Below are 288,358 nucleotides of genomic sequence, written 5' to 3'. Positions count from 1 at the left end.
CTGCAAGAGATGGACTTAGGAATATAATGTCCTCCTAGACCAGCTGGTGAAGGTGTTGGAGGACCATCTGGTGGACACATGGGCCTGGCAGTTGGAGGATGAGGCCCATGAGGACACATGGGACTGTGCAGACCAGGAGCTCCAGACACAGATCCTAGCCCTGGAGTGCAAGAGGATGGAGACCCTGTGGGAGCAGACCACAGTCCTGAGCAGGGCTGTGCAGGCCATAGACAATGATTGCCCCAGTCCTGGAGGTCACCTTCATACCACTTGCTGCTCCACCATCAACCGTAGCCTCACCTGCTAAGTGGCAGGTGCCTGCCCCTCAGCAGAAGGCCCCCTCATAGGCCTGAGAGGAGGACCCATGCTGCCCCCACCAGCCAGGATCCAATGCCCTGGACCCTGCTACAGGTCCCGTGCCACCCAACCCGCCCACCGGGGCCCAGGCCTGCTGCTCACCCAGGTGCCACATGGGCACAAAGCTAAAGCTACCTGCAGTGGGGCCATGACTGCACGGCCCTACTGGCCCTGGACACCAGCTGCTGGAGGGGGGAGCCACCCATACTGGGGGACCACCATCTACCATCACCCCCAGGTGAGCCCCCAACCCACCAGTCTCAACACAGTGTACACATACAGCAACAGCCAGAGGCCAGGGTGCTGGCCATCTGTCCCCAGGCTCTGCCTCCTAGGTTTCCCCACCCCATGGCCCCCCACCCCAGGATGGCACACAAAGTACATTGTAAATAGTTTGCAAAGGGAAGAAGGTGTTTTATTGCTGGTGGATGGGGTGGGTGGTGGAGGGGCTCTGTTGTTGCGGGGAAGGGGGTGCTCTGTGTGTTGGGAAGAAAGTGGGGAGGGAGGCTCTTTGTTGGGGAGGGAGGGGGGAGGCAAGGGTCTGTTTGATGTGAGGGGAATAAAAGCTTGTTCTTTTGAGACACATCTACAGTGAGCATGGTGCTGGGAGTGGGCAGGGTGGTGGGGAGTCCATAGGCAGCAGTCCAGATGGGCTACAGTGGGGAAAGCAGAAGAAAGTGTTCCTCTAACACCCGGTGCCCTGTTCCCCAGGGGTAGGTCTGCAGTTCACCTAGCTCCTTGGCAGGTGGGACCCATCACTGTTGCTGCCACTCTAGGTGGTGCTCCTGCTACCAGGAGTTCTCTGCCTGCTGTGCCTCCTCCACCCAGACCTCACAGAAGAGCTCCCCCAGGCCCTACAGATATTATGCAGCACACAGGCTGTGATGATGACCAGGGGGAGGTTGTCCTTGGTGAACTCAAGGCAATCAGTTTATCCTTAGAGAGAATGCAATGCTGTTCAGATTATGTCGTTACATAGGAACTGCCAGAAGAAACCAGAAGAAACCATTGGTTCATCTGGTCTAGCATCTTGCTTCTGGCACCTGAGGCATTCAGAAGCAAACCAAGTTAGGTACCTGGACAGTTGTGCAAAGCTGTACCATAGGGAAAAATATTCCATTCTGGCCCCAGCTACCAATCAACCTATGCCTTCAAACAGCAGTTAAGTTCAATTTATTCAGTGTTGTCTTTATTCCAGTTGGCAATTACATTTTTGGTAGGCCTAGAATGGACTCCTTTGAAATGCCTCCTTAAATTGGATTTCTGTAACAAGCCAAGATCACCTTGATTGCATTTCTGGGACCGAGCACAAAGGGGAGACTGATTTTTTAGAGGGGGTGCATTTGGTTGTAAGTGTACCCAGGGAGATAAATGTACATGAGAGCTCATTTTTTTGTAACCTGGACACCTGCTCAATGCACAGAATGGATTATATTAATGACCTGAAATAGATAAAATAAATCAGGCTGGGAGACAAAGAAACCTTTATGTCAATTAATGAGGTCTCTAAACCAAGAGAGAGACAAAGACAGAGAGCTCAGGATAGGAAAGGGTGAGGAATAACACTTACCACTGGAGAGCAAGGTGCGATGGGGGGAGAAGTGGGGAGGGTAGGGGAGAGGGAGAGGAGTCTTCACTTGCCCACGCTTTCCTCACTTAAGCAGCAGCTGCTACTGATGCTACTTGAGGGACAGGCCATGGAGCCAGGGGCCACTTGTGTCCTATTCACCAAACCCACTGTCAGGGGCAGGGCTGACCCTCCTATGCAAAGCTCCTGGGGGGAAAGGGCTTCATTCCACCTTCTTCCCCCCATCAGATACTCTGCAGGGAATGATACCCTGCCCTGCACCCTGACTTAGCAGGGCTCTGTGAGACATGGAAAGTTTCCTAGTGGGAGGGGGCATACTGGAACCCTCTCTAAGTCAGCACCTAGGGCTAATGCCTCTCTCTCCCTACCCTAGTTAAACTACTGGTTCCAATGGGCAGGAAAACCATTTCTGTTCTGTCTTGCTCTCCGAGGCCAGTTTGACTTTTGCCTCAAGTTGCAGCAACCTGAATATTACTCTAACTGGTTATGGCTCAAAATGAGTTTGTTACAGTAGTGAAGGGACTGCGAATGCAGAACAGCACAAATGGCAGAGGTTGCAACAACAGGTAGCACAGAGCCAAGGATGCAAGCCAAGGAAATAAGAGAAATATTCCACATCCTGGAGGGACATCCAGTTATGTAGGTACACCAGACACTGTGCCAGAACACGGCCAGAGAACTGATCCTGAGTCTTTTCTGTTTACATTTAGTTTCACATCCCAGGATATACAGACTTTGGTTGGGTATTATGTTTTCTTTCCACAGCTCTGCCTTTGTAATATGCTCAAATCAGGGCTCAGGGCCCAGCCAGTCTTAATTGAGTAATCAGGACAACCCAATCCCTGAGGGCTGAAGGGAAATAGGTCCCACCTACAGCAAGCCCAGATCAGTGCCCTGGGCCCACACGTCCTAACTAGGCAATCAAGGCAACCAGTCCTCTCAACCCAGAGGCAATACACCATACACACTCCAGCCTTTAAAAGGTGCCCCATTCAACAGAACCCTGTCTAGGCAAAGACTGGTGCTTGCTCTTGATCCATCTGTGCTTCCTTGACTCACTTACCACAATTCTGGTTCTGACACCTGACTTACCTAGAACTGCAGTCTTCACTCCTGGCTTATTGTAACCTGGGGCTTAACTCCTGGCTTCCCCATGAACCCAGTCCCTAGGGTTCATGGGGAGGGCAACTATTTGGGCCTGTGGGCCACATAGAGAGTTTTGTTAAGCTGTCATGGGCCAGATCAGCACCCCCTCTACACACTCATGCAACAGCTCACCAAAACTCCCTGAGTGGGATGGGCCCTAGCCGGATGGGAAGCAGTGTTTGGGAGCAAGATGGGCAGGTAAGGCTGGGATCACAGAGTGGGAGAGACAGCATGGAGCCGTGCCCGGAGCAGAGCTGGGATCTACTGACCGCAAGCCCCTATGGTGGGTGTGGGTTCCATGGGCAGGGGTATGCAGGGAGTGGATCATGGCTGTGCCCTGTCCTCAACCCCACATTGTCATCACCCCACAGTCCTGGGGTCTCTATGGAGACCAGCTGGGAGCTGCACAGGCACAATGCAGGACCGGGCAGATGGGGAGCTGCATCCAGGGCTGGAGCTGGGATTTGGAGGCAGTGACAGCATGGGGTTATGGCCAGGCCCAAGACAGAGCTGTGATACGGTCCATGCATGACCCTGCCCATGAAATCTAAGTCCATCTAAGGGGTTTGTGGGCAGCGGATCATGGCTTTGCCTGGGCCTGACCCCTGCCCCATGTTGTTGCTGCCCCAAGATCCTGGGGTTTCTGTGGCCCCATCCATCCATCTCACTCCTGGACACCACTCCCCGCTAACCTACAGCCCCATCCCAGCTGCCCAGCCAAGCACACTGCCTCGTGGGTCCTACCCCCAGCACTGGGCGTGTGGTGGATGGGCCAGGGTACTTGGGCAGCAGGGCTGGGGCTGGCAACTGTGGCAGCCAGAAGCAGCTGCTGCTGCCAGAAGGACTACCAGGAAATGGAGTCCGGCTACTACACCACCCCAGCCCCACTACACACCCAGGAGCAGCAGGTCCAGCTGCATGCACCACAGCCTGGGCTTCCCCCCGCACCTGGGCTGGGTGAGGGTAAGGCTGAGGAACCTGCCATGGGATGGACAAAATCCCTTGGAGGGCCAGATCTGGCCCATGAGCCATATTTTACCCATTCCTGCCCTAGACTCTCCCCAACTACCATGGTGAGCTTCCCCAGCTTCCCCAGCTACCCTGATTCCTAACAACCATCAACTCGCCAGGATCCTGAAGAAGACGTTAATGTCAGTATGCCCAAATGCAACAGAGAGAGGGTGGCACTTATCCCTGAAAATGTTTTGGGATCTCTAGATCGTGTGCGTTACAACTGGAAGATATAAATCTGAATTTGAATACTTTAATGCCTCACTCAAAATGTGCCTTCTCTGCATTTTTTGCTAATTGCCACAACTAAATATTACCGCTCTTGATTTTAGTTCTATTCCCAGTAGAGATATGAGTGATTTATGGTTATTGTAATATTATGGATGCCAAATCACAGGAGTGCCCTTTGTCTAATTGTATTTTTATACAGCGGTTGTGCTGTAGCATTCAACCCCATTAATATAGGCAATTTGGCCTTATGATGCAATGCCATTAATCATCCTGGTGAAGGAGGCGGTTTACCGAACAGTTCTATCCTCACAAGGCCAGCTGGTTGCAGTCTCACTTGACCCACCTTTTCTCATTTTCAGTTTCATGTTTGCTGAACCAGTAGATTCACTAATTGCTGTTATGATCCTGTTTATCTGATTATATGTGGAGATAACAATCTGATCATTTCTGTTCAGAGGTCATGACCTATTGTTTGCTACTGCAGTATTCTGTCAACATGTCTCATAATCCTGAAGACAGCCCCCCCTAGGGGACCATATACTTCTATGAATTGTATGACAACATATTTGGTCTTTGATTTCTGCTCTGTGCAAGATACCAGTAATACAAGGGTGTTTCAGAAACTAATAGCAAAAATGGCTGCCCATACTGTATCTGTGAAACTACATAGCGGGTGCATCTACACAAAATGCTGTGTCACCATAGCTCATTACTACAGAGACATAGCATCAGCGGGTACAAACTGTGATGCTGCTGCTACTCTGTAGTAGAGTCAGAAACAACCTGTGTGGTGCTGGAACTGCACAATACCAGCAGTTACTGCACAATCCTTTAGTACTTGCTAAAGCAAGTATTAAACAACTGCACTGTCAAGTGCATGTGTAGACACAGCCAGCAGCAAGGAACACTGGTGGCATTGTGGAATGCACCCATTGTTTATGACTATATACAGAAATGATGTGGTCCAGTAAATGATCATAGAAAAACATCAGAAGGTTTTATTTCAATAATGTTAAACCATATTGTTTTGACAGTCATGGTGCTTTATTTCCAGACTATCATTTCCATTCATTTGGACTTTATATTAAAATATTAAATTTTTCTTGTATTTTTATACTTTAGTTTTAAAATATTATGTATTCTTTCATATTTCATACTTAAATACAATATAAGCATAGAAACAATACAAATCAAAGTGATACTATTCCGGGGAGGGAAGCATCTTGATAATACCAGATTGAAATGTTTTGGAATTTTTACTTCACAGAAAATTCTGAAATGTCAGCTTTTCTTTTCAATTCAGACTGAAATAAAATTCCAAATGTAACAATTTCCCACAGAATGTAAATGTTGATTCTCAACCAGGTCTCATTTCATCTTCTTACATTGTACATGCTGAAACCTGTTAGAAATAACTTTTTTAAACTATTGGCTTTAAGTAGATGAAGAGTACGCATACTATGGTTTCACTTTGCAGAAGGCATAACAGAGCAAAGCAATGTTGAGTCTAGTCAATGGCCTAGTTATGTCTGTAATGACCAGTGGTTAGTCACTTTTTATTAAGGGAAATATTTCATAGAAATTCAAAAGAATTTCTTTTAGTAAATACCTTAGTGCCATCTACCTAACTGTTCTACAAAAAAGCGAAAGATTGCCTTGCCAAACCCTGCAGACAATCTGCAGGGTATTTTGTTAGGAAGAAAATTTCCATCTTTATGGACCGTGGTTTAAAAAATTGTTTCTGTTCAATTTCCCATAGCTGTGTTGTATGACTCAGCTGAATCTAGAGTGGTTGTAGAAAAAATAATGTCTAATTACAGTCTCCTCTGTTAAGTGAGCAGAAATTAGGTAGGGGATATTACATTGTCTTTAACCTTGCTGCATAGATTAGTGCTGATATAAGTAAATTAGGAATCGTAACAGCAACAGTAATATCATACCACCTAGCACTCCTTGTCATGGACCAGGACTGCGCTGTACAAACAGAACAAGTAACTGAACAGCTTACAAACTACATATAAGTGACAGAGCATGGAAACAGATGGCAGACAGAGAATACAAAGAGACAGCTCTAGTCAACATAATAGTCAATGGTCTCAGGACATCAGCAGCTTAAATACTGTCCCACTTTTGTGGGCTATCACAACTACCAATCATAATGCACCTAACTTTCATTCAGACAACCCTCTGGATTTCTTCTACATATGAAGTGTGTATGTCAGGGAGGAGATAGGAAAAGATGTCTAAGATGGTAAATTGAAGTAACATCACTATAACTGGTAAAATAATGCATCTTTTATCTGTATACTGAGGTTTTTTTATGTGCTGCAGCCACTTTGAGCCTCTGGGGTAGGTGGGTCAAACTTCTGGGGTAGGTGGGTCAAATATAATTTGGTCATGTAAGGCATCAAAGAAGGATCCAGATTGACTGTAATTCACAAGCCACAAAACTCAGTAGATGCCAATGTTCAGGTAATACTTCTGTTTTGGAATAGAAGTTCTCCAAGTTCTAATCATGCTAAGAAGCAATTCAGCATAATCACTTATGTGTCTAAACTCTCAGATTGGCAGCAGGGAAATGTTTAAACCCCTGAAGAGACTTAACACATTTGGCATGTTCTAAGTATACTTACCTCACACCAACACCACTGAGGCCTACCTTTTGCATAGTGGCCTACTGGTAAGGGCATTCCAGGTTGTTGGAAATTAAGGTTTTAGTTCTTGCTCTGACTGTCTAAAGTAAAATGTGTAATCCAGGTTGCCCCTCTCCCAGCCTAGGCACCTATTCTTAGAAGCAAAGCCAGTTTGTGAATCACAAATCAAGAAAAGTGCCTAACAAACAACTTAAGTCAAGTGTCTAAGCACCAGAGAGGGGAGGAGTTCATCAAACACACTCCTGTAATCAGTACTTTCTCTCACACCTGAGATCTCCACTATGCTGCTTACTTTTGATACTGCTGTAACATAAACTTACTTAGAATTAGGTTTCTCATAGGCAGAGTGAGAAAAAATTATTTGGGGGGACTGAACACGTGTGCTCCTCCCAGCAGGTAAGTCTTTGGGGAAGGAATGGGGAGAGGAGAAAGGGCCATGTGGTGAGTACAGACTGAGGCTGCAGGGGTGAGGGAAAAAGTGGGGCAAAGTCAGGAGCAGGGGCTCAGGTGACTGGGGCCCCAGCTGGGTGATGGGCCAAGCGGAGGCCCAGTGGGCATGTGCCTGCCATGATCTGTATGCAAGGCAAAGGCAGCTGCTGCTGCATGCTGTGCTTTGAGCCCTGCTGCCCTGAGAGATGCATGAAGCCACATGTGTCCCACCACCAGGTGGGAAGGGGGCATGGTGCAGCCCAGCAGCAGCAGACACATGGCGTCAGCCACTCCTGGGGCAGCTGCAGCAAGGAGGAAAGCACAGTGTGTAGCAGCAGCCACCTCCATCCCACACACAGATTGATGAGCATATGCCCCCTGGGCCACCGCTTGTCCCACCACCCAGCCCAGCCAGGGCCTCACTCACCCCTGCTCCTGCCTGTGCCCCGCTCCCTCCCTCATGACTAGGGCTTCAATCTTCCCTCTCCCATGGCAGTGAGGGAGGGAGTGGGGCTGGGGTAGGCCCTGTATAACCGGCGTGGGGTGTGGGACGGAGCTGTGAAGAGCTCCCACCGCTGCATGCACCCCAGAAGGGCATGGAGGGCATGTGCCTCCAGATCTGCACATGGAGTGAGGGTAGGCTCCCAGCAGCAGGACGCACATAGTGTTGGACCTGCGCCGGTCTCAAAGTAGCAATAGTGAGGTAGAGGCAGAGCAGAGCCCAGCCCACAGCAGCAGCCTGTCCTCACCCCACACAGAGTGGGGGGGCATGTGCCCTACCCTTTGGGTCCCCTGTGGTGCACTCAGTGGTGGGAGCCCCCCTCCCCACACCCCTGGATGTGCTGCTGGTCTCTGATTGTCCCACCACAACCTGGTCCAGCCAGGGGTCCATTCACCACTGCCCCACTCCCTCCTGCACTGTGGGGGTCTTGAGCTGCACCCCCCCATCCCCAAGCCCCTTCCACTTCACAAAAAAAGTAAACTGAAACTTACCTGCCGTGCTGGGCAGCCACATCCAAGGGCTGCAATCCTGAGTGTGTGCGCCCCTCTGCTCCCCTCCCCACCACTGGAGCAGCCTGCGGCCAGGCTGCCTATGGCCATACCTGCTGCTGTGCATTTGGGGGGACTGAGCCCTGGTAGCCCCCCCTTCTGCCCCCTATGGTTTAACCATAGCTTTTAAGCAAGAACCAGAGACATATTTTTAGTTTTCCTTCAACTGCAGAGTCTAATGGTAAATTTAAGTTCTTGATGAGCAGGAAAGAGGAATTATATTCTTTCAAATGAGAGCAATAATTTTTTTAGTGATACCTTTTACTGGACTAATTTGATTTGCAGATGATACCAAATTATGGGGTAAAGTTAACACACTAGAGGGTAGGGAATGAATCCAGGCAGATCTGGACAAGTTGGAAAAGTGGGCAGAACAGAATAGGATGCAGTTCAACAAGGACAACGCAAGTTGCTGCACCTAGGGAGAAGGAATCACCAGCACACTTACAGGCTGGGGGAAGACCTCAGCAGCGCAGCAGTGGAAAGGGATCTAGGAGTCATTGCTGACACCAAGATGAACATGAGTTTTCAATGTAACTATAATATTTGCTTTATGCCATTGGATTCCAGGGGTGGGGTACTCACTCAGACCTCTGTACCTTTGGGTTCTGTCCTCAAGTCAGCATTCAGCAGAGACCAGTAGGGTGGTAAACAGCTTTATCTTTATCAGGAACAGGATTCAGCAATTCCCATGCTCACAGCTTCCAGGGAGAATTACAACTACACACCACTACAAATCATACCCATAGGGCATCGGGGGAAAGACTGGGCCATCCCACTGCTGACCCCTTAAAGGTACATGCCATATACCACATACCCCTCCTTTACTCTGGGAGCTCCCTCTTAAATAGTTGGATGCTCATCAGGTGCCACTTTAACACGGAAAGATTCAGGATTGGGGAGCCAGAGGTTGCTAGCACTTGGCTCACCAGTGGGTTCTAGCCTTTACCACTATCCCATTATATAGTCCCTGTACTTCACAGGCAATCTCCCCACACATCCACTCTTAGTTTGAATGGTATCATCAGGTTTCTCTGTGGGTACTGGTGAATTCTCTGGAATGTGATGGAACTCTTGCTTGTGGTGGTCTGGTTCTTCTTCTGAAGTTTGTTCTGTTGCTGTCTCTTGAGGTACATTGAATGTTCTGCTGGTACTGATGAGTAATCCTTTCTTAAATGTCTTCTGTTCCTCCTATACACATTACCACTGCGGGGTTTTACTATGTAGAAGTGCAGTTCATCCCTTTTTGCCGTGACGGATGCTGGTGTTCAACCTCTACTTGTTTGCATCCTTACTTTCTCCCCCTCTCATAGAGGTGGCAAGAATGCAGCCATGTGGTCATAGTGCTCCTTTTGCTGCCTTTGAAGGTTCCACAACTTGTGGGAGGCGCTCGACGATAGTCTAGGAGTTAGCACCGCTGCTGTAGCAGGGAGGGTACTTCGCAAAAATCTCCCCATCAGAAGCTGCGCTGAAGCATACTCAAGACTGGTAATGCGTGTGTTCCTCAGATTGAGTAAAAGCCAGCTATAGATCAGAGCCATCCTGTAAAGTCTTTCTAAACATTGATTTGATTGTCTGAACTGTTCATTCAGCCTGACCACTGGACTGTGGGTAACCTGGGCTAAAATGGGTATTGGTTATGCCCCAGTCTGTCACAAATTGTTTCGTCATATGACCTGAAAATGGCACATGATCATAGACAATTTCTTGAGGTATACCATGGCAAGCAAACACAGATTTCATTTTGGCTACTACCATGTCAGCTGTTTTGTCTGGCAGGTGCGAAACTTCAGGATACTTGCACTACTAATTGACTATGATCAAATAAGATTGATCCCGTAGGTCAAAAATTTCTGCTGCCAGTTTTAGCCAAGACAGGTCTGGGATTTCTTGTGAAATCACGGGCTCTTTCTGATTACTGGGTTGGAGCTCTTGACATGGTGCACAATTCGCAATCCATTGCTCAATGTGAGCATTCATTTTAGGCCAATGTATGATTTGTCAAGCTTGCGATTTCAACCTTTGTATGCCTTGATGGGGCAAGTGAAGCAATGTCAACATGTTGGTCCTTGCACCACTTGGAATGATTATTTTCTACCCAATCACAAGAAAATCATTAAGGCTGTGCAAAGCTTTGACTTAATATTCAATTCGACAAATATTCAACATATTCGACCTTGAAAAGTGAAAGTCAAGTCGAATAGCAGCTGCTCGAATAGCTGTCAAATCGAATACCAGAAGTCGAATATTAATAGCGCAAGTCAAATATTAACAGCTCAGGTCAAATAATTGACAAGGGTCAAATATTCAACTTGCCTATACTAGATTCCCTGTGGGGGGGAGGGGAAAGGAAAGCAAGGGAAGGGAGGGGGAGAGGGGGAAGGAGTGCTTTCATGACTGACGTGTGGCTGGCCAGTCACCTGTCAGCATTCTCTGAGGTCCCTTCCAAACCCAGTGGTCTGGGGGAGGGCCAGAGAAAATGCATAAAAGGCAGCAGTTTTTCAGCTCCCTGCTTTCTGCCTTGGGGTCAGTTTCTGAGCTGCTGGTGTTCTCCAGCACCTCTGCGTCAGACCACGAGGCTGGAAGCCCTGATCTTCAACAGATTCCCTGCTTGCAATGCTAGCAACAGGGATTTCTGAGAACTTGGTGTTTTTATTTTATAACTACTTTTCATATTAGTTTACGCTTATATTGGATAGGGTTAGTAGTAGCCTAGGATCTATTCTATATATAGGAATTTAGTTTATATATATATATATATATATATATATATATACACACACGCATCATTCATTCTTTCCACCACGCCAACGCTTCTCAATATATTATCTACAGACACAAACACATTTACATAACATTCAGAAATCTAATCCGCGGCGCGCAGCACACTTAGAGATTCCAGTTTACATATGAAGGAACACATTATGCAGCGGGGTGGAAAGGCAGGTGGCCACACTGGGCAGCCTGCACGAAGGGGAGCAAGGGGGGTTGCAAGTAGGAGAGCTGCAGTTTCTCCCCCCACCAAACTCAGACGCAGCCTCTTTCTTCCCACTACAAGGGCTGAGGCTGCTACAAGCAGTAAAGAGAGGGGAGCAGCAGTGTGACCACCACTGCCTGTGCCTGAGACTCTCTCATGTCCAGACACAGCAGCCACAACCTCTCCCACCATAACTGCAACCAGCACAGCAGCACACTTCACCCCTGTGTCACTGCCTATGCTGAGCCTTCCTGTGCCAGAACAGCTGGTGCTGGATCTGGATCTCATTACTCTGGCAAGAGAAGTTCTGGGGAAGGAGGGGGAATCAGTTGAGTTTGTGCTCAAAACCCCTCAGGTTTTTTCCTTTCAAGCCACAAGGTCTTTCCCAGAAGGCACTTCAAAAGGTGCTTCTGTACAGGTGAAAGCAAGCGGCTCAGCTGAGTCCGCTCTTTCTCTTGCTGTGCCCCTGATGCTGTTCAAGATGCTGCAGGACAAACAAGCAGAGCTAAATGTCCTGCAGCACAGACTCATCCAGGATGTGGAGACTTGGTGGGACTCCACATACCTGATGCTCGAGAGGTTGGTGGAGCAATAAAAGGCCATCCATGGAGATTGGGATCAGTGGCCCCCTGACCATCTGGATGCCATCTTCCAGATCTTGCTGGTCCTCAAGCCCTTCCTCGAGGCCACTGAGACCCTCAGTGCTACTGATGCCTTCCTCAGCCAGATGATCCCCATAGTGAAGGAGCTCCGCAGCCAAATGGAGAGCTTCCTGGGGGCCAATGTTCCTGGTTGGGGCAGGCCGCTTTCACCAGATGTGCAGGCACTGGTGAGGCGGCTGAAGGAGGGCCTTAGGAAAAGGCTTGAACCCTTGGGGTCCAACACAGTGCATATGCTGGCCGCCATCTGTGAACCAAGAGTGAAGAATACCATAAGTGGCAGCGAGACACTGAGTCACTGGAGCGAGGTACTTATTAAGAAAGTGACGGAGGCAGAACGGCGGAGACGGGGGGAAGTGGAACAGGGGGATCCACTGCCTGAACCCAGCCCCCCATCCACGAGCCAGTCTTCCCCTCCAGCACAGGCACTGCCAATATGGGCTAAGGCCATGGCAAACATTAGGGGGTCCAGACCCACCAGACCCCAGGATCAGGCAGACAGCCCTCACACCGTGAGGCTCAAATCACCGCCTATCTTGCCGAGCCTGTGGAGCTCCTGGACTGCAACCCCTTGGTCTACTGGGCAACCCGCACCCCGATGTGGCCGGATCTGGCCACAGTTGCCCGGGAATACCTGTCCTGTCCACCGACCAGTGTGCCAAGCGAGAGGGTGTTCAGCATGGCTGCGGATGTTGTGACACCCTACCGCACCTGCTTGGATCCTGGGTTTTGGGGAGCAGGTGGTGTTCCTCAAGGTGAACCTCCCACTGCTGGGGGTCCCTAAGCGCCAGGTGCAGACGGAGCAAATGCCGCCCTCCTCACTCTATCTGGATCACGAATTTTGTCTGTCAGCAGCAGTTTCCCCCAAACTCCTGCACCTATCACTGTGGAAGTTGCCAGGCTTTGTGGGTTCCTCAGGGGCTAGCAAGCCTGCAGTTTTGAGCTCCCTGTGGCTTTCCACACGGAAGTCACAGGAGGTTTTCTCTCAGGAATTTGGGGTGCTGTTTCTCTGAACTCCCTGAACCTCTCTTGTTGAAAGTTGGCAAGCTTTGTGGGCTCCTCAGGAGCTACCATTCCTGCAAATTTCATAAAGTTCAGACAAGAAATGCCAAAGTTATAGCCTGCTTCAACCTTCCCCATTATAGCCTATGGGGAAGTCAAAGCAGCTTGGATATTCAACTGAGCTTCGACCTTGAGTCGAAGCGGATGGCAAATCAAAATGGGACCCAGTTTAATATTTGACATGGCTGTTGAATTGAATATTACCTGCTCTGCACAGCCCTACAAATCATCCAGAATAAGGATTTGGTCTCTGAGAGGCCAGTAGGGTTTTAGTTCCGGTTTAACTTGTTTGTGCCTGCTTGGCCATCCATTAAGATACTGTGCTCTAAGGGCTTGTAGTTCCTTGTCAGACTTCATGTGCTCCTGTAACTGCTGGAATAACTGGTCACTGAGCGGCTGCATGTCCATCAGACCATGAATCACCTTTTCTGAGTGGAAAAGATCAGGTTCAGGAGGAGGAGTGAGCATTGTGGCTCTGGAAAGTGTGTTGACCACTAACATGTCTTTGCCTTTGATATAGTGAATCTGGATGTCATTTTTGGAACTGCAACAGCATCCTCTGCAGCTGTGCCAGAGCCTTTCCTATGGGCTTCACAAAAATTGCTTCCAGGGGTTTGTGGTCTGACTGGACCCGTACCTGGGTGCCATATGCATATTGGTGGAACTTCATCATGGCGAAGACAATTGCCAGAAGGTCTTTTGCAATCTGTGCATAATTTCTCCCAGATTGTATTAGAGCCCTCAAAGCATATGCAATTGGTTGATTCTGCTGAAATAGACATGCTTCTAAGCCATCTTTGGACACGTTGGCTTGGATTTCCAGCTGCTCTCATGGGTTGAAGTACCTGAGCACAGGTGCCATTATGATGGTTTGCTTGAGTTTATCCAGGGCTGCGTGATGCTCAGGTCCCCATTGCCAGATAACGTCATTCCTGAGAATGCATTGCGCCAAGTACTGAATGGTTCCAAGTAGTCTCTGAAGGTCTTTTTGTCTGTTGGAGAGGGCATACTGTTGATGGTTTCCATTTTGTCATCATCTGGTTTGACACCATCTTTTCAGAAGATATGGCCCATATACAAAACTCAGTCAACTAAAAAAAAGGGAATTTTGTCCTTATTAAACTTTATTCCTTTCAGACATGTTGCAGATATAACTCAGGCCTGAGCACTTGTGAAAGCCTTTGCGCTGCAGATATTCACAGCCTGTGCTAGGGTGAGGGAGGGATTTTACAGAAACCTCTCTTTGAATTTGCAGTCAGTTATGCTGAAGGCAATTTTGTCCCTCAACATAACATCCTCAGCAAGTCTAAATTTACAATGCTGTGCTCTGCTTCTGAGCTCTGTTACAAAATCCTCTATGCCATCAGTCTCACTGTATCTAAGTTACCAACTGATACCTTTCAAAGACAGGGTTTTTGCTGGGTTCACAGTAGTTCTTGAATGCTGCAAGCACCTCTGTAAGGGCTTTGCTGTTAGGTTCTGCAAACACCCCTTGCATGTTGTTGTAAATTTCTAGGGCTTTACCCCCAGTGCAGTGAAGCATGACTGCAATTTTATAATCCTCTGCCTCTTACTCAGCCTTTGTGAGCAAAGTCTAGTCAAAGCTTCTGTTCCCATCTCCTCTAATTCTCCGCAAGATTTCCAGTAAAGGACAATGCTGGTGGAGGTTGGAAATGCTCCATTTTTTTCTCTTTGAATGAAAACTGTAACCCCTTTAATCAGGCTGCTGGTGACTCCTCTGAGAGTCAGGTCACTTCTGACACCATATAATGTTTGCTGTATTGCCACTGAGTTCCAGGGATGAGGTACTCACTCAAACCTCTGTGCCTTTCAGGTTCTGTCCTTGAGTCAGCATTCAGCATAGACCAGCAGGATAATAAACAGTTTTATGTTTATTAGGAACAGGATTCAGCAACTCCCACGCTCACAGCTTGCAGGGAGAACTACAACCGCAAACCACAACTCACAGGGCATCGGGGGAGTGGGTCATCCCACTGCTGGCCCCTTAAAGGTACATTCCATCTACCACAGTGACAAAGTGATCAGTAAAGCTAACCGCACTTTATCATCCATTAGCAGGTGCATCTCAAACAGGTCCAGGGAGGTGATGCTTCCTCTCTAGAAGATATTGGTCAGGCTGTAGCTGGAATACTGTGTCCAGTTTTAGGTGCCACACTTCAATAGGGATGTTGACAACCTCAAGAGGGTTCAGAGGGCCACTCATCCGGTTAGGCAAAGCCCTACAAGGAGAGATTGAGGGCCCTGGATCTCTTCAGCCTCCGCAAGAGAAGAATGAGAGGTGATCTTGTGGCTGCCTACAAATTCTTTGGGGTGAGGCAGAAAGGAATAGGAGATGCTCTTTTTACCAGGGGACCCCTTGGAGTAACTAGGAACAACAGCCACAAACTGACGGAGAGCAGATTTATGTTAGACATCATAAAAAACTTCTTCACAGTCAGGGTTCCCAGAATCTGGAATGGGCTTCCAAGGAAGGTGTTGCTTTCCCCTACCTTGGGGGTCTTTAAGAGGAGACTAGACATGCACCTGTCTGGGGTTGTCTGACCCCAGTACGCTTTCCTGCCCAGGATAAGGGGTCTCACTGATGATCTGATAAGGTCCCTTCCAACCCAAACATCTTTGAATCTATGATTGTATAGTTGGGAGAGCTGTTGACAATCTTTTGGGCACAGATTGCCCCTCCTCAAGTCTGATGAAGATGCAGACAGCTTGAGCTAAATAACAGACAGAATAATAGTGCATGTATTATTCCATATGTAAATGAAAACAATCTGCTTAGAGGAATGGAGGAGGGCTGTGAAGTTGGCACAAAACAATGTTATCAAGAGTGTCTACAGAACAAGAGAAGTGCAGTAGAAGAGATAATTAATTAGTGGAAGAGCAAGACCATTCCAAAGGAACAGGGTCATTATTACCTAGAAATGCAGGGAGATCAGCAGTTTTAGCAAATAGATTGTAATAAGCCATAATTGTAATTGTTTTATCCATGGTTTTTAGTGCCCAGGCCCACCTTCTCAAGGTGTTTTATGGAATTTCTTTGAGTACAAGGATTGTGAGATCAAAAAGGGAGTGGTTGTACTGTGAAAAGCGTCTTCCTACTCATGTTTGCATGTCTCTGTCCTTTATATTTTTTTCTTTGAGAGTTTGTTCCGGTGTAGTCTTTGTCTAGTTTTACCCACATATTTTCCATGAAGGTATCTGATGCACTGGATAAGAGATAACACAATCTGTGATAGACATTTGTAAGGTCCATGGATTCCAATAGTTTCATTGTGGAGGACACGATTGTTGTAGCAGTATTGACATGTTTTGCATATATTGTTAAAGTAAAGGTGTATCCAATTTGTTGTCTCTTGCTCAGTGTGGGGTCTGCTTCTCATAGTAAGTTAAGCCAGGTTTGGGGATTGTTTGAAGTCCAGAAGTAGGAGAAAGGAAGGGGAAATGGGAATATTTCAATCAAAGTCTAGTCTTTTTTGAGTATATGCTCTAATTGTTTGGTGTTCCTTCCTATAGGTACCTGTGTGGGATGATATGTGACAACCAGGGATGTGTGGTCAGTGGAGGCTTTCCTTTTGTATTGTAGTAAGTTACTACTAGGTATTTTGGTTGGCTTATTCAAAGATACATTTCATTTCTCAGCTGAGTTAAAGCAGCTTTTAGGTTAGTGAAGTGGGTGTCACAAGTGTCCTTCTCAGCAGCTGAAATGGTATCTGAGATACTAACTAGAGAACACATCCCTTTTGGCTTATTTGGGATTACTAGCTTTGTGGATACAAGTACAGTGGCTCACAAGTTTTGTATGTAGTGGCTTACAGGGTGCCATCTGGACTACAGAGTGTGGTATCTAAGAACATTGGTGCTTGTAGATAAGTATTCTTGAGAAAATTTGATAGAAGGGTGACAGGTTTTGAATGTGTAGTGGAAGTCAATAAGTGAGTCCAAGTGTTCAGTCCAGATTATGAAAATACCATCTATATAGTGCAAGTTTGTTAGTGCAGTTTTGTAAAAAATGCTCTTCCTCTGGCTCACAAAGAGGTTAGCATATTGAGGAGCCATCTTTGTGCCCATAGCTATTCCCACGGTTTGGTGGCTGTTGAAAGTAAAATTGTTGTGGGCAGAATAAGTGGATGAGTTGTGCAATATATTGTACATATGCATGTGTGCACGTGCACACACACACACACAAAACCCTAGTTATTTGCTTTTCCTGTTCTGTGCATATCTGTTTGAGGTTTACCATGTATTATGACAACAGATGCTTCCAGGGAACCATTGATATGTTTTCTAGACAAGTCAGCAGATGAGCTATATTTGATCTGAATACTGTGGCAGAATAACATTATGCTATTCATGAAAATAATCCAAGAGTTCACACAGCTTTTCATGTGTCAGTGATGCATATGTACCTTCCTAACCCAGCAAATATCCTTTTGAGATCAATTCTTCTTCTTTAGGCCTCTATAGAAAATGCATATATGAGAAGAATATGCATCTTAGCAAAAGGTTAACAATTTGAAAGTACAACATTTGATTAAGTTAATTAAGAACAACAATACGGCCGCACTACACTAGTTGTGTACACTAGGGCTGTATGAAACAGAAGTGTTCCGTTGCAACCAGCGTTTCAATATTTCAATGGAACAGTGTTCCATTTCAACTTCTGTTTCAAGTCAAAACAGCTGTTCCGCTCCATTGAAACATTTTGCCATTTCGTCCCTGTTTCGATGTTTTGCCCATAGGATATAATGGGGAAGCTCAAAACACGTTATAACTTTGAATGAAACTTGCAGAAATGGAGTGTGCCAAGTTCCAAGAAAATAGGTATAGGGAGTTCAGATAAAATGCACCCCAAAGTCTTGAGAGCAAAACTCATGTCACATGTATGTGTTAAGCCACAGTGGGGTCAAAACTGCAGGCATGCTAGCCCCTGATAAGGCAACAGAGCTTGCCAAGGTTCAAGAACATAGATGCAGGGGGGTTCAAAGAAACTGCACCCCAAAATCTTGAAAACAAAACTTATGTCATGTGTATGTGTTACGCCACAGTGGGGTCAAAACTGAAGGGATGGTAGCCCCTGCAGAGGCCACAGAGTCTGCCCAGTTTCAAGTCTGCCGGCTCATGTTCATACTGTGGTCAATTATTACCCCCAGGTCTTGGTGACAAGTAATGGGGGATCTTCAGTCCTGCTGCCTGTTGCACAAGCACCCATGACACGATTTTTGCCTGTCAGCAGCTAGAGGTGCAGGGCCCCAGAACCCGGAAGACCCTGCACCTATCTTCTTGACAGCTGGCAGGCTTCATAGCCTCAGCAGGGGCTAGCAGGCCTGCAGCTTTCACCCTGCTGCACCTTAACACACACAATGTCACCCATGTCACGAGTTTTGCTTGTCTGCAGCTTGAGGTGCAGTTTCCCCCAAACCCCTACACCTATCTCCTTGAAACTTGGCAGACTTTGTGGCCTCTGCACATTCCTGCAGTTTTGACCCCACTGTGGCGTAACACATACACATGACATGAGTTTTGCTTTCAAGATTTTGGGGTGCAGTTTCTCCAAACCCCCTGGACCTATATCCTTGAAATTTGGCACACTTCATGCCCTCAGTAGGAGCCAGCATTCCTGCAAGTTTCATTTAAACCTGACCATAAATGACAAAGGTATAGGATGTTTCATCCATCCCTATTATAGCCTATGGGCAAAACGTCGAAACAGCGTCAAAACATTTTGAATTGCCTTGTTTTGTTTCGAAGCTGTTTCAACCATATCTGTTCCATTTCGATTTTGCTGTTTTGACCTCGAAACAGGTCGAAACAACGTTGAAACAAAACTGGTGGCGAAATTTTGCACAGCCCTAGTTGATACTATGACAATCCATGAAATAATACAAACTACCAGGTGTCTCAGTATTTTAAAAATATGCATTATTGTACTGATAATGGCAGCTTTATTGTCTTGATCTGGTGGATTTGGGGCAACAATGTCTTTTTCATGGCCTTGAAACTGGAATGGGTGAAGGTATATAACAAGTTAACATGCAGGACCTGATTCTCTTCTCCCTTGCACCACTATTAGTCAGCAGTAACTACTCAAGTCAGAAGTTTTGCACTTGGTGCAAAACTAGAATAAATAAGCAAAGGAGGTGGTCTTGAAATCCCAATGAAACAAAATACTTAAGAGTATTCATGAGAGCCTCTTGAAGATACAGTTCCCCCCTGAACAGTATCCATTTCATGGTAAGGTGTGCCAGTAGCAAATAAACCTGCACCTTTATTGTTGGTGTCTGTTTACTTCTAAAACACATATATTCTTTCATACTGGCATAAGACAGCAACCCAATCCATTTTGTTTGAAGCTCTTTTCTCTTGATGCATTTATTTTAATTTCCCTTCAGCATGATATTTTCTGCCATATGTCACAGTTAACTTAGGACTGTGCTTCCTGGGTGTGGGTGTCAGTGGGTGCTGATAGTACAATTCTGCTAAATGTTCCAGCTCAAAAAGAAACCCTCATGTTGCACATATGGGAGACAGCTACCCCCAGAGATATGTATGGGTTCCAGGAGTATATATTTTTGGAAACATGATCTACAAACTCTGTTCCAAAACTCGCTGTCTAGTGCATTGAGCATCTGCCTTTGTGTACAGTGAGTATACACCATCATGATTCAGCCATGTCATGTGCATATTCAAAGTGAACAATAACAGGCACTTTATTGGCAATGAAAGTGGTGCAGGCTGTGACATGGGATCTACAGATACTTGCAGCCACTACCTCTTTCATGGTAAAATGATCCTCTTCCTGTACCATGTCAATAGATCTCTATCGTGTGAAGCTCTGTAAGAAGTACTAGTCCAGCAAAGTCCAGCTCAGTTTTGTTACCAAAAGGTAAGTTCCAACAACAGGAACAGAGGTGGGGCTGCAACCTTTTAGCAAAGGTAGGCTGAACTAATGTAAGCAGACCACTGCTTGCAACCCACCTGCTGCTGATTCCCCCCCTGCTGCCAAATGCTATGAAATGCCACTGCTCTCCCAGACTGAACAAAATCACGCTGAAGGCTGAATCTGGCCCAAGGACCAAAGACTGCCAACCCCTAGGATCACCTCTATTCAATTAGATTGCTAGTCTAAGGAGAGGTCATGGATAGAGTATTTGGTCTTTCCCTTGCTCTTATTTCCCTTTGGTAATAAACTGCAAACCTTATCCTATGCTAACTTAATATACTTAGATTTATTCTGCTACCCTCTCTCATATTAAGAAACAAAAATTCTTAATCTTTGAATAAGTGTGGTAGAAACAAGTATTCAGTGGGCTCACCTACACATGCCTTTTCTAATGAGTATTAAATTTAGTACCTCCAATGTAAGGTACTAGGAGTTAATGTGCTTTAGACTGTGCTAATGCTCAGTAGCGCATTTGCATGCTTTTTTAGTGACATTTAATGCATGGTAGACTATTTTACTGTGCATTAGCGTAGTGTCACAGTTTTTTACGTGACATTCTAATAGGTAGTAAATAATTTACTGTGCATTAACACATGTGTAGATGCGCCCACAGAATGTTAAACATATCTGTACAAAAATCATGAATTTGTACAACATGCTTTGCATTTCCATTCACTGGTATTTGTTTTTATTGTTCATTTTAACCCCTGCCTTTGTCAGCATACAGTCTATTTTGGCAGCAAACTTTTTGTAAAAAGGACCTTATGTTTATGTTGGTAAAGTAGCTGATACACTGTTAGCCCCCTACAAACAAATCATAAGAATACCTTTCAGCAGCAGATGTTTGGAACATTCTTATTTAATGAAATATAAATAAATGTGCCTCACACCATAGGTCTCCATATGTATTTCTGATTCCTCATTAATTAAAAAGGGGATTTGGGGAATTTATTGCAGTCTGTATAAAGCTTATCTCCTAGAATCCATGGATTACAGGTAGAAGTTTTCTGAATGAAAGAGTCAGTACATTCACTGGCAAAACTCAGAACTTGGTAGGGTGTTGCCCTGGCTCTCTTCTCTCAAAAATATATAGAAAAAATGTTTTCCCTTAGTATGAGGCAGACACAAAAATGCTGTTATGCCAAGAAGAAAAAACTCCCAGGTCTCTATTGATTTTTTTTCTTTGTAACCTTACAAATTGTGCAAAGAACACTAGCACTTGAATGATTGTTTTTTCACTTCATAACAGCACAATCCTTTAACTTTTACAGAGACAATTAGTGCATCTCAGACAGCAGAAAGCAAGGATACTAGGGATTTGTTCTTCTGCCCATATCATGTTTCAACACTGATTTTAAAATGCTAACCAAAATTATAGCAGCTGAACTGGAAGTGGTCCATCTGAACCTAACAGGTTATCACAGATACCAAAAAGACAATATTAGCAGATTGTAACCTACTGGAATTTAGGAGAACTCTGTACTGTCATCACAGAATAAGGTATCTAAGATGACATAATATTATAGAACATCAATATAATGGGTTTTTCATTAGAGAAGAGCAGAGTTCTTATGAAAGGATTGTATCAGCAACCTTTCATCTGGGGACAAATATTAGACATGGCTGTTCCTGATCATCTCAGCCAGATCCTACAGTCCTTGCTGAATCCTAACTGAAGCCAATACTGCACCATTATAATTGAAAGACAAAATGTGGTCTGCTGATTATAAAAACTAGTATTTAATTTGCCTCTCAATGAATGTCTACATGAGCAATTAATACACGTGATTTTTCCACACAGAAAATTCAGGCACAGTAAATGCATCTCCTACAGGCATCTGAACATGTGTGCATCAGGAGCAAATTTCCTCCTGATGGGAGCAGTTCAGTCTACAACTGCTCCTGCCCTCCTCCTGCAGCATCCAGGGGAGAGTTCCAAGCTCCACCAGGTGCCAGGTCCTGACTGGCAGGGGGAACAGGGGCTGGTCCCAATCTCAGCAGGGTGGGGGTGACCTGTCCCAGCTACCAGGCAGTTGTAATTACAGCACGTCAGAGCAGAATTGATTAATCAAGTCTGCTGGAGCATGGTAAATTACAGTGCTCCAGCAGACCCCAGCATCACATGTATCAGCATCCCTGCGCAGAAAAATGATGGTGGGAGTGCTTTAACTGAAGCTTATTGGATGAGCTTTAGTTAAAGCACCCCCACCACCATTTTTCAGCTCAGGGATGCTGATACATGTGACGCTCCAGGCACTTTAATTAGAATGGCTAATTAAAGTATGTCTCTCCTCTCCCCCCTACCCCCCACCATGGTACCCCCATCCCAATCTCCATGTGGCTGGAAGAGCCATGCTGGCTGCTGGGCCACTGCCTCCATACTCCAAGGAGATCAGGACCCCTTAGAATAAAATTAGTCTAGTGGGCAGTAAAGTATCTCATGTAGATGCACCCACCTGCTATTAACTTCACCAACTTCAGTGGAACTGCTACTCCTCAATGCATGGTTGTCATGGGAGACTTCAGCTACCCAGACATCTCATGGGAAGAAACTCAGCCAAATCCAAATGGTCAAAAACTTCCTCATATGCATGGATGAGCTCTACCTGACTCAAGAAATCTGTGGACCAACAAGAGGTAAAGCACTGCTGGACCTGGTACTGGCCAAAAGGGATGATCTAGTCAGCAACCTAAGAATCAGAGGAAAGCTAGGAGATAGTTACCATGAGCTGATCACTTTTACTATCCATCACAAAGCTAGCAAATCAGTCAGCAATGCAGAACTCCTTGACTTTAGGAAAGCTGACTCTGATAAGCTCAGGAGGCTTGTTGTTGAGGCCCTAAGGGGCCATGACTTGACAGGGAGGGGAGTGGGGAGTCCAAGATGAGGCATTGCTCCTTAAGGGTATGAATGTGAAAGCACAAGGGATATCCATCCCATCTCAGAGGAGATGTAGCAAAAGGGCACAGCAAACACCTTGACTCAGCAAGGAACTCATGCACCTCCTACATTTAAAAAGAGAGGCTTATAAAGGATGGAAGACAGGAATTGCCACTAAGGAGGAGTATTCTGCAATGGTCCATACTTGTAGGGAGCAAACCAGGAAAGCAAGGCTGCAACCAAACTCCAACTGGCTAAATGTATCAAGGACAATAAAAAGTCTTTTTTCAGATGTGTGGGGAGTCAGAAGAAAATCAAGGGCAACATTGGACCCCTGCTAAACCAAATGGGACAACCAACACCCAGGAAAAAGCCAACCTGCTTAATGGGTACACTTTTACCCATTTAGATGAACATGAGCCACCAATGCAATGTCGCAGGTGGCAATGCAAACAAAAAAACCTCTGGCTTGCATCCATAGATGCTTCTCAAGCAAATCTCAGGATGTCATCCTCCCATTGTACTCAGCTTTGGTGAGGCCACAGCTGGAGTACTGCAACCAGTTCTGGGCTCCACAATTCAAGAAGGATGTGGAGAACCTTGAGAGAGTCCAGAGGACAGCCACATGCATGATCAGAGGGCAAGAGAACAGGCCCTATGATGACAGGCTGAGAGCCATGGAACTCTTCAGCCTGGAAAAGCACAGGCTCAGGGGTGACCTGGTGGTTACCTATAAGTATATAAGGGGTATGCATCAGGATCTGGGAGAACGCTGGTTCACCAGAATGCCCCAAGGGATGACAAGGTCCAATGGTCACAAACTCCTCCAAGACCATTTTAGGCTGGATATAAGGAAAAGCTTCTTTACTGTCCGAGCTTCCAAGGCCTGAAATAGACTCCCTCCAGAGGTGGTGTAAGCACCTACTCCGGACTCTTTTAAGAAAGGTTTGGACGCTTATCTTGATGGGCTCCTTTGCTCCACCTGACTTCCTGCCCCTGGGGCAAGGGGCTGGATTCAGTTTTGATCTTCTGAGGTTCCTTCCAACCATGATGTCTATGAAATTTACAATACCTCTGACTTAAGCTGAGTTGGACAAATGACTTTATTAAAAAAAAAAACAAAGAAACATCAACAACTTTCTCTAGTGACTGACTAGTCATGAATTCTGAACTGCATAATGACAATTAATTGTGGGCAGAAATGTTAGTGTTAAGAAATATAACTACCCAACTTTAGTGCTGTGATTTGCATAGGAAGCCCCCATGTCTAACCAGTGATACGGTAGTCAGCTGCTCTTCTAATTAGAAGATGGAATGTTTAACTTTTTCCTATTCAAAAAATGTAATTTCTCTAGACAAACTGTTTCATTATAACACAAACACTTTGCTCTGGAAACATTTCAGAATTTTTATCCTTCTGGGATGTTTAGAATTTTAGAAATAGGTGTTTTTGTTAAAGTTAGAACAAAAACAATTAAAACGTGAAAATTTTCTTCAAAATAGAAATTCTAAGTTTTAACGGGTTCTAACTATAACAATGTGATCCCCAATCCAAAGACATATCATTAGAAATAATGGAATGAATAATTGTAACAGGGCAAATGCCTCCGTGCCTGTTACAATTAAGAAAGCTTTACCTAGCACGTGCTAGAGAGGGGAAAACATACCTGTACTGAGTCAATTAAAGGAGTGAAATGGCATGCACTTGCAGAAATATACTGGTCTGCTGGCATTGAAGATGCTCCCAGCAGCAGAGGAACATGTAAGAGTGGTGCTGGCTCTCATTGGCTCCAGGAGGGAACCCAGAAGTTAAAAACTGAGAGGGTCCAAAGGACCAATATCCCTGGAGAGGGGAGCAAATGAAGGTGAGCTCATGTACCACACAGAGATGCAGGAACATACCCAGGCTACTTAAGGAAGACAGAGGTAATTGAGAAGGACAGCGCCTACCTTGAATGAAGAGACCATGAGGATGTCTCTAACTTGGGGTGAGAATGACACTTCGGCAAGTGCTATTTATATTGCTTACACTGCTTAAGACAGAAAGAGAGGGAGAATAAGAAGGGTTTGTCAAATGGGGAGGCTTGGGTGGGACAAATACCCCCTTGCCAATAAGGTTCCTTGGAGAGAGGGAAGAATCCGGGGAACTGAATTTAAACAAAGCAGTTGGTCATAGCTGCCTTGTAATAAACTGATGGATAAGCTGGGCACCTTGTACAGAGGAGGGCCAGTGACAAGAATTAATTGATGAAAAGCAAGGGCAGTTGGATGAGTCACCAGCGGCAAAGATAGACTGTGTGGCAAACAGTAGATGATAAGGAGACCAAGGTAAGACACTAAGGACTGAGTCTGGGGAAGTCTTAAAATTAGTTGAGAAAATAAGTGAATATAAAAGAGGAACTGAACTGTTCTCTATTCCTGAATCTCATGGGAGAATTCAGAGGGGTCATATGACCAGAACATCTGTGATGTGGTAAGGGCATGTGTCCCAGCAGCCTGCGGAGGGTTTGGGACTGAGAGTATGGTCGGCGGTAGAAAGATAAGAAAAATTTATTGACTTAACAAAAACACAACTATGCATAGTTACAAGACAAATGATTACAGACAAAAGCAATTTGTGTCAGCAACTTATCGGCAGTCCCTCTGATGCCTGATACACAGCAAGCTTCTCTTTCCACAAAGTTCAGCGAGGACAGGCATCCCTAATCAGCACTGTCTGAGGGGTACCAGGAAGGACCCTGGAATGCAGTTCTTGGGCTCCTTGAGGTCCACAGGCCCACTGATCCAGGCAACAGCTAACTAATCCTTTTCACAGAGCTGCATCTTTCTTCTGAATGGTTTCCAAATATTCTAGCTAATTTATAGCTTCTGAAGGACACTGATAACGTACGACCACTTAGATTCCTTTTTCTTTAACTGTCCTTAGACTGACCAATAGCAGTATAAGCCTTGCATTCTTTTGATAAGGTAATTTTAACTATGCCACAGGGCCTTACTACTTCTAGGCTTTGCTAAATTTACTAGACCTTACTTTACACAAGGCCTCACTACATCTTAAACTTTAATTAGGCTTTTAGCAACTACATATAGCTTAATATCTAAACAAATACAGAATAACACTTAGTCTAATCTTCATAGAGCTTTCAGCAAGCACCTTTATCACACAGACATACTTTTCAGCTGCCACAGCATGGTGTAGGGAAAGAGGAGACCTGCAAAGAGGCCCATGGTCATTACCCAAATATTAACTAAGCATAAAGTCTCACCTCCCAATACCTATTTTCTTTCATTGTTTTTTCTTAACATCAAAGGTGTGGTGGGCAAATGAGGAAGGAGAATAGTTGAAGTTGGGTAGAGATTCATTTATCAGGGATACAAGAGTAACTTCTACAATAATACAGCAATAATAATAAAGCAAAGGAAAATATTAGCAGCTATTAATTAGTTGGGCACACTGGAACCAGATGAAGTTCAACACTCAGAAGTGTAAGGTGCTCTATCTGGGGGCAAACAATCTCCAACATACCTACAGACTCGATGGTGACAATTTGACTTCCAACATGGCCGAAAGGGACCTAGGGATAGTGATTGACCATTGCATGAACATGAGTCAGCAGTGCAATGCTGTGGCCAGCAGTGCAAACAACACACTGGCATACATTAACCGTTGCATCTCACGCAAAACTAAGGAAGTGATACTCCCACTGCACTCGAACACTGGTGTCAACAGCTGGAGTACTGCGTCCAGTTTGGGCACCGCACTTCAACAAAGGTGTGGAAAAACTTGAGAGGGTCCAGAAAAGAGCCACCCGTATGATCAGGGACTTGCAAAACAAGCCATACGAGGAGAGGCTAAGGGACTTGGGCCTCTTCAGCCTGCAGAAGAGAAGGCTGAGAGGGGACTTGGTAGCAGCTTACGGCTACATCTGGGGAATACATCAAGAACTCGGTGAACAGCTGTTCACCAGGGCACCCCTGGGGAAGACCAGGAGCAATGAATACGAACTCCTGGAAGGCCGCTTCAGGCTCCATTCCAGAAAAAACTCCTTCATAGTCAGGGTGTCCAAACTGTAGAATAAACTCCCTCCAGTGGTAGCTCAGTCACCAACCCTGGAAATCTTCAAAAGGAGTCTAGACAGTCACGTTGCTGGGGTCACTTGACCCCAGTTGTCTTTTGCTGCCTAATGCAGGGGGACTGGATCTGACGATCTACAATGTCCGTTCCAGCCCCTAACAATCTATGAATTTATAAAACTGGAAAGCTCAAAGTAGAATAATTTATCAAGGAAGGTTGCTGAATGTCTTGAGTCACTACAAACTTTACGGAGAAAACATTCAAGAAAATGCTGTAGGGAAGATCATTTGCATGGACCAAAGATAGTCTTGATGACCTTACCATAACAGAATTTCATATCTATGATCTGTCCCTTTGAGTGGAGATTAAGACCTATGCTTTAGCCCTGACACTGAATTAGATCTAACTGCTATATAATATCCTGGAAACTAAAAATTTAAGTCTCAAAACTGCTACTGAATTTCTAAAAACTTCTCAGACTTCAATATTACCTTTTACCAGGTATATATAGATTTCAGAATTTTTATCCTAGATTTAGAATTCCCTACAGTAATAAGTTTGAATCCTTTCAAAATGCCATAATATCTTGTACAGCATGCCTCTACATGTGCTATTCTAGTTTTATGTAAGTTCTTTTGTCCCATCATTCTCTGAAAATATGGTCAAATCCACTGAGTGGGGGATAGATCCATAATCAGACAATCCACATCTCCAGCATTCCGCAGAGATATTATCCCTAGCCTCTCGTCCCTACTGCAAGTTACTACATATAGAATTTTACAGTAGTAGCTAAAAATACTACATTATCACTAATATTAGTTGCAATTGTTTGAATGCTACACATTATAACATCTCAACAGAACCTCTATAGCAATCCACTATGCTTTAGCTGCAGTAGAGTGGTTAGGACACTCACCCAGGAAGCTGGAGACTGGATTTTAGGACCACCCTTGCTCAAAGTGGTTTCAAATCTGCATTTCTGATTTCCTATCAGTGCTCTAGCCACCACATCACAGGTTGGGTATTATCCAATGACCTCTCTAGCACTCCTTACATATCTCTGGCACTTTTATGGATCCACATCGCAGAAGTAATAGAATCATTACCTGCATCTAAGTGACATTTTTGGCACTTCTGTGGCTAAAAATCCTCTATTTAGATGCATAAAGGGAAAAAGAATTCTCAGCTACTAAATAATGGGCCACCAGGAATATAGTAGACTCATCTACTGTACAGAGACATAATCATTGGCAATCCCTTGCAGGCAAGGATGATTGCTTTCCATCCTAAGCAGCAGAAGGCCCAGGCTAAGGGGACTTAGCCCTCCCCCTACCACCACCACCACCACCAAATGCAGGCAGCCTAGATGCAGGCTCCAGGTAGCTGCAGGAGGGAGGAAGAAAATGCACATACAGAGACAAGCAACTGAAGCCTGCAGGCATCCAGGAACTCAGCATGGAGCAGCACCCAGCTGAGCAGGTAAACGTGTGGATGGGAAGGGGGACAAGAGAGGGAATGGGTGTAGGGGGGCAAATCGAGGCCCCTGTGGGGGGAGGGAGAAGGTAAATAGGGCCCCAGCGTGGTTTGTCCAGGGGCATGGGCAGGGTTCCTACTGTTGCTACCCACACCCCGGGGCAGGCACAGGAGATACGTACCCACCCTAAAATTTGTGTTGTGTGCGGGGTGGAGGCAGCTGCCACTGTGGGCTGTGTTCCACACCCCGCTGCTGGTGCGCCACTCCCTCCCTCACTGCAGGGGCCTTGATCTGCCCCCCTATGCCTCTTCCCCATGTCAGACTTACTTGCTGGGGCAGGGGGTGTGCGCGCACATGCGCACAGGCACACTCAATCTCTGCAATCATATATTCTTCCTCCTCCTATGCCTTATCTGTGGGTCTGAAGATGGCTGATGAGACCAATCCAAGATTGACAGGTTCTACTGGAACTCAGGCATGCATTTCCATGAGGGGTGGGTGGCTCTGGATTCTTGGTTTGATCTGCAACATGCTGTTTCTGCTGCTCCCACTTGTTTCATCTTTTGTTGCCATTGTGAGGTTTCAAAGTATTGAGATCCTTGCAACAAACTTCTTCCATTTAGGGTGGTCCTTGGTGATAGCATTTTTCCAAGCTGGCCTTGAGGACATCCTTGAAGCACTATCTCTAACCTCCTCCTGAGCATGTGACTTGGCTGAGCTGGGAGGGAAAAAAAACTTGCTTCAGGAGTCTGGAGTCAGACATCTGGATGACATGGCTAGCCCAGGAAAGTTGATGTTTGATAATCATCGCTTTGATGCTAGTGGTGTTTGCTTGTGAAAGGACACTAATGTTGGTGCATCTGTCTTCCCACTGGAGGCAGTGTTGCTGGTACTTCTCCAGTGACATGGTGTCTACTGTACATTGTCCACATCTCAACTCCGTACAGTAAGGTTAGGACCATAACTGCTTAACAAACCATGAACTTGATTTCAAATCTGAGGTCATGATCTTTGAACATCCATTTCCTCAGGTGTCCAAAGACTGCACTTGTACATCTGAGGTGATTTTGGATTTCTTCATCAATGTTAGCCTTTTGCAAGATGTGGCTTCTGACATCTGGGACATTCTCCAGAGTCGCACCATGAATCTGAATTTCCAGAGCCGGGGACTGCTCATTAAGAGCTTGCTGATGGAGGAACTTAGGCAAACAAAAAATGGGACTGACACTTGACATTTAGAAGACTATGTCAACGATTACCTGAAGATCTGCTTCCAAGTGTGCACACATTACAGCATCATCAGCTTACTGGAGCTCAATGACTGAGGCTGTGGTAGTCTTGGTTTTGGCTTGGAGTCAGCTAAGATTAAACAGCTTCCCATCCATTCAGTCATTTAGCTCCACTCGAACCGGAAGCTTGTTGGTGATCAGATGTAGCATCATGGTAAGAAATATAGAGAAGACTATTGGAGCAATGATGCAATCTTGCTTAACTCCAGTCTTAACAACAAACAGATCTGTGATAGATCCATTACTGAGAACCACTGCTCATACTGTCATGGAGCAGAAAAAGAGTGGTGATGAATCAGTGACCATCCATATATCAGAGCACCATTGAATTCAAGTGCCTATACCTGGAAACTCCGTGTTGCCTCTAGCACCCAAGACAGATCAAAGAAGCCCCAGTATGAGATGCTGACTTGAAAGAACAAAATCCCAAAGACATAAGGGGGGAGAGAGAAAGGCAGGACAAGAGCTTTGTCTCAGGAGAAGACAGTGTAACCTTCTGAATGAAGAGAGCTCTACCTAAGAGAGCTTTAACTAAGATTTGGCCTAGGCATTGTGATACAAGGTATCCACTTGCTGTAGTAAAATTGACTAGTAAATGCTGGTTCTGTAAGGTAATCCTGGGGCGTCCTTATCCATAGTGCCTCTTATACTACCCTCTCGCTCTCTCGCCCACCATCCAAGAGCATGAGGCCAAAGCCCTCAGGTAAGTCAGTCTCCCAATCTGCTGTGGCCCTTGCCAAGTTGTGCTCTTTCTTCACTCCCTCACACTAGTCTCAAGTCCTTGGGTCCAGGGGCTCACCCACTCAGCCCATCTGGGCTTTAAGAGGTACTCAAAGGTCATGTCTACACAAGATGCTGACTGCTCAGTAACGTCACATGGCAAAAACTATGATGCGATACTACTGTGCAGTAGTCTTGGGCTACTGCACAGTCAGCATCACAAAAAAAACATTCATCAGTGCTACTGTGCAGTAACGTGGCCAAACAGACCATGTTAAGGCCGAGATCCCAAGCAGGAAAACCACTGCCATAATGGGGACATCATCTGCTGGTTTAACATATATAAAGCCTGTTTAAGTAGAAAGGTTCATGAGGGGAATTATTTTTCTAATGTAGCTCCCAATTTCCATATGAGATCCCCATGTGGTACTGTATTATAGGCCTTGCTAAAACTGAGCTGTACTAAGCTAAACACTATTACACATTTCCTAATGATGTTCAGGAAAACAACATGCTGCAAGAAATTCTGTCTTTCAGAGATGTTAAGAATCAGCAGTCCTGAACATATGAACTGAAGATTTCACATTAAAGTAGGTGTTGACTAGAAGACTTCAGACCATCCTAGTGAGGGATGACTTGGCCGGTTTTTCACACCTTTGTTACTTTTCATACCTTGTTACTGAGCTACAGCAATGCAGGAATGAAGTAGAATCACCACAAGCTTCAACACCTTCTGCTTTGAGGTGACAAGGCACATTTCTCTAACCACACCTTCACTAGCCCTTGTGTGAGGACTGAACCCTTGTTGGGGGGCTGTAGCCCCTGTGTGGGGACTGAACCACCTGTTGGGGGGCCCAACCCCATGTGAAGACCAAACCCCCTTTTGGGGGGCTGTACCCCTGTTGCGGGGGGCCATAGTCCTTGCACAGGGACCGTAGCCCCTGTTGGGGGGCCGTCACCCCTGTGGGAGGGCGGCAAAATATATATTCATGAATTATGTATTGAGAGTTCACTTTATTATTATGATAAGAGACATGCTTTAACACTGTAGATATATCAATAAAACACTGCCCAACTGATCACTGTCTTTGTCTCACTCTCACTTTCTCTCTCTCTCTTTTGTTTTACTTGTGGAGGATTTTGGAGTATTTTACAGAGTGACTTTGGGATTTTTTAATCAGGAATTCTTCAGTTTTCCAATAAGGAACATCAGAATTCCTGCTAGGACCCTGCCTTCTCAGAGCTGGCACCTTGGACCCAGCTGGCTGTGGCTGACTTCCTGGCCAGTTGGGGCCAGGAGGACAAGCTTTGACAGTTCAAAGCAGGCCACCACACCGAGAACATCTTTCAGGCAATAGCTGCCCAGATGGCTGGGCAGGGGACACCTGTGTGGCACTACTGCCATGTAGACCAACCCTGCAGCCACAGAGGGGCAGATGCCTCTACTGGCTGTGCAGTCCCCATCCAGGTCTGTGCACAACAGGTCACAGCCAGGCAGCAGCCCCCACTGCCAGACCCCTGCAGTGGGTAAAGTGTGCAAGGAACTCTCAGGACTGTTTCAACAATCCAGCTGACATAAAGGATAGTGTCCCCAGGTACCAATTATCTGGGGCCCAGAAGCTCCTGGGAGCTAGTAGCCCGGAGCTACTTGCCAGGGCGGTTTCTTATACTGCTGGGGACAGCATAGGTGCTGGCCCTGGGCTCTAGCACCCCCTGGCTGCAGATCCAGGAGGAGCCAGGCAGAGTTATTTTGCCCCAAGTGACACAATTTGTCCACAACAAAGTGCATGTCCAAGCATGTGCACTGAGGCAAAAAGCCCTCGCTCAAATTTGCACCACTTCTATTTGAGCTGCTTCAAGTGCATGTGTGGATGCACCCATAGTGGCATGGAAGCAAGGACACATGGTGCGCTGATCCCACAAATCCTCCAGTGTCTTGTGACCACTCTGATATAGACCACCCAGCAGTAAGAGGCTAATGTAGGCTTTCAGCTCTGTTTTGCCCAGCTTTTCCCACTCCTTTCTATTTTGTGGAGGGCTATCATTCCACTACATGAATCTTTCTGTATCTCTTATGATAACAGTCAGGATATCTTGTAAGAAAAAACAGGTGGACTGTTTCCACCACTGTGTCTTTATTACTTTCTCTTGTTGGCCAGCACTTTCACAGACTATGTTCTTGGCCGTTCTCTGATGACATATTAGCTATGGACTTCCTCCCTCCCGTCCCCCACACTCGGCCATTCCTTCTTTTAAAGTTGTCATCATCTGCAATTTTTTCTGAGGGTGGTGGCAATGGTTCTGCTCCATGTTGGCCACGGGCTGGTCGCTTTCCCTTTCCCACTGGAAGTGTTGGTATCACTTCTGCTTGTGGCACCAACTCCTCATCTGAGCTGGATGAAGCTTCCATAGATGCATGTTCTTCTTGCTCTGAACAATCTTCCATATCTGAAAGAAGGTCAGCATCCTTACTGCCTTGGCATAAGATTTCATCACTAGATGTGTTGCCATCATCCCCAGTTACCTGTGAAAACAGGCTTCAGCACTTAGTATATGCTCATCCTGGACTGCAGGAAAAAAAAATGGATTACTGATGAATGCATACAAATAACAATCAAAGGCAAGCCTGTTCACCTATGCCATCATAGAAGCAATTCCACCCTGCCCTGTGGCAGCGCAGGAAACACCCTTTCCTCTTGGGCACAGAAGTCAGAGACCAGCATCCACTCTTTGCAGGAAAGCCAAATGTGGGTGGACGCTATTTGGAAACCACACATGCAGGGACTTATTGAGAGCAAGTAAGAGGGGCTTGGGGTTTGTGAAGCCTTTACTGTTGAAGGGAGACTCTATAGTGTACCCTGTATTGCAGTATGATGTTGCTCCATTTCTTCTCTGCTGTCCCTTTGCTCCTTGTCCTCACTTCCAAAGGCAGGTCAAACTAGCTTGTATGTTATGAAAGGGGCAGGCTAGGCAAAGTTTTGGGGTTTTTTTCCTCATGTCAAGAGAGTGAAGAGGTGGATTTAGGTATGATAAAAGGGTTTGTTTGTGTTTTTTGGGCAAAGGGCATGGTGTTTTGATGACCTTGCAGCCTGCAAACAGAGTAGTTAGCATACTGATTACCATATCTTCTGCAAAAGCAGAGTGGAGGATGGCCATCCATTAGTTACCATAGATACCAGAAGGGGACATGAATGAGGTGTGAATGAAGGCTGACCTTTCAGCTGAATCCACCCAAAGTGGCCCAAACAGGTCTGTCATTTATATAGAAGTTTCATTGGGGTAACAGCTTAGTGGGTAGAGCAGCCTGGAGACTGGTCCCTGTGGTCTCAGCCCTGACCCCATAGGATAGGTGCACTGAACAGGAGTAAGGGGTACTGCTGGCCTAGGGGCAGGGGCTGTATCTCAGGAGTGAGGGGCACTTGCAGGGCTGGGGGCAGGACCAGTCCAAGGTAGAGCTGTAACTGGCCAGGGCATTATTTAGAATGATGTTCCTGTTATTTTGTTCTGCATATAGTTTTGGCACCCCACAAGTTTTGGCACCCTAGGCAACCACCTAGTTTGCCTAATGGTTGACTTGGTCCTGACCGACCACAAGTTTCAGAAAAAGTGGAGCAGCTACATCTACTGACCCCATTAGGTGTCAATTCAGTTTCATGCTGACCAAAACATTTATTTTAAAATGTATTATTTTCTTTACAAAGAATCATACTGCTGAAAGTAAAAACACTGATAGATTAAAAAAAAAAAATCTATCAGTGTGGGCCGATGTAAGAGACCCATGATAGATAGTTGTCGTCCTGACATTTTTCAATAGCTGCTAAGAGAGAGACAGATGAATTGTTTCCTTTAGCTTCACATCTGGAAAAGCATGAAGGTAATGATTATGATCCAGGAATTTAAAATATAAAAGTTGAAAGCAACTTATTGTTTTTGGACTCAAAAGTAGCATGCTAATGCATTTCACTAGGCAACACCAGAGGAAGCAAATCAGAAATTCTAGAATTTAAGCTTTATTTGCTCTTGTATAGTTTTAGTTTCTCATTATAGACCAATAAAGAAATATGGTCCAACTATAAAAGGAACTGTATGGCTACAGCACTAGCCTGGGTCTTGGGAGACCCTGGTTGTATTCCCAATTTTGCCAGTAGGTAGTTGAGTGACCTCAGACAAGTCACATCACTTCCTTATGCCTCAGGTTCCAATCGGTCCAATGAAAAGCACTTATTGTAATAGTATGATATCATACTTGCTTCCAATGTAGTTCTAATGTAAGTAATAATATATTACTCTTTTAGAGCAAGTTAGTGCTCTTTTAAATACCTTATTTTTAAGTGCAAGTAAGGTTGAAGGTTGCTAGACCACCTGCAGAAGCTTCTGTAACTTCCATTTACTCCAAAATAGCTATATTGTCAGTGCATTTTTCTTCACTTTATTTTTTGCATTTTTCCCATTTGCTACCAAACATAAAGGGGCAAATCCAAGGGGTATGCAGTAGTGCAGTTGCACCCCCTGCCCCAAACACAAACACTTTGATTCCTGCTCCACCCAAACTTTAAAATCAACTGCTTGGGAGAGGCAGAGTAATTTCTGTTCAGGCTGTACTGAGGGAATCAACTGACTTCATGGCTCTTTATAGTTTACCCAGTTCCTCCTAATCTCTCTCCTCTCCACATGTATTAACAACCCTCTCTCCTTTTTGATTGCCTAGATGTTCCATTAATCAAGTTATTCTTTCTTCTGCAATTTTGCTGTCTGTTAGACTTCTGCTAATTTCTCTCATTTCACAGCCTTGATGACTGTTTTCAGTTCTAGCTAAAAAAAAAATTAACTCAGGTATGGAAATGATTGATAGTAAAGTGTTAAATGGCTAGATAGTTTTAGGAATCTGAATAGGAGATGTACATTTAACTATAGCTACACAGACACAAAGCCAGGCAACCTGGCCCGGCATAGCAGCACACTGCCTCTCAGCCTGCTCCACTATTACTCCCAATCCTTCTGCAAAACCCTGATGACCAGGCACAGAGCCTCAGGGTTCCACAGAACGCAATTTGAAAACTGCTGACTTTGTTCAATGCCCTCCTCTTCCTAGCCCTGCTCTCTAGGTCAAGCTTGCTTCCTTAGTCTCTCCTCTTTTCCCCAGTGTTGCAGGAATATCTAACAGTCTCTGGGTATGTCTATACACCATGTTTACTGCACAGCAGACTAATCTACTGTGAAGTAAAACTTCACCATATATGCATGTGGCCCTATTAAAGTTGCAGTAGACTAATAAATACTGCCACAGGGTAATCCAGCTAAACTCAAGTACCACTCTGTGACAGCAGTTACCGTATTTTTTGGACCATAAGACGCACTTTTTTCCCCCCAAAAGTGGGGGGAAAACGAGGGTGCGTCTTATGGTCCGAAGGTGTGGTACCCCAGAACATTTGTTTGCAGTCCCATGCACCCGCTTACTGTCCGCTGTCCGCTGCCATTCCCATGCTGTGGATTGCTGTGTGTGTGGGGAAAGTCCCGCCTCCTGGAGTCTCAATGTCAGTCAGTCAGTCAGGTCACATGATCGGCACAGCGCACGCCTCCCCTGCGTGTGTGTGTGTGTGACACTGACAGACTGACAGGATTAGAACGTTGAGACAGGAGGCAGCTAGGTACGGTACCAGGTAACGTCCCGGCCAGGACTATGTGATGCAGCACAGTGCCCTGACAGGCAGGCAAGGAGCCCGTCATGGCAGGAGAGACACACATAGTCTCTCCTGCCATGCAAAGCCTTGCCTGTCAGGTTGGTTGGTGCCCTTTAATAGTAATACCAAGCGGTATGAGTCAAACTGGGTGCGTCTTATGATCAGGTGCGTCTTATGGTCTGAAAAATACGGTATGTGCCACAGTACAGACAGCAGTGGGGCTGGCTGAAGTAGGAGGGTACTTCAGCCCAGGGCTGCTGGCTAGGCCCCATGCTGAAGCACCCTGGTGACTGGCCTAGTCCCACTGCTGTACTTGGAGCCCAGCCAAAGCATCCGTGGGCTACAAGAACGACCCCTCCCTCTCCCCACCCAGTACTGTGCCAGCCTGGGCTGCTCCCACCAGGCTCCAAGTGCTGCACATGATTAACACTGGAGCAATATGCTCTGGAGTTTGCATTCATTAATTGCACGTGTCAATGCACCCTCTAGGTTTGTTCCTCTCTCAGAATTATCATTTGATTAATGGAGAAATCAGATGTAAAAATGGAGACTAAGATTAGGAGAGTGGGAATATGAAGGTAACTGGTTCAAGGCAGTTGATTGGGGCTAGGGAGTGGATAGCAATTCAGCATAGAGACAAATAGGGCAGAGTTACTCACAGGCGTAATTTTCCTTATGTAAGCAGCCTTACAGGTTTCTGTGACTGATAACACTTCAAAATCTGAATCTGCACTGAACTATCCATTATCTCAAATAATCAGTAATGAATTAAGTGCAGCATCCCAAAGAAATGCTAAATAAAGATCAAATCTTTCAAAACTGTAAAAGAATCAGCCTATAGCACTGAAGACTTTGAAAGAAAAGTCTATACAAATTGCCACCCAGAATATTAAATTAGTCTGCTTTGTGAGGTGTCAAAGTAGATAAAAGAAATAAATAAGGTTTTATTGTTGTTAAAAAACCCAGCAAATATTAGAAGCTGAAATAGTAACATTAATAGTAACTGTTAAAAAGTTAGCAGCAGGACTCATAGGAACCTATTTATATGCTCTGAAAAATGAAAACCAAAGATAACTATGCAATGAAAGAAAGTACTGTATACAAAAGATTAGGAATATAAAAAAAAAGTGTTCACTGAATAAAGATAAAGTTGGAGAAGATCAGAATTCCTGGTTTTATATATACCTTTGGCTATTTAAACTGAACATAAGCCCGAGGAAGAAAGTAATAAAGCACGCATTAATGAGTAAGACAACAAAGAATGTCCTTTCATCAGACCGAGTAGAGCATTTTGCAACAGTGCTCTTTCTGTCTAAATGAACTTGATGTATTTTCTCAAATAAAAAGATTCCTCCACTCAACGGCTCTTAATATGAAGACTGTACTGTGATTTCTCTCTCTTACAAACTGTGGAACCCTTTTAATATTTACAGTGCTCACTAGATGCAGAATCCAAAGCTCAAAGACACTGGTTATCTGCCCATTTATTTCAATAGCCTCTGCAGTGGTCCCTAGGAGCATAGCATATACCTCTTCAGGCCTTTGCAACAGGGACACCACAGTGACAAAGGATATAGGGTACACCAGTGTATCAATGTTCTTCCTGCAGTCAACAACACCAGTGTATCATCTTTTAATCTGATGAAACTGTACACTACATACAACTGATTTATAAATGATTTTGGCCTCTTGTAGGCTAAGTTCAACTGCTATATCAATTCCAAAAAGGCTTTATTATTAACAACAACATCATAACAGAAGCCATCAGTACATTTAAAGTACAGTGAAAGCTACCCCACCTATGTTTCTCATTAGTCCTCTTCAGTCCCACTAGCTGCTTTAAAAAAAAAAAAATGCAGCCTCCATCTAGTTCCAACCTATCCACGGCAGGGTTGCTGGTAACTGCAGATACCCTGGCTACAGACAGAAATTACACATAAACCAGTATAAGTAATCAGAAACTGATTCAAATCTGTAACATAACAGAAGTTCAGTGCACATAAACTGCTTTCAAAATGGCCAAAACTGGCTTAAAAGAAACCTGGATGGAGGTAGTATTAGACTTAACTAGTTTTACTGAACTTCTACCCCAGATCCCCTCTAATTTCAAGTTAACTCACAGTCCCCCAGCATCCCAGGATGCTTTGCATCTCCCCCACAAGCCTCCTCTCTCAGAGTGGGTGGGTTAGCCTTGATCCAAGATGTCTGCTCCAGCCAAGCAGGGAGGTATGCTCTAGTGCCCCCTGGCTTCTGGCCTGGGCCACAGCAGGCATGTGGCTGCATTTCCAAAATCAAAAATAAATGTCTGTTTGCTTGTTTATCAATGCAATCTAGACTCACCTGTGAAGACTGAATCAATTCAGCATCGTGATTTTTGGCTGTCTGTACTTGACCCCTGCCTCTTTTCCTATCTGCCATATGGGGCTTCCCCCTTGTGGCATTCTTGTCTGTCCTTCCAGCTGTAATTTTTTTCCTGAGCTCTCATCTCATCAGACCACAAAAAACCCTGTTTTTAAAGGGCCCTTAAAGCTTTTGTTTGTCCTGCAGCCTTTTCCTAGTAACAGGGCAAGGGTTTCCTGTTGCCGTTCCCAGTTAGCATAATGATTCCTTGAGTGCAGTTACCAGCCTGTACAAGTTGGACCAGTTGTGAGGCTGAAATCAGTTATGCTGGAGTCCAAGTAAGATTCTTAAAGGCCTTGGGATTGGGGGCCATTTCTAGCCACCTTGAGCCTGACCCCTTGAAAACTGCACTGAGCACAGCCAGCTCCATGCACTGGGCTCATGAGTAATATCAAGCTATCTCCAACTTACAGCAATATCATACCAAGGAACTGACTGTTACCCTCAGCACATAAGGAAGTTGGGCCCAGTCCTGTTCTCACTGCTATAAACTGAAATAAATTTCACTTAGACTAAAATGCAGTTACTACTGATTTGCAGTGTAAATAAAGGCACAGTCATTTGGACAGAGAAGAACTATGTCTGTACCTCTGCAAAATGGGAATGTATTCTCCTAATGATGGACACCAATAACTTCTCTTATTGTCAATGGGAGTTCTATGCACACATCAGCAGAAAACTAGCTCTCATAAATCCTTAAAATGATTAATTAAAAATAATAATAAAAAGGAGAAGAGGAACAGGTTCCATTGTCATTTCCTTCTAAAGCAATTAAATGGAAGCCTTTGATCTTCTTTCCCCACCCCCCCTTTAGGTTAGCCAACCTGCAATTTGAAAGAACCCTTTCTTCAGATAAAGGCAGTCACAGGAGAATTACTTCAGATACATGCAATATAAACTTCACAAAGAAGATCAAGTAAAATGTATAATTTCCCATTCAAGTTTAATAAGTTTCTATAATCAGAGATCATTTTAGTAGCACTTTGTCCTTTTATGGTACTGCAAGCTGATCTAGCAGAATCAAATTAAATATCAGTCCCTGGAAGTCCCATCTACAGTGTGTTCCTCTCTAGCTCTGGTGAAAGGCTTGCCTTGTCTAAACACTGTCAGGAGACTGTAAGGCTGTCACTGCAATTGCATGATGAATTCATGTATTCCATACTACAGTACTGTGAAGCATCACTAGACATGTCAACATGCATCTTAAACAACATACTATCGTGCTAAATTAAAGTGACGCTATTGAAAATTAAAGTCCTTTCATAGCTCATTTAGACGACTAAAGTTATTGCTTTTCAGGAGTAAAATCCAGATATTTAGATTAGGGTTTGAATATTCCTCTTCCTTTTCCATATGAGCTCTTTCAGCCTTTGTCATCTATCTATTCCCAAAACAAACATAGTCAACAAAGCACAAAATATAGTCAATATCAACTAAAACCTACCAGGACCCCTAGGAGCCCAAATCTATTGAAAAGCTCGTGGACTTGAGTTCCTAAGCCACTTGGACCAGGAAATCAATAGGAAGAACTGACCCACAGGGTCTTCTGAGAGCGAGAAAAAAAAAAAAGATCCCCATTATTATTTCCTTATTCATAATCTGAAAATATTTTTTCAAATTATTGTACACAGTGACTTTCATTAGTGATAGGACATTAGGGTACAGATACAAGATGGAGTGCATGGATTAGCTGTCACCCAGCAAGGTTCCATAGTCCATAATTACAAGATTTGTAAATTAAGTGCTTTGTCAGAACAGGACCAATAGAGGTCTACTAAAACTGAAATGTTTCATTATGATAGTTAAGGTTGGACACCCACTGTTGGGCACAAGGTGCAGTACTAAGTAAAATGCTTCCTCTAGCAGTAGTACAAAGCAATTGGAAGAGAAAAAAATTAGACTGGGGTCTTAACTCAGATGTTAGCCCGGGGAGCTCCTAAGATGCAAACAGAAATTCACTCTGAATATCTTTAAAATAGTTACAAGTCTAAGGTGAAACCAAGGCATCTCACTTAACTAAAGACTTACCACTGCAAATTATGAAGGAAAAGCCAGCTGAGCTAAACAGGTAATAATTATGTCACAAGTTATCCCGGGAAGGGACATACAAGTAGTGATAAACACTCACCCTTAGCAGGAGACACAGCCCAGCAGGGGCGGAGGGAAGAGCCCACGCGGTGCATCAGCTGCTTATTTATTCTTATTTTTCTTTATTATTATTATTATGCAATAGAGCATTTTCGCTATTATCTACTAGAGAGGGAGTTCACTCTTATTACCGATCATGCGCCCCTCAAGTGGCTCAACTCCACCAAAACCGATAATGCACGTATAACGAGATGGGCATTGGCACTACAGCCTTTCAAATTCAGGATAGTGCGCCACCCAGGGAATAATAATATAACAGCTGACTTTTTATCCAGATGCAGCGGTGACCCAAGACAAGGAGTCAACCAGCAAGTGCATCCAGATATGCTTACAATCACAGGTAACAGAGACGTGAACCCAACTGAACCGCCCCAAGGCAGCTTTCCTGGGAGGTTATCTACTGGAAAGGGACGTACAAGTAATGATAAACACTCACCCATAGCAGGAGACACAGCCCAGCAGGGGTGGAGGGAAGAGCCCGCACGGCACGTCAGCCACTTATTTATTCAATTAAGACCAGCTGGTGACGTAAGCCATGAGCGCTGGCCGGTGATCATAAAAATGGCGGCCGACGCCACGGAGGAAAAGGGTGGTGGAGAGAATGGACCCCAGCTGGCCTGGAGAAGGGAGGAAACCCCTACCTCAGGTCTTGTAGGACCTGGGGAGCCGGGAGCAAATGGGAGCAGTGCAGCCTGCCAAGAGTCAAGAGTGGGAAACCGTCAGGCAGCAGGAGCCCCAGACCCGAACCAGGACCCAGGAAAGGACTGAAGACTCTGCAGGATCCCAGGTGGGAGTGTTGGAGTGGCCGGGGTGAGAGTGGCACCACGCTGGAGGGAAGAACCACGAGGGGAGCTCCGGAGTGGTCACAGTTGGGGCGGGTATTGCTGCCATTGTCAGCCGAGTTGACGGCAGGGTGGGAGGAAACCCCAGGGATGGCTGATGCCTGGGAGAGCATCCCCGAGCTGAAGTAGGGGTGATCCAAGTTACAAAGCAGGGTGTGGGCACATGAAGGAGCAGCACTGTGTTTTAGTTACCGCTAAAGTGTTGGCTTAATGTTTCCTTGTGTGTGAAGGGGTTGAGGAGAAAAGGGTCTTTTCCATTTCCCCAGGTAGGGGGGACGAGGGTAGTGCCTCAGAGGTTTTTCTTTACATTTCCCCGGGAGAAGGGATTGGTGTGAAGGAGAAAGGCGGAGTAAGGTCAGACCCGAGAGACCAGGCCTCGTTTTGGCTAGCAGACAAAGTAGGCGGCCAGTAGAAGGACACGACTCCACAAGAGGGGCCAAGGCCAAGGGGGAGACAACGTGCACTAGGTGGAGTGAGGCTGGGGTGTAGGAGTGGCAGAGCCCCATGTATGACTGTTGTGTGAACCACGGACCAACGAGCAAACCAGGCAACCGACCCTGTCCACTGAGGAACCAACAAATCGTGCAGGCAATAGCGGGAACGGCGAGTCATGGGGAAGACACCTGCTCAGCCAAAGATTCTAGCCCAGCGAATGCCCAACGCACACCATCCGGGCAAAGGCTATTTGAGAGCGGGTACTCGAGGCCCAACAGCCACACAAGTAACAGGAGAACATAAGCTAGATAGGATCCAGATAATCTTGAAAAGGTAGAGGGTCAAGATCCATAGGCTGAGGCATTCAAGAGACTATGCAAAATGGTCAACAATCATTTTGGTTTGTCAAGATGTAGCATTAACAAACATTCAGTTATGTATGATTAACATCTGCAAAACCAAACTGAGAAAGGGAATAAGCAAACTCAGATCTAGAACCTACAAGATGTTCAGGAGATTGCAGGGCACTTTACAGAAGTGGGTACAGAGAGAAAAATTAAAACTTTAGAAGAAACGGTCAGAGGAGAAGAGAGAGACTATAGCAGCAGCTCATTATGGCTGTGAGACAGGGCCAGACCACAGGGACATCTGGGATGCACATTGGTGGCCACGTGGCTCCTGCCCCACTCTCTCCTTGGGTTAGCCTCCTTGCACTGCTCACCTGCCATACCTTGATGTAACTTGTCATGTACAAGGAGGCTGCCCCATGGTTCCAGAGCATGCTTCCCTTAGTCTGTCACCCAGTTGGTCCTTCCTATGCCTAACTAGTCCCAGGCTTGCCTCTTGGGCACTCAGTGGTGGCTTTTTGGGTGCCCCAGGACACTGAAAGGACCATCACCTTAGGGGATTATGTCCATGGCCTTCACCCTCCCTTGTAGCCATGCCCATGCATTGCAGACGTTACTGTCACTTTAAACACCATCCTGTACAAGCTTCAGCCCACTCAGCTTTGGACTGCAGGTTACTCTAGTTAAGAATTCCTATGCCTAGGCCTCAGGGATTCAGGCTCTGAGCCTCTCACTCATAGTCTGTCCCCATCCCATCTTATCTTGGGACTCAGGGATAGATCCTCATGGTCACAGCCTGTCCCTGGGTCTCTGGCCTCTTAGGGGATTAATCCCTTGGAGACTTCAGTTCCACCAGTCACTTCCAGCCCTCTCAGTTTTGACCCCATCTCTTATCACCACCACAGGCTCAAAACTTGGAATACCTCAGGCAACCCTATGTGGCTTCATAAACATGTCTTCAGCCACAATCTGGCCCTGTAGTGTCCATTTTCTCTACCATTGTGGAGTACAAACAAACAAACCACACCCACACTGGATATCCACAGATCAAAGATCAAACTGAACTGAAAAATGATCCCCACCCCTGGGCAAACTTCAAGCAAAAGAAAAGGACCTTTTTTTTACCTGCATGCCAGTGCTGTCTTTACCATTCCTCCCAACTCCATAGTGACATGCCTGAGAAACCCTCTCCCTCTCAGCCAGGGCTAGACTGACCCTGCTGATCTAAAGGTGATCTAAAGCAGATCTTATACTGATAAGCCCCTCCCCTTCCTAGCACACTGCACAAGCCCAGGGTTCTCTCATTAGGCTGCTCCACCCTCCTTGGGTTTCATCCACCGGTCACAGGGCTGCTGGTAGCCATAGGAATCCTGTCTCTAATCCCTATATTGTTTTTGTTTGCAATTCTCTGAGCCAAAAGACTCTACCCTTAAAGAGTCTCACAGCTCAGCTTCTCCTCCAGCTCTGTCTCAGTAACAGGGTGAGGATTCCCTGTTACAGGTTGTATCTGCTGGGCTGACCAGTATAATTATCCCAGTGTGACACGTTCAGGCCCCAGGAGTAGCTATGATGTCCCCTGGTGGTTGAGCAATTCCTGCTCTGGCTTCAACTCTAGGGGCCCTCATCTCCTTTACTCACCCACCATGCCTTTTATGCTATTATTTAGAAAGGAGGGAGGCTGCCTGAGAGTCTTAAAGTGAGCCTCAGCCTTTTCAGCTTTCACCCTTTTGCTTTAGCCCCATCCTTTTGTTCTAGCCCACTGATCAAACTGAGGTTTGGGGTTTCTACCTGTTCATCTGGCCTTCCAAGGCCTTTGTCTATGACCTCTCTTGGGCTGCTGAGCCTCCCTGGGCTCTCTCAATCTGGGCTGCAGTCACTGTCTCTGCCCTTCAGGTCCTGTGGCCCCTAAGTCCAAGTCCTTCTTGGGCTCTGGGCTCCCCAACCATTGTTCCCAGGCCTATCTATTCCAAGGCCTCCCTCACCCTTCAGGTGCTATGGGATCACTCCTCACAGGCTTTATGAGATCACCCCCCTGGGCATCACAGGTGCACCTCCACAGGCACTATGGGACCTCCAAGCCACCCTTACAGTTTCCCCCACAAACCCCCCCCCCACCAGGTCTGGGCACTAGACTCTCCTAGTCCCCCCCAGCACTGGGCCAAACTCAAACCAAAACAAGCCCTTCTGGCTATAACAAAACTCCTATCCAATCCTGGGTCTCCATCAGCTGTTAGCTCTCAGCTTCCCTAGCTGTCTCCAGGCCTAGAACACGCACAGTTTTCTTCTCAGTTACAAGCACCTCTGAAAAGCTCTTCCCTGCACAGCCTCCACGGTTAGACTGCCTGCCCTGGGTCTGGCTCTGCCTTTTATCTTTCCCAGGGCCCTGCCCCCTTCCAGTCAGATGACTCCCCTGGGTTGCTTGCAGGTGCCTACTAATAAATTTAATCAACTGGTCTGCATGGCAACCCAATTGCAGCTGTGCCCTGCCTGCCTGGCACAGCTCTCCCTTGGTTCTTTCTCTCCTGATGTAATAGAGCACCCCAGGCTCTCTCCCAGAGCTCAGTTTCTAAGCATTTCTAAATATTCCTAAATAGCCATAAGGTAGAACTGTTTTTAAAATTCCTCAAATTGAGTCTTAATAAATGGTTTGTTATGTAGTGTAGCAATCTGCCCTTGGAATACAGAGATTGACATGCTAAATCAGAATCTGCCTTTTTACCACAGCCAATTGTCAAATCCTTCAGAAGGCACTGTAATGGACAGTTATGGAGTAATATGTTCTGCTCATAAAGGAAGTTTCTTCATAAACCCTGTGGCCTGGTAATAGGCTTATGCCTCTGAATTCTGATGACTTAAACATCCTTACATTGAAAAGAAATCCTATCTAACATATCTAATTTACCAACAGTTGGGGGGGGTTGATTGTTTGGTTTTCTTTTTTTTTTAACCCTACAAAGTTCTTGGTCTTAATGACCTTAAGAAAATGAATTGATTAGGCACACTATAAAATGCAATGGGTTTTTAATGGGCTGGCTTTCACTTTCACTGAATAGCAGCACCATACTGATGAATTCTTGCCTTGCTCACGAGGTAATATTTGATTTCATTTGATGACAGGAAATTCAGAAAAGGAATATGAATATGTTCACAAAGATTACTCAGGTCCTGTTATGAGGGTGATATATACGAGGGCTGTGTGAAGCTTTGGTCACTGATTTGATTCGGCAGAGATTCAGCCCAAATTGGCAGCCGAATCTCCAAATCCAAATTGAATCAGGAGACCTTTTATTCTCGCCAAATTGAATAGGAACCCTCCGAATTGATTCAGAGTGATTCGGAGAGATTCAATGATTTGGACATAGACACAGCTTTAAATGTTTTTTCTACATCCCTCAAGGTACCAGGCAGCTCATGTACACTGAAAAGATGGGGTGGATGGAGCCCCCCACAGAAGCTCAGGGTGGTCCCCAGCACGCTCGGTGGTGGACGCCCCCCTCTACCCCGCAGCATGGCAACTCATGCCTCCTGCATCTGGGGAGGGACCTGGGGTCCTCTCGTGGCCGATTGCTAAGCCAGTCCACTTCCAGCTTGCTTCCGGGTCTGCCACTGAGCACATGTGGGGGGAGCCCCATGCTCCTGTGGGACGCTTCATCCACCCCACTATCTCAGCATTCATGAGCCATGCCTGGTACCTCAAGGTATGTAGAAAAAATACTTAAATCTGTGTCTATGGCCAAATCGCTGATTCTCTGAATCAGCATTGAATCTTCAGATTTGGATTCAGCCAACTCAAAATCGGGACAGTGATCTGAATCAACTAATCAAATCACAGTCCCCTGAATCAGGCCGAACCCAAATCAAATACAGCCCTCTTTGAACACCCCTGATATATATCCATTTTAGTCTTCAACTGATTATAGGTCAGACTTAGAGAAATCCTGTGCTATTTCTCCTGTGTTACATTTTCAAACAGTGTTACAACTAATATGAGTCACTAATGCTTGCGAATGCCTCATGTTCTGGGTGCTAAACGGAGGTCTCTTAAAGATGATCAGCTTTGGAAAGTGCTGAGCCCTGCCCTTTGCAGATCAAGTCTCCTGGGTGTTTATTGGGCATCCAAAAATTGTGGCACCCCAAATCACCAGTTCTTTATAAAAGTGTAAGTCACAATCTAAGGCTCTGTTTCTAAATGTATTGTGAATGTTAAGGAAATTAAGCATTACTGTATTACTGGTTCATTGATGGTCAAATGAGGTGCTGACAAATGTGGAAAACAAAACAAAACAGTGCTTTACCATAAGAGGAATCACAACTGTTTGACCCAGCTGGCCTGGCACCGGTATAGCTCACACACTTCAGCAGGACTTTCGGGCTCTGTTATCTAATAGCTGAATCAGCTATTAGATAAAAATACCCAAAAGCCCTGCTGGACAAATGCTGGGTGGGCTGGGTCAAACTGACGTGATTCCTCTTCTGGGCATGCACTGTGCTTGGCATGGGGGTGCACTGAGCTGAAAGTAAAGCACTGTTATGCACTGGGGGATTTTTCTACATCTGTAAGCACCATATAAGGTGTCGCACCCCTAACGCCGGTGCACCCTTGACCTGCGAGCCTGGGTCGGCACGACCGGCTTGGCACGAGGAGGGGGATTTATGACCGGGCAGGTGGGTGATAACAGTGAGCAGGAGTCAGTATGATTTAAACACAGCGTGGTGGTTACACAGAAAAGGTTTATTTTACTTACGCTACTGATGGCTTGCAGCGTAGGCAGAGGAGTTGATTTATTCAGTTACAGCATGCAGATATCATGTTACCCAGCATTTACAGGGTGGGTAAGAGAGTTGCTTGTTACAAATTCCGAGCGATTCACATAAGCCGTTGCAGTCTGCAGATTACCGGGAGCTCTTGATAAGAAAGATAACACTAGAGATAGAAAGATAGACAGGCCAGCAAGATGGAGATACGCCAGAAAAAAAATACGTAGGCGGAGAGAAATATTCATGCACGATCCATTCTTCTTGAGTGTATACACAGTTTTGTGTTCTCTGCTTTTGAGTGTATACACAGTTCTGTGTTCTCTGCTTTGGGCGGAAGTTCTTTCAAAGTTATGTTAGGCGAAAGTGACACTAGCATAAAAAATTAATGAGTTGGCACTTGTGCTTTCTTTGTTTGCTCAGGTTTCAGAAAAAAGGGGGGTTATTTTTACTTGGGTGGTACTGGTTCTGTTTGGTCACAGGATGGTGCGCATAGCATATTTAATTTTACAACTTTACTAAAGTCAGCTAATCTCGTTACTATAGGTACTTTATCTTTTGTGCTGGGCCGTCAAGGTCATTTTCTCTCTCTCGTATGAGAAGCTCAAGCGATTTGAAATGAGGCACAGATAGGGGTGTGTATATGCAGCACTGTTAATACAGAGGGATAAATTACAATTACAGAGTTTGTTGTGTTAGCTTCTGACCTTTTGCCATCTGACCTTTTGGCCATCAGCATCTGAAATCAAAGACTTTGATCTTTGACATAAGGTATGATAAATGAATGACATTTTTAGAGCCAGTAAAAGAAGGTGTTTTCCTTTTCCTTCCCTGAAAGAATACAGCATTGAGATCCACTTGCCCATCAAATCCAAATCTAGAAAGTATTATTAAGATAGGAGATACAGAGATGGCTTCATCTTAAAGTGGTGCTACTTGCTTCTACATGACTGAATAACTGAAAACATTGATTTTTGGTACAGGTCTCCCATTGACCTCTTTTGGAATACCTTGCCTGTCTTCTGAGACCACTTAAGAACATCATTTGGGACCTACTGGCCATATCTAAAGCCCACCAAAGTCAGCAGGAATCATTCTACTGATTCCTGTGAGCTCTAGCTCAGTTTCTTCACTTAGAATATTTTATCTTAACTAAGTCATTCACAAACCAAAGACAGCAAACCTGAAACTAAATGGCTGTAAACTTACAGATACTGGCCCTGCTGTGCATCATCTATATTTAATAATATTAAGAGCTCCTCTAAAGAAGTAATATTCCTACTAGAAACTTGGCGTCTACTTTAGTCATGCTTCTTGATTCTCTATTAAAAGATCAGTTGTGTATATCACTGACAGCTTTATTATTATTTGACAGGGAGTGTCTGAAATTTAAGCAAAAGCACAGCAAGAAGACAAGAAGATTGAAAGCAACAGAGACAACATAAATTAAAAATGGGCATCCAGTGAGGCAGGCTGGACATTAGTAATGACAGACAGTGCTCAGTGAACCTCATTGCCCCAGAGGATTCTAACAATGCATTTGGGAGAAAGAAGAAAGAATCCAGCAGGGTCCTGGTACGACCAACTGAGTATATGCTGGCAGCTTATTTTGAACCATAAAAGCTGATAAGAAGTAATGCTTAAGTCACCCTTGAGTAGCCTAGACAGCCATTTTGTTCTCATAAGGGTTCTCTTGGATTAATGCTCATACTTTTTTTCCAATAACCATGATAATTCAGTGATTAACATTATTGCTTGCCAATTCTTGACCAGCTCATAAAGCAAGTTGAAAGAATGCTCCATTAACCACACCAAAAGGGAATATGCTTGGAGTCTGTAATTATGAATTATATGGGGGGGGGGGGAACTGAGCTCCACCCCTCTGAAGGCAACTGAATTTTTCTTTGTTTCTGTGTCTTTTGTATAGTGTCTCCTGCTGTTGCTGTGTTCTGTCATCCTAATAAAGTAGAACAATTCAAAAGCTGTTTGTTTTCTAGTCTTTAAGGATTTCCAAACCTTTTACATTTTAATTAGTACTGAAAACCCTAACTTAAAGATATAGTTACAGTCTGAAACAAAAAGGAAATAACTTGCTATCTTAGAGGTGGGTATTAAACATGGACAAGAGTGAAATATTTTGCTGTGTCCTGCAATCATGTAAAAATTGCAGTATTTTCACCTTGTGTCTATTTTTGGTTCTCCTGCACAAGCATTCTTTTCAGTCCTCAGAATAGTCATCCATCTGCCATGACTTGAAAAGCTTAGTCAAGTGAAAGCACTACAGAACCAGGTTAATCTTTTCAAATGTGCAGCTGAATCTCCCTATACCCCATAATGTGGCAAAACATCAAACATTCCTGAACACTGGCAACATATTTGTTATCTACTTCACAGCATCTTGAGGAGCAATAGATCAGAAAACAAAAGGCAAACAGAGCCCTGTTTTAAGCTGGTATAACATCAATGAGGTAAATGCAGTTCCTCGCACCAGGGCTGAATCTAGCTCTCAGGGGGCATGTTTACACAAGACACTAGAAGTGCAATAGACTAATTCTACTGTGCATTAGCACATCACAGTGAATTAGTCTAGTGTGCATTAGCATCACATAAAAACCTGCACCAGTGCTACTGCGCAGTAGGACCATTTATGAAGCATTAAACTACTAAACTTAATGCATCGTAATTACAGCACATTAATGCACATGAAAATATTCCCAGGTTATAGGGTCCAGTCCTTTCCCATCAGCCTTTGATGCCCCTAGCACTGAAAACAGTGGCAAAACTCTCATTGGCTTTATTTGGTGGTAGGGTCTGGATGTCTAAAGACAAAAGTATAAAAAAACCCAGGCAAATGAAATTCAATAAACTACATATCTTATAGCAAGAATGAGGAACATCATCTCTCTAATTCTTTCTCTCCAGACTAACAACAACACCCTTTGGGCGTGTCTACATGAGATGCTTTACTGAGCAGTAGCATAGTTTACTGTGCAGTAAGCATGCACATCTACACATGTGCATGCTTAGTGTTCAGTAAATGGAGCTACTTGTGAATAAATTTGCTACCTACAAATACAAGTAGCAAATTTACTTGTAAGTAGTTACTGTGCAGTAATGCACATGTAGAAACTAACAAGGAGAGGATTTGATCCCAGTCAGCCCTGCCACTAGGGGGCCAGCCTGAAGCGAGCCCCAAGATTATGGGACTGGGACCCTCTCCTGCCCCAGGTCTGGGCTGGCTGGGGCCCCTATGACAGCCCCAGCCTCAGGACCTTAAAAGCCTACAGGCATTTTGAGCCATGGGGAAAATGCGGGCACCCTGAGGCCACTCCAGGCCCCTGTGTCCCCCTGGGCATGCCACAGGCCAGCTGTGCCAGCTGTTACCTGTCAGCTCTGTGTTCTTGGGGAATCCTAGCACCGTACGCAGTCTGTATCAAAGGACTCACCTCTTTCCCCCCCCCACCCCTCCTCCCCGCCTGAACAAGAACTGACTAGAGGAAGGACTTACAAAAGACGATGAAGATGCAGTGGGAGGGGCACCTAAATCCCTCCAGACAAGGGTGATAGGAGTGAAGCAGCTCCCCTGGTCTCAGTTACATTGGAGATGGAACCGGATGACAACTCATGTAAATGGGAGATGGGACAGGAAAGCACCTTCATCAGCATGCAGGATGGAGAACAGGGATTCCAAAGCGAGGACTGCACTGAACTCTGGGACCAGAGAAGCAGGGGAGCTCTGCATGATGGGGGATCTCTGCTCCAAATGCTAATCAACCCACATCTACAAACACCCAGCTCACCATTTATCAGACCAATTTTAGTAATGACTCCTGTACTGGTATCCAAAACACTGTATCTGCCTGTCTGTATTGCGAGCTCCCTCAAAGTAATGCCACCCATAGCCAGGACTGATCAGTTGCTATTATCCAGCATATGAGCCATCATTTACCCATAAACAAACCTAGTGTTCTCCCTTGAGCCATTGCTAGTTCTCTCCAAAAACTCCTACCCAAGCTCAAGTTTCTGTCCTTGTGCTTGGATCCAAAACCTGCACCAGATCCACTCCTTTTCTGTTTGTAATCCCTCCACTGGTCATGCTGAGGGCTCTGCCTATCTATAAGCTCCAACAAACACCTGGGAACCTCAACTGGTTCAAGCTTCGCTGAGTGGTGAGATCCTAATTCTCTCTCTCTCTGACTCCAGCAACCTGACTTTTGTTCTCTTACTCCAGGCACAGCTTTCTAAACCTGACTTTTGCTGAACAGACTTGAGCTAGACTTCCCCAAATATCTAACTGAAAGTATATAATATTGTAACTGTTTTATTTGTCTCTCTTGTATGGCTATTACTACTGGTATTATCATAAGTTCATATACCTGGCAATAAATAACTTTTATGGTCAAGCTGGTTGCTATACTCTCTCTCTCTGAGCCTCACTTACTCTTCCTTCCTCTTGACCTCCCCATTTGCTCTGCAGCAATGCTTCTTTTACCTAAGCCAACGATCCCTGTAATGCCCCAAACTACGGTGGGGTCTGCTTATCAAGGGATTTACTAGAAGGACCACTGCAACAAGTACTGAGTTTTGAGGTGCCTGAGGATATCAGCTGAAAGTGCTGATCAGATCTAGCCTGCTCAGATGTACTCTGTTAGTGTGTATGTATGTGTGTCTAACTGATGAACTGAGTTCAAGGCACATGAGGGTGTCAGCCTATCAATGTTGAATAACCCAACCTGACTCAGATGCACTCTGTTAACCCATATGCTTGTGTCTGATTGCATTTAATTGTTGCCCTGATGAACTGAGTTCAAGGCACATGGGGGTGCTAGCCTGTCAATGCTGAATAACCCGGCCTGGCTCAGGCATGCCCTGTTAACCTGTATGTATATGTGCATATATGTGTTTGATTAATTTGCTGGTTGGAGGAACCCAGCCCCACTGAAACTGAGTCCTGCAAGATAGCTCCACTGGGGGGTGAGGACTTGCAGAAGGGAAAGATACAACTACATATAGAAAGGCAAGTAACACAAGCAGCACATTGATAGAATTACAGAGACCCCAGAAATGTACCCCTGATAAATGAGCATACCCCAAAGTGACGGGCAAATCTGATAACACAGCCTGCCTGAAACCCAGCACTGCTGACTTCAGTGCCACGCAGCTGCCAGGTCCATGCAGTCCAGGCCTGGAGGGAGCTGCAGGTGCCTGCCAGGCCTGCCAGCACCCAAGCAGGCAGGCAGGCAGGCAGCAGGCAGCTCCTAGATGGCAGAGCCAGCTCCAGCTGCCCTCAGCCAACCCCCAGCAGTTAGCTTGTGGCCTGCAGGTGCTGTAGGGCAATGCCTTGCCATGTAGTTCCCGGTCCCACACAATGCCTCTGTGCTGGGCACTGCAGGCAGCTGCCCAGGCCCAGCAGCACAGGGACAGCCACGCAGAGGCCTGGAGAGCCGGCGTGGAAGCCCTGATGGCCTTGTCATCACCCATGTCAGTGCCTGCCACCCAGGGCCCCAACAGGTCACAGGAGGAGACTGGAGACTGTGGGGCAAGGAGGAAGTGCAGCGCCAGTTCACATGGAATGGGCACACAGAGGAACTTATCAATGCTAGCGGAACTCATCACATGCAGAGAAACTCATCAATGCCAGCAACAATGTCCTCCTTGGCTGCAGAAGGAAGGGACGTGTAGCACAGCCACAGGTAACCCTCCAAGTAGCAGAGAAGGTTCTGGGGCAGCCTGGGCTTGTCAGTTCAATCCCACACCAGCTGGGCAGGTACATCTGGGCCACCATAGGGATCAGCAGCAGGGCATAGTGGGCTGAGCACCCATTGGTCCACACAAACAGCTCCTCAGGAAGCACCCAGGACACATGCAGCAAAGGCATGCTTGGGGCACATTGCCACCATGGGGGGGGGGCCTGGCCCTGGGGCACCTCCCCAGAGAGCACCCTGAGGAAAGAGCAGGGGCATGAGCAGCTCTCCATCCTGGTCATCTGGCAGCCCCATGCCCCATAAGCCTGGGCGCTGTGGCTGTGGCAGCAGTACAGGAAACAGGCTGGTCTGCAGGAGAAAAGAGGGAGCATCGGGGTCTGGAGCCATGGCAGCAGTTGCTGCCAGAAGCCTGGCCTGTTCTGCCCTGGGAATGGGCAGTGGCCCACCTGACCCTACAGAGTGAGCATAGAGAGGGGGTTTTGTCAGCAGCTGCCTGGGCCCAGGCCTGCTCACCTGACTTACCATGGTCCCTGGGTATCCATGCATACCCAGTCCCTGATCTGAGGCCAGGCAGCACATGGCTCTGGTACAGAGCATCTTATCTGAGAAGTGTTGCCAACTCTCACAAACAGCTTCTTTCTCATGGCTCTGCAGCTGCACATGGGGAAGAGGCCACAGTTGGCAGCTGGAATGCAAACTCAGGATCCCCATCACCCATAGCCAGAGCACTGCAGATGTGCCAGTTCTGCAGGAGGAGGACCTAGGACAGCACCCTCCTCCTGGACCATCTGGTGATGGCATGGGAGAACCATCTGGTGGACACATGGGCCTGGTGGGTCGAAGACGTGGCCTACCAGGACAGGTAGCAGGCAGAGGACATGGCCCAAGAGGAGGTGCAGGACCAGTACAAGAAGGCACAGGACAAGGCATACCAAGTGTTCTGGGCACAGCTCCTGGTCCTGGAGTGTGAGTGGGTGGAGAGGCTCTGTTTGTTGGGGAAGACAGAGAGGGGGGTTCTGTTTGATGTTAAGAAAATAAAAACTAGTTCTTCTGAGAAATATCTACAGTAAGTGTGGTGCTGGGAACGGGCAGGGGGGTAGAGGGTCCATGGGTGGCTGTCCAGGTGGGCTACAAAGTGTGCAGAAGGAGGTGGACAGACAACACTTCTCATACCTGGTGCTCTGGCCCCTAGGGACAGATGTATGGTTCTCCCAGGGCCTTGGCAGGGGTGGTGCACCACTGTCACTGCCACCACAACTGGTGCTCCTAATTCCAGGCATCCTCCACCCACTGTGCCTCCTCCAGAAGAGCTCCCCCTAGGCATGCATTAGGGCTGGCAGGGTGGAGTTGTAAAAGATGTGGATATTGTGGGCACTACCCACCCAGCTGGCACTCATGTTTGTGAAGGCACTGCAGTGGCCAATGACAGGCACAACGAATGGAGTGAAAGCCCCTCCAGCTACAGCAAAGGTAGTCACTGTGGGGTGGGCAGGTGATGGGGATGTGAGTCCTGTCCTGGGCCCCAATGCACTGGGAAAATCCCAGGGCATGGAACCCAGCCACCACTACCAGGGAGTCATGCACCTGGAACACTATGTGCCCCACCATGTGTCCTGCAGGGCGCCACACACCTCCAGTGTGGGCTTCCCAGCAGTGGCCTGGGCCACCTCAAAGAGATGGCCCACATAGCAGAGGTCAGCAGGAATGGCCAGTTTGAGCAAGTTGAGGACTAACCAGGTGTCTGCAAGGAGGGGCACCACATGGTGGTAAAAGCCATATGGCCAGAGCTCCTCCAGGTGTCCTAGAAGGTGGCCCAAGTCATGTAGAATGCCTCCACCCACTGCTCATCATTCCAGGTCTGATAGATAATGTGCAACCATCAGTTCTGGTTGACCCAGTGGGCCCAGAGGCAGCTGGAGACCCAAAAGAGCAAGGGCAGCCCTGGCAGTAGCATCCAGCAGCCCATTGTCAACATCCCTGCTGGGGTATGTCAAGCTGGGTGGGCTCCAGATGACAGATGCACAGCCCTGGTCACTGCATGTAGGGGAGCCATAAGGGCCCAGATGACCATGGGCCAGCTGGCAGTCAGCACAGTGGGCCAGAAGGGCCAGCATGGTGGCCAGCAGGAGCCCAGGGTATTGGACACTGCTGTCAGGGGCAGGGGCTGGAGCAGCCATGGCATGGGAAGACAGAGGCAGCAAAGAGAAAACTGCTGCATGCTGCTTCTACACTGTGCATGCCAGAGAAGTGGCTGGCCACGGAGCAGAGAGCAGAGCTGCCTTTTCAAGATAGTTGGCAGCTGCTGGCAGCTGCAGCCAGAACCTCAAGCTCCCCCTGGTGGCAGCAGGGACTCATTGCAGGGCCACAGGAAGGAGCACCAGTTTGCTGCTAAGAGCACCAAATCTCCTGCCATGTCCCTGCATGTGTAGACACCTATGCAGGAGCATTTACTTGCAGATAAACTAATCTTAGACAAAATGCATGTGTAGACATGCCCTTTGAGTAAAGGGCCATGGTTTTGTTCTGTGTTTGTACAGTACCTAGCAGTAGCTAGCACAATAGGGACTTTACCCATGGCAGGGGCTCCATAAAGCTATTGCAATGTAAATAAAAACTAACAACTAGTGCAGAGGAATTAAACAGTTTAATCACTATTATCCATACTCTGAAGCACATCTCTCCTGAAACACCTTCCTCATTCACCTGTTATGGTTCAGACACTGCAGCTTTGATAGTTAGTCTATCTACACCCCTTCTTTGAAGTGCAGGAAGATCACCTGCAAGACAGTGGACATGTCTACAGAGGGAATTAATGCAGCTGAAAATATAGTAATTTACTCTGCCATCAGCTAGTACCTGTGTCTGAGGGGACTATCCTATGCTTAAGTAAATTAATCTACTTGCACATGTAGACAGTGACACTTCATTGTGCAGTAAAGTGCATGTGTAGATGCACCCAGTTCTAATAAGAACTATACATCTGTAGGGATACCAGGTCTGAGTGTAGACTATAAAAACTTAAATGTGATTTGCCAAACAGCTACAATCATAAGAATTGTATTTAAGTAATTGATAGGTATTATAGCCTTGACTACCTTAGCTAAGGTGCCTGCTTCAGAATAATGGGCTAAAGCCTTAGCTGGAATACACAGGGGTAGATCCAGCCTAGTATACATATAAGGCACTGGTTCTCAACCTTTTTTGACTTGGGGCACCCCCCGTAGGATTTAAGGAAGCCCTCATTGGCCTCAAGGCACCCCTCCAACTTCTGTGAAATGGATGATGCCAGTTTTTAAAAAATAATTTATATATTACAGAGCTTACCTCCTTACACAGGGGCTGTTCAATAAAGGTGGGAGATTATCCAAACAGGGACAAGCCTAAACCTGGCTTATTTGCTTAGTTTATTTGCTTATCTCCTCACTTCTCACAGCACCCTTTGAAGTATATGGCTGCACCTCAGGGTTCCCTGGCATCCAAATTGAGAATCACTGCTTCCCTGCTAGTCTTCTCCTGCTGTTGAACTGCCTTAAGAGGTTCAGTCAGTCTGGTGGTATGACTGTTCAAACAGGCAGTTCAAACAGGAGTGCCAGTCAACTAACCACGGCCCAGATTCCAAAAGGTATTTGAGATGTCTCACATACCACCAAAATCAATAGGAAGCCAGGTCCCTATGCAAGACACCTCAAATACCTTAATAGATCCATCCCCAGACCAGAGTAGTCTGAAAAAGCATTCATTTACACCAGTCCATTTTGAACAGCTCAAAAGGGACCAAAATGCAATCATAGGAGCCCCTGCCTGCAACAGTGGTGAGCATTGCTGCTTTCCAAGCAGCAGATCTACGTTTGATTCCTGGCCAGCACACTTGTGCTCCCCTTTCTGCTTACCTTCCCCCTTTGCTTCTCTTCTTGGTCCCCCAAGGCTCAGTCCTTGGGCCAGTTCTGTTCAGTATCTTCATCAGCAACCTGGATGAGGGCATGGAAAGCACTGTCTAAATTCACAGATGACACCAAACTATGGGATGAAGTAAACACACTAATGGGAAGAAATCGAATCCAGGCAGACCTGGACAGGTTAGAGAAGTGGGAAGAGAACAAAAGGATGAAGTTCAACAAGGAGAAGTGCAAGGTGCTGCACCTACGGAGAGGGAATCACCAGTACACCTATAGGCCGGGGTGTGACTTTCTCAGCAGGACAGCGGTAGAAAGAGATCTTGGAGTTGTTGTCGACTCCAAGATGAATATGAGTCAATGTGACAAAGTAATTAGCAAAGCTAACCACACTTTGTCATGCATTAATAGGTGCATCACGAACACGGAGGTGATGCTCCCCCTCTAGCTGCAGTGTGACCAGTGCTGCATAGAGTACTGCATCCATTTCTGGGCACAGCAATTCAAGAAGGATGAGAGCAACCTTGAGAGGGTCCAGAGGGCCACTTGTATGTTTAGAGGCCTGTAGGGAAGGCTTTATGAGGAAAGGCTGAGAGACCTGGACCTTTTCAGCCTCCACAACAGAAGGCTGAGGGGGATCTTGTGGCAGTGTACAAGTTCACCAGTGGGGGTGGGCAGCAGGGACTAGGAGATGCTGTGCACCAGAACACCACTTGAAATAACCAGAAACAATGACCACAAACTAATAAACAGCAGATTTAGGTTTATCTGAATCAGAATCTGGAATGGGCTTCCAAAGGAGGTAGTGCTCTCCCCTGCCTTTGGGGTCTTCAAGAAAAGACTGGACAAGCACCTGGCTGGGGTCACATGACCCCAGCACTTTTTTCTGCCACTTGCAGGGGGTCGGACTCCTCACCTCAGGGGCACACCAGATTCTGGCAGGGCTCCAGTATGCTCCTGAGGCTAGGAGCAGCCATACATTCAATGTAAGCATGAAAGGAAACAGCCACAATGTCATTACACGTATTTTACATGATAACTTTGTGTTTTATTCCCTATTTTAACTGCATGTGGCCAGGTTACTACTTAAGATGCAAGTAACTGGTTAATCACATCTTAAGTGTAACATCTGCCAGGGGCCTTATAGATTAACAAAAGTAGAGATATAGATATAAATATATTAGGGGTGCACCAATAGAGATTTTGGGGACCAATACCAACAGCTGATATATAAGGAGGCATATTGACCAATACTGATCTGATCTCCTATATAGCTGCCTCCAGGTGGTACATCTGTTCTGGTGGAAGGGGAGGGGTGAGGGGACAGATCACTGCCCACCATGGTGAGGGAGGGAGAGGGCAGAGGCAGACACTGCCCAGGGAGGGGAAGGGGCACAAGACGGAGGCGCAGCTTATCGGGGGCAGGGGGGAAGGGCAGCTCCCAACACTGCTTGCATCCTGGGAGGGTAGGGGGGCACATATGCCCCTGGATCTGTGCAGGGTGGGGGGGCAGGCTAAAGACAGCACTGTGCGGGGCTATTCTCAGCAGAGGCTGGGCTAGGAGTGGACACCAGGAGCGCTGGGAGGGGCTGCAACCACCCCAAAATTTCACTGCAGCTCCACTCCCAGTACTGCTGCTGCCACCAGCTGCCTGGCACAGCCTCAGTTCTTCCCAGTGCATGGGTGGAGGTGGGACATAGAGCTGAGCTGTGCCATGCTCTGAGCCCAGCCCCAGCCAAGAATAGCCCTGTGCAGCACCAGCTTCATCCTGCCACACCTAGATCTTGGGGGGTGGGGGTCAGTGATAGGAACTGCCCACCCAACACCCGCATCTCCATCCTGCACCCCTGCCTCTCCATAGGCAGCACCTGCCCCCTCCTTCCCTCACCGCAGGGGGTGTTGAACTGCCCCCCTACACCCCTTCCCTCCTCCCTCCCCTTCCCTTCCAGCTTACCAGCTAGAAGAAGCTCTACACACTGCCAGCTCTGCTCTGTGCTGCACTGCAGCTGTGTGCAGCACAGGCATTTATCAGCCAAATTATCGGCCCCATTCCATTGATATCCAATACAGCAAATTTTCTTTATATCAGTACCAATCCAATGTCAGAACAATGTATCGGTGCACTTCTAATACACACACACAGAGTAGCAAATTCCCCATCAAGAATAACAGGGCGGCGGGGAGTGGGTCCAGCCCCACTTCCCCTGCAGCTTTGTGTCCACACCCCCCAGATGCTTCAGGTCTGGCCCTGCTCCATGCCCCTCCGCCACAGCTGCTTTGGATCTGGCCTCACTCTACCTCCTCCCCCCTCAGCTTTAGCTCCAGTCCCACTCCTCCCCTCCCCCTGTGCTGCTTCAGGTCTGACCCCACTCCCCCCTCACAGCTTCGGGTCCGACTCTGCTCCCCCCCCTCCCTGCCACCTTGGGTCTAGCCCCGCTCCCCCCTCACTGCTCTGAGTTCACCTGGCCTGCATCCACCTGCCTCCCCACTCCCCTTGCTCGCTGCCCACCACCTCCCCCTCCCTGTTCTGGGGGGCATCCTGGTCAGGCAGTGTGGGGGGTGCTGCCACCATGATCCCCCCTTCTTTGCCATCAGGCAGAGAGGCAGGGGAGAGGCCCCGCTGCTCGGCCCGCCAGGGCATGTTTGCCGTCGCCACAAACTTGCCCAGCAGTGGCACAAACTTGGGCCCACACAGCCCAGGCCATGCAGCCAATCGCCGCCTGTCCTCTCAGCGGTGCATGCACAGTTGGCCAAAACCATTATGGACAGACAGACGGACAGACTAAGTCTTTTATTATATTATAATAGAGAGAGAGAGAATAAGATTTCATGGGCTGAAGCTCACTTCATCAGATGCTGCCATCAGATGAAGTGAGTGTCAGTAAATCTACCCTACCTTCTACTTTACCCTCTTTTCTCTGATATGAGGCAGTACCATGGGTGTAGGCCACCCAAAGTCAGTATGTTGGCTCTGTGCCATGGGAGGATTTCTTTATGAGAAGGTTAAATCAGCCAAGTATATTAAACTAGTATATTTACATTAAGGTTACCCATTATCTCTCTTTTTGTTAAAGTGCCCTACTTTTCTATTTGAGAATCCTACTGTGGTCTGTAGAGCTTACTATCATCTGAACCCCTCATGAGATTACTTACTAATATTATAAAAACAGGCAAGAGAGGCTTTGTGAATATACAGTTTAAGCAAATCTAGGCACTGTATTACCGCAGTGATCAAAATAGCTGTGGCACAAGAACACTTATTTCATTAATTTCAACTACAGATAAGTATTCACTTACCCAAATGAAAGGCAGATACCATACATTTGTCATATTCCATTACCATAATAGTTCTTCTCCTATCAAATGTTTCCTTTAGGCCACATATATTCATTACACAGCATGATGGGTATTTTGTAGACTGCTTCACTTTAGCTACAAAGGCACAAAGTGCTGGAGTTCCAGAAAAGCCTGCACGCTGTGCAAAATAATATTTCCCATTTTAGAAGCACTAGAGCTGAAAAATCTATTCAAGCAAACTACAAAGTCATCCTGTTCAAGAAGATGTTCTCTTAGACGTTGGCGATTTATTTTTTATGAGTTTGTGAAGACTTTATAAAGAGCAGCTTAAAAAAAAGTTTTACTGCCCTGGAGAAGGCAATTTTAAATGCATCAGACACCTTGCAGAATGCACTTATTAGAAGAAGCAGCACTAATATTTAACAATAGCACCAATATTTAACAACATGTTCAAAACATAAATACATTAATGAATATACAATTTTCTTTGTTTGACTGTGTTCTAACCTATGCCATTGCAATCAAGCCATCAGGGCCCAGTTGTTAATGTACAGAGACAGAAAAAAGGCAAAAAAAAAAAAAAAAAAAAAAATGAAGTTCTGCAACAAAAAATATGCAACATTTCCAAATCCTCTCCCTTGAACAAAGCCCCAGGAGCATATTGGAAGTATCAAGTGCGTAAGATTATTCAGTGGACATATCTAAATCAAGTACTAAATAAATGCGCAGTAACCAGAGTTACTGTTTCGCCAGCAAATGACTTTTTAGTGACACTACTGCACAGTAGCCTAATAATACTGTGCAGTAGCATATTAGCACTTTGTGCTGTGACACACTACTGCGCAATATTACTCAGCTACTGCACAGTGTGTAAGGATTAGAGAATCTGGGTTCTAATGAACTGAACTTGAAGTCTGACACAGGAGTGCTAGTAAGAGACTGCCCATTGCCATCACCTGACCTAGGTCAAAGATATAATAGTTAATAGTCCCATTCCATAGCAGAGGTCAGTATTGCACAAACTTCATAGGTTGCTATGGCAACAAAAATGGTTAACATATGCAGAGAAATCTCACTTTAGGATATACAATGTTAGCAAAACCTCTCTGAAAATACTACCAGAGCGCATGGAAAATAGTCAGTTCTAATATTTGCCTTTCAGTTTCCCTGTCCCTGTGTAACTGAGAGCTAGTCTTAAAGGCCTATGCCCTTTACCCCAATAGCACTTTGTCTCATACTCTGTGCAAGTCGCTGACTTAAATGAAGTTGCACAGGGTTATACCCTGTGCAGAATCTGGCCATTTGTCTTCACATTCTCTCCCTTGTGTGAGTTTATCCTTGCTCAAAGGGTTTCTAAGACACCTGGGCTTCAGCTTATTCACTTTTTCATGAATTGTTGTGCTTTCCTACCTTCAAATAGTTCCTCAAGTGTGCCTCCTTCCTGTCTGTTTAATTCCAGCCCTGGTAAATCCACTTCCACCTCAGTGTTTTCTGCAAATCCATCAAGCACTTAGATGAGTCATTCAGTACATACATTTTAACCTAGTCAGTCAGCCTTGTCATTGCATTTACTTTAGATTCTTGCACTTTACTGAGTAGAGCAATTTGCTGAAGCAAAAATCTGGGGTAAGCTTCCACAGCAGTGAACAGTCAGACAGCTACAGAGCTCCCATTGACACTGATGAGCCTTGAGGCAAAGTTCCATGAAACAGTTTGAATAAGCCTTGCCTATTTCCTTTGGATACATTTTATGTTTCTGCCTTTTACTAGTGGTTAATAAGGTTACCATTTCCATTTGCTCCCACACAGAGGTTCCTGTGTCCTCCCTGTGACCGACCTCTTTTTTTTTTTTCCATAGGGCAGCTGGAAGGGAATTCCAGAAGCCATCTAGTATGACCGCCTGCCTGAGGCAGGATCATCCCTATTCAAAACATCTTATACAAATCCATTGTCTAACCTATTAGCAAAACTACACAGTCAACCCTAACAAAAGTGTAGGACATAACACCTTAACCTGACATAGTTAAAAGAGGGGGACCATAGTTTCATAGTTGTAGGATTGGAAGGGACCTGAGCAGATCATCAAGTCCGACCCCCTGCCATGGCAGGAAAGAGTACATCTAGCCTCCTCTTAAAGCCCCCCAGGGTAGGAGCCAGCACCACTTCTCTTGGAAGTTAGTTCCAGACCCTAGCCGTCCTGACCGTGAAGTAGCGCCTCCTGATGTCTAGCCTAAATCTACCCTCTGCCGGCTTGTGACCATTATTCCTGGCAGTGTTCGGGGGAACAGGGACTCCCCCAATGCCTGCTGGTCCCCTCTGACTAGTTTGTAACAAACCACTAGATCCCCCCTCAGCCTTCTTTTGTGGAGGCTGAATAGGTTCAGGTCCCGTAGCCTCTCCTCGTAGGGCCTGCCCTGCTGTCCCCTGATCATGCAAGTGGCCCTCCTCTGGACCCTCTCCATGATGTTAACTTCCCTGTTGAAGTGCGGTGCCTAGAACTGGATGCAGTATTCCAACTGCGGTCTGACCAGTGCCGCATAGAAGGGGAGGATCACCTCCTTGGACCTGCTTAAGATTCATCTGTGGATGCATGACAAGGTACGGTTGGCCTTCCTGACTGCATCCCCACACTGCCGGCCCATGTTCACCTTGGCATCAATGACGAATCCAAGATCCTTTTCTGCCTCTGTAATGACGAGAGCAGAGTTCCCCAGCCTGTAGGTATGGTGCTGATTGTTCCTCCCGAGGTGCATCACCTTGCACTTATCAGTGTTGAATCCCATCCTATTCTCATCCACCCACCCCTGTAACCTGTCTAGGTCTGATTGCAGCCTATTCCTCCCTTCTAGCATGCCCACATCCCCCCACATCGTAGTGTCATCAGCAAATTTGAACAGGGTGCTATTTAAACCTTCGTCCAAGTCACTGATGGATATGTTGAACAGTGCGGGCCCGAGGACCGAGCCCTGCGGAACCCCACTGCCCACATCCCTCCAGGTCGAAAATGACCCATCCACTACCACTCTCTGGGTGCGGCCCTTCAGCCAGTTGGCGACCCATTTGACTGTGCAGTTGTCGACACCACAGTCCCCCAGTTTTTTAATGAGAATGGGGTGAGAGACAGTGTCGAAGGCCTTCCTAAAGTCCAGAAAGACTATGTCCACTGCTACCCCTGCATCCAAGGATTTGGTGACCTGGTCATAGAAGGCCACCAGGTTGGTCTGACAGGACCTGCCTCTAATGAACCCGTGTTGGTTGCCCCATAGCAGGCCACATCCTGCTGTTGCAAAGTTGTTCAAAAATGCTCAAAAGGAAGGAGGGCAGGGTAGCAGAGAAGAAATAATTGTTATGGAGATGTTGAATACTCATCGTTAGGGAGATGTTGAATTCTTCAGTCTTGAACAATGATTATTGGACATGTGGGGAACTGAGCTAGAGTCAATTTAGATTAAAGAAGACAACATGTCTATACTGCTCCTAGATGTTAACTCTGTGAGAGATCTTGTGTATGACCTCATGAGCAGATCCTCTCTGAAAATTAGATGCAGTGTATAAAGAACCAAGAGAAAGTCCATCATTCTATTAAACTGAGCTTCAATTTCCCCAGCATCCAGGCACACCGCAGAACCAACTACCATTTCTATATTTTCCCCCTGAACTGTTGCTTGTGCTAGGAATGCCCCATCTCTACTCATGTGCTGGTCCATCAGTCATTTTGACAAGTCAGAGCAAGGTGTCTTCCAGGTGTCATGAATTGTTGTAAAAAACTACAGTGCAATATGCAGCTGACATTTCCTGCTTCCTCACATGGATGTAGACAGACGGAAGGGACACCTGCCAGAGTGCAAAGCTCAATTGCTTGGTGGCATCATTTTGTATATACATACAAGAGTTGTTTTCGTCTTCATTGACTCTTTAATTAACTGATTGTCAGATATCTATACCAGCATTGCCTGCATTAGGCCTGCCATTTTTACACAATACAATAGGCATCTTGTGGAATTTTGAAAATACTGCAGGCAAGAATTGATGGGCTGTACAGATTCTGATCTCCTAAAAACACCATGATGATCCGGGCCAAGAAGTCACAATATCTGAGGGGAGGGCAAGGGAGCAACATGCAGACTGAACAAACTGCAGACCTCAGAATGACTCAAATCAAAAACATTAACCTGCTCAGATACAACCACCATATCCCTGGTAAAAATCAAAGCCATGCAAAGCAGAAAAATTGCCCAATCAGTTTTCATAATTCAATATACTCACTACTGTGAGTAGGACCTAGACTGCCAGGATATTTTTTGTGATTCCAAAAAAAGGGCCACTTTGCCACTCTGCACTTTTGTGCCAACCACTTTCAGGACTGCATGTCTTCATACTCTGAGCAGAGGGTCTTTTCCTCTTAACAAGTCACAAAGCTTATAATTGTGAGGTCTTTTGGGTGTCAGATGCTGGCCAACCTGCAGCGCACATGCCATAAGTGGTGCAGGCACACAATCATCAGAAAGGAAGCAGGAAACACAGTGGTAAACTGGGCAGGGAATAGAAAGCAGAACCACAGATCAGGCAGCTGAAAGGGATCAAACTGGCATTGGAGGAGGGTTCAAGGCTTAATTTGTGACATGCCTGCCGTGGTTTATTGTGGAAAAGCTACTGCATCACCCTCCTCTTCACAGCTCCCTACTGGGTCCACTTTCTCTATTACAGCCAAGGTAAGCGCTTTCCTTCAATTTCACTACCCTACATGGCTTATCCCTTCCCTAATTATCATTCAGTATTCACTATTGAGAGATCACTTCCTGCTCATAAGGCATGAGCACCATCTGCATGGTAATTTTCAAACTAGCTCCTTAATGTTGTCTCCCATATATCCCTCACACCTGAGAGAAGCCCTTCTTATACATCAGAAAAGCCACTTCATGATTCTCCTTCAGTTTCTTCCTTACCTCTCTCATTTGCCACAATGCCTGCAAAAAACTGACAACAGCTGAGCTGCTGTAGGTCCGACACTACTGTTCATCATCTTGATTAATACAGCTTCATTGTGCCCCTGGGCCCACTGTCTGTCTACATCTGCTTGTTGTTTCTTCTCTTAGCTTGTAAGCTTTTTACAGCAGGGACCATTATTTATTCTGTTTTATAATTTCCTTCTTTCCTTCAGCAATCCTTCAACATATGAGAATGACGGTCTTCCATGATTGTCTTATTTGTGTGTCCAAAGATGGCTGTAGAGATTTATCTTGGATCAACTGTCTCTACTGCAGCTCAGACATGGGTTTCTGTGTAGGGTAGGTTGTGCTGGATTCTTGATTTGGTATGTAACGTGCTGATTCTGCCTCTCCTGCTTTTCCATCTACTGTTGTTGATGTGAAATTTCAAAGTACAGAAAACCCTGCAGCAGACTCTTCCTCCATTTGGGGTGGTCCTGGGCAGTAGTCTCCCATGAATTGACAATGATGTTGCATTTTTTCAAACTGGCCTTGGGGATATCCCCGAAGCACTTTCTCTACCCTCCTCTTGAGCATACCCTTTGGCTGAGCTGGGAAAATAAGACCTGCATCAGGAGTCTGGAGTTGGATATCCAAATGATGTGGCCAGCCCAACGAAGTTGATGTTGGGTGATCATTGCCTTGATATTTGTGGTTTTTCCTTCCAGGAGGACTATAACATTGCTGCAACTGTCTTCCCACTGGATTCAAAGGATCTTCCGCAGGCAGCATTGATGGTACTTCTCCAACAACTTTAGATGTCCCTGTACGTTGTCAATGTCCCAGCTCTGTACAGCAAGGTGGAGATCATGACTGCTTGATAAACCATAAGCTTGGTTTCGGATCTGATGTTGTGATTTTTGAACACCCATTTCTTCAGGCTTCCAAAGGCTGCACTTGGACATTTGAGGCAATGTTGGATTTCTTCAAATGTCAGCCTTCTGCAAGAGATGGCTTCCAAGGTATGGAAAATACTCACCATTCTCCAAAGTCTCACCGTGGATCTGTATTACCAGAACTGTTCATTAGGAGCTTGGTGGATAAACTTAGTCTTTGGAATGTTTAGCATCAGTTCCATTTTCTCATATGCCTTGGTAAAGACATTGATTTCATAGACATTAGGGCTGGAAGGGACCTCGGGAGATCATCGAGTCCAGCCCCCTGCCCAAAGGGCAGGAAGTCAGCTGGGGTCATAGGATCCCAGCAAGATAAGCATCCAATTTACTCTTGAAGGTGTTCAATGTAGGTGCTTGAACCACCTCCGCTGGCAGACTGTTCCAGACCTTGGGGGCTTGGACAGCAAAGCAATTCTTCCTTATGTCCAGCCTGAAACGGTCTTGCAGGAGTTTGTGACCATTCGACCTCGTCATCCCTTGGGGCGCTCTGGTGAACAGACGTTCCCCCAGATCCTGGTGGTCACCCCTGATAAACTTATAGGTGGCCATCAGATCACCCCTGAGCCTGCGCTTTTCCAGGCTAAAGAGTCCCATGGCTCTCAGCCTGTCAACGTAAGATCCGTTTTCCTGACCTCTGATCATGCGCGTGGCTCTCCTCTGGACTCTCTCAAGCTTCTCCACATCCTTTTTGAATTGTGGAGCCCAAAACTGGACGCAGTACTCCAGCTGCGGCCTCACCAAGGCCGAGTACAAGGGGAGAATGATGTCCCGGGATTTGCTCGAGAAGCATCTATGGATGCAAGCTAGCGTTTTGGTCACTTTACTAGCCACAGCATCGCACTGCAGGCTCATGTTCATCTTGTGGTCAATGATGACCCCCAAGTCTCTTTCTTCTGTAGTGCTATCCAACGTACCACTGCCGAGCCTATAAGGATGCTGCAGGTTTTTCCTCCCAAGGTGGAGAACCTTGCATTTTTTGGTGTTAAACACCATCAGGTTCTCATCCGCCCACTTGCTGAGCTTGTCCAGGTCAGCCTGGATCACCCGCCTATCTTCTGGCGTGGATGCTTTGCCCCAAAGTTTGGTGTCATCGGCGAACTTGGCCAGTCCACTCCTGACTCCAATGTCAACATCATTAATGAAGATGTTGAACAGGATGGGTCCCAGGACAGAGCCTTGAGGGACCCCACTGGTCACAGGGCACCACGATGAGTGACTGCCATCGATTACAACCCTCTGGGTCCAACCACGGAGCCAGTTTCCCAGCCAGCCGATCATGGTGGAGCCAAGGCCACAACTGGCCAGTTTGGCCAAGAGGTGATTGTGGGATACCAGATCAAAGGCTTTTTTGAAGTCAAGATATATGACATCAGTCTCTTCTCCCTTGTCCAGGTGATAGGTCACCTGGTCATAGAAGGAAATGAGATTGGTCAAACAAGACCTACCCGCAACAAACCCGTGCTGGCTATCCCTCAGGATGTTAGCCTGGGCCAGTCCCTCAAGGACGGCCTCCTTAATAAACTTTTCTAAGATCTTCCCCAGGAAAGATTGCCTGAAGGTCTGCTTCTGAGTGAGCACACACTCCAGCATTTTCAGCATACTGGAGCTCAATGATTGAGGCCTGAGTGGTCTTGGTTTTGATTCTGAGTCAGCTGAAGTTTAACAGCTTACAATCCACTTAACAGGTTAGCTTCACCTCAGCTGGAAGCTTGTTGGCAGTCAGATGTAGTATCATGGCTAGGAATATTGAGAAGAGTATTGAAGCAATGATGCTTAACTCCTGTTTTAACCTCAAAGGAATCTGTGACAGATCCAATACTGGGAACCACCACTCATATGCCATCATGGAACAGGCAGAGAATGGTGACAAATTTCAGTGGGAATCCATATTTCAGAAGGATGCTCCACAACACTTCGACTGACAGAGTTAAAAGCTTTTGTGACATCAAAGAAGGCCGTGTAGAGAGGCTAATGTTTTCCCAGAATTTCTCTTGCAGCTGGTGAGCTGTGAAGATCATATCACTTGTGCTTCTTGAAGCCCTAAATCCACACTGAGATTCTGGGAGGAGTTCTTTGGCAAGTGGAAGGAAATGGTTCAGGAGGGTTCTCACACTGATCTTTCCTGTGTTGGTGCAAGGCGATCTCTCTGCAATTTCCACAGTCAGACCTGTCTCCTTTCTTGAAGATTGTCACAGTCATGGAGTCTGAGGTCATCTGGGAATTTCCTCATGATTTCAGTTCCTTAACATGAGGGCATGAAGCTATGATGTGATCTCCTTTCCCCCCTGCTTGAAGATTTCCACAGGGATTCCATCCTCTCCAGATACCTTGTCGTTCTGCACCTGCTTGATGGCTTTCCTCACCTCATCAAGGCTTGGAGGGATTCTGAGATCATCTCTGACTGTGTGTTGTGGGATGGAGTTGAGAACACTCTCATCACTAACAGAGTCTCAATTGAGAAGGTCTTCAAAATACTCTTTCCAATGGGCATTGGTAGCTCCCCTTCCTTGATCAGGTCTCTTCCATCCTTAGGTCTCAAAAAGGTTGGTCCCTGAGTGGTTGGACCATAGATGGCTTTGGTGGCACTGAAGAAACTGCATGGGTATCAGCAAGATATTGAATCTCCTTAGCCTCGTCTTCCCACCATTTGTTCTTTATATTGCAGGTCCTTCTTTGGACCTCTGCCATGGCTTGTTGGAGATTCAATTTCTCTTGCCTGGAGTTGGTGTCATTTTGCCAAGTACAAAGGTTTTGTGCTTGCAATCGATCATCTCTTGCATCTCCCAGACATTCTCATCAAACCAGTCTTGTTGTTTCCTGGTAGAGAATCCAAGTCTCTTCACAGGTGCTGATGACAGTGGCCTCGAGGACACCCTGGATGCTGTGAAAATTATCTCGTTGTTGATTGGAATTCACCAGTTTTTCATTGAGGCACTGGTGGAAGAGCTCTTGCTTGCATGGGTTCTTGCATCCTTCAACATTGATCTTCTGTTGGCATTGCTTCTGCTGCAGCCATCACTTGGGAGCCAGTTTGAGTGACATAACTGATCAAATGAGTTGGTGATCGGCAGGGATCCAGGTTTTCCATTTCTCATGGAAAAACAGAGAAAACCACAGATTTCCTGGTTTTATCAGAGAAAAAAAAAGATTTTTTTCTTTTAGCAGAGAAATGCACAGATTTCCCCCTTTTGCAAAGAGCTCTGCAGGCTGGCTGAGTTCCAGCCTGCAAGAGCTGTTTGCAAAAAGGGTGGGAAAGCCCCAACCCTGCTCGGAGGGGCAGGGGGGGTGGGAGACCGAGGGGGAAGGGTGGAGCCTGTGGCTTTTAGTCTTAGCAAGCCCTAGGTCAAGCTCACTTTCCTCCTGGAGCCTGTGAACTGGTAAGTGGGCTTTCAGGGGGCTGAGGGAGCATGGAGATATTGGGGAAATACATGGAGTGCCTGCCCGGCACCTCTATGTGCAGGTTCCCTTAAAGGCTGCTAGAGCCACTTAGGTTTCACATGCCCCTGGCCATGCACTCAAGCCACGAACAGGGTGGTGCTGGGGAAATACACAGAGTGCCTGGCTGGCTCCACATCTCCCCGCTCACGGCCGGAGTGCCCAGCCAGGGGCAGGTGAAACTGAAACAGCTCTAGCAGCCCTTATGGGAAGCCACACATTAAAGTGCCAGCTGGGAGTGGAGCGATGTGGAGCTAGCCAGGCACTAAGGGAACAAGGGGGACCCACACCTCCAGATCTGTACGGGGAGCAGGCTGTGGGCTTGAGCTCCCTCCCTGCTTCTCTCCCATGGGGAGCCGTCCTGCTCCCCTCCCCGCAACCCAGGATCCCTGGTGATCAGGCCAGCAATCATCAGCTCCTAGTGTAGCTCAGGTGATGTGGACATCTTTATGACCCCAGGCATGGACAATGACATTGTCAATCAGATGCCAATGCTTAGATCATGGGTGTTTCCATGATGTCTTCTGCCTGTTTTTCTGGCAGAACACAGTGTTGGTGATGATGAGTCTATGTTCCTGGCATTTGGTCAAGAGGAGAATGCCACTGGAATTGACCTTTCCTACTCCTTCCTTGCTGATGGTTCCATCCCAGAATAGAGCCCCTTCTAATTCTGGCACTGAAATCACCAAGAAGAATAAGTCTGTCTCCCTCCAGAATGTCAGAAAGGACTTGGTTAAGGTTAGCATGGAATTCCTCCTTGGTTTTGTCAGAAGTCAGGATATACACACTGATGACAGTGGCATATTGGCTCCCTGCCAATTTAAGATGGAGAGTCATGAGGCACTCATTAATTCTGATAGGGAACTCAATGAGTTAGTTTATGAGTTCATTCTTAATGGCAAAATCAACTTCATGAAGTTGGCATTCTCTTTCCTGTTTAGCCTTCCAGAAGAAGATACACCCACCTCCATGCTCTTTGGGCTACCCATCTCCCACTCACCAGGTCTTGCTCAGTGTAGCTACATCGATGTTGTGTTGCCGGAGTTCTCGGGCCATGATTGCAGTGCAGCACTCTGAGTGTTCAAAATTAGGTTTGTCCATGAAGGTGCTGATGTTCCAGGTCCCCAAAATGGAGGTGTCTACACTGGTATTTTTGACTGCAGTAAAGGTGATCCCACTGGATGTGGTTATCCAGTCAGGAAGTAATACAGAATACCGTATTAGACAAGCTATGTTTAGCACACCTCTTCTAACCCCCTTCCCATATGAGGTGAGCAGAGCAGATCCTGAAGTGGGCTGCTCAGTCACAGTTACAGCTACTGAATTGTACTCCTGTCTCATCCAAATGCTAGACTACCTACTTGTAACTGCCGCCTTCATGCCAATTCATGACTAGGAGCTTCCAGACCTCACAATCCTGCTCCTGTTACCATTAGTTGGTCATCAAAGGGCTTGATGAATATGCTGCAAGAACTGCTTTTATGGAAGATGCCTGTGCATGACTTCTTTTATCATGGAAAAGCTACTGCATATCAGTTTCCACATGGCTCTTGACAGGACAGGACCTTGGTCCAATGGCAAGGAGATAGAGACAACTGGGGATCTCGCTCTGCTGCAGCCTTCATCCACCTTCACAGCTGTTGAGATTCTAACATTTTCTTTCACCTGCTCTGCCATTGAAGACATGTAGACCCATGGCAGGGGGGTGGGTAGGCTTATGATAGCGGCAACCTGTACTTACCATTTCGCAAAATATATGTGGCTTTTCAGGAGGGAAAACATTGCCAGCTGCTGTCCTCACCACATTCTGGTGGTGTTTCTGTAGCTTGGGCCACAGCTGCTTATTTGTCAGTGTTATTGCTGCTTATTTCATAGGTAACCTTCCCTGAAGGCTGTTTCAGTTAAAAGCAGGATTTAAACCTAGTACAGTTAAGGATTGACATGGCATACCTCATTTATTGCAAAAAGAGTCTTTTTTTTCCTGTCATTTAGTTTTATAACTCGTTTGTGATAGCAGAAAGCCTTTAATAACAATACTGTATCTCCAAAGTCCTGGTATATTTTAGCTACAAAAGTTCTCTCACCCATGCAGGCAGGAGGCGGTTTTGACTTTTACAGCCTTAACTGGGTATGAATCCATCACCCAGTGAAGGTTGTAGAGACCAAAGAGAGGTGAATGACTGGGTGCAGAAATGATTTCTCTCTCTCTCTATTCTGGTGTGCACACCTTGCTTTAGTTTTGCTCTTATACTGTTTAACTGTATAGCTTCAAAGCATTCTTCCTTGATAACTGGTCAACTAAAGTCTGAACAAAGCAGGAAGGAAGGGACTGTCACATTACAATTGCTAACTGTGAGGATCCTGTTTTTGGATGTCCAGGTGTGAACTTGTTTTTTTGCAAGCCCTTGACCAGTCCGGAGGTTACACTGTAATCGAGTAGGATGTGTTTTGATTGATTGAAGATGGATCTTGATTGACTGAACAAAATACCTTGGGGCATTGATGGCAGGACTTTGGGTAGCTGTTTTAACAATGGGGCAGAATTTACATTTAGAATAGTTCTCATGATGATGGTCTATGGAGGCATTTTCCAAACCTCAGACACACATTGAATCCATGTTCTGAGAAATATGCCTTAATCAAGGGGGAATGTCTCAACAAAGATGTAGTCACATAGGCATTCATGAATGGTTTAGCAAAACAAAACATTGGGTACTTTTGCAACCAGCACGGAAAATGAAATCAATTGGGATAGCTCTATTTTGTATGGTCCCAGTTACAATCTTGCATTCTTGTCCAAGATGCACTGTTATTTTACATTTTAATTTGGTCATTTAGATGTTATGTGTAGGCATTTAAATTTCATGTGTAGGTCCAGCCAAACTTTCACAGCCATCAAAAGGTCATTCCACTATCCACCATCTGTGGATATGCTTGGTAGCAATACAGGTCTGGCCCATAGGTATTTATACAGTATCTAGCTCAATGAAGCCTTGGACCATAACCAATACTCCTAACAACTATGATAACATAAATGATAAACAAGCACAGGGCTTGATTGTTGCAGATGCTGCATGCACTCACCGATAGCATTCAGAGTTTCAAATGCTTCATGCTTCTGAAAATGATGCTTACAGCTGAATCGTTTTCCATCTTCCAAACAAAGTATTGATTCTTAAGGCAGTTATAGGAGGTTGTAAATGTCTTATTGTCACAGAGTGGGGCCTGCGAGTGGCCGTGAGCTCGCCAGCGTCCCCTGCCGTGTCAATTACAGCGATCCAGCACCCTCTTCTCGCCCGCCACATCTTTGATCTTATGAGTTCAGTAAGGGAGGCTGCCTACTTCCACCTTGACACCGTGCTGGTATTACCCCCGTTCCAAGTGGGGTGCTCCAACACCCCCAGCCTTATGGGCGATGCGTGCCTCCTACCTCCCCTTTAGCATGCCCCAAGCCTCGCAGCTGTTCCTGGACGTTAATCTGTCCTTGCCCTCTGGCGCCCTCTCTGGCACCCCTTGGGCTCGTCCTGCCCTGGTGCCCCTCTCTGGCACCCCCGGGCCTGTCACCCACCTGGTGCCCCTGGGGCTCGTCGTGCCCCGGCACCCATCTCCGATCCTCCTGGGCTGGTCACGCACCTGGCGCCCCTTTACCAGCGCCCCTGGGCTTGCCGGGCCCAGGCCTCGCCCCACTGGGCCTGTCTTGTGGTTTTTTCCCCCGCTCCTCACCCTCTCTGGAGCCTCTCGCCCCCCCCCCCGGGGGCCTTTGCCACACTTCTCGCCCCCCCCCCCCCCCCCAGGGACTACAACCCCCACACACCGAGCACCTCTCCAGCACTCGTCACGCTGAGCCCACTGTGGCACTGCTCACTGTGCCCCCGCTGGGCACTGGGAACCCCCAAGCTACTGGGAAGCCCCCGTGAGGCCTCCTTGTACCCCTACAGCCTCATCCAGTCCTCCAGTGTAAGGAGGACAAAACCATGAGCCAAGCAGCTGCAACATAAACAAGAAGCCTACTGGCTCATAACACAATCATAAGCCCCCGAGCTTATAATCCCAACTCCGCTCTATGCTGGCTCTCTCCCATACCTCCATCAGAGTCCTCTCCACCCTTGCATCATTGCAGCCAGTCAGAGTGGTCAGGCTGCAACCATCGACCCGGGCTGCTCAGCTCGCCCGCAGAGCTCCTGCTCCTGCTCCTGCTCCTGCTCCTGCTCCTGCTCCTGCTCCTGCTCCTGCTCCTGCTCCTGCTCCTGCTCCTGCTCCTGCTCGAAGGGAACTGCTACTCTGGCTCCGGCCTGGGCTGTTTATAAAGGCCCAGCCCTGCCCCCTTCTGGTCACCTGACATGTCTGGTTGCTGCGGCAACCAGCACCTGAGCTGCCCCTGGTGATTGGCAGCTCCTTAACCCTATATTAGTCACCGGACATCTCCTTGATCCTGTGACACTTATGCTCGCTGCAAGTGGCGAAACCAAATGCTGCTCCACTTTTAAACACTACTTCTTTTAAGTTAGATCCTCCCAGAATTTCAAGGGGCTGCACAGTAATTTGGACCCTTTGGAATCTGGTAAAGCATAAAAATTCTGCAAAATCTAGCAAAATTGAAATGGTGGAAAAATACACTCGTCTCATTCTAGAAGCTAAATTTAGAAAATACATAATTGTTTTGCTTTTATGCTCAGTGTAGAATCCACAGAGAATGTTAGGGTTTAATTTGGATTCATGTCAGGAATTAAGTTTATAGATAAGATTCAGTACTATACTTTTGGCATCAAAGTAATAAAATCTAGCATTCTAATTTTTTTTTTTTTAATCTGGAAAAAATAATACTCCCAGATTATTTTCAACAGCAGACCTTCACACCCCCTCCTTGGCATACAAAAATCATCAGTGAAAACTTATGATATTGAAAGTGGTGGCTGGTAAGAAGAGAAATAAGAAACAGCAAATTTGATAGCAGAAGCAGTAAGTATTGTTTCTATCTTGCAACTTCCCTCCTAGTGACATACAAAAATAACAGCTACTATACCTAAAGGTTTTGAGGGATAACACAACATGTTTTCAGCATGAGAAGATACTCACTGATTTTGAACGTACAAAGGCTGTATTTCCACCAAATCTATATAACTTGTTTACCCACAAAATATATGCTCTGGAGTTTAAACTTGCCAAATCTTGATTAGTGGCTTGTTAGTGTCCATTGTTTTCTGCCAAACAAAACTTAAACATTCATTTTCTAATGAAATTTCACACAAAGATACATTTGACTCTTCTTAAAGGAGTTAAGACCCTACATGAAACAGTAATACTGAATCTCATCTGTATCAATATCAACTTGGTTTAAGTTTCTCCTTTTCTATTATTTCCAGCTGTGGATGCAAACTACTCCAAATTTCACCTAATGCAGTCTTTTTGTGTCTAGCATCCTTCATATGATCTATATCCCAAAATGGTTTATTGACATAAATATATAAATGTATACTGCAGTTACAAAATAAATAAATAAATAAGCAGCAGGGTTTGACAGCAGTGAAAAGGCAGAACAGATGAGGTTTGGAAACCAAGGAGGCAGAAAGAAGCAAGTATTCTTGGAGGCAGATGCTACAGACAAAGCAATTGCAGTAGGAGAGCCATTCTGAACAGGAGGATGTGGAAGAACTCCTTGTTATTAATAAAGGAGCAGGAAAAAGACATGTATACTAGTTCATAGGCATTTAAACAGGGTAATTTTCAACAGCATTCTGAGATCTGGCTTCACATTGTGCCAAACAGATCTCAACAGGTTCTCAAAAGGGAACTGAGCGTGCCCTGCACCCTTCATCAGGACCACTCATTTATGCAGGGGAGGGCAAAATGCAGCCCAGGGGCCGGATGCAGCCCCCCAAGCCATTCTATCTGGCCTGTGTGGCCCCTAAAAATTTAGAAAATTAATATTTATCTGCCCCTGGCTGCCTGTCAAGCGGTCCTCGATGGCTTGCCAAAACTCAGTAAGCGGCCCTCTGCCTGAAATAATTGCCCGCCACTGCATTTATGGATATATGTTTGAAATAGGGTTTCACCAAAAGACAGTATCCTCAAGACTGAGCAATTTTTCAGGAAAATTTCCACTGTTAATTTTAACATAGTGCCATGAGTTCATTTCGATTACACTTCTAATATACATATCAGTAAAGGCACATGGGTCATACATGCATCTTTGCAACAGTTAGTCAAATTAATTAAGTGATTCTGAGCTCCCAACTGCATTTTGCAATCTGCTACTGAACTGTGTGTTCTGCTTTCTGTCTTAGGCCTAAATTAATTATGTCAGATACTAATAGAACAAACACAGTCCAAATTTACAGTGACTGTTATATTACAAATGTGTGAGGAATCATTAATATGTAGTGAATTACAAAGTTCATAGCAAACTAGAGAACTGAATTTACCTACTGCAGAATGTATTTGTTATGTAACACATTAGAATAAGTGATAAATTCTTTGGCTAGTCACCGCTGTAATATTTATGATTTATGTACTTTAGAAGAAAGTGTTGACTATCATTAAAAGTTACCAGCATGTATTTAAACTCTTCCCAGAAAACACTCTGAAACACACTTTTATTTGGGTAAAATAAATGAAACATGTATGCCAAACTTTTATTAAATGTACCATCTAAATGCTTTCTTCAGACATTTCAAAAGAAAGAGGAACATTCTTCTCTTAGAACAAGGAGTTAAAAAAAATATTTATAGATTGAATGTAAACTCACTGCAAACCGAAACACTAGCTACAAATATTTTTTCCACATCTAGTCCAAATATTGTATTATCTTTTGCCAGTAATAAAGTGGTTACTGTAGAACTTTGGCCTCTGTAATGCAAGATTTCTGGCTCTGAACATGATCATCTTAGAAGTGATCATAATGTAATTGATTAGATTAAATACCTCAATTAGAATTGTATGTAAATGTAAAAGTCTTTATCATTTAGATTTTGCTCTTAACTATCTCTTCTTTTTCTCTGGGTAATCATCATCATGGTAATGACAATGATAAAGGGACATATGTTCCTTTATCTTGCATGCTGCAGGTTGAGCATGTGACATGCGAGTTAATGTAAAAATGGCCATAGAATATCCTGCATGAGATAAAAATGGCAGAGAAAGTGAATTGTCTAGAAGCCAGGATGTGCACATACTGGAAAACTGCCAAATGAAATGAGGACATGGTTAGTCCAGGGTGTCAGGGATCAGCCAGGAGTGGGACCAGATTTGTTGTATGGTTCCCCCTTCAAAATGATAGATATTGCATTCATTAAAACTAGAGATGTTAAAAAGGTGCCCAACACAACATTAACTCACAATGTGCAGGAACCACAGGTCTGCAGATGCTCCTGTCAGCACAAAATCCAGTTTCTGAAGGGTGGTTATCTGTTAGTTTTCTGAGGCCAAATCCAGATTAATAAAATTAGATGCCTACTGGCACTCGAGGACAATTTAAACCCCAGAACAAACACAAAAATATAATCCAAAATGCCTCCCTTCCATTCACATTCCAATAGCCACATAATTTAGTAGGCATCCAAATTGCATTCTTAATCGCAGGCAGGGGATGAAAGATGTTGACACCCTTGTATTCAGGCTTCTACACGTTTGGAAGCGGTCCAGTCAGAGTAGCTAGATACTAGCTCCTACCTAAATCAGTCAGAATGGCTAAATCCCACTGTAGTTCAGTTAGATTAAGCATTTCTCCACCTCCTAAGGTGAAGTACATACAGACAAAAAGCCTGAGACTGAACTGATACAGCCTTTGCAGGTTAGTCTAAGCTACAGAGATTGAACCGGCAAGCAAGTGACTAGACATTCACTTTTGATTCAGGAAATGCAGGCACATGCCTGCAGTGACTTAAGCCAGAAGCCAGGGGGTGCTAGAGCATGCCTCCCAGCCTGCCAGCTCCAAGCTCCACCCCCCTCCTTTCCCCCCCCAGCTCAAGTGGTGGGGGCATTGCCAAGCCCCAGGCCAAAACTAGCTGGAGGGTCTGGCTGGGTAGAGGCAGTGCCTGCCAGGCTCAGGAGTGGGTGGGTGGGGAAAAAGGTAGTGGGACTGGACTCATAAAAACTTGAACAAGAATAGTCCTTTCTCTGAAAAGAGCATGTAAGTGTAACAGGCTGTAATAGAAGGGATATTCACCTGTACGGGGCATCCCATGATAAGCCAAAACCAGGCTGAGCCTCAGAGAGTTCTTTGGCCCCTTGAGGACACCAGAAGAAAATAACTGAAGAAATTCTGCCTTTACGCCCTGGAAATAGGGTCCCTCTCAGAGCCCTCCAGAATTACATACACAAGACTGGCCACTGCCAGGGTCTGGGGCAGAAGGTTGACAGCTGGGGAGCTGAGGAGAGAGAAACTGTTGTGAGGGGACTGCAGAGATCTCACTGGGGGACCAGAGTGGTGAATGAGGGAAGTGAGCAGAGCCCAGAGGTGAGCCCTGGCTCAGATTAAGGAAGCACCTGGGGCTGGGAGTTGGCAAGTGGACATAGCCCTCCCCTCTTGTAGTGGACCCTCACATGGGGGTCCCTGAGAGAGTGAGCAACCAGGACCATAGACCCACCAGCTCTGTCTGAGGCCGCTTCCTCCTCCCCTTCCCTGAGCCCTGCCACATGCCCCCCAACCCCTCTGCTCCAGCTTTGAGTGGGGAATAGCTTGGCAGAGGCTGCCCCACTCCCATCCCCTTGTCAGCCAACCCTCAGTGCTTCAGTTAGGGCGCAGAGGGGCAGGGCTAGTCATGCTTTCTGGAGCAGACAGCACAACCCAGCCCAGGGCTGCAAATCACACTGGAGGACTCTGATTTAACTTGAACCAGGAAGGCATCTGGGACAGAGGTTTCATAAACTGGTTTGACATAAATCAGTTAAGTCTGATACTACAGTCAACCAGATTTATCTTAAACCAGTTTCAGCCATTTTGAAACAGGTTTAGGTGTACTGAATTTCTGTTCTGTTACAAGTTTAAACCAGTTTCTGACCACTTAAACCAATTTATGTGTAACTTCTTTCCCTAGCCTAAGGGCTTCTAGACATGTGCAGGGAGCCAGCTCCAACACACTGGAAATCCAGCATGTTTGAGCAGACACAATTAATTGAGTTTGCTGGAACACAGAAATAAATATGCTCCAGCAGACTCTGACATCACATGCATTAGCGTCCACATGCCAAAAAATGTCAGTGGAACTTTAATTCAAAGCGCCCCATTGCCATTTTCAACATGGCAGCTGCTGATACAATTAGTGCTCAGGTGCTTTTAATTAAAAGTGTGCACTAATTAAAGCGCATCTCCCGGGCGCCACATCTCCCAGACCCCATGTAAAAATGGCCACGAGCCTCAGAGGGGCTTATCAGTTATTTAAGACCACTGAGTTCAATGCAATATATAACAGCCACAATCATTTTCACTCAAAAACTGTCACTCAGTAAGTGGGAAAGTGAGTTCTTCTCCCCCTGCAGGTATTATATCACTATCTTCCACCTGTTCCATCCTCTTCCTCTCCTTTGAGAGCTGTGCCACTGTAGACCTAAGAATGCAATAGTCATGGGAATAAGAACAGCAAGAATGGCCCTTATTCTGTAGCCTAGTGGTCAGAGCATTTAACTGGGAGGACGGCAAACAGGTTCCAGCCCCTACTCTGTGAGTTATTTATTCATTTTTGGGTCCTCGGTTTAAACGGATTTAGGACTGATTTTTCAGAGGTGCTGAACAACGCATTTTGTATTAACTTAAGAGTGCTCAACAGTTTTGCAAATCAGATCCAGGGTGTTTTGAGTTGGGCACCCATGATCATTAGTTGCTTTTTAATATGTCGTTCTTCACCTGAAGTACAGAGGGCTTTCAACAGCTTGTATATACACTTTTTCAACATTCAAAGGTAGCCAACAAAAAGTCATCCTACTTCAGCATATTTGTGGGCTTGATTTAAATTCACATTTCAGTTGTTGATCCAGAAGATGCTTTGTCTTCCAGAGGCCTAGCCTCATTCATTCTGACTTTAATCCTTTACTACAGAAATAAGGGATTGGTGCTTTAATTTAAAGCAGATTCTTTGATTGCATTTATAAACAAAGGCAGAGCTGAGATTTTTGTATGACTTTTATCTTCCCTCTCCATTTTTGTCAAATTAAAAAAGATACATATTGTTGCTCTCAGTTTTACAATTTTTGTGTGTTGCCATGCTACATTAGAACTGCCAGTTTGTCTCTCTGATCAGAAAGCTACTACTCATTCTTGAAGGACTGACCTTGATTCTCCCTTTCCAAGTGAAACAGTAGATGCTTTTTGGAAGAGAATCCAACAACTTGTTTAACTGTGCATAGAATAACTTTTTGGTGGAATCAGTTCTTCTTGCCAACATTGTAAGCCTTGCAGAAAGCTTTCTGGCTTGAGGAAAGATTGACTTTCAGCACATGCTGCATGTCCTTGCTCTTCTACCTTAAGGCATACTTTGTCTTAAAATGAGGCAGAATTCTAGGTCAGGTTAAGGAATCTTACTGAAAGGGAAGGTCTCCTTTATCCAATCCCCTGAAAGCTACAGATGATAAACCATTGCTGCAGGCATGACAGACAGAGGGCAAGTCCATCATTAACAGAGTTTGCCATTTCACATCACAGATGACCTCTCTCCAATGCATACTCAAACACATTTGTTGCTTCTGGAGGAATTATGTCCAACAGGGAAAAAGAGCTGCCTCTTGAAAATGCAGTATATCTAAAGTACATCAGAATAAATGTCAAAGTTTTTAATGGTGACCACCATTGTATTATGGCTATCAAACAAATACTGACTGGTTCTTTTGATGAAGCTCCTTTAATGCATTCAGAGTCACACAATACTTTTGATGCCTATAACAGCTAGTATTACTGAAATCTATTTTGAGTGCTACATCTCTGCTTTATAAGAAGTTATAAAAGTATTGTTATGACTACAGAGTGGTAATTAAGTTTATAACAATGACCCTGGCAATACATTTGCATTTTCACAGGCCTGCATTTTGCATATTGGCTTCTATTCCATCCAGGAGAATACAAAACAACAGACTCTCCCTATGCCTGAAGAAGGGTGTTTGTGCCTGAAAGCTTGCAAAGAACAATTTTTCCAACTATTTAGTTGATCTAATAAAAGATATCACATTTGCCCAGAGAACCTTGTCTAACAATGTCCACTGCATGTAGAAAATACAGCATGAAATGAAATAAAAGAGTGTCAATCAGCACCATTTTCTGACCATAAGGGTGTGTAAATTACTGCAGTTTATATTCAGATTTTTCTAGGCTCAAAATTCTTAGGGTCTTCATACATTTCCCAAAAATAACTTGGTCATAACCCCTGTGTCTCTGAACATAGCCTAAAGTGGTGAAACTTACATCTAGCAGGGGACATAAAAAAAGCATACTTTAGACAGTCCCTTATGTTTTTTTAAGGTAGCTTCTGAATTTGACCTTCCATTTAAAACCTTGGTAAGGAATTTCTGGAGAATGGGGAATTACTGTTTTTGCCCATCACCCCATTTCCCTATCAATGGTCTCTGCAGGTAAGCACTGTGAGACAAAGTGTCACTGTACTCATATCAGGAAAGGGTGCTGACTGTTCTCTCCAGAGAAAATGATTTTTTATGAAATCTACTTAAATCAGATAGCAGGATGGTTTCCATTTATCTGAAATTTCAGCCTTTCTGTAAACCAGTGTCTCCTTATCTCAGCCCTGATCATAAACTTACTAAAAATGTATTTGCACATCTCACAAATGTCTCTTTCCTGAAATTACTGCAAGTCCCTTGCTGACATCAACTCTAAGGAATTCCTGAGGTTAGTTAGATTTACATTATTCAGTGTTTAGATTAAGAGGAATTTAGGTAGAATTATGGTAATAGAATACCTCAGAAACGTGTTGAATAATTATTTGCAACCCCAGTGGTTAGTACTGTATGCTTAATTTGAAATATTGCATTTACCATATATATTTTTCAGTATTAGAATTTAATCAGTCATGTTTCTTGCATTATATTATATCAGTTATCTTGAAACCTGCAACAGGTTACTTGAAAACAAAAGACTTTAAACACTCATTGTTTTATATGAAAATGCAGTTGGTGTCAATGATGTTTCTGCTGATGGTTTGGAAACTTCATGTTGAGAAGCAAAGCTGGGGCAAAACAAGATAAGAAACAGAAACAACTTTTTGGAGGGGACAGAGAAGAAAAGTGCAGAAAAGGAGGGACCAGAAGCATAGACAAAGGATAAGGATGGCAGGGGACCGCAAAATGAAGAAACAATGAGATACAGCCCACAGTGGAGGGAAGAAAAGACCAAATGAAAATTGTCTTCTTTAATATTTCATGCAAAAAAACATTAACTATTATTTGCACTTTGCAAATATTTTTGCAAAATGAAACACTTTGAGACATGTAGGAAATTCTAAAATTAGGGCTGTGTGGGTAATCTGAAATCTACCCCATTGTACCCTAAATGAAACTAGTAGCATCTTATTATCTAGTTAAAGCCTAGTATCATTTGTTTGTATAGGCAGCCTATATAGTTGAACTTAAATGTAAGTGCTTGCTGGTGCATCCTAAAAACTTTTTGTATGCAATTTTGTAACTTTTTAAAAAAAATCTATTACTTTTTAACTAACAAACCTCTGATTACATCTGCACAGCAAACATACTGCTCCTGGAAATGGTGACCTCAAGCATGCTATGTGCTCTGTGCCAGCTGCATCCAAACAGAAAGCAGTGTAGCCACGTTAGCACAGCACTTTGGTGGGCTAATTCCGTCTGATGAGTGACAGTGCAAGTTAGGCTGCCCACTATTTATCCTCTCCCAGCATTTTGCTGGTGGGGATACAGTGCTTTCAGTTGGGAGGCAGTTGGCACAAAACAACATAGTATTTTAGTGGCACCACCACTGAAGGCAATGAATTTGTTATATAGTCTTAAACTCTGATGCTTTAGCAACAGAATCTGAATGTGAGCTTTCAGTACAGACTTGAATCATCCATGCTACAGAACTAACTAAACAACCAGCACTGGCAGCATCCTGTTATTACAAAGACAGATATGGGCTGCTTATCCCATACGGTCAATCTGAGGTATTCACTAGGGGAGTATGGCCTAGTTCACTGTTCCCCACCATTTCCCTTGAGTAAGGACCTACCAAATTCACAGTGGAAGTGAGGTGTACTGCAGCTTCTTTAATCTTGCAGGTTCCCCTGTGTGCCCCCCTACTGCTGATTGATGGAGAGGCTCCACCACTTGCTGCTCCCCACTCACTCCTGATCGGCATGGTTTTAAATATGGTGCCATTTTTGCCTCCCCACCTGTCAGATCAAGCAGCAGGGCTGCCAGGGCTCCTCAGCCAATCTGTAGCAGAAGGCAAAGGATGCCATATTTAAAATCCTGGTTAAAACCATCAGGAGTGAGCAGGGAGTGGCAAGTGGCCAATCAGCAGGGGTGGGGGGCATTTGAGGGAATCTGCAAAATTAAAGGAGCTGCTGCACACCCCACTTCCACCACAAATTTGGTAGCTCTTTAACCATGAGGTGCTCCCAGAACAGGGAATGGGATGCTGTTCCTATGTGTTAAATGTGGGATACAATCAAGTGTAAGATAGCTGATTGTACCAGCAAAACCTGAACAGAATTTCATGGGGCAAAAGCACTTCTCTAGTCTGAGGACTTCCCCCTGCCAAATTTCAAAGGCCTAGTACAAAAAGTGGCAATGTTACAACTTCTCAAAATAAGTTGCAAGAATCTTTGCATAATGGATAGTGTTTGGCAACCTAAGTAGAGGGCTCCTCTATGATGAAAGTCATTTAGCCAAAAGTGCACATAAAGGGGCAATTCATTCTCTGGATTCTAGGATAACTCTCTACTGACTCTCCACTGTTACCATACGCTTAAAAAGGTGTGAAATTGGTGTGACAAAGTAGAGAATTGTTCTTTATAATTTAATACATGGTTGCTTCACATGCACCAAAGAGGCAGCATTGCAATCTCATTACTATTGAAGAAAGTGTAAGCACTAATTTGAAGGCATATTTTTGCAGTGGTTTTAAAACCCATGATTATTTCTACAAACTAGATGCTATACATCAGAGAGCAAAACTTAATTATTTCATAGCTGCCCACAGCAGCCTTAATAGCAATTTAATTTTCCAAACAAGATTTCTAGGTGCCACTCTAATTGAAATTTAATGGGCTTAAAGTAAGCATAGTATGAACCTAATCAAATCTCTTGGAGTCCCTAAGAGTCAGTATCTGGGGAAGATTTAACCTTGACTGCCATGTTTATGCAGTATAAACTCTTTCCTTTTGACTGGCAAGATATAAACACGATCTGATCCCCCTCTCACTCTCCCAGCCTCCTCCACAGGTGCCCCACCCAGGCCAGCTCCAGCCCTCCAAGAAAAAAAAAAAAAGAAAAGAAAAAACCCCAGGACTCACCATTCCTGCCAGCGGGGATGATCCCCACTGCCTCCCATTGCCACATGTGGGGCTCTGCATGAGCCCCCGAAGCCCTGAGGTCACTGCAGGAGTGGTGAGTCCCAGGACTTTTCTCGGCTTTTTTTTTTTTCTTAAAGGGTTGGAGCTGCCCTAGGTGGGGCACCTGTGGTGGGGTGGCTGGAGGAGTGAGGTGAGGGTCAGGGGGCTCATGCAGAGCCCCCCATGCAGCATGGGGCAGTGGGGATTGCCCTCCACCCAGCAGCTCCCAGTGAGCACCGGGGCTTTTTTTTAAAGTCCTGGGGGCACATGCCCACTCCCAAGCCCTCCCGGACCAGCTGCAGGAGCCATCAGAGAAGTCATTAGAAGAGCAGCTCCCAGGCCGGCAGCGCACAACGGCACATAATGGCAGAAGCCCCCGTCCCCAAGTCCCATGCACCACCACCCAGCCCAGGCCCCAATCCCACCTTTGCTGTGGGGGCACTGATTTTCCCCCACCATGCCCCTTCCCTCCCCCCTTTGCCAACCACAACAGACTTACCAGCTGGAGGCAGCTATGTCCAGCATGGTCAAGGACTGGTGCCTGTTTAGTCTATGACCGAACCTCTGAATCAGCACCAAATCTCCAGATCCAAATAGACCGAATTGAATCGGGACAGTGTTTCAAATCACCAAATCAAATCACTGCCCTCTGAATTGGCCAAATCTGAAGCAGATACTTGCTGCTTCACATGGGCCTTATAACAATGATAATGAAGCAAGTGTCGCCACACTCATATGTTGACAGAATGAATGAAGGCCAAAAAGCCAGCAACAGGTAGAACGAGACCATGGTTGCCCAAAGGAGGGTCGCAAGGGCATTCATAGATGTGGTCAGCTATCTGAGCTCAAACACCACAGCTGCAGCCAGGGTCATTGGAGAGGCTCCAAGAGTGCATGCTCACCTTAAACTGTCCAACGCCCATTCTGAGGCAGCTAAGAGTAGTCCAGGCCTTGCAGGGCAGCTGCCAGACTGAGGGGTAGAAGCTAGTATTGGGGATTGAGTTCTTATGCAGCATATTACCTGCTCCACTGATGGGAGGTCCATGCTGTAGATGACATGCCATCTGCAGATTCAGTGAGTTTATTGGTCTGAGTGGAGAGCAGGTTCCAAAACTTCAGGTGGTAGCTGGTTTTCTGGTTTGCAGCTACTAAGCTAGAGCGCAAAGAACGGTCCAGATCTTGGGCTTCGAGGCCCACGGCCAAGGTAGCAGGGAAGAAAAATGCCTGAGAGGACTGGTAAGTAGTCAACTGGAGTTGGCGTAAGGTATCCAGTGATGGTCCACATAATGCTGCTAAGGCTGGACTCCACTAATTTAGTGTGCATGCTCTGCCTCCATACTGTTGCACAGTACTCAGCAGGAGAACACACAAGTGTCAAAACATAGGTGTGAAGTGTTTGGCAACTTGCACCTCAGGTGGTGTGATGAATAAGAGCTCCTTTATACATAACAATTATCGGCTGCTTCTTTTATCAAACATTCCCCTTCTGAAGGGGCTCCAAACATTCATGTGTCCACACCTTCATTCTCATCTCATTAATCTGGGTTCATAGGGGTTTCATATGTCCCAGATCATAGTTGTGTCTGAAGCAGAGGAAAATGCCAAATATTTTTCCCATTTATTTCATTTGCTGATACCACAACCAGGGAGGCAGCCTTTATACTATCCAGGGCCCATCAAGGATAAGGTCCTCTTGATCCCAAGATGATATCTTGAATGCATGGCATTTAGATAAAGCTCCAAAGCTGATGTATCTATACACTTACATGATGTGGTATGTTGAGCCCACAGATTCATGGGAGACAGCCAGGTTCAAATTGACAGCATCTCCCTTGCTACTCAATGAGACATCATTGCATATTGATATAGTAGACCCCAGCTGTCAAAGCAAACTGAAGATGATAACTATGATTTTTTATGCAAGGCATGAGAACTTGATGGCAAAATGACTCCATAGGAGACCCTTTATTCTTTACAGCAAGTACCCATTTATGAACATCTTAATTGTATTCTCATTTTAAAAAACTGCGTATAGTCTGTTGAACCTGACACAACAGGAAATCAGACTAGCACTACAAACCCTGACCACAAATCAGCAAGCTTATAGCAAGGTAATATTTCCACACCTGAGAGCAAAAATAGGGAAATGGGAAAGGTATGATTTTGTTTTGCAGGGAGACAGGTAGAAAAACAAGTTAGGTGTGAAGCAAAGCACATATTTCAGATAGATACTAAGGATACTGTAGGTATATTTATCGAATATAATGCAGAGCCTTGTAGGTACCCACACACGACCATCTATTTAGCTAGCTCAGGTACTAGAAGAAAAATTGCTATGTTAGCCCATATACCATGCTGTCCCTGCTAATTAGCCCTGCTCAAAAGCAGGATTTACTGGCCCAGGGAAAGTCACAGTATACCTCTCTACATGTAAATACAGAATTTCATCAGGTACAATATACAATATGCCACTTAAAATGATTATACACACACATTTTTTCAAGGATCATAAAATTAAATCATGACAAAGTTGTATGTCAAATATCTTATAATTAAATGTTTCTCATGTAATCCTACTTTCTTCATACAATGTAGCTATGGTCAACTGCCTCAAATGGAACACTAACATATTTCTTTTTCTCTTTGGAAGAGTCAGAAATGTTTCTGTCTCATTGCTTCTAACTGCAACATATATGTCTATCTAAATAAAAAGAATCTGCTCTTGTTCTTGCAAATATATTTTCCTAGTTAATTTTAATTTCTGTAAGTGATAAATTTGCATTGGAGAAGATGTAATAAGTTTGATGACTAAATACCTTTTTCATCCATAAAGCACATATTATTTTCTTAATATTTTCCCCTTTAATCTCATACAATATTCAGGATAGATAGATTGTTGCCAGAAGTGAGAGTTGACTTAGGCAACAAAAAGGTTTTATATAAAGCATCTCAAATCTTCCAGAGGTGCCATCTCAGATTTAACATGTTCAGTCCAACTGATAGGTTTACTGGAGAAGTTTTTAAAATAATGGACAAGTGCCTCAGCCTTTCAAGATAGATTACCTATCAATCTTGTGGAACAACTGAGCAAAACAATCTTCTGAAATATCAGTGTAGCCCAAGGAAAAGCAAGATATTTTCCTATATCAGTTACGTAAACAGCCAGGATATATTCTTGTTTTCAGAAATGCTAATCTTTCTAGAATTGACCGGTAATTTTCATATGAAATTAAGAGCAGGCAATAAAGTGATGGATCTAAAACTAGTACTCAGGGATAACAAACAAATCCTGTTTAACCTATAGCCAGAAGTGGATTCAGGATTTAGCAGGGAGGGATGTGAGATCAGCCACCTACACTACTGGGGTGGCTATATCCCCGCTCCCAGCCTCCTCCCTGACATCCCAACAATGCAGACAGGACAGACTGCCACAGGAGCCTCTGGGGACTTTTTGAAGTTCCCAAAGCAGGTAAGAATCCCCTCCTCTCCCCCATTTGTCCCTGCTGCTTTCCCAGCAGTGGTGATGAGTAGAATAGTGGGATTCACCACACCATTCCCAGTCCCCTGGGAGCAGGAGCAGGGAGTCGGCATTCACCCTTTACCACTGTTGCTGTTCCCAGCTAAACCAGGCCCCCACATAACCTGGCTGACTCTCTGCTGCAGGGACAGTGGTTTGTCTGGGAAGCAGTGGAAGGGGAAGGAGAAAGAAAAGGACGGGACATATCCTTGAGCACAAAGGGGAAGGGGGAGTTCTCTTTGGGGATGTTATCAAGCCCCATAGGATCCAGCAGCACAGACCAATCTGACAAGGGAGTACAGCCTGGTCACTGCACCCCTCGGGACCTACCCCTGCCTACAGCTGTGGGACTCTCTGATTTGGAGGATTTAGAAACATCTGAATTGATTGCAGCTTTTTGTCCTTTTTCCTTCCAAAGAGTCACTGACAGAACATCACTGACTTTAGTGGAGTTGTTCCTATTTACATTCAGTTGTAAAGAAGAAAAGAAGCAAGCCCAAATGTTGTGAGTTGTAATGGGTCTTAAGATAGTAGCTGCTACTAAACTTCTTAAGGTAGTAGCTGCTAAAACAGAATTCAAATGGTAGAAGAGAAACCAGGGGGTAAATGTGATTTTCAATACCTTCTCTCTCATTATCCAGTAGGCTAAGAAAAAGATATGCTATATACATTGTAATACATGTTCACATCTTTCCATTATTATACAGTTGCCATTTCTGTTCATAATAGCGTGCAAATTATTGACTCGTAGACTTACTACAGCCCCTTTAGTCAAAAAAGTATATTTTTATATTTATCCAAATTTAACAGTGCACATCTGCATGTTCATTCATGTGCAGTACCTACTGCACATTAAATTTAGTACTTGCACAATCAAGCACTAAATAAATGCACATTAAAGTGATCACACGCTTTTTGTGTAATACTTAATGCACAGTAGACTAATACTACTGCACATTAACATATTAGCACAGTTTGCCAAGCACACTAATGCACAGTAGAATTAGTTTACTGCATATTAAGCATCTCGTGTAAACACATTCACAGTAGTGTAAGAAGGGGGGCAACTAAGGGCATTTGTACACATGCTTGCACTAGCATGTACACACCAGCCCTAGGCACTGACCCTAGGGTGGGGCAAAAACATCAACAGCTGCACTATTGGCCCAGCCACCACACTGTCACTACTGGCAGCATGGCCACTGACATTGCCCCATGCACCTATCACTCAGGGTTCAGATGTCCAGTTATGCCCCTGGGACTGAATAAATTAAACCATGAAACATATTAAATGATTTCCTTCATCTTCCTATAAGTGCAGGATTGTCCCTTACAGTATATTTTTCTATTTTTTTCTGTAGTCTCTAATTCTCTGAAGAATGAGGATTACAACAATTTCCTTAGCAGCCTGTTGCATGGCCATATACATATTGTAGTTCCCAGAGCATGTCACTAATACTCAATTCAACATTTGTAAGAGGTATAAATACCCAATCCTAAACATGCCGTCTTAGCTCAAGTAAATCCTCATTTCAGTCAATGGGAATGACCCTTGTTGAAAAAAGCCAGAGACTATGACTAAGAATAGAGAAAGAACCAGGATGTCTTTGCAGATAATGGAGTATAAACAAATCTATATAAGGATATCTGCTAAAATATACAGTCAGACTACACTAATATCTAAGGACTATGTCCAAACAGCTCCTTTGTAACTCAGAATATATATCCCAAAGTGACTATGCTACTTCAGAAATAGGCTATTTCATAATGATCAGAGTGCTTCCCTGTTTGTCCATTAAGCATACAAAATAATGCCATAATTTAGTGCTTAGGCACAATTCAAAAGAGGTTAATAAAAGATAAAAGAATTAGGAAGGCTTCATATACTGCCATTTTACCATGAAAGGAAAGCTTGAAAATAGAAAGAGATGCATATGATTTATAAAGATGCATTTTACAGGCAGCATAGTCACCTCACCAAACAGATGCTCAATATATAGTATCTCTACATTTTGAAAAAGTCTTATGACTGGTGTACACATTCCAGGATGAACGGCATAGAGTAAATCTTTCAGATGAAGTTAACATCATCATGCCTAGCAAAAGACCCTCTCTAGTGAAAAGGGAGTCAGCTGACAAAGTTCAACTGAGAGAGCTTTTCAGTTTATACTTCCCAGGCTAGTTCAGGAAAAGGACTAAACCTGTTGCCAAAAAAACTTTGAAGAATGGAGAGCTGTATATAGAGAGCTGTATATTTATTAGAAGGTGTCTTTGGACAGCCCTGTTGGCAGAGCATGGTAGTAGAAGAGAACAGGTTGAAAAAGTGCCAATTTACTGACAGTATGGTTTATGCTAATGAGATTTTAATTATGTTTAATGATGTGAAGGATGCCAAGGGTACAAACTATTAATATATAAAGAAATAAAGTAACAACGGATTTTGATTTGCCTGCTTTGCAAGCTCTTTCCCTTCTGCTTTTATTTAAAACTCACTGGGAACTGCTGCCTTAGGTCTGATTTTTAGGCATGAGTCTTGGCCCTCATTTCAGACACAAATTTACTTTTATTCCATACAGACTGTGTGATGACACTTCTATTATCATACTCTATATGAGAAATATTGAAACATAAATCTGAAGTAGTTCATGTTATTCAGGCAAACGAACTGATTTCACAACATTATAAGTTCTTTTACAATTATTGTGTTCTTTATTCTAGGCCTTATCCTACCTTACTTACCACATTTAATCCACAGAAATTCTGAAGGTATTATGTATTTATAGCATGTGCTCAAGGCAATATTTATATCATTTAATGGACATACGATACCCTCAACAAATCAGCATAATGCAATGCCACTTTTTAGAATAAATTGAAATGTTCTGTATATTTGACAGAGAACACCACCAAAATTCCTGTCCAATTACTCAATCTACTCCTATCAACCTAACATCTGTCTACAGGTGAGCTTTTCCAGAAAATATGTGAGCAAACATAGTTTCATATTTTCTAGGGTTGGAAGGGACCTGAGCAAATCATCGAGTCTGACCCCCTGCCATGGCAGGAAAGAGTACTGGGGTCAAACGACCCCAGCAGGTGCACATCTAGCCTCCTCTTAAAGACGCCCAGGGTAGAAGCCAGCATCACTTTGCTTGGAAGTTGGTTCCAGATCCTAGCCGTCCTGACTGTGAAGTAGCGCCTCCTGATATCTAGCCTAAGTCTACCCGTTATTCCTGGCCACTCCTGGTAGTGCTCGGGGGAACAGGGACTCCCCCAATGCCTGCTGGTCCCCTCTGACTAGTTTGTAACAGGCCACTAGATCCCCCCTCAGCCTTCTCTTGTGGAGGCTGAACAGGTTCAGGTCCCGTAGCCTCTCCTCGTAGGGCCTGCCCTGCTGCCCCCGGATCATGCGAGTGGCCTCCTCTGGACCCTCTCCATGTCGTCCACATCCCTCTTGAAGTGTGGCGCCCAGAACTGGACACAGTATTCCAGCTGCGGCCTGACCAGTGCTGCATAGAAGGGGAGGATCACCTCCTTGGACCTGCTTGAGATGCATCTGTGGATGCATGACAAGGTGCGGTTGGCCTTCCTGACTGCATCCCCACACTGCTGGCCCATGTTCACCTTGGCATCAATGATGACTCCAAGATCCTTTTCTGCCTCTGTACTGACGAGAATGGAGTTCTCCAGCCTGTCGGTATGGTGCTGATTGTTCCTCCCGAGGTGCAACACCTTGCACTTATCAGTGTTGAATCCCATCCTATTCTCATCCGCCCACCCCTGTAACCTGTCTAGGTCTGATTGTAGCCTATTTCTCCCTTCTAGCGTGCCCACATCCCCCCACATCTTAGTGTCATCAGCAAATTTGAACAGGGTGCTATTTACCCCCTTGTCCAAGTCACTGATGAAGATGTTGAACAGTGTGGGGCCAAGGACCGAGCCCTGCAGAACCCCACTGCCCATATCCCTCCAAGTCGAAAATGACCCATCCACCACCACTCTCTGGGTGCAGCCCTCCAGCCAGTTGGCAACCCATTTGACTCTGTGGATGTCGACACCACAGTCCCCCAGTTTCTTAATGAGAACGGGGTGAGAGACAGTGTCAAAAGACTTCCAGAAGTCCAGGAAGATTATATCCACTGCTATCTCTGCATCTAAGAATTTGGTGACCTGGTCATAGAAGGCCACCAGGTTGGTCTGACAGGACCTGCCTCTAATGAACCCGTGTTGATTGCCCCTAAGCATAATCTCCCCTGCTGGCCCCTCCTGGATGTGTGGCAGCATAATTTAGACCATGTATGATAACCCCTAAGGTCATAGGCAACGCATAGGGGAGGAACGGGGGGGTGTTACCCCCCCCATTGGCCACTGCCAAAGCCACCACTGGTTTCTGTGGGTAGTCACTGCCCCCCCCCCACCCCGCTGCTGACACAGCTGTAGATGGCTGCAGGCAGTCCCCACTTGCCACCCACCCTTTACCACCACCACCCCCCTGCTGCTGACACTGCCAGCAGCAGCTGCAAGCAATCCCCGCTCACTGCTACTGATAAAATGGGCAGCAGCTGTGAGTAGCTCTCACTCACTGCTTCCTGCCATGGTGCCCCCCCCAGTTGCAGGAGGGACCAGTTGTTCATGCCTAAGGTTATCATACTCAGACTGTAGTGAATTGAAAACTGAGTTGACTTCTACAACTGAGATTTCTCCACCAAGAATGTCTTCCCTATATTATCTAAGATAATTCCCAACATTTGTCAATTAAAGCAGCATGAAAGATCACAACTACCTACAGTATGCATACTATACACAGACAGTCTCTTACCTACTCAGGAACTGAATCATCTAGACCTTTAGAGTTAAATACTCACCTGTTTAAGCTATTTCTCTGATCGCAGCTGGATTGTAGATGCATGTGAACATTGCTTCATTCTCATTTTAATTAGACATAAATTAGCTTACTGCTGTCTGGACAAGTTGTCCTCATTTGCTTGTTTCTGGGAACCCACTTAAGCCCAGTAAAGGCCAACATCTTCCTCTAACGTAAGGGCTATACTATATATACAGTACCACAGTTAGCTTTTCTAAGTGAGCAGCGATAGAATTTCCATCGTTCAAGATTCCTAAAGCTGGATTGGTAACTGTGGAAACTGTACTGTAGGAAATAGTACTGAGCTAGCACAGATGTACTCATGTTTCACTATGCCTCTCCAATCTCTGTGATTCTATGGCATGTTTACAATTCTAATATTATAAAAGCCTAAGTCTGTCTGTCTATCCATAAATGCTTTATTCACACTCTGATTGGCTGATGGAAACAGAGTGCTCCAAGCATGCGGGAACACTGCCATGATTCTGAAGCCATGCTGAGGACTGGACAGAGGGTGGGGGAGCCAAGGCCAACCCTGCAAGAGGCAGAACAGCAGCAGCATGGGGCATTAGGTGGCAGCACTCCATCCCAGCCCTCTCCCTGCTGCCCCCCCATCATTCTTGACAGGCAATTGGCTAGTCTATTTATAATCTCTTAGAACTACAGTCCAGGTGAAGAGGTGTCTAACGTTTTGCTGAAAGGATTGTTAAACTTTATTTTGATATTAATGATGCAACAAAGGTCAATTTTATTATTACAGTCCATGCCATCAAGCTGTGCATCTACTTAGTCATCCAGCAAGGATGATTAAAGGTATGAAGGAGTTGTTTTTCACTTTACAGCAAAAGTACTAGGCCTCTTCCTTGTTCATGAGCTTAAAGTAAAAAAAAAAAATCCACTATTAAAATTCCTATTACGCAAAGGTCACAGACTGTATTGGAGTTTTTAGAAGTTTTGAGAGTCAATCACTTGCCAGGCAGGCTAGAGTAGAGACAAGTTTTAAGGCCACTCCTATTTATTCTTCCCTAGAAACAGAAGCTTATTCAAAACATAAGGCTATAATTTCCCTGAAGGTGATCATAATTAAGCTTTTCTCATATGAAGTGGCTATTCCATGTCCAACAGTTCCTTAGGAAAAGTGGCATTATTTAAAATATCCTACTGCCAACATATCATCCACAGGATTTTCCACATCTTTATTCTTAATTAGTGGCTTTGTACCTGTCCTCAAGATAAATGCCAGTGGTATTCTTACAACACATGTTTAAAGCATAGAAAAACTATTTAAAGCATGAATGGCAAAAAAAAGAAAAATACCAGAAAACCCTTTGTACTGTTCCTAATCTTTACAGAACTCTGAGGACAAGAATGTTGATAGTCAGATCCTGATAATGAAGGTGACATGTTCACAGTTACATTAACATCTCTAAATGTCAGCAGTACAGAGTACTCCAGTCAAAACACATTATGGCAAAACAATCAGTGAACTTAAAGGGCCTGATGCTTCACATCCTCACACAAGGTTTATGCCAATGTGACTCACTGACTTTAATGTAGGCATACCAATGGAAAGCAGGTATCTTGGAATGGAAAACAGAGCCCAATATGTTGAATCTAAAATTTTCACAGGTTACATTTTTAAAGTAAGTTTTCTCTGTATTGCCAAGAATGCAAAATAATTACACTTTAAACAGAAATCAGCTAAACTATTTTTTAAGATTTTGGACAATAAAATGCCTAGAACCTCTCTTATATCTAAAGCAAAGTGGACACTTTCCCTGGTGTTTGACACCTTTATAAATGATCCTGAAAATATGAACTGGACTTGTAAGAGGGAAATTTCCAAGGTGGTGAGCAGAACGTGCAGTGAAAAAAAATCAAGCACAATGAAGCACAAAAGGATTGATGCATACATTTCAACATACTGTTCCAAAGCCCAGAACATTTTTACTCAATGCAGCTAGAAGTGAATTTGAGTAAAGTAAGAGCACATTCATATGTAAAGGAGCTGTATCCTTAATGTTTTCTAGATTTTGCTACAGAGAGAAAACTGGTCTATCACATTGCTGAACTCTCCATATTCAAAATATGAAATTTGCACTTTAAAGTACAAAATATCTATTTGTTCCTTGACCAGTATATCTCTATGAAATATATAGGCAAAATAATTTGGGAAGTAATGTATAGACAAAATAATTTCACCAAAATAAAGGTTTCCTTTATCTTGGTATGACTGGAACAATGTCAGGAACTTTAGGCATGTTGTCCTCTGCTTCTAATACAGCAAATTTTCTGGTTCAAAAACCCAACTTTGAGAGATACACAATAAGAGTATTCCATTTTTAGTCTATATTAGATGTATATCAGGTCCTTCTGACATTATACTTGTAGATCACTTCCTGATTAGGAGGAAAACACAAACAAGTTACCACAAGATAAAGAAAATGGGACTTTATTCTACATTGGTCACTTCACGGTAATTGTTTAACCTGTGGTAGGTTTCTATCATGGTAATAGCATGCACATGGACTATTACCATGAAGCAGCTGAAGCAGTGTAAAAGTTCTGTCTACCTTTACCTAGTGGTAACTTGTACCTATGTCTTTTTTCTCCTACTTTGCCTAAAATGCAGATTTTAGAAGACAAAGCAAAAAAAAAATTGAAGTATAACTAAAAACGTGAGATTTTATTTTGGAATGTAGTGGTGTGCTGTACTGTGTTCAGTTTTGGGCACCTCACTACAGAAAGGATGTGAAGAAGTTGAAGAGAGTCCAATGTAGGGCAATAAAAATGGTGCACATGTCTTATGAGGAAAGACTGAGGGAACCAGGCTTGTTTAGTCTAGAGAAGAGAAGACCGAGCGGGGATTTAATAGCAGCCTTCAACCACCTGAACAGGGGTTAGAAAGAGGATAGAGCTAGATTGTTCTCAGTGGTGGCAGATGGCAGAAATGTTAGAAATATTATTAAAAATGTATAATGAATAGAGTGTTGTTAGAACTGCACAGTTTGTATCTCGTACCTGATAAAAAGAAACACCACCAAGGACATCCCTCCCCTCTTGGCTAATTTACTATCTTTTTCCTATACTAAATCACACTCCTCTGCTTTTCTCATGTAGATTACAGAAGCTGTAATTTAATTGGCTGTGTCCTTGGAGGAGAGAGGGATTTGAACTTTTGGTAACCTGGAGAGCTTTCTAAGCATGCGTAATTAGCTAATGCATATATGCCTATCCGCCCCGCATACTTAAGTAGTTAATTATAATGAACATGCGACGTATGAAGTGACGTATTTACATATATGTTTGTATGAACCGGAAATAAGTTGTAGGAGTTCCTGTTTCTGCACACGTGCCCAGGAGGGAGAGTATATAGAGCCGGCTGAGAGGTTTCTTCAGGGGTGGAGTGGTCTTTTGTCTTCACTCCAACCCTATTTGCAAATATACCTTTTGTGTTGCTAATAATGTGTGCCTGAGGAATTATTATTCGCGAGCCTCCAAAAGAAACGAACCGCAAATTTTTGCATCAGAACAAGGAGCAACAGTCTCAAGTTGTAGCAAGGGAAATTTAGATCAGATATTAGGAAGAATTTTCTCACTAGGAGGATAGTAAAACACTGGAACAGGTTACCCAAAGAGTTGGCAGAAGCTCCATCCTTAGAGGTTTTCAAAACCCAGCTTTGGCTGGGATGGTCTAGTTGGAGATGGTCCTGCTTTGAGCTGGGGGTTCGACTAGATAACCTCCTGAGGTCCCTTCCAACCCTAACTTTCTATGCTTCTATGGTGCTGAAAAGGACTAAAAGGTAATGGCAAATAACTTGTGTGTCCTGCGCAACAATGTAGCTAAGAGAATAAACAGAGCTGATGAATAAACAGAGCTGATGGCTCTGTAAGTAGATGGAATATATTGTAGGAACAGGGAGGTGGTTTTAGTTTTGCATATAGAATTACTGGAGTATTTTGTCTAGTTCTGACATCACATGGATGTTGACAAATTGAAAATGATTCAGAAAAGCATGATGCAATGTCTAGAAAGCAAGCATTATTGCAGAAGGCTTTAAAAAGATCAATTTTAGTTCATCCAAAAGAAAAGTTAGAGGTGACTTGATGAGTCTACAAGTACCTATGCTGAAACAGAAAGTTGAAGCTAGAAAAACTCAGAATAGAAATAGGGTGATGTAGCAGGCTTGGTGAGTTCAGCCTTTATATCTGACACCCTCTGGTGTCCTGACTCACCTGCTGCACTCTCTGGCCCCCTAATCTCCTGCCTCTTGTCTGCCATGTCTGTGATGGTGATAGTGATACACTTGGGAGACAAGGTGGCAATGTCTCAACCACCTACATACCAGGTTTGGATGCTCCAAGGAACTAGTGAAGAAGTGAAGCTATGCCATTGGTTCAAACACCTGTAACTGTGGCACGGAGCCTCAGACTATGCAATACCTGCTGCAATGCCCACTGTTTGAAGGCACATGTATAATGAAAGACCTCACAAAGTACAATAAACGAGACCAAGCATGTGTAACAAAATGATCAAATGCGGTATAGAAACACGAGGAGAATAAAACTTGGGAGGCTGCCTCTAGATCAGGGGTGGGCACTTATTTGGGGTGGTGGTCCACTTAATGAGTTTTGGTGACTTGTTGAGGGCCACACTTCTCTCTCCCTTTCCCTGTTGATGTCCTTCCTTCTTGGGGCACCGATTAGCATGGAAGCCTGAACCCTCAGTTACAATTCAGACACAAACCCTGCCCCAGGTCTCTAATAGCTGCAGGACTCCTGCCATAAGGAGCTGACTTGTTTCCAGCCCCCTAGATACCTCCATTATTCTTTGGCAGGCAGCTGTCAGTAGCTCCTCTCCCTACAGCCAGGAGATCTAGACTGCCTACCCTAGTGCAGAGACTGGGCTTATATTCACCTAAGCCCCACTCCCTTCCAGTCACCTGACAATAGTCTTTGAATATGAGTCCAGGGGTTTCTATTCAGCTCAATGGCTGGCTTAGTCCCTCAGCCCTTCTTAGCTATTCTGCAGTCTCAGGGCTTTAGAGTTTGGGTTTTTGTTCTGGCTGGATGTTTTGTTGTGGCTGACAATCTTACAAGTAGTCATCTAATCCAGTGATGCTCAACTTTCTGGGCATGTTGGCTAGATGAGTGGAGAAAAGCTGGTCTGAGACTGGATACTGTACACAAGGCTGGTTGTAACAGGTCGCCCTCCCCAGCACCATCTTCCTGGTCATCCACGCCTTATGTGGGGCACCCTTGGAGCCTTCTCTGGAATTCTTCTGTTCTGCCCTAATCTCGCCTGCCATGTTTTGATGGAAATGATTATGTGAGCAGGAGACTGCCTATTATATTGGGTATATTGGGGTCTTTCCTAGGATGGCCTGACCCCTACTTTTTTCCCCTCTAGCTAGGCCTCCCCATCTAAACCCACTACACAGGGATTGACTCCGAGGCTCTAGTTTTTTTTCCGTGCTTGGAGGCTCATGGTCCCCTTTCCTGCTCCTTTCTGGAGCCCAGCACTCCCTGGCCCAGAGGCATGGGCACTGGCCCCACAGCCGGGGGGGGTCGCAAGTTCATAAACCAGGGTGCAAACCTGAATCCACAACCCAGTCCAAACAAAAAAAACCCAAACACAATTGTACCCCAGGTGCAACAGACCTCCTTGGCCTTTTTAAGGTCATCCTCTGAGTGCCAGGGTTTGTGCCCCCCAAAAGCTGCACCCTCACTGGTGCTATAACCCCCAAAAGCTGTGCCCTCACTGGTGCCGGGGCTATACCCCCCAAAAGCTGCACTCTCACTGGCGCCGGGGTCCCCTCTCTGTAGTGGGTTCCCAAAATTGAGATGTTCTCCGTCCCCTAATAGTCTCACCCAAACCACCGGTGTTATTCAATAATCACAAAAAAAATAATAATAACTGCACATGATCAATCAACGTAGCAGATCAGCTTACTTGAACTTGTTTCGAGCCTCAGCTCTGCACCATCAGCTGCAGTTCTGGTTATGGATGCAGCTGCCATCTCTCAAGGGCTTCCATAGCTTCCCTCTTCCTGCTGTGGACCGCTCCCCAAACTTCTTCCTGGAGCTCTCAAAGGCACTGCTTCCCTTTCAGCTGCTGCCTCCCTTACTGCCATTCAACCCAGGGTTTTTATAGTCCTGCCTCTTCTGGTCAGCTGACCAGCCATCCAGGTTCAGCCTTTAACCCCTTCCTCACCAGCCCTCCATGCCCAGAATGTTCTGGCCTTAAAGGGGCAAACCTGTTTCCTCGTGGTAGGATTAGGGTTCCCTGTTATACTGGTCCCTGTGGCAGTCCAGCTCCTTGCATGGGATCTGGCCTCAGAGTGACCCCATTTGCCAGCCCCTGTATGCTGGCATGATATAAGAGACAGGTCCATGTAATTTGGACTGTGGAGCTCCCCCCAGATCCTGAAATTTGGCAGCAGGGGAGCAACAATTAATGCTACCATCATTCCCCCTATGCCAAATTTTTGGACCTGTGGGGAGATCCATGGGGTGGATAGCATGACCTCAAGAGCTAAATCTGGCCCATTGGCTGGAAGTTGCACACTAATGATCTAATCCAATGACCTGAAAAGTTGATATATGGCAAAAATCCCCAGTCTACAACACAGCCTATGATCTTTCTCATGTCCTTTAGCCTACCTTATGCTATTAAACATGAAACTAATACAACTGTTCACCCAGGAGAGTTTATTGACTAAGGCATCTATATTACTTCAGTTTGGGGATATAGAGCACACAGTTAAGGTCATATGTGTCACTGTGATTTCCACTAGCTGGATCTTGATGTAGATCTTGATGGTTCCTCTCACCCCACAAAAAAATTCATAGATTTCATAGACATTAGGGCTGGAAGGGACCTCGAAAGATCGAGTCCAGCCATCTGCCCCAGGGGCAGGAAGCCAGCTGGGGTCATAGGATCCCAGCAAGGAAAACATCCAGGTTTCTCTTGAAGGCATTCAAAGTAGGTGCTTGAACTGCCTCCGGAGGCAGGCTATTCCAGACCTTGGGGGCTCAAACAGTAAAGAAATTCTTCCTTATGTCCAGCCTGAAAGAGTCTTGCAGGAGTTCGTAACTGTTTGAACTTGTCATCCCTTGGGGCGCTCTGGTGAATAAACGTTCCCCCAGATCCTGGTGGAATACCCCTTATAAACTTATAGGTGGCCATCAGATCACCCCTGAGCCTGCGCTTTTCCAGGCTGAAGAGTTGCATAGCTCTCAGCCTGTCATCATAAGGTCTGTTTTCCTGACCTCTGATCATGCACGTGACACCAGATAAATTACCTCCCTGATACCATATCCTCAGGGATGCTCAACACTTTCACTCCCCATAAGTGACCCTTGGTACCAATTTCTTCTTCCAGTAGAAAGTGGAGCAGCCTCTGTGTTTTGGGGGGAGGTGCTGTGTTTTCCTCCCCTGGTTCCACAGAACCTCTTCTAATAAGAACAACATAGATGGCTGGACCAATTTTCAAAGTCATACAATATACATGGTGATGAGAATGATAAGAGCAGGCTCTTCTTCAGTTAAGGGTCAGGCATAAACTCAATACAGATTAATACACCACTTCAGAAATCTAAGGACTTGATGACTACAGACAATAATGTGAACTACTCCAGCCAGTTCTCTGCATCTTGGTGCAACTCTCCTGAGAAAATAGTTGAGGCTAAAGTTTGAGGTTCTCATAGTTTCATAGTAGTTTCATAGTAGCTAGGGTCAGGAGGGACCTGAACAGATCATCTAGCCTGACCCCCTGCCACAGGCAGGAATGAATGCTGCGTTCACAAGACCCCAGATAGGTGATCATCTAACCTCTTTTTGAATTTACCCAAGGTAGGGGTGAGGACCACTTCCCTAGGAAGTTGGTTCCCGATTCTGGCCACCCTAACTGTAAAATATTGCCTCCTGATCTCTAACCTAAACCTATTCTCCATCAGCTTATTACCATTGTTCCTCGTCACCCCAGGTGGTGCTGGGGAGAATAGGGCTCTTCCTATTTGCTGATGATCCCCCCTGATGAGCTTGTAGGCAGCCACCAGGTCCCCCTTCAGCCTCCTCTTGCTGAGGCTGAACATCTTCAGGTCCCTCAGTCTCTCCTCATAGGGCCTGTCCTGCTGCCCTCTCACCAAATGGGTGGCCATCCTCTGAACTCTCTCCAGGCTGGCCACATCCTTTTTAAAGTGCGGCGCCCAGTACTGGACACAGTACTCCAATTGCGGCCTGACCATGTTGCATAGAGGGGGAGTATCACCTCTCTGACTGGCTTGTGATGCATCTTTGGATGTATGAAAAGGTATGGCTGGCCTTGCTAGCTGCGGTCTGGCATTGGCAGCTCATGTTCATCTTGGAGTCAATAATGACTCCAAGATCCCTTTCCACCTCTGTGCTTTCAGAGGGGAACCCCTGCATTTGTCTACGTTGAACCCCATCCTATTCTCATCTGCCCACTTTTCTAGTCTGCCTAAATCTAGTTGCAGCCTTTCTCTCCCTTCAAGTGAGCCCATCTCGTGCCACATCTTAGTGTCATCAGCAAACTTGGACAATGTGCTTTCAACCCCCTCATCCAAGTCACTGATGAAGACGTTAAACAGTGCAGGCCCAAGGACTGAGCCCTGGGGACCCCTCTGCTCACATCTCGCCGGGTTGAGTATGACCCGTCCACTACTGTCTGGGTGCGCCCCATCAGCCAGTTTTTTACCCATCCAACTATGTAGGCATCAATGCCACAGTCGCTTAATTTATTAATGAGAATGGGGTGAGAGACAGTGTCAAAGGCTTTCTTAAAGTCTAGAAAGACTACGTCCATGGCAACACCATCATCCAAGGATTTAGTTACCTGGTCATAAAAGGCAATCAGGTTGGTCAGGCCTTTGATGAACCCATGCTGATTGCCCCTGAGCATGATCTCCCCTGCTGGCCCCCCACAGATGTGCTCCTTGATGATTTTCCCCAAGATGTTCCCTAGGTGAGGCTTACGGGCCTATAGTTACCTGGGTACTCCTTCCTCCCTTTCTTAAAAATGGGGACCACATTATCTAGTTTCTAATCCCCCGGCACCTAGCCAGATGACCACGAATGCTCATACAGCTGGGCCGAGGGCTCCACGATTACCTCTGCCAGATCCCTCAACACCCTTGGGTGGAGGGCATCTAGACCTGAAGATTTAAAAGTGTCCAGCCCTTCCAGAAGATCTACCTCTGCGCTGACCCAAGGCCTGTCAGAGCTATCCCCGAGATTGTCCCTAGCTCTGGCAGGAGGGATGTCCCAGTCCCTATTCAAGAAAACAGAGGCAAAGAAACTGTTAAAAATATTGGCTTTCTCATCTGGTGTAGCCACAAGGTTACCATTTGAGTCTTGCAGGGGCCCTACATTGCCTGGTGCCCTCTTCTTGCTCCCAATGTACTTGAAAAAGGTCTTTATGTTGTCCTTAATCCTGGATGGTAGCCTGAGTTCCATCTCTGCCTTGGCCTTCTTAATAGCCCTCCTACACTCTCGGGCAGAGGAGGAGTACTCCTCCTTGCTGATAGCCCCTCCCTTCCACTGGTTGTACACCATCCTTTTAGTCCTCAGGCATTCCTGAATGCTCTTGCTGAGCCAAGGAGGTTTCTGAACACCCTTACCCTCCTTGCTTCTTTCAGGAACTGTTACCTTTTGGGTCTGGAGGATTGCCCCCTTAAGATACGACCATCCCTCATGGACTCCCAGCTCCTCTACCTTCTGGGTCCTCAGTGCCTCCCCCACTAATCTCTGAAGCTCATTGAAGTTGGCCCTTCTGAAGTCAAGGGATTTAGTCTTGCTATAAGCCCTTGACACCCTGCACTGGATAGTGAATTCCGGCAGGTGATGACCGCTATTGTCCAGGTGGTCAAGGACCTGCAGTCCCCTCACCAGGTCATCCCCAGTGGCCAGGACCAGGTCCAGCAAGGCGTTACCCCTAGTGGGGCTGTGCACCTCCTGGATAAGGTGAAGGTCCTGTAATACAGCCAGAAACCTATGTGAGTGTTCAGACCTGGCTGTCTGCTCCTCCCAGCAAATGTCTGGGTAGTTTAGGTCACCCATGACAATGACATCCCTTGACCTAACTTCTTCCATAAGCTGACCGGAGAAGTCCCAGTCCAGCTCTTCCCCCAGTTGCGTGGTCTGTAGTAGACATCCACCATCAGGTCTCTTTCACCATGCCCCCCTTGTAGTTTGACCCACAGTGTCTCCGCCCAACCCTCCTCTAACCCAAAGCTAATCCTTGATGATGTGTGTTGCTCTTTGACATAGAGCGTGCCCCCCCAGCTTTCCTCTTTGTCCTGTCCCTTCTATATAGGGTGTATCCCCAAATACCCACTGCCCAGTTGTGGGTAGGGTCTCACCAGGTTTCTGTGAGCCCTACTAGGTCTGGATTCTTACTTGCAATCAGGAGGCACAGTTCCTCCTGCTTGCTCCCCATACTATGACATTGGTGTAGAGGCACTTGAGGCCTCCTGAGGGTGCTCATGCCTCCCAGCTACTCCCAGGACTGTTGTGGCCCCCTACTCCCAGGATGTTGCTTACCTGGGCGTCCCTTCCTCTTGTCACCCTGCATGCTGGTGAAGCATCCTCTCCACTCAGAGCGGCCCCTTCCCCTAGCAAAGCTAATTTAAAGCCCACCATACAAAATCAGCCAACCTAGAAGAAAAAATACATTGGCCCTTAGGGGAGAGATGAAGCCCATCCCACCCCAGCATGCCCTCCGTACAAAAACATGTCATTGTCAAAAAACCCAAAGCCCGCCTCATGGCACCAGCTCCGAAGCCACTGGTTAACTGCATCAATACAGGCCTTATGACACCTACCCCGTCCACTTACCGGGAGAATGGAGAAAAATACCACCTGAGCTCCCATCTTCTTGAGTTGGTGTCCCAAGGCCTTGTAGTCTTCCATGATGTTGTCCAGCTTGCCCTTGGATGCATCATTTGTCCCCACATGGACCACAACCAGTGGGTAGTAGTCAGAGGGCTCGATGATTTTCAGGATGGTCTGTGTGATGTTCCAAATCCTCACTCCGGGCATACAGCAGACCTGCCATGACCAGGGCTCAGAGCAACAGATTGGACCGTTGGTTCCCCTCAGGATGGAGTCCCCGATGACCAGAACTTTGTGTCTCCTCCTCCTCGGGGTCTGCCTCTTCTCAGCCCGTGTTGTAGGTTGAGCCGCATCAATGACTCTTGGGATCTGCTCTTCTGCCTTCTCCTCCAGGGGAGCCAGGGCCACATACCTGTTCCCAAGGGATGTCTGGGGAGCAGGCACAGCAGTTGTATGAGCTGCCCTGGCCTTAACAGATACCTGCTGCCACCGATTAGTTGGAGGTTTTGCATGCGCGGTCTCTCCTGTGGATTCCTGGCCCTGCAGAGAACAGAAATACAAATCAGTTTCATCCTCCGCCACCCAGATCCCTCGCAACATGCTTACCTCGGCCACCTGCCTCTCCAAAGCCTGAAGACACTCACAAGAAAGGTAGGCAGAGGAGTCACCAGACCTTAGCCCCACCCCCCAGGACCCCACCCAGATGCCCCCACAGATCAGGGAGCAGGTGGTCACCCAAAGCCTCCGTCTAGGTGGCAGCCTCAGAGGAGCCCTGGAAGGGCGGCATCACTGGGGCAGGGCCCCTGGCAGTGCTACGAGCCCTCACCATGGCTCGCAACTAGTCCTTACCTCTCTCCTTGTTAGTGGAGCCTCTTAGCATCTCTGTCCTGAAAACGTATACAGAGCCAACAGTAAAAGTCCCTCTCATGGTCTATTCAATTTGGCCATTGTATCCTTTCGAAAAAGAGGCTGATATCTCCTGAGAGGGGCTGAAGAATTGGTCTCTGGAAGGCCTAAGATTTAGAAAATCTTTTTACCCTCTCACCACAAAATGTAAGCTATTTCATTTGGAATTCATTCATTTATGATGTTGTGGTTACTTAATGCAGCCTGTATGCCATTGCAAGGATTTATACTGACTCTTCTATGCATTTATTCTTTTGTTGTATCTTTCTATCTCTTGGTGCTATATTCATTTTTTCTATCACAAATGAAATAGTTTCACATGAGTTATGTAAGATGACAAAACATATTATAGACAATAAAATATTGGAAATATCTTGATCCCACAGGGCAAGTTGATACAAAGTAATTTAATGATAACAGGATTTTTCCTCTCAAGAGATCAGTTTTTATATTTTTAACCCTGTTGTTTGCAAGGGAGAGAGTTAAGTTAAATCACTCTTTTTAATATAGGATAATTTGCTTGAAATAGGCAAACATAAAATCACATCTCCTGGATGTTGGTTACAGCTTCCTTTGACAGCTTGTGCAGGGCAGTGGTCAGTACTCTGAAGAATGTACTGTGGCTGGTGTAGCATAGTGCAACTAGTGTTTAAACTAGTTCCTGAATATAGTACAGGTGTTATACAGGATATTACACTTAGATTTATTGGTGATCAAAATACACCTGGTTTATTAGCTTGTCCTAGTCATGCTCCTTCTGATTTCTGCTGAACTTAAGGCTTGTCTATACTGGAAAACTGACCACAACAAAAGAACAGGGCCCCACTTGTTCTGGAAGTGAATTAAATTACTAGAAAAGGGCACTCTTTCCAGAATAAGAGTGTCCATGCAAGGATTTCAGTATAGCTATGGCTTTCTAAGTAGCGTTGAAGCGATGTTGTAGCTGTGATGGTCTGGGAAATGTGTAAGGCAAGGACTTTTGTGGGTGATATAATTTACTGGACCATCATTGGGATAGATTTAGACAAGCTTTTGGATATCACAGTACCCTGTGTACTTAGGAAAATGACTAGTAAGACCCAAGGAAGGATACTGTATTACCTAAAAGCTTGTCTAGGTCTATCCCAACAATCCAGTTGAGCTAAAAAAAGATATCACCCACAAGAATTCTTGCATATGGCTTTCTAAGCCATTTTAGGCAGTAACATTGAAGAGGTAGATTCATGCAAGTATTACAAAAAGGCCTCAGATACTATTTCAGTCTGTAGGCAGCAGGTTGGAGTGTTGCTGCACCCATTAAGGTCCAAGAAATATAAAAAAGACAAGGATTTTTTGTGATACCTTTTATGGGACCAACTGTGTCCAAAAAAAGATCAGCTTAGATCTGAGGAAGGGGTACCCAAAAGTACTATGGTGCTTAGTGAACATCCACATTGAATATATTGACAAAAGTTTTCTTAAGTAACTGAAATAAAAAGATTTTTATTTAACATTTTTTCAGTAGCCTATGCTAAATTGTTCTGCTGCAGGATAGGAACAAAAAAATTAAACTTGTAATGGTAACTCATTTACAATATATGGATGGCATCCAATATAACTTGAGTTAATCCTTAGCTAGGTTTTTTATTTCACATGAAAACAAATCTTTGCTTCAGCTGGATCACGAACAGTAACAAAGCTTTGTTATTTTTGGTAATGATAGTAGTAATAGTAGTAGTAAAAACAGAATTAGTAGTTTAAATGGTAACTCTGGTATTTTTTAAAATAAAATATATTTTAAGAATTATTGAAAACAAATAGTATTTAATTGTGCAGAGTTTAGGGAAGTTTTTTCAAAATATTTTGTCAACCTGAAACCTGGATGAGCTAATGTTGGCAAAATACAAGACTGTTCTGACATAAATCCCTTATATGAGACAGATGTCAAACATACAGCCAATGAATCTATTCTCACCCATAGAATGCATTTATATAGTGTGTGTGCGCACACACACATACACACACACAGAGATTCTCCAAAATTTCAACCTCCATTTTAAAAAAAGGCAGCTAACCTTCACATTTGCAGAGAACTATAAACCTGAACCAACCAAGCATAACCAATGCAATAAAGTAATACCGGCATTGATTACACTTGCAGTAGCCGCCAAATAATTCTAATATTATAAAAGCTTAAGTCTGTCTGTCCATAATGCTTTATTCGTGCTCTGATTGGCTAACAAACAGCCAATCAGAGTGCAAAGAAGTATTCTGACAGAAGGCAGCCTGCCGCCATGATGGTGTGGACATGGGGGACAGAGTGTGTGTGGCGGGGTGAGGCCAGAGCAGATGGCCTCGCTCCCCCCTCGGCTCAGCTCCCTGGAGGCAACAGCAACAGAAAAGATGGAAGCCCAGGCCCACTGCTCCCCCCGTCCCCCCCCCGCAGCAGCCCACCTTCTCCCCACCCTTGAGCCTGGTCCTCCCCAACATCGGGCCCGGGCCTGCTCCTTCCTTCCTTCCACCGCTGTGGCAGGGTGGGGGGAAGTGGGACCAGACCCCAAGCAGCAGGAGGGAAGGGGGAGCAGGCCCAGGTGTGGGGGGGGCACCCCCATATCATTCTTGATGGGCAGTTGTCTAGAAGCAGCCAGAGTGCTCCAAGCATGGGGGAGCATCGCCATGATTCCAAAGCCACACCGAGGACTGGACAGAGGGTGGGGGAGCCAAGGCCAGTGTTGGTCTCACCTCCCCCACCCCACTCCCTGCAAGAGGCAGAACAGCAACAGCATAGGGAGTTAGGTGGCAGCACTCCATCCCAGCTCTCTCCCCTCCCACCCCCTCCCCCATCATTCTTGACAGGCACTTGGCTAGTATAGTAATATCTGCCTGACTGCAGACAGCTCCAAAATGGACTGTGATGGAAGAGAAACACAGGTACAGGCAATGGTGGCCTAAGAGAGATTTGTTTTTAATTCAGTGGTAAAAAACATGACAAGGGAGCACCAAACAAATAATAAATAATTAAGCATTTAGTTTATATAAAGCCTTATTCTCCCTTTATTCCATAGGCAAGCTTCCTACAGATGGCAATGGAAGAGCACAGTGCACTCTGCAAATATCCAGCCCTAAAATTATAGCCATGGACCATAACTAATTACACCATCCTTTAAATAATTTTTCCACGTCTTGAAGAAAGTAAAGGTATCCCTAAAAGTCTAAAAAATAGCAGAGTATTTTCCAAGATTTAAGGTAAATTTTTGGGAGTTACATCAAACACAAAGGCCATATGCAGGCCTGTGTCTATATACAGGTCTGGAGTCGATGCTGGCTTTGTGTGTTGCCAAGAGTGGATCTAGAGGGAGTGCAGTGGTATAGCTGCAACCCCTTTTGGACTGACCAGGTTATGGGTGTCTCTGGTAACTTCTGTAAAGTCCCCAAAGCAAATGAGAATCCCCTCTCCCTTCCCCTCTGTGGTCAGAGTCATGTCCCCTCCCCTTCCCGCTTCTCCCACCTGCCACTGCTGCTTTCCTCACTGTCCAGGGGGTAGGGTAAGCTTCAGAGCCACTCCTTCTCACTCTATCCAGGCTGAACAGGAGCTGGACTCATCTGGGACAATGACAGCAAAAGCAGAAGCACCTGCTCCTGGGAAACCAGGAAGGTGTGGGAACCCACCCCTCTGCCCATCACCACTGATGCTGTCAAAGCTGAGCCCAGCCCATGAGCTCCCTTGCTGGAGCAGGCATCAGTGGCTCTGAAGCTTCCCCTGCCCCTGGGATAGTTGAGGAAGCAGCAGCAACAATTGGGAGAAGTGTGGAAAGGGAGGGGAGGGGACTTGCCTCTGAGCATGGAGAGGAACATGTGGAGATTCTTACCTGCTTTGGAGACTTTAAAAAGCCCCTAGAACTCCTGCATAGTCTGCCTACACTGGTGGGGGGTGGGGAGGGTGACAGAAGACATACAGCCACGCCTACAACTCGGATCATTTCTCCCACACCTGCCTTTACCAAATCCTGGAACCACCCCTGGGCAGTGCATAACCTGGTTTGGACCCCTGTGCTGTAATGTCTCACAGAAAGAGACAGATCCAGGAGGGGCACCATGGTGTGATTGTACTCCCCTTCCACCATTGCCACTGCTGTCTCCAGCTGAGCTCAGAACTCCATGCAGCCTCTCCCTGCACTTAAAGCCCCCCAAGCTGGCACGGAACACTGTAGGGGAGGACGGGGACCTGGACAGGGAGCAGGAACAGAAAAGGAAGACCCACCTGCTGCTGTCACTGACCCCAGCTGACCTTAACATGGGGAAAGCCCAGAGCCACACCTGCCCCACTCCAACTGTGAGGGGCAGCTTTTCAGAGTGCTAGGCTCTACAGGGAACAGCTGCAGTGTTGGGGGGGGAAGGGTCTTCCTAGCTTGCTCCCATCCAGCAGGGGGCATAGGGGGAGGGGGCAACTAGGGAGCAGGCACAGGAAGGAGGAACCTGTAAGCCTGTGCAGTCACTCCCTGCAGGTACCCTTCTGCCCCCTATCAGGTCCTATGACATAAAAGGAGGAGCTCTGGGGCTCTCCCTTGCACCCAGATCATCCAGGAAAGTGGCAGCAGGGGGCAGGTTCCCCCTTTCCTATATCTACAGCCTGTCCTGCCCTGCCCCTCAGTGTCCCTGTTAGCCCCAGGGCTCCAACTGTGCCTCACCTGCACCCCCCACCACAGTCTGAGCAGCAGTGTGCCAAACCCCCCTTTACTAAATCCTAGATCTGTCCATGGAGGTGTCCATAATGAACAGTGGCCATTCCTTCACTCCACTTGGTAGCTTAAAAAGGGTTGACATCACCCACCAAGTGTGCAGGTGAACAAAGATAAGGCATGACGCGGGCATTTGTAATGGAAAAAGCCAAGCTGTGTTGCACTGGGTGATCACAGTCCATGATGTCTAGGTCCTTCCATGTTACTGCAGGATATACCGCTGGGAGACTACTTTAGTCAGAATTGTCAGTCTGGAATGAAACCAGCATTTATTAATTTGTTTGCTGTAAATCAGAGCAGAACAAATGCTCAATACTAATTATTTCAATTTGGCTTAGCTCCTGATAAATAAATCAGCACATTCTGTTTCTTGCAAGAACAGAAGTGTGTTTTCATTAGGGTTCCTTCCACACCCCAAACTCTCACTGAGTTTAAGTCATACTCAGCTCTCTGTGCATCAAGTCTTTCTACTACACACTGTATATATTTGCATGCAGTGGTCTTAGACCTGATTGTCCGTAAGTCACAAAGAGAAGTCTGTTGACAGAGAAAGGAAATTTATTAGCAGGCAGTAGGTAGAGATGATACTGCTTTTCAATCCAAAGATCTCTGCAGCACAAGATCTAACAGAGAGAGAATCCTCATGTAACCCTTCTGCCAGGTACTGATTGGCAACAACAAGGACTAGGTTCAAATTTCAGGGTATCTGTAGGAGTTCGATGGCATGCCGCCTGGAGCTAAGTCGTCTCTCTGTTGAGATTGTAGCGTTCTGTCCTTCAAAAAATCTCATGCCATGCCTTGATGTTTGAGAGAGAGGTGCCAAAACACTCTTGGGAGACAAAAAGTTGGTTGTAGGCTCCCAATATGCTGCCCAAACCACACCAGATGTTCCAGGAGTATTGTTGCTTGCTGATAATGCTGAGGATCTGGTCTCAGACTTATGGGCCCTTTTGCTGGGGTCCTCCTCTTAAGTTGGCTGCTTGCCCCATTCTTCCCTGCACAGGTCCCAAGACAGCCACTTCTTAGTTCTAATCCCACCCATATCTTCAAGGCTGGGATGGATTTACCCACTCCTTGAGTGTAATCTCGTTCATGTGTTTGTTCTTCTCTAGGTTACCAAAGCGGTTACCTTCACCGCCCCCCCCCCGGGACTGGACTCACCAGCAGAGCAGTCTCCTCCATTTCTGTGCTGGCTCTCACCAACCAAGCAGCCTCTTCTGCCTCTTCACTGGCTCTCACCAGGTAAATTGGGGGACTGGGGTTTTCCTCTAAGCCCTGGGGCCAGTTCTCTCTCCTCGGTCTCCACTGTCTTCTTTCTTCTCACCTCATCTCCCCCTTCTTCTGTCCAATCCCCGACACTCCCTTGGCATCCCTTTACATTTCCTTCCTGGTCAGCTGGGTCTGCCATGGCAACGTCCAATTAGCTGCCTTCCTGACTCAGCTATCTTCTCTTTAACTTTTCAGCATGGCTTTTTCTGTTTGCTTTGGCCACGCTGTTCTTCCTATCTTGGGCTTGAACCTTGGCAGCTGGGTTTGCCATGGCAGCCTTTCATCTGCTGCAGCCCCAGCTGGTTCCCTTAATTAGTCAGGGCATGTCGTCTTTCCCACCCTGGCTCGTCACAGTTTCCTCAGAGTCTCTTGGTCACTTAATTGTCTTTGTTTTATTCTGCGTGTTCTCGTGGCAGGGTGTTTCAGCCACCCTGTCACAGTATCCAATAAGTTTTCACTGTGGCTTGAGCCCCCACACAGAAATAGGAATCACTGAATTTGGCTGGGGTGTCCCGCATAAACAAAAACCCCTCCTCACAAGCACTATAAACAGAGAACAAATTTAGTACAGAAAAGGCAAGAAAAACAAAGGAAAACATCAGTTTCAATTTTAAACACTTACAACTACAAAGTACAGTCTCTAGTTTGCACCCTTTTTGGAAAGACTCCACTCATGCCCAGGCAGTCTTAGATGTGGGAGCTCACCCAAGGGCTAGTTCTGGGGCCCTGTGCCTCCTACTCAGCAGGAGTCCTATAAGCTGTTTCTTGGGTTTCACTGCATCTCAGGGAACTGCTAGCGAGCATAGGTCCTCTGCAGTGCAAAGTGCCCCTTGTTGCTCCCTGGGAAGCTTTAGACCTGTGATCTCCACTTCCACATAGTGGCTTTTGGGGGAGGGTGACCACACCCCACAGCTCTACCTGGGACAAAAACTGCAAAATAACTCAAAAGAAGGGGAACCAGGCCTGTCCTATTTCCTGGGCTTGCAGATTGGCTCAGCTATCCAGCTAGGCTATGACACAAGAACTGCTACTGCCACAACAGGAACCAGGCTTTAAACCCTGACCCACATTTTACCAGGCTCTAATCCTCATGGTTTGTTCCAGGGACTAAATACCCCCCACAGTATTATCCCACCCCAAACCTAGGAAAGCAGAGAGGGAACAAGAAAAGGGAGAGGAGAGGAGTCCCAGATTCAAAGACTCTCTTATTCTCCTGTACCTGAGAGTTCCCCTTCACATTTTTTTCTCTGGCTAGGGCCCTCCCTGGGGTTCCCCCAGTCTCCCAGCTGCCTCTTCCTATGTACCTGGGGTGATATCACCCCACGTATCTGATCAGGGGTCACCAAGTTTCTAGTTGTTTTTTTCTCATAACCAATTCATTTGAAAAAAGGACACTGCCCAGTTAGCCAGTTAGACCAGGGGTCTGATTTTCCCAACTTACAGGACAAGAAGCTAGGTTTCTGGTTCACAGTAAACAGAAGGGTAGGTTCTAAACAAAAGCTCTAAACAAAGGAGCATTTCATGCCTATATGCTGGCACAGTTCTTTTCAAATTAAGAAAGAGACAAGATACATCAGAGCAAACATATTAAACCTAGTCATAATCAAACTAAAACCATTTTTACAGCAACATAAAACTATAATACTTTGCAGTACAAAATGCTTATACATTTTATGTGTGTGAGAGAATCATAAGAGATGATGTAACTTCTGTTAAACTTTGGTCACATGGAGATGTTCCTGGGGTCCAATCTACAATCACATGGCTTACTTTAAGCAACGTGATCATAGATCAAGTCCCCACTTACATACACATTTGCTTGTCCTGGAGCTGAACTGGGAACATGATCTAAGTAAATCAGGGTGCAGGGAGAGGAGGACAGGATATGGGGATCTAGCTGGATGGGGATCTGTATAGGGTTTTTTGGGTCTGGAGGTCAGAGGGAGGGTTCACGGGAACAGGGGGGTGGGAAGATCCAGAACAGGATGTTGGTGGGTCTGCAGGGGAGTTGTCCATACAGAAGTGGAGGGGGAGGTGGAAGGCTAAAGATGGCCCAGTCAAGGAAGCTGGATTGTAGGAAAAATGCAGACCTAGGGCTGGGGTGAGTGGCTGGGCTTCTCAGTCCCAGGGCTGCACTCTAACATGTACACATATTCAGTGGGTCATGTGCAAATCTTACTGGGACTGGATCTACAGTCACATAGCTTACTTTCACTCTTAGTTCTAATCCTCAAAGGAAATTACAAAATACCTTTCATAGACAAGCCTACAAACTTCACTTCATAAATCTACTGGATATAAAAGTTCATGCACTAAATATAGACATTGGATCAGGTCTCACCTGTATAAATGTTTGCTGGTGCCAGAAGCTGTGCCATAAATGTGATCCAAGTAAATCAGGGAGGGGCTAGTGGATCCCTGGGGGGTGTGGGTCAAGTATCATTTGGATGGGATTGTGGGGAGAGCATGGCAAGTCCACAGAGAAGGTGTTGATTGGTCTGCAGGGTGGGGTGGGGGTTGTTCATCAGGGAGTGGGAGGGTTGGGGAGTTTAAAATAGCCCAGTCAGGGTTGGATGCATAGATCAAACACAGTTGCTTGGCTTTCCCAGTCCCAAGGTTGCACTTGGGATAATTCAAGTTAATCTGTGTCCGATGTAATTTAGTGCACCTCTCAAGTGAACTAAGTTAGATCAGGCCAGCCATTTTTTTCCTTCTGTCTAACCTCCCTGAACATATGTACAGTTCAGCACTTAGATTGACCTAACCCTCATTAGCTCAATCTAAGTAAAGTCTTCAAGTACTCTTTGTTTGTTAAGAGGGTCTTTGAGCTGCTTTATTTGTGTCTGGGCTTTCAGACCTTATGAAATCACAGTCAAATGAAAAGCTAAAATGTATGAAACAACATAAATTGTAGAGCACTGGAATGCAAAAGGTTAAATGAAAAGGGCATACCAAGAGGTTGCTGGTTATAGCTATATTGGTTTAAGAACATAGGCAGACATGGTTCTTTGGGTAAATGTGATATCCTTTAATTAAACAGCTGGAAAGGTTGCAGGCACAAACACCCTTCTTCAGGCATAGGGAGAGTCTGCTGGTGTTTTGAGTGCTCTCCTGGGTGGAATGGAAGCCAGTATGCAAAATGCAAACTCATCACCAGAAGCAAACTTCCTATGGCTCAAAACACACCAAACTGATCCAGACCACATCACGACAAGAAATGTAAAACCTGCCAATACATCTCTACCACTCCCACACCCGCCCCACAGGGGAAATACAATACCCACCAAGGTGTGTTTCCTACCGGTTGGGGAAAACCATGAACATGGGAGGAGGTAATATCCTGACCAAGGTAATGCATAGTTAGCCTCCCACTTTCACTTCCAGTGGGAAGATCTTGGCTTTACACTGACTTTATCAAAATGGGAGACTCCTCCCTATCTTGCTCCTGAGACCAAATGGTTGAGGGCAAGCAAAACTTGGGGGCATCTGAATCCCAGGCCTCCAGGCTTCGGCCTGCACATAGGATGCCTGCCAAAGGATTTGGATGTATCTGAAGCCCCAGGCGCAATTGGAGGATGCTTTCTGATAGCAGGGCCACATATGGTGCTTAAATGACTCACATGGATTTATAATTGATTTGGCTGATTCAAATTGGGACACAAAAAAAATTCCTTTAAAAACAAAAACAACAAAAAACAGCACTCCTGCAATAACCACACCCCACAACAGAGCCATCACCAGTCCTGGATCTTATACCTGCACCTTCAGAAATGTAATATATCTCATCCAGTACACTAAGTGCCCTGATGGAAAATACATAGGAGAAACCAAATAAGAACTCATACCAAAACAAACGCACACTGAAAATCTATCAAAGACAAAAACACCCAGTTACCTGTGGGTGCACACTTCTCATAAGACAACCACTCTCTCTCCGATATCTTAATTCTAACCCTCAAACAGAATTTACAAAACACCTTTCGTAGACGAGCCTACGAACTTCACCTACCTGTCTCACATCAATTGTCTCCTGTTTCCGCTGATCCTTACTGCATTTGGATTTTCACAGACCTGCATTTTGCATATTGGCTTCCATTCCACTCAGGAAAGCATACAAAACACTACCAGACTCTCCCTATCCCTGATAAAGGGTGTTTATGCTCAAAAGCTTGCAAAGAACAATTTTTGCAACTATTTAGTTGGTCTAATAAAAGATACCACATTTACCCAAAGAACCTTGTCAGCCTAAGGGCATACCAAAGCACCTGCTACCAAAATGACATATTCCTATAAATATACATGCATACATATTCTGGTCATCAAAACTTGTAGTAGAAATGATATATTTTATTGGACCAACAAAATTATTGCAAAAAAATTTTTTTTTAATTTTTTTGCAAAAATCTTGTTGGTCTAATAAAAGATATCATCTCTACTACGAGTCCTGATTGCTTTTTACTCTAGACCAATATGGCTACAACCTGGATACCTGGCATTAAGACCACTGAACTCTATTGGAAACATTTTTTACCTAGTAGATTATGTTAAATTGGGAGACCCTGCACCCTAGTGGTCATTTTCAATTCCTTCTTAGCTTCCACATCCAGGCTACAACCTAGTGGGTTCTTCCATCACAGTACCTCTATAATTCAACTTTTCTTTCTGTGACTTTATCTGCATTAATCTTAGTCACACTGCCACAGCACACAGAAGTAAGAGATGAAATAAAAGGGCAGTAAGATCTTTATTTAGATTCTGAAGAGAAAGGCAAAAATTAAAAAGTTAGCATATCATTTAAAGCTGGAACTTGGAAATGATAAACTTCAATGTCTCTGCAGTGAACAGTTGGGTAATCAAAAAATACACAGGAATCTGTTTTACCAAAAAGTCAAAGAAGTGTGATGAGATCCTCATGGAGTAAAGGGTTGTCAGAGTGTAGAAAGAAAACAGGGAAACAGGAACTCCAGGACCTCGCTTCCCTTTTTTGCCACTGTTGTGTAAAAACTTAATCCTTCTTTGACTCTGTTTTCTAATCCACCAAAATAGAGGAGCCAGTTGCCTAAATACCAAGGTTTTAATTACATAATTGCAAATGTCATTAAGAGTCTCATTTAATGACACTTCAGAATCAAAATATTACTACTTATTTTCTACCACCCATGCAGACAGTAAAATCAAATTTAATTTTAAAACATTATGCTCAATATATTCACTTAGGGAAAGAAAAGACAGCTGTATACAGCAGTCTTTAAATCCTGTTGTTTACTGTGGCACTAGACTTTGTCTGTCAATGATACGAAATTATTGTAATGCAATATCCTAAATGATTTTATCATATGTAATTATTTATTTTCATACCATTCTGAAATCCTAGGCAAATTGCCACCTTGATGATCATTTTTTCTCCCACAAAATATTTAATAGACAAGAGACAAAAGCCTTCAAAGGATCAAAAATAGAAATGTTTACATAACTTGCCACTTCAACTATTAAGAGACTGCTGCATTTTATTATGCTAGGACAAACTGATATGTTCTTATTAATAGTTTCTTTATATTCTTTACCTTGAGCTTCTCTCAGTTAATTGCAGTAACAATTACAAATGAAAAATAAAAAATACACAATGATTGCAAATACTATAGCTCCCACTTGTTAAACTGGACTTGGGCCAAATATCTGTAATCAGAACAACTCCTTTTATTTGTTAAAATGACTGCATGGCAGTGCTTTGTGCCTCACAAATGTACCCTAAGCCCTGGGAATGATTTCCCCAAGGCTAGATTCTTAAGCTGTCAGATGAAGGATGACCACTGTAGCCACATTTTCTTATGATTCTGGACTGAATTCTGAAAATTCAACTGCTCTAAGAATATAGAGCTAAATGCCAGGGTTTTTTTCGAGTGGGTTTGAGATTTAGAGCCCTTTTACACTTCTGCACATTACCTTAAAGCCTCTATTAGCAAAGAAATCCCTTATAAGTCCCCTTCAGATTTGCTTGCAACAATCAACAAATTCTGCATCCAGACTTGAGGGAAAGTCCTCTGAGAAGTGATTAACAGAGCTGCTTTTTGACCACAAATTCATTCTTGGCACTGCACTAGTCCCAAGACCTGACAAGCTTCCCCTTCTTGAGATCCCAGCGCCTGTTTATTGATTCTTCAGGTGATATGCCTAATGCCAAGTACCACTGCTAATGAGACAAATCCTGAGCATCGGTGGCTGAAAACCAGAGCAGCTGGCCTTCCCATGTTCTATAGCAGGGCTTTTAAATCTTTTTTAATAAGTGTCCCCCTTCTGACTCAGAGTTTCAGCTCCAGTACCCTGTATTTTTTTTCTTGTTTTTAAGGGCGGAGGGACAGACTGAGGCCCCCACAGTGCAGGAGGGAGTGGGGCTGGGGCAGGCATTGCACATCTGGGGCAGGGTGCGAGTGGCTTGTCCAGGGGCACGGGGCGGGCAGCTCCTGCTGCTGCACACACTTCAGGAGGGCTTGAGGGGGACTTGTGCCCCTGGATCTGTGTGGGGGAAGGCAGATGATGCTGCCCCAGCAGTGGGAGAGACAGTGGGGCTGGGCCTGCCCAGCCGGGGTGGTGTGTGGGACTGAGCCATGCACGGGGGCAGCTCCCACCATCACACAAACCCCAGGAGGGCATGGGAGGCATGTGCCTCTAGATTGGGGGGGTGGGGGGCAGGCTGCAGTGGCACCAGGCTCGTCCTAGTGGAGGCTGGGCCAGGCTGCACTCTGGGCGGGTGGCAGTGCTGGCACTGGGAGGGGGCTACGGAGGGGGGCTGCAGCCACTCCTGAATTCACCGTAGTCCCCTCAACGCCCCCTCTCAGCAGAGCCGCTACCCACCCCAAGCACAGCATGGCTCAGCCCCCCACTGGGGAACAGCCCAGCACAGCCTGCACCACCCTGACCTGCCTCACACAGATCCAGGCACATGGTCGCCCCATTCCCCTGGGGGTGCACATAGCAGTGGCACTGGGAGAGGGGGCTGAACTGGGGGAGAGCTCACAGGCAGCAGCCGCCATTGCCAGTCAGGAGAGCGAACTGGGATAGGGTTGGGAAGGTGCCGCAATGTGCTGCGTGGGGCCAGTGGGGCCCGGCACACCCCTTCCCCAGGTACCAGGCAAGCACACTGGGGGAGATGCCACCGCTGCACCGTGGTGCGCACTTCATCCCCGCCCAACCACGCATACCCTTGAAGAGCTTTCTAAGTACCTCTTGGGGTACGTGTACTCCTGATTGACAACCCCTGTTCTATTGGTTCCATGTTATATTTGACAGCTTACTCCCATGTAGAGGAGTGGAAAATGAATTCATTGATTCATGAACACTCATGGATTTAATTGAGAGCAGAATATAATCCAACTATGAAAGGATTATGAAAGTTGGCATCACATCTGTGCTGTGCTCTTCAACGGGATTAGAGCTGCATTGACAGAAACAAGGTTTTAGATCAGCTCCTAAAATATTAAAAAACAGAAAGAGAAATAAACAAAATCCTGTAAGAACTCTCTGGGTATCCTCTCACTTCTCCTGGGAATTTTTTCAGGGGAAAATACTTGCTATTTATTGAAATACAATGTGTTAAGAACAAATGTAAAACAAATTTGTTCTGCAAAAATATTTTGACCAGGGATAATTGCCACTTCAAAAAATATTGATTTCTTAAGGTGTGGGAATAATCAACCAAACAGCATATGCTACACACACTATCATACTATTTTGTAGCTCCGTAACACTGACCACCTCAACATTTCTGTTTATTGTTCTAAATAGAATTTACTGTATACTTTTTTGAGTTTTAAATTCAAACAACTTTTTTTTTTGTAAGCTGGAGTGCTTTAGGTTTGTTCTCACCGTTTTGTTTTTGTTTTGCATCTTTCCATCCAATTTTACCTTCCATTAGTATTATTTCACTGCGCTTTGTTTACACTTTTCTTGTCTGTGTCTCTTCGTTTTCCTCTCTTTGGGCACTGTAACTTGCTGTACCTGTCTTGAGCTCCCTGCTTAAGTTTTTCTAATTGCCCAGAGCTAACTGCAGCCTTGCAGACTGACAGTTTGACCACTGGCACCAGTTACCAAGACCACTGATGGTTCTTGTCTGCCATGTCTTTGATGAAACTTCATTCTTGGGAGAATGGTGTTAGACCCCAGACCAGTGGTATCTTGTTCGGTCTAATCGTTAGAGTGAGAACACTGGAGCTCTGCCTCACCTACACCCTGCATAGCGCCAGCCTGTTGTCACTCTGATGTAGCGTGAAAGTAATTTCACCTTGATTTAGTTCAGTCCCACTCTTGGCTTGGTTCTCCAAGTCTATACTTGGCCCCTTTTAGGCTCAGTCCGAATAAACTAATATACCCCAAAAGGATGCAAAAGGATTGTCAGCCACCTCTTGTCCTTCACTCACAGTTCTTTACCAGTTGTCTCTCTCTTCTTGTCCTGCAAATCCACCACTGCCTCAGCACCACTCTCCAAAGCTGGATCTTCACGTCCCCCTTCCCATTAAGTCATCTGACTTCTCCGAGTCAGCTTTTAGGGACAACTCCTCTGCTGGAGGCTGCCACCAATCACCCCTCCCAGGGCTTGTACCTTGACTGCAGCCTTCCTTTGGCTGCCGGGAACCCACTTCCGGCTCCCCTTTTGGGCAGGCTCGAGGGGGTTTTGACTTCATCCCTCAGTCCCTGCCAGCAAATCAGTGTCAACACATGCTTAAAAAGTGCATCCATGCCAGTGGCAGGGTTTTTTTCCTTCAGGCACCCTCGCCCCTGCCGGCTGTGGCTCGGGATGCAGTACACCTCCGGTGAGTCTTGCAGTGTGAGGTCTCACTGTTGCTGCCATGTTTCAATGATGTGGCAATCTTGCTGTCCCTGCCACGGGTGTGTATACCCATGAATATTAATGTAACACAATAAAGTTTGGCACAGTTCACACCAGCATGTATTGCTCCCAGGCATTTACACATGTGCCAGGACTGCAGCACTTTGAACCAGGGTGGTGCAGTCCCAGCTAGCAAGGGGCCCAGAGGATCAGCCTGCTAGCCCAGGGCTGCTCCAACCTGACTTAACAGGATGCAAAGGGGCTGTCTGGGGCACAAGGGTGCTATAGTGTGGCACTAGCTAGCAGGCAGCCCCACAATATAGTACCTTTGTGCCATAGCCAGCCCCAGTCACCATCTACACATTCACTGCAGCAGAGTAAATAACTCCACCAAAGGATAGTATTCATATCAGGCAGTACTAACCTACAGCACAGTTAGTTAGTTTACTCCAGCCTAATCCATGTAGATGCAGACGCTTTACTGCAGAGCTAATTAGACAACTCTTCAGTAAGCGTCTTGTGTAGATGCCCCCAATTTTCTTTGTTCCTACTCCTCTTCTATCTCACCATCTCTTTTCTCATCTACTCATTTAAGCTTCACTTTTTCAGTCCTTACTTCCCCATTTCCTTTTTCCCCATGCACATTACTAGTACCACTACAATATCTTCCTCCGTCCTCCCCTTCACACTCAACTAATCTCCCTTCATTTTATATCCAAAATGTTTTCCATAAATTAATAAGAATCTGCTTTGAACATCCTGGATTAGCTTTCTACCTATTCTGGCCATTGCTTCTGTCCTTCTGCCTGGCTGCCTGTGACTATGCTGTCCAGGTTAGAAGAACTGAGTTCAAATTTTCTATTCAGGGACTCAAATGATTCCTAAATTAAACTGAGGAGTTGCCACAAATGATTTCACTGAATAGCACAAAGAAAACACCTATGACATCCCCTTTCTTCAAGATAGACAAAAAGATGTGGAAAAAGTTTTCAGTCTATTTATTTGCCTTTGGATAAATTGTTATCAGTGATTTTTACTAAACATCCTCTGAAACTCTGTAACCTTGAGACTTAGTACAAATATTCACAAACATACTCTTGAGCCAAATTTAGTAAAAAGCCAGATTGCAAGGTCTGGAGAAAAAAGACCTCTACTATCATGAGTACCTCCCCCTATTCCCACCTACATGCCTTCAGCCTACAACAGAGGGATAGCTGGAGGGGAGAAAAGGTTTCCCAGTATCAGGTAAAACAATCCCTTCTCTGCTAAGGTTAATCTGCCAAATTAATAAACCAATCATGATGTTCTCCACATGGCAAGGAAGGACTGGACTAAATATGCTAACAGTTTAATTGATTCTAATAAACAGCTGTAAAGCATCTACTTTCAGTAACTAATGGCTACTGCATTTAAACCAAAGACCTAGAACTAATTTCACCCACTGATATGTGTGGCTGTGTATGCATGACTATGAAGGTGGTGTCACCAGCAGGGATTCAACTTCTTCAACCATGGGATATTGTTCCAAGAAGAAGGATTGCTAGGAAGAGATGGGACCCACCTGATAAAAAGAGGGAAGAGGATCTTTGCAGGCAGGCTAGTGAGGAGGGCTTTAAACTAGGTTGGCCGGAGGATAGAGAACAAAGCCCTGAGGTAAGTGGGAAAGTGGGGGACCTGAAGGAAGCAGAAGCAGGAGGGGGCAACAGGGGAGGCCTCATTCTCCTGAGGAAGTAGGGCAATTGGCTAGTGACCTCAGGTGTCTATACATGAATGTGTGGAATCTGGGAAACAAGCAGGAAGAATTGAAAGTCCTCACACAGTCAAGGATCTATGATGTGATTAGGATAACAGAGACTTGGGGGGATAGTTCACATGAATGGACCACTGTCATGGATGGGTATAAACTATTCAGGAAGAACAGGCAGGGGAAAAGGAGGAGGAGGAGTTGCACTTTATGTAAGAGCTGTGTGACTGCTCAGAGCTCCAGTATGAAACTAGAGATAGGCATGCTGAAAGTTTCTAGGTTAAACTTATAGGGGAAAGCAACAAGGGTGATGTTGAGGTGGGTGTGTGCTATAAACCACCAGTCCAGGAGGATGAGGTCATACAACTAGCAGAAGTTTCAAGATCATGGGCCCTGGTTCTCATGGGGGACTTCAATCTCTCTGAATCCAGCAAGTTTTTGGAGAGTGTTGAAGACAGCTTCCTGGTGCAAGTGTTGGAAAGACCAACTGGGGATCATGCTCTTCTTGACCTACTGCTGACAAGCAGGGACGAATTGATGGGGGATGTAGAAGTGGGTGGTAAGCTGGGCAGCACAAGATGATTGAGTTCAGGATCCTGACAAAAAAGAAGAAAGGAGAACAGCAGAACGTGGATCCTGAACTTCAGAAAGCAGACTTTGACTCCTTCATGGAAGTAATAGGCAGGATCTCCTGGAAGGCTAATCTGAGGGGGATAGGAGTCTGCACCATGGGTGTCTCATGCCTCTTGAGTCGGGACGGCATGTGCCTCCCCTGACACCAGTCAGCAACCAGGGGGAGGTTGGATTCCACCAGTGGCCAATCCTGCTGACCTGGGAAGGGTGGGGGGGTCCCCTGGCAGCTGATCCCACTGGCTGGGGACATCCCCAAGCAGCCGGCCTCACTCCTGGAAGTGGCATGGCCACTTTTGTTGATGGACCCACTCCCCAGCTGGTGCTTGCGGGGGGTGGAGACCAGTGCTCCTGCTGGCCCCCCTGCCAATCACCTAAGCAAGGAGTGTGGCCAGTCAGGGGGTGCATCAGTGCTCTCAGGGCCAGTCAGGGGGTGCACCAGTGCTCTCAGATGGGATGGATTGCACCCTCAGCAAGTTCACGGATGACATCAAGCTGGGGAGGTGTAGTAGATATACTGGAGGGTAGGGCTAAGATTCACAGTGACCTAGACAAGTTGGAGGATTGGGCCAAAAGAAATCTCATGTGGTTCAACAGGAACAAGTGCAAAGTCCTGCACTTAGTATGAAAGAATCTCATGCACAGCTACAGGCTGGGACTGACTAGCTAAGCAGAAGTTCTGCAGAAAAGAACCAGGGGATTACAGTGAACAATAAGATGGATTAGAGTCAGCAGTGTGCCCTTGTTGTCAAGAAGGCTAACAACATACTGGGCTACATTAGTAGGTGTTGCCAGCAGACTGAGAGAAGTAATTATTCCCCTCTATTCTGCACTGGTGAGGCCACATCTGGAGTGTGGAATCCAGTTTTGCCGCCCCCCCCCTCCCCCCCATTATAGAAAGGATGTGGACAAGTTTGAGGGAGTCCAGCAGAAAGCAATGAAAATGGTTTGGAGGGTGGGTCACATGACTTATGAGGAGAGCCTGAGGGAACTGGGTTTATTTAGTCTGCAGAAGAGAAGACTGAGGGGGGCCTTGATAGCTGCCTTCAACTACCTGAATGGTGGTTCCAAAGAGGATGGAGCTAGACTGTTCTCAGTGGTGACAGATAACAAAACAAGGAGCAATGGTCTCAAATGCAGCAAGGGAGGTTTAAGTTGGAGATTAGGAAAATCTCTCTCATTCGGAGGGTAGCAAAGCAGTGGTACAGGTTACCTAGAGAGGTGGTAGAATCTCCATTCTTCGAGGTTTTTAAAGCCCAGCTTAACAAAGCCCTTACTGGAACAATCTGATTGGAGGTGGTCCTGCTTTGAGCAGGGAATTGGACTAGATTACTTCCTGAGGTCCCTTCCAACCCTAATTTTCTGTAATTCTATGATTTTATAAGGGAAGTTATGGGTTGACCTGAGCCAACCCGGACCCTTGTATGCCCCCACATGCCTTGTGGCCACTGCCAAGGACTAAGAGCCCCCATGGGCAGCGTCCCAGCTCTAGGTGGCACTGGACATGCCAGCTGCTTGCTCTTGGCCCTGTCCAGGCTCTGGGTCCAGGTGGAACCCAGTTTCCTGCTCCCAGCCCTGTGCAGGGGTTGGACACATGAGGAGTGTGTCTCCTGCCACTTCCCTGCCATACCCAGGGAGTGAGCATGTTGGGGGATGTGCTGCCTGCCCACAGGCTCACCACTTGCTGCTGGAACAGTCCAGGATCCCACAGACTGCAAGGCACCCCAACAATCGTTGCCCTGGTGAGTGCAGGGCTGAGCCAGGTCCCTGCTATGATGGCATGAAACTTTTTTTCAGCTGGCATTGTGATCTTGATTGCCGGGTGTTGCAGAGCACTCGGGTGCCCTGTGCCTAAAAGCAGAAATGGCTCAGGAGAGACCCCTAGTGGTGAGAAGGGGGAGGCTCAACTGCCAGTCACCAGGGCAGCACAGGTGCTGGTTGCTAGGGGAACCAAGGGGATCAGCTGACAGGAAGGGGCAGGGCTTGGCCTCTTCTTAAGCCCAAGGCCAGGGAAGCAGTTCCCCTCCAGTGGCCAAGGAGGGGGGAGCTCGGCCAGTGCGGAGAGAAAGGGCAAGGTAGACTGCAGGAGCATCTTTTGGTTGCAGCTGAGTTGGAGTATTTTCCCAGTAGGGACAGAACATGGTTTTTGACCGGACAGTTTAGTTTACGTTATAGCCCAGGGGCTTTGTGTTTCCTATATTACTGGAGGACCGGGTGAGGCTATTAGGGGTGAAGGAGGCCTCATAGGAACGCCATGGTAGCGTGGGTTTCCTGGCACCAGAGAGGGCGCACCATTGTTTGGGGCGCATTGGCCCCACCCCTGGAGCCAGGGGGCAGCGAGAAGCCCTGGAGCCAGGGGGCAGTGAGGAGCCCCAGAGATTAGATTTCATAGATTTCATAGACATTAGGGCTGGAAGGGACCTCGGGAGATCATCGAGTCCAGCCCCCTGCCCAAAGGGCAGGAAGTCAGCTGGGGTCACAGGATCCCAGCAAGATAAGCATCCAATTTACTCTTGAAGGTGCTCAGTGTAGGTGCTTGAACCACCTCCGCTGGCAGACTGTTCCAGACCTTGGGGGCTTGGACAGTAAAGAAATTCTTCCTTATGTCCAGCCTGAAACGGTCTTGCAGGAGTTTGTGACCGTTCGACCTCGTCATCCCTTGGGGCGCTCTGGTGAACAGACGTTCCCCCAGATCCTGGTGGTCACCCCTGATAAACTTATAGGTGGCCATCAGATCACCCCTGAGCCTGCGCTTTTCCAGGCTAAAGAGTCCCATGGCTCTCAGCCTGTCATCGTAAGATCTGTTTTCCTGACCTCTGATCATGCGCGTGGCTCTCCTCTGGACTCTCTCAAGCTTCTCCACATCCTTTTTGAATTGTGGAGCCCAAAACTGGACGCAGTACTCCAGCTGCGGCCTCACCAAGGCCGAGTACAAGGGGAGAATGACGTCCCGGGATTTGCTCGAGAAGCATCTATGGATGCATGCCAGCATTTTGGTCGCTTTAATAGCCGCAGCATCGCATTGCAGGCTCATGTTCATCTTGTGGTCAATGATGACCCCCAAGTCTTTTTCTTCTCTAGTGCTAACCAACATAGCACTGCCGAGCCTATAAGGGTGCTGCAGGTTTTTCCTCCCAAGGTGGAGAACCTTGCATTTTTCGGTGTTAAACACCATCAGGTTCTCGTCTGCCCATTTGCTGAGCTTGTCCAGGTCAGCCTGGATCACCCGCCTATCTTCTGGCGTGGATGCTTTGCCCCAAAGTTTGGTGTCATCGGCGAACTTGGCCAGTCCACTCCTGACTCCAATGTCAACATCGTTAATGAAGATGTTGAACAGTATGGGTCCCAGGACAGAGCCTTGAGGGACCCCACTGGTCACAGGGCACCATGATGAGTGACTGCCATCAATCACAACCCTCTGGGTCTGACCACGAAGCCAATTTCCCAGCCAGCGGATCGTGGTGGAGCCAAGGCCACAACTGGCCAGTTTGGCCAAGAGGTGATCATGGAATACCAGATCAAAAGCTTTTTTGAAGTCAAGATATATGACATCAATCTCTTCTCCCTTGTCCAGGTGATAGGTCACCTGGTCATAGAAGGAAATGAGATTGGTCAAACAAGACCTACCCGCAACAAACCCGTGCTGGCTATCCCTTAGAATGTTAGCCTGGGCCAGTCCATCAAGGACGGCCTCCTTAATAAACTTTTCTAAGATCTTCCCCAGGATAGAAGTCAGGCTAATGGGCCTGTAGTTAGCCGGATCCACTCTCCTCCCTTTCTTGAAGATCGGCACCACATTGGCCTTCTTCCAGTCTTCGGGCACTACACCAGAGCGCCAGGCGTTTTCAAAGATCCATGCCAGGGGCTGGGCTATGACGCTCACCAGCTTCTTGCGTACCCTGGGGTGCAGGTTATCAGGGCCGGCTGACTTGAAGGTATCCAGCTTCTCAAGGTGTTCCTTCACGAGGTCAGCATTGATGGAGGGTAGGGGATCCCCCTCACCCAGATTTCCCTGTCCCATAGCAGGCATGGGCATCCCGTGTGACTGATGAAAGACTGACGCAAAGTACCTATTTAATAGGTTGGCTTTTTCCTGGGCGTCAGTTGTCAGTTGCCCCATCTGGTTTAGCAGGGGTCCAACATTGCCCTTGCTTTTCCTCTGGCTCCCCACATATCTGAAAAAGGACTTTTTGTTGTCCTTGATGCCTGAAGCTAGTTGGAGTTCAGTTGCAGCCTTGGCTTTCCTGGTTTCGTCCCTGCAGGACCGGACCAGTGCAGAATAATCCTCCTTGGAGGTGAATCCCATCCTCCATCCTTTGTAGGCTTTCCTTTTTAGCCACAGTAGGTCCGCTAGGTCTCTGGAGAGCCAGGGGGGCTGCTGTGCCTTCTTGCTGCCTTTCCTCCGTGTTGGAATAGATTTAGCTTGTGCACTGAGGATCGCTTCCTTGAGAGCTAGGGGGCAGTGAGAATCCCAGAGCTAGAGGGCAGTGAGAAGCCCTGGAGCGAGAGGGTGCAGAGAGGAACCCCGGAGCTAGGGGGCAGAGAAGAGCCCAGAGCTAGAGGGCACTGAGAAGCCCGGAGCGAGAAGGGGCAGTGAGAAGCCCCGAAGCGAGAGGGGGCAGTGGGGGGGCCCAGAAGTAAAGAAGAGGGCCAAGGCATAGGGCAAACCATGTCAAGTACCATCTGCGAGGCTTGCGCTGTGGCATAGGGGAAGAAAAAGGAGCCGCAGATCGCGCCCCCTGACACCAGGCATATAAAGTGGGCAGCTTCCCACTAATTACATCACTCAATCAATTAAGATCAAGGTATGGCAGGCAAGTAAGCAGGCGGTTAGCCCAAGACAGGAAGGCGGAGCCACCAACAGAAAGGCTCCAGTGAGTTATCCCTGTTACACCGGCGTTCAATTTGATCCTCCAAAGAAAGAGGATATATTGTATTATGATTACCATATATGACACTTAAAGTAATCCCTAGATACCTCAAAAGAAGTCACAGAGGTTTTGTTGAATTTATTCCACTATGCTCTCTATCTGGTAGCAGTGCTTTCCCAAATGGCATCTGTGCATAAGCATCATTAATAAATAAGAACATCTATGAGAATAATCAACTCCTTTTGTAAAGGCATTAAGGAAAGTATAACGTAGTGTGTTGATTTTTTAAGACTGCATCTCAATGATAGAGGAATTTAAGATTAAAAACAAACCAGTGCAAACCAAAACCCTTGTTCCCAGTTTAAGAAACATCCATGTTGAAATTTCAACCCTTTTTAAGAGTATCCCTTTAAATCCAAAATCCTCCTTGGTTACCCATCAATATTCTTGTCAGCTTGGATTAGACATGGACAACACTAAAATCTAAGACATAAAGTACCTTCTGGTAAAACACCTAAACTTCATTCCTTGTATGAACACAATCTGAAGTAATGATGGCACCAAAGATCAGTGTTCTGTGTGTCACAGGAACATAATCCTATTCATTCTAAACAGTGTTGCTTTCAGTGATATTATAGTGCAAATAAGTGTGTGCCCACCGGGCTTTGTTCACTCCTGAGGGTACTGCCCTTCTGGTGTCGCCCCACCCCCAGGACCCTTCAGGGCAAAGTAGGTGTTCTTTCGCCATGTCGCCACCCCCGCTATCTCCTGCCACGTCTTGGTGTACCATCAATGGGGAGGGTCGCCTAGCGGGTCCCTCGCTGCCTGGGTCCAACCACCCCTGCACCCCGGCCTCACGCCACCTTCTTGAGCTGACCCTGTGGAGTCACGTGGTCTATCTTGCCCATCCACCACCTTCCCTTATCCCTATCCCTTATACCTAATGGGTCGAGAAATCTGCAGTGATGTTAGTTCTCCCCAGGCAATACAGGATTCGAAACTTAAAAGGCTGAAGGGCTAAGGCCCACCCTGTGATACGTGCATTCTCTACCTTCGCCGTGTTAAGCCGTTTCAACGGCGCGTGATCCGTTACTAGGGTGAATTCCCTTCCAAGGAGATAGTATCTTAAAATACTCAACCACCCACTTGATTGCTAGGCATTCCCTTTCAATTGCCACGTACCTGGTTTCCGCGGGCAGTAACTTGCAGCTAGCATATGCTACCAGTCAATCTACTCCAGTGTCACATTGGGTCAATACTGCTCCTATAGCTGCTTCGGATGCATCGGTCTGCAACAAGAAGGGTTTCCTAAAGTCAGGAGTATGAATGATCACCTCCACGCATAGCACACGTTTCAGGGCTTGAAAGCTCTGTAACCGGGCCTCTGTCCACCACACCCCCCCTTTTAGTGGATCCTTCAGCGCCTCCAACAGAAGCACAGACACTTCTGCAAACCGAGGAACAAACCTCCGGTAATAGTTTACTAGTCCTAGGAAGGACCACAACTGTTTCATGGTTTGTGAAGCTTGGAAGGAACGAATAACCTGGACTTTGTCCTGTAATGGTCGAATGGTCCCCTGTCCTACGAGAAACCCCAGGTACTTTGTATATTTGTGGGCGATTGCACACTTTCAGGGTGTTGCTGTCAGGCCCACCTCCTTCAGTTCCTTTAGGACCGCCCGTAGAGTTCGTACATGCTGGTCCCACGTTTGGGTGAAGATGACTATATCATCAATATACACTGCTGCATATCCTTCATGTGGTGCCAGAAGTCGTTCCATTAAACTTTGGAACATGGCTGCTGCACCATGTAACCCAAATGGCATTTTTATAAACTCGTACAGCCCCCATGGGGTCCCAAAAGCAGTCTTGGGGCAGTCACAGGGTCTATGGGGAATCTGCCAATATTCCTTGGCCAAGTCCAAGGTAGTAATATACCGAGCAGCCCCGATCCATTCCACCAACTCAATTACTCACGGCATGGGGAAGGCATCAAATGTTGCTACATTGTTTAATTTGCGAAAGTCTATACAGAGTCGTAGAGACCCATCCGTCTTTTGGATAGGTACTAGTGCACTCCTCCAGGGGCTTCGTGATGGTCGTATTATCCCTAGGGCCCGCATTTTCTCCACTTCGGCTTTCACTTCCTCATTCCAGTGATACAGCAGTGGCCACGACCGATCTTGTATTATCATTCCGGGCAGAGTATGGATGGTGTGATGCGTGCCCCATACCCATTCGGGCTTCTCGGAGAATACAGCCTTGAATTCTTTTAGAATATTCTCTACCTCCATCAACTGTGATGGCCTTAAGTCCATACTCACTTGGACGGCTTCCGAGCCCTTTCTGCCTTTGATATTCTCCCCTACCCTTTTGTTTTCTATTCCCCCCTCGGCCTTTTCCCCAAAGGTCACCCAGCCTTCCGGTTGCCACCATTCTCTCAATAAATTAATATGATAGATCTGTTTTGGTTTTAGATGTCCCGGGTGATAGACTTCATAGTCTACGGGCCCCACTTGCCTTACAATCTCAAAAGGCCCTTGCCACTGCGTTAATACTTTACTGGTTGAGGAAGGCAACAGGACTAACACTTTCTGTCTGGGCTGAAGCTGTCTCTCCTTCACACGAGTATCATACCGGGCCTTCTGCTGTTGTTGGGCCTGTTTCAGGTTCCTTATCGCAAATTCTCGTGCAGTCTACACCCATTGTTGGAACGCTTGCTGATACTTCGACCAATTGGGGACGGTCTCCGGGCCCTGCTCCCATTCTTCCTTAAGGATCTGCAGGAGGCCCCGGGGTTGATGCCCCAACACCAGCTCAAATGGGGAATATCCTAATGACTCCGATGGGGCATCTCAGAGTACAAATAGAACCAGTAGCAGCAACAAATCCCAATGGCGTGGGTCCCCTTGGATACACCGCCGCAGCACTCTCTTCATTGTCCCATTTAGTCGCTCGACTAACCCATTTGTTTGCGGGTGGCACACCGATGTCTTAAGCTGTCAGATCCGCAACGTCTGACAGACCCCTTGCAACACCCCCGACATAAAGTTCTGCCCCTGATCCGTGAGGATCTCCTGCAGAATCCCCACGTGGGTTATCCACTTCACTAGTTCATCTGCGATGCGAGGCACTGTCACTGACCTTAGGGGTACAGCATCCGGGTACTGAGTTGCATAATCTACAAAAACTAGGATGAATTGGTAGCCATTGCTGCTATGTGGTAAGGGTCCCACCACATCCATTGCTATTTGAGGGAATGGCTGATCTATAATGGGCATGGGTTGAAGTGGGGCACGGGGGGGGGGGCCTATGCTCCCGAGTTTTCTGGCACACTGGGCATTCGGTGCAACACTGCGCAATATCGTCCCCCAACTTAAGCCAAAAGAACCACCAAGCAATTTTATCTACGGTCCGCTCATGACCCAGATGTCCCCCCATGGGCGTGGCGTGGGCCAGGCACCACACAGCCTGTCTACACTCCTGCGGCACCACCAGCTGGACTCTCTGCTCCTGTCCCCTTGGATGTACTCAAAATATTACCTCTGCCTAAGCCACGCCCTGGACATTCTCGCCCAAAGTGGCCCCCTTTCCCACAATGATAGCACACCATATCCCTGCTTTGGGAACGATACCCGGTCTTCCAGCGCTCAGTGTCCCTCGATACTGGCATCGCTCCCGGGATTCCTCTCCCTTCCCGTGGGTAGAACCACTCAGAGGTCGCAAAGGCCTCCGCCACCTTTAAGGCTTCTTCACATGTTACCGGGGCATGTTGCCGGACCCACTGCTGGGTTCGGTCTGCCAAATCATTGATGAACTGCTCTAGGATGATCTTGTCCACCAGAGTCGCCATTGTACATGCCAATAAGATGACCCACTTCCCAAATAGATCATGTAGCCTTTGGAGGAGTACCCTTGGCCTCCTCTCCTCAGGCACTTTACAAGCTCGGAAGAGCCGCCGGAAGTGTTCCGGGCTTAATTCCAGACGGAACAAAATCACTGCCTTCACCGCCCCATAATCTTGGGCCTCCTCCCGATTTAGGGACCTATAGGCAGCCTGGACCTTTCTTACTAGCAGCGCCCCGAGTTGGCTCACCCACAACCATTTATCCAAGCCCATCACAATGGCGTGCCGCTCAAATGCCTCTATAAAGGCCTCAGGGTCATCCTCCGCTGTCATCTTTAGCTTCCCCAAGGTTCCTGAGCCCTGCTGGGCTAGCCACTTCTGTTGCGACCCCACAATTTGGGTCAAGGCCCGCAGATTCTGGGCGATCAAATCGGCGAGACCCATTTCGGGCGCCTGCATCTCTGGTGCCCCGAACCACGCTGTGCCCACTGGGCTTTGTTCACTCCTGAGGGTACCGCCCTTCTGGTGCCGCCCTGCCCCCAGGACCCTTGAGGGCAATGAGGGTGTTCTTTCACCGCATCGCCGCCCCCACTCTTGCCTGCCACGTCTTGGTGTACCGTCAACGGGGGGGTCGCCTAGCGGGTCCCTCACTGCCCAGTCTGACCCGGCGGATGTACACGGGGCTACAACCACCCCTGCACCCCGGCCTCATGCCACCTTCTTGAGCCGACCCTGTGGAGTCACATGGTCTATCTTGCCCATCCGCTGCCTTCCCTTACCCCTATCCCTTATACCTAATGGGTCGAGCCCCTATGGGTATAGAGTTGGCTCCAGACCCCCTATCCCTAGGGCTCTAGCTCCAATAGACTCTGGTGCCAGCGGTCCAGGCGGTGACCCCGCCCCAATCAAGATCCTCTTTTGGGATCCTTGTCACCCTTCCACACCCGGCATTCACCTGGTTCTGGAGAGCCCTCTGCGATGGCTCCTCCTCGCCACCGTCCCATTCGGGCGCCTCTCGTCTGCCACCAGCTCCCGGGGGCTGCTGCTGCCTCCCTCTCTCTGGCTCCCCTTGTTCTGGCTCCCCGTTCTTCCCTGGACGTCGCGGGGCCTCACACTCCTCCTCTGCCAACAACAGTTCCCCCACTCTGGGGCCATCCGCCCCTTCCGCTGCAGCCGCCGCCGTTTTTACCTTCGCCGGCCAGCGTCTGGAGCTGACGTCACCAGCCGGCCGCAGCTGTATGAAGAGCCGGCTCACGAGCTGCGTGGGTTTTACGGGTGCGTCGTCCCCTGCCGCAGGTGAGTTTCTGGTGTCAACCTGGCCTCCGGGACAAAGTGCAAAAAGTGAGCACTAACTTTCAGGTGATTCTGTCCACATCAGCAAAAATTATACTGTGTAAATATATAGACAACCATAAGTCTTTGCAGCTTGGAGGCCCTGCTGGTAGGCCACACCTCAGATGCTTCTGTGACCCAGGACAAGACACCTACGTGGTCAAATGCCTCTATAGCAACACTCTGAACAGATTACAAGTTTGCTGTAAATTGTGTTCTAGATTGCATTCTGTATTTTGTCTTATATTACTTTTAGTTAAGTAGGTCAAGTAGGTGCCCTGTTTATCTCTAAGGAGAACAAAAGGCTGGGTATAGGAACAGGTACATAGATACATAGATATATAGATACTAGGGTCAGAAGGGACCTCAACAGATCATCGAGTCTGACCCCCTGCCCTGGGCAGGAAAGAGTGCTGGGGTCAGATGACCCCAGCCAGATGCCTATCCAGCCTTCTCTTAAAGACCCCCGAGGTGGGGGAGAGCAACACCTCCCTTGGAAGCACATTCCAAGATCTGGCCACCCTTACTATGAAGAAGTTCTTCCTAATCTCCACCCTAAATCTTCTCACTGTCAGTTTGTGACCGTTGTTCCTTGTTACCACAGGAGGCACCCTGGTGAACACAGCATCTCCAATTCCTTGCTGCCCCACCCCTAATGAATTTTTAGGTGGCCACAAGATCACCTCTCAGCCTTCTCTTTCAGAGGCTGATGAGGTCCAGGTCCCTTAGTCTTTCCTCACAGGCCGCACCCAGATGAGCACGCACGTGCCTCTTGCCCTGCCTCAAACCCTTTGGGCAAGAGGCACATGCAGGAATGAAAAAAAGAACAAGGGGTCTAAAAAAATGACTCCACAATAGAGGGGGGCAAGGCACGGTTCAAGACCATGCCTTGTGAGCTAGTCCTCCAAAAAAGACGCTCTGGTTTTGGCCAGAGCATCTCTGGTGTTCCTGCTGCCCCCGGTGCTTTCCAAGGTAAATTGGGTGGGGGTGGGTTTCATGGGTGTGGGTGGGTGAGGGGTCGCAGGAGGATGTGGGGAGGGGTTTGGGAGTGGAGGAGGAGATGTCCCCGGGGCTGCGGGGGGGGGGGGGGGTGAGGACCTGGCCCAGATTCCTGCAGCTTACTAGTCTGGCTTTGCACCAGAGCAGGTCACATGGCTCCAGAAGGTGCGCACAGGAGCTGCGACTCCCAGAGCCCTATGACCTGCTCTGGTGCAAAGCCAGACTAGCAAGCCACATGGGGCTGGGCCAGGTCCTCACCCCCCAGTAGGCACAGGGGGCAGAGGCTGGAGCCGGTCCTGTGGCCTGGCCCACAGTGACAAGACCCAGCGTGGCACACGGATTTTGGGGTATTATTAAAAATGGATTTGGGATGCTACTGCAGCAGTCCAGTTGACACAAGGGGTAATGTCCCCAGGTATCAATTGGCTGGGCCTCAGAAGCACCTGAGAGCGAGTAGCCCTGAGCTGCTTGCCAGGGCAGGTTTTGTATGGATGGGGCCAGGACAGGGCAGCTTTTTATACTGCTGGGGACAGCACAGGTGCTGGCCCCAGGCCTTAGCTCCCCCTGGCTGCAGACCCAGGAGGAGCCAGGCAGGGTTATTTTGCCCCATGTGGCACAATTTGCTCCACAACAAAGTGCATGTCCGAGCACGTGCACTGAGGCAAAAAGCCCCAGCTCAAATTTGCACTGCTTCTATTTGAGCTGCTGCAAGTGCACATGCTTGCATGTGTGGATGCATCCATAGGGCATAGCCTGCAAACCCTTAACCATACAAGTGGCCCTTCTCTTGACCCTCTCTAGGTTATCCACATCCTTCTTAAAGCATGGCGCCCAAAACTAGACACAGTACTCTAGCTGTGGTCTGATCAATGCCACATAGAGGGGAAGTATCACCTCCTTGGATCTATTTGTCATGCATCTGCAAATGCATGATAAAGTGTGGTTAACTTTGCTGATGATTTCAGCACACACATCTCTGAATCTGTTGTTATGTTGCTTTTTGACTGGCTACTCATTATGCTATGTTTAAATTTTGTATTGAGTACATATTGTACCCTATATTAAACACTATGTTTTTGCTACACACTGTAATTCGCACAAAACTCCCTGGTCTTGTAAGATTGACAAGTGAGTTCAGTAAGACGTTGACACGTGGCCCAGTCCTGCAAGGTGCTGAATGTTGTCTCATTCTCCAGAGGCTTCTTTAGCAAGTCAAAGCAGCACCTGTAATCATATTTTAAATGATCTGTTGTGAATCGGATCCTATTTTACACTTCTCTAGTTCAGTGGTTCTCAATCTTCCAGGGTCACAGCACCCCGCCACCACTTTCTGGAATGTGGTAGCAGCCCTGGCTGAGAACCACTGTTGGTGCTGCCTTGGCTTACCTGAGTGCTTCTCAGCTGGGTTCTGCTACCAGGAAGAGCCGTGAAAATGCATAAAACTGTCCCTGCTGCATAGCCACCCCAGGACTCTTTCTGAATTAGGACTCTGACCTGCATAAAGCAGACAGGAACCGTCTTGTGTAGTGCTGTTCCTTCTGGTCCAACATCCTCAATGCTCCTCCTAGAAACCGGAGCAGATTGGAAAGTTCCACCCATGCCTGTTTCCAGGAAGAACATAGCGGGTTACAGACCAGAAAGAGCTATCAGGCACATACCAGCTTTGCTACCTATTTCAGACTGATTAGAGTCCTAATGCAGGGGAAGAGCCCAGGGCAGTTTTACCTGGCTGCTGCTGCCACTGCAGCACCCCTGAAGGAGTCCCATGGTACACAGCTGAGAACCACTGCTCTAGTTGGTAAAACTTAACATGTGGGCAGAGACGGGAAGTCTACACTGATTGTCTCTCTTCGCACCCAAAGCTTGACTCCTGGAAAGTACAGTATTTAAAGAATATTACAGCTTCTCTGAAAGAAAATTGAGGCTTCTAGTAAATTTGGCTCCTTATAAGCTCCACTCATGAATCAGAGGAAATGAAGTAGACTTATTGAATATGTCTGGAAAAATGTTTCTTTTAAGACGTTGAACTATGAACACATTCGGATTTTTAACCATGTTAACTCATTATTTAAACTTTTTCAAGATACATCTAGAAAATTGACAATAGGTTTTTCAAACCTTTTCTCATCTCTACCACAGCAGCGCCATTCCCTGGCTGGGGTGTGCCCTAGGCAAAGACACTGCCCACCCACACCTGCAGGCATGCTGCAAACCGAGAAGTGCACTGGCAAAGATGCTGAGGCTGCTCTCTACCTTGGTTTCTGGTATGCTTGAGAGTAGCCACTGGGGACAAACCAGCCCAGTCACATTGGTATCCAAGGTTGGAGCATGCCTACAGGTACAGGTGGCTGGTATGGGCCATACTAAGGCTTATCCTGACCAGGACACACCACCACTGAAAACAATCCCACAGACATTCTTGGCAACAAGGAAAGACTCCTGTTCTCAGGAAATTAGACCATTTCTTCCTGCCATTCATGCTCTTTCAACTTCTATGAAGGGGTAAAAGATTAATCTGATTCTGATGTAAAAGTATCACTTCTAAGAAGCTACTTTTGTATTTTCATTAAGATTACTATTGCGTACTTTTTTCTCCCTCCCCAGCAATTCAGTTTTGCTGAGGCTTTAACAGTCAATCTACCTCGTGAACTGCTTGCAAGCTAGGATTCTGATTATGCTGTTTCCATTTGCACAAGATGATATAAAACACTAGTTTCAGTATTAGTGAATCTTGAGAGTGGTCCATAAGTTAAAAGGGGAAAAAGACAACCTGGAAATAATTTATCTGGTTGTTTGGTCTGTTGTTTGAAGTCACCACCTCCTAAGGAAAGAAGAAAATAGGGAGAAATAGGTCATCCTAGCTTTCCCAAGGAGTTTATCTTACCTTCCCACTACTGGTGGCTTGCAAGTTAACAGACTTCATAACAGATGATCTCTCTAAAATAAAAATTGACAGCAATCCAGGACTCAACAGACTAAATCCTAAACACAGTAAGCTTTGATCCTTGTTCTATCCATGCACATACAATGTTACCAATGGTTAATATATTTATTGTGTAGCTACTGCAACCTGTACAACCAGGAGTATCCACCTGTACAACCTGTACACAAGGAGTACCCACCTTTTTTTTTTACTTGCTAACATTAGACCAAAGACCAAAACAAGAAAATAATGAATGTTTAAATTATTAAACAGAATATTTAGTAAAATAACAAAGGAAGCTATTTTCTCTATTTCCATGCTACTTCCATAAGTTTAGGTGCCACAGTGATGGGCCTACTATCCGAAATTGTACAGAAACTCTGCTTGTTCTTAATATCATGGGTTTTCCCAGTGCTTTCCTGTTACACTGACTTAAGTGGAGGAGAGAAAGTGCATCCCCTTTTCTCAAACTCATTGGTGAACCTTCCCTTTTTTATTCTTAATTTACACCAATTCTTGCAATTGTACTCTAAATATTCTTAACTCAGCACCAAAGAACAAAGGAAGGAGATACAATGGCCTGCATGAGTTCAAAGTGCCAATATGTAAAGAAGAAAGGCTCCTTCGTACACTTTCCAGTTTTCACACACCTTCCAACAGCAAGGGAGAGAAACTCTTTTGTAGTTGCCCATTTCTAAAGCATCTCTCTTCATTTCCTGCTCATTACACTCACTTGTTGCAGTTTGTCTTTAGTTAAATTGTAAGCTCTTTGAGGTGGGAGCCATGTCTTTGTATTTGCATTATAATGTAGGATCTTGAGGCATGTATGAAACCTGACACCTTGGATCAGGGTTGGGATCCTTAACTGTGTAAACAAGCCAGCAAATCCCATTCCTGAAACTTTGGAGCTGGGCCCTGTTCCATTTTCAAGACAGTCTGACTTTTTTTGCATAACAACAAATCCACCAACTTACTGTTTGAGTTTGTTTGGGGTTTTGTGTTATTGAAAGGAAATTGTCAGCTCAAGTGTAGTTAAAAAATAAGCTTTTGCAGGGTTTCAGATTAATAAAAATGTTGCCATGGCTTTTTAAAAAAGAAAGCTTTTAAACCAATAGCTCCTCTGAAGTGTTTATAGTCCAAATATTGCAGCATGAGAAATAGAAAAGGAAACTGGCTAGCAACAAAAGTGAAATTCATAGCTCAAGATTAGAGAACTTCAGCTTTTAAATAAAGGATAAAATAGAAATCTGATATTTAAAAAAATTTTAGTACTAATTATCTAAAATGGTACGAATGTTCCAGCTATAGAAATAGGTCTGGGGATGTTTCTTAAATATGGGACCAAGCTTTTTTTTTTTACATTATGCCACTGTGCTACCTCAAGAGTTTGCAGCGGGAGGAGAGAGGAAAATATGCATTAAAAGACTGCATGTACACTTTACCTTTGGATAGTACCAGTTGCTCCCCACAGCTGCATCAGTGAGTCAGTGGCCATGCCCCATCCTCTTTAGCATGAACTGCACTCCTCAAATACACACAAAGAGTAGTCTCAATAGCGTAAGAGGGATGCTGTAATCATGATGGTCCAGAAATGATGCAAGAGACAAGGATTTCTTAGGGAAGCATTTTTATTGGGCCAACTATGATATTGGGATAAAGTTAGATAAGCTTTTGAATACATAGCATTTTTCTTTGGGTCTCTAATCACAGAGAGCCAAACACAGAGGAGTCTCTGAATTCTGGACTGCTAGGGCTATGATTTTATGTATTCTTTGCAGTCCTGGTTTCTTTTGACTTAACAGGCAAGTTTCCATCTTGAACACTGAAGTTATGATTAGGCTGCAATTGGAAGTGTGATTGCATGGAAAGACAGACCCAAGCTTGGTTTCATTCAGTTAGCTTAAAGAATAAAAGAGTGAAGATGCAGGGGTGTGAGCAGTATAAGCCCATCACTTCCCTGGGATGACTGAAGACAGGGTCACCGTATTTTCACTGCACTGTCAGCCAAGACAGCTAAGTTATAGGTAGCTTGGGTCTTTCTTCCCTTTGTGCTACAATCACACCTACTGATTGCAGACTAGAGATAGCCTGAGATGAATGAAAACAGTTAAATCCAAAAGCACTCTGTCGCAGGGCACTGAAGTGCCTGCTCCTATAGAAGGACAGGTGTTGGTTGCCGGGGCAACCACAGGGGTCAGCTGACCAGAAGGGGCAGGGCCTGGGGTATATAAACAAGCCAGGCTGAGACGAGGGTCAGTTCTCCTCTAGCAGCTGATGGAGTAAGAGCTCTGTTGATGCATTGCAGCCCACAGAAGCCGAGGGCCTGAATCAGCTCCCGAGTGAGAAGACTGGGTGAAGGAAACCCTGGTTGGGATTTTGAAAGGATAAGCGACCAGATGGTTTGGGGTTGCGTTTGAGCCAGGAGGCTTTGTTTGAGTTATAGCCGGTTGGCTCGTGTCATTCTGTTTGTTCATTGTTTGTTATTAAACCAGAGGACAGTGAGGCTGTAGGGGTTGGAGGAGGCCTCATAGGAGCTCCCCAGTAGCGTGGGGGTTCCTGGTGCCAGAGGGGGCACAGTAGTTAAGGACACACCGACCCCAACCCTGAGAGGGGGGGTTCGGTGGATTGGGGGCCAGGTAAGGCCAAGGCCGCCTGAGCCCAATTGTGGGAAGCCCCAGTGGGGCACAAGACCCAGAAAAGGGGTCTAGGGGCCAGGTAAGGCTGAGGCCGCCTGAGCCCAATTGTGGGGAGCCTCAGTGGGGCGCAGGACCCGAGAAGGGGGTCTGGGGGCCAGGCACAGCTACGGCCACCTAAGCCTCAATTGGAGGAGCCGCGAGGCAAGGCCCCAGTGTGGGCGGCATGATTGCGGAGACAGGCCCCAGTGCAGGCGTGAGCGCAAGCAAGGCCCAGTGGGGCAGTGCTGTGTGGGAAAAGCCCCAGGGAGGGTGATTGTACACAGACCGTGGGGAAAAGGCCCAGGGCGGGCAGCAATCGCGGGAGAAGCTAGGGAGTGCCCGTGAGGGTGCATAGGCGAACAGCCCAAAGAGGGTGCACAAGAATACAAGCCCAGTGAGGGTGTGCAGGAATAAGAACCCAGAGGGGGCACGAGCAGAGAGAAGCCCCGGAGAGGGCGAGCGTACAGAGGAGCCCCGGAGAGGGCACGAACTCAGAGACAGACGGGCCTGGAGGATGTCCACCAGGGCACAGGCAATAGTAAGTTGACCCAACAACGTCCAGTACACCTGAGAGGCTTGGGGCATGGTATAAGGGGTGGTAGGAGCCACGCATAGCCCATAGGGCTGCGTGCACCAAATCACTCTATACAGAACAGGGACCAGGATAAATAAGAGCACCGTGTCCAGGGGGACAAGAAGGCAGCCTCCCTTAGAATACAGATACCATCAAAGACGTGGCAGGAGAGAACGAGGGTGCTTGACAGACAAGTTGGCACGATAGGGGGCGCCAGGAAAGATCACAGCCGCTCCTGGGTCCCCACCCTGTGACACACTCTTTCAGGAAAGTGCATTACAGTATCTTCTGCCTTATTCTCTATCCCTTTCTTAATAGACTCTGGCATCTCTTTTGCTTTCTGACAGCAGGGACACTGAAGGTACATAATTTCACAGAGCTGCCCAAAACGATACCTTAATCAAATTTGAAATGCATCAACATGTAAGAAGAGATAAAAATGTTTTTTTCCAGAGTAGTTTATCTTGCATTGGTCAGTATGTTGGAATGGCCAGTTTTTCAGATTTCCTTGTCAAAACTGCATAACTCATATTAAATTGAATTTACCTGCAGGCTCCAGTGGCTTAAAGTCTATAACAAAAAGTGAGATAAACAGTCAAGGATTAGCTTTAGGCTAGGTTGCAATGGGCTTGAAACAAATAATAAGTCCGCTACTTATGCTACTGAGTTCTTAGGAGCTGTATAGTTAGGAGTGAAGAACCAATATACATTACATTTTTCAGATTATTGGTTATAAAATATTCTATAATTTATAATATAGTCTAAGGTGTAAAACATAGCGACAGCACTCAAGGAATTAACACCATCACCACTCAACCCTGCCTCTTGCAGTAGCTGCTAGAGCAGGGATGGCAAAATACAGCACGTGGACTGGATCAGGCTCACCAGACATTTCCATCGTACGTGAGGCCCCTCTGTAAGCTATTTCCCTGTGCTGCCCCTCTGCAAGCTGGTGCTTCCATGCAGGAGGTGCTGCTCTGGCTGCTACACAAACACACCCCATCCCAGCCTGGCCTGATCTGCCCCAGCCTCAGCCCCAGATCAGGAGAACTAGAGAAGAGAAGCTTCTGTCTGGCAGAGGCTTTTGCCTGGTGACTCCATGCCTGTCTTGAGCCTCCCTGGCTGGAGAGTGAACATTTAGGTAAAGGCCCCACTGGGTCGGGGACCAGGGACTCCTGCTGGAGGAAAGGGGAAAGGGAGTGCAGGGAGCCACATGCTATGAGACCAGGCTGAGCTGGACCCTGCACACTGCGGGAGCACAGGAACTGCGCACTATGGGGCTGGCTCAGGCTGGCCCCGCTCACTTCCACCACATGCAACTCCAGGCACTCTCACACTGCAGAGGCTCCAAGGGCCTACCCCCACCATAACCCCACATGCACCCACACCCTCCCACAGCCCCGCACACAGTCCTACACCCCCCACTCCCACCATACCCACACCCCCACCCCCACCCCAAGCATATACCCCACATCCACACCCCTCCACACCCACCCCGACTCTTCTCCACCCACCAAATCCACACTTTACACACCCCCACATTCCCCACCACACATACACACCCATTCCCCAACCACAAGCCCGCAACATACACCCCTTTACCCCCACACACACTATACAATGTATTTAGAGCAATTATGCAATTGCCTTTAGATACACTACATAAACACACATAAATCAGGACATAAATTTTTTTTAAAATAAAATTAAAATAAGTTATAGTAGATGCTTGATATTTTTTTAGTACAATTTGGTTTTTTCCATTGGTTTCAAGATGGCAGCACCCCACTCCCAAAAGGAGTACTTCCAGGGCAAGGGGAAGGACTTCCAGTGGCAAAGGACAAAGGTTAGGGGCAGGGCTTCTGATCCCAAGATGGTGACCAGGGGCTGGGGCACCTGTCAAGGGGCGGAGCTACCCTTGTGGCCCTCGACAGCTCACCATAAGTGGCCCTCCAGCTAAAACAACTGTCCACCTCGGTGTTAAAACCACAATGTCAGTGAAGCAAGCACCCAGGAGGTGAGCCCTGCCTCAAAATTTAGTGTTTTCACTGGCCTCTGGCAATTAAAATCAGTGGTGTTGACCCCCTGGGTGAAAGTTGCCTGACACTGAGGCTCCAGCAGCCACTACAGTTCTTCGAATGCTCTACAAATCTTCAACATCCTCTAAGGGTCTTATCATATTAAACTGTGGACACCAAACCAGGACATGCTATTTCAGTAGTAGTCTCACATGCTGCATACAAAGCTAATTTGTCTATCAAATCCCAATTCCTTCCTGCTCTAAGTTTCAATAAAGACAGTGGCATTCGGAATTAAAAGACATTTACATGGAATTTAAAAGAACAGTACTTTTTTCAGGAGTTCAGAATGCATTACAAAAAGCCAGCTAAGTTTTAAATTCCAAAATATATAATTCTACAAATTTTCATTTCATATTTTATTCCTAATATAATCTGTCTGAAAATAGGACCAGAATATTGCATATACTGTCAAATAGAAGACAATTTTTAAATAAAAAAAATTCCACAAAATAAGTACACTTGATACAAAAGAACATAAGAAAAAATTCTGCTTGCAATTCCAGATGACTCATTGCATTTAAGGGAGTTACATGGGATGACAAAAAAACATGTGGTTCACTCTAGTGTTAATTTCATAGGTAGCAAACTAGATAGTTAATAGAAACCTAGGATATGCTTCCACTTATTTAACCAACATGCCCAAGGAAAGAAATGCAGTTGTGATGCCTTGCATGTAACTGGTGTTCTGTTTTTTAAAAAGTGGTTTCTGTGGCTTTCACACAATAGTAACTGTATGAATTTGTTCGATACGGGATGTATTTTATGCTTGGGAAACAGTCAACCCAATAATTACAGTAAATGCACATTTCCACCCATAATCTAATTGCCTGGCATATTCATACGATCAGTTTGAAATGTATTCCATGATTTGTATTAATTACATACTAAATGGAAACTGGAAAGATGAGCTAAAAATGTGCACACATTCTCACTGGTTAAGTGCAACTAGCTAGCATGTTTAAACACAACTGTCCTGCCCAGCTAAAGACAAAGTTCTGTTTAGCATCATGCTCCTACTGTAGTAAATTTTGTAGTATATGTAAAGGCAATGAAGTCAATAGGACTACTCATGTGAGTAAAGGTGTAAAGGGCTTGCATTAGACAGAGTGAACATAAGAGTTAACCCATGCTGCCATCCTGTGGCTAATACTTAAAAAGAGTCTTACTGGTTTTCAATGTGTGTGTAAATTTTAAAAACTAACATGATATTAACATTTAGGAACAGGTTTTTTTCCTAAATAAAAAAATTCAGATGTAAAATGTTCCACATAGATAATTATTGTGTTCTTTGTTGAAATCAGATGTAATATTCAATGTACATAATTGTTGCATTTTTGGTTGAAATTATACAGTATTTACCCACTTTTCCTTGGACTTCAGGAGAGAGGTGAAAAAAAGGTTGAAAGGGATTTCATAGATTTCATAGGCATTAGGGCTGGAAGGGACCTCGGAAGATCGAGTCCAGCCCCCCGCCCAAAGGGCAGGAAGTCAGCTGGGATAATAGGATCCCAGCAACATAAGCATTCAATTTGCTCTTGAAGGTGTTCAATGTAGGTGCTTGAACCACCTCCAATGACAAGCTGTTCCAGACCTTGTGGGCTTGGACAGTAAAGAAATTCTTCCTTTTGTCCAGCCTGAAGTGGTCTTGTAGTAGTTTATGACCGTTCGACCTTGTCATCCCTTGGGGTGCTCTGGTGAACAAATGTTCCCCCAGGTACTGGTGAACACCCCTGATAAACTTATAGGTGGCCATCAGATCACCCTGAGCCTGCGCTTTTCCAGGCTAAAGAGTCCCATGGCTCTCAGCCTGTAGTCGTAAGTTCTGTTTTCCTGACCTCTGATCATGCACATGGCTCTTCTCTGGACTCTCTCAAGCTTCTCCACATCCTTTTTAAATTGCGGAGCCCAAAACTGGACGCAGTACTCCAGCTGTGGCCTCACCAAGGCCGAGTACAAGGGGAGAATGATGTCCCGGGATTTGCTTGAGAAGCATGTAAGGATGCAAGCCAGCATTTTGGTCGTTTTACTAACCACAGCATCACATTGCAGGCTCATGTTCATCTTGTGGTCAGTGATGACCCCCAAGTCTCTTTCTTCCGTAGTGCTACCCAGCGTAGCACTGCCGAGCCTATAAGGATGCTGCAGGTTTTTCCTCCCAAGGTGGAGAACTTTGCATTTTTCAGCATTAAACATCATCAGGTTCTCATCCGCCTATTTGCTGAGCCTATCCAGGTCAGCCTGGCTTGCCCTCCTGTCTTCTGGTGCGGATGCTTTGCCCCAAAGTTTGGTGTCATCAGCGAACTTGGCCAGTCTGCTTCTGACTCCAATGTCCACATCATTAATGAAGATGTTGAACAATATATGTCCAAGGACAGAACCTTGGGGGACCCCACTGGTCACAGGGCACCATGACGATTGACTTCTGTCAACCACCACCCTCTGGGTCTGACCACGGAGCCAGTTCTCCAGCCAGTGGATTGTCGTGGACCCAAAGCCACAACTGGCCAGTTTTGCCAAGAGGTGATCACGGGATACCAGATTGAAGGCTTTTTTGAAGTCAAGATATATGACATCAATCTCTTCTCCCTTGTCCAGGTGATAGGTCACCTGGTTGTAGAAGGTAATGAGATTGGTCAAGCAAGACCTATCCACAACAAACCCATGCCGGTTAACCCTCAGGATGTTGGCATCTGCCAGTCCATTAAGGATGGCCTCTTTAATAAACTTTTCTAAGACCTTCCCCAGGATAGAAGTCAGGCTGATAGGCCTATAGTTAGCCGGATCCACTTTCCTCCCTTTCTTGAAGAACGGCACCACATTGGCCTTTTCCAGTCTTCGGGCACTACACTAGAGCGCCAGGGGTTTTCAAAGGTGCATGTCAGAGTCTGGGCTATGATGCTAGCCAGCTCCTTGAGTACCCTGGGGTATAGATTGTCAAGGCCGGCTAACTTGAAGGTATCTGTCACGCCCCATAACGCCGGTGCACCCTTGACCTGCGAGCCTGGGTCGGCACGACCGGCTTGGCGCAAGGAGGGGGATTTATGACCGGGCAGGAGGGTGATAACGGTGAGCAGGAGTCAGTATGATTTAAACACAGCGTGATGGTCTCACAAAAGATTTATTTTACTTACGCTTCTGATGTGCTGCAGTGTAGAAGAGCTGATTGATTTAGTTACAGCATGCAGATATCATGTTGCCCAGCATTTATAGGGTGGGTAAGACAGTTGCTTCTGAGCGATTCATATAAGCCGTTGCAGTCTGCAGATTACTAAGAGTTCTTGATGAGAAAGATAACGCCAAAGATAGAGAGATAAACGGACCAGTAAGACAAGACAGGGGTACGCCAAAAAAAAAAACAAACACCGTAGGCGGAAGAGATAACATTCGTTGTGCACAATCTGTTTTTCTTGAGTGTGTTTTTCCTGTGTTCTCTCCTTGGGCGGAAGTTCCTTCAAAGTTTTATTAGGCACAGGTGACCAATTACTATACGCCAATCATAAATAATTAATGAGTTGGCACTTGTGCTCTCTTTGTTTGCTCAGGTTTCATAAAAAGGGGGGTTATTTTTACTTGGGTGGTACTGGTTCTGTTTGGTCACAGGATGGCGCGCATAGTATATTTAATTTTACAACTTTACTAAAGTCAGCTAATCCCGTTACTATAGGTACTTTATCTTTCATGCTGGGCCGTCAAGGTCAGTTTCTCGCTCTCTCGTATGAAAAGCTCAAGCGATTTGAAATGAGGCACAGATAGGGGTGTGTATATGCAACACTGTTACAAACTAAAAAATAATACAGAGGGATAAATTACAATTACAGAGTTTGTTGTGTTAGCTTCTGACCTTTTGCCATCTGACCTTTTGCCATCGGCATCTGAAATCATAGACTTTGATCTTTGACAGTATCCAGCCTCTCAAGGTGTTCCTTCATAAGGTCAGCATTAATGGAAGGCAGGGGATCTCCCTCACCTGGACCTCCCTGTCCCATGGTTGGCATGGGCATCCCATGGGACTGATGAAAGACTGACGCAAAGTACCCATTTCATAGGTTGGCTTTTTCCTGGGCGTCATTTGTCAGCTGTCTCATCTGGTTCAGCAGGGGTCCTCCAGCTCCCCACGTATCTGAAAAAGGACTTTTTATTGTCCTTGATGCTCGAAGCTAGTTGGAGTTCAGTTGCAGCCTTGGCTTTCCTGGTTTGCTCCCTGCAGGACTGGACCAGTGCAGAATAATCCTCCTTGGAGGTGAATCCCATCCTCCATCCTTCATAGGCCTTTCTTTTTAGCCTCAAGAGGTCTGCTAGATCCCTGGAGAGCCAAGGCGGCTGCTGTGTCCTCTTGTTGCCTTTCCTCTGAGATGGAATAGAATTAGCCTGTGCATTGAGGGTCGCTCCCTTGAGGAGCAACCACTCTTCTTGAACTCCCCTCTCCCTGGGGTCGTGGTCCCTTAGGGCCTGACTGACAAGCCTCCTGAGCTTGTCAAAGTTGGCTTTCCTGAAGTCAAGGACTTCCGTGTTGCTGACTGACTTGCCAGCTTTGCGGTGGATGGTGAAGGTGATCAGCTCATGGTTTGTTTGATCAGCTCGTTAATGGACATTTATACATAAGTTTTTTAATCTTAATTTGTTGGACAGCCATACAGCAGAGTGTGAGATTTAAATGAATGAGAATAAGATGGTATCTACTAGTGGTGCACTGATAGAGATTTTTGAGGCCGATACCAATAGCTGATTTTTAAGGAGGCACATGGGCTGCTACTGATCTGAATTTTGATACGCAGCCTGGCAGTTTGGAGAGAAGTGTCCAGCTGGTAAGTCTATTGTGGTGGAAGGGGAGGGGGAAGTGCAGGGGAATGGGGGTGCAGATTGAGGCTTCCACAGTGTGGGAGAGAGTGTGACTGGGCCAGGGGCTGGGACAGGCACTGTGCAGCCAGGGCAGGGTGGGGCAGGGCATGGGATGGAGCCATGGCTTGTCCAGGGGCTGCGGGGAGAGGGGGTGGCTCCTGCCACTGCACGTACCCTGTGAGGGCATGGGGGGCAGTGTGGCCCCAGATCTGTGCAGGGTGGGGCAGCTGGCCAGGCTCTTTCTGGCAGTGGGGCTGAGCCAGGCTGCACTCAGGGTGGGCGGCGCTGGAAGGCAGGGTTGGGGGAGCAATGGCAAATTTTGGCGTCACTGCAGCTCCCCCTCCCCCCCCAGCTCTCTCCCAGTGCCGCCACTGCCTGCCCCAAGTGCAGCCTGGCCCAGGAAGAGCCCCACCTCATGCAGATCTGGAGGCACACGCCTCCTCCCCCATGCCCTCCTAAGGTGCACGCAGCGGCAGGAGCTGTCCCCATCCTTGTCCCCATGCCCCTTGGATGAGCCGTAGCTCCATCCCATGCCCCCAGCCCCCGCCCTAGCCCCACTCCCTCCCTCACCGTGGAGGGCTTCAATCTGCCCCCACCCACTCCCTTCCCCTTCCACCACAACGGACTTACCAGTTGAACACAGCTCTCCAAGCTGCTGGGCTGCGCTCCTGGCCCCATGCATGCTGCAGCTGCACACATGCACAGGGCATTTATCAGCCACATTATCAGCCGCATCAGGCAAAATAGCCGATTTCCGATATAGTAAATTGTCTTTATATGATGCTGATCCAATATCGGATTAATGTATTGGTGCATCTCTAGTATCTAGTCTATGAAAAAATTGATATTGTTCATTCATTTATTAAATATATCTAAATTCCAAACAAAAGCAAAAATAGACACATCCCTCACTGAAGAGCCAACTGTGCCTGTGATTGTCCTAGAATATGCTAATTTGGAAGGAGAAGGGCTGCATAGGAGAGTGAGCAGGAAGAGACATTACAGGAAAGGGGATCCTCACACAAGTTTGCCCTCCACTCCTTATTTATCCTATCAAACATAAGCTTGTCTTTCCTTTCATGCAAACTTATCTATACCCTAGCTATCTGTCATCTTCCATTCATGTCAAAATATCAACTCTTCCATAACTACTTTGTTAGATTTCAAACAGGCACCATCCCCATTCTACCCCTCATGCTTGAGAGGAACTGCCCTAAAATATTTGCAAAGTCGTTCAATTTTTTTCTCAAAGCTTTCCTTGGCTGTGATGCCTAGGACAAATCTGTATCATTAGGTCAGAAGTGTGCTGAAACCACTGTCTATAGTGCTGACCTATTATTGTGACCTATGTTAGAGAAGCACCTAGGAGTGCTAGGGATGGATTAGGACTTAACTGTGATAGACACTGTATACATACAGAACTAAAAAAAAAGTCCCTGCTCCAAAGGTGTTCCAGTGTAAGCATACAGGAGACAACAGATGGATACAAACAGATGTGGGAGTACAGATATTATCTATTCTTTGCTTGTATTCCCTCTACCTCATATTTGGATTATAAACTCTTTGGGGCAGGCACTATCCTTCTGTTCTGTCCCTATCAGAATGGGGATGCTGTCTTTGACTACATCACCTGGGTGTTACCATAATACAAATGATTAATAAGCAGCTATTTTCAAGCAAGGCCACCTTTAGGACCGTAGCTGCCATAGGTATACCAGGAAGCGTGTACCCTTCACAACATAATCATGCAACTAAGCACTGTTAATATTAAACAGACAGACATTAGATAACAAATAATAATTTATAACAATTAAAACTTGTCTCGTTTGGGGTGGTTTGATAATGTGGGTGAAATCCTGTTTACATTGAAGTCAACAGTAAAAATTATACATTTCTCAGCTTAATCACTGCTCTGCTAATGATAGTTGTCATGTCTGAATTCAACCTGTCAGTTGAAGTGCTGATGCCAGCAAAGCAAAAGATTATAATAACTTAGTAAGGACGCCAGCCATAAAAACCCCTTAGCACTAGTGGCCTTTATTTCTTTGCTGAAAGATGTATTGCAGTTGGAGTTTGTTAAAAGTTCTGTTCTCCATGTTTTAGAGACTTGTTGACTGTAATGATAAAGATTGCAGGTGCACATCACATGTTTAACCTTTTGAACCCGCTGAGGGCAGTAAAGTAGGTCAAATGAATAATGTATCTAGGTCAGATGAATGATGTATTTAGGTCACTGGTGTAGGAACATAATTGGCGGTCAGTAAATATTCACAATTGGCATGTAGCGATTGGTCACTGCTGACTATAACTAAGAACAGACTCCCGCCAAAAGGCACACCAAAGAGACACAGTCAGCGGATTGGCCACACGCAGACAGCTCCCCGCCATCGACCTTCATTTTGGTATATTCATTTCCTACCAGTTCGTTCATCCTTCTTGTCAAAGAGCTCTCGGAACTTTACTGATCGAAAGTGCATTATAGAGTCTTCCTTTTGTATGAACTGTTGACCAGTTGGGACTGCCAAGTTGGGCAGCCGCACCTAGCCTTCGGGTTAGAAAGCAAGGGCTCAGCTTGGGAACCCCGTGAACCAACAGGCTCCTTTAGACTGTTCTGTTTTATGCACTGTAACTGAACAAGTCAGCTCTTCTGCCTACACTGCGACCATCAGCAGTGTAAGTACAATAAACTTTTCATATAACCAATACGCTCCAAGCCGCCTGACTCCTACTCGCCGCTAGTCCCCACCTGTCCGGTCATCCATCCCTTCCGCGTCAAGCCGGTCATGCCGACCCAGGCTCGCAGGTCAAGGGTACACCGGTTACCGAGGCGCAACAATAGTATTCTTCCCTTTGTTCCCTCCCACTCTTATCACCATGCTTTCTTCCATATTACTCCACTTTCAAAGGAGAAATGAGAGTAAAACATTCAAATAACGGCTGAACCAATCAGTAAATGTAAAGTGGTCTGTCTAGTGCCTCCCCACTGGACCTTGTGAATGCCCAAAAGTAAGAGCTTCCTGGTTTTCTGACTAGAATTCCTCTCCATTCTTGGGTGACAAGGACCAAAATCTGCTCCTTCAGCTTCTTTCTCAAAACGCAGCTGTGGTCAGCATAAACCACAACCACAGAAATACAGTTATAAAAATGTTAAGTACAAACCAGCGTGGCAGACTGTGCTTTGCTGCCTGAATCACAGTCTCATAGCACTCCCCTTTACATTTGTTTTAAATGTAAGAGTAAGCCTTATGTTTATCCTTGAGATTATAAACTTGGGTAGAACCTAGCTGAACTGTGGGCTATATTAATTTAATAAAATGGCCTTAGCTTTGCTTAACTGACTTTACAGCTGAACTGGGTTGGTTTATTGGTTCACATACAAACTATCTAAAACATGCAATTTTCCCTAGCCCTGGCATAAAAACCTGGAGAAATCCAGTGGGTTTCACTAACTTTTGCTTCAGATGATTTGGAACAGAAATCCAAAGGGGAGGTGTCCATGCTTAGCAAAAACAACATATGGGCAGGAGGAACAGAGCAATCATCAGTCATTATTATATTATTACATAAGAACATAAGAACTGCCATTTACTGGATCAAACCATAGGTTCATCTTGCCCAGTATCCTGTGTCACACAGTGGCAGAGAGTAGATACTGAAAGGAAGAATGAACTGGGTACAACCAGGGTTTTTCCTCTGTTCCTCTCCCACTTGCACCCTCTAGCATTTAAGGTCTAAGAAGTTCTGATTCAGAGGTTGAATCTCTAACATGTTCAATAGCTACTGGTGCCCCTTCCTCCAAAATAATTTATCCAACCTCTTTTTTGAATATGGCTAAACTGTCAGTGTCCACAACATCTGGTGTCATGAGTTCCACACTTAAGTTACATGCCGTGTGAAAAAGAACTTTGTTTTGTTCATTTACTACCTCATTTCACTTTGTGAGCTCTAGCTCTTGTATTGACAGTAAACAGTAAATCTCTAGTTACTTTCTCTCTGCTTTTTAGCATTTTGTAAACCCTTATCGTGTCCCATTCCCCCCTGCCGCCGCCCAAGTGCCTCTTTTCTAAACTGAATAAGTCTCACCTCTTTAGTCCCTCAAATACAGCCCTGCTCTGGTTTCAAATTAAAGCTGGGTAGAAATCAGCTATAGAGTTATTCTACATTTTCAAGCACTAACTTTATAGCTGGTTGGCTCTTTATATCCGGATAGTCATTTTTATGGTGTGATAATTTTTGCACAGTTGGCCCATCTACATTTATTGGGTGCTTCACCAGTCAATTGCTAAATATATGTAAGGTGTAACAGGGACCTCACCTGGAAGCCCCTCCATGCCACTAATCCTTATGGCCCTTCCCTTTAGAAAAAGAAGGATAGAGAGCAGTCCTAAGAAAAGGAAAGATGGAGAGCAGCAGAATAAGGGCCCTGGACTTCAGAAAAGCAGACTTTGACTCACTCGGGGAACACATGGGCAGAATCCCTGGAAAGCAGAATGAGTGGGAAAGGAGTCCAGGAGAGCTGGCTATACTTCAAAGAACCCTTACTGAGAGTGCAGGAACAAACCATCCCGATCTGCAGGAAGACTAGCAAGTATGGCAGAAGACCAGCTTGGCTTACTAGAGAACTCTTCAGTAAACTAAATCACAAAAAGGAAGCTTATAGGAAGTAGAAACTTGGACAAATAACTAGGGAGAAGTTTAAGCATTGCTCAGGCATGCAGGGATGAAGTTAGGATACCCAAAGTGCCCTTAGAATTGCAGCTAGCAAGGGATATGAAGAGTAACAAGAAGGGTTTCTACAAGTATGTCAGTAGCAAGAGAAGGATCAGGGGAAGTGTGGATCCCTTACTGGAAGGAGGAGGTAACCTTGTGACAGAGGATGCAAAAAAGGCTGAAGTGCTCAGTGCCTTTTTTGCCTTAGTCTTCACAGTCATGGTCAGCTACCGGATGACTATAGGAGGCAGAACAGTTTGGGGAAAGGGTAAGCAGCCCTCACTGGTGAAAGAACAGGCTAGGAACTACTTAGAAAAGCCAGATGTGTACGCATTCATGGAGCCAGATGGGATGCACCCAAAGGTACTGAGGGAGTTGGTGGATGTGATTGAAGAGCCATTGGCCATCATTTTTGAAAGCTCATGGCAGTCAGGAAAGGTCCTGGATTATTGGAAAAGGGCAAACATAGTGCCTATATTTTAAAAAGAGGAGAAGGAGGATCCAGGGAACTACAGACCAGTCAGCCTCACCTCAGTTCCTGGAAAAATCATGGAGCAGATCCTCAAGGAATCCATTTCTAAGCACTTGGAGAAGAAGGTGATTAGGAACAGTCAGCATGGATCCACCAGGGTAAAGTCATGCCTGACCAACCTAATTGCCTTCTATGATGAGATGACTGGCTCTGTGGATGTGGGAAGACCAGTGGATGTGGTGTACCTTAATTTTAGCAAGGCTTTTGATACAGTCTCCCACAGCATTCTCACAGACAAGCTAAGGAAGTACGGGCTGGATGAATGGACTGTAAGGTAGATAGAAAACTGGCCGGAACACTGAGCTCAGAGAGTAGTAATCAATGGTGCAATGTCTAGCTGGCCGACAGTATCAAGTGGAGTACCCCACGGGTCGGTCCTGGGGCTGGTTTTGTTCAGAGTTTTCATCAGTGACCTGGAAGATGGCATAGAGTGCACCCTCAGCAAGTCTACAGATGACACCAAGCTGGGGAGAGTAGTAGATATGCTGGAGAGTAGGGCTAGGATTCAGTGTGACTTGAACAAATTGGAGGATTGGACCAAAAGGAATTTCATGAGGTTTAACAAGGACAAGTGCAAAGTCCTGCACTTAGGGCAGAACAATCCCATTGACCAGTACAGGCTGGAAACTGACTGGCTGGGCAGCAGCTCTGTGGAAAAGGACCTGGGGGTTACAGTGGACAATAAGCTGAAAATGATCCAGCAGTGCCCTTGTTGCCAAGAAGGCTAACACCATACTGGGTTGCGTTGGTAGGAGTGTTGCCAGTAGGTCAGGGGAAGTGATTATTCCCCTCTATTCAGCACTGCTGAGGCCACATCTGTACTACTGTGTTCAGTTTTGGGCTGCCCACTACAGAAAGGATGTGAAGAAATTGGAGAAAGTCCAGCAAAGGGCAACAAAAATGTTGAAGGGGCAGGGGGGACATAACTTACGGGAAAAGACTGGGGGAACTGGGTTTATTTAGTTTAGAGAAGAGGAGACTGAGGGGGGACTTAATAGCAGCCTTCAACAACCTGAAGGGGTGTTTGAAAAAAGATGGAGCTGGACTGTTCTCAGAGGTGGCAGATGACAGAAGAAGCAAGTCTCAGTTGCAACCAGGAACGTTTAGGTTAGATACTGGGAGAAATTTTCTTACTAGGAGGGCATTAAAACTCTGGATCAGGTTACCCAGAGAGGTGGTGCAGTCTCCATCCTCGGAGGTCTTCAAAACCCATCTGGACAAAGCTATAGCTGGGATGATGTCGTTGGGGCCAGTCCTGCTTGGAGCAGGGGGTTGGACTAGGTGACCTCCTGAGGTCCCTTCCAACCCTAGTTTTCTAACTCTATGAATGCATTTAACTGAGAGGGCTGGACTGTTGGTGTCACCGTGAGGAGCCAGGGAATATGCAAGAAGCCAGGAGGGGCTTTTCTATGCCCTCTTGTAGTAGACTAACTCTCCCGTGGAGAAAGATGTTAGCGGGCTTGTGCTCACCACATGCCCAGCCTCAGTTCTGTAAACGTCACCGCTGCTGCCCCCACCCCCCCGCAGGCGGTTGGGCCAATAACCGTCACCAAGGAGCCATTACTTCCTTCCACGAATCCCCCAACTGCCCGCGCTCCAGCCCACCCCTCCCCCGAGGCCACGTGATGCACCCCCACTTGCCTTTGGAGTCCCCTTGGAGTGGGGGGGCAGCCCCCCCAGAGGCGTCTCCGCCGCGCCGTGATTGGCTGGGAGTAGGGAGCGCAAGCTCCTGATTGGCTGTGTCGTGCGCGCGGCGTTCACGGCGCGTGGTCGGCAGGCAGGGAGCGGGGCACGATGGCGGGCGTCCCGGGGCGGCAGCGGTACTGGAACCCCCAGGGTGAGCCTGGGCTTCGTGCTCTGCCCGCGGCGGGCCGAGGTCCTGGCCGGGCTGAGGCGACTCTGTCGGTGGGCCTCGTGGGCGTCGGGGGAGGCGTCCCGTGTAGGCGGGAAAACCCGGGCTGCGACTGGGCTCTTAAAGCCCTGAGCCTTCTCGTCGAGATGGTGGCAACGGGGCTTGGGCTCTTGTTTTCGTATCGGTAGAGCCTTCCTGTGCCTCTCCTGTGCTTCCACGGGTCACAGCCCTCCGCCTGGGCTACTTTGCTTGTGGCTCCAGGCTGGGACCCCCATGAAGCACTGGCACCTGCCTGGGAGGGAGCTTGAAGCAGCCAGAGACTAGCTCCCACCTTGGCATGTCTGACTGGGAATGAAGTACTTGCTTGTCTGCATAAGCTGGAAACTGTTTTGTGCAGAAATGGAAAGAAATTTTGGCATGTTTCTGGCTTTTGCAGGTTTCTTGTTAGACTGTACAGTTTGCAGGGTGCTCTGTGGCAGTGAGGATGCCAGGGTGGCTGGGACAGGACAGCAGCTGCAGTTAGGGAGCAGAATCCCCCTTTAGGGTGTCTAGCATGTATCCCTGTCCCTACCTGGTGATAATGAAATCAGAGTCCTGCCCACCCCTGGGTGTTTAGCTTGCAGCCCTGGCCCTGGGGCTGCTGGCATGGCTTTTAGTGCCCTGCATACAAGTTACCTGGGACTAGGAAATGGCTGCCTAGTCAGGGACTGCTCACACATTGGGAAGTTTTAAAGGGCGTGCCGGCAGCCTTGGCAATGGGAAGCAGCTCCCCAGTCCCTGGGTTGCTGGCACAGACTTTGAAGTGCCTGGCCTGTGAGCAACCTTGGACTAGGAACCACCTCCTTGGTCCTCAGCTTCTTGCATGCACCGTACTTCAAAGGTGGTACTGGCAGCCTGGACTGGGAAGTGCCTGTTTCTTCACATAGTGACAGGTTTCATAGACATTAGGGCTGGAAGGGACCTCGGGAGATCATCGAGTCCAGCCCCCTGCCCAAAGGGCAGGAAGTCAGCTGGGGTCATAGGATCTCAGCAAGATAAGCATCCAATTTGCTCTTGAAGGTGTTCAATGTAGGTGCTTGAACTACCTCCGCTGGCAGACTGTTCCAGACCTTGGGGGCTCGGACAGTAAAGAAATTCTTCCTTATGTCCAGCCTGAAACAGTCTTGCAGGAGTTTGTCCTTTGGGCAACAATGGGACCAGGGCTGCCTGCTAGCTGCTGCAGCTGCTGCTTGCATGGAGACAAGGATGAGTGAGGGAACTCCCTGGAGGCAGTAGCAGAAACTGATGGAGAGTTCCCAGGGACAGCCTTGGTTGTGTGGTGAGACTGGGGGCACAGCTTTCATCTGTGCCACACTTTATGAGCCAGCCACCAGCTGTGCTCCTGGCTAAGCCCCCTTACTGAAGGTCTGCTCTGGGAACCAGGCAGGGAGCTTTGTCCTACTACACCAGTCCCCCTGGGACTGGGAGGAATGATTCCCGCTTGTTCCGTAGACTGATCCCTGCTCCAGCGAAGGTATGAAAAGCAGTGGAGAGGACAGCTGCAGGCTGAATGCTTGTGCTGCTTCCTCTCCCAAAACAATTTCCAGTGCCTGTTGGCAGCCTCTATGAGTGTGTATGTAAAAGATGTAACCAGTTTCTAACATCTTTATAAATAATCATGTTCCCTGGTATTTGTAAATTCCCCTTTCAGAACAATCTGAGAACTTGGGTCCACCTGAAATAACTGGAGCCCCGTCAGTTTTGCTCATAATTATTTGAATCACAAGAAAGCCACATAGCTGTGGATAAAAATTGTGTTGAAAAGTGCTAGGCTTTGGAAGACATGGGTCTTTATACTTGTTTGGTTTTGATTTTGTTGTTTTCTGTCTCCACCATTCTTTTCAAGTATCTTTTTGATAAATGCTAGAAATTGTGATTTTTTTTTTTTGTCCTGAGATTCCTGTTTTCTTCTTAAATAATCTTAATGTTTTTGCAAATTGGGTGGCTTTATATGGGAACTGTCACTTTAAAAAATGTTCAACTGTGAAAAATGCTGAAATTATATCTAGATACTGCTAATATTTACTCCATAATTGATTTAATCAGGTAGTTATCACCGTGCATCATATTGTGGACAGGACATCTGTGAATTACGTTTATCAGTAGCACATGGGTCAAGTATGAAAATACCTCATGATTGTGAGGTAAGTGTTGGTAACTTCTAAATGTCAAGTTAGTTTGCTAATGAAAATCCTGCCCAGTGATAGCTCAGATGCCATACTTATATCCTATTATAAAGAACAACTTAGTTGTAGTTGTTGATCACTATTGACCTTTTAATGCAACTGTTTCAAATAAAAATACATTTTTAAAATCATTTTTTTTCAGTATTGTTTGCATATGGGGTCTTACTGGTGTGCAGTAAATGTGTTTGTTCCAGTAAATAACGGTAAGAGATTAACTTTGTAATGAAGATAACTTGAATCATGGCTTGAGTTTTTCCTAACCTTAGTCCCATCCTTGCACACAGATGCTTAGATCAACTATGGTGATGCTTTTGTTTTGGCTGGCTGGCCTGTCGGCTTTGGTCTGCCAAAACTCAAAATAATACGGCTTGTTAACTGTTAACAGTTCCTCCATAGTTCACAGGGAAATTCATAATGTAGTGGTTCTCAGGCAAGGTCCCATGGTATCCTTTTAAAGGTGCTGCACAATATTAGCACCAATAGGTGTGCCAGGTACACACCACACATTATTTTCAGGATAAACACAGATATTTCAAGTAGGAACCCATGACGTCCAAAACATTCTGGCCTGTTATGGTCTTTGAGTTCATTGCAACAGAAGAGTTCCTCTAGTATTTTTCCACAATCAAAAAATAAGTGAAAGGTAAGAAGTGGCATTTTTCAAGTGGAGTCTTGAATCTAAAAAGTTTTAAAACTACTGCCATAGTGACTTAGTTTACTGCAGTGCAAAGAACCATAGAATATGTCCCAGAAGCCTAGTTGCTACATGTGATTAGGTGGGATTACAGCAGGATAAATAATTGTTGTGGGGCTTGTTTTTTTGCAAAGTGGTTAGTCTTACTTGAGTGTTAATTTTTTTAAGAAAGCCGTACTCTTAAGGCAGTATCTACACTTAAGTTCTGATAATCAGTTAAGTCTTAAATTGTCACCCAGCCAGATGTTCAATCAATTAATGTTGTGATGAAAGGAGGAATAAGCCACAAAGTTATTGCATATATTTTTGTGGAATAACTTTGTGGTGTGTTACTATCACACCATTAATTAAATGATCAGCTGGTATGGTCAGGCTGCAGCCCTGTGCCCTGCTGTGGTCACAAAACTCATAGGTCCCCCTGCCCACATTCTCAGAGTCACTCCCCATGCATCTCTTAAGTCTCACTGGGAATCTGTTCATGTTCCCAGATTTTCAGAAAAATGGCATGTATTTGGTGAGGTTTGTTGTGGGGGGTTCCCACCATGCTTACAGATTTTATCAGATCCGCATGCTTTTTTGTTGTTTATTATCTGCTCAGCGGCTTTAAAGCCTCTTGATAAGTTCGTAGGTCTGCAAGATAGTCCTTATGGGGGTGTTGTGGAATGTCTTTGGTATTATCTTTGACACTAAAATCTCATTTCAAAATCTCTTGAAAGTATTTCTTCTACTGTGCATTGATGGAGCTATCTTTTAAAGAGTGTTTGTTCCATCCTCAGACCTCAGAGGAACGTCTCCTAGTGTGTTTGGCCCATAGATGGCTTTGGTTGTGGTGAAGGAACTATTATAAATAGTGTGGCTGCCAAGTACACTTTTTTTGTATCTCCTTTCTTTGTCCTCCTGCCGCTTGTTCTTTTTGCTCTTGAATTTTCTTTTGGATCTCTGCTTCAATGTGATTAAGTGTCTTGGTTTTGTTTGACTCTCCTTGTTCTGTCAATAAGAGCTTGAATTTCCTCATCAGGGCTTGTTTGATGAAAATGATGCTTTTTTGTGAAGTCGAGATATTACCGTGTGCCAGAGGTTGGTAATCTTTTAGAGTGGCAGGCTGCTGATTCCATCCACAGTGCCCAGACCTCCTGCTGCCACTTCCATCATGTACCATCCATTCCTGTTCCCAGTGGCATTGGGAAAGGGCCACATTCAGCAGTGTTGGAGGCAAGAGAGAGCAGCAGGGAAGGCCATGGAGGAGAGGTATCAGTGGCATGGCACAAGAGTAGAGAAGAGGGATGCACCAGTCTGATCTGAAATACTGTGGAAATAAATGGGTCTGTAGCTGTATTTAAAGGCTTTGACATTTATCCTGTTCAGTCTACCCAGTTATAGTACGCGTGTTCTTAAAATACAGCCTTCTAGTGTTAAAAACTCAAAATGCTGGCAAAATTTTTGTAGAACTTCAAAAGGCTCTTGATAATTAAGTCTTTTCAGCCAACTCACTTTTTTTAATCTGAACTTTGATTAAATGATTTTATATAATTATGGGTGCATAAAATTATGAGCTCTGTAAAGTGTTGTTGTTTGGTACAGTGTAACAATTGTTAAATTCATATTTTCTGTTGCTTTTCTTTTTTGAAAGGCTATCACCACTGTAACTAAGTACAAGCATTTCTGCCAGATGGATGACTGTGAAGAACTTCATACAAGAAAATTGCAGTCTATAAAGTATGTGCAAATCTTTGTCTGCCTATAGATGTGTTTGTTCACTTTCTATTAGAATGTGAAAGAGCAGACTTGATTAATCAAGCCTGTTCCGCATTCTAATTATAACACTCTAGTGTTGCCTCAGCGTCATGTGTATTAAACTCCCACGTGTTTAAAAATAGCTGTGGGACACTGACTTGGGGGCAGGCAGTTTTTTCGGCTGAAGAGCTGCTTAACAAGTTTTGGTGAGTTGTCAAGGGCTGCAAGGGTAGCTCCACCCCTTGACTGGTACCCTGCCCCCAGGTCACCATCTTGGTACTGGAAGTCCCGCCCTCTAACCCCTGACCTTTGCCACCAGAAACCCCTGCTCTCGCCCCAGAAGTGTTTCTTTTGGGAAGCGGGGTTTGCCATCTTGGAACCAGAGGGGAAAAAGAAAATTATATACTAAAAATCTAACTTCCAGAATAACATTTTATTTTTAAAAGATTTTGCATTGTGTACAGATAAAGGTGATTGGATAGTAGCTCAAAATGAAGACTTCCTCTTGTATATTGCAGGGGGTAGGTGGGTGGGCATGGGGTTTGTGGGGAGCTGTGGGTGGCTGTGGGGTGGATGTTGGGGTATGTGTGAATGTGGGTGGGTATGGAGGGCTTATGGGGGTGTGTTTTGTAGGGATGTGTGGGTGAGTGTGGGGTTTGTGGGGTGTGTAGAGGGGGAGGGTGGCTAGGAGTGTGTGTGTGGTGGGGTGGGGTGTGCAGGGAGTAGTGAGCAGGGCTCCCCCCTGAGACCCATGAGTGGGAGTGTGGAGTTTGTGAGGAATGTGATTGTGTGGGGGGGAGAGTGTGGTTGTGGAGTTTGTGGGTAAGGTGTTGTGTGCATGGGAGTGCCCTGTGAGCCGATCACCCACCCTACCCTGCAACATCCCAGAACCCAAGTGCCATGCAGCACCTCCCCGCCGCTGCCAACAGAGCGCAGCCCAAGCCCCACCCCACACCTTCTCTGGACTGAGCCCAGCAGAAGCAATCAGCTGGATGCAAGCACAGCCCTGACCCAGCCCCCTTGCCTGCTCTGCACTGCCTGCCTGGGGTGCATCCTGCTACCCCCGGGCATGCAGTGGGGCTGTGGTGGCTCCATGCAGGACTGCCTTTCTAGGCAGCTTCTGGCCCCAACCCCGCAGTACTGGAAGGGAGCTATGCACAGCCCTGCCCTGCCCTGTGCCTGCTCACACTGAACAGCTGCAGCAGCAGCAGAGCTGGTGGGGCAGAAGTATGCTTGGTGCAGGGGAAAAATGGCCTCGTCACCTCAGTGCTGCCCAGCGCTTCCTGCAGCAGCCATGTGGATATCTTCTTATGGTGGCAAACTGTGTCAACAAGTCACTTCTCCAGTCACGCAATTTGCATATGAGCATAGAATGGTTCTTTTATCACAAAAGCGGAACTGATTTATTCAGTAAACTGCTTTTGGTTGAATAACTGTATTAAACTGAGTTGCTCTGAATTATATGTACAGTATTTTTCCAGCTCGCGTGTCAGCTATTTTGAACTTTAACTACAGTAATGCCTATGTTAGTGATGTGGTTGTTACCATAGATTTTTTTTTTCTGTTGGTCTTTTGGCTCCACTTGAAAGCATGTTTGTCCTACATAACATTATGTTTAGTAAGGGAGCTGTATTTTGGGGGAGTTAGGAACTGTAAATAGTCATGTCCCATTGACCTTAAAATTTTAACTTCTGAAGGAAATGTCATCAAACGTTACAAGAGAGCATTACCAGATCATACAGAAGAAAACATTGTGTGTGTCGCTCACTAAACAAAGAGGTGAATCTGGAAGGTAAGGGCTTGATTCTAATTATTTGTCTTCAGTTTGAAAAGTTTTGTCTAATACTTCCTAGATGCATTGTTGAACTCCAGAGTTAATTTGGGGTTCCAGAAGTTAAAGCAGTCTCTGTTCTAACCAGATCAACTCTGTCAATGGAGTGAATGCAAAGAGAAACTTTGTTAAAGGTCCTAAAGTGATTATTACAAGAAAATGAAGGATAATACAATACAAACCAATAGATAACAAGAACATAATTAGATAATGTATCTTTGTAACCCAATACTTGGTAATTTTAGATTTTAAGATTATTCTTTCTGTTGAATTTTAAGTTTAAAATCTTAAAAATTCCTAACAGGTGGCCTGCCTCTTAGAGAAATCTTACCCAAGTTTTGGAGAATGTGTTTTAAGAATAACTGATTTGCATGCATCTGTAGACATTAACCTCATCTTAGGACAATGGTTCCTTTTTATCTTGCTTGTTGCAATCTAAAACTTAAAGTTGCTAAATGAAAGTAGCACAGATATGGTAAAAGGTGCTTTAGGACATCCTTCAGGGCTGTACAACTGCTGGGCAGCTGGGGGCTATGTGTTGTGTAGACTGTGGACCCTGGGGCTGCACACTGCATGAGCTATAGGCTCCCAGTTCCCTCCCTGTCCCGCAGCAGTCCAGGTCTTCTGCCTCCCTTGCCATGCAAACAATGCATGCAGCCCAGCTCTCCCCCATCTCCCCAACTTCTAGCTTAACACTACCAGCCTGGGTCTTCTGGCCCTGGATGCAGGATGAGTAGTCTGGGTCTTGTGGTTGCACCCTCTCTTCCCATGCTGGTAGTTTGGCTCTCCCTCTTGGTATGCATGCAGTGCCCTCCTGCTGACCCATTCCCCTGGAATGGGGGTGGGGGGCGGGGAGGAGAACAAGAACCAAAAGCCAGAGGAGGTAAGAGGAGCCTAGAGACCCCAGGTGCCACAGTAACGTGAACTGTGAAGGGTTTGACTGCACGCAGCCTTCAAGCTACCAGTTGGACAGCCCTGCTATAGTTAAACTAGCCTTAAACCATTAATGTAGATTTTGGTGCCCTAGAACTGACCTAACCTTACTCCTAACATTCATTTCCACGTGAATGAGTTATTTTGATGGCATTTCCCTTCCTGCCTTTTGTTAACTTGGCTTTAGCTTAAATTTATCTACTTTTAATAAGCAACCTAAGGCCTACTTAAGGAGTACATAGTACAGAAGATGATGGACAATACACGTTTCTTAAAGGTCTGCAGTCTGTGTAGCTAGTTACAGGCTTCGATTTTTGGAAGAGGGGTTATCGTTTGAGTTTACCTTATTTCCATTTGAGTTCTTTGTCTATTTTGAGAGTGCTTAGTATGTTGAAGGCAATGTTCTAGGTTGGCAGTTAAGGCAGGGAACAGCAGAAAAATACTTCTAAAAATGGTATTTTTTAGAAAGAATGTTGCTATTTACATTCTTGTCTAGATTTTCAGTGTGTTAGTTGTACTACCCTACTTGTATTTTATTTTGACCAAATTAAACCCAATAGAAAATGACAACGCATTTAATAAAAACGAGACACAGGAAAGTTAATGTGACAGTATTCTGAAAGCTGCTTGGTAGCTCAGAAACGTGGCTTTAGAGTGAATGCTCTGTAATAAAACATTCAAATTAGAGTTGTATTTTGAATGATAATTAAGGATTACTTCTTTACCTTTGCAAATATTTTAACGTCAGTCTGTACATAATACAAACTGTTTGCTGAAGCAACAGCCTGTTGACAAGTTCAGTCAGGATTTTTTTATTATTATTATTAGCAGGGATTGTGGCTTTCTCTGTTTCAAAATCCCAAATTCTCTGTTTTAAAACAACCAAAATGAGTGTTTTTCTGTGACTTTTCATTTAAAGGAAAAAAAATGCCACTATGTATAGGTGTATAAAATGGGTATGAGTGGTTTATTGATACATTTACAATTTTAAAGCAAGTTGGAAGCCTACCAGTGCCACAATCATTTATAATATAATAAATTCTAACTACATATATATTTGTTTTGGTTTGGTTTTTGTATCATGGAAAATCAGAGCTCTCCCTGCCTCCTTTGCTCACCAGGACATGGGTACAGCTGCAGCAGTTCCACCCCCCACAGCTACTTTGTGATGCTGATAAGCTGGAGCCCTGCACCTGGCCATGCTGGTGTCCCTCACTCCCAACCTGCAGCCCCCCCCCCCGCTCCCCCCCCCATCCAGGCTGGTTCCCTCACTCCTGACCCACAGTCCCCTAACCCCTCCAGTCATGCCAGTGCCCCTCGCTCCTGCCCTTCCACCCCATTGCAGCCCCAACACACACTCCTCTCCCTCCCCCTAGGCCCTGGATGGTACCCTGGCCCTCCAACTCTGCATCCTGTCCCATAAACTTGCCTATATCCAGCTGCTCCTACCACCCTGCCTGGTTATATGCCAGCCATGTGTGTGTACATGTGCATAAGCCCGTGGCTCCCCCTGTCTTCAGTTGCCTCCCCCACAATTTCCCCAGCCCCAAGCAGCTCTTTACAGGCTGGAATACCGCTAGCCTTCAAGAGGAAACTTGCAGTTTCCTGTGTTTTTCTTCTTTAAAGGGGAAAATCTGTGTTTCCCCACGGATTCCTGATTATTACCATAAAAATAATAGATACTAAACAGACCTTCCCCATTCCATTATTGATCTTCAGAGTATATGCAGTCACTATAAAATGTTTGTGTTTACTTTCTTAGCCTTAATTTTAAAACGCGCTCATTAATTTGGACATTTTTTCCAAAGGGAAGAAAAAATAAATGGAAAGAGATTTTTATATTATTACTTAATACATTATATAATTTATGGAAGGAATCTAGCTACATTGTGCAAGAATGGATTTTTCTTCCATATTATAGCTATACATTCCTTGTGTGGTATTTTTTACTGCTTTTTTGCATTTCCTCTGATTGTTTTGCCACAGGAGTAGGCAAAATACAGCCCGTGGACCAAATCTGGTCCACCAAGGGATTTTATCCAGCCTATAGCAGGTACCTTAGCTTGCCTGACCCAGGCAAGAGGGGCAGCCTGGGCCATAGCATGTGCCCCCAGGCTTGCAGCGGGCCTGGCCATTACAGTGGCCAGGCTCAGCTTTCTGGCAGCCCCAGCTCCTTTTAACTGCTGTTGCCAGTGTCACTGCTGCTACTGAACCTAACCCTGCTGCCCTAGCACTCCTGCTGGTCCACCACACACCCACTGCCAGGAGCGCTGGATGGAGTTGGAGGGTGGGGTCTCCATGGAGACCGGCTCAGGACCCCCATAGGCACAGTGTGCTCAGACAGGCAGATAGGAGGGGGCCGCAGATAGGCAGGGAGCAGCATCCCAGAATGGGACAGGCGAGCACGGGATCATGGGGTGATGACAGTGTGGGGTCTGGGCAGAGCTGTGGTATGCTTCCCACACATCCCTGCCTGTGAAACTAGTACCCATCACAGGAACATGCAGGGAGTAAATCGCAGCTCTGCCTAGGCCCTGGCCCTGTGCTATCACTGTCCCACGATCCTAGATGCCACTCCCCACTTGCCCACAGCCCCATCCCATCTGCCCAGCCTAGCGCATCCTGCCTGCAGAGGTCCCAGGACAGTCTCCATGGAGATCCCTCCCTCCCCAAAATTTGGGATGTTTTTTAATTGGAGAATTTGCAGATTTTAAATGGAAAACCTAGGCAGGCCCAGGCCAGAGAGGGAGTTTTGGTGAGCTGCTGTGGTGCAAGGTGTGGGTGGGCGGAGGTCAAATGATCCTAAGTGGCCCTCCAGCCAAAATAATTGCCCATCCCTGCTTTACCCTGTCCTTAGATGGATTTGTTGTCTGATGGATAAGCAATCTTCCTTGTTTTGCTAACTTCCCATTCCTAGCTTTTAAAAAACAACATCTAAAGTAAAATTATGAAATTACAGTAGTCTCCAGCAAAAATTTTATTTCAGAGGAGCTAAAATGTCAACCTCTAATGTATATCCCCTTCTTTACGAGCAACAACCTACCTTACTGGTCTCTACCCGTTTGATAAATTACTTCCTAGTTGGTTAATTGTGAACACTGTTTCATGTGCTTGCTTTTTAGATTTGAAACAATGTTACCTTGGACATCTTGAAAGAGATGAAGTCTGCGATCCACATGACATCCCTTCAAAAAAGGTAATTCTATTTTTTTAATAAAGAGATCCAGCTCACTAGAACGAAATAATCTGTTTGGGAGGGATTAAAGCACCAATTTTCTCCTATCCCAGAGATAGCATTTCAATATGTTTGCTGCAGTTACCAACTTCAAATGAATATGAAGAAACAACTTTTAGCTTTTCAAACCTAATCTGTGTGAAAACTGCAAGACAAATTATGGACCCTTGAAGACAAACTCTGTGTTTGTGAAGTAATTTCAATCTGCTATCAGTAATCCAGTTTTTATTAATGCCAGAAATGCAACTGTGAGAGCTAACAAGTCTTCTGGCTCTGAGAGCTGTTTCTCAAAAATGTACTGAGCCTTTTCATTAAGCATCTTCAGGCCAGTCAGTTGCACATGATGCTCAGGGTAGGAATGAATTAAATGAAATGAAAGAAAGCTTGTTAGGTCATGCTCAAGTCCATGCTGTTGATCAGTATGAGCTATTTAATGATTGTGAAATCTTACTTGGATAGAAGACATGTGCTAAGTCATAGCAAACATATGCACATGTGCATAACAAACATGCCACAGTGGTTTTTACTGCTGCTGCTACCCATGCTAACCAGACTAAACTAGTAGAGGCTACAGTATCACCGTCATGCTACTGTATTCACTAAGACTCCTCACTTTAAGTCAGTTTGTTCCATATTTGATGGGCAGTGTAAGTCCTCAGTGGCTGTGAAAGCTTCTTCTCTTGTTTTTGTGCAGCAGCACAAATCTTTAGCTAAATTGATCACTTCTTGGCCTCTTTCAAATCAAGTGCCCTTAATTCTGTCTTCCAGATTATTTGGTGTACATCATAATAAAATTGAGACAACCACTTCAACAGATAAGGATGTGTGTTATTCCCTGGCACTTGCTGGAAGGGCAATATGGAAGTGCACAGGCAATCCAGGGACTTTTTGGAGTGTGGTAGGGACAACTTCCTGGTGCAGGTGTTGGAGAGGCCAACTAGGAAACATGCTCTTCCTGACCTGCTGCTCACAAACAAGGAAGAATTGGTGGGGAATGTACTAGTGGATGGCAACTTGGGCAGCAGTGACCATGAGGTGATTGAGTTCGGGATTCTGAGGAAAGGAAGGATGGAGAACAGCAGAGTAAGGACTGTGGACTTCAGAAAAGCAGACTTTGGGCAAGATCCCATGGGAGGCTCCTCTGAAATACAACCAACTTTCCAGGACTCCTTGTATTTTAAAGAAACCTTACTGAGGGTGCAGGAATTAATCATCCCAGTGCATAGAAACACTAGCAAGTATGCCAGAAGACCAGCTTGGCTTAGCAGGGAACTCTTCAGTGAGCTAAAACACAAAAAGGAAGCTTACAAGAAGTGGAAACTTTTACAAATAACTAGGGAGGAGCATAAGAGTATTGCTCAGGTATGCAGGGATGAAATCAAGAAGGCCAAATCACAGCTGGAGTTGCAGCTAGCAAGGGAAAGTGAAGGCTTAAAAGAAAGGTTTCTACAAGTATGTCAGTAACAAGAGAAAGGTCAGGGAAAGTGGGTCCCTTTCTGAATGTAGACTAGAGTCAGATGATGCGGGAAAGTCTGAAGTACTCAATGCCGTTTTCACCTCGGTCTTCACAGGCAAGGTCATCTCCCAGACTACTGCATGTGGCAGCACAGTTTGGAGAGGAGGTGAGCAGAAGACAGTGGCAAAACAACAGATTATGGGCTATTTAGGAAAGCTGGTTGTGTACAAATCCATGGGCCCAGATGCGATGGACACACTGAAGGAATTGGCTGATGTGATTGCAGAGCCACTGGCCATTATCTTTGAAAACTTGTGGCGATCTGAGCAGGTCTCTGATTGGGAAAGGGCAAATATAGTGCCCGTCTTTAAGAAAGGGAAGAAGGAGGATCCAGGGAACTACAGACAGGGCAGCCTCAACTTAGACCCTGAAAAAATCATGAAGCAGGTCCTCAAGGAATCCATTTCTAAACACTTGAAGGAGAAGGTGATTAGGAACAGTGAGCATAGATTCACCAACAGCAAGTCATGCCTGACCAGCCTGATTGCTTTTGATATGGTCTCCCACAGCATTCTCTCAGGCAGGCTAAAGAAGTACGGGCTGGATGAATGGACTGTAAGGCGGATAGAAAAGTGGCTCAACCATTGGGCTTAAAGTTAGTAATCAATAGCTTGATGTCTAGCTTGCAACTGCTATCAAGTGGAATGCCTCAAGGGCTGGTTTTGTTCAATATCTTCAGCAGCAGCCTGGAATGGAGCGCACCCTCAGCAAGTTTGCAGATGACATCAAGCTGCGGGGAATAGTAGATGCATTGGAAGATAGGAGAAGGATTTGGAGAGCTCTAGACAAATTGGAGGATTGGAACAAAATAAATTGCATGAGGTTCAACAACAACAAGTGCAAAGCCCTGAACTTAGGATGGAACAGTTCCGTGCACTGATACAGGCTGGAAGCTGACTGGCTAAGCAACAGGTCTGCAGAAAAAGACTTGGGGTTACAGTGAACAATAAGTTGAACATGAGCCAACAGTGAGTGTGCCCTTGTCGCAAAGGAAGCTAACAGCCATACTGGGCTGCATTAGTAGGAGCATTGCCAGCAGATCGAGTGAAGTGATTATTCCTTTTCATATGGTACTGTTGAGGCCACATCTTGAGTCCTGTGTCCATTTCTGGGGCCCCCATTATAGAAAGGATGTGCACAAATTGGAGAGAGTCCAAGAGAGGGCAATGACAATGGTTAGGGGGCTGGGGCACATGACTTCTGATATAGTCTATAAAAGACATGACTGAGGAAGGGTTTAATAGCAGCCTTCAACTTCTTGAAGGGAGGTTCCAAAGTGGATAGATGTAGTCTGTTTTTGGTGGTGGCAGATAATAGAACAAGAAACAATGGTCTTGAGTTGCAGGAAGAAAAGTTTAGGTTAGATATTAGGAAAAACTTTGCCACTAGGAGGGTTCCAGGGTAAAGCCCTGGAACAGGCTGCCCAAAAAGGTGGTGGAATCTGCATCCTCAGAGGCTTTTTAGCCCTGATTAGACAAAGCCTTGGCTGGGATGATCTGGTTGGGGATGGTCCTGTTTTTGATCCTGCTTTGAGCAGGGGGTTGGACTGGATCAGTGGTTCTCAACCTATTTGCCATAGTGGGCTACACTTGCAGCTCTAAGTATGTCATGTGGGCACACATGACACACTGAGAGCTGACCCACACAACTTATTTCCTGTATCCATTTAACAGGACATCACACGGGCCTCACCAGTGGGCTGATTGGGTCATGTGTGGGCAGTGGGTTGAGAACCAATAGACTAGATGATTTCCTGAGGTCCTTTCCACCCTGAATTTTCTATGACATGGTACCAGTTCCTCTCTAAAGAAGGTGCTTTTAAGATGTCAAAAGATTTTCTGTGGATCTCTTCTGAATGGGAGTCTCCTCTTGGCTATTTCTTTAATGTCTACAGGGTCTGGGTTATTCTGATACTAGAATCCTTGTGATATATAAGTAGAAGTACCAGTATCTGTTTCATAGAGACTGGTGTCTGGATCTTCTGCTGAAAACTCCTAGATCCATATCTCTCATGGAGTTCTACTTGTCTTTGTCTTTATCTTTATTGGCTCATGACAGAAGCCTGTCTTGCCTAGACCTGCTCAAGAACCAATCCAGAACAAAGAGAAGCCATCTCAGAAAAACTTCTCATCACAGGTGCCACACTTAATGAGAATTCTTGGTACCTTTGTTGCTATCATGGTAGCATTTTAGGCCATTCTAATTTGGGTTTCATTCTTGGGCTTTTTGGTCAACATTTTCCTGGACCTTTTGTGAATGACTCCACCGTTCTTCTAAAGACTTTGAGGGACCTTTTGGAGTTGGAAGGGCTGTGGCTGAAGCCTTGTGGTGAATCAAACTCAACATGAGCCAGCAAAAGCAAATACAGTTTCCATTTGTATGTAAGACCTGGCAGGTGATAAACGGCGGTATTCTCAGAGCTAGCTGAACCTCAGCTGAGTTAGTGCATCCAGCTTTGGGCCCCATATTTTAAGAAGTTAGGTTTAGTCTGTGAATGACTCCACCATTCTTCTTAAAATGTGGGGCCCAAAACTGGAGGACTATACTATGTTCTAGTGTTTGTGAACTTTCTAGTATTTTCTACCCACACTTGCAAAAAGTCCACAGATGCCTCGGGAATGCAATGGGTTGAACATCTTCACTGCATGAGCTCAGTTCTGCAATTCAGTCCATGTAGTCACACCAGGAATTGGTCCCCATTTCCACAAAAAGGACAAGCCTCAAATCATCTACTGATTTTTAGATGCACTGTAAGGATACATAAGGCAATATTTTATTTGTGTAATATTGCAAATTGAAATTTCATTATAATGAAGGCATAATAATATAAGGCATCTTCCCAGTTTCTTCAGAATGTTGGTCCTGCATTAAGTGCATAACAATTGAACCTTGTTAAGCTACATTCCTAAACCTCTGAATGTGTGCGTGACTGTAGTGAATGCTTCTGGGCTGCAAGTTCTTGAATTCACATATTGGAAGATGTCTTCTAAAGATAGAGATGCCACACATGGAACCATCGCTAATAACTGCAGTTAGTAAGGCACTCATTTCTTTGTAGGAGGTTATAGTATACAGTAAGTTTTTTTAATAACTGTCATTTATTGTATGCAAGTAGATGGCAAATGTGCTGTATACCGGTTTCTTGTTTAAAGATCTTATAACTTGAAAACGTAGTCAGCCACTTAAACTTACTTGAATACTGCAGAAACTAAAAGTTCTGTGGCAGCTCTTTCCACAGGACAGTATAACCGTACAAGATATTGATGAAGCTTTGCAGCTGGCTCGTTGTAATCTTGAACAGTTAAATACTGCAGAGAAGGTGAGTGAAAAGAGGTTGATTCACTTTATGAAATATTTCAAACTACATTTAATTCCAGTTCTGCTCTGATGAGTGAAATCAGATTACTTAGTACGGTTTTTACAGAAAGATTTCTGTTTAATGCCTGAACTGCTGTTGTTTGTCTTGTTCTCATCCCTTCTAAGTTCTCTCCTGCTCTTTGACTTCTGAAGAATTGTTACATGTGTAAACAACTGAGCTTGTTTCGGGTTTTGCTGGATAACGGTAAAATCCATCATCACTTCTCACTAGCAACTCAGTAGTTAGCGTTGTTGATTTGTGCTTCCTAAATTTGAAGGTTCTCTAAGTAATATTCTTCATGAATATTATGGGTACTATTTATCTAAATAAAAAACACAAAATGCAGATTACACAATCAATGTATCTTTGTTCTCGCATTTCCTTTTTTGTAATTCAAGTTTAAACTTATATAAATACCATTTGTTGGAATATTCTGTGAGCTATTCTGTTAGCTTATGTGCTACACAGGAACATAAATGAGTATACTCAGATAACAACATCAACCTGTAATGTGGACCCAGCTTATCTGTTGAAAATGCCTTATTCACTTTGTGTGTGGAATAGTTATTTCAGCACAAAGTACCTTTTATTTTGTTATAACTGCATTCACCTTGGCAGGGTTGCATCACTGAATATATTTGTAGAAGTGTTAAAGTTAGTATGCTGCAGAGAATGCAAGAGAGAATTACAAAGGACACCCTATTTTTGGGAGCCAGATTTTAGTACAGAATATGAACCTTTGTTGTACCATTATCTCTGAAACCAGTACTGTATTATTATTCTCCAAATTCTCTGATTTTGAAGGAATTTTTAGTAACATGACATCTCTCCAGCAGTGCTCAACTATTAAATCTCTGTTGAAAGATTGTTAAAAGACCTCAATTTGGTATGCTTGCTCTACATTGTGCCAAGAGGACAATGGTTTACTTCAGGGGTTGGCAGCCCCTGGCATGTGTGCCGAGCGTGGCACGCAAGGCCATTTTGCTTGGCACGCAAGGCCAGCCCCGGCTCCGGGAAGCAGCTGCCAGTGATAGAGCCCGGGCTGCTCTGAGCAGGGCTTGCGGTGTCCCAGCTTTGTTGGTGGGGGGAGCAGGGCAAGGGGTAGTAGGGCTGGGGAGGCAGAGGCTTTGGGTGGGGGGCAAGGGGCAGTAGGGCTGGGGAGGCAGAGGCTTTGGGTGGGGGGCAAGGGCCTAAAGCAGGGCATCCTGCCATGTACCCCTTGCCCTCATTTTGTTTTTCTGCCATGCTGGCACTGCAGCACATTCTGAGGTAGGCATAATGGTGTTTTTTGGCACTCCAGCCAAACAACATTGCCTACCCGTGGTTTACTTTATGATATGAATAAATGTATTTGGCATTCAGTTTTAGTGTAGTTCTTCTTAACTGCATGGTATGAAATGTCATCAAGCATTTGCAGCAAGACCATACTAGGATATGAAAATAAAGTTGTGAGGGAATATTCTACACCAACTACCTAGCCCAAGAAAAGAACAGAGTTTGAAAACTTTTCTTGTAGGTAATCCAAAAGCAGTCAACAAAATAGTGTTAACTGTAAAATTTGAAAAATATATATATATCTTCAAATTTGCTCTGTGTATATATAATTTTTTTCTTCAAATTCATGTGCGTATATGCATATACATACTAAAGTCTGGCTTCCAAGAAGAGAGTGTCCTCTCATTTCTCTGTTTCATTCTCTGCAGCATGCTAACTTTAACACTTGTACAGATATATGCAGTGACGCGTCTCTGCTCCACTGCCAAGTTGAATGCAGTTATATCAGAATAAAGGTACTTTATGCTGAAACAATTATTCCCATGCCAAGTGAATAAGGTATTTTCAACAGATAAGCTGGGTCAACATTACAGGCTGATGCTGTCTGAGTATACTCAAGTATGTTCCTGTGTAGCACATACAATCTACATAGAAGCTTCTCCACCTTCTGTCAGCTGCTCTTCTTGATTTTTACCATCCTGTTTCAGATTCCTTCCTTTCTTTCTCTACAGTCTTCTTTCATGTGTCTCTGGGTCTTTGCCCTTTTCCCAGTTGGTGTCTGAAATATCACCAGTTTTAGGTATTTTTTCATCTCCCATTCTTAACCTGTGACCTGTCCACTTCCTTTGAATTACATTATGCTGTTCTTTGCTTAATTCTCTCTTCTGTCTGTCTTTGTCTGTTTTGGTCAGAAAACTTGCAGGTTTCAATATATAAAATATTCTACCTCCTTCCAAAGACTTTGTAGGTCAACTTTCACACATCACTATACTACCATGTGGTAGTCCTGATTTTACATTTCTGTTCAATAACTATTCTGTTCAGCTGCCTAAGTGTAGATCTTGCCACTAGTATATAATTCTGGCTATCTTAGTCTCCTCCCCATGTTTTTCTGGGTTGTTTTTTTTTGTTTTGGATTTCAGATACTCAAATTTGTCCACGTCTTCTAAAAGATATTACAAACAGTTGGTTTTGCTGTATCTACACTGATTTTTTTTCAGTTTGTTTTCTTGACGTTTTGATTACTAGTCCTACACAGTGATCACAGTGCTACTAGATTTGATCACATTTTTATAGTATGGCACATGTCACTGCTTCTGCAATGTTTGTCATTGTGTTTCTAGTCATTGGTTTTGTGAATTTTTAAAATAAATGCTGCTTATTTTGTGTAAATAAGTTAATATACATTTATTTATTAATGTTTTAAATGAAATAGATACTGGAATATTTGGAATCTGAGGCAAAGAAGGATGAAGGCAAGATTGCAGAAATTGTGGATAAAGAGTTTAGTAATCTAATTGCTTCCCTTCAATCAAGGTAATACTCTGTGTTTTTGTTTTCTGGACAAAGACTTAAAAATCATTTAACTGGTTTCACTTCTTCCTTAATATTTTAGATCCTTAGTAACTTTATTTTGGTTTTACTATGAACAGACCTTCAAAATGTATTTTCATTGCTAAGAGAGAAGTTATTCATTTTATTTATGTCTACTTGTTATTTTTCTAAGATTAAATTTCACGTATTTCTATTGTATGTGTTAAAACAGTACAAGAAGGAAAGCCCCCAGTCTGAAATCTTCAGCTGACAGTAAATAACTCCAGTAAATAAAACCAAAAACAGTGATGATCTCAGCAGGCTTTTCTTTTAACCTTTTAATAATTGTATTTTTTTTTTTATACTTGAATGGTCTTGTGGGGGGTTTTTTGCTGAAGGAGTCTTTAAAAAAAATAGCGGAAGAATCTTACTACCATACTTTCTTGTACACTACATGTCCTCAGATAAGATGCATATGTTATTTAGGACAGCAGAATGAAGAGAAAAAGCTTTTTTCAGTCATAGCTGAATTGTCACTGCAGGGGTCCTGACATCATAGCTAAATCCTGGCCAGTGCTGCTCTAGCAAAACTAAGGTGTTAACCCTCAGTCATTGGTGAACTAGCAGCAGCTCAGTCAAAAACTGCTAATTTGACAGTGGCTCTATAACAGTTAACATTGTAGCTCTGACTTTGACTTTGAAGGATGAACTCTCTCCCTTCCCTCCCTGAGTTTGGTAGGTGGAGAAAATTAGTTTTCCTGCTTGACACATACCTTAATTTGGAAAAATATTTTTGGGGAAAGGTGCATGTGGTATGTGAGTAAATACAGTACATTTTAAAGTTGTATCTCAGTTTTCAGTCCTATATTTAAGTATGCGGGACTTAAATTCTTTCAATTTTCAAAATTCAAAAAACCTAAGAAAAGGCATGGACCAGTAAGCACACTGTCTGTAACAAAAGTGTGTTTGTCCATACCCAGAAAACAAATATTTTTACCTGCTTTAAAAGGGGAGGGAGAACTGGTGCTTGGGAATAAAAGTAGGGCTACAAGGGACCTCAAGGAGGTCATCTAGTCCAGTCCCCTGCTCAAGGAAACTCTCACTTGACCATCCCAGCCAAGGGTCTATCGAAACTGCTTTTGAAATTTCCAGGGATAGTGATTCCACAGTTTCTCTAGGTAGTCTGTTCTGGTGCTTGACCACCCTAGTTAGAAAGTTCTTCCTATTCTCCAACCTAAATTTCCTCTGCTGCAGTTTGAGGCCATTTGTTCTAGTTAGACAGGACTTAGATGGTCTCAGTCTAGGCCATCTCATTTGCTGCAGTTTGAAGCCATCTGGTCCTGTCCCCTGTGGCCCCAGAGAATTGTCTACATTCTTTCTTTTTATAACTGCCCTTCAGGTATTTTGAATCCAGTTATCAAATTCCTCCCTCCATCTTATCTTTTCCAGACCAAAACATCTTAGTTCTTTCATCCTTTCTTCACAAATACCTAGCTGTGACATGGTTCTATTAAAATGTTGTGGTTTTGAGGGTGGGGGTTAGTTTTAGTTTGGTCTGTACTTTTGCATTATCTGTTGAATTCTGAAAAATAATCTGGATAATTGATATATTTCTAGGAAAAAGCACTTGCATGCAGAATTAGAGAAGAATACAGGCAATTATGTATCTGATGTTGTGAAGGTTAAGCAGCACATTGAAGAGAAGAAAAACAACTTGATTGGAGTGATGAAGATAGCAGAGGAGTTAAAAACTACACCGTCACTCAGAACCTGTTGCAATTTGAATCAGGTAGCTGAACTCAGCCACTGTAACATTGTTCTGATTAATCCACTCAAATGCTTTCCAGATCACCAGTGTTTAAAGATTGCGATGTTTTACTATAAATTATTTAAAATCATTGAATTTTGAAAAGGAACCCTGAGATCTAGTTGAAGCCTCCTCATTGAGGCAGGATGAAATATGTGTAGACCCTGTTTGTCTAACCTGTTCTTAGAAACCTCCAGCAAAGAAGATTCCAGAACATCCAAACATAGTAAAACATCAGAAATGGCTATACTAAACCAGTGGTGCTCAACCTCCAGCCCACAGGCCAAATCTAGCTCATGGGGCCACACCTGTGGGGAGCCCCGTAAGCCAGATGACACTGTCCCACATTGGATCCAGCATGGAGTCAGCCCACATACCAACTCCGGCCACAGGAACCAGCCCAGATGCTGGCCCCATATCACTCATCCTGCCAATAGAGCCAGAAGGTTGAGCACCATTATACTAACAGCTAGAAAGTGAGGGTGAGTGGGCATGGGGTTGCACGATAGGCTAGTAATATCTCTTTATGGTTGCATTCTGAGGTTGCATACAAGTATTAGGCACCCTAACCAAGCTTCAGACAATCTAAGTGGCTGGGTGTGCAAGCATTCACGAGGCTTAAGTCACTCTAAAAATGGTACTACCAATCTAAAGTTAGTTTTCATCTGATAAAAATTAAATTTTAGATTGGCATGGGTTGACCCAACCTAACACAGGTTACCTTCTCCCCCTGACTCTTCACCCCCACACCCCCACCCCGTTAACAGCACTCGTAGTTAGTCTGCCACACTGCATGAGGCACCTGCTCTAGCCAGTCTGGGACTTGTGCTACACATAGTGCCTATGGGCTCCATATGTGGCACAGTTCCTGGTGCTGCTGGAACAGGTGCTCATGCAATGCACATCCCAGGCCCTATCCATAGGGTCAGTCTAGGTCCATGCAAACTAGGGGAAGCACCAGGGGCTGGATAATGTGGCTTTGGGGGCCATATTTGGCCTGTGAGCCACATGTTTGACACCCCTGTCCTGTACCGTTCCCCCCTGCTAGACTAAGTCACAGTTGCAAATATTTTATAAATTGCCCTACTTTACAATTTTGGTTGAGGAGAATCAGACAGCTTCTAAAAGATCTTGAATGTGTGATGATGCAATAGAAGCTAAAAATGCACTTTCTAATTTCAGGTTATTTACAGTTTAAAGCTTACAGTTGAGAATGAGCTCTCAAGCGTGGATACTTTGAAGGAAAAAACACCTCTAAAGTAAGTTAGAAAAACCTGAGGTACACTGAAAGGTAGAAGTTGTGTGTTGCAATATAGACATATAACAAAAGAAATCACGGATACTAATAAGGAAACCTATCACATTACAAACTTGAGTAACTCACTTTGTTTGTGGTTGATGTAAAATATATACAGAGCTTTTTAACTTCCTTCTTTGACAGGATAAATGGCCTATTGAATTGGAAGACGAACTTGATGTATAGTACTATACTAATGCTTATGGAGTCAGCATAAGTAAACTAGGAAAATACAGTCTAGACATATTTGCCAGAAGATGAATGAACAATTGGCTTAAAGTTTCAAAGAGTAGTTAACAACAATTCACTGCCAAACAGCCTTCCAATTTCAAGTTTACAGGGGTCTGTCCTGAACTGTTTTCTAGTTGATATTTTCATTGAGTTGAAGCAATAGAGGCTATATTTACAAAATTTGCAGATGGATAGTAACAAATAACACTTAAGAGTATGGTTGTAATAGCAGAGTTTCTTCTTTTTTTATTTCTTTCCTTGTCCCTGTCACTCCTGTTGTTTAAAACAATGTTCTGTAAAATGTCAATATACTCTCAAGAGGTCCTGGGTAGAGGAAGGTAAAAACATTCCTTCCTGATCCCAAATATAGCAATCGGTCTGACCCAGAGCAGAGGGGCAAGGCCTCTATGCTTCTTCTAGCAGGAGCATTGGCACACCCTAGTTGAAGTCCCCAGCCTTAGCTGTAGGCAATACCCAATGCTTCTGGGAAGGCTTAAAATCTGGGGGTGCACCGATATAAAGATTTTTTTGGATCGATACCAATGGCTGATTCTTAACCAACCATGTTGGCTGATATTGATGCAGTATGCAGCCCGGCAGCTTGGAGAGCAGCATCCAGCTGGTAAGTCAGGGGTAGGGCAGATCAAGGCCACTATAGTGAAGGAGGGAGTGGGGTTGGGGCAGAGGCAGGAGCTGCCCAGGCAGGGAGGGTGTGGGATGGAGATGTAGGTGTTTTGTCCAGTGGGGTGGGGAGGAGATGACCCCCACCACTGCATGCACTCTAGGGGAGACATGGGGGGGCATGTGCCCCCCTAGTTTTGTGCACTGGGTGACGGCGGGCTGCCTGCTGCAGGCTTGGAGCCAGGGCCTGTTCCGGCCTGTTCCCAGTGGGGGAGCTGGGCCAGGGCTGTGCTCGGGGTGAGTGGGGGTGGGGTGGGTGGTTGGCAGTACTGGGGCGGGGATATGGTGTGAGGTACAGCTATCCCAAAATTTGCCATGGCCACCCTGTAGTGCCCCCCAGCACTGCTGCTGCCTGCCCCACCCCTACTGGGAAGAGGCCAGCGCAGCCCCTGAGCCTGCAGCTGGCTGCCTGCCCTTACCCTGTGCATAAATCCAGGGGGCACATGGTTCCCATGCCTCCTTCAGTGCTGCTGCTGATGGGAGCCCCGTGCCAGCCACACTGCCATGGTGAGGCACACCTGCCTGCTTGGCAGCAGCAAGGGGGGCACAACTCCACGCTGCCATCACCATACCCACTGCTGCTGAGTACCACCCCTCCCCGCCCCATCCTCTAGACCAGTGGTCTCCAAAGTGGGGTGCGCACACCCCAGGGGATATGCAAGACGATGCATTGGGGTGCAGGAAGAAAACATTAGAACTTCTATTTATATTTATTTTTATCTAAAAAATAAATTAAGCTTTACTAATAATATACGGATTGACACTGGCGCCCTCACTCAATCCGTATGTCAGATGGTCACATGTCATGTACGGTATGCAAGGTATCCTGAGGGAAGAGTGAGAGTTCCACAATGTGGCGGGTTGACAGTGGTGCCCTCACTCGTTCATTCGCTTTCAGCATATTGCTACATATTGCTACGTGTGCCCGGTTAAGTGGATTTACAGATTATATTATCTAGTTTTAAACTAACCCTCACAAAATGGACAAGTGGCTTAAAAAGATTCCTGCAAAGAAAACATGGATTGAAGATAATACTAATAATGTGAGCAGAAGCGAACAACAAGAAAATGGCAGAGCTGACGCTTCTCCTACTCCTAGTATGTGCTCTTCGTCAGCCACATTATGAGGTAAAAACAATGATGATCTAATCAGATCTGACAAGAAGTCAGCCAAAAAAATTTGAAATTATCAAGAAGACTATTTGAAATACAAATTTACATCCACTGTTGTTAATGATGAACCTCACCCTAAGTGTATATTGTGTCTTGAGATATTAGCTAATGATAGTATGAAGCCATCACAATTAGCAAGACATTTAAAAACTAAGCATCCAGAACATGAAGACAAACCTCTACAATTTTTTCAGCGTTGTTTAAAATCATGTGATAATCCAGTACTTTACAAAATTTCACTAAATGTAATGATAAATGTTTAGAAGCCTCTTTTGAGGTTTCTTACTTAATAGCCAAAGACAAAAAGCCACATACCATTGGGGAAATGCTTGTTCTTCCTGCCATGGTAAAAATGGCTGAAATAATACACAGAAAACAATATGGCAACAAACTAAAATGCATTCCTTTGTCAGCAAATACTGTTGGAAGACTCATAGAAAACATTGCTGAAGATTTGAAGAAACAAGTATTAGAACAAATACAGTGTGGGAGGTTTGCTATACAATTGGATGAAAGTACAGATGTTTCTAACATGTCTCAGCTTATGATATTTGCTAGATTCTGTTTCAATAATGAAATACATGAAGAACTACTTTTTTGTGAGCCACTAAAGGAAAAATGTACTGGAGAAGATATATTCTCAACAGTAAATGACTTCTTTTAACAAAAACAACGTTTTATGGAAAAACTGTGTAAGTGTAACCACTGAAGGAGCAGCTGCTTTGACTAGAATAAAAAAAGGATTCCGGGGTATGGTTAACAGAGATCGCACCACACGTGAAATTCATTCACTGCATCATTCTGCAAGCTATTGCAGCAAAGAAGTTGGAGCCAGAAATGCCCAATGTGCTACAGGATGTCATTGATGTGGTTAATTTTATAAAAACAAGAGTTTTAAATAGTAGAATCTTTACAATACTTTGTAATGAGATGGGGAGTGACCATGAAAATCTTTTGTACCACACAGAGGTTCACTGGTTATCTTGTGGCAAAGTGCTTAAAAGAGTTGTCAAACTTAAAGATGAGTTACACATTTTTCTTTTACAAAAAGACAAGCGTTCCAAATTTGCTGACCTTTTCTGTGATGACAAGTGGCTGTCAGTAGTATGCTACCTAGCAGATATTTTCAAAAAAATAAACACGCTTAATCTGTCCCTTCAAGGTAAAGGTGACGTCTTAACAATGAGTGAGAAAGTAACTGCTGTTCGAAAGAAACTCATGCTATGGAGAGAGCATTTTGAAAACGGATGTTTGGAAATGTTTCCATCATTATTCGATTTTTGTTGCCGAAAACAATGTAAGTGTGTCACCTATAAAAACTCTCATATTTGCACACTTAAAAACTTGGAAACAGAATTTTCTAACCTGTTTAAAAATCCTCCAGACGAAGAGTTTCAGTGGGTTTTGAACCCATTTTTGTTACAAATATAAAAATGCAAGACCTTCTGATTAGTTTGCAAGGACAACTGATTAACGTCAGGGAAGGTGGTAATTTACTAGCCAGAATTCACCAAAAACCTATGCATAATTGGTGGATGGGATTAAAAAATGAGTATCATGATTTAGTAAGCACAGCCAACAATGCACTTTTTCCATTTGGATCTGTGTATCTTTGTGAGGTATCTCTTTCAGCTATGACAGCCATTAAAACCAAGTATCGAAATAAACTAAACTTAGAACCAGACTTTCGAATCACTGTATCACAAAGTATTAAACAAGGTTTTCAAAAATAATGAAGCATATTCAATCACATTGCTCTCACTAGAGTGAGAACAAAAAAGTTTTTGTACTGCTAATAAATAAAATTTAAAAACATATATTTTAAAAACATTATTTCATCTTTCTTTATCTCATCCTTTTTAATATCTATTTTTGTGTATGTTTTATAATGTACATAATATATTAGTACAGTAGTACATGTATATAATTTATAAATAAATATACATATATTGGGGGTGCGTGGTCAAAAATGTTTTACTGATAGGGGTGCGCAATCAAGAAAGTTTTGAGACCACTGCTCTAGACAAGCCACCAGCTGCTCCATCCCACACCCTACCCTGGCTGGACAGCCCTGCCCCACTCCTTCCCTCTCCATGGAGGTCTCGATCTCTTTCTCCTCCCCCCCCCCACCCCAACTTAGCACCTGAACGCTGCTCTCCAAGTTCCTGGGCTGCATTTCTGGCTATGTGCGTGGCAGCTGTACACATGCACGTAGCATTTATCAGTGACATAATTGCCTATACCAGCCAAAAAAAAGCCGATTGCCGATTAATGTCAATTTTCCTTTGATCAGTGCTGATCTGATATGGACTGAGATATCGGTGCACCTCTATTTAAAAACACACCCTGCCACGCACAGCAGAAAAATGGGTCGGGGAGGGGAGCAATTAGTAAAGCCTGGAAGTATTGGAAATACCCTTGGTAGAAAAGCATAGCCATACCTCGATTATTCCCTTGTCACTGGCTGTCCAGCCTCATCTTGAATACCTGCAGTGATGCAGTCTACAACATCTATAGGCAGTCTAATCCACTGCCTCTATATTCTGAAAGTGAAGAAACTTTTCTGGATATCCATTCTAAATGTACTTCGCTGCATCTTCCTCTCTGCAGCAAGAGAAAAAAGGTGCTTTCCATCTTCTTTACGGCAGCCCTTCATGTATTTGAAGATTGCTATCATGTCCCTTCATAGACACCTTTTCCACCAGCTGAGCATGCCTAGCTCCTTCAGACTCTCCTCATATGACTTCCATTCCAAGCAGCGTTCCCTCTAAGCTGCACGGCTTCACACGCCACACAGCTTAGAGGGAACGCTGGTTGAAAGCCGTTAACCTTTTTGTTGCCCACCTCTGGACCCTCTCTAACTTTTTCATGTCTTTTTAAAGATGTAGAGCCCAAAACTGCACACAGTACTCCAAATGAGGCCTAACCAGTGCCAGGCACTATCATCTCACATGTCCTGCACTTAATGCTTCTGTCTACGCATCCCAAAATCACACTCCACCTTTTATGTGGCTGCATCATGCTGCAGACTCAAATTGAGTCTGTGGTCTACCTTTTCCATAGAGCTGCTATTCAGCTAGGTGTCCCACATTTAGTATTTGGTGTTTTGATTATTGTTCCTGAGGTGTAGCACCTTGCATTTGTCCACTTTAAACTTCATCCTGTTAAACTGGAAAGCTGGGCTAGAGCTGTCAAGTTCCTTCTGAATTGCATTCACATCCTCCAACATGTTCACAGTTCTTTCCAGTTTCACATCATCTGCAAATGTGCTCAAGAAGCTCTCTCTGCCAGCATCCAAATTGTTAACAAGCATTCAAGGAAGCGATCTTAGGAGCACAAAGGAAGTCCATTCCAGTTCATAAGAAAAGCAGTAAAAGGGCTGGGAGACCCCCTTGGCTTGATAGTGAAGTCATGGACCTCCTAAAATTAAAAAGAGAGAAGCTTACAAGGGGTGGAAGTCAGAAATAACCACCAAAGAGAAGTACTCAGCAACAGCCCACACCTGTAGGAAGCGGATTAGGACAGCAAAGGCACAAACTAAATACAAATTGGCAACCGAAATTAAGGGCAACAAAGTCTTTCTTTAGATATGTAGGAGGTCAGAAAAAAAATAAGGAAAGCATAGGGCCCCTGCTGGCAACCGACACTATAAAAAGCAAATAAACTGGTAACTTCTGAATGAGCACTTTGAGTTGGTATTCCACCAGTCAAAGGGTCTTAGCTTGATTGATAGGAAAAAATGGTGATCAAGGTGGGAGTGATCACCCTCCTGTAGTTGGTGAAGATCTCTGGGGAGAGCACCTACAGAAGCTAAATATCTACACGTCAGCAGGACTGGATGAACTATACCTGAGAGTACTAAAAGAACTGGCTGACATCATCATGCAACCTATGACAAAGTTATTTGAAGACTCATGGCACTCAGGAGAGGTCCCAGAAGATTGAAAGAAGGCCGTGTGGTTCCTATCTTTAAGAAAGGGAGAAAGGAGGATCCGGGGAATTACAGGCCAATCAGTATGACTTCAATCCCTGGTAAAGTCCTGGAAAGAATTATCAAAGAATCCATTACTGATTGTGAGGGGCGTCAGTTCGCTGTCCGACCGTCTCACTGGGGACCTGCAGTAGGAGAGGAATGTGTCGTCCTCACTGCACTCACGCCAGTCTCGCTTGCCACGACTTTGATGGTAACTTAGGGGTTCCCAATATTGTGGCGCATGCGGTTCGGAAACGGCACTCCATCTCTGCTGAGTCCAGGGGTCCTGAGGGCTCCTACAACCTCGCCCGATCCTCTGAGCAAGTGGCTGCCTTTCGGGGCAGGCCACTCGTCAGGACGCTAGTCCCAAAAATGTTCGTAAAGGAAAAAATACAAAGTTCAACCCAAAGTTCCTGGCAGGGATTCACGGGAGCTGGGGTTTGTTTGGCCCCTCGGCTGTCCTTCCCCATATTCCCTCTCAGCTAAGGGGCTGGCCCCCTTCCTGGATCCGGGCTGGGATCTTCCGCCCTTTCCCAGGGGTCACCTTCCCCCCCTTAGTCCTCCCGAGAATCACAGGCGCGGTGGTTTCCCCGCCTGTGATTGCCCCCGTATTACAGTACTTACGGTACCCGGCTCCTGCCGCGTGCCGTCGCTTCCCGTGGCATTAAGCCGCTCATCTCTTCGCCGTCAGTTGGCCGGGCCTCCTTGCCACGCCGGGGCTTACCCCTGCCCCAGTAGGTCCTGCCGCCTCTCCAGGCAGCTCGCACCCGCTCCAGGGTGTTTCTCCCGATGCCGGCTCTTCCCCAGCTCTCCTCCGGATCCCCCACTCCTGCCTCCGAATCCGCCGGGGCCCTCTCCGGACTCGCCAGGCTCTCTTTATCTCTCCGGGTAGGCCTCGACCCGGGTGCTTCTGGGTTCCTGGAAGGGGGAAACTTAGGTGCTTAGCTTTCCTCCGGGACCCGGAAGTTGGGCCGGTCCCCATCAGCATCGCCCTCGCCCCGCACCTTCTTCACCCCCTTCCACTGATAAGTTAATACAAGACAGTGTTCTGAAGAATATCCAGCATGGCTTTGTTACAGGCAGGTCATGCCTGACCAACCTAATTTTCTTCTACGATCAGGTAACTCACCACCTGGAAAGGGCAAATGAGGTTGATGTCATATACTTGGAGTTCAAAAAGGCCTTCGCCTTAGCCTCCCACAATGTCTTCACGGTAAAATTGGGAAAATGTGGCCTCAACTATTTTATGGTCCGGTGCCTAGGAACCTGGCTCCAAGGTAAGACCCAGAGAGTTTTGACTGATGGAACTAAGTCAACATGGCAGAAGGTGACCAGTGGCATCCCTCAGGGTTCAGTACTTGGACCAGTACTTTTCAACGTGTTCATCAATGATTTGGATTTGGTTATTAAAAACAAACTGGCAAAGTTTGCTGATGATACCAGATTATGGGGGAGTGTGGTCACACTCGAGGACAGACTGGCAATATAGGCCAGCTGTGATGGGGGCAAAAGCCCCAAGCTACAGGGCGTGGGTGGCGGCAACAAAAGCCCTAAGCCACAGGTGGCATGCTCACACGCTGAGCCATGGGAAGCACGCTGGCAGCGGAAAGATTGCCACAGTGTGAGTAATGCTGGCAACCCCGCCAGCAGCAGCGCAGCCCCCCATGACCAGGGAGCAGGACGGTGGTGGTAGGCTGCAAGACATACCAAGAGCACTGCAGTGTCCCTTACCACAGCCAGCAGAGACCTGGAGACAGGCTGAAGAAAAAAGACTGGCACCAGTGTGGACGTGCTTTGTAAGTATGTGCCAGCTGGGGCAGTGAGGTGGCAATAAAAGCCCCATTCTCCCGTTTGACAGGACTGAAAGGAAGTCCCTGGCAGCCTAGGGCAGCCAGAGCAGAGAGCTGGAGGGCAACAGTTGGTGGCAGCCTCCATGTGCGGAGCCGCCCCCATGCACTAACTTGGCAGAATCAGTGCACTTACCTGAAGAAAATACTTGGAAGCCCAGTCGTGGAAAGGACAGAGAGGATGATGACAGACCTACAGGATGGGATGAAGGCAACGACTAGTAGCAATATTGCATCTGTGCAAACATCAACGTAAGAATGGGTTGATGCTAGGTAGGGTGTAGGGGAGGTGGGGCCCCAAAATCCTTGTGCTGACAAGTGACCTTAGCAAGATACCATTTCACTGGGAGTAATACCAATCTCAAGATCAAAATTTCCATCAAAGGCATGGCAGACAAGAAGCTTTGGTGGTCTAGGTAATGAGTGCCAGGGCAAACTGTTGGCCCACAGGGCCATGGTTGGCTTGGGACAGCTAGAAAAGGGCAAGCAAGGAGCTCCGGACAGGCACGGCAAGTTACAAATTAGTGCATTGGCCGGGAACGAGGGAGATAAGGGAACCCTGGAGCCTGACACCGAAATGGAGGTTAATATGATACTCCAAGTTGAACTGTTAGGATAAATGCTGCAAGCAGTGACTAAAGTACTCGAAGTCCAACAGCAATAGGCCCTACAACAAAGTGAATGGCTTAGGCATAACTGGTTTGCCTTTAAAACTCATAAGATGTTGAAAAACTGTGATGCTGAAGCATTTATAGATACCTTTGAAAGGAATGCCATACAAACTGGATTGGCTAGGTCCCTGTGGGCTGGGCAGTTAGGGTTGCTACTGATCGGAAAGGCCCAAGCAGCATATAGGGCCCTCCCCAGGCATGAAGCATATGACTATTATAAAGTCAAGCAGGCAATTCTTCACCAGCAAGAATTAACCCCAGAGTACTACATGAGACTCTTTAGGGCTAAAAAAGGGATGTTCGCAAATGCTTAATGCCCAGCACGTGGCATGTGGCTTTTAACACCCCTGACATGAAATTCATACCCTGGTTGGTAATGAGCCTATAAGCATGCTGGGCAGTTTTTCCTCTCAAGGTGGAGAACTTTGCATTTTTCAGTGTTAAACACCATCAGGTTCTCATCTGCCCCAAGTTCAGCCTGGATCGCCCTTCTGTCCTCAGGTATGGATGCTTTACTGAGTTAGGTATCATCGGTGAACTTGGCCAGTCCACTTCTGACTCTAACGTCCACATCATTAATGAAGAGGTTGAACGATATAGGTCCAAGGACAGCTCCTTGAGGGAACCCGCTGGTCACAGGGCACTATGACAATTGACTTCCGTCAACCACCACCCTCTGAATCTGACCACAGAGCCAATTTCCCAGCCAGCAGATCATGGTGAACCGGAGGCCACAGTTGGCCAGTTTTGCCAAGAGGTGATCATGGAATACCAGATCAAAGGCTTTTTTTAAAGTCAAGATATAGGACATCACTGTCTTCCCCCTTGTCCGAGTGATAGGTCACCTGGTCGTAAAAGGAAATGAGATTGGTCAAGCACGACCTACCTGTAACAAACCTGTGCTGGCTATCCCTCAGGATGTTGCCCTCAACCAGTCTGTTAAGAATGTTCTTTTTGATAATCTTTTCTAAGAACTTCCCTGGGATAAAGATCAGGCTGATGGGCCTGTAGTTTGCTGAATCCACTTTCCTCCCTTTCTTGAAAATAGGGACCACACTGGCTTTGTTCCAATCATCGGGCACTTCACCAGAGCACCAGGAGTTCTCGACGATCCATGCCAGGAGCTGAGCTATTATGTAGGCCAGCTCCTCAAGTACTCTGGGGTATAAATTGTCAGGGCTGTTTGACTTGAAGGTGTCCAGCCTCTCAAGGTGTTCCTTCATGAGGTCAGCGTTGATGGAGGGCAAGGAACCACCCTCACTCAGGAATCCCTGTCCTGTAATGGGCAGGGGCATCCCATGGGATTTGTGAAAGACTGATACAAAGTACCCATTTAGCAAGTTGGCTTTTTCCTGGGCGTTGGTCATCAGTTCTCCCATCTGGTTTAGCAGGGGTCCAGTGTTGCTCTTGCTTTTCCTCCGGCTCCCCACGTATCTAAAAAAAGGACTTTTTATTGTCCTTAATACTTATAGCCAGTTGGAGTTCCATCGTTGCCTTGGCTTTCATGGTTGGCTCCCTGCAGGGCTGGACCAGTGCAGTATATTCCTCCTTGAAGGTGGATCCCATTCTCCATCTTTTGTAGGTCTGTCTTTTTAGACGCAGGAGGTCTGCTAGTTCCATGTTGAGCCAAGGGGGCTGCTATGCCCTCTTGCTGCCTTTCCTCCAAGACAAGATAGCCGTAGCTTGTGCATCTAGGATCGCTCCTTTGAGGAGCAGCAGCTCTTCCTGGACTCCCGTCCCTTTGGGGTCGTAGTCCCTTAAGACCTCACTGTCAAGTCTCCTGAGCTTGTCCTGAAGTCGAGAGACTTTTTAAAGGAGAAAATCTGTGTTTTTCCACAGCAAGTAGACAACCCAGATCCCTGGTTTTACCATATATGGATAACTTGTAGAGTGGCTGGAAAAGGAAAGGATAAAAAGGTACTTGGATTTGTTTTTCTGAATTAATTCACTAGGTTTTACTAGGAGGAAGAAAAATAGCCTTTACTGATGCAAGAAAAGTAGAAACGAAGGAAAATGTTGTTGTCCAGGTTTTGTTGGAGGGTGTATTTATGTTTTTGCTTCCTTAGGGAATGTTGGATTAAAGTTCAGTGTTGACACAAACTCAACTCATAGATGCAGAACTAGTGTTGCAATAGTGGGGGGGGAATTATGTTATATAGGGGTTTTTTTTAATGTAAATCTAAATAAGAAACAAAATATGCTGCTAGTGAGCTTTTCTCAATGCCTCCAGTAGTTTTCTTCTTTAAATTTGGAGTAACTAAACTGGAAAGCTTCGCTCATTTTATTTTTCCACATTGCATGATGTACTGCATGATCATTCTAAATGATTTGTAAGCACTTCGGTAAATTGCCTCATTGAGACTTTTGTGACCTCTATGCCTTTCTTTATTTTAGGTTTCTCATAAATTGTGATGAGATTACATCTGTTTTCAAAAATATAGGAAAGTTTCAGTGGGAAAAACCTACAAAGTAAGCATTTTCTTTTTCATTAATAAAGGAAATATACATTAATTTCAGCCTTCTTCTAGTTGCTGAACACTTTGCAAAAGTTCTAAAGGTATGCTTACCAATTTTAACACTAATAGGTACCAATGCAACTAGAAATCATAGGTTGGCATTCAGTCATTCATGTTTTACCCAAATAGGAACTAGGACTTTATAGGTTAAAATATTTCTGGAGCATTGAATCTTTTCTTTTGTATGCATTGTTTTACCTTAGAAAACTAATAGAGGGATTTCCTTGTGCTGAACACTATGTTAGTGACAAACCAGGGTTGAATGATCAGGATGCTGTTAAATTTAGTCTGTGAACATTTCTCTGAATCCAGCCCATAGAGCCATGGCATGTACTCCACAAGACCCCCACAGGTTTGCAAACTTAGCAGAGGGAGTGATGGCAGTTAATGCCACCAACTTCCCCCACTGCCAGATTTTCAGCTCCTGACCCCTATGGTAGGTCAGAGCTGGACCACACCCCATCTATCCATGCACCTAAATCGAGGCTGAGTCATGCTCCCTTCCCCCTAAGTGGCCAGGTTGGGGCCAAGCTATGCCCCCTTCTGCACAGCCAGATCAGGTCCAGGCTCCCCCTTCCTCCTGCACCTGCCAGATTAGACCACCAGCCAGATCCTGCAAAAAGATTGAGCACTGCCGCTTTCTCTACAACATCCACTTCTGCCACTGTCAGAAACGGGATATAGGGTTAGATGAACCATTGGTCTAATCTAGCATGACATTTCGTATGTTCTTACAATCTTACTAAATACCAAATTGAATATCAAATTCTGGTATGAATGGAGAGAGGAAGTTTGGGACAGGGTGGCAGTAAAAGACATAAGGTGACTTTCTGTAACAGTGATTCTTAGCCAGGGTACTGTGTTACCCTGGGGTGCTGTGAGATACTAAAAAAAGAGTGTCATGAAATGTGAGAGAAGCAAGTAAGTACAGACTCAGGCCAGTCTCCCACCCTTACTGCCTGGCTCCTCTGCAAAGAAGTGAGCACTGCAATGTAGTAAACTAGTTTTTAAAATTGGGTGCCACTCGGTTCACAGAACTTATAGATGGGTGCCTCAATCCAAAAAGATTGAGAACCACTGCTCTGTTTGTTTTGTTTGTGTTTTGCTTCTCGGCTTCTTAAAGGCTCAGATCAAGTATATAGATACTTATAGTACATACGCAGAAGTATTATATTAAACAGCCAGTCATCTGCTTTTTAATTCTGTACCCAAACTTTACATAGAACACTGCTTTCATAGACCACTTGATACTGGGAAGAAGCTGAAAGGAGTTTAGAGAAAAGGAAGAGATGGTGATACTAAAAGGAGTTTACTTATTAGAGAATATTAAGAATGTCAAATGCTTGCAGACATAGCCTGACTTTGCTTAATGGGGACCACCTTTTTTAAAGGATATGTCATGCAGGAATAAGAATGTTTTTGATGCATATACCATAAGAATAACTAGAGAACAAAAAGAAATACTCAGTTGATTTTTAGGTTGATTGTTTGGATGGTTATCTTGTTAATACCATCATTGTATTAATCTCCTTGCCCATCTTCCCCAGGTCTGTTGCATGCTATCTAAAATGCAAATTTTCTTCTATTCCAGCCAGTTTCAAGTGGTATTTGCACTAATGCACCAAATACAATCTAGGAAACCACAGTTTACAAAAAGGGACATCTCTCTAACCAACCCTAAAAAAAACCCTCCAAAACTCAGCACATCTATTCCAGTATCTTGTACTGGTGCAGTTGTATGGCAATCTGGCTGCTAACTTCAGAAATTTGGGCAAATTTCCAGCAGAAATAAGGCCTTTAGACTGAGAAGTAATCTCCCAAGGGAGTAGCAGCAGTACGTCATCTGACTTATTTAAAACTGGTCTGGCCAAAAAACTCAAGTTTGTGCCATAGGGAAGTCTTCATGTATTCAACCCTATTCTGCTATACACATGTGTGTATGTGTGATTCCCTGATTTTGTGCTTTATAGAAGTAAATAAATAAGATCTGCTCTGCTGAAATGCTTCACATTTAAATGCTATAATACTGTAATTGCTGTTTGTGGAAACAAGTGTATAGAAGTGTCCATTGTGTTATTTAAAAATAAGTTCTGCCAACAGTTTCTGTTTACAGGGTGCAAATATATTTAAGGTTCATCCCAGTCTGAAATAGTATACAGCAGAAGTCTATGTTCCCCTGCATTTCCCTAACCTTTGTGGGAGAAATGATGAGACAAGGTTTTTATGGAGCATGTTGGGGAGTGTGTTTTAGGATAAGAAGTTGCAGTCAAGTAGTGGTGGTCTCTTGAATTTAATAGAACGGTTGCTTTTAATCAGAGGTGTCAAACAGAATAGGTCTACGGGCCATATATCTGGCCCATCAGGGTACTAGCAGGCCATTGGAAGTTGGCAGGCATGGTCAGGTGAGCATGGACTATCACAGAATCTGGGGTCCTTGAATCCCAGTGGTCTTGGCGATCCACTGCAGAAGGACCAACGAGAACTAATGCAGCCCTGGTTGCCTTCCAACATTTTGCCTATCATCCTGCCCTGGTCCTACCTCCCCAGCCCTGTGCCCCAGATCAGAGCTGGAGATGCCACCTCTGTTGCCACATACTCCAGGCCAGAGCCAGAACTGCTGCCGCCACATGTTCCAGGTCAGAACCAGAGCTGGAGCCACCACCATCGCTGCTTCCTCATGTCCCTAGCTGGAGCCAACTCACAAGGAGCACCAGGGTGTGGATCTGGCCTGAGGCACAAGTTTTATACCCCTTTATTAAGTTACCTTGGCATCAACTAGGGCACTGCAGCCAACCTTTTTGGGAGGTGTTCTGGAAATTAGCCCAGCACTGTCCCAGAGTGGGCAACAGAGGGGGATCAGAATGACAGTCTGCTGCTCTACTTTCTGTTCCCTGCCATATGCTTCCTGCCTGATGTTCTGTTCTGCTTTCAGATTTCTGCCCTATCTGTTGGACTGCTGCCTGTCCTTTTCCTGATCTGCTGCATGCTGCACACAGAGGGATGCCTCTGCCACTTGTAGCATGCATGTTGCAAGTACCCCATACTAGGGGATCACAGGCACTATGATCTTTTGGAAAATTGCTTTTTATCGCTTTTAAAGTATTAAAACTTTTAAAATATCAACCTTCGAGACAGACAAAATCATAGTGTCTTTCATAGTATAATGATAGCTCAGAATAATAATTCTTCTTACTGGTAGTCTGTAAAAAGAAAGCTGAAAAAGTTATTTCTCAAAACAGATGTTGCCCTGGAAAAAGTGAAGACAATGAACAGTCCATTCTGATGTTCAGTGATAAGGGAGAAATATCAGACTGTAACACTTACTTGTGTGTAGAAACACATAAGCTTCCAACACTTATCAAAAGTAATGAAACTGAGACTCTAACATATGGAAAACTTGGCAGTGTGCATCCAGAAGTAAATATCCAAGGACAAGAACTGGGTACGATGCCCTCTCAGATTCCACATGCTTCACCTCAAATGTTATCTAGCCCTGATGTAATAATAGAAGAAATCTTTGAAGATAACCAAGAAAGTAAGTGGCTTTAAGTTAAATTTTAAACATTACTTTTAATGCCATTGTTAAAATACTGAGTTTTGTAATTAAGCATTCTTCTGCCCATTTAGTGCTTTCCAAATTTCTTTCTGTTGCTTGAACTACTGCATCTGTTGGAGCTAAGATTTTTTTTATATAGTTAAAATTTGTTTCTGGATGGTTTTCATTACCTCCTTTAGTTATCTCTACCTTAGTCTGTATATTACTGGCTTCTGGAGGTTTTGTCTTGCCAGATTCTCCCAACTCAGACTGATTCAATTTAGGTACCTGTTCTAACTATTCTACGTAAAATATTAAGGACTGACTGTTATTTCTGGTTTGGCACCATTCTTCGAAGCTTCTTTCCTTCATTTCAAATTAACCTACTTCCTTTTGTCTGTTCAAGTTTCCCTCTTCTAATCCCAAAGATGTAAGTGTGGGAGAAATAGTCTCTTTTTTCTTACAAAATTAAGTATTTTGAAGCTCTTACAGTATGTCATGCTTATGCTTCTACTACAACATAACTAACCTTTTCACCTCTCACTATCTCCTTCCTGTGCTCACACTGCCTTGCAACCATCTTGTTCACAGCCATTTCTTTTATCATTAGTTTCAGCTCATTAACTTCAAGAATCCAAGCAGCTGGAAAGTAGAGTTTTTATTTATCTCTCTGGAATGCATCAGAGTAATTGTTACCATTTGTCAATTAGTTGTTCTCTTATATTATAAAATAAAGGTACAATTTACCAAAAGAGATGTGCTATGTGGGGATGAGGTAGTTTGACATCAGAATTGTGTGCAAGGAGCATTGCATGTTCAGTCTTATGGATATAGCTGTGTATCATATTTACTCACATACCACACACAACTTTCCCCCCAGATTATCCTTCAAAATTAGGGTGCATGATTTAAACAGAGAAGATGATTTTTTTTCCCTCACCAGGAATTGATGTATGGAGTCTTCTATAATGGCTGCTGCTTCTTTCCCTGGCTGCTAGAAGGACAAGGCAGATTCCTGTCTTCAGAAGCAGCAGCTATGGTTTTAACCCTTTCAGTTTCATCCAGTTTGGCTGTGGCTTTTGAGATGGTTAAAGCTGTAGTTTTTGCCTGAGCAGAAAAGGGATGGTGAGTGACCTGAAGAATAGGTGCTGTCCCTGCTTCATTAGGGATGTGAAAGGTTAAATGATTAATCATTTAACCTGTAAGTGCATTGATAAGAAGCAGGGCAGGCAGGAAGGTGGGAGGAGGAGAGGGGTGGGGGAGAGGTGAGAGGGACTGGTACCCATACCTTAAGAGGAAAACAGGGGGCATCTTAATAACTTGTCAATTAAACAATTTGCTGCTCGTTCATAGGTGGTCTCTCCCAGTGCAGGGCTTCAGGTGGGCTGTGTTGTTTGGCTGGGCTTGCTTCCTTCCTCCTTTCCCGCATCAAAGGGTCCCAGGAGCCGAGAGCAGCTCCCAGCAGCTGCTGTGTCCCATCTGCTGTGTTATCAGTTAATCACTTAACCAATATAATTAGAGGAGGTTAAACAATATTTTTAAATGATATTTACATCTGTATGCTTCATGTGGCCATAACTAGAATTTTTTTCTTCATTCTGCCTTCCCAGTACAAAGTGTGTTTCTTAGTTGGGGCCATGTGGTATGCAAGAAAATAAGGTACTGTTTTGTAACTTATTTGAGAATAATTGTGGGAGCAAAATGTGCTGAGAAGTTGGACGAGTGTGTAGCTATGTCTGATTTTTATTTCAAAGCACTAGTGTACATGTTTATCAGCATCTGTGCACACAACAACTGAACCATTTCCAAATGTCACTGGTTGGGAACCAGTTCATAGTTGTTGCAGGTCAGAGGAGTCCACATGTATAGTATCTAGCAATCCCAGGTAGAACCGTCACCTCTTAGGCATTGAAGTGCTGTGGCTTTGATGGTAGGGGAGGGGTTGTGATTGAGCACCCAGCCCAGAATGCCTCACTGTGAGGGGTGGGAGAAGAGGAGAGAGTGCTGGCACCATTGCTTTGGGGATCCCAGAGGATGTCACCTGTGCCTGGGGGTGTTCTTACTTTCCCTTCTCTCTTAAACGAGTTCAGTAAAGTTTAGTCGTCTGCACTTGACAAAACTCTGCAATGTGCTTACTAGAATTGGGGTGCCTGAGTGGGAGCTGGGGAGAGCATGCTTGAACCCCCATTTTTGGGTTCCTAGCAGCTGGAAGAGCATGGTTGTGTAGGGAATGAGGACATTGATGATTGTTAGAAGTACAGTTTTTACTGCAAAAGGAGTGTAGGGGAGCTTATTGAATTTTTTAAAGTGCCAACAAAATGGGAGAAAATACAGGGGCCAGTAGGGTTCTAGTTACAAATCAGAGAGCAGTTACAGCAGTGAGGGCAGTGCAATGTGGGGTGCCTGGAAGACTGCCCAGACCCATGTCTTGGAACACTTGGTGTCTACACATTACATTGACTTAGGTTACAGTAAAGTAGTTCAAAATAGTACTGGATTTTTCAGATACATTTTGAACTGTTCCAGGAAGCTTTAAACTGGTTGAACAGGCTTGTATAGCTGTCTAGTTCAAGTTTAAACTTTATTTAAACTAGTCTGTTCTATGTGTGTCCATACCCCAACTAGCATATGTTTCAAAATGAACACAGTTGTCTAAAATAACACATTAAGAAGTGTATCTGTTTACAAAACATTCTATAGCAACAAATTCCTTTTACTTGAAGCATAGTACACACAGTCCTTGTACATTTGTAACCTTGCATAGTAATTGTTCCATTATCTCATTCAGTTACCTATTTAACTGTGTTATGCTTTCTTCAAAGCACATTCCACAGGACCTCTTAAAGATACTCAAAGAAAAATTTTCCAGAATAAACGGTTGCCTTTTGGACGCAGAGCAAGTGAGCATTTCTCATGTGATAAAGTTTCTTTGGCAGATTGACACAACATATTCAGTCAGCATTATGGATGTTAGCAAACTGTAGCAAGGATGTTAGTGGAAAAATAAAGGTGTGGTAGACACATTTTGTGATTGCCTGCTTTGTGATGTTTCCTCTTCCCCCAGTCTTTCTCTGAAGCTTGAATAATTGCTTTGCTTAAAACACTGCAAAATCATCGAGTTTAAATTTATTAGAGAAAAAGAGGATACTTGAGACGGTTGTTTTATCCCTCAACACTTCAGCATCTTTGTCCATTCTATTTATTGCACTCATTTTTGTGTGTTTTTCTTTAAGCTTTAGACTGATTTTGTTTTGTACAAGAGCGTTTTATAACCTGTAGCACAAACAAAAATTAACTTTTGCTAGGCTACTAGAAGACATGGTAAGTGAAGCCAACCAACAAAGAAATACTTAAGGTGGGGGTAGAAAGCTTTCCCTGGTGAGTGACATCAATTTAAGGATCATCACACCTAAAAGTAGTCAACTTTATGAATTATCTAGTCATGTCATTTTTTGTTCCTGTACCATGGGACAAACCTTGTTATAAGCACTCCTTCAATAACTGGTGTGGCCGCCGATCGTGTTTCCCAGAGGCATGTGAGCCTGTTATGTTAGTTCAACAGTCTGTTGGATACTAGCTCTTTCAGATTTCTCCATTTTAAGTTTGAAGAAATAGATATGAATGGATTTATGAATGTGTAGGAAGATATATTTTTGAGGAAAAATTGTTCAGATTATGAACTCTTTGGGGAGGAACCTTCTTGATACATTTGTGCATTGCCTAGCAGAGAAGGACCTAATCAAAACTAATAATTACAGAAGTTGGAAACAGAAAATATTAGGAGAAGAGGTAAGGTATAGTGTAGGGAAGGAGAGGCTGCTGTAGAAGGTGGAAGTAAGGTTGGGGAATGGTAGAAAAGCTTTTGCTGTACTAGTTGTAGACTTCCCCCTCAGACTAGATGTTGGGTAAATCTTCCAAACTCCATTTATAAAAATAGATCATTTGTCTTTTAGTTTATTTGTAGGATATTACAACTCAGCTGTCAAATAGCACTTAAAAGACCAGACTGGATCTCAGAAGTGATACAGAAGTGGTCAGGAATGATATAGTGGGCAACCTACTCATAACTTCTCACGTTGACTGTTTACTATACAACTTAAAAGTAGCTCAACATAAATAAAATTAGGGAAGGAAGTTTTACGTATCTGATAAGTTGAACATCAGTTGATTTCTCTATGGTTTTTACACAGGTTCTCCAGAACTGGTTTTTCTCAGCCATGTAATACATCCATGCCACTTCTATATTCGGAAATATTCACAGAGGAAGACAGCAGTTTTTTTGGAGAAAAGGCTGAATTACTTTTGTAAAAATAGGAGCTCGTGGTTTAGTCCTTCAGATGTTTTGGAACTGGGTAAATCAAATATTTCTGGAAAGTTTTTTATTAACTTAAAAGTCCATGCTATACTATACATTTAGGATAAAGTATACGAACTTGCAATATTTATTTTTCCATTAATTAAAGTATAAAAGACCTGTTAGTGCAAGTACCCCACAGATTCTATATCTCTTATGCTTCAGAGACGTCATTGAGGCTTTAGACTAGGAGTATAGGACAAATATCCGCACTTGACTCACAGTTAGCACTTCCATGAAAGCAGCAGAAGCCTAGAGTATCCATATTCTTGACTTTTGACAGGTGTTGAGTGCTTGGCCCATCTGAAAAATTTGCCACTGCTTGGGTACTTCTGCATGCTATTACACATTGTTTAGTAACTCTAATATGAAGTACTACGTAAAGGTGCATTAGCCTACACTAATGTGCAGTAGCAAAGGCAAACTTTTTTTTTTTGTGATGCCTGACTAATTATACTGTGCATTAGCAGTTTTTGTTATGACTCACTAACACACAGTAGAATAGTCCATTGTGCATTAAAGCTGCACCCTTGTGTACTTGGCTGTGGATTTAGATGCTTTCACTTTTCCAGACTCTGGACATGATTGTTAATTTTTTCGTGGGGGTTGCAGTGGTGCCTTGCTCCTGCCTATTCTGTTACCCTTCACTGACAAGCCACACGCCCCGCTAGCCCTGATGCTTCCCCTCACTCCCAAACAGCAGTACCCAGCCCTGCACCTCTTGCTGCTGCCCCTCGCTCCTGACCCACAGCCCCTGGCGCTGCCAATGGCCTACACACCCAACCCACAGTCACCTGTCCCATCCACTGTGCCCCTTGCTCCTGATCTGCAGCCCCCTGCTGGTGCCTCTCGCTCCCAACTTGCAGCCCCCTGCTCTGCCCCCCAGCCCTGCTGGTGCCTCGCACTCCCAACCCACAGACCCCTGCTCCCTCCAGCCCTGCTGCTCTCACACACTGTCTGTCTGTTTCTCACTCTCGCTCGCTCGCTGGCTTGCCTGAGCCTGCACAGGGAGCACATGACCCCTGACAACTAATCGCCTTGCCTACTGCTCCAAGCCCAAAGCAGCCAATCTAGGACAGCAGAAAACCTGCATAATTGCTCTTTTTTAAAAAACCTGGCTGGACGCAGCACTTAGGCCCAAAAAAGACGACTTGTCCAGGAACCCCCTGACATATGGTAAACCTGTTGAAAGGGTCCCTCCATCTTGGGGAGGCGGCAGGGGGTGGGGCAGGAGTCAGCAGGCATCTCTGGAAACACAGACCCAAGCTGAGGCCTCCAGAGTTAGCTCAATCAGGCTCTAGATGAACATGTAAGTAAACTACCTGAAATTTAGCCAGTAACTTAGAATTAAGTGATCTAGACCAGTGGTCTCCAAACTTTTTTGATCGCACACCCCTATCAGTAAAAAATTTTTGAGCACGCACCCCAATATATGTATATTTATATTCGCGCACCCCTATCGGTAAAACATTTTTGAGCGCGCACCCCCAATACATGTATATTTATATAAATATAAATAGAAGTTCTAGTCATAATCATAGAATCATAGAAGTTGGGTTGGAAGGGACCTTGTGGATCTTCAAGTCCGACCCCCTGCCTGGGCAGGAGAAAAAACTGGGCTCAAATGATCCCAGCTAGGAAGGCATCAAGCCTCCTCTTAAAGACCCCCAGGGTAGGAGCCAGCACCACTTCCCTTGGAAGTTGGTTCCAGATCCTAGCCACCCTAACTGTGAAGTAATTCTTATGGATGTCTAATCTAAACCTCCTCTCCAACAACTTGTGGCCGTTATTCCTTGTTATGCCAGGGGGCTCTAGGGGAAACAAGGTCTCTCCCAAAGCCTTCTGGTCCCCCCTAGTGAGTTTATAGACAGTCACCAGGTCCCCTGGAGGGATGTGAGCAGTGGAGTCCTCCAGGGCTTGGTACTTGGGCCTGCACTGTTCAATTTCTTTATTAGCAACTTAGACGAGGGGGTGAAAAGCACCCTGTTCAAATTCGCAGATGACACCAAGATTTGGAGTGGGGTGGGCATGCTAGAAGGGAGAGACAGGATACAGCTGGACTTGGACAGGTTACAGGGTTGGGCAAATGAGAACAGAATGGGATTCAGTACTGACAAGTGCAGGGTGCTGCACTTGGGCAGTAAGAACCAGCAGCATACTTATAGGCTGGGGAACTCTCTTCTTGAAAGCACAGTAGCAGAAAGAGATCTTGGAGTCATTATCAATTCCAAGATGAAAATGGGCCACCAATGTGAGAACACGGTCAGTAGGGGTAACCACACCTTGTCATGCATCCACAGATGCATCACAAGCAGGGCCAAGGAGGTGATCCTCCCCCTCTATGCGGCACTGGTCAGGCCGCAGCTGGAGTACTGCATCCAGTTCTGAGTGCCACACTTCAGGAGGGATGTGGACAGCATTGAGAGGGTCCAAAGGAGGGCCACTTGCATGATTCGGGGACAGCAGGGCAGACCCTATGAGGAGAGGCTATAGGACTTTAAACCTGTTCACCCTTCACAAGAGAAGGCTGAGAGGGGACCTGGTGGCAATCTATAACTTACTAGGGGGGACCAGCGGGGAATGGAAGAGACCTTGTTCCCCTGAGTGCCTCCCAGAGTAACAAGGAATAATGGCTATAAGTTGTTAGAGGTAGGTTCAGACTAGACATTAGAAGGCACTACTTCACAGTCAGGGCGGCTAGGATCTGGAACCAACTTCCAAGGGAAGTAGTGCTGGCTCCTACCTTGGGGGTCTTTAAGAAGAGGGTTGATGATTACCTAGCTGGGGTCATTTGAGCTCAATTTTCTCTCATGCCCAGGGCAGGGGGTCAGACTAGAAGATCTGCAAGGTCCCTTCCAACCCTACGTCTATGAATCTGTTATAGCATACCTCTCTGTGTGTGCTTGAGGGTGAGATTAGCCTTATAGCTCTCTTTGCTTGGCTAGCTAAAGGAGGCTACTCTTAATGCTTCAGGTTATAAGGAGCACCCAGTTATAACCTGCTGGGGACAGAGCACCCCCAAGGTCTACAGGGTCTGTGTACTCCAGGCTGCACGGAGTCCTAACAAAGACCCACGCCCGGTTGGTGGTGGCAGTTACCCCTGGTTTGTGGGTGTGCTCCAGAAAGGGGGTTGGCTAGACATAGGCTCCTCAGTGGAGACACCTGAAGCATGTTTTTTTTGTTGGGCCCAGTGAGGCAGAGGGCTCAGCTCAGGAGTGCCCCCTACTGGCCCACCACAACTCCTATATAGGAACTTGAGTAATAAGGGGGATTTAGTCAGAAGTTACTGCTGGATGACAAGTTTAACCATTTTTTTAAGAAGTGAGGTTAAGGTTACATGTATGGTGTGAAGGGTTATGTAGCAGTGAGAAATATAGCAGATCCCTTAACTTTAATTTCCAGATGTTCTAATATGGGACTTTGGCTTTTTTGTTGGGTTTTTTTAAGGTGTAGAATTTTTAGTAAAGGAAACAATAAAGTGGCTTTGGCCTCTAACTTCTTGTACCAAAACGAATGTGCAGCTGAACCTGGTAACCATACCTGTTAGCCATCCTGACTATGAAAATATAAGCTCTAAATGTTTTTGTTTGAAACATATCTTAATGCAAGTTTTCTGTTACCTAGCTGTAGATATTAAGCATATAAGCATAGGAACAAGACTTGTCTGTGGTTATTGTGAATGAAATCTTTCTTTTAAAAGTCAGTGGATCTATGATCTGAATTCTTGCATCTTGTGTTAAAAAAATTGCTCCTATTTTATGGTATACAATGAAAATTTAAGACATAGAAGATTATACTAAAATGCCGGTACCTTTTTTGTTTGTTTCTGTTTAGGTTCAGACATCTTTATCAACAGTAAAGAAAATGGAATGTGGTGTCGTGGAACTATCACTGACCTGATTCCAGTGGAAAGTAAAAATGAGGGAAAGCTTTGTGGTTCAGCAAAATACAAAGTTTGTGAAATTGCAGTAATGAAAGTATTCATGATAGATTTTGGAAATTCTGAAGTTTTCATTGTTTCAAGGTATGAGCATAATCTTTACACTGTTTTTACATTTAAAAAACAAAACAAAAAACCCAAGGAGAGAGTCTCTTGTCCTAAACCTCAGTATATCAGCTATTTGTTTGTAGTACTCATTCCACTTTGGAAAAAAGACACTCCTGATAACTGTGTGAAAAGGTAGGGTTGTTGTACACATTTGGCTATTACTGTATGCATTGCGTATGCGTATACTTAACTGTTTTGTGTGCATTTTTGGAATAGTTGTATGTGAAAATAAATTAGTATACATGATATAGTTTACATGAGCTGTATATGATATACAATATGAATGCTTGAAGTAGCAGACCTAGGATGGTCTGTGACTGACCTAAAAGCACTTTCACTGTTGCTAGTTATGGCAAGTATCACAATAATTGAGCTTATCTTCATCAACAGTTGAGTCACAATTCAGAAGGTCTTGGAAATGTTTTTTCCAGTGAGCACGGATGTATTTGCTGTCTTTCAGGAGTGTTGTTCTTAGTTGAACTTAGGCTTAAGGCCTTGAGTGGTAGGGCTGTAGGCAGGTCTGGTAGCACTGAAGAAGCCACAAGTGTCACGGATGTCAGCAAAATATTGGATTTCTTTTGATTTCTGAATCCACCACTCATTCTTCAGTTCTCATGTTCTCCTCTGCACCTCTGATTTTGCTTGTTGGTGTACATTTTTCTTGATTGCAGAGTTGATGTCATTCTGCCAAGCACAGAAAGCTTTCCGTTTCCTGTTGATGAGACTTTCATAGTTTCTAGGGTCGGAAGGGACCTGAGTAGATCATCTAGTCTGACCCCCTGGCATGGCAGGAAAGAATACTGGGGTCAAATGACCCCAGCAAGATGTTCATCCAATCTCCTCTTAAACACCCCCAGGGTAGGAGCCTGCACCACTTCTCTTGGAAGTTGGTTCCAGACCCTAGCCACCCTGACCGTGAAGTAGCGCTTCCTGATATCTAGCCTAAATCTACCCTCTGCCAGCTTGTGACTGTTATTCCTGGTCACTCCTGGCGGTACTCGGGGGGGAACAGTGACTCCCCCAATGCCTGCTGATCCCCCCTGACTAATTTATAACAGGCCACAAGATCCCCCCTCAGCCTTCTCTTTTGGAGGCTGAACAGATTCAGGTCCCATAGTCTCTCCTCATAGGGCCTGCCCTGTTGTCCCCTGATCATACGAGTGGCCCTCCTCTGGACCCTCTCCATGCTGTCGACATCCCTCTTGAAGTGTGGCGCCCAGAACTGGATGCAGTACTCCAACTGCGGCCTGACCAGTGCCGCACAGAGAGGGAGGATCACCTCTTTGGACCTGCTCGAGATGCATCTGTGGATGCATGACAAGGTACAGTTGGCCTTCCTGACTGCCTCTCCACACTGCCGGCCCATATTCATCTTGGAGTCAATGATGACCCCAGATCCTTTTCCACCTCCATGCTGACAAGAGGGGAGTTCCCTAACCTGTAGGTATGGTGCCGGTTGTTCCTCCCGAGGTGCATCACCTTGCACTTGTCTGTGTTTAATCCCATCCTATTCTCGTCCGCCCAACCTCGCAACCTGTCTAGGTCTGATTGTAGCCTGTTGCATTCTTCCAGTGTGCCCACGTCCCCCCACATCTTAGTGTCATCAGCAAATTTGAACAGGGTGCTTTTTACCCCCTTGTCCAAAACACTGACGAAGATGTTAAACAGTGCGGACCCGAGGACCGAGCCCTGCGGAACCCCACTGCCCACGTCCTTCCAGGTTGAGAAGGACCCATCCACTACCACCCTCTGGGTGCGGCCCTCCAGCCAGTTGACGACCCATTTGACTGTGTGCGTGTCTACACCACAGCCCCCCAGTTTCTTAATGAGAACGGGGTGAGAGACAGTGTCGAAAGCCTTCCGGAAGTCCAGGAAGACTATATCCACTGCTACCCCTGCATCTAATGATCTGGTGATCTAATCGTAAAAGGCCACCAGATTGGTCTGACAGGACCTGCCACTGATGAACCTCTGTTGGTTGCCCCTAAGCATGCAGTCCCCTGCTGGCCCCTCCTGGATGTGTGCCAGCATAATTTTCTCAAACAGCTTGCCTAGGATCGAGGTAAGACTAACCGGCCTATAGTTTCCCGGGTCCTCCTTCCTGCCTTTTTTTGAAGATGGGGACCACGTTGGCCCTCTTCCAGTCCTCCGGTACCTCACTAGAGCACCACAAGTGCTCGTAAAGCCGTGCCAGGGGTCCTGCAATGACCTCGGCCAGTTCCTTTAGAACTCTAGGGTGGAGATCATCCGGACTGGCTGACTTGAATACGTCCAACCCCTCCAGAAGATCCCTAAATAAATCCTTGCTAACCCGTGGCCCAGGTGTGCCTCCCCCAGGGCCCGAGGGGGGCCCAGCAGGGAGGTGGCTGTTCTGCTCCCTACTTAGGAAGACAGAGGCAAAGAAATCGTTAAACATGTTAGCTTTGCCATCTGGTGTGACGACCAAGTTTCCCAATGCGTTCTGCAAGGGCCCCACATTACCCAGGACCTTCTTTTTACCCCCTACGTATTTAAAAAAGGACTTCTTATTGTCCTTAATCTGGGAAGCTAGTCCCGGTTCCATCTCTGCCTTGGCCTTCCTAACTAACCCCCTACATCCCCGAGCAACTACAGAATAGTCCTCCCTGGTGATGACCCCTTCTTTCCTTTCCCTCCTTTTTAGCAAGGAGACATTCCCGGATGCTTTTGGTGAGCCACAGAGGCTTGTGTGCTCTCCTGCTCCCTTTGATCCTCATTGGGATTACCTTCCTTTGGGCTTGGAGGATCGTCTCCTTAAGGAGAGACCACTGTCCTTGGACACCTGGCTCCCCTTCCCCCTGGGACCTCAGCGCTTCTCCAACTATCCTCCTTAGCTCGTTGAAGTTTGCCCTCCTAAAATCTAGGGCCGCTGCCTTACTGCATGCCTTTGCCACCTTGCACTGGATGGTGAATTCCAGCAGGCTATGATCGCTGTCACCCAGGTGGCTGGCAAAACCAACTCCATGTGTCCGTGGCTCTTCTGCTCTCCTTCCACCTGTATCCTCTACTTTCTTCTTTCAGATGCCCTTCTCCAGCGCAATGAGTTTTAGATAGGGCAGCAATGTTGACGTTAAACTTCCTCAGTTCACGAGAGACAATTGCCATCCTTCGCACAGGGCAATCACTATTTACGTAGTCCATTAAGGAAGACCTGGGTTTGCTGCCTACCCTGGCAGAGGTCAGGAGTGCAGTTGGGAAAATGAAGAATAATGAGGCAGCCAGTGTTGACGGAATACCTGTGCAGGCTTTCAGAGGATGAGAACAACTTACATGTGTCAGCTTCATGTCCTTATCCTTTTAATTTGGAACAAAGAAGAAATCCCAGCTGACCTAAGGGATGCCTTGATTATTACCATCTTCAAGAACGGGGACAGAGCTGATTGCAGAAACTACCGAGACATCTCATTGTTGACCACTGCTGGGACAGTCATTGCCCATATCTTCACTAACCACCTTCTCCCACTTGCGAAAGAAATTCTTCCAGAATTTCAAAGTGACTTCAGACCATCTTGAGTAACTGCAGACATGATCTTTACAGCTTGTCAAATCCAGGAGCAGTGCCATGAGCAAAATTAAACCTCTCTATTTGGCCTTCATTGACCTTTCTAAAGCCTTCAATTCTGTAAACTATGAAGCCCAGTGGAAAATCCTGTCCAAAATTGACTGCCCAAACTAGTTTATCAGTCTTCTGAGACCAGGGTTCTCAGCAACGGGAATCAAACAGAACCATTTGAGGTGAAAACTGAAGTGAAGCAAGGTTGCATCATCACTCCAACTTTATTTTCCATCTTCATCTCCACCATAATGCACCTCATTGACAGAAAGCTCCCATCTAGATTTAAAATTGTGTATAGGATGGACGGAAAACCCTTCAATCTCAACAGACTCATGTCCAAAATGAAGACCATGGCAACATCAATAATGGAACTCTAGTATGCAGATGACAATGCTGTCAATGTTGCTTAATATGAAACAGACCTGCAAACCATTCTTAATGTATTCTTGGAAGTCTACGAGAGTATTGGCCTAACTTTAAACATCAGGAAAATGCAAGATCTTTACAAACCTGCTCCAAATGGAGAAACAAACCCCGCCTCCATTCAAATTAATGGAGAATTGCTGGAGAACGTGGATTATTTCGCCTTTCTTGGAAGCCATCTTTCATCAAAGGCAGACACAGACATACAACACCACTTGAAATGTGCAAATGCAGCCTTTGGATGTCTAAGTAAGAGAGTCTTCTTAAATCACGACATCCTTGCTGAAACAAAGCTCTTGGTTTATCGAGCCATTGTCATTCCAACTCTGCTGTATGGCTTAGAAACTTGGACTACATACAGATGACATCTCAAGAGCTTGGAAAAGTACCACCAACAGTGCTTTCGCAAGATCCTTCGGATTAGCTGGGAGGATAGACATACAAACATGAGTGTCTTGGCCGAAGCAAATTCAAACAGCATTGAGGACATGATCATCCAAAATCAATTTCAATGGACAGGTCATGTTGTTTCATAGTTTCGTAGTTTCTAGGGTCAGAAGGGACCTGAGTAGATCATCTAGTCCGACCCCTTGCCATGGCAGGAAATAATACTGAGGTCAAACGACCCCAGCAAGATGTTCATCCAACTTCCTCTTAAAAACCCCAAGGGTAGGAGCCAGCACCACTCCTTTTGGAAGTTGGTTCCAGATCCTAGCCTCCCTGACCGTGAAGTAGCGCTTCCTGATATCTAACCTAAACCTGCCCTCTGCCAGCTTGTGACCATTATTCCTGGTCACTCCTGGCAGTGCACGGGGGAATAGTGACTCCCCCAATGCCTGCTGATCCCCCCTGACTAGTTTATAACATGCCACTAGATCCCCCCTCAGCCTTCTCTTTTGGAGGCTGAACAGGTTCAGATCCCGTAGCCTCTCCTCGTAGGGCCTGCCCTGCTGTCCTCTGATCATGCAAGTGGCCCTCCTCTGGACCGTCTCCATGTTGTCCACATCCCTCCTAAAGTGAGGCGCCCAGAACTGGACGCTGCAGCCTGACCAGTGCCACATAGAGGGGGAGGATCACCTCTCTGGACCTGCTCTTTGCATGCCTGACTCCCACCTTCCAAAGAAAATCTTTTTCTCACAGCTGAAAGAAGGTCAGCGAAGTAGTGGAGGGCAAAGAAAGTGCTTCAGAGACACCCTGGGCCGCATCCACACATGCAAGCATGTGTACTTGCAGCAGCTCAGATAGAAGCGATGCAAATTTGAGCTGGGGCTTTTTTTCTCAGCACACTTACCCCGACATAAATTTTGGTGTGAGGCAAATTGTGCCACTTGGGCAAAATAACCCCTGCCTCCTCGCGGATCTGCAGCCAGGGGGAGCTAGAGCCTGCAGCTAGCACCCATGCTGGCCCCAGCAATATAAAAAGCTGCCCTGGCAAGTAGCTCAGGGCTACTTGCTCTCAAGAGCTTCTGGGGACAGGCCAATTGGTATCTGGGGACACTAACCCTTGTGCCAGCTGGACTGCTGCAGCAGCCTTGAGAATTCCCTTCACCCTCTACCCACTGCAGCAGTCTGGCAATTAAGGCTGCTGCCTGGCAACAGCATGTGGCCTCAAGCCTGCGCACCTGCCAGTCCCAGATGGAGACTGCACAGCCAGGAGTCAGTGTAGCCTCTGGGCCAGCTGTCAGTGGGCTGTGGCTACACAGTTGCCTTTGTGCCCCTGCCTGACCATCTGGGCAGCTATCACCTGTAAGATGTTCCCAAGTAGGTGGCCTGCTTTGAACTGTCAAAGCCTGTCCTCCTGGCCCCAAGTGGCCAGGAGGTCAGCCACCTCCAGCTGGATCCCAGGTGCCAGCCCTGAGCAGGGTCTTCTGTTGGGGTCCTGCCACTTGCCTCCTTAGTAGGAATTCTGGTGTTCCCTATTTAAGACCTGTAAAATCTCTGAACAAAAAATCCCAAATTCAGTCTTTAAAATAACCCAAAATCCATGTTCCTCCACAATTAAAACAAAAGACTACTATAAATATATATAGAGAGAAAGATCAGTTGGGCAATGTTTTATTGATATATTTACAATTTTAAAGCAACTTGGAAGCCTACCAGTGCCTCTAGCATCATAATAAAATAAATTCTAATTACCTATACAGTTTGGCATTGACTTTGGGCGTCTCCATCATAGAAAAATCAGAGTTGCTCCTACCAGCTTCGCTCACCAGAATGTGGAGCATTGAGCAGCACTGATATGCCACTCCCCTGCCCCTGCCCTTGCTCCTCACTCAAAACACAGCTTACCCCCTGCCCCATTCCCCTTACTCCTGCCCTACAGGACCAGGAATGTGTATGAGGGGGGTTTTGCAGTGGTTTGGGGGTGTGGGGTTTGTGGGTGGATGGTGGGGGGGAATGTGGGTGTGGGGGGGGCTGCTTAGGAGGGGTAGGTCCCCTGTCCCCTGCAGGGCACAGCCCCCCTGCACACCTCATGGACTCCCCTCCTCCCCCCCCACACACAGGGGCCACATGCTCCTCACAGGGGCCACAGCAACTGGAACCTCAGCTCCGTGCCAGGTAAGTAAGGGGTGGGAGGAGCTGAAGGAGCAGGGAAGACTACTGAGGGTGTGGGGGACCATGGGGAGGCAGCTTGGGAGGGGTGGGTCCACTGACTGCCCTCCGCCCCCCCCCCCCCCCAGCATGGCTTCAGCCCCCTGCTCAGCCTACAGCCAGGTACAGCCCCCCCCCCCCTCCCCCCCAACTCTCTGGTCAGCTACAGCCTCACTTTGCCTGCACCTGGCTCTAGCCCTCCCTGCTTGGCCCATGGCCAGGTGTAGCCCCCTGCTTGCCTCCCTGCTTGGCTGCAGCCTGCAGCAGGGTACAGCCCCTGCTCACCTTCCTGCTCAGCTACAGCCCCCTGCTCAGCCAATGCCCAGCTCCAGCTCCCCCGCTTGCCTCACTGCTCGGCTTCAGCCTCCTCACTTGGCCCGCACCTGGCTTCTGCCCCCTGGCTTGGCCTGCAGCTAGATGCAGCCCCCTGCTCCCCTCCCTGGCAGCCTCCTCACTCAGCTTCTGCTCAGCCCACGGCTGGCTGTGGCCCACTTGCTTGCCCCCCACCCGGCAGCAGCCTCCCCGCATGCTCCCTGCTCAGCTGCAGCCTCCTTGCTGTCCCCTCACACAGCTCAAATGTCCTCACAGCTTACCAGCAACAGCAGCTGCACTCTTGGCCTCGTGGCACAGCCCCCCTCCACAGCAAGGGGCAGCACAGCTCGGCCCCCACCACCAGGTATCTGCATCGCCTCTGCCACAGCGTGCTGCTGAGGACCAGCTCGGCGTACCACAAAGCCATGTGCTTTTGAGCAGCTCTGAGCTGTCACCTGGTGCCGCACACTGCTTACAGGGACCACTTGCCACACCAGCCTGGGTCCTGCATGCACAGAAGCTGGACGGCGCAGGGCTCATGCATGCAGTACATGGGCTGGTATGGCCGGCTGTCCATGAAAGCAGCACTCAGCCCCAGGTGACAGCCCGGAGCTGCCCAAAAGCACACAGACCTGCGCCGCTCTGAGCTGAGCTGCAGCTATGTGCTGTGGCAAAGGCCACGTGGGTACCTGATGGCTAGGGCCAAACAGCACTGCCCCCTGCCATGCAAGGAGGCTGTGCCACAAAGTCGAGCGCAGCTGCTGTTGCTGGTAAGCTGCAGGGGGGGGAGGTTGGAGCCATTTGGGGGGCAAGCAAGCAGGCCACAGCCAGCTTTGAGGGGGGAGGGGCTGGAGCTCAGCAGGGGGCAGGAGGTGGGTAGGGGGCTGCACCTGGCCACAGGTCAAGTTGGGGAGCTGGAGCCAGGCACGGGCTGAGCGAAGAGGTTGGAGCCGAGCAGGGAGACGAGCTGTGGGGTTGGAACCGGGCACAGGCCGAGCAGGGGATGCAGCTGTAGCTGAGTAAGGAGGGAAGCTGTCCCCCACATAATCTTCTGCACCCTCAGTAGTCTTCCCCACTCCTCCAGCTCCCCCTACCCCCTACTTACCTGGCACAGAGCCCAGATCCCAGTTGCTGCAGGCAGCGTGCTTCAGAGCGGCTCTGGCAGCCTACCAGAGCATCTCTGGAGGACCGAGCCTCCAGTTGCCTCATGGTATGGTCCAGGATGGTTCCTTGCACCACTTTTTTCCTCCATGGTTTTTTTTGAACCCTGGATATCTAGGGGTCTAATTTTGCCCTGCACGTGCCTCTTGCAGCATCTCAAAGGGCTTTGAAACGCTGCAAGACACACATGCGTGCTTGTGTGGATGCTCCCCCAAAGGCAAACGTGAAGAGGTGTAACATTGATATCAACAGTTGGGAGACCCTTACTCAGGACTGACCAAAATGGAGGAAGGCTCTTTGGGAGGGACCTCAACACTTCAAAACAATTCATCAACAGGCAAAAGAGGAAAAGAGAAACAGGCGAAAAGAACATCGGAACATCCAACGCAGCAACACAGTGCCCATCTCTCCTGGAAACACCTGTCCTCACTGCGACAAGACAGGTGGATCTATAATTGGGCTATAGAGCCACCTGCGGACTCACTATTAAGATCCTTGGAAGACAATCTTACTTGTTGGCGAGTGATCGCCTATCATCATCATCACAATAATTGGTATGTTGCTTAAGTGCTTGCTCCTTGAGGCATGACTATTAAAATCTTAGCTTTAATATTTAAATAAGTTTTTAGCCATCGTGATTACAAAGAAAAGCTTGAAATGTGACCAAAGTGCAATCTAATGGCTCAAAAGTCAGAAGATAACTTTTCAAAAAGTACTTTTAAGAAAAATTCATCATTTCAAGATAACTTCATGATTTTGGAGGACAGATTCATAATTTCTGAACAGGTCCACTGCATTTCTCATAATTGTCAGTGGAAAATACTCTCCACTAGCTAGAAATTATGAACAGATAAATCTGTTTTACATTACTGTACTTGAGTACTGATCTGAATGAAGAGCCTGGTGGCACGGTTTCGGAGTGCTTTGTTCCTTGTTCTGGTAACTGAATTTGGGCCAATAATTTCTCTGCCTTGGTTTTCCCATCTTCAAAAAGGATAATATTGCCTACTGTTTGGCAAAAATGAGGCAAATGCTTGTATTGTTACAGGCCCATAATGATGTTTCCTCTTTGATAAGAAACTTCTTTCTTTAAATAGCCTTTACTTGGTCACAGTCCTTGGGATTGTAGCTGAAGGAGTTAAATAGTTTAGAAAATAAGAGCCCATTCCTCATGCACTTCTCCAAATATGCACTTTGATACTTTAACATCTTGTTTTCAGAAATAAAATACTGCATTTTTTTATTGTCATTATGTTCCCACTAGGATTGGTGATGTCCCTGTGCTGAAGTCAGAACACGTTGCTCTACAGAATTTAATAGTGAATGACTTGTGTCTGCTTATAAGGAAGCCTGATCCACGTATGGAGCCACAACTTGAGGCTATTCATCCTTTAGCAGTACAGTGCTCATTGAAGGACATTGTTCCCAAAAATTCAGTAAGAAAGAACTATTTGATATTTTTAGAAAATTTCTTCTAATCAGTTTTTCTTATCATATAAAAGCTTATATATAAAGCTTATAGAAGCTGTAATTAAATATCTAAATACCATATCAGTTTAGCAGATAATCTTAGAAAGGTGGACCTGTCTTAAAAATAATTTTAAAGTAATTGTTTTTGTCATAAAGACTTTATGACAATATCAGATTTATTTGATTAGTTTGGGAATTTCTGGAATTTTTTTCCATCCAAAAAAGACGTATAGATGTCTGATATATTTTTGGCAAAGGTATATCCCCAAAAAACACCTTCTTTCATAAATAGAATCTATTGCTTAAGCAAATCACATAATCCCAGGGATACTTTCTTCACTTGTCACTTTATTTGTGTTATCCTCGCTTTTGCAGTACAGGCAGTCCTTGGACTTACAACACAATTGTTTCCTGAAAACTGCGCCTTAAGTCGAAACGTTGTAACTCAGTTTTCTTTGAGGTGACTTTGGGCTTTTTGATGGGCTCTTGGCTAGAGTCTTCACAAGAGTCTGGCTGTAGTCTTATTAAGAGTCTTGACTTCAGGTTTTTCTGGAGTCTTGTCTGCTTTTTTAAAGAAAGTGTCCAAGGAAGTTTGGACAGATGAGCGGCTCAGCGAACTTGTTTACTAGCATGGCGTTGCATTGGATAAAGCATTGTAAAGTTTAAACTGATGTTGTAAAGTTGAAACAGGGTGTCAATTTATAAATGTTCTAAGTGCAAAATGTAACTTGAAGCGTAAGTTGAGGACTGCCTGTATTCCAAAAAGGGACAGGTATCTCTTTCTAGCCATGTTACTCTAGGTGCTTTTAAATGGCAGAAAATTTCAGCTAGTATTATGCTGATAAAATAAATAGCCAAAGACAGCTCATATATTTGAATGAAATGTTCTCTGCCTGCTTGTATCTCTTAAACAACAATTCAAAACACTGAGGCAAAAACTACTAAAAAGTTCAAACTTTTTTATTGAAGCACTATTTAAAATAATCAACAGATAGTAAATTACTTGTTGCTATGAATATACTGAAGCCCATTTTTTTAAATGTTTTATTTTTTTTACAGATTGGATTTCAATACCTAGAACTATAATCTTGTTACTGTCACTTGTCCTTACTGCAGTTTGAAATGGTAGTTAGTTTAATTATTTAACCATAAATAACTGAACTTTGATTTTAAGTCAAGTTGCACAGTTTATGTTTTACATAGGTTGCTTCAACTGAGCCAATGTTGTATGGCCTTTTTAAGGGATTTTTGTTTTTGAGCTAATTTATTTGGCAAAGGTTTTTTGTTCTGTTTTGTCTCTTACGTATGGGTGAACACCTGGGTACCTTAAAGTAAATTGAGGCTTTTTCCTCTAACGTCAGTGGATCCAGTGTATCCTTCTGAGTGTAATATTTGGATGGTACTGATTTTTTTTTCTCTTCGCCCCCTCCCCTTCATATAGAATGAAAGTTGGGAGGAAGAAGCAAAGATGGAATTTCTGAGAATGGTAAATCACAAAGCTGTTCTAATGAAGGTGTTTAGAGAAGAGGACGGTGTGCTCGTTGTAGATCTGCAGAAACCACCAGCTAATAAAATAAGTAGTGATATGCCAGTGTCTCTCAGGGATGCATTAGTTTTTTTGGAGTTAGCAAGGTATGTGCCATCAAAAATGGATTTCAAACATTTCTATTCTAAAAAATGCCATTGCAGCTCATTTAGGCTACTTGTTTCAAGTGCAATTGTTTAAATTTAAACGTGTGAGCAACATTAGTTAAAGTCTAGCAGTTGGCTTTCTTAAATTTTTGCATTCAGAATTCCTACATTTATAAATGTTGTGTAGATCTTTTGGATAATTATTCTAATCACTTAATCTAAAATGGCAATTCTGTTCTCAAAAGTCTGATTTGAAGTAAGTTTTCTTAGGATTTGAGTGGTTATTATGTGTCTTGTGCTGTTTGCGTATAAAACATTTGACACGCACGAAAAATATAGGACTTTGTGACTAGCTGTAATTTGTTTTAACCCTTGTGGACGTTAGCTGTCAGGATGAGAGGGGGAAGATCAGTGGGAGATGTCTTATCCACTGCTAAATACCATCCTACAATGGTAACTTTCTCTTAAGAAAAAATAAACTCTTCAAAGAAATACCCTTTCTTTATTCCAAATAGTAAAAGCTGGCTTTCACCTCTAAACTACCTAAGGTATTTAGGTACATCCCTTTCCATAAAACAAAAAAAAGCCAGTACAAATTGTCATTTGAAAAGCTTTTGAAGGGGAGGCTGTCACACAGATCTCACAAGATGTTACCCTTTTGACAGAAAAGGTATTAGAAAATTTGTTTCTGAGCACCACAAACATAGTTCAAGTGCTGTTCCTCCAAAGCAGTATTGTATTGGAACTCAAACATGTGCCAGTTAATGGCAGATTCCAGGTAAATGTAGAATAAGAGGTCTTGGCACTGCCATAGAATATACATGAAAGTGATACTTCCACAACTAACTTATTGACAGAATTTATTCAGGGACATTATTCTCATTAGGTTTAGATCACTTCCTGGTCAACCAGAAGATAAAATGATGTTGCAATATAGTCCACCTACATTACCCCAAGAAAGGGAAGAAGTCTCCATTGTGGTTTGTCACGTCAATAGTCCTAACGATTTCTACCTTCAGTTGGTAAGTTTAGAGGTGTGGCATATTAAAATCCATTAATCTTATTGAAAAAAATGGCTTCTCAGTAATCCAGTGTTAAACTACGGAACAGGTTATTTCATTAATCAATTGATGTACATTATTACCAGTTTTTATAAGAAATTTTTATTATTATAGGCAGATATATGTTAAGAACTGTACAGACACAGTGGGGTTTTAGTCTTAACTGTGATTCCTCAATTCTGCCATAATGTTAATAAAGAAGGGAAAGGAAGAAGGATGGGAGCATACCAAGCTAATAAAGTGTTTACCTTGCTCCTTTGAGGTACATTTATTGTTTTGGAGAAAAAGTGGTGGCCCAATCCCTCCCTTTTTTTTTCTCCTATCCCATTACTGTTCCTGTTCTTGTTGCCAATAAAAAGGGAGGCTCCTTTCTAACCTTTTTATCTACCTTATCTGCTTTTCCTGTATGATGCTGAGACTGAAGTTGATACCCAGTCTTGTTTGGGGTCTAGAAAGGATTTTGCCTATATGGTAAAACTGTTGAGCTGCTATGTGGATTTTTCATCATTTATCTGGAGTTCCAGCCATCCAGTTTGAAGGACCTAAAAAGGGTTCTATGTGAGTTCTTTACTAACAAATGTAGTCAGAGGAGGACAGTGCACTTTGAGATGGTATGTATGTCTGCCCATGCTCATGCATAGGACTTCTCTATCATCATCTCTGTTCTACTTGGAAACAAAGAGAGAAATTGTGTGGCACTGGCACATCTGTCAGTGTAGAAGGAACATTGCCTTCATACCCCCTCTAGGTTTGCATCAGTTATATATATTGCATGCAGTGTGGTGATGTGGTACTAGAAAATAGCTTGTCAAATCTCTTTCAGTCTAATTTTGAGAGTAGCATGTAAAAGCTGGAATGTTGTTTGGGGGTGTCTGTGTGCTCATGCTCCCTTTGGAACTGCAAGTTACAATTCCTGAAACCCAAAATATTTGAAATATTGATGATTGACTTATTCTGATATGTCTATTGCCATGCTGTTTTTTTGTTTTATTATTTTAGCTAGAAAGTCTTGACTTAGTAATGCTTCTGAAGAGAATTGAGGAAGTATATAAAAATGAAGATGGTGAAAACTTAGAAATCCTCTGTCCAATCCAAGGCCAACCCTGTATAGCAAAGTTTGAAGATGGTGATTGGTACAGAGCACAAGTTATTGGTAAGTCAGCAAAGTACTAATTATTAACAGTGGCATGCAGCATCAGAAGTAGCATTTGCTCAAAGTGAGCTAGTGGACATAAATTATAGTCCAGTAAACGACAATATTTATTGCTGCCAATGTTAAAAGTAATTACCACTATTAAGAGTCAGCCTCACAAGTTTTAAGCATGCAAGTTCATAAAACTTTATCCTGTTTTGCTAAAAATTCATCTTTGTATATTTATTTCTAAAAACACTAGATCAGAAAATTCATTTCACTATAAGTGTATAGTGGCAGCTCAATAATCAATGTAATAGTCATAACCAAATAAACAAATCAGTCATCCTCTGCTATGCCTGTTCTTTGCTGGGTGGGTGCACCATACAGGAACATTGAACTGGAAGGAGCCTCCTAGGCTGTTGAACCCTGTGAACAAATGGAATAGTTACGTGGGAGAGTCACAGAATAAGTAGTGATAGTCCTCTACTTCTAGGAACATTAGGTAACCAATTTGTCCCCAACATTTTTGGGCTACTATAAACTATATATCAGCTACAGCAATCCCTTGGTTCATTAGTGATTATATGGTCTTTTCGTCATATGCCTCATCTACCTATACACACAAGATTCTACCATCTTCTCTTTATACCTACATTAACTTTGTCTCACCTAGAGTTTTCCCTGAGCTGGGGGAATCTGGAGCTTGTTCAAGGCTGTGAATTGAGAATCTCTATGATTTCTTTCAAATATGATGCAGAAGATTAATTTTGAATCTCTGGTACTCCGTGTTTTAATATTTATACCAGAAAAGTTTTGAATGTAAATATCGTCTAATTTGTTTACGTGATACTGTGTTTTCTCCGAAGGTTTGCCAGGGCATCAAGAAATTGAGGTTAAATATGTTGACTTTGGCAACACTGCCAAAATAACTCTTAAAGAGATGCGTAAAATAAAAGATGAGTTTTTAAGCCATCCAGCAAAGGTGAGTTAAAAGGTTGCTGTTTGTATGAAAAAGGCTAAAAGTAACAGAATCACAAAGATTTCTTAATCTGTTTAAGGAAGTGAAGGTCAACTTATTCAAGTCCGAAGCTCTTGGCTTACTTGCTTCAGTTTCTATTCACATGCTTCAGTGTAACACTTTGAAAATGCTTTGGGTACAAATGAATTGAAAAACTAGCATTTATTTTTGTTCTTAATGCTACTTATTTTTTAAATTGGATTTTTTTTAAACGAAAATGTCAATTTTCAGATATCTTCACCTGTTCTATGGAGACCTTCTCAACTTAAATTTTCATAGATTTCATAGACATTAGGGCTGGAAGGGACCTCAGGAGATCATCGAGTCCAGCCCCCTGCCCAAAGGGCAGGAAGTCAGCTGGGGTCATAGGATCCCAGCAAGATAAGCATCCAAGAATGATTTTCTTGATCATTGTTATCCAGTATTCAGTAAAGGACTCTTCTTTTTTAAATGATACATCCTCAGTGTTTGGTGGGGCAAAAATTCTTTAAAACGTCAAAGATTTTTTTTCTGCTCTTTGATTATCTACATGAAGTCCCTAAGAGGACTATAGAGAATGGCTAAACTGATGGCATAGACTGGGTTAAATAATGCAGCTAAACCAGAAAGAGAGGGGGACTATCCTAAAATTGTTGTTACTTTAATTTTAGATGCTCTTTTGTAGTTAGAGTATATACAAAAAGTTTTAAATAAATTTGGCCCTCCATTTAATGGTGGTCTTTTAACCTATGAGAGCCAACGGAGGTAGCAGCATCGTAGAATCACAGAAGTAGGGTCGGAAGGGACCTTACAGATCTTCAAGTCCGACCCCCTGCCAGGGAAGGAGAAAAAACTGGGCTCAAATGATCCCAGCTAGGTAGGCATCAAGCCTCCTCTTAAAGACCTGCATCTTAAAGGTGACCAAAAACACTTGTGTAAGACTCTGTTCTCAGTCAATTTTAACCTTTTTCCCCAGAATAATTTTTTCAGGTAGATGGAACTTTCAGCTAAAAAGGTTTGCTCTTCTTGGAGAACAAAGTTACAGTCCATCTTGTCCATGGGCAAAACTTTTTGCATCTGTTATGTTGAGATACCACCATGCATTGGACCTAAATAATAGTATTTTGGTTGCTGTGTGGGAGCAACTGTAGATGCCTAAGGCCTGACTTGCAAAAATGCAGAGTGCTCTCAGTAATAAAATTGATGGAAGCTTTGTTCTGAACATATGAAATACTATCAAATGCTAGCATTTTCAAATTGGATGTCCAAATTTAGTGAATTATCTAAAGACAATTTCAGCTTTAAAACTCTGGATCCAAGGTTGTCCTGTGTAAATGGGGAGGATAATATATTTTTGCCAAGTTTTTGTGCATGTGCACATTCCACGGTCAGCATGCATTTGTTTTGACAGGTATTTGAGCTTTGAAATGTTTTGTTTACCATCCAAAGTACTGGTGCACACACGGTTCCTGCTTCTCCTTGTGCCCTCCACAGATGGCATAAAGGAAACTGCACAGAACTCCTTAGATAATTAAGAGGAACTTTACTAGCTCAAGATAGCATTCCTGTTGTCTGCACGGTCTACAGTTTTGGCTTTCTACCCTCACTTGTTTAATTAGCAGAGTCCATCCTGAGCACTGATTGAAACAGGAGTTCTGTTTAAAATGTAATATAATACTGGTTTCCCTCGCCAACCACGGTTTTGAGTATCCATGGTTAATATTCCATATACCATTTTGGCTACCGTGGAATACAGTTTTGAGCAACCAAGGTTTTCCATGGCCACACATCAGCCTTTAGTGCAGCTTCGCTTGCAGGAGGTGCATTGCCAGGGCAATGTGGGGCAAGCAGCAGCACGTGAGGAGATCCCTGTATGGCTTCTCTACCCCCTGCCACACCAGGTTGCGGGGGAGGAAAGTAAAGTGGCAGAAAATAGCAGGCCGGGCCGGGTCGTGGGACAGTCTGGGCCCGGCAGCTCATCCAGGGATGCGAGTGGGCAGCTCTTGCTGCTGCCGGGCTCAGATTGTCCCATGACCAGATGGACCAGCCAATCACATGCTGCCAGAGGCAGGCACAAAACACCCCCCTCCACCATTCAGACAGGTGTGGGCAGGGAAGCACCGTGGTGGGGCCAGCTAGCTCATCCCTCTCCTCCCTTTCCCTTCCCTTTACCCTTTCCCTCCTCTGCGTAAGAGGTGAAAACATGGGGGAAGACGCTGCCCATGCGCCCTGGGTGTGCTCTGTCCCTGCCTGCCAATGCATGCCCCCCTGTAATCTGTCCAAGTACACCTAGGGGTATGCTTATGCCCAGTTGACCACCGTCTGTATTAAAGGTAAGTAACAATTATTTTTATACGCTATACTGTATAGTATTTAAGTCCCTAACCCCATTTTCCCCATAAGCCTGCAGTTTTACCAACTGCAGTTTTGCCAACCATAGGAACCTTCTGGAACTTAACACCTGTGGTTGGTGAGGGAAACTTGTACAGCAACAATGGCCAGAGTATCTATTCATGACTAACTGCAGTTTATTTTACAGTGATTGGCAAAAAGTTTCTCATTCCACTGCTGCTGAATGCGTTTCTGCCCTTCTTGCCTGTCTTGTCAAAAGCAGGAAGAGTAACCAACCCGAAAGACTTAGCTCACAATTCATTCATAGAATAAATAGACTGTCTTCCTTATTAAGTTGTGTTTGTCAGAGTTGGACTAACCAATGCCTTTCAGAAAAAAATGGGCGTTTGTCATAGGAATTGTATTTTAAAATGTAACGAAGTTTGTGTCTGTTCAGAACATTGTCCTCTGTGCAACAACCCTGCTTACATTGTGACCTATAATATGTGTAGTCCACCCAGAAGGCTAAGGGAGCCTTATATGCTTCCTTACTCCCCTCTGCACATATGTGACCAAATTAGTAATTCGAGCCAAAGTGGATACTGTGCATGAATGACAGTGGGCATCTAATCTGATTTATTACTTAGGCCATAAGGACTAAGCTGGCTTATATTGAACCCTACAAAGGAGCAAATGAATGGAGTAGCAAAGCAAAGGAAAGATTTGAAGAAATGACTTGTGATAAATCCATGGCATGCTCAGTCATTAGTAAGTGACAAATTGAGTATCTCTCTCTCTCTTACATAATATTTCTAATTTAATAAAAGAATGCACATTTTTGCAAATTGCAAATTGTAGGAGGTGGTCTAGGTGAAAGTTGCCAAATATAATTGGAAGGAAATTTAATAGACTTAAAAACCATAATGCACCAGCTTTTATGTTCTCTATTTCCTCCAGGTACCATAAGTATTAAATGGTATAGACATTCTGGTCTAAATTAATAACAGTAAGGCTTGATTCCAGAGGTACTAGGTATCCATAGCTCCAGCTGATGTCACTGGAACCTATGGATGACTAGCACCTGTAGAAAAGGTCAGTAGTGTCCATGCTGTTAAATTTTTTCCAAATCACTGTTTTTGTGGATTTTTCAGTTGCCATGTTTTGCCATGCTACAGGACAAAGATTTTGGAACCTGCCAATTAAATGGAGTAATAGTTGTCTATGTTGACATGCAATTTGTTGTCATTTAGCCACCAAAAACTGACCTTAATGAATATAGATTTGTATGAAGTTAGAAGTTATTTAACAAACTAAATAAAACTTATTTTACCAATGAGATCTTCATAGATTTATGTTGTTCATAAAATATTTCCTGTTTCTAAAGTGTTTGCTTATTTCCCAGACTGCCAGCATTTTCCATATTGTCCTGAAATAGATACAATATTAAAAATAAAACTTTTATTTGTAGGCATATTGCAAAATGATGTGTTGTGTGTCGAACTATTTGACTCTTCTTCAAATGTGCTTGGAAAGAGATCCTGTAGTATTAACAGCCAATTAGTTGAAGAAGATCTGGCATCTTATGTACCTGGGCAAGTATTTTGTGCTTAATCTACACTTTATTAGTTATTGTAATTTGGTTGGGTGGGTGAGTGTGTGTTTATGTAACTTGTGATGCAAGTATAGTATTTGACTATCAAGGATTGGACTTGTCACATGTAATCTGGATGATACAACTGAAAGTGGAAATACTTTCCTTATGACAGTGAAGTTGAACATAAATGATAAATCTGGAGATTTATATTTCCTAACAAATTTTTTGGGTACTCCTAACAGAGTGAAAAATTCCTCCTCTTCCTTCTTAAATCAGCTAATTGCAAAGGAACAGCAGGAAATGCAGCAAGAGACTGGCTTAGGATAACCAGCAGACTCTTCAGTGAGTTGAAACTTAGCAACAATTTTCATAAAAATGAAAACTTGTTCATGTTACTAAAGATGAGTTCAAGAGTATAGCATAGGTGTATGTAGGGAGAAAGTCAGGAAGGCCAATGCACAAATACAGCTAGCATGGTTTAGCAGTAAGGATAAAGTAGATAATCAGCTTAGAACAGGCATCAGCAGCCATGTAGAGTGGTGGGCAAGGTGCTTGTGACCAGGCTGCAGTCATAGGCTGCCAGTTTCCCCACTTATCCCCTGCTGCTCCATTCCCTTCCCATCACTCTCCCCCCCACATACTCTATTTACTGGGTGGTGCTAAAAGCCATGGTGAACACCAAGGGGGAACAGAAAAGCACAGGAGGCTTTATGTCAAGGATGCCAAACATGGCCTGTAGAACCATTGTACTACCCCACCAGTAGTCTGCTGGATTAGTGGTGCTTGCCCTTGGCTCTGTGCTGCTGCATACTCATGGCACTGCCGACTGGATCAAGTTCCATTCTACTGGGCAGCGGCCTGGAGCTAGGGGTGTGCAACTGCATGATTATGACTGCATGCAGCTGCGTACCCCCAGCTCTGCCAGTGGCACAGTAGTCTATCTAGTCAGCAGTGCCGGGGCATTTAGGCAGCACAGAGCTGGGAGCATGCATCCACATGGAGCCAGGGGGTATGCAGAAGTTCAGAGCTCTAGCTGAGTGTATATCTTCATCATTGCTCATCCCCAGTGCCCTGCCACTGCCCAGCCAGAGCTCTGCAGATAATGCTAAGTAGCTTTGGGTAGTAGACACTTTGTAGAATAGAACTGGGATTCAGGAAGACATTTAAACTGGAGAAATGATCTGAAACTAATCCAATGAAATTTAATAAACAGAAACATAAAGTACTAAACATAGGATGAAGGAATCAGATGTGCAAATGCAAATTGGGGAATGACAGGTTAGGCTGGAGAAAAAGGAGTTTGGGATTATAAGGGATCAGTCAACAGTGTAGTCTTGTTGCAGCAAAAAAAAGTAAAAAAGCACGCTAGAATGTCAGTAAACATCTAATTATTACTGCCAACATTTTCTAATTTAAATTTTGAAAGATAAAAGCTTTAGAATTGCTCTCAGTGTGACTTGATACCCAAGTTAGATGCATATTAATTGGCTATCTACAGCTGCTGTTTAAAAAACTTTAAATGTCCGTTGCATCTTGCTGATAAATCAGAAGAGAAGGATTATAAATGACTTCTTAAATGAGGCAACAGCTGTCCCATAGCACCCCAATTCTACATCATCTTGCTTGTTGGTGGACAACTAACTCTGTCTTCATAGGTCTTCAGTAGACTGCAGTGGTTTTGTACTCCATACAAAGTCAGATAATGGCCAGAAAGGCTCGTTGACTAATCTTTATCAGTAAGAAAGACTTTTTGGCTTGCTTGAGAAATTTTGTGGCATTGCTGGCTGAGATCTGTTGATAGATGAAGTATTCAACTATCATATCATTGCTTTTTAAATCTACCTACCTTACCATATATAATCTGATCTGTCAGGCTTCCATGTTGGGAGTAGTATTTCTGTTTAAGTTTGTTGCTTGGTAGTAACTATGGCCCAGTTTCTGCAAAGTCTTCATGTATAGCTTTAAGTTCACAGGATTATCATTCAGTCTCCTCTTCTCCAGAGTTAGGTAATCCTATTTTGGGATTCTGTCTAGATACCTAACAGATTTTTGTTGATCTCCTCCAGATTTACCAATTTGTCCAAGTCTTTTTTGAAGTGTGTTGTTGGAAACTGGACACACTACTCAAAATTAAGTCTCACCGTGGCTCAGGAGAATAGAAAAATTCTTTCCCATGACACTCCTGTTACTGGCTTTTTGCAGTGGTATTATGCTGTTTTACTTGTAGAGCATTTGCAGTTCACTAAAAAGCATTTCAGCAGTGCCGCATTCTAGCCAGCAATTCCCAAGTTTGCTTCATTCTAAGTGCTGTGCTTACTTTTACTTATTGAATTTCAATGTAACTTTGAATTCTGATCCTGTCCTTAGAAATGTATACTACCCCATCATGCTTGAGATCATCTGCAAATTTACTATGTTTAAAATTGTCGTAGTTCCCTCCTCCAAGTCATTTAACGAAGGTACTGGACAATACCAGACCAAGGATAGAACCATGAAGAACCCTACTGGATACCTTCTTCCACTTAGAAATTGAGCCACTGGTCACTACAACCAGTCATGCACCCACATTAGAACAGTTTCAGTTCTATTTCCTTTGCTTATTTATGCAAAAAATCATGGGAGTCAGTAACAAAAACCTAAATAAAGTCTGGGGTGTATAATCCAGTGTTCTGCCCCCATCCACACAAGAGATCGAGCTGGTGAAGCATGACTTGATCTTGACAGATTAGTATTGGATGTCCTTCTGGTTTTGTTGTCTCTTTGTGTTCCACTATCTGTCCTGATATCACAGTTCAGCCTAAGTTTGATATTCAGCCTCATTTAAAACAGATATAAATAAAATATTTTTTTTACTTACTTTAACCAACCATTAATAATATAACTCTAGAGCTCTGTGTTTTGGAATTCCTGGAGCTGCACATTTTCCAAGGTTTGCCACACCATATACGCCTTGGAGATACTGGAACTCATGCAGCCCATCAGAAGTTTTACCACAGTGCTGAAAAATGCCTGAACAAATGGTAGTACTCATATTTTCTGTCCTTAGCTGTTTGAAAGCTCGTACACTTGGAAATCAGTTTTTTTTAACTTGAAACTAGTATAGCCTCTGTAGTCTTTATTTAAATTACAGAGTCCTAATATGTTGTTATAATTTCATTTTTTTTCATGGTTTTTTGTATTTGAATCCTATTCTTGTTTTATGAACAAAATAGGAGGAAGGCAGGCGAAAACAAATGTATGAAATGACTATAAAGCAGGGGTGGGCAAAAATATGGCCCACAGGCTGGATATGGCCTGCTAATTGATTGTATCTGGTCCACAGCTGCCCCCGCCAAGTTTTGTCCAGGGCAAGCTACATGATGCTGCTGCCATACTTGCCCCATACCTGCCAATGGCACTGACCAAGTCCCGGCCCCAGCCAAAGGACACAGCACTGCTGCTGCAGCCACCCAGGTACTACTTGCCCCCCCACGCCTCCAGTGGCTCCTCCTCCTGCCCCTTCTGCACCACTCCAGGTAGGAGGGAAACTACAGCCAAGTGTCTCTTGCGAGGGGCTCCAGCTCCTGGCCACTCCCTACCTGCTCAGCTGCCCACAACTGGCTGTTCCTCATGCCAGGTGGGCAGAGTGGATGGAAGGCAGCTTGGAGCTGGAGCCCTATGCACTGAGGACAAGCTGTCTGGCTACCTGGCTGTAGCTTCCCCCTTGCCTAGAGAGAGGCAAGAGGAGGCGGAGCTGATGGAGATTCGGGGGCGGGGGGGGCTGAGCAGTAGCTGGGTGGCTGCAGCAGCAGCAAAAGCAAGCTGCATTGGGAAGCTGTGCATGCTAACTGGGGCCAGGGCAGTGCCATCAGCAGGCACGGGGCAGGTGCAGGTGGGGCTCTGTCCTATGTGGAGTGCCTCAGAGCAGCCATTAGCCAGATTGGGGGGCAGAATGCACCTGCACCACACTGCCCAAGGAAGCTTTGCTGCATGAGCCCCCTGCACCCCTGGCCAGCTCTGAGGAGGCATAGGCATCCCCCACCTGGCCCACACACATGCATACACACCCCACACCCCTGACTCTCACACCCAATATACAAGAATAAGACTTTATTTTGAGCTACTATGCAATTGCCTCTGTATACAATACTCAAAAAAACAAATCGGGACAAAAATATTGTTTGATATAACCACATATATTAATTTTATAGCAGATATTTGATTTTTAGTACATGGTTTCTGTTTTATCTAGAATTTGTTAAAATAATATGTTCTGAAATATTTTGTGTGTGTGGCCCTCCACAGTTTACCAAAACTTCTTAAGTGGCTCGCCAACCAAAATAATTGCCGACCCCTGCTATAAAGTGTTGAGCAGAATTAGAGTTTTCTCTGTATCCTTTGCCAAGACCTTTTCTTTAGCTTATGTTATCATACTGTACCTTCGACTTTTATTTCTATTGATCGTTAACCAATTTTGGATTGAGGGTGTAAAACTCAGCATGAAGTTATTCCGGTATCTTGTTAAATTTCTTGCAGATATATGAAGAGTACTACCACGGAACATAATGAAGTGTGGGACCCTGACCTGGAAGAAGTTTCTGAATCTAAACTGTTTGAGGCTTTAAACATAGAATCTCTACAGAACGATGATTTGGAATCACTTTGCAACAAAGAACTACAAGTGCAGATTAGTCATGTGGTATCCCCACATAAGATCTTTATACAGAGGCAGTCATCTGAACACTTACTGAAAAGGTATTAAATCATTTAGGTAGTTATAAACTTATTGCTTGTATTAGTGTCTTTTCATTCTAAACAATAAAAAATATACAGATAAAACAGAGGTGGTTAGCCGTGTTAGTCTGAAATTGGCTGACGGGGGGACCATGATGTACTGTGACATGACAGAAGTCCCTAAATTGAAATAGCGGGTTTCTAAACAAAACAATTAAAAATCCACCAGTTAAAAGAACACCGTTTCTATTTTTTGGAGAACTAACCCCCTGTCACGTGTACAAGCACCCTTAGAGGCTATCTAATTCAGAGAGGCGTGCCCATTTGTAGACGACAACCTGCTTCATCAAATGATAGGAATGGACTGGCAGAAAGAAGGGAACAGGATAAGGGGAGCAGACACTGCTAACAAGACAGTTAACCTCAGGTGTTATGATTTGTGTTACTTGGTCCAATGATGATGATGTCTGTGTCAGTGAAGAGGATGATTGGCATCTGGGGCTGTAGCAAGGCCCAGTAGTTTGTTGAGAACTGGAGTCAGGTAAACTCTGGTTTATGCCTCTCTGAGCCAGCTGGAGCTATGTGGTACCTTAGGGCCTTGTTACACATTAATTTTACGTGTGTCCGGAGCTATTAACCCAGAGATGGGCAAAATGGCAGATCTGGCTGGTGGTTGGACTCCATTTCCCAGCAGCCTCTGGTTGGGGCTAGTATCTTACATTCGTGACAGTGTGGTCTGGAGCCAGGGCAGAGCTGCGAATCTGCTGCCTGCACGCCTCTGCCTAGGGTGTGTGGGCAGTGGACTGCAGCTCTGCCCCAGCTGTGAACCATGCTGTCACTGCTGCAAGATCCCAGCTTCAGAACAGTTACCCGCCCAGCCACGTGCCCTGCTAGCACTTCTGGAGCCGGTCTCCATGGTAACCCTGTTGTGGCCCTGCCACTTCTGAGTTCTCCATGGAAACTGGCCATAGCAACATGGGCAGTGACTGCTGGGAAATCGAGTCTGCTCCAGGCCCAATTTGGCTCAAAGACTAGACTTTGCCTGCCCTTATCTTAACCCCTGGATTGTCCACACATTAACATTTGAGCTGGTTTTAAGCATACTTTAGGTGACTTAAAGTTACACCATTCCAGGGCAGGTTTCTCTGATACGTGTTACCCAGCTTGTGTTCCATTAATTGTGTGACTACTCCCCACAGATGAGCCACCCAAGTTGTAGTTCTCCAGCATCCCAGGATTCACTGTCCACACATTTACATTTGAAACTAGTTGTAAGCAACCCCATTCAAACAGTCTCCAGGTCACATGCCAGCTAGCCGGGGTCACAGGAAGTGGGGTCTATGAGTGGGGTGCAAAACTGAGTAGGGAATGAGGGTGGGGCTCCCCATGAGCTGGGGCTTCCTTCCTGGGACAGGGCCAGTCACTCCCCAAAACTAACTTCTCTCACCACTCCTACCTCTCAGCCACCCCAGGAAGCACAGCCACCACCCCCATGCCCCAAGTCCAAATCCCAAATTATTAAAACACAAGACCGTTTTTAATTCACTGTTACTTTATTTCTTTTTGAATTTGTTTTTACTTCGTTTTATTTTATCCTTCAGTGGCTGACTTCCTTCATTTCACCACCCTTCCCCCACCCCCATTTCCTTTCTACCTTCAATTACCCACCCCCATCCCATTAACTTTCTATGTTAACATCCAGCTTCATGTTCCCACCCCCAACTACAGCAGGGATAGAAGCATGTCCTGGTTTACCAGCCCTGCAATAGTAACTCACAGCTGTAGCTCCTAGTCACAGCCTTGTTTGCCAGCCCTCTAGTGATAAGTTACTGCTGTGCAAGTGGGGGACAGTCAGAGAAGATTTTTAGCCTTAGGGTGTGACTGCTCCAAACTGGAGCTAGCACTAACACCGATTTAACATTTGAGCAGCTCAAAGTGCCACATGTAGCAAGACCCTTAGAGAATACCTTCTGCCAAACACACAAAACAAAAATACTGTATTTTCAGCTGTCCTTTTGCATTTGAGTACTTAGACTGGTTTTGAAAGGGTTGAGCTTTTGGTTATTGTTTGTTGGAAAAAATATGTACTGGCACAGAAAATAGATTTGCCCTTTAAAATAATTGGTTAAATTTATATGATGTGAAATTAAGTGCCTTATCCAGCTTCCATTTCAAATCAATTAAAAAATTTTAATATGTTGATTCCAGTGATTAGGATCAGAGCCAAAGAAAATTACCAAAAAGACCAAAAACCTGCACTCTGGCTCTTTCATTTGTATTCTTTCTATGATGTCAATCACCAATTTGAATATTCATTGACAACATACTGTAATACATTTTTTTCTAAGAGTTCTACAGATTTCTGGTTGGGTTGTACCTTTGGTAAAATTCAGTCATTTTACCTAATTACAACATGCAACAGGTGAAAACTTGGAAGCAGCTAAGGCATATTAATGTAACAACTTTGTAAAATTATATTAATATTCAACAGCCATTTTATACAGTTATAAGTTGTCCACAGTAAGCTGCTATGCTAATCACTGTTTTATGCCTTTCTTTTTTTTGTCCCTTCCCTTACTACTTGTATAAATGCCACCTGGATTTCTTTTATAGCTATGTTTCATGATGCCATAGGAAGACAAAATATATTTTCTTAAGAATGCCTTAGAAATAATGCTATCTAAAGGATGGAGTTCTTTGAATTCAGTTAATTCATTTTGATAATGCAGTAACTTCACTACATAGTTACTAGGGTCAGTACTGTGTACGCAGTAAATGAAGCATTACTTCATGATATTTTAAAAGTGATTGGATAAATAATATGAGACACTACATCTTTGGTCATGGAAGAAGTTAATCTGGATTTCATGGTTTTGAAATAAGACAGGGCAGAGGAGTACCTTTTATAGGTGGCGCTTGTTCAGAGAGTCATGAGTTTTGTAGGTAGTAGCTGTATGAGTGATCTAAAAGGTGCCCTGCCTTCTGCCTAACTTCAGACTAAAATGGATAACTATCTCTGTTTTTTGAATGTCAGTTTACAGGAAAAGATGACTGGTATCTATGAAGAATCCATGTTTGAGCAAGTGAAGTGGGAAATTGGCATGTATTGTGCTATTCATAAATGTGATATGAAACAGTGGCAAAGAGGCCAGATTAGCAGAGTTCTTTCTGACACCACTGTAGAGGTAAATGTTGTTTAAAAGAAATCATACTTTTGATTTAAATTTTAGTTTAAAATATCTCTTAGGAACAATAGTCATATTCCAACTTTCATGTTGACTTCCATACTTTTGGCAATATTTAATTGCGTTATTGCAAGAAAATTACTGTCTGATCAAAATCCAAAAGGAGGAAAGGAAAAAGAGGCTCACTTTAGAAAACAAAGTTAGGGAACAGGTTGCAAAATCAAGCAGTCAAGATACAGTCTGGGGAATTGGGAATGCTTCTTGGAAGAAAAGTGTCTAGTGCATGCAGCAGTTTGAACAATAAAAATAAAGAGTAATAAAGATCTGAATCTTACACTTGAAAGTAAGAAAACAACATAATTTCAGCACAATTTGAATTGTGTTCAATTAAGCTTTAAAAGTATGTTTTACATTGCTGTATGTGCACAATATTGTCATTTTATTTTACAAGATACAACTTGCCTTAAGAATTTTTCAGTTTCTTTCAGCTCTCTTCAGTCTCTTGTCTTTTAACAGGTAGTGCTGCTTGATTTTGGTACAAAAGAAATAGTGAATGTCATCTGTTTAAGAGAACTTGAGGAAAATCTGAAGAGAATGAGAAAACTAGCATTGGAGTGTTCCTTGGTAGATATAAGGTAATCTTTCTCGTGAAGCTTTTTCAAAGGGCACTACTGCATACCACTAAAACTTAAAAGAGAGAGGTTCTGTGTTTTGGAATAAGTTACGTGTTATAGGACAGATATTTTTTCTATTGTTCATCCCTACCTCTTCTCTTAACTCAGTTTGATCTTCCTAATCAACTGAGACAGGGTGGCCAACCTGTGGCATGTGCGGCCTGTGATTTGTAAAGAAGTCAATTTGTAAACACTTCCTAAAATCTGCAAGCCGCCAGAATGGCTTGTCTACCTGTGACCTGTAATCTCCAAGCAGTAGAATTACCTTGCAAGCTAGTGGCCATCCCAAGTTCAATAGCAACTGGCGTTGGGGCAAGAGCAGTGATCTGCTTGTCCCAGGACACTGGACTGTGACAACCATATAGAATACACTTCACTGCATCCTGGAAAAAAGTGTTATTAGCACACTTTATTTCACATACATGTGAAGGGGTTGCCCTAGACCAGTTCCCCATATGTCTGTATGTTTGCAGCTTGGCCTGGGATAAAATGGTTTCACTCAAAACAAATATGACCTCTGTTAACACCCAGAGACCACACTCAGAGACCACCAAAAAAAAAACTTCAAAAGCAGGTTACATTTTGCATGTTCCGTTACATAAGTACACTTTCTATAAAATAAACTGTTTAAATGGCTGTCATGATTCCCTTAGCATATAGGGAATACAGTTTTTAAAAAGCCCCTCATGTGGATGTGTGTTTCGTAGTTTCATAGTTTCTAGGGTCGGAAGGGACCTGAGCAGATCATCTAGTCCGACCCCCTGCCATGGCAGGAAAGAATACTGGGGTCAAATGACCCCAGCAAGATGTTCATCTAACCTCCTCTTAAACACCCCCAGGGTAGGAGCCTGCACCACTTCTCTTGGAAGTTGGTTCCAGGCCCTAGCTGCCCTGACCGTGAAGTAGCGCCTCCTGATATCTAACCTAAACCTACCCTCTGCCAGCTTGTGACTGTTATTCCTGGTCACTCCTGGCGGTGCTTGGGGAAACAGTGACTCCCCCAACGCCTGCTGATCCCCCCTGACTAGTTTATAACAGGCCACAAGATCCCCCCCTCAGCCTTCTCTTTTGGAGCCTGAACAGGCTCAGGTCCCGTAACCTCTCCTCATAAGGCCTGCCCTGCTGCCCCCTCATACGAGTGGCCCTCCTCTGGACCCTCTCCATGCTGTCGACATCCCTCTTGAAGTGTGGTGCCCAGAACTGGACGCAGTATCCAACTGCGGCCTGACCAGTGCTGCATAGAGGGGGAGGATCACCTCTTTGGCCCTGCTTGTGATGCATCTGTGGATGCATGACAAGGTGTGGTTGGCCTTCCTGACTGCATCCCCACACTGCCGGCCCATATTCATCTTGGAGTCAGTGATGACCCCAAGGTCCTTTTCCGCCTCCGTGCTGACAAGAGTGGAGTTCCCCAACCTGTAGGTATGGAGCCAATTGGTCCTCCCAAGGTGCATCACCTTGCACTTGTCTGTGTTGAAACCCATCCTAATCTCATCCGCCCACCCTTGTAACCTGTCTAGGTCTGATTGTAGCCTGTTGCATCCTTCCAGTGTGCCCACGTCCCCCCACATCTTCGTGTCATCAGCAAATTTGAACAGGGTGCTTTTTACCCCCTCGTCCAAATCACTGACGAAGATGTTGAACAGTGCGGGCCCGAGGACAGAGCCCTGCGGAACCCCACTGCTCACGTCCTTCCAGGTTTAGAAGGACCCGTCCACTACCACCCTCTGGGTGCGGCCCTCCAGCCAGTTGGCGACCCATTTGACTGTGTGGGTGTCTACAGCCCCCCATTTTCTTAATGAGAACAGGGTGAGAGACAGTGTCAAAAGCCTTCTGGAAGTCCAGGTGAATTCCAGCAGGCGATGATTGCTGTCGCCCAGGTGGTCAAGCACCCGCAGCCCCCTCCCCAGGTCATCACCCGTGGCCAGCACTAGGTCCAACAAGGCATCTCCCCTGGTAGGGCTGTGCACCTCCTGGGTTAGATAGAGGTCCTACACTCTGGCCAAGAACCTACGTGAGCATTCAGACCTGGCTGACTGCTCTTCCCAGCAGATGTCTGAGAATTTCAGGTCCCCCATGACTACCACATCCTTAGCCTTCACTACCTCTGTGAGCTGACCCAATAATTCCTGGTCAAGCTTTTCTCCCTGGTTGGGAGGTCTGTAGTAGACTTCCACCATTAAGTCTCTTTCCCCTTGACTGCCTTGTACTCTAACCCAAAGCACTTCAGAGTGCCCCTCCCCTGACTCCTTGCTAATTGACAAGGATGTGTATTCCTCCTTAATATAGAGTGCCGCGCCCCCACCTCTCCTTCCTATCCTGTCCCTCCTGTACAGCCTATAGCCCTTGACATTCACCGCTCAATCATGTGTTGCATCCCACCACGTTTCCGTAATCCCCACTATGTCCGGTCTGGTGTCAGCCAGCAGGAGGGTGAGTTCCTCCTGCTTGTTACCCACTGCTTGGGCTACATCTGCTTTCAGTGCCCCTGCCTTGGGAATGGATTCCATCTTGGTTCCACAGACATTGTGCATGGTGCAGGTAGAGACGAGAGAGCAGGGCATCCAGGCCTATCCTCAGAGACCTCCAGTGAGCCTTACAGTGTACATTCTACAGGTGTTTGGCAACTGCTGAGATAGTAGTTAAGCAGTTTCATAGTTAGTAGGGTCAGAAGGGACCTGAGCAGATCATCAAGTCCGACCCCCTGCCATGGCAGGAAAGTACTGGGGTCAAAGGACCCCAGCAAGGTGATTGTCAAGCCTTGTGTGACCGCTGGGTTTCGATCACCCGCTCTCGGGTGGTTCTAGCCCTGTAGGTAGATGTCACACACCTGTTGGGATCTCATTGGTGTCGAAGCAGTTCTCTTTTCCCCGTGCCCCTGACCCCTTTCTCGTCTGCCACGACTTGATGTTCCTCAGTGTCAAGGGTCAGCTCACAGTACACTCTGTGGCCCAGGATCCCTCAATGGTCACTTCACGGGGGTCCACCACCCCTGCATCCCAGCCTCACGCCACCTTTAGTGCGTCCTTCCTCCGTTGTTTCTTATTCTCCAGCCATGGAGTGACACCCACCGGTCTGCCCTTAAGTGGCCGTCAGCCCTGTCGTGGTGTCCGCCAGCAAGCTCGGCTCACAGCCCTCCTTGCCTACTCCCCACCAGGCACAGAACGGGACTTTCCGCATGGACTCTGGCCTCACCGAGATCCCATCAACCTTACTTTATAAGGACATTGCCCCAGCTCTGTCCCCTTCAGCCACGACTACCCAACAACTCCAACCTCAAAAGGAAAAGCTAACTACTCAGCTCCTCAACTTGCGGAGCAGGCTATTCTGAACCTTTTTCAGTTCCTTTCTGGTCTGTCCTGGGCCCCTTGCTCTCCCGGTCCCTCCTCCGGCTCACTACCTCATAGCTTGGCGGCAATGCCCGCCCCGGCTGCACCCCTTTGGGGCTCTCCTGGGGTCTCTCCTGCCTGGTGCGGCTGCTTCTGCATGCTGTTGCTCCGGCACCCCACCTGTGGGTCGTGCTGCCCTCCAGCTTCCGGTCCATCGCATTCCCTGTAGCCGTGCCTTCAGCACCCTCGACGTCTGGGGCACCTTCCAGCTGCAGGGTCCGTCCTTGCTCTGTCGGAGCCTTTGCCAGCTCTCCTGCTGCCACGCTGTTCACCGCTACCATCGCCGCTTCCCTCATCGGTGGGGCTGGGCATTGCTCCTTGCTGGAGCTATCCACCCCTTCGCAGCTGCAACTGTCGTTTTTAACGCCACCGGCTAGCGTTCCTCCATGATGTCACTGACTGGGCGTAACCTAATAAACAGGCAGCTAATGAGCTACGCGGGCTCCTCCCTCCGCCTCATGCACCTTTCATTGGGAGCTGCAGGTGAGTCCCATTTATTGTTCGGCTCCCTGGGACACCTTGTCTTTCTTAAAGACTCCCAGGGTAGGAGCCAGCACCACTTCGCTTGGAAGTTGGTTCCAGATCCTAGCCGCCCTGACAGTGAAGTAGAGCCTCCTGATGTCTAATCGGAATTTACCCTCTGCCAGCTTGTGACCATTATTACTAGTCACTCCTAGTAGTACTCGGGGGAACAGGGACTCCCCCAGTGCCTGCTGGTCCCCTCTGACTAGTTTGTAACAGGCTATTAGATTCCCCCTCAGCCTTCTCTTGTGGAGGCTGAACAGGTTCAGGTCCCATAGCTTCTCCTCATAGGGCCTGCCCTGCTGCCTCCTGATCATGCGCATGGCCCTCCTCTGGACCCTCTTCATGTTGCCCACATACCTCTTGAAGTGCGGCGCCCAGAACTGGACACAGTACTCCAACTGCAGCCTGACCACTATCACATAGAGGGGGAGTATCACCTCCTTGGACCTGCTTGAGATGTATCTGTGGATGCATGACAAGGTATGTTTGGCACCTTACAGGCATCTGGGCAATCCATCAACAGCTTCATAAGCTAGGTAGGCAAACCCACTGTTGGAGTCACTCCAACACCTTGACATCGGGCATGCCAGGGGCAAATTCCCCCCTCCATCAGTTCAGGGACAGCAGTGTTTCTGAACAACCTGGTGTCGTGTACCTTGCCCAGGATGATCCACTTCCATCCATTGCTGTTCATCATCTTGAAGCAAAAGAACCATTCCACTGGTTTGGAGATTCTCCCCCAACAGCTAAGATGCATTGTATTGCACTAGCCAGCACCTCTCTGGGGCTGCCTGTGCTGGGAGAGAGGTAGAACTGGACACATAGCCTGTGCTTAAATATGAAATCCAGGAGGTGTATAGTCATCTCCCTTTTGAAACATTCATCCTTGCTGATTTTGCTGATGAGAGCTGCCACTAGTCCAGTTACCACATATCTGGGAGCACAAGCTGCTGACATTGGGTGACCATGACCTGCTGGGCAAAGATCACGTACAAGTCAATGGGCAAGTCCATTCAGCAGACCCAAGGAAGCAGCATGGTAGGAACATGGCAGCAGTGGTGGCAGTAGTAGGAGGCAGTAGTGGATGGGTGGTCCCATCCAGTCACTGAAGCATTCCCACCAGTGGGTGGTTTCCACCCACTGTGGAATCCCTGGGAACCTCTGGTGACTGCGAGGCATGCTGGGTTGTGTGTTCTTGCTAGCCACCTATCGACAGAAGCAGCCACGCAACAAAGTAATACTTGAAAAGGTGTACACAACAGTTAAGAAGGAACAACTTTTTTTCTTGGATGAAACAGGCCCAGTGCGATGTCTTTTCATACCCTCTGTAACATTTCTGGAATGCTTTCTTTACAAGGATGTAGTGCAAATTTTGTTTTCATATATCTGAGGCCTTCCTAAAGTACTTTAGTTTTTATCTTTAATACCATTTTGTACCTGCAACAGGTAGTGGCATTGCTTCGTTTCCATTTCTGTTGACTTTTAATACCTGGTTTGTTTCCTGTCAATCTGGATAGTCTATAAAACCATTACAGTCTTGATAGTGAGTGTTTTATATGTAAGCCTTAAAGATCATAGGACAACAGAAAATGAGGCTTTTACTAAAGCATATTTTAATTTTACATTTTAGACCAGCTGGTGGGAGTGAGCAGTGGACAGCAACGGCTTGTGATTTGATCTCATGTTACCTAACTGGAGCAGTAGCAACCATAATCATACAGGTCTGTAATGAAAATGTATGCAATGGAATTTGTCCCAGATTAGGGAAGAGAGAGGGCATTTAGTTACGTATTCCATGCTGAGATTTGTTCTTTTAGTTTACATATCTGGGAGCAACACTTTCCAGATTTTCTTAAGCAAGGACCTGACATTCTTGAAGCTTACAATCTTAACAGTTCTTGCCTTCTCTTCTTTTTAGAGAGCCTCTCATCAAATAGTAGGTTTTGAATTTAACTTTTTCTTGATACTTTGCAATACTTTTTAGGTTCAGATAGAGCATGACTGTAGTTCTTATTTGTCACCTTTTTGCTGTAGATGTTATTTAAATGGCTTTATTTTTATTTAAGCTCTGTCAGCAGCAGCCTTTGAAACTGCTGACCAGAGTTTTTACCATTTGGCCTGCAAACCTAAGCAGTGATAGAATTTCCTTTGCATGGCTTTTCTCTCTCTTTTGAAAGAAATAAAATTGGCAACCCAAAAAACAAAAACAAAAAAAACTTTCCTTTTTCCACAGTAAAGAATTCTCAGATAGCTCCTGCACACTAAGTTAGACTCTACTGAGGCGATGTGAGATGGATTTAAGCTGTGGTGCTTCTAAAATACAGATGTGATAAAGTTCTGTCTCTTCTTAATTTGGATATAGCTATTGATCAGCTTTCCCTGTGTAAAAGAAGGGATGATTTTACCGTTGATGAAATAAAGGTTGTTAGTACATCAGTGGAAGCCACAAGATCAGATGCTTAAGATTTTATTAGTCCTCTTAGCTGAGTGAATTTACTCAACACTGCTTTCTAACTTACTTTACTACCATCCGTTTCTGAATGCCTAGGTATCAGTAAAATCAAGATATTTTATCTTTAAAATATCTTTCTTTTAAAAGTAATTTTACTACCTCCTTATTTCTCATGTAGATTTTGCCATGGTTATATATAAACTTTGTCACCTCACTAAGATTGTTGTAGATAATTTCAAGAACATTGATGTTCTCATTATAGGATATTTGCTACTAAAATGATGGCTCTTTCGTTTATTTTTGTTCCCAATACTTGTGTTTTTGAAATTTTTCCAGCTTTTCTTAATTTTATGTAAGTGGTGCCTTACTTTTTGGTTAAAATATACTGTATTTTTTTATGTGCATATATATAGTAAATATCCAGGAATTGAGGTTAGCACTGTTTTCCAAGAGAGAGGGCAGCTGAGACAGGGAAAGAGCAACAAAAATAGTGGCTACACCCTACCATGGTTTGGTGGCTAATATATATATACATATACACACACGTACATTCAGAATAGCATTTCCTTAATCTCATTTTATAATAATGCTTTCAACATTTTAAAATTATTTCTTCTCCATTTTTTAAACTTCTTTAATCACACCTGTTTTCTCATCATGTTATCCATTCTGCAGTAAATTGTCATCTTCAAGCCCTTTTTCATTGCCATAATACAAAACTTAAGTTGAAACACTGGCAGAGATCAGTAAACAAAGAAAAGTTGCTAAGCAAGGAACAGTGCCCTGTGTAAAAGGCTTAGGCGAATTGCTGATATGACAAACAGTAAAAATAAAACAGTATTTAAGAAAACTTTTAAGTTGGATTGTATTGTGTGACCTTTTAAATTTCTCCCAGGAAAAAGATGCAACTCAGCCGTTACCTGTAAAAATATTTTGCAAAGATGAAGCAGAACAGTCTGTTGATATTTCTGAATATCTTATTTCAAAAGGCTTGGCTCTCAGAAACAGAAGGTATAAATATTTGGGGGGGGGTTAAATATAACTGTTTTTTCATATCTTCAGTTGCCATCATAGTTGACACAAAGATTGGTATTATATTAAACTAGTAAATCATTGGAAATTTACATGCTGTATTTCAAACCTTCTGTAGGCAGGATAGCATTTTAAATTGGCGTGGTAATATCTTCTTTCACCATTACATTCAAATGCATTCTGTAGTTATCTATTTAGACTGAGAACTGATTTTAAACTGTGGTCATCAAATTATGATCTAATTTTTATTCTTTCTCACTTGCAAGTACCTGATCTTCTGATTTATTGTGTTGAATCTGTTAGAGTTCATAAAATTGACACAAGTGCTGTAGTCCCAGAGGAATATCTTGAAGTTGGTTTGAAGCAAGAGAGCTCAGTCTTAAACAAGCTGACTCCAGAAACTGAAAGTATACCAAAAACTTCTGTTCCAAAGCAAGAAGTTCTTTTTTCTAGAAGTGAACAAAATGAAACCAAAGAATGCAAAACAAAGTCAGTGCTAAAGTCAAGGCCAGACAGAGTATATAAACCACCCCTTGTACCAGATGAGGAAACTTTTCAGGCTCTAATAAGCTGTATTGGAGATGATGGAACTATTTATACAATACCAAAATCTTTAGGTAAGATTTTATATGTATAGAAAATAAAATATCCTTATGGTATACTTATTACTGGCATTGCAATACAGTACTAAAATGAGTGCCAAAAAGCTGGGCCAGGCTGGGCTGGGCCTGGCCACATGCCACACATCACCTGGGATGAGATGCATGCTATATGCAACCTTGTATTTTCAGTAGCAGCCGTATTGTCATAAAACACGTGGTGATTTCATATTTTATCCTGTTATGATATTCAGTAGTAAAATTACACTTTTCAAATTTAAGATTTTTTTGTAAATAAATTACTTTTTAGAAGTTATTTTAGCTAATTTAGGGATTGTATTATACAGTTACAGTATTTCCATATTTTCCATTTTATAATCTTGAAATTATTGCTGCTGTTCCAGAACAGTAGAATTATCAGAACTTGAAATCAAGAATCCCAGCCCAGTTGGAGATGCTTAGGAATAAAAATGTGCATTGAAATTTGCAGTGAAAAAAGCTGTGTATTTTACTCTAAATTATTATGGTTCAACCTTAACATTATGTAAACTTTTATTTTTGGTTCTAACAATTCAGCTAAAGACATCTGATATCCACTTTTTAAAAAATTCCGTTTTACCCCATTTTTATTCAGAAAAAGTATTAAACGTATTGATGGCTGATATACAAAGTAACTTCAAATGTCTCGGTCTTCTTGAACCATATTGTTGGAGAAAGGGAGAAGCTTGCGTTATAAGAGGACCGGATACCATGTGGTATCGAGGTAAAGTTACAGAAGTCGTTGGTGGTGCTATCAGGGTAAGTTTGTTTTTTCTTGTATAACTTATTTTGTATGACAAAACAGCGTCTGTATCTTTTATCTTTGTGTGCTTTAGCATTTTTGTCAATTCAGGAGCTCTTGGCCATCAGAGACATTATCACACCACATCACTTTGGGGTTTGAGATTAGCATTTACTCCGCCCAAGTTCAACCCCTTGGTTTCTTCCTCTTTTTCAGCTCTTCCTTGGATTTACGAAAGATGCTAATTATATTTTGTGGTCAGGGTTTGTCGTTATGGTTGAACTTTAAGTAAGATCTGTTAGATTAGTTGAAGTTTGCAGTTTTATTTTTGGGGCTCATGGTCAGTGCAGACAGTTAGTTTCAACACTTTGGTTAAACTTATGACAGACAAGTTACATTTGCGGGTTGCAAACTTGCAAGCTTTGCATTAGCTAATATTAACTGTCAGACAATTACCAGATTTTCCAAAAGCATATATTTATTGATTTAACCCCTCTGGTTCTGGCCATCACAATCACGAGTTCTGTCTTTTTAGAAAAAAACAATCTGTTGAAAGTATTGTCTAATACCCCTGCTAGAGAAGAACATTTTTCTTAAAGAAATTTTGTTTTTTATGTAGGTGGAATACTTGGACTATGGCTATGTTGAAAAGATCCCTCAGTGTCATCTCTATCCAACTTTGTTATATGCTGAAATACCTCCGTTTTGCATCCCATGCCAGCTCTATAAAACAGTACCAGTGAGTAAATGTTAAATTTGGTAGTGGTTCAGATTAAATACTAATGCCTTTGTGTCATACTAAACCATTTCATGATAATGTGAGGTTTGACAAAAGTTTCACTTGAAATCGTGCAATGTAAACTGTGTTTTCAGTTAAGTGATTACATATATGTATAGATATAGTTACAAGCATGTACAAAAGCATTCTATGCATGTCTGTTCTGTAGACGCTGCTGGATCATCCCATAAATTGGAAATCAGAATGAAAGAAGGAGTTTAATTCCATTAGTTTCCTTTGGCATTTCCCCTCTTCCCTCCAAGTTGTTAAAGCTTATGTTCTCTGGAAAAGTATTATCAACACAATAAAACTGATTTGATTTACAATAATGATGTAGGTACAACAATATTTCTAAATATAAATGCCTAAAAATTACTACGTTTTCACTTTCTAAGATCTGCCCTTGTCTGTGTGGAAATCCATGCCGGTAGGTAATACTACATTCTGTTTGTTGGCATTTGTAATGTGTGTGTGGGGTTTTTTCCTTCACCATCTAGATTGGAAGCTTTTGGCAGCCAGATGCAGTAGAACTCCTTCAAGAACTACTTATGGCAAGAATTGTTGAAATACATGTTATGGTAATCTAATTTATGTTTGGGTATAAGAAGTAAAGCCTACTAAATGCATGCATCTTTTAACATAGACTCTGAATAATTGATGCGGTGGAATAAAACTTGTTGCCTAAGGCTATATAAGAAATCAGATGGCAGTGATTAATGTAATCTAATATATGGAGCAGTTAACAGCAGATTTTGAGTTTTTAGGGAATTTGGTATGTTCATGCTTGCTTCCCATTTCCCCCCATGCTTTCAATGTGTGTGTGTCATGTTCTTAGTGGGGGGGTTGTTTGTTTTTTGTGTCTGTTTTCTGCTTCTTTGATGTTTTAGAGTGTTTTTCTGTTTCCCTAAGTGGGTTTGTGCTGATGTTTTTGTGAGAGCGAGAGAGACTGTTCCTTACAAAAAGGTGCTGGCAAATAGTGTCAGTAGTTGAGTTGCTAAGCATGGCTTGATATCTGAGGAGGATAATGTGGAAATTGTGGGGTGTATATCATCTTTCAGTGTATTGGAAATGCTCAACCAGTGGGGTGTAACCCGAAAGTGTGGTGCAAGAGTATTTGAAAGGGTTGTGAGCAGGTTCCAGCCTGCAAGTGGCTGCCTGGGATGATTGGAGGCAGCGGGCATACATTCACAGGTGCACATGGCCAGTATAGAGCAAGGCCAGGTCATGGGAGCAGCCCCAGCCACTAGACACAGGTAAGTATGGGGAGTGGGGGATGGAGATCTGAAAGTTAATGGATTGGTACTTTCAGGAATATTTGGGATGTTTGACTAGCAGGTATTCATAGACAGAGGACTTTTCTTTAAAGATTAGTTTCACCTGAATAAGCAAGGAGATAGCCACCCAGTGTGGAACATGAAACCAGATGTTATAAGAGTAACCAAAACATGGTTGAGTGGTAACCATGAAACCTAGGTGCTGAAGGGCACAAACTGTTTAGGTAGAATATCAATTAAATGATAGAGTATAATGAACTAAAATGTGATTATATAGCTTTCATAGACATTAGGGTCTGGAAGGTACCTCATGAGATCATCGCGTCCAGCACCACTGCCAGAGGCAGGAAGTCTGCAGGGATCAAATGATCCCATCAAGGTAAATATCCTTTTGAATGAGACCAGAGTAGGTGCTTGCACCACCTCTAGGGGGAGTCTGCTCCAGACCTTGGACATGCGGACTAAGGAAGTTTTTCCTTGAATTGAGTCTGAATTGGCCTTCTAGAAGTTTGTGGCCATTAGACCTAGTTATCTTTTGGGGAGCCCTGGTGAACAACTGTTCTCCCAGATCCTGATGCATCCCCCCCATATACTTATAGGCAGCCATCAAGTCCCCCCTGAGCCTTCTCTTTGCCAGGCTGAAGAATCCCATATCCCTTAGTCTCTCCTCATAAAGCTTGATCTCTTGGCCTTTGATAATACAGGTGGCTCTCCTCTGGACTCTCTCAAGCTTATCTATATCCCCTCCTGAAGTGTGGGGCCCAAAACTGGATGCAGTACTCCAGCTGTGACCCCCAAAGCCAAGTAAAGTGGGAGGATGACGTCCCTGGTTTTGCTCAAGATGCATTGGTGGATGCATGCCAGAGTTTGCTTTGCTCTTCTGGCCACAGCATCACGTTGGTGGCTCATGTTCATCTTCTGGTCAATCAAGACCCCCAAGTCTCTTTTGATCTCAGTGCTAGCAAGCATAGCACTGCTGAGCCTATAAGTATGATGCTGGTTTTTCTCCCAAGGTGGAGTACCCTGTATTTCTCTACATTTAATACTATCAAGTTTAGGTCTGCCCACTTTGCAAGCATGTCCAAGCCAGCCTGCCCTCCAGTGTGATCACTTTCCGCCATGGTTTAGTGTCGTCTGCGAACTTTGACAGTCTGCATCTGACATCAAAATCCAGATCATTAATTGAAGAGTACCAGCCCAAGCACTGAGCCCTGGAGGACTCCACTGGTAACCTTGCGCCACATTGATTTTTTCCCATCCACTAGTACTCTTTGGATCCGACCCTGGAACCAGTTCCCCAGCCATTGCATTGGACTGTGAGATGACCGAGGCCACAGTTCCCCAGCTTGGTCATGAGGACATTAGGGGGGCCCAAGTCAGAGGCCTTCTTGAAATCCAGATAAATGACATCAACCTCATTTCCCTTGCCCAGGCAATGCATCACCTAGTCATAGAAGAAGATGAGGTTGGTCTGGCAAGACCTTCTAGTAAAAAACCATGTTGGCTGGCATTCAGTAGGTTGCCTTCTGTTAGCCTGTTTCAGATGGGTCCCTTGATAATTTTCTCCAAGATCTTTCCAGGGATGGACATCAGGTCTGTAATTCCCTGGGTCTTCTGTCCTCCCTTTCTTGAAGATTTGGACCACATTGGCTCTTTTCCAGTCTTCCAGTACATCACCCAAGCACAACAAGCTTTCAAATATCTTGGCCATACGGCATGCTATGATGTCCCCCAGCTCTTTTAAGACTCTTGGGTGCAATCCATTTGAGGCCACAGACTTACGGATGTCAAGCCTCCTGAGGTGTTCTCTCACTTGATCTTTGTCAGTTGCGGGCCCATCTCCCCAGCCCTGGATGCTTTGCATCCTGTCTGACAATGTGACCCCCTTGGGTGGGTGGAAAACTGGTGCAAAGTAATCATTAGGAGACTGAACTTTTCTTGGGCATCAGATGTCAGCTGCCCCATTTGATTTCACAGGGGGACAGTATTGCTTTTGTTCTTCCTCCCACATTTATAAAGAAAGACTTCTTGTTATCCTTGAGTCTGGTGGCTAGCCTGAGTTTAGTTACTGCCTTGGCTTTTCTGGACCACTCCTGACAGGTACAGGCTAGTGCAGAGTAGTCCTCCTTGGTGATGATTCCAGTTTTCCATCTGATGTAGGCTTCTCTTTTTTGTTTCAGGAGGCCCAGAAGTTTCCTGTTGACCCAAGGGGGCTTCCCTGCCCTTTGAGTGCATTTCTTGTGGGACAGGATGGACTTCCCTTGCATTTTCAGGATTGTGTTCCTCCTGGACTCCCCTTCCTAGGGAGCCATGGTTCCTTAGTGCCTGACTGATCAGTTTCCTAAGTTTGTGGAAGTCAGTCTTCCCAAAGTTGAGGATTTCTGTTTTACTGAGGGATTTGCCCACCGTGCATTGGACAGAGAAAGTAATCAGATCATTGTCGCTGTCACCTTTGATCCTCAGATCAGTCACCAGATCATCCCCTTTAGCCAGAACCAGATCCAGCAGTGCCTCTCCCCTAGTTGGCCTGTAGACCTCTTGCGTCGGGTACAGGTCATCAATGCAGGTCCCAGTCAGATCTGGCTGTGTGCTTTTCCCATAAGATGTCAGGGAGATTGAAATCTCCCATGACGATCATACATCGTGACCATGCGGCCTTGGCCAGTTCCATGCTGAATTCAAGATCTAGTTCTTCCTCTTGGTTAGGTGTCTGTAATAGACTCCTATGAATATATCCCCTTCCCCATGCTCCCCACCCCCTCTGTATTTTAGCCCAAAGAGTCTCAAGACACCCTCCATGGTTAATGAACTCAGTTTGAAGGGAATAGTACTGCTCTTTGACATGAAGAACTGCACCCCCACCCCTCTTCCCAACACAGTCTCTCCTGTAAAGGGTATAGCCTTCTATACCTACCAACTAGTTGTAGGAGGAGTCCCACCGGTCTCTGTTATCCCTACAAGGTCATAATCTTTATCGGCCAGGAGAAGGGCCAGCTCCTGCTTGTTACCCAAGCTCCTGGCATTTGTGTACAGGCAGTTGAGTTCCCTTATGTGATGGGGCATGACCTTTCCTTGGGCTCCTGTCAGAGTGGGTTCCCTTGTGCTACATAAGCTGTTACTACTGTGATTGGCATGACCTGGGCTGGAACTGTTGATTGACCACGCATCCCCCTTTGATGGCATAATTATAACAGAATCTGTTTGAGTTTGTGTTGTGGAGTTTTTTTAGATCTCCAGATGTGGAGATGGGTAGGGATCTTGGGTCTTGAAGCATTAAGTAATGGTTGAAATTGTATAAGTAAGATTTTTTTTTTATTTCCCTCATGTAGATTGGATAACAAAAGGAGAGTATGATAGGGTGCCTTCTTGATTAATCTGGATATGTGGATGCAGGCATTTAGGTTAGACTTTAGGAAGAACTGTTTCTGTGCAGAAGGTAATTTCATGATTCAGGGGGTTTGCTGGTTGCCTGCAGGAGCCAGGAAGGAATTTTTTTATTTCTATTACGAAGGCTTTATTGCCTTGTAGGAGAGGGGATTGGGGCACAGCAGCATTTCCCCCCCCCCTTCCGCTTTCTCAAAAGAAGTAGCTATTGGTCACTGAAAGTAGTAGTTTTGATTGACTGCATGCACTAGTCCTTCTGTTGGTAGTCAGATACATGGCTGGAGGGTTTTACTAGTCTGGTCAGGATCAAACATACTGACTTGCGGGGAAAAAATCCTTTTCTGATCCTCAGAGCTAACAGATTAGCAAGGACGGTTGGAGGTTTTGCCTCCCTTTGTACCATGAGGAAATATCCTCTTCCTAAAATCATTTAAGCCTATGTTAATGGAATAACCTTTACCATCACAGTGGCTAGCTTTGGTGGTATCCTTGTCTCCCATGCTTTTTATTTGTGGAATATAGTAGTGTTTTTTGGGGGGTATTTTTCATAAAAGGCCCTCATAGGTATTACATTTAGGGTATTACATGTAAATTTGCAAATTAGCTTCTGATAAAAAAAAAAAGCCAGAGACAGGTCTGCAGCCTAACCTTTTATTGCTTACACTGTAAAACACAAAAACAAACACTTATCCTAGTCTGCTTGCCTACCCATGAAAGCACAACAGCGATTATTACCTGTACCAGCTGGGAAGATTCAAAAGGGGGTAGAGGAGGGGGGTGGCACAGAGACTGACAGTAGGACAGCTGTGACCGTTGTTAAAATATGCTTGAGAGATCCAAGGAAGAGGGTCATGCCTCCCACTGCAAAGGAGGAGAAAAACCAACCGACCATACCAATCTAACCATAGGGTAAAATTCCTTTCTGGCCATAATACAGCAATCTGTCTGACCCTCAGCAGAGGGGCAAGATCCTTAGGCCAAAACCTCCAGATTTTAGTTTCACAGTATTGCCACACTCCCCAGTCAAAATTTCCAGCTCTAACTATAGCCAACACCCAGTGCTTCTGAGAGAGGCAAAAAAATAAAATAAAATAAAATAAACCAACCCAATGTGTAGTAGCAATAGGAAGGGAAAAAAATTCCTTCCTGGCCCCACTTGAGCAAAGCCCAGAAGCAGGAGAGAGGCCCATAATATACTATCGGCATAACTAATCCTACATCGCTCCTAACCAATGCTTGTCCAACCTCTTCTTGAACACGTCCAGTGATGAAAATTTCACAACTTTCTTAGGCAGTTTATTCCATTGTCTCATTATCCTAACAGTGAAGAAGTTTCTTTTGATGTTCAGTCTAAACCTACTTTGCCATAAATTCAAGCCACTGGTTTATGTTCTGGTCTCTGCAGCAAGAGAGAAACAGTATTTTCCCTCTTTTAAAGAAGCTTTTTGAGCATTTGAAGACTGCTATCATATTCCGTCTTAGATACCTTTTCCACAAGCTGAACATACAAATTTCCTACAGCCTTTCCTCATATGACTTGGCCTTCAAGCCCTTTATCATTTTTGTTACCCACCTCTGAACCCCCTCAAATTTCTCCATGTCCTTTTTAAAATGTGGAGCCCAAAACTTCATGCAATACTCTACGAGAGACCTAACCAGTCCAAGTGGAAAGGCACAATCACCTCCCATGTCTTGCACCTAGTGCTCCTACTGAAGCATCCCAAAACCTCATTTGCCAATTCTGTGCAGCTATATCACACTATACACTCATTGAGTTTACAATCCACCAAGATTTCTAGATTCTTTTCTGGTACTGCCATCCAGCTATGTGGTCCCCCATTTTGTATGTGTTATTGATAATTCTTCTGAAGGTGTAGCATCTTGCATTTGTCACTATTGAACTTCATCCTGTTAGCTCCAGCCCAGCTTTCCAATCTGTCCAGATCCTTCTGAATTGTGCTTCTGTTTTCCACCGTGTGCACAGTCCTTTCTAGTGTTGTCTGCAAGTCTGCTCAAGAAGCTCTCTATTCCAGCATTCCTGTCGGACTCCATTTGAAAACTTGTGGCATTCTGACACAGATCTGTTTATAATTACACTTTGGTTGCAGCTATCGAGTCCGTTATCTCTCCACTTCATAGTAGTTTTGTTTAACCCATATTTCTCCAATTTTTTTGAGACGGTTATGTGGGATTTTGCCAGAAGTGTTTTTAAAGTCTGGATATACTATATCTGCTGCATTTCCACCATCCACCCAAGTAGTTACTATGTCAAAGAAGATCAAGTTTGTTTGGCATGATTTGTTTGGCAAGTTTGTTTTGGCCTTGGTTAGTAAGTCCATGCTGGCTCTTTATGATCAGCCTTGCCTTTTTGGGATGCTTGAAAATGGCCTTCTGACCAGTTACTTCCCAGGTATTGAGGTGAGGGTTATATAAGTGGGGGTGACGTAATCGGCAACCTAGCAATTGATGGGAAGCTGGGTGACAACGACCATGAGCTGATCACCTTCACCATCCACCACAAAGCTGGCAAGTCAGTCAGCAACACAGAAGTCCTTGACTTCAGGAAAGCCGACTCTGATAAGCTCAGGAGGCTTGTCAGTGAGTCCCTAAGGGACCACGACCCCAGGGAGAGGGGAGTTCAAAAAGAGTGGTTGCTCCTCAAGGGAGCGATCCTCAATGCACAAGCTAATTCTATTCCATCTTGGAGGAAAGGCAGCAAGAGGGCATAGCAGCCCCCCTAGCTCTCCAGGGATCCAGCAGACCTCCTGAGACTAAAAGGAAAGGCCTGCAAAGGATGGAAGATGGGATTCACCTCCAAGGAGGATTATTCTTCACTGGTCCGGTCCTGCAGGGAGCAAACCAGGAAAGCCAAGGCTGCAACTGAACTCCAACTAGCTTCGAGCATCAAGGACAATAAAAAATCCTTTTTCAAATATGTGGGGAGCCGGAGGAAAAACAAGGGCAACATTGGACCCCTGCTGAACCAGGTGGGGCAACTGATGCCCAGGAGAAAGCCAACCTATTAAATGGGTACTTTGCGTCGGCCTTTCATCAGTCCCATGGGACACCCGTGTCCACTACGGGACAGGGAGGTCCGGGTGAGGGAGATCCCCTGCCCTCCATTAATGCTGACCTCATGAAGGAACACCTTGAGAGGCTGGATACCTTCAAGTCAGCCGGCCCTGACAATCTACATCCCAGGGTACTCAAGGATCTGGTGAGCATCATAGCCCAGCCTCTGACATGGACCTTTGAAAACTCTTGGCGCTCTAGTGTAGTGCCTGAAGACTGGAAGAAGACCAATGTGGTACCTATCTTCAAGAAGGGGAGGAAAGTGGATCTGGCTAACTATAGGCCCATCAGTCTGACCTCTGTCCCGGGGAAGATCTAAGAAAAGTTAATTAAAGAGGCCATCTTTAATGGACTGGCCAACGCCAACATCCTAAGGGATAGCCAGCACGGGTTTGTTGCGGGTAGGTCTTGCTTGACCAATCTCATTTCCTTCTATGACCAGATGACCTATCACCCGGACGAGGGAGAAGAGATTGATGTCACATATATTGACTTCAAAAAAGCCTTCGATCTGGTATCCCATGATCACCTCTTAGCGAAACTGGCCAATTGTGGCCTTGGGTCCATCACAATCCACTGGCTGGGAAATTGGCTCCGTGGTCAGATCCAGATGGTAGTAATTGATGGAAGTTGATCATCATGGTGTCCTGTGATCAGTGGGGTCTCCCAAGGCTCTGTCCTTGGACCCATATTGTTCAACATCTTCATTAATGATGTGGACATTGGAGTCAGGAGTGGACTGGCCAAGTTCACCGATAACACCAAACTTTGGGGCAAAACATCCACGCCAGAAGACAGGCAGGTTATCCAGGCAGACTTGGACAGGCTCAGCAAATGGGCGGACCAGAACCTGATGCTGTTTAACACCGAAAAATGCAAGGTTCTCCACCTTGGGAAGAAAACCTGCAGCATCCTTATAGGCTCAGCAGTGCTACGTTGGATAGCACTACAGAAGAAAGAGACTTGGGGGTCATCAATGACCACAAGATGAACATGAGTCTGCAGTGTGATGCTGCAGCTAATAAAGCAACCAAAACGCTGGCTTGCATCCATAGATGCTTCTCAAGTAAATCCCGGGACGTCATTCTCCCCTTGTACTCAGCCTTGGTGAGGCCGCAGCTGGAGTACTGCATCCAGTTTCGGGCTCCACAATTCAAAAAAGATGTGGAGAAGCTTGAGAGAGTCCAGAGGAGAGCCACGTGCATGATCAGAGGTCAGGAAAACAGGCTTACGATGACAGGCGAGAGCCATGGGACTCTTTAGCCTGGAAAAGCGCAGGCTCAGGGGCAATCTGATGGCCACCTATAAGTTTATCGGGGTGTTCACCAGTACCTGGGGGAACGTTTGTTCACCAGAGTGCTCCAAGGGATGATGAAGTTGAACGGTCATAAACTACTACAAGACCACTTCAGGCTGGACATAAGGAAGAATTTCTTTACTGTCTGAGCCCCCAAGGTCTGGAACAGCCTGCCTTCGGAGGTGGTTCAAGCACCTACATTGAATACCTTCAAGAGCGAATTGGATGCTTATGTTGCCAGGATCCTATGACCCCAGCTGACTTCCTGCCCTTTGGGCAGGGGCCTGGACTTGATGATCTTCTGAAGTCCCTTCCAGCCCTAATGTCTATTAAATCTATGAAAGTGGGTTTGTAGTTCCCCAGGTCCTCCTTTTTGCCGTTTTTTAAGGGCATTGTGTTGGCCCTTTTCCTGTTTTCATACTTAGGCATTTATGAGGCCTATGCCTATGATACCTAGGGCAGCTACTAGTAGGCTCTAGATCTCTCTTAAATCACCTTGCAATGTAAACACTATTAGTATATAATAGGGGCAAGTTACTGTAGCTTTTGTGGTTCTTTAAGTAGATATGGTATCTTTTATTAAACCAACTGAGTAGTTGGAAAAAAGTTCTTAGTAAGCTATCAGGCACAGTCATCCTTCAGGTATAGGGAGTCTCTGCTGGTCTGAGACTCCAAGGAATGAGAGAAGATAGAAGTGTGGCAGGATATCAGCGAGAATGTAAATAAGTAGGAATTAGAAAGACTAAAGGTAAAGCAGGGAAGGGAGAGGGGAAGAAAGCAGAGGAAAAAAGGGGAAATTACAGCGATAGCCTCTTTTCTACCTTGTATTCTAAAGGAAATAGAGAACAGGAAAACAGTAATGAGGGAACCTAAAAGTGTGACAGGATGTCAGTGAAAATATAAATAGATAGAAGTTAGAAAAACAAAAGGCAAAGCAGGGAAGGGAGAGGGAAGAAGAGGGGGAAAGCCAAAGGGAAACACTACAGTGGTAATAATACAAGGTAAAGAAAGAGGCTCTCAATGAAAAAGGAAATAGTTGGAAATCAGTAAGACAAAAGATAGAAAAGTAGGGGAGGGGACAGAAGAAAAGGTGGGGAAAAAGAAAAATGTAAGCGGTCAGGTCAGGCAGGTACCTGGTGAATCGCATGTCAGGCAGGTAGTAATGTGTCATAAATCCAGTGTCTATACTGAGCCACGATATTTTGTATCCAGTAGATTTATGAAGTGAAGTTTGTAGACTCGTCCACAAAAGATGTTTTGAAAGTTCCTTTTGAGGATTAGAATTGAGAGATTGGGAGCAGGGATGATTGTCCTGTGACATGCATGTCCCCACAGGTAGTTGGGTATTCTTGCCTTTGTTCTTTGTGTTTGTGAAATATAGATCCTGATATGGTAATACTTTATTTCTTTTGTCTTAAATAGGAACGTCCAGATGATCCATGGGGCAAACTGCCTGTTAATATCTATTTTGATGGGGTATCACTTTCTTCTTTTATGGCATTCCACAAACACTGTGTCCTTGAAGATGATCAGACTGGACTAGGACTGGTAGGTAAAATCCAATTTTAGTTTTTGCTGCTTTAATGAATATAAAAGAGATCAGCTGGTTGGTTTTCCACATGTTGTTGTCATTATTGTCTTGTTATAATTCTTTATCTAGTTTTACAGATTTATATGTTGTTAAGATAAGAAACGTTACTATGACCAGAATTCATTGCCAGTAGACCAGAACATTTCTAGAGAATTATGAATTGTTTTTCTTCATAATTTATCCTGTGTAAGAACAGTGGTTAGTAAACTGAAAATGAATGTCATCATTAGTGAGTTCATTTTCTTAAAACTGATACAAAAAGGTGTCTCAAAGAACTGTCATGAAAAAAGGTTTAGCCCAGGGGTTGGCAACCCCCAGCCCATGTGCCAGAGCATGGCACATGAAAAATTTTGCTTGGCACATGCTCTTTAGAGCAGATGGCAGGGAAGGGGCTAGGGCTGCATTGCAATAACAAGGATCCAGGCCCCTTGCAGCTCCCCCACTATCTGCCCCAAGATGCTCATGCACCTGCTACCAGCAACAAGCCAGGCTGGGGCTCTGGAGACCCAGGTGCAGCTTTTCCACTGCCTGCTGCAAGCAACCTGGGCTCTATGGCAGGTGGCAGGGGCCTGCCCAGAGCCCAGGCCAGCTGTGGCAAGCAGCTAGGAGGCTGCAAGTGGCTGCACTTTGGTCCACGGAGCCCCAACCCAGCTCATTGCCAGTGGTGAATACACACACACCTCAGGGCAAACAGCAGGGGAGCTGCAAGAAGTCCGATCCTTGTTATGGCAACGCAGCCCTGGCCTCTTCCCCACTGTCCAGCCCAAGATTCACATGTACCTGCTGCCAGCAATGAGCTGGTCTGGGGCTCTGGACCCTGGTATAGCCATTTGCGGCCTCTCAGCTGCCTGCCACAGCCAGGCTAGGGCTCTGGGCAGGCCCCTGAGGCCATCCCTGGCACACCAACATCTTACTTATTTAACTGACTTTGGAGATGCACCAAAAGAGATAACTAAATAGAAGTTTGACTGAAACTTGATATAGCACAATGTAGTGCTGTGAAGAAAAAATTAGTTAGCTCTGTTGAGCACTGTGCTAAAATGTCTTTGCTGCTTCCAGTGTCTCAGCTAGCTGGGAGATCTCTGCACTCCACACTGCCATGTATACATACCCAAAGTGTGTTGGAAAGTTTTGAAGGAAGGCTTCAAAAGACTTTTGGAGAAAAGCTGTTGTGAAATAGCTGGCCAAGGGAAACACATTCTGAGAGAAGCAATAGTCTCATGTAAGCAAGACCCTGCGGTCAGTGCAGGAGTTGTACAGCTTACACTTGGAAAAAACTGTGTTTAAGATGTAAACAAAAGCTTGTCCATCCTTACCGGAAAGCAGTGCCTTTTTTATGTACGGCTTTCCTTCCTTGTAATGAAACTGGCCTGATTCTGTAGTTCTGTCAGACAAAATTTGCCATTGCAACTCATTGAGAATTTTGCCCTATTACAAACTGCAAAATCAGACTCAAAAGCCTACGTTCATTTTGAGCATGTGCTTAACTCCTGTTGATTTTATTCCCATCCTTTCATGAATTGAAGTCTATAGTGAGAACTAAAGAAATGCTGCCTTATTATATAGTAAGTATAAATTATCTCTGCATATTTCAAATATTTCTAAAGAACCTGTTACAAACAGTGGTATATATGCTACTTTTGTTATAGGAAGTCATAAATTGCAGTGAAAAGTGTTTGGAGGACAACTTTGAAATCAGCTTTGAAGTAAGTTTCAGTGTTCAATTTCTGTGTTTCATTTTTGTGGACTTATCCTTATCTCAAAACATAATTACCTTACCTGATAATTTGGGCTAGATCATCTACAGTTGTTTCATTCATATCCCTGCTAAGGACTTGCTTCTTTCTTGAAATCTACAATGGGGTGAAGTAGAAATATTTAACTTAAAGAAAAAATATCCACTTAACTTTTCTTTAAACTATCAGCATATCTCGACCGTAAACTTTTTGCGGCAGGAACTCTTGATAATTTTCTTGTATAATACCAAGTCTCATTACTCACATAATAACGGTTCAGATATGTTCAAGGGTAGATCTTACATAGGTGCATATGTACCTCATGCATAAGATATCAGAAAGATGGATGCATATGTATATATCTTCTGTCTGGGAGATTCCCCTAGATTCAGTCATCTCAACAAGCTCCACAAGAGCACATAAATTGTGAGGCTAAAATTCCATCTTCTGCAACAGTTATGAGATTGAGGAAAGTAACTTGAATTCAGTTAAAATGCAAAACATCTTCATTCAGCATCCCATCCAGTTTGCAAGCAACACTAAAGATCAGTGTTGCCTTTCTTAATACACTCAGATGATAGATATTAAATTAGAGTATATGGAGTGTTAATCATTGGGGTTGCCAGCCCTATGATAGATCATATTTATTTGCATACTACATGCACCTTTCCCCCCAGATCAGTCCTCCATATTTGAGGGATGTTTTATTAAGTGAGAAAACTAATTTCTGCACCAAAATGGAGGCATGAGGATGCTTGAATGGCTGCCTGGGGTTTTGGTCCCTGGGGTTTTGGTCCCTTCCTGACTGCATGTGGGAAGGGCAGAATCCAGTCCTCAGTGGCACTTATCTTCTCTTTGTAACTGCACATAGACAGGTTTAACCCTGTCACACCTTTGCTAAATTGCCCCTTTGTAGCATCATGGAAGCCCATCTCTTTAGGGCAGAAATTTCCAGCTCCCACTGCAACTCCTATTTGACTCTGAGGTCCCTGGCAGATGGTACACTTAAGATTTGATTAACAAGTTAATCATGTCTTGAGTACCATATTTACTCAAATATAAAATGACCATGATTATAAGATGTCACTACACGGGGTCCCTAGGGATGTCCATGATGTTCCTAGGGCTCTGTGACCGTGCCTGCTCTGCCCAAGGGTGCCTTCTAGTCTCCCCTGCCACACATTCTTGGAAAAATAATAAGTAGGGAGGCTGCCCACGAGTTTGTGTAGCCACGGTCCTGTTGAACCCTACTAGACCCAACAGGTTCTTGTGCCCCTTGCTGTGTCTCAACCAAGTCAATGCCTCACAAGACACCATAAGCCTTATGGGCTAATTGCATGGCTCCAAACCTCTCCATACTATGCCCCATGCTTCACAGATGTTATATGAATGTTGTCACCTCTGTTGGGGACCTACTTGGCCATGGCCTCTTTAATATGGCTGGGCCTTCTAGCCTAGGCCCACTGAGGTGCTAGCTCTTCGTTGTGCCCCTCTGGCGCCAGGCTCTCTGGCCCCTTATATGCTCTATGCTTTGTATGCACCCTCCCTGTACCGGCTGTGTAACAACTCAAGCACCAAGCCAGCTGCTGACCTGGCCCAAGTCAATCGCATGCCTCCTTTGGGCACTGAGGCCTCCATATCTCCTCTCACAGCCTCATCCCAAACTACCAGTTCAAATGACAACACAGACATCAGCCCCTGGGCTATAACATATCAGTAATGATGGGGTCATGCTCTGCCCCTTTAAGAAGACAAACTTCTCCCCTAGTCTAGTGTGCTATTCTACACATGGTACCTTATAAGTCCTGCAGGCAGCAAACCAGACAACCATACATCTAAGGGCAGCTCTTTCATGCAGCAGCTCCTTCCTCTGGTGGTTGCCAGAGAATTAACCTCTGCCAGCCCCAGCCGAGAGACTTGTATGTGCCCAGGGCTCTGCCTCCTGCCGGTCAGCTGACTGCGTGCAGGTGCCGACTAATTCCCTCATTAGCCTGCTGCTCAGGCAACCTACAGGGCTCTCTGGCTAGGCTGTTTCTGCCCTTAAAGGATCAGGCACGTCTTACTGCCCTGGGACATAAGACAGCCCCCCAATTATTCAATTCTATATATGGAAAATTGATACATTTGCTATAGTTTTCCAAGTATAGAAACTTATTATTGTAGGTTTGTATTGAATTTGTCAACCTTCCACTGCTACAGCAGGGATTAAAATCTGGGGGGGGTCATGTAGCTCCTGCCTCCTCCTTACTGTCACTGCTACACTACTATGCACCCTGAGTACATGGAAATGAGGAACAAAACTGGAAAAACTGATCTTGAAATAAACATAGCTGTATTAATTTGTATATAGTACCCATAGACGTAGTTCTTCCAGAATTGATCCATATTACCATTTTTGAAGCTGTTGCAAATTTTTTAGCACATTCTCCATAAACCCCCCTTTAAATAGTACCTCTATTAAAGTCTATAATACAGACTTTAGGAAGGCATTTGACACAGTCTGTCACCCCATCCTCATTAAATAATTAGGTGGCTGTGGTGTCAATGCCTACACAGTCAGATGGGTCACAAATTGGCTGGAGGGCCACACCCAGAGAGTGATGATGGACAGGTCATTTTCGACCTGGAGGGACATGGGCAGTGGGGTCCCCCAGAACGTGGTCCTCGGGCCAACTTGAAGATCTTGAAGATTCAAGATCTTCATTGGCAACTTGGACGAAGGGGTGAAAGCACCTTGTTCAAGTTCGCAGATGACACCAAGATGTGGGGAGAAGTGAGCACACTAGAAGAGAGAAACAGGCTACAGCTAGATCTGGAGAGGTTACAGAGGTGGGCCAATGAGACTAGGATGGGTTTTAATATGGACAAATGCAAGGTATTGCACTTAGGGAGGAAAAGCCAGCAGCATACCTACAGCCTGGGGAATTGCCTTCTTGTCAGTGCAGAGGCAGAAAAGGACCTTGGAGTCACTATTGATTCTATGATGAACATGGGCCGCCAATGTGGGGATGCGGTCAAGAAGGCTAACCACACCTTGTCATGCATCCATAGATGCATCACGAGCAGGTCCAGGTAGGTGATCCTCCCCCTCTGTGCAACATTGGTCAGTCCGCAGCTGGAGTACTGCGCCCAGTTCTGGGCGCCGCACTTCAGCAGAGATAGCATTGAGCAGGTCCAGAGGAGAGCCACTTACATGATCGGGGGCAGCAGGGTAGGCCCTGAGGAGAGGCTATGGGACCTGAACCTGTTCAGCCTCCACAAGAGAAGGCTGAGAGGGGATCTGGTGGCTGCCTATAAACTTGCCAAGGGGGACCAGCAGGCAATGGGAGAGTCCCTTTTCCCCGAGCACTACTGGGAATAACAAAGAATAGCGGCCATAAGTTGACTGAGAGTAGATTCAGGTTAGACATCAAGAGGCACTACTTCACAATCAGGATGGCTAGGAGCTGGAACCAACTTCCAAGGAAAGTGGTGCTCACCCCTACCCTGGGAGTCTTCAAAAGGAAGCTAGACAGTCACCTAGCCAGGGTCATTTGACCCCAGCATCCTTTCCTGCCCATGGCAGGGAGTCGGACTTGATGATCTGCTCAGGTCCCTTCCAGCCCTACCAGCTATGAAACTATGGGCACATCTACACATGCATTAAGGAATTTTTTGTAATGCACATTAAATTTTGTACCTCCAATGTGAGATACTAAAATGAGCATTAGGCTGCCTTAATGTCCAGCAATGAATGAGCATGGTTTTTAAGTGCGCAGTAGTCTATTTTACTGTGCGTTAGCGTAATTGTGCATTTTTTTACATGATGCTTTAATGTGCAGTAAAATAGTCTACTGCACATTAAAGTGCATGTGTAGACACACCCACTATACATGTTACTGGTCCAAAGCCAAAAGGCATATTATTTACCACATAATTCATTGAGCTGGATCTCAGCAGAGCAGAGTCAATAGCATTTCAAGTCACAGTAACCCCACAGTGCAGCATTGCTCAGTATGTGTGTGTATTTCAGATGCCCCCCACAAAGAATCCATGTGCTAATTGGTCCCATTCATGACTGAAACCAGGTGTTCTTATCATAAGTACTAGGTTCTTCCAGAATCTATGTTCAGATGAGGCGTAGAGCAGACTGGTCTGGTTTCACGTCATAGAGTTAGGGGCCACACTAATCATATGTGACAGGATGAGAGAGGGGATACCAGAGAGATTCTGGGTGAACTGTTTGGGGCCCTGTTTGGTGATGTTTGCTAGACATTTAAGGCTGGTGAAGAAACAGGAATCACTGGAAATGGAAAAAAAAGGTACAGCTCACTTGTGGGAGTGAAGAGGAAGTAAAAGTGTATACAATGTAGTGGCTTACCATGACTTTAAAAAGTAATCACTGAGGGGAACTGCACTTAGTGGGAACTAACATATATCATTCAGATGGATTGCACTAACCTATCCTTGTGGCAGGTTCCCATCAGCATGTTTGCCCCATATGAGCCATGTACTTTATAGTCATGCTTATTGTTGGCTGCATTTCATTAATTTTATAGTTGGCTTTCATTACTAAGCAGATGCTGCTTTACAATGCATTTAATGGGGTTTCTTTGTATGTGACTGAAACACGAAGGGCTTTTTCTCCCATGTTCGTTGGGGGGGAGGTCATCTTATATTCAAGTAAATATGGTAGTAACCTGGCCACATGTTCACACAATTAGTGGCATGATAAAACAGAGAATAAACCACAAAGTAATTGCCATATTTCATAGTGTATAATTCGAAGTTTGAAACTAACATATTTACCCTTAAATTTCCACCTCGACTTAAACACCTTGTGTTTCAAAGTTTGTTAGTCTTCATCCGGACTGCATGCCAGCGCTCTTCCACACCCAGCCCATGGGGAGCTGGCGTGCTGGTGTCTATGCACTTCCCCAGTACTGAGGCCAGGCTGGGCTCCTGCCTCCCCTTCCCAATACCCTGGAGCTGGGCACCCAAACCCCACACCCATCAAATCTAGCCCACGGACACTTACCTGCAGCCCAGTGGCTGTCCTGTGGGTAGATCTTGGCCAGCAGGGTGGAGCCGCCACCCGCTGCCAGCTGCACCCGGGCGCAGAGTGGCAGCAGTGAGTGGTGCTTGCCAGGCAGGTGTCACTCGCAGCCCCCATACTGAGCTCAACTGCTGTCCGCCTGGCTGCAGCTCATGGTCTCCAGCTGTAACGGCCACCACTGACCCACATTTATAAGGCACCAGGATGAGGTGACAGCTAAGTTGAAGTCCCTGGTGCCTCTCCTGGAGTTGGTTCTGGCAAGGCAGGGTTGATTTATACACTGGGTCTGTGAAAATCCTAACTTTTTGATAAAAAATATGGGGTTGATTTATACACTGAGTAGACATGTATACCATAAAATACGGTACACAAAATATGTGTAATCACTTTGTGACTAGTATCCATTGCATCTTAACTTGAATTTAGGGCCAGGCCAATCAACTGATGGCCACTACCAGCATAGAGCCCTTGCGCCTCCAGGCCTGCACCCATCACCTGACTGGCACCCCAAGCAAGGCGCACCTGGCACCTCGTTTGCTACTTACCAGTGAAGGGGAAGATCAGGATCGTGATCCTGGGTTTCTCTTGCACTGGCAATAGAGTGTGTTTGGGATCTGATCCCTGATCCCACAATTACACCTTCTGCCATGCATGTGTAGTACAGCAGGAGATGTGATTGTTGGGATCACGGATTCGATCTGAAAATCTGCTGGGGTCTGATAAGGTGATATTCACTTACAGTCCTAAACGTTTGCTGTGCACAGTAAACTATAATTATACTCCATCTTATATAACCTTTTTTTTAAATCTCACAGGAATGCTATAAGGCTTCTGCAGTCCTTGCAGATGGATCACTCTCTCTTTTTAGTTTCAAATTAAGTACTTGTTTTAGTAGGTGGGAGGGTTAATATTTTCAACTATTTAGAATGATCTGATTGTTCTTTAAGTGTTTATATCCCTTTTTTCAAATCTTTGGGAATTGACTTGTTTTGTTCCTAAGTCCTTATCTAGTTAAAAATATCTCATGAGGAAAACAGAACCACAGGAATTATTTTTGTTTCATTGTCAAGGATTTTTTTAACCTTATTTGAATTAATTTAATTAATGAAACATACAGCTGTAACTAAACCCTGCCTTGTTCTAGGAGCTGTTACTTGAAGTAGAGACTCCGGTTTTGCCACCGTATACTTTGCCATCACCACCTCTTCCAGGAGAATGCTTTCCTGTTAAAGTTAAGCACCTTGTTTCACCTAATGAGGTAATGTAGTGGTTATAGTCATTACTAAAGTATGTCTGTGATTATACAACTTTGTGGATACTGTCAGAAAAATCAGTGTCAGTACAGAGGTATTTCAGCTTACAATTGACCATTTAAATTTCTGTGAATAACTGATGTAACTACAGGTGCCAGTGTGGAGGTAATGCAAATTTGAATGTCTTTCCTGATCTTTAAGGGAAAAAATGCAGGTCTGCTTGCACAAAGAGTTTTTATCAAAATGTTTGAATCCTGCAACCTCTTTTAAAAAGTCATGATTTCACTCATTTGGTGCAATGGCAGAGTTTTGCCCAAGACTCACCATGTTGTCCTCAGCCTAAAATTTCATGTCAGTTCATACAAAATAAAGTATCTTTTAAGCTGTTCACAAATTTAAATACAATAGGCCTTTACTAAAATGCTGGATATGACATGTAGCTCTTAAGTCAAATTACACTGAAGTGTGAAGCCAAAACCTGGGATCCATATGACTCTGGTTTTTGGCATTCAAAAATCCAGATACACTTCTTTAAGGGATAGCATGTGGTGTTCGTCCTTCGTGGGTGAAGACGACCACATCCAGCAGGGAGAGGGGAGAGAAGAAGAGGGAAAAGAAGTGGGAAAGGAAAAGGGAAGGAGAAAAGAAAAAAGGGGAAAGAAGGAAAAGGAGGAAAAAAAAGGGAAAGGAAGGAGAACAAAGGAGGGTGGGGGCTAGGTGACATGAGTACATAGGTGTCTTATAAATCCAGTCTTTGCTTTGAACAGTCTCCTGCAGCAGGGACAGGAGAGTGATGAGGACAGGATACAGAAGGTTTTCAGTTCCCTGGCCATGCATTTCTTCATTGCTTCTGCTGTGCATTGGTGTTCAAAAGCCAATGCTCCATTCTGGATTTGGGACCTCCAAGATGGACGGTCGTAAGCAATTTGCTCCCACGACTCTTGAGTCAATGCCAAAACGCTTTAGGGACACCTTTAGGGTGTCCTTGTACTGCTTCTTTCATGCGCTTTGAAAGCGTACTCCATTTGACAGTTCACCAAAAAATACTTCCTTTGGCAGACACGTCAGGCATTCTTGAGAGGTGGCCAGCCCATCTTAGCTATGCCAGTTTCAGCAGGGAGTGAATACTGGAGAGTTGATCTTCTGGGCACCTTGGTGTCCGGAATTTTGTCCTGCCACTTGATCTTTAGTATCTTTCTCAGGCAGCACAGGTGAAAGTGGTTTAGTTTCTTGGCATGACACTGGTAAATGGTTCAGGTTTCACAGGCATAAAGGAGGGTTGGAAGGATGATGGCTTTGTAAACCTTCAGTTTTGTCGACATTCTGATGCCTCTGTGGTCCCAGACTGACTTACGGAGTCTGTGAAAGGCCACACTAGCTTTTGCTAATCTTTCATTGACTTTGTCATCAGTGTGGACAGCACAGGAGAACGTGCTGCCTAGATAGGCAGTACCTGTCTAGGGATGGTAGAGGAGGAGGAAATAGGTATTTGTATGGATATTTTCTCACTCTTTTTTCTATTATTATTGGAAAATGCTCATTTGAATCCAAAACACTAGAAATTTGAAAGCAGGGCTCTGACATAATTTGTCATGGTTTCTGTCCAGCTTACCGTGTGAGTTGTTTCTTGCCTCTGGTGCAGTGCTGACCTACCACTGATCTGGGAACCCAAATCTTACCAGGTCATTACAGTAAAGCTAAAGGTCTCGATAGAACAAGGACCAGTGATCTCAAATTGCAGCAAGAGAAGTTTAGGTTAGATATTAGGAAACATTTTTTCCCTAGGAGGGTAGTAAAACACTAGAACAGGCTACCCAGAGAGGTGGTAGAATCTTCATCCTTGGAGGTTTTTAAGACCCAGCTAGACAAAGCTTTGGCTGGGATGATCTAGTTGGGGACAGGCCTGCTTTGAGGAGGGGGTTGGACTAGATGACCTCCTGAGGTCCCATCCAACTAATTTTCTGTAATTCTGTGAAGCCTCAACTTCATGCAGAGCTCTTACCGCTTTTGAGCTTCTAGCTTCATGATGAAGGATTAGTGCATGATTCCCACTCCAGTGAAGTAGATCAGAGAGATACTTTGCAACAATATACGGTGGTGTCCATCTGTCACACTGCTTCTTCCATGTGTTCTGAGCCCACCATCACCATGATGAATCAAAAGCATGCCATTCTTAAGGGACAACCAGTATGGCCCTTGGGTTTGCAGTGCAAGAACATTTGCTTTGTACAGTACTACCATATTATTGAGATTCTAGAGCAGTCCCACATACAAATCAAGTATGATTGCTATGGTTCTTTTTTGGGAAGGAGGAGGTTGATCTGTAAGCACAACAATGCAGAAATACTGGAAGCAGGGATCAACCAGAACACAGCATTTTCTCCATGGAGTAAAGTCAGGCTCCCTCTTGTTTGCTCTTCTGGCCCCATGACTCTTTCCATCTTGGCTGACCAACAGGCCAGCTTCAAAAAAACGAAGCAGGGAGGGAAATAATACAAGGCGCTCACAACTATGTCATCCTTACAGCTTGGGAGTTATGGTACTACATTAGAAACATAGCAGATGTGGGTTAAAACCTCTGGAGGGGGAGGGGGGCTGAGAAGGCTCAAATGCATGTAATTACAGTATGTCAGAGCAGACTCGACTAATTGAATACACTTCAGGTTACAGTGCCCCCACTGGCATTTTGAAGCATGGGGACACTGATACACAAGATGCTACAAGTGCTTTAATTAAAGTGGGTCTCAGAGCTGCTCTAATTAAGGCATCCCCCACCCCTGGAGCATGTGTAAAATGCCCCATGTTTTCCCATGTCTTGTGCTCTAACCCCCACTAAGCTATTTCACAGAAGCGAAAATTAGGATTGAAAGGGACCCTAGGAGGTCATCTAATCCAATCCCCTGCTTCAAAGCAGGACTGTCCCCAACTAGATCATACCAGCCAAGGCTTCATGTAGCTGGATCTTAAAAACGCCCAGCAATGGAGACACATCACTTCTCTGAGTAACCTGTTCCAGTGTTTTACTTACTACCTTCCCAGTGAAAGAGTTTTTCCTAATAACTAACCTAAATGTCCTTGCTGCAACTTGAGACTGGTGCTCCTTGTTCTGTCATTTGCCACCACTGAGAACAGTCTAGCTCCTTCCTCTTTTGAACCCCCCTTGAGGTAGTTAAAGGTTGCTATCATATCCCCCCTCCATCTTCTCTCCTCTAGACTAAATAAGCCCAGTTCCGTCAGCCTCTTCTCAGAAGTCATTTGCCCCTACCCCTTAACCATAACTATATGAGGAAAATGATCTCAAGCATATGTTTTTTGGCTCTGATCAGAAGTTCTGCTAAGACGCATGCCTCATGGAGTCAGGGGGGAGTAAAATTTTGAGCAGTGGAAGCATTTAGCATAGTTTAAAATACCATACTGAAATGAACAAAGCTTTGTTCTTTACGGTATAACAGAGCACAGGGCATAGGCAGCAGCCAGGCAGTCTACAGCTGACTAATACCAATCCAGCACTGATGGTTGATTGGGGAACAAGGCCAGCTGTTGTATATAAGGGCTGGGTACCTGAACTGCCTGCAGTAGTTTGCTGCTACCAGCTGAGCTGATGCCTAAAACCTCGGAGGTAAGGGCTGCGGCTATGGGGAAGGAGGCTCCATGGTTCTGGGCATGACCTGAAACTACACCCTGAATTGGAGCCTTAGACATGGAGGTTGTAGGGCAAGAGATGGGGTCAAAGGGGTCTGTGGAGGCCAGGTATGTGCCACCAGACTAGGGCCGGGTATCAGGCCGTGTTGAGCTGGAGGTCCAAGTGAAGCCCTGTGAAAGCAGAAAAGCCAAGTGAGGCCCCATTGAAGCAGGAAGGCCAGGTGACTAAACTAAAGCCAGGTGTCAGGGTGCACAAGCTGGAGGCCAGGTGCTAGGCTGAGCAGGCTTGGGGCTGGATCTGAGCCCAGGAAACATCTGCAAGGCATGGGACATGTCAAAAAGAGGTCGGAGGCCCTTGTCATCAGGGCAGGTAAAGGGCAGCCTCCCGCCTGATTAACATCTGACAATCAGGAACATCAAGGCATGTTAGGAGAGACAGGCAGGTGGGTAGCCTGGAAACCAGTGGGCGGGCCTATTTTGAGATCCGCCCTGGGACGCCCGTGTGTTACATAGGGCAAAATAAAGTTTACCTCTGGGAGTGATATTAGCTCGGGGTGGGCAAAATGTGGCCTGCAGGCCATATGCAGCCTGCCAGGCCATTCTATCCGGCCCGCAGGGCCCCTAAAAAATTTAGTAAATTAATATTTATTTGCCCTTGGCTGTCTGTCATATGGCCCTTGATGACTTGCCAAAACTCAGTAAGCAGCCCTACCCATAATAATTGCCCGCCCCATAATTGCTGCGTGCTAGCTTCCCAATAATATAAGAAAACTTTTTGCTTGTACACATGCAAAGTACATGTCTCCTTGCTTCTAGTTCTGTAAGCTAGCACTTTGCCAGTATCTATGTATTAAATACCTATTAAATGAAATGGTAGTGCTGGGGTAATGTTATAGTCAGGGATCCTGGTTTTCTCTGATTTAAAAAAATCTCCAATTTTTGGTTAAAAAAAAAAAGTAATCCCAAATCCACATTGTTTGATGATTAAAATGAACCAACACACACACACACGTATATACTAGTAGTGTCTCATTTAAAATTTATGGAAAAACATGGATTTGGGGTTACCTTTTTTTTAACTGAAAATTGGGCATTATTTTAAAACAGAGAAAACCAGGATCCCTGGTTACAGCCATGATGGTCCAAATAAAAATGCAAGAGGCAAGGATTTTACTGGGTGATCTCTCTGATTGGACCAGCTGCGTAGTCGGGAGGGATATAGACAAACCTTTTGTTACCAAGTATGTTTCCTCAGGTTTCACCTGAATTCAATTTAGAATTTAAACCAATGTATCTTAATGATGAACTTTTTTCAGGATGGAAGTCATTATCCTTTTAACATCACATTAAATTTGGAGTCAGTTTTGATGTGATCAGTCTGCAGAATTGTAGTCTGTCTCTTAGAAAACTCTGTCCTTTGCCTTAGGTGTATATTTGCCTTGATTCAGTAGAGAGTATTGAAGGCCAAAATGACACAGAAGATGGTAGAGTTGACTGGAACTCTGAAACTGAGAGCCTGGATCAAGTCCTGAGGAGGTGTAACAAAGATGTGGATTCTCTTCCTTTTCTAACAGATTTTAGAACAGGTAATTATGAAAAGCTTGTATATTCTGCATCTAATTATGTATTTTACAGAAAGCATAAAATAGAAATCTCTCCTTTGGGAATGGGATTTTCCAAACAAGCTCACTTTTATTCTATCACTTTCCCATGGACTTAATGGAAGAGAAGTTTCCTACTCTGTTCCAGTAGAACAGGGCTGTCCTGAGGGATTAACCTGCAGCTCTCAGCCCCCTCTGGGCTGGGTGCTGCTCCTTGCTCCTGTTGCTGTCTGGAGTCTCTGGGCTTCCCCTCCCTCCTCTAGCTTCTGTTTCATGCCCCCTTCTGTGTGTGGACAAGGAGAGGTAGGGCAGTTCACCCAGGGAATCTGAGGTTGGAGGCCTCAGTGGGGAACTCAGAGTCTCCACATAGTGTTGGTGCAGCACAGCAGGAGTTGCCTGCAGCCTGTGCAGCATGTGGCCAAGGAGCCTGCAGCTTTTCTCTACTCATGCTCTTTAAACCAGATGATTTACCCTTGAGGTGGGGGTTCTTCATGTGTACTTGAATCATTTTTGTCACCTGTTGTCAGCCTTTTATTAAAGAAAAACAGAGCAGATCGAGATTAGGTCTTTCTCCTGCAGAAAGTTGTTTCTTGAGATGGACCAGGCATCAAATGTACGGCTAGTGGGCAGGATCTGGCCCTCAGCAGTTCCTTATGGCTGGACAACTTGCCCTTGCATCCAGCCCACAGGACTTCTTGGCACAGCTGCTAGAGCTGCTATGCCAGTGCAGGCAGCAACCAGGGGATAAATGCCACTTGCCCCCACTACCCATCACAGAATTGCTGCTTAGGGTACTCACTCAGCTGGATCCAGAGGTAGATTGTCCAGCCACCAAGAAGGCCCACTGTCCAGACCGGCCCTCCAGTGCAAATAAATTTGACATCCCTGTTCTAGATCATCCTTTATAAGTACTCTCTTCTCTGATGGGACTGTTTCTCCCAGTTCTTGGATGACTCCCAAATGCAAGGGCTGTCTAACTAGTTACCTCCCTTGGGCTCCCACTCGACCAGCAGTCCCTGCATTTTTCCTACTGGTGCGGCAGCAAGAGTCTCTGGAGCAGGGCAGCATGGTGGAAGGACAACTGGTTAGCCAGCCTGATGCTGCCCAGTGAGTGGGGGGCAGGAATCGTGCTGTTTGTGTGTTGAGGTGTCCACGTAATGGCGGAGGGGGATGTGTGTGCTATTTCTGGCTGCCCAAAAGTTAAACATATACTATATACCTGTCATGTATTGTGGAAGTTACAAAGAGTGGCAGCGTAAGAAAGAGAAAACAAAGCCTTTCGTATCTTGATGACATAATACAACTCAGTTTAGAGTTCAGTTAAAGGATCTTCTAAGTCTTATGTTTAATTTTTCTCCTTACAGAAATGCCTTGCCTTGCAGAGTATAGCGATGGCTTATGGTATAGAGCAAAACTTCTTTCTATTAAAGATTTTGACCCTGTTACTATTCTGATTCAGTTTATTGACTATGGATCAACTAAAAAACTACCAACAAGCAGGTAAACACAGAGCATTTATATTTTTAACTTCTGTTCAAACACAAGCATCTTGTCTAAGTTGGATTTAATATTAACATTAAGCATTTCCTGTCTGTATGTCCATCTGTCTTGGGAACATATATAGTCCACATTATTGAGGTATCTGAATACCTCACATTCTGTATTCTTACAGCTCCCATAGAGGGAGGATTGTGCTTTTATCCCCACTTTATGCATGGGGAATTGAGATGCTGAGGTGCTACGGCCTGGATCCACAGAGTATTTAGGGGTTTAAACCATATCTTTACACATCTAAATCCATTGTGCAGCTGCCATTGACACATACAAAACAATGATTAGCTGTAACTAAGTCCTAGACACAAATTAGCTTCCATCCATTAGCATATGTAAGGCAGCTTTAGCTGATATTACCACACTAGCCCCTAGTTCAAGATGACGCTTCAGAAGCTGAAAAGTACAAAGTGTGACTTCCCTGCCTCCCCCTCCCCTCCAATTAAATGTTCCAGCTTTGCCAGCAAGGCCCAAGCTGAAACCAGATGCAGCCTGCACAAAGGACAGCTTGTGGGTTAGGGTGGGTAAGAACAGAGCCATCCCTAGGGATGTGCAGGGCCTGGGGCATATCAGCCTGTGTGGGGCCCGGGGAGGGGAAGGGAGGGGTGGCAAGCGGCGGTGCATGGCAGCTGCAGCAGGGCCTGTACAGCACTGTCTGCAGGGCCGGGGGCAGTTGCCCTGATTCACACCCCCCACCCCCACCCCAGGACAGCCCTGGGTAAGAATGTCTGTCCCTACCAGTGCTTAGGGCACTTGTCTGGGATGTGGGAGATGTGATTGAAATACCCTGTCTGCCCAATTTGGAACAGGGACTTGAACCCACTTCTTCCACAGCTCAGGTAAGTGCCCTGACCACCAGACTTACCAGCATTCTGTGGTGGGTCTCTCTCGTTCTCTCCCATTTTTAGGGTTGTTCCATTCTGTAGTAAGTTTTTTATTTTGAGTTGGAGACAGACCAACTGTAGCCTAGGGCATCCATACACATGCTCTGGGGTACAGGGACATGTGCTTTAATTGTGTGGCTCCAAAAGGTATTCTAATTAAAGCACCTGCAGCGTCACTTGTATTCAGCATCCATGCTTCAAAATGGTGGCAGGGTGTTTAAACTAAAGCTCATTTGACTGCTAGAGGCTTCCGGAGTACGTTAATTAACACAGTCCAGCAGACTTGATCAAATCTGCTCCAACACATGCCAATTAGCACATGTTAGAGCAGCCATCCAGCATGTGTATAGGTACCCCTAGTGCTTAAGATGGCCGTCTGAGATGGGGAATCAAACTGGCACAAGAGATTTGAACCACATCCCAGGTGAGAGACCTAACCATTAAGTGGTTAGGATCTCCCTCAACACCCTCCTTCCTTTCTGGAAAGAAGGCAGTCAGACTAATGCAGGATTCATGATTGTGGATCCTGAGTGAAGAGATGCCTCTCCTAGCTACGGTAAGTGCCACTCCTTATCCAGGCACAGCAGGTTAGGAGCCTGTACCACACTCATCCCATGTTGGGTTTTGGGGTTTTTGTTTTTTGGTCCTTGGTTCCAAGTTAAGTGATTTCTCAAGATCTCTTCTGTAGATGCTGGACTCTATTTATACGCTGTAGGGGAAGCCAAGTATGATTAGATACTGCAGTGCTGAAGTACTTTGGAGACTCTAGGCCTAAGTGACATGTCCAGCATCCCATAAATTGTCCATTGGAAAGCATGGTCTGTAACTATGAACTCACATCTCCAAGGCTCTAACCTAGTTCCATAAACATTAGCACATTCTCTGTATCCTTCAGTAACACCTTTCAGTTGTAGATGTTGGAAAAACTACCATCTTCCATTTTATAGACAAATGTTTTCATTCTGCTCTAGATTACGTCAGATTCCTCCTGTTCTTATGCAATATCCTGCTCAAGCAGTGAAAGCTCTGTTGGCTGGATTTAAACCTCCTTTGCGTGATACAGAGAAAGTGAGAATTCCATATTGCCCAGAGTGGAGTATGGAAGCATTGTGGGCAATGGTAGACTGTGTTCAAGGAAAAAAGCTCTTTGCTTCCACATTGGTGAGTTGTGATGGTGGGGGTGGGGTCTCCTGCCCTTGAGTTCCTGTCAGACACAAGTGATTTTCTTGTTAACATTTTCTGCAGTGAGTGTGAATGTTATAAAAACATTTTTATTGTGACCTCTACTCTGTTAACATGGATCTGTACACTATTCAATATTGAAATAATTTTGCAAAACTTAATCATATGACAGAGTCTGGTGTCCAAGCCTTCTTGTCTGAATGACTTCATTGTTGTGCTTTCCACTAGAACCTAGTATTCTTGCTTCTGTTTCACGTTCTCGTATGGGCCAGTAGTAGAGTGCCACAAATGAACACAAGGGTTGTAATCACTAATGGCTACCACGTCCTTTCTTTGCTTTCCCTTGGCATCTTCTGTTGCCTCCTAACGTTTCTCCTCTTCATCCACCATGGCATTCAGACTGCAAAGTGAAAATCATTCACACACATATGAAGGTATCCAGCTTCTCAAGATGTTCCTTCACGAGGTCAGCATTTATGGAGGGTAGGGAATCCCCAACACCCGGATCTCCCTGTCCCATAGCAGGCATGGGCGTCCCGTGGGACTGATGAAAGACTGACGCAAAGTACCTATTTAATAGGTTGGCTTTTTCCTGGGCGTCAGTTGCCAGTTGCCCCATCTGGTTTAGCAGGGGTCCAACGTTGTCCTTGCTTTTCCTCCGGCTCCCCACATATCTGAAAAAGGACTTTTTGTTGTCCTTGATGCTTGAAGCTAGTTGGAGTTCAGTTGCAGCCTTGGCTTTCCTGGTTTGCTCCCTGCAGAACCGGACCAGCGCAGAATAATTTGGAGGTGAATCCCTTGCTGCAACTTGAGACTGTTGCTCCTTGTTCTTGTCATCTGCCACACTGAAAACAATCTAGCTCTGTCCTCTTCTGAATTTCCCTTCAGGTAGTCGGAGGCTGCTATTAAATCCCCTCTCAGTCTTCTCTTCTCCAAACTAAATAAGCCCAGTTCCCTCAGCATCTCCTCATAAGTCATGTGCCCCAGTCCCCGAAAGATACAAACCTTTCAATTCACTGTAGTTCATTTACCACTATTTCATGTTCTTCAGATCAACAGAGTACCTAATAAAAATTCCTTTTAAGTGCAGCATCATTGCTCTTCTTTCTACTTGTGCAGTTAATTTAATGCCTCACTTATTCCTGTTACCTTGTTTTTCTTAACCTTCAGCCCACTGATGGCTCATGTGCCTTTTAGATCTCATCTTTTTTAGACTGTGACAGGCATTGTCACTGTTATATGCAGCACGTAGCAGAAAGGAGTCCCAACCTGGTTGGAACATTAGGTATTGCTGCAATGCAGAATAATCGTAGTGTTTAATCAGTTTTTACTATTTGAAACCGTTCCTGTATTTCTTAAAGCTGCATGCATTTCTGATTTCCAGACTTCGTCACCAGAGTTCACCATTTTCTTGTACAATAATGAGCAAAAATTAGTTCACTTGAAGCTGATAGAAATGGGACTTGCAGACCTATATGAGTGACATGTAAGTACAGTATATATGATGGTTGTTGCAAAGCAGGACTATAGAAGGTAGGACTTGCACACTAATTTATTTATTTATTTATTATTAGTGTTTTGTTGTACCCTCGCTGAAAAACTCAGAGCAGCTTACAGTAAACAGCCAGAGGATTCTTCCAATAACATCCCAAAATCTGAAAACACAAACTGCCCCCCTTAACCGCAACCACTGGCTCCATTCCCAAATTCCCACACAAGCAAACCTTTCTGCAAATTCCAACCACACCTCCCAATCATCCCTCCCATCCAGATACAAAAAATCTTTTTCCACCTTACCTATCCACTCCCCTCACCCTGCTTCAGTCAGGGAAGATCAGAACTGGCCAGGTTTGTTTATCTCTGCAGCCTTTTGGATGCTAATGTAGTGACTTTTTTTTAAATACTTTTTTTTAAGTTGAGTATGTACAGGAGAGTATGCGTAGCAGGAAAACAATCACTACACCCTGTCTGATACAGCAGCTGGCAGCCTTTTATAAGCTGCAGGCCAGAGTGATGCAGTTCAGGTCAGAGGAAACCCAGCCACTTTGGCCCACAGTGCTATAGGGGGAGTAACTGCTGTTGAAGCCCCTTACCCCTGAAAGCTGCCAAAGTCCCATGTCCACCGTAGATTGCTGACTACTAATCTAGTATCATCTGTATGATCAGATCCTACCCTTACAACTTCTGCACTCTATTCTGACTCTTTCTAAAAGCAGCAGTTTATGGTCTGACAAATCAATCCTGGTTTTTGCTTAAACCAGAGTTTCGGGTCTAGTGCGAGTGCCAGCAAGGACTGGAGAAACAGTTAAATCCCTTCCCTATTTGCAGAGCTTGAATATGTAAGGACTGCTTATGCTGGTAATTGCTGAAGTAGGCGAAATTGCAATTGACTGGTAATCTGCAACAAATTATCCTTAATGTTTGTATATATTGTACTAGTGAGAACCAATTGTTTCCTTCACTATAACCACTTTGCCTCCCATATATACAAGGGGTGGCCACATGGTCCAGTCGCCCCCACAAATGCTGGAATGGTATTCCTAAACCATCCCAGACCAGTGCAATCCCAGTTGCAAGAACAAATGTTTTCTTTATGATGATGCAGCAGGTTTTCAAACACTGTTCTAGAAAATGCCTGCTTCTAAAGGGATTTTTCTCTGAACCTGAGGGAAGTTCATTATGAGTTATACTGCATATTCATATGAGCCCGTGATGAATACATTTCTTGTTTTATGTTTGATGCCATTTAAAGGGGTCTGTGATAAGTGGTCCGTTTGTGATTTAAGATGCCTCCTAATTTTAACACTTTTTTTGTTTCAGAGTTGCTGTATTAAAGAACTTTTGCTGAAGACCTCACTAACAGAGGAGTAAAGTTTTGTTTGTATTTGTTCTGGCATTTTTGCTTAGTTTAGTACATTCTGAGTGCAACAGTTGTGCACAATACCTGGAATATTTAGGTGTGTCTGGTTCAGTTATTTGCAGAAGTTTGGGAAGGATGTTAAAATAAATATTTCTTTTGTTCAAAATGCATCTCAGATTGTTTTTTCCTCAAACCTGCACAAGTCATCAGTCCTGCAGTGTGTTTTCAATGAACCACCATCATCCATCTGGAGTTCAGCAAAGTAGGAAACAACCCAAGGTAGCTGAAAAAAGCAGGAGCATCTCCTAAGAGGGTCTTGCCCTTCCCTCTAATGGGTGAAAAATATTGTATAAGTTTATATGCCAGTCAGTGGGGCTCAGGTAAGCTATTACCCCCTCTGCACCTTGGGAAGTAGTTAGTTTAAACCCTGTCCTTTCAGCCTGAACTCCCTCCAAGACTTGGATAACAGGCACTTTTCCCAACGCAATGAAAAATACAACAGGAGACCAGCCTGACTAAACTGGTCTCTTCAATGAGCTGAAACTCAAGAAGGAATCATACAAAAAGTAGAAATTTAGTCATGTTGCTAGGGAAGAGTGTGTGTCACATGAGCAGGCAGGGAGAAAATCAAGAGGCCACAGCTGGCAGGGGACATAAAAGATAATAAAAAGAGATTCTGTATAAATGTTATAAGTGACGGAAATCAAAGAAACTATAGGCCCCTTACAGCATCAAAAGGTGGTATAGTTACAGATGAGGCATTATTTATTTAATGCCTTTTTTACTTCAGTCTTTACAAATGATAAGAAAAGGCAAACAGCCTAAAGTAGTGGAAGAAAAGGTTAGGGTTTACTTGAAGGTGCTTTCAAGGCTATGGTCTGGGCAAATGAGACGAGCTGCTAAATTATATAAATTATGATAAATCTCAAGGGGGAGTGGATACAAGTGGTTGGTAACTGACATTCAGTACATACAAGCTCAGCATGAAGATTGTCTGTATGGATCCACTGCTGGTGCTTGCTTTCTAGTATGAGGTGTGATCCATTCCTAAGCAGACACTATTCCCTCTGTATGCATATTTCACAGAAAAACAGGGTAGACATGGTAGATTTAAAAAATTGTCTTCTATCTCTGTGTTAAGTAAGAACAGAGATTTGGGGGGGGTCAAGAAGATGACTAGTTGTAAAGTGTTTTGAAATAATTTAGTGATTCAGAATTGGACAGAGATGGGGGCAGGTGGGGAGCGAAACAAAGCAGTTCTGTTCCTTGTGCCTCAGCCCTGAAGATCACTAAGCACCCAGGCAGCCCCTGATGGGGGAGAGCAAAGTACTATGGGACGCAGGGGGCTTGAGAGAGCCCTTATAGTACTACAGTGCCTTGTACACAGAGTACCTGTGGTGCCACAAGAGGCAGCATTCCAGAGAAGTACCTGTTTCATCCAGGAACATTTTTGTAGAGCTACAAATGTAATGTCTGGCCATGGCCTGAGCATACACTTCCACCACAGCCCATTTTGAGGGAGCTTTCACCAAGGAAGCAGCCAATATTGCTGCCACAGTCCTTGGACAAGGAGGTAAGTGCTTGCTTCCTTTTCCCCTGCTGGGTGTCATTATTTAAGTTAAGCCTTTGCTATCCCATAGTACCTATCTTTAAAAGGGCAAAAGAGAACCTGAGAAACAGACCAGTCAGCTTGACTTCCGTACCTTGGGAAATTACCAGAGCAAATTTTAAAAGTCATTTTGTAAATACCTGGAAAGGGAAAGGCTGATCACTACCCACTTTTATTAACAAATTATACCAAACAAACTGGATTTCCCTCCTTGACAAAGGTAACTCATTTGAGGAATTCAGTGGACATAATATACTTGGGACTTTAGAAAGGCTTCTGATGTAGTCCATATGACAACTGAGAGGGATTGTAAACAATTGGGGAAACAGAATTTAAAAGGATCTTGCTAGACTGGAGAACTGGGCTAGAGGCAACAGAATGAAATTCAGCAATGCCAAATGTAAGGAGCAACATCGAAGAAAAAACATGCACAAATACATACTGGGGCTAGAGAGCTGATTGGGTAGCAGTATTACTAAGTAGTACCTGGGGTTATGGTGGATATCAGACTCAACATAAGTCAGCAATGTGGAACAGCTGCACAAAAAATGGAATCTTGGGAGGCCTTATCACTAGACTTGTTAGGACAGGAGTAAGGTGATAACACCTGTAGGCTTTGCTGGAGTATAGATTAACACAACCATTGATCAATGCATGTAGAAGTCACAGATCCTACTACCAGCATGAACCAAAGTAGGCCTCACTGAAACAAAGCTAGGCACACTGTATATGGGTTGAACAGAAGTGTTGGAAACGTAGCTTGCTAGTTTCAGAGGTGCCTCTCTGGCCAATAGATAAAATGAATTAGTACAGGACCTCCAAAGCAACAATCAACGTGACCTGGCAAATAGGCATCTGCATCTGATGGGAAGATTGCACTAACTGGTGAGAAATAGGATGTGGATGCAGTAACCCAGAGGTATTTGGGTAATGGGTGAGGTCTGTAAACATTTAAGTTGTTTTGACTGGTGTATAAAAAGGGGCCTTGCAATACTTTGTACTGGACTTGAGCATTGTTTATGCATGAACATAACCCCTACAAATGACACAGCTAGTACCATGGACATTAGTCACTAGGCTTGTTTAAGTGAACTCATATTCACAAAAGCTTGTGCTCAATTCATCTTATTGAGTTTGTAAGGTGCATCTCTACCCTGCCTTCGGCCTGACTGTTAACTCCCTCTTCCCACAATAAAACTTGGCCAGGCTTCTTGATACCAAAACCTGCAGCCTGTTTCTTGTAACAGTGACGTCATTAGGGGCACAACACCACACAGTTTCCTGACAGTGTGTGCAGACCATCCAAACTGAGGGAACATGTTAATGACTAGTAACATCCTGCCTCTGAAAAAACACTAGTAGAATCAAATAACAATAGCGGCAGAGTCGACACTGACAACCCTGGTGCAGCCCTGGAGTCTTACAGCACAGTTCTACTCAGCCTGGGTTAGAACTCCGCTAGAGAGCTGCACTTCTGGGCTCTGTAATATAAAGGAGTTAGAATGCAAGCTGTATGAAGAAAGGCTGACAGCTAGGTAAGTTTAGTTTGGTGAAAAGGAGATTAAGCAGTCTTCAAAACATCTGAAATGCTCATAAAGAGGGAAAACAATTGCAGTGTGTTTAGCAAAGCAGATTTAAATCAAATACTAATAGTACAGGGGATTGTGCAAAGGACTGAGCCAGGTGACCCTGAGGCCCCTTCCACCCAGGTTTCATTTAAGCAGTCATCCTCTACTACCACACTGAATACACTTGCTGTTCAGAGGAAGGTATTGAGGTAGGAGGCATGTAAAATTGCCCATGCATGGAGCTCAAGTATGTTTAGCTTCTACTTCTGCCTCATGTTTCTCTTCCAAGCCCACTAATTCTGCTACCTCCTAGCTGCTCAAAATGAACAAAGGGAAAAGAAAATAGTTCTTATACATCAATACACTTACTCAGTTTAGCCTTGAAAGTATTTGCACAATTTGTATTCCACAACTGAAGAGAAATAGCACCACAGACCCTTGTAGACTGCTCAACTTGGTCTTGCAGCAGTGTATGCAGCTTGCTTATTGTTAGTCAGGAGTCCTTGTACCAAACATATTAGCTGTAGTTTTAGACAATGGCAACAGATTCCCAAGGTTTCCTTAACATTTTGGTGTAAGCTTGGAATCATTTTTGTCCTTACCTATAGCCACAAAATGTAAATTCTCAACTACATGTAAGTCGTAGATACTACATGAAAGAGGGTTTAAGAATGGCTACTTAATATCTAAAAAGTAGACTGAAGTTTGTCAAAGCAATCAAGACAAGCATGCCATTTCACCACTTCAAAATAAATTTATTTTAGATAAACAAACTATGAACAATATTTACATAAAGCAACTCAAGGGGGGGGAGGGTTCTCTCTCCAGAAACACACACTTCTATGTTCTTACAGCTATGTTTGCATAAATAAATAAAATTCCTTAGATTCATATTTGTCATAACTTTGTGTCCATTATTATATTGCCATCCTTGTCCTTAACTCTGATTCTCCCACAGACATATTTTGTTTCCTGGCGGCCATCAGCATACACAGTTTTGACAGTGCCATCTGGATATTCCCGTCTCTTGAATTCCAGCGTGTGCAGTTCTCTCTGACCATTATTAAATTCTATAGTTTTGCTTCCATCTCTGTATTAAAAAGTTCACACAGGTATAAAAATATATGAAGGTCACCGTATACTGACAGACGAATGTAGAACTAGCAACATGAGTTCAGGTAGGAATGTAACAGGGGTCCAAAAGATCCAGAAATTTCTAAGAAGGATGATGATTGCAGGAAATAGATAACTTTACATCAGAATGTTAAAAATGCAGTATTTGTTGCAGGCAAATGTCTTATTAAGACAAATATCACATTAGCTAATCAATACATTTGGACAGTTTTAAACTGCTAAAAATATACTGAATTTTAAAAAAAAAGTTGAAGTCTTACTAAAGCAGGCAAACATAAAGATCCTTAGCATACAAGGAAATAGCAATCACCAGAAACATGAAGGTTTTGAGAGCTGAGTCTTAGTTCACCCCTGGCACGCATGCTGAGCATGGCACACTGCAGCTCCAGGAAGCTGCTGCCAGTGACAGAGCCCGGGCCGCTCCAAGCAGGGCTCGCAGGTCCCAGCTTCCTGCTGGGAGCAGCCTGGGATCCCGGCACAGCTGTTTGTAGCCAGCCCACTACTGCAGCCAGAACCTGGGCCAGCTACAAACAGCTGCACCAGGCTCATCACCTCCATGCCAGGAGCAGGGGAGAGACGGGTGCTGCACTGCCTCAGGCCCCACCCCCACCGCCCACTCCAAGATGCACTTGATTGCGCTGGTGCAGAGCTGGTGCTGGATCCCAGGCTGCCCCCAGCAGGCAGCTGCAAGCCCTGCTCGGAGCAGCCTGGACTCCAACAGCTACCCAGAGCCGGGGTAGCTGCTGGCAGCCACAGAGCCTGGGCTGGGGGTCAGGGGCAGCAGGGCTGGGGGGCAGAGGCTTTGGGTAGCAGGCAAGGGGCACAAGCAGGACATCCTGCCATGTACCCCTTGCCCTCATTTTGTTTTTCTGCCGTGCCAGCACTCTGGCACCTTCTGAGGTAGGCATTGTGGTGTTTTTCAGCACTCCAGCCAAAAAACGTTGCCTACCCCTGGTTTAGTTAAATTACAATATAAAATATGACATGCTACTCTAGTTGAGGCACATAAAATCATTTACGCATGAGCTAAAAGCACTTTCCTGACTGAGGCCTAAATTAGTACACCGTATTCAGACAAGGAGTATTCATTAACATTGAGTATTTTATTTTTACAGTGAGTGTATCTAAATACAACTTACTGTCAAACACCATGTTTCCTTTTTATAACAAATCATTTAAAGTAATGCTTCCCAAAATTTTTTAAAGAGTTTAACAAGGTTTTAAAAATCTAAGGAGTCTCTCACTATTGCACTTTGTAGATCCATTTGCAAGATAACACATACTAATGAGAGACTCCTTATATTTTCAAAGCCTTACTTAGCTCTTGAGAGAATTTTGGCAACCAACAAGGGTTAGGAGCATGTTTTCATTTTTTTTTTTTTTTAATAGAAAAAAAGCTTACCTTAGAACACGAACAATAGTACCATTTGGAAAAATGCTTTCCTCTTGCCCATCTGTAAGTAAGTTCTTAATAGTTTGATCTGGGAATGTAATTTCCTTCCTTCCATCAGGGTAGTGCTTTTCTGAAATGTAACAGGAATATCTTGTTTTTTAAAAAATAGAAGAGTTGATAAAGTATAAAATAAATACTTCCCAGGCTTTACCTATTTGTCCATTTGAGAAATGTAAGACCTCTAGGCCATCAGGATAGGTAGTGTGAGTTGTCTTGGCATCCGCATAATAATAAATCTGTGGGGAAAAGGTTAAGATTCTTTATAAGAATGTCAAACCATATAACTGAAGGGTAAAATATATTACTGGATACATACCACAGTTTGATCTGGCATAACTTGTTTCACATCTCCATTAAAAAAAGTTACAGTTATAGTCTTTCCATCAGAACTAACTTCTTTCTGTGTGCCATTAGGGAAAAATATAAGGTGGCAGCCATTTTTTAAAATCTTTTCAACCTAAAAGATAAGTTACATAAAAGCAGGTAATTCAATCAAATGTTCATACCTGACTGATGTATTAACCAAGTTTTCAACAGCAGTTTCTGATTAAGTTAATTTGGGCATCTCAGCCCTATGAAGTTTTAAGCAAAACAGTAAGAGAATATATCCCTTATTTCTGTACCTAATTTAAGTTCTTAACCTTTGAGAATCAATGTTTGTTTAGTTTCGCTGGTTCTCATCCACCCCTCAGTTTCCATACAACTCTCTCCTATAATTTTAGGTCAGCGATCATAGTAAATTACTGGTGGAGGGACCATTCTTGTGGACTAGAAAGCAATATATAAGGATGGGTTTTTACTAATATTCAGCCAGGATCACAGACAGTATATCTCAAATTCTTGTCAAACTTGTTCCTTCCATAAGCAAGGAAATTTTAGTTCCCTTAACTGCACCCACTTTAATAACAGCTGCATCTGACCCAAAGCAGTGTTTTATTTCAAGCACCAGATTGAAAGTAAAGTACATTTAATCACATGGAGAGCATATGTTCAGTTTCCTTGTGTGTTGGTTTGGGTGATTTTCAACTGAACTCCCAAAAGAAAAAAGTGTCCCTTATGTATTTGGAACTGTTCAGGGAACATTTTGTTTATGAAAGTGATGTACATATTCAGATTTTAATCAATATGTATCTTCAACTTTAGATGCCTCGCAAATGGAAAGGACTGTATTCAATCTCACCTAATACCCCCATTTATAAATTGAACAAAGGTAATGCAGCTCAACAGCACTCCAACAAATGAGGCCCTTTTCATGCCAACTGTGAAACTCTTAAAATAGGAGTTCTGATCTTACCTTTCCATCCGGATAGTTAATTTCTCCCTGTATTTCTTCACTGCTTGTTGACTTTGATGACTCACAAGTTCCATTAGGGGACACATCCTGAAATGACAATACTACTCTAGTTGCCAAATAAAACATTTCTGGGCACTTTTTTCAATGTACAGGTAAAAATAAATCTAGTTTTTCCATCACAGCCAATGTCTTTTTCTAAGCAGCTGACCCTTGGGTAGGCAGCTCAGGATAACAAGGAGGGACCAGAAGAGTCAACTTTAGACTGGGGCTCATAAAGTTCCTGAAGAAAAGATATGATATGGCTTAGGTGATCATAACATACAAGCTTCACTGAGTTTTGGCAATATGCTTTCACCCAGACTGGTTAAGTGGAGCTCAGCACGGAGAATTTTAAATTTGATGCCTAATTTCAATCATCAGTTCCAACGTATGAAACCACTAGCGAAATTTCTTAAATCCTAGCAGTGATCCATACAGTGGATCAAATGTAAAGATGGACTCTAACTCTATAGCTCCACAAAATGTTTAACTCCTTTCCTTCCTCACAACCAAAAACAGAATTACAAGAAATGGGTGGTGGGGTAAAAGTAACTTGCTGTATTGCTTTGCCATAAAAGGGAGTTTAGTATTGTAGCTCTTAACGTAAGTGCACTAGAACATTCAACCAATAACTTCACAATTCACTTTTCAGTCTCCTCATTTGTGCACTATAGATAACTATTATTCTGCTCTTCTAAATCCAATCAGGATAGACAGCATTCTGGCACAGGACTTACTATTGTAAAAGTCCTAGAGGAATCTTCCAAGGTCAGCATTGTCTTGTCACCATTATTCAAATCACTCCCAAGTGCTGATTTAGGTCTTCTAGAAGGCTTTCCTATGCAAATACAGGTTGTAAAAATTGTGAATTTGGCATCAAATTTAGGAATGTAACAGGTGCTGCAGCTTGGAGCAGAAGTGCCTCTTGAAATAGCTCCAAATGTCTACACCCTATAGATCCTATTGGACAGAAGTCTTTTTCAGTCTGAATCTGGTAAGCACTCCAGCCTATGATCTCAAAATAAATGAGAATACACAGAATAACCTGTCAACTACCCTCCCACATGCACATGCACCCCTGCTTCCTCCCCACGCGGTCCTTTCATAGAGAGAGAGAGAAGGCATGGCCTGGGGAAGAGAAGACCTCACAGGCAGACCAAACCCAAACCATGCACATCTTTCATTTAAAAGAAAGAGGATTTTCCCACTAAATAAACATTTATACCTTTGGCTGGAGAATAACTTTTTCTGCTCATCTTGCCGCACTTTTCTACTGGAGGAACTGGAGACAGAATCTGACATTTCTGGAGTCCTATTGGCGGACACTGAAAGCATGTTAAAGAAAGCATAGTTACTATTCCAAAAAAGGTTTATTCAACAACATAATACAAATAAAGTAACAGGACCCCAGATCAGCTACCATAATACTGTACTATAGACACTGTTGTTCATTATACATTTTGAAATGAATGCTGGAGGGAAGAATGGGGTAATGCTAGATTTTGGAGCTCCTCCTCTGCCCAATTCCTCATTATCCACAATTCCAGAATTCCATCTTGGAGCAGCAAGTAGCGTAGAGTCAATCCTTAAGATCTAAACTACAGTAACAGCCTAAACCAAAAGAGAAGTGGCAAACTGATTGATTGCACAAGCTCATATTGGAGATGCAAAGCATTTACATCAGTTACAAGTGATCATCCCAGTAGCTGCCCAGAGCAAAGATTCAGATTGACAGAGATAAAAAAAAAAAAAAAAAGCAGCAAGATTGCAAGACGAGTACAAGCTCAAATTAAATGAAAGCTTCAGCTTGGAACAGAAGGGACAAACTGTACAACAAAGAGCCAAAACTCAATACACTTATACAAATGCATTTAAAATATCTTACTTTTTTTTTTTTAAATTGGGGGGGTGTCATCTTGGATTCAGGTAAATATGGTACCTCAAAAAAAGTTTAATTTACCATAGACTCTTCTCTTTTCAATCTTATCCCATAGCTTTCAGCTTTCCTTTTGCTTTCAGTAGCTGACTCTTTCTTCCAGGCTTCTAAACGAAACCTTTCCATAATTCTGATCTCTTCCTTTAGTTCTGCATTCTCCTTTGTTAAAGCTTCGATCTGGTTTCTAAGACGACCCCGAGTGCTTGACCATTTTGCTTCCCTCCGTTTTAAGTCTTCCTGCAAGTCTGCAATCTGCTGCTTTAAAGCCTTAATAATAAATAAGCATTAGCTGTAGTTCAGGATACAGGCCAGGCATTTTTTCTATATTAAAATGCATAACTAGAGAAAATAGAAATCTTTTATCAGTGATACAATCACAGGGAACAGTGGCTCAAGGAAAGGGAATTGCCTTGTACGAATGGCTGAAGGCTAGAAATTAAGTGGGGCTTTCCTCCAAATGCAGGAGTTATTCACCTCATAATTGGAATTGATTTATCACTTCCCCAATCACAAGAAGATCTCGACTATACAACCAGCTCCCCTTATGCTAGCAGAAAGGTCAGAGCAGTGTAAAGAGCCCTGGCAAGCAAGAAAGTTATACTGGCAAAGACACTGAGTAAGATACATGAAAGTAGCTTAGGACAACCCCTGAACAGGTTCTGGCATAAAGGACATAAGGAGGGTGGGGCTGTGGCATGCAATTGCAAATGTTCTATGTAGCCTGGCATAACTTACACCAGTTTCTTTAGGGCTCTCTCACTTCCTACCAGCCCAAGATGAGATAGGCGACTTCAGACAGCTTCTGGCTCAACTGCAAGGTCTATACTTCAGGACATGAAGCACAGACAAGTCGCAGAGAAAGAGATGAGGGAAAAGGGACTTTCTTCATCATGTTAAAGATTGTATTCCTGGACTTTTTTTTCAAACAGGGATATAAAATGAAGCTAGCACATACAGCCTTAGCTGGCCAGATGGGTTGACAAATGCCATTCAGACTACATGATATTTGGAGCTACTGCAAGCCAAAAAAATAAAATCTGTTATATGTCTAGTGCTATATATACTGCCAGAAAAAGTCCATCCTGCTTCCCTACCCATCACACAGTTATTCATAGTTACAGACCAATGAGTGAAATAATTTTTTTAACTGCCTGAAAATTAAAGTATGAAAATGAAATAAAAAGCAGCTGTTTACTTTCCCCTCCCAAACAAGCTCACCAAAAGTCATAAATTTAAAATTTAAGTAAATATATACTAGCTTTTTTATTCTGATCTATTTAGATTGATCTGATCTATTTAGGCTGTGCATCTTTGACAACTTTTTTTTATTTAGTTCGAAGTGATAAAAGTGAACTTAACAGAAGAAGGGATGTCTGTACATAAGACGCATGACAACTAACATCTGTTAAGAAACAGTTGTCCCATATTAAGCACAGCTACCAACAAAATGACACTTGAATTAGGTTTCATTTGGCATTCAGTTCACTATAATTATTGTAGATTTGTAAACATGCATTTACTATAGTAATGTTCTGTCAAAACCAATTACTTGCAGACATATTCTTCTTTATTGCTTCCATGTAAAAAAGGGTGTGGAACAACCTGACAGAAAAAGGCTATTTATTCTTCAAGTCTTTTTGATTTCTGAATACAAAACACTCAAAAAGTCTAAAATGTCTCATATGAGAATTACTAATGGACAGAAGCTTCTTCAGTTATACTATTTGTGATTTTCACATTGAAAACTAATCATTATATTTTCATACCTGAATTTCATCACGTTCTTTTTTATCTGGAATGGCTCTAGCTGCTGTAGCATATTTCTCAAAAACTTTACGATCTTTCTGCAGTTTTCTCATTTCCTCTTTCTTAAATTCTTCTAATTGGGCCAATTCTTTTGTTTTCTGCTGCTCAAAGTCCGCAATTTCTTTCCTGAAATAACACATTGCAGCCATTTGTTCTAGAACAAGCCACCAGCAAGCTTTTATTTTCTAATAAAACCCCCCAGATTTTAAAAACTGGTATCACATTCATTCAAAACCATGTCTGCTACCCCCCAGGAAAATTCCTCTCTGTAAATACTTATGTAATACACATATTACACATTCAGTGAGAATGAATTTCTGACTGCTATTATTGATGCTCCCACTCACAAGAATTTCCTCAGTATTTTACCAGTGTTTTACCTGAGAACAAAATAGGGCCACTTGTACATGTGATGGGGGTTTAGTTCTCCCTAAATTGAAATGGTGGGTTTTTAATTGGTGGGTCACAATTAAAAACCCACTATTTCAATTTAGGGGCTCCATCACTGTTACAGCGAGGGGGCCCAATCTCTTTTTTTCCTCTAACAAAGCCTGCCCATGGCTGGGGGCAAGCTGCCAGTGGGCCCTGTACTGCTCTGAGCTGCCACCCGGCCTGCTAGCACCGTACCTGAGTGGTCCCAGGGGACACCACCGCCACACAGGAAAATACCCTCGCAGCTCAGATGCTGCAGGCAGTTCGCCCCCTGGCCACAGGCAGGCTCTGCAGTGGGGAAGCAGACCCCGCACTGCTCCCCCCACCCCACACACACACTGGGGCTTCCCGTGCCCTATGCACTCTCCCTGCCATCTTTCCACTGCCTGGGACTGCCCAGGAACAACCTGGCTTGACCCTGGGGTAGTGTGGAAAAGAGGTAGGCAGGGAGCTGATGTGCTGGTGGCTGGAGAAAGCGGTGGGGATGGTACATGAGGCACCGGAAGTCTGCCAAGCTCAGGCGTCCAGCGCCCCAGGCACTGTCCCTACCACCTTCTTCAGCCACCAGCACACCCAGCCGCCCTCCTGCACTGCCCCAGGGGTAAGCCACCTGTGGTGGTCCCAGATGGCGGAGACAGTGCACGGGACCCTGGAAGCATGCAAAGCCTTTTGATTCTGCCTCAGTACTAGAGGCTGGACTAGACCTCTTCAGTTAATATCCAGATTTATATTTCTACAGTAGTTCAACATAATGTATTGTCCTTGCATTCCTCCAGTCCCCAACTCTACACCAGTACAAGTCTGTGAATATCCAGCAAGACTTTTTCCAGGAATTAATATGCAATCAAACAGCCAGTGCCAGGAAATTGTGTGGCAGGGGAGAGGTGGTCAATACAGCCACCCCCTCTACTGCCAGATTCCCAAACCCCAAGCCCCACACAGCCAGCTAGGGCCAGGCCAGGCCAGGCTGCAACCTCTTCCCTCCCCACTTGGCCATGCCCCTTTCCCCACAGGGAGCCTAGCCAAGCCCCCTTACTGCCCCTGCCTGGGAGGGCCAGAAAAGCCCCCTTCCCTCTCTGCAGGGCCAGGTTGGGCTTGGCTAGGCCACCTTCCCCACTTATGGCTGGGCCACACACCCCTGCTCCTGCAGGGCCAAGCTACACCCCCTTCCCTCTCCACAGGGCTGGGTTGTTTCTTTCCCTGGAGGGCCTACACTGGGGCTGGCCAGCCCCCCTGCCCCCCCCTTTGCATAGCCAGAAGGTGCCTGCCATGCCAGCTCAGGCACTGACCTGCCAAAAAGGTTGGGCACCACTGTTTAAGACTGTCACCTCAAAAACATCAATAATTTACTAAGGTAGCAACTGAAGTCCGAATAATAGTCAAGTTTTACTTTCTTCGTTGTAGTCCAAGAAATTGGTGGCGGTTTATTTTGTACATTTCCACTATGCTATATTCTGAAAGGGACCTTGATCATCTAGTCCAACCCCCTGCTGAAAGCAGGGCCATCCCCAATTAGATGATCCCAGTCAAGGCTTTGGCTAATTAGGTCTTAAAGACTTCTAAAGATGGAGATTCCACAGGTTACTCTCTGGGTAAGCTGTTTCAGTGCTTTACTAATTTTATTTTTTATGACCCAGTCCCTGCCACCTCTCATGAGAACATTCCCCCCCAACCCCCAGTCCCTGCCAGTTAATTTTCAATAAACCATAGTTAGATGCACAAGGGTGCTGACTTCTATACAAGAAATGCTACACTGGTTCAGACTACAGGCCCACGTAGCCCAGTATCCCATAGGTCATAGAGCAGATGCTAAATGAAAGAGTATATATGCTAAGCCCATCCAGATTGATCTGTCCTCTGTCCCTTTTCTGGCATTCCAATACCTAGGAAGTCCTGTTAGAATTTCTACCAAATTCTTGAGTCAATTTTCAAGCTAGAATTACCTGTAACACACATTGATTTTAAACAATTATGGGAATGTTTTTACGACAGAAATGAAACACACTGAGATATCTGTACTGAGAAATTACCTAAGGTTTTCTAAGGAACATTCTCGCTCTTGCCGGAGTTTTGTTAGAGATGCATTTTCAGCTCTGAATCTTTCAATTTCTGTCTCCAACTCAACAAGCTTCTCTCTCAAAAGCTGAGATCGAGCAGCATCTCCTATAAAGAAACAGGCAGACAGCTATTAAAGAAACATTAATTTAAAGTATTAAGGTGTATACCAACTTGTCATGTTAGTAATGTTTCATCACCTGTTTTTACTTTAAAGTCTTCATATATTACAGAACATGAAACACAAGTCACTGAATATCAAAATAATCTGTGCATCTCATTCAAACATTTCAGATATTCAATATATTATTCTGGCAGAAGAAAGTATGCAAGGAATATTAATCCAAATATGAAAATGTTTTCTTTTTTCAAGCAGATATACTCTTGGATTGAAATTGTGATGGGAGCAACTATAGTACTGTTCATAGAGATCAAACTGGGGATGCCTATCCCTTACCCCTACCTATCCAAACCGTATCCATTTGAGTCACTGAAGTGAAAGTAAATTGTGCATATTCTCTGGGTTCCTTGAGCTCAGGCTCACAAATGCCCAGAGGCTCTGTTTGGTTTCCTGGGTTTGGCTCTTTGATGGAAGGAAAAACCAAACAAATGGCAGAATCTCTCAAATGTCACTTACCTGTGGCAAAGTTTGATGTTACTCAGAGTAAACTTCAACTCTGCAAATGAAACAGTTAGTTAACATTTACATTATCACTCAGCATCTCCCTACATTGGTTGAATTACCAGTCAGAACACTAGATGCTTTCACAACAGCAACAAAAGTTGCAAGCTTAGATCCCGGACAAGACAGCAAGCAGAGAAGTAATGGTATGTCATACGTCCATGCTGTGGTTATAACATAAAGGTTACATTTATTTTGTAATATTTTTAATTTTTGGTAATAACAGTATGATTGCTTGATATAACATAGTTAAATCAGTAAGAATAGCTGGCTTAGACACTCAAGTCCAGGAAAAGATTCAGGGTTATAAATCTATAGCAGAAAGATACTATTTCCTACAACCCCAAATTAGGTATCTATACCCATTATTATTTTCCCTCCTTGCTAAACCCATGACCGCTGCCAAGGAAGAAGTCCTGCTCAGGGTTCAAGACTCACCCCTCCCCTCATCATTTCCCGTGGCATGCATAAAAGAGCTCCAGTACAGTTTTGCATCTTTGTTTTAGATGTCCAACTCTCCCTCTGCACTGTACCAGGGAAGCCTTAGCACTTTACATGGCACTGAGAATCCTGCAAAGCTATAAAGCACCTACTGTATTTCTTTTTAAGAATCTAGCATTACATTCTAAGGAAAAAGATTATAGTTGTGGCCAACTAGCACAAGATGAGAATTTTAGACAGTGGGAGGAGGGGGGGAAAAACAAGCTTTGTATGGGTTGAGAATTGGTAAATATAGATATCAGGTATGAACTCCTTTCAGTAACTTTGATTAATAACACCTACAAACAATGTGCTTGAAGTATATAAACAAGGCAAAAAAGTTTGTAGTGTCTTTTTTCTACTGTTCCTCATGCTTCTCTGCCTGTACCCATCTGTAGTCTCTTCTGCTTAGACCGCAGGCTGTCTGGGGGGCAAAAGACTGTATTTTTGCTCTGTTAGAAGGCACTAGAATAATTCTGCGAAGCCCCAGTCTAACCACATACAGTTTTCCCCCTACTACTCTATGCTGAAATGCTACAATATCAGCAGCAGGTCATAACAGCACAAACCAAGTTCATTCTCACAAGGTCAATGATGATCAAATTAACAACAACTGTAAATCAATGCCAATGGGGTTTTTCCCATTTGTTTCCTTGCATATTTTATGACTGCAATATTCTAACATCTAGTGCTCAGCCTGTCATTCTCTCTTACCTCCTGATTCCTCCTGCTCTGCATTTGATTTGTTTTCTTGTTTTGAATAAGACTCAGCCTTCTGCTTAGGTTTCAGTGAAGGAAAAAGTTTCATCATCAGATCTGATGTGGGAGGGATATTTGTATTATTGTCTGTCACCCTCTCTTTGGGGAGATCATCTCCTCTCTTTATTGAAGCAACCTTTCTTTTTAATGCTTTGTCTGGGATACACACTTCACTCATATTCGAAGAATTACTTTGGAGAGGTATTTTAATACTACCATTTTTAGGAACTTCAAGCTGAATCACATTTTCCTCCAGATCACTCCATGTTCTATCATCATCAAACTCAATATTATTTCTATATATAGAAGACGAGCTTCTTTGAGAGCCAGAAACTTTACTTCTACTTTGGTTTGCTACCCCAATGGATTCATCGCTGTTATAGTCTTTATCCGATAAATCAAGATCAGCATCTCCACTTTTGCTTTCTTTGCTGGTATCTTTGACAGGTCCTCTATCACAGAATTCTGGATTGTCTTCTCTACTACCCAAAAGGAACTTTTTATCATTTTCATTTGAACATGTCAAGGTGGTCTCAAGTTCTTCTTCAGACTCCGTCATAAAATCATTGCTTTCGTCACCCTTAGTTTCATTTATATTCCATTCAGCGTTTTGTAAATTTGGAATTGCTACAGTGGAAGAAATCTGAAATATTTTATTATCTGTTTTCTTAGGATGATCCTTCAATCCAATAGATGTCCCCAAATCTGAAACTGTGTATGCAACTGCTCTGTCATTTTTATTTTCCTGTGAGATATTGTCCACTTTATTTTTGTTATTTATAGCTGTGATAACCAATGTATTCATCTGCTGCTGTGTTGTTTTGATAGGAGTAGAAGACATTCTACGGCCTTTTAAAAGTTGTTGATCTTGTTCCAAGATCCTCTGTACAAACGAAGAATTACTTGAGAAAGATATTTCATCAGCAGCCTGTTCTAGAAACAAAAATTCATCCAATTCCATGTTCTCTTTCTCCTTTTCTTTTTCCCAGTTTTCCAACTTACTCTGGGATGAAAGCTCTAAACAAAGTTCTAGGTCTTTTGCAGGGCAACCTGTAGAACATTGGGAAAGGAAGGCTGTTTTGGTCAACTCTATAGGCACCTGATACTTTTCTATATGTGGTAAATTGCTTCTGTACTTGCTGCCAATTTCAATAGATTTTGCAAACTCCATTATGTTTTCTTTATTTTCTAATTTATTGTTGATTTCTGATCTGCAAGATTCTTTAAACTGCTCATCTAGATTCTTCTCAGTCCGGACTGCTACTTTTGATGGCAAAATAGTCTTCCCATTATGATTCTTGAGTACCATGGTCTGCCTTTCTTGCCCAGCAGGACCATTCTTTGTCTTAATAGTTTGATTATACCTTTTGGATGGAATAACAGAGTTCTCAGAAACCAGTTCTTTGCTCAAAGTCACAGTTTTCCTCTGTATATGGGGTCTCTCTGCTTTAGCAATATTTCTGTCCTCTGAAGTACTTTGCTGAAACATTGCTTTCCCTTCTTTATACTTAGTTATTTTAGATCTGATATTAGTGAACCTAGATAAGCCTTCTCCTCTTTTTAGGAAGGTCCGTTTTGTTACTTGCTTCTGAGAAGTCAATTTCTCTGCTTCCTAAATATCAAAAAAAAATTGTTAAAATTCAATTTACTTACTTAAAGACATCAAAGCAACACATGCTAATATAAAGAAATACATGAAACGTTTAAGATAAATCAGAATGTTAAGAGCTTAAAAACTGCATGAATACAAACAATAGAATACTAAGCTTTTCATTGTTTGTAAACATCTAGTAAATTTTGAAGAAACATATAAAGCCACAATTGCACTTAACAATTAACAATTGCAATTAACAATTAACCTGTAGCTGTTCTTTTTTCTTCAGGCGTTGTTCTTCCAGTTGTATCTGTTCTTCCAGGAATTCTTCAAATGTCTGTTTCCTGTCTTGAATCCCGGCCTTAATAGGCCTAGTATAATTTAAAGATTCAAAATGCAATGTTAAAAGTTAAATCTTTGAGAGGCAATTCAATTAAAGGGTTAAAAAAAAAATCACATGATATCTAAAATCCTATTATATCAGTAGGTAAGAAATTATAACATCTTTTAATCAGTCAGATATCTAGTGACAAAAGTAAATAGTTTAACTTCAATCTTTCACTGACTGTTCTCAAAATGTATTACTTAACTATAAAGGGCATGGCCAAATCTTATGGCTACTTTGTTCAAAGATTAGACCCTCTCACTGACTACGCCCATAAACTTTCATGAAAATCAAATTATTTCTTAGTTTCTCAACTTTACGCTCTCAAGTCAATTGAAAATGCTGCTGCTAAAGTCATTTTTCTCACTTCTCACTATCACTCCTATTATCATAAAAATTTCTTGTCCTTATTTTCAAGTGTATTCATAAATTATTTTCACCTTCTACCTTATCAGGCAATGCTTGTCTTTACCCTTCCTTGCTTAGTGTCTCCCACAAGCACCTTGATCCTTTCTTTCTTGTCAACCAAAAAAAAGCATAGTATGTCATTCCTATCATTCCTTAAATCTCACTTCTGAATAAAGTCTGCAGAACACTGTCATTCCATAACAATCAGGCAGGTAAAGTGTAGAGGTGCACCAACAGGGATGTTGGGGGCTGATACTGATAGCCGATATTTAAAGAGGCATATTGGCTGATACAGATCCAATATCCGATACAGCTGCCATCAGGTGGTAACCATTTTGAGCATGGTACCATCTTACTCTATGCTTCTACAATGGCTAACAAAATGGGACACCACTTGGTTAGAGAGTATTAAATAAGCGTGTTAAGTGCCTTTCAATCAGATCTCAGAATTTGTTCAAGAGAATTACTTTACAACCATGTCATTATGCAAACAATTAGATATACCTTTCTTCTGTGTTAGTCATTTGCAAGCATTTTCTTCCATTGGGACCTTTAGAGAAATCTGTATTTTCTGAATTTAACCCATCAGCATTACAGTCTTTACCTTCTGCTGATTCTCCCATCTTTTTATCTAGACACCAAATGCTTTTTCCTAAGAAATGACAAGAAAATGTTACTTTCTAACCTGAAAGCACTAATCGGCTTACATTTCAAAATCATAAACAACACTCAGATGAAATTAACCACTGTCATATTTTGCATATCAGAGCCTTTAACTTTTTTTTTCAGAGTAACTGTGACTACGGCCTTGTTCCTAGACTTCTGTATGACTTTACATCTGACTATTTAATATGCATACTGTTTTCACATGCCAAGTTATCCAGGTCAGTCTGTATCAGTGACATCATCTTTATTATATACCATTCCCGCAGTCTGTCATCTACCAACTATATTAGCAGTGATGTTATGTTTTCCTGTGGTTTATTGCTAAAAATTATAAACAGCATAGTACCACATCAAGAGCTTTTAACATAAATAAAGAGTTTGATTTTGCTCTCATCAACTTTAAAAAATAACTAGCAACTTCAACAGAAGTAATAAGAGGCCACGAGCAGTGAACATGGTGCATAGTTAAAGGCAACTAAAGCATAATCAACACTTCAAAGACAAATTTCCTGTAAATCAATAGATCTCAACCTTTTCGGATTCAAGACACTCCTCGTTAGACTCAAAATACCCCTGAGACCATGCCAGCTATTGGCTTTCACTTATTATTTTGTAGTCAAGAAACAAGAGAGCAATTCTTCTGATGCAAAAAATTCAGAAAGACCACAACAGGTCAGAATATTTTTGACACTATGGATTCCTCTTTGAAATTTCTGGGTTTATCTTGTGAATTATACATGGGTGTTTGTGCACCTAACAGTACTAATATTGTGTGGCACCCTAAAAAGGATCTTGCCCGCTAGAACTTTTCTAACTTAGTGAAAGCTTAACTCCATCTTGCAGAAAACCAATATGGCACCCCAGTGTGTTGCAACACCCTGGTTAAGAATCACTGCTGTACATACAAAACAAAAACAAATCAATAACTGTGTAAAACCTACAGAATCTCTCAAAAGATATGTCTTTCAGAGATTTGACTAACCAGTGTTTTTTTTGTCTTCCTCACTGTTCTTCAGATTGCTTTGTGGTTTCAAAGATGCCTGTATGTGTTGTTTCTCAGAGACAGAGTTTGCAGAGAAATGGCTCTTCGAAGATAAGATGCACTCCTTGTTGTTTAACTTTTGTAGTTCACTAGAAAAATCACCCAGGTGACGAGGAATGTGTCCACTATGATTCTGATACATAACTGATAGCAAGTGGGTTGCAGAGGTTGAACTAACTGGATGTCCATATCTTTGGCTCTGATCTTCTACTGGTAAAGAAGAAAAGAAAGAAATCTTAATAAGAGTTTATTTCCGTTGTATTATTATTGAACTTAGGGATTGCCCATGTGGATCCTCTCTCTTAGAGGCCCAATCAACAACATGCCCTTAAAACGTATTTGACTATTCTGTGTGACAGGCTTTTTTATTCGCATCAGGGTTGAGTCTGGAGCTATTCTTGTGGGATGGGCAAATGGGAAGAGAGGGAATGATGACACACCAAGTTTTCAGAGACAGCTGTTCAGAGAAGAGATGGAGGTGGAAAGGAAAAAGTTTATTTCATACTACTTCATATTTTGCTTAATACAGCTGTTTTTCCTATTAGACAGAAAAATATTCAAGACAAGCTTCCATCATACTGTGTCTGAAATGCACCAAACACAAAAAAATAATTAACCCTGACTATGTCTTTGGATGCTAGCATAATGTGAAAGTTAAACAATGATTTAAAATTAAATCTAATATTAAAAATTGTAAATTATAGTTTATTTTAAGGCATGTTTTATGGCTCATGTCTGTACTTACAAGGAGTTGCTTGTTGGCCAGATACCAGAGTAAGTAGTTTCTGTTGCTCTTCCATAAGCCTTTGAAGTTGTTCCATCTGCTGCCTCTTCAACTGTTCTTGTTTCTGCTGTTGAAATTCCTTTAGCTTTTCAAAAACAAAAGTAAATGCATTTGAAGGCAAGTTTAAATAAACATACACTGGAGTAACTGACAAGAAAGCAGCACTGTCATAAAACACAACTATAATAGAACAACTGCAATTTAAACACAATCTAAAAAAAGTCCAGTTGCCCTATGCATTTTTATTCTATGTATTCACACCTCTCACATACTATAATGAAGCTATTTCTACCAGGGCCAATCCTGTAGTAGCTCTACTAGCCTTTAATTGACCAATTTGTAAATAAAAACACAAAATGTTGAAGACTAATTTTGAAAAAAAACTTTTAAAAAAATCAAGTTAAACAATTGCTTACTCTTATTCTCCCATACTTTTATTACAACTTTAAATGCCAAATTAAAACAGGATCCTCATTACTTAGAAGTTCTTTGTCTTGTTCATTTCCCAGTTGAACTCATACCACATTCATGACACCTCAGCTTCAATGGAAACTGCTGTTAACAATCAAGAAGGAAATAAGTAGCATCAAAAAACCATAAAGCCCCTAGAAGGCATGACAGCTAGTACAGAAAAACTGAACAATTGGCCTTGGTCACAGTGTAATTTTCACCCTTACACTGAATAGTAGTACTAAACGCTACTAACCGCAAAGGGGTAACTTGCAAAGTAAGTTACAGCATATGCCTGAGCAGCAAACAAATACATACAAAAAAATGGAACTGCTCCAAGACAGGATGTCAATATTTTCTAAAAGATACCAGGTATTCTTTAACCTCTTAGAACTCCTCATTAAATATCAATATCAGAAAAATAACTGCTTCACATTGTTGATCCTACTGGGAAAATATACTTTTTATACAAAATATACCTTCTGGGAGAAAAAAAAAAGTGTGTAAGCTTATTAGTGACACTTGACTCTGGAGTTCTAACATAAATAAGCCTTTGCTTTCTTTAAATTTCTAAATGACTCCTTAGGTAGACTATAAGTTACATAAATTAGAACTACTACCAAATAGAAAGTCAAGTAATTGCTAAAAGCTATACATTCCTTTCTTCATGAACAATAACTTCTGAATAATTAAAGTAGCAAATATTTCACATAAAACTGACAGCACTAATCCCTTCACAGCTACTGCAGACTCAGCATTTTACAGCACATTAATATTAAGCTTCCATTCACATTTTCCTCCTCTCTAGTAAAATACTATATATAGCTGTATGCATAGTTTAAGTTTTTAATATTATCAGAAACTGGTTACGTACTCAGCTATACATTTCAATCCTAAGGGTCATGGGTTTTGAAAATGATATTAACATGAAACCATGATAATGTTTAAGTGGAACTTTTTTGATTTCATATAGAAGCACACCATGATGCTCCAGAACTAAGAACTAACAGTGTTTCAGAATTTGATCCCACTCCTGTTGAAAGCATTTGAAGTAGGATTAGGCTCCCAACACAGAGTAGCATGAGGGGAAAAGTATTAACATAGCTTGGAAATTCTTCTTCAAATTAGCATTCTTCTGAAGTCAAGCAAGATCTTTGTCCCAGGCAGCTACAGTCATCTAGAAACTGACAGAAGATTAGAAACAAAAAAATCTAATAAATACATGTCAAGATTATGTTTTCTTTCCTTTTTACCTGCTCAAGCTTTTGTAAAAGCGGGTCACTGTTATCTTCTTCACTCCAATCATCCGCCTTGTCATATATAAACTCAGTTTCTTGCTGTGCTGAAGCATCTTTGAATGCTAATATTTGTTTTTCTTCTCCCAAATGAGCAGGAAGAGTTGTTTCTGTTGTACCTGGGAGAAGATCATGAAAGGTGTCAGATTCCAAGGTGTTTTCTTCATGTAGGGAGTCTTCACTTACAGAACAACTGCTGTTTGAAAAATGCAGCATTTCAAATGAGTAGCTCGTGATGTCTGCAGTTCTAGATGACTGACTGGCTCTATTAGTTTTCAAGTCATGGAAACTAGGACGTAGTATAACTCCTGCACGAGAAGTTTTGGACATCCAGTGTGCAGTAAAGTTTGGTTCTCTACTGAAACCTGCAGTGGTTGACATTTGGAAAACTTTGTTCCTATTTAATCTGCTACGTAGGTAGTAGCAAAATCAGCAAGGCTGCAGCGTAACTGTTGACTTTCAGTACCTGTCAATAAATTTTTAAATTAGAGTTGAAAAGATTTAAAAAGTGTAAAATGTACCTACAGATAACACAAAGCTGCCACCTTTCTACAATCTCTTTAACGTATTTCCAAAAAACTGAATAGTTGTTTAAAGTACAGGCAGTCGTCGACTTACAACATTGATTTGAGTAAAAAAATTCTGGGTTATTTTTGGCGAAAAATAGGGTATCGGGCCTTGGTTCAGGAACCAATCCCCCATTTATAACATTGTTTCCTATGGGAAAAATTGGTTCTGGGTTACAACAGTTTGACTTAAGACGCAGTTTTCAGGAACCAATTGAGTCTTAAGTCCAAGGACTGCCTGTAGTACTTGCTGAGAAAAGCACTTTATAAACGGCAAGTAAAACAATTAAGCCTTTGCAATTGACACTAAATTAAATCAGATAAAGGAATGACATCCCAAATATGCTCAAAATCATAGTATGTATAAACTCAGCTGTGATCAAAATGAACTATAGTGAAGAAGCCATCAGATTTTAAAATATTCTGGACAATGGCATAAGAGTGGGTGTCAGGAAGACATTCCTACATGAGCATTCAACTGAAGGCAGCGTCTTCAACTGAAAGCGCTGGCAAGACCAGAGAGTTTCAGTCAGGCCTGTGGTGCCAGTCAATTCTTTTAAGGGTGCCGCGCAACATTAGCACTGTAGGTTTTCTTACACCTCGCACATGGTTCACAACAGACTCAGAGACCTCAGAGAGGAATCCACAATATCCAAAACACTCAGCCCTGTTGTGGTCTTACTTCTTTGCAACAGAATTGCTCTAGTATTTTTGCATGGCCAAAGAACAAGCAAAGGCCAAAAGCTGACGGCTTCCAAGGGCTGCCCCGACTCCAACAAGACTGAGAACCGCTGCTCGGAACCAACCGCACGCAAACTTTTTGCTCCATGGGCCGGCTAGGAAGTGCCAGCACCCTCCCTGGGCCAGATCTGACCTGGCATGCAGGTGACACAAGAGGCCGATGCAGCCACGGGGCAGCATCCTGGGCCCAGGCCGCCCCGATGTGGCTGCACAATAGCAGCTCGGCCCCAACCCACCCCTGCCGCAGCAGCCTGGGCTTGATCTGGCCCGGGTGGGCTTGGAAACCTGGCAGCGGGGAGCAGCAGCCGTGTAAACTGCCACTGCCCCTACTCGGCCGCCGCCAAGTGTCCCGACCCGAGTAGGCCCCGCGGCCTGACGGCGGGGTTGAACCCGGGACCGCAGAGACGAGACGAGCCGAGACCGCCCGGAAACCCGGCCTCAGCGGGACCCCACGCCCGTTCCTGTCGCGGCGCCCGGCCGGCCCCGGGGGGGGAGAAGGAGGAAGCTCCGGCCCGTCCCGCAAACCTTTCAGGGCGACACTTCAACACCTCCTCCAAGTCTCCGCGCCGGTACCTTCCCCCCGCCCGGGCCACTGCCCTCCACTCCCCCCGCCCGCGCGACGGTTGCGCGCCCGCAGCCGCGGACAAACCTCCCGCCATCACGCAGCGTCTGGCGCCACTGGCCGCGCAGTGCGGAGCGGGGCCCGCCGGGAGCTGTAGTCCGGCTCCGCCCCGCCCGGCCGCCAGGGGGAGGAGGGAGCCGCTCCCGCCCCCCGCGCCGCCGCAGTTACCGGGGGTCATCCAGCACACCCCGGCCTTGAGGCGGAGGGGACGGGCAACCTGGCGGCAGCTTGGCCCCCAACCGCGGGAAATTGGGGCAGGCTACGCAGCAACCAAAAAAAAAAAGGAAAGGAAAGGATCGGGCCCCTCACCATTACAGTGACAGAAGACCCTAAATTGAAACGGCGGGTTTTTAATCGTCACAATTAAAACCCCACCATTTCAATTTAGGGGGATTAAAGTCCCGTCAGCCTTTGTTTCTTGGCTGTTCCTGGAGTTTCCTCTGCTGTTGTATTACTTACCGTTGCAGACTGTGAAAGACCTCGCAGAAAGATGCTGACTCCCAGCAGGCAAATGTTCACAACTCTTCCCCTTCCCTGAGTGGGATTCCTTGCCAGGCAGGGGCTGGGCGCCTCCGGCACCTGTGAGGAGTTCGTCATTGCAGACAAACAAAGGAGGGAAGCGTTCAGATCTTTCTTTCTCTTCACTCGACAGATCACGGTCACTGTATGTGCAGGCTCACACCTAGTCTCTCCTTTTTTCGTTAAGCGGAATAGCATTTGATACAAAACGTGGACTATGAATACTTGTATGGGTCTCTCTAGCAGCAATGACCATCTACATGGGCCGTTTCTTGAGTTACAGTGTGGAATCCACGTGTGTTGGTGGGACTGACATTTGTAAAATTATTCATGTACATCTTCTCCTGAATA

At 44.7% G+C, this 288,358-nt stretch overlaps 2 protein-coding genes across 7 annotated transcripts; one reads left to right on the top strand and one right to left on the bottom strand.

The window, feature by feature from the left end:
* Window positions 1-152,391: 152,391 nt before the first annotated feature.
* Window positions 152,392-263,836, top strand: RNF17 (ring finger protein 17). Its single transcript, XM_090031753.1, is given in 38 exon segments — window positions 152,392-152,434; window positions 154,535-154,632; window positions 156,999-157,084; window positions 158,800-158,894; window positions 162,989-163,062; window positions 167,823-167,936; window positions 170,686-170,786; window positions 172,401-172,572; window positions 173,773-173,849; window positions 184,858-184,932; window positions 188,219-188,514; window positions 191,337-191,414; window positions 192,705-192,866; window positions 196,703-196,892; window positions 206,243-206,414; window positions 207,890-208,080; window positions 208,967-209,102; window positions 210,141-210,294; window positions 211,143-211,258; window positions 214,252-214,372; window positions 215,073-215,196; window positions 219,714-219,932; window positions 222,946-223,096; window positions 223,613-223,731; window positions 229,315-229,405; window positions 231,032-231,147; window positions 231,472-231,785; window positions 232,402-232,565; window positions 233,168-233,295; window positions 233,817-233,904; window positions 243,776-243,901; window positions 245,594-245,650; window positions 251,860-251,973; window positions 257,037-257,196; window positions 258,576-258,711; window positions 260,618-260,807; window positions 262,213-262,314; window positions 263,649-263,836. Coding segments are annotated over 37 exon segments (4,947 nt in total). The 3' UTR covers window positions 262,312-262,314; window positions 263,649-263,836.
* Window positions 263,837-267,605: 3,769 nt separating this feature from the next.
* Window positions 267,606-287,589, bottom strand: CPAP (centrosome assembly and centriole elongation protein). 6 transcript variants are annotated; one of them, XM_090029338.1, is made up of 17 exons: window positions 287,516-287,589; window positions 285,518-285,678; window positions 283,776-283,899; window positions 282,971-283,240; window positions 281,827-281,974; window positions 280,795-280,900; window positions 278,891-280,547; window positions 276,990-277,122; window positions 274,488-274,653; window positions 272,746-272,988; window positions 272,011-272,110; window positions 271,523-271,623; window positions 270,747-270,833; window positions 269,769-269,909; window positions 269,604-269,688; window positions 269,402-269,522; window positions 267,606-267,955 (listed from the first exon to the last, which is right to left on the bottom strand). In XM_090029338.1, exons 1-17 carry the CDS (start codon window positions 287,523-287,525, stop codon window positions 267,763-267,765), a joined length of 3,846 nt encoding a protein of 1,281 aa, XP_089885464.1. In that variant the 5' UTR covers window positions 287,526-287,589; the 3' UTR covers window positions 267,606-267,762. The 6 variants fall into 6 exon arrangements, with proteins under 6 accessions (XP_089885464.1, XP_089885438.1, XP_089885472.1 ...); XM_090029312.1 differs by having other exon boundaries at window positions 285,518-286,025; window positions 287,516-287,561; XM_090029346.1 differs by lacking the exon at window positions 287,516-287,589 and adding an exon at window positions 287,392-287,469.
* Between the last annotated feature and the right edge of the window lie 769 nt (window positions 287,590-288,358).

This window comes from Crocodylus siamensis, chromosome 1, assembly GCF_052110815.1.
Source record: "Crocodylus siamensis isolate JL-2025a chromosome 1, ASM5211081v1, whole genome shotgun sequence".
NCBI lineage: Eukaryota > Metazoa > Chordata > Crocodylia > Crocodylidae > Crocodylus > Crocodylus siamensis.
This window is presented reverse-complemented; position numbering and strand designations above follow the sequence as displayed.

Coding starts and splice junctions, on each gene's coding strand:
- CPAP (XM_090029312.1), bottom strand. CDS start 285,940: ATGTCAACCACTGCAGGTTTCAGTAGAGAACCAAACTTTACTGCACAC. Junction 269,689..269,768: donor TTATGCCAGATCAAACTGTG/GTATGTATCCAG, acceptor TTTTCCCCACAG/ATTTATTATTATGCGGATGC. Junction 269,523..269,603: donor TTTCTCAAATGGACAAATAG/GTAAAGCCTGGG, acceptor GTTACATTTCAG/AAAAGCACTACCCTGATGGA.